Source organism: Vipera berus (genome assembly GCF_964194415.1).
Source record: "Vipera berus genome assembly, chromosome: Z".
NCBI classification, from domain to species: Eukaryota; Metazoa; Chordata; class Lepidosauria; order Squamata; family Viperidae; genus Vipera; species Vipera berus.
The window spans coordinates 5,051,892-5,340,249 of NC_138205.1; the positions used below are offsets into that span (position 1 = coordinate 5,051,892).

A 288,358-nucleotide genomic window follows, 5' to 3' on the forward strand; every position below is an offset into this window, starting at 1 on the left:
TTCTGTTATTTCAGTTCTTCCTTGCACACCAAAGCAGGAGAAATCACTTAGAGTATATCCTCTTCCTTTCCAGTCAATCTGAATTCTTCTCCATCAATTTGTATAAGTTGATATTGTGCTATTAAAGCAGATCTGGGGAAGTTTTCTTTCTAATAGTCCCCGACTTACAACCAGTGGCTTAGCCCCATTCAAAGTCAGAACGGACCTTATTCCCCATTTATAAGTCCCTGTATCTGGCCCTGTCCTTTGCCGTGTAACAGAGTGAGCACCTGTTACTCATCCCAGCTTCTGCCAACCTAGCAGTTCGAAAGCACGTAAAAATGCAAGTAGAAAAATAGGAACCACTCCGGTGGGAAGGTAACAGTGTTCCATGCGCCTTTGGCGTCTAGTCATGCCGGCCACATGACCACGGAGACGTCCTCGGACAAGCGCTGGCTCTTCAGCTTTGAAACGGAGATGAGCACCGGTCCCTAGAGTCGGAAACGACTAGCACGCATGTGCGGGGGAACCTTTACCTCTACCTTTTGCAATGGCCCACGAACGTGTGACTACGATTTTCAGGAATTTTTTTTGTCAGAATCTTTGGTTTGCTTCTGGTTTACAGCAAAAAAACACCCATTGGTTGTTGACTTTGCTTGTCAGAAGGTCACAAAAGGGGGATCACGTGATCCCAGGACACTGCAACCATTATAAATATGAACCAGTTGCCAAGCATCCGAATTTTGATCCCTTCATCATGGGGATGCTGCAACAGTCGTAACTTTGAAAAAACAATCATACAGTATGTCAGCGCCGTTGTAACTGTACGGTCACCAAACAAATTGTTGTAAGTCGTACTAGAATCATCTTCATCAAATTCAAAATCTGAATGCCAAAATTCCAAAAATATTTGGCATATGTATTGAAAGGTTTTCATCGTTTGGCGTTCTTTGTTTCTATGTTTCTTCTGTGCTGTTCCTCAGCTATCAGAGAACAGATTCTTAGAAAGATTGGGGGGGGGAGATTATTTTAGGGAATCTGACAAATTCAGATGTTTTTAAATTAATTTGCACTGTCTGAGAAGTCTTAATGTTTGTTTCCCCCCCAAAATTATGAGTGTTGGTTATAATGTGCTTAGAAATAAGATTTGTGGTTTCTTGATTTTGAAGAATAACACTTGAAATGTCAGAGAGGTTTAGAGCATTTTCTGATGTTTGTCTGAATAAATCTTATGTAATCTTTGAGGCAATTAGTCTTAAAGGTTTTATTTTGGGTTTTTTTTTTGAGTCTTGATTGCACGGTTAGGATCCTCAAGCATTTGTTTTCTTCCATCTAATTTATATTATGAAAATAAAGATCCTGATTAGGCCAAAGTTTGTGTATTGTGTATGTTAGTGTTTCTCGCGTCAGCCGCTGGGAACCGAAGTCCAAATATTGTCAAACTACCAAAGGGGAGAAACCTATTCTCCAAAGTGCCTGAAGGCAGGAGAAGAAGCAACGGATGGAAACTAACCAAGGAGAAAAGCAACCTTAGAACTAAGGAGAAATTTCCTGACACTGAGAACAATTAATCAGAGGAACGACTTTCCTCCAGAAGTTGTGGGTGCTCCAACCCTGGAGGTTTTTAACAAGAGACTGGACAAGTATTTATCTGAAATGGTATAAGGTCTCCTAATTGAGCAGGGGGTTGGTCTAGAAGATCTCCAATGTCCCTTTCAAGTCTGTTATTCTGTTAGTCCTTCATGCTACAATATGTGAGAAGTCCATGGAATAATTTGAGAATATGGTCCTTCCTTCCATTTCTGCTTTTTTAAGTTGCGCATAGGAAATTATCATGTTAAACTGGAACCACACTCCTCAGAAATTATTTTGTAGCTGTGGTTTGTGGGCCATCTTTGGAACAGACTTTCTACCCCACTGTTTCTGTAGGACAGTTGCCGTCTTAGAGATTCCTAGATGGATTTGTGGATTCAGCAATGAATGCCTTGTCCCCAGAGCACAGTCATGAGGAAAAAAATGGTGTATATTTCTCTTATCATTACACATTGGGCTTGTCAAAACATTCTTTTCCTCCTAACGATTAAGTTTAAAAGAAATGGGAAAAAAAGCAAGGTCAGGATCACCATTTAATTGGTTCTTGGAATTACTATTTAGGTTCTGGCATGTTAGGTAGTGTCTTTATGTAGTTTCTGAATGATCTATTCAAGGTGAAGCAAAATGGAGGGAGATACTTCAGCTAGTATATTTTGTGTGTATTCTCGTGCATTATGCGATTCATTACTGTTTCTTAGATTTAGGATTCCTTTGATGTGGCATTCCAGTAAATGGGTTTAATTTTGTTGCCTTTTCTTTAATTTATACATTGCTTTATTGCAAGGTTGTAAACTGCCTAGGGTTTAGCCAGCCATGATAACTCCCACTGATTATAGCAGTTATGACAGGGGTGTCAAACTCAATTTCATTGAGGGCCGCATCAGCATTGTGGTTGCCCTCAGGGGGCCAGGTGGGTATGGCCAGGGTGGGCATGGCCTAGTGGGTGGGCGTGGCTAGAGTGTGTGTGGCCTACTGGGTGGGCGTGGCCAGCTCTACATCATTCGCATCAAGGGTGCCTATGGGGGCCTGGACAGGAGTGGGACAGATCTGAGGGTCTCTGGCAGAAGGAGGGTCTCTGGGCCAGGGCCAAGGCAGTGGGGGCCGTTCCCTCACTGTTTCCAGGATGGCTTCGCGGGCCACATGAAACCATTTCGTGGGCCGCATCCAGCCCCCGGGCCTTGTGTTTGACATGTCTGAGTTATGAGATCAATTACAAGGATGTTGGAAAGATTACTTATTACCTCCATTTGGGTCGGATTGGGTGGTACCTAGTTGAAATATTTAGGATGGAGGGACCAAGAGTTATAGAGAAACTTATTGGGAAATTGTAAATAATGATAGTTAAATGAAATGCACCCAGAAGGTTGCAGTCCATGTAGAAACAGAAGTGGTCTTCTTTGCACAAGCAATTGGGAATAAGTGTGGAGGATTTTGATAAATCTTTAGACAGGTATGAAGCTGTGCAAGAACTCTGAGTAGAAGTAGTATGGACCCAATCTATGGCTCTCAAACTGATACTGATAAGAGAAGAATAAAACCAATTTTTCTCCCAGCCTCAACCCTGATCCTTTGTTCTAATATCCAGAGAAATTTGCCGATTTCCTCTTCATTCCAGAATGCACCCCTCAAGTTTGCTCAGTCTTCAATTTGGTTGAAAAAAAGAGAGCAAAACCTAAGAGACGTCTGAGTTGGATTGCTTTTATTTAGCCAGCAGCAAAACATATTAGCATGTAAACTATTTGCAAGGATTTGGATCAAACACTGTGAGAGTCAAATCTAGGAGGACAATGCATGTTGAGGGGAGTCTTCAACGTTTACCCGATGTTTTTGCTATGCTCCTCTGGGTGAACTTCTGTTCAAGGGCCTCATGGACAGCCATACAGCTGTATTTATCGCCCCTATTCCAAGATAATTCAGAGACTAACAATTTGCTATAGATGAAGTAGGTCTCGTCCCTCTTTTCCTTCACGGCTGGGGTGTTGACGTAGTCATCTTCTGAAATGGTATTGCCATTCTTTAGCCACTCGACATCACTATTTTCTGGGAAAAAGCCTCGAATAAAGCAGGTGAGGATTAATGAATTGCCAGGGATGGGAGGGTAGATGTGAACGGATGGTGCCTTCCTCCTTCCTTTGTGAACATGGGAAGAAAAAGATAAAGAAAGTCACATATTGTTTAGTTTAGGATAAAGTTATGGAAGCAGCGACTGGGTTTCCACATATTAAGTCATGACGTATTGTAGATTGCCAGCCTGTGAGGACTGGTTCATTTGTGAGATTGAACAGATTAGGTACAATTATAATTTCACAGGGTTCAGATAGCACTCCAAGCCAAAATAGAACTTAACGTGATAAAAAAAGCCCAGGAAATTGGAGTAATTAATATTAGGAAGACAGGACATGCAAGTCCTCGGAAGCGCTTAACTCCAAAAACCCACCTGGTCACGTCATTTCACACAGTTCGTCTCGCTTTTGGTCAGTGGTGTGCCTGTAATACCAGCTCTCTGTGTGTGTGTTTGGAAGATTATTTAATCAAAAGCTGCATAAGGGTTTCCCACAGGCCTTCAATAAGATCCTCCAGTGCAACAAGAGGAAACCAAAGTCTACACTGGGGACCTTTCATATTAGAGGGTGGTGGCCCCGCAGGAAAGCCACATCTCACTTTGTCCTAATGACCTGCTTGGTTTGGATCCGGGACATAATGAAAATAGCCCAGTCCCAAATTCACTATTTATTTATTTATTTATTTATTTATTTATTTTAATTCCATTTATATCCCGCCCTTCTCTGAAGACTCAGGGCGGCTTTACAAACTTAGCAGTAGCCTTCATTCTATGTATATGCCTGCTTATTAGGGCTTTCATACAGCCCCCAAGCGGCATTATTACAAAGTCAGCTTAACTAACCACCCAAGAGCTCTTAGGAGTGCCACAATTCTACATTATGGCTGTGAAAAGTTGTCATAGAAGCAAGGGATGCAGCTCAGTGGCCCCAGATGTGGTGATATCAAGGGAGGTAACTAAAGAAAGATCCATGGCTGGAGATAAGTGATGAAAACTGAACTTCTATTGTGTATTGCAAATGATCACATTTGTGCTTGGAGACCCACTCTGCTTCCTCCTTACCTGGGCTCCTGGAAATTGTATTCACGATGGGACCAGGCAAACCTGGATATTCTACCGAACAGGTGAAAGTCTCTCCCGATTCCCAGTCAAGGGCAGAGACAGGCAGGCGGCCAACAGCTGTAAAGGTTCCATTGTTTTCTTCAGTCACCGCCACTAATTCTGGATGCATGGCAACTTTCTTCTCACGTGACCAGCTTATTTTCAACCCCTCTTCCTGTTGCAGATTGACAACCACACAAACCAGCCTGGCATTTCTGTTTATGTACAAATCTTTTGGCCGTGGGGGCAGAAGGTAGGCAGTAACCTCAGTGGAGAAGTGACTGCTGGCATCTACGGATAGAAAATTGACATCATTCCTTACATCCCCCCTCCTTTTCCCCATAGACCCTTAATCTAATTTATTCTCTTCTTCCTAGATCAGTTCTTGAGCTTATGCGGGTAAAACATTGCCTGTTTTATTTGTGAATTGTCCTATTGTCTGGACTGTGGGTTAGGGTTTCTGTCTTTCCAAAGATTAGTCGTTACGGTAAACCTAAAGCAAAGATCCCTCAGAATCATCTTTTAAAAGAAGAAAGCATGTTATCAGTAGAAACGTATACTTCAATATCAATAATCAAGTAGCAAGAAACCGTTGCCCACTAGTACTAACAGTGTGTCTCACGATCTGGTTGAGATCATTTTACTTATTGCTAAGATGTCCGTTCCTATCACTGGATAGCATTCCACAGGTCGGTCTGTCTTAACTATGATTCTTGCTTCCAGCTATCCCCGAAAAATAGCAATGTTGGATTTTCTTGAATATCTAACTATTAGCAAGCAATGAACTTTGGAAATAGTATGGATTTTTATATGAGCGAAGGTCTTTATAAAGGGATTAGCTATCTTCCTCCTTGGTTTCTGATTCTTTGTCCATTCCCCATTATACAAACCAGAGTCTGCATTCCATCATGATTACCTTCACATTTCCTGGCTCTGCCTTTCACCTGGGTTTGTGACGCCGCATGGGTTACCTGGCAGTAGTAAGTATTTCCTTCCAACCAATCTGCTTGAGTGATGTTGACCCGGCTAACCGTACTGAAAGTGTGCTTGTTCACATCACGCCTGGCAGGTTCTGTGTAAGGAGCCAGCAATCCATGGTGGCTGCCCACCAGCCACTCAACTTCAATCTCCTTGGGGTAGAAACCCTTAACGAAGCATGCCAGCTCTATGAATCCATCACTGCCTTTCGGGTTGCAAGAGGAATGGAGCAGGTGGACCTCAGGAGACACCGGTTCTTGGTCTTCACATCCTGTGGGCATAGGAATGACGTTTAGTCTTAAAGCAGAGCCTACCTGTTATTCCCTGAAGCCTGTTCCAGTTTAGTTCACCTTCTTAGAAATACTGATCAATAAAAGGAGCAAAAAGAATGAAATGAAAGAATTGATTGAGTTGATTAGCAGATTCTAAAATGAAACAGCCCTTAACTGATATCTTTTGCTTCACCCATTCTTGTCCTATTTGCCCTTTGGCTTTGTGATCCCATGGTTTAATGGTCATTATTTCTCATGCTGGAGAAGACTCCTGCGAGTCCCTCGGACTGCAAGGCGATCAAACCGGTCAGTCCTAGAGGAGGTCAACCCTGACTGCTCTTTAGAAGGCCAGATCCTGAAGCTAAAACTCAAATACTTTGGCCACCTAAGGAGAAGGAAGGACTCCCTGGAGAAGAGCCTAATGCTGGGAAAGGTTGAGGGCAAGAGAAGAAGGGGATGACAGAGAATGAGGTGGCTGGATGGAGTCACTGAAGCAGGAGGCGTGAGCTTAAAGGGACTCCAGAAGATGGTAGAGGACAGGAAGGCCTGGAGGAACGTGGTCCGTGGGGTCGCGATGGGTCGGACACGACTTCGCAGCTAACAACAACATTTCTCATGAAGATTCATCCTCTCTGAATCCCTTTCAAACCATGAGGTTTCCTGTCCCCACAGCTCCAGGTTTGGATTTGCTGCTTCCAGTACAAGAAAAGAAGGAAAGGGGTTTATGTCCTCCATTTTTTTTTCTATGTTGCCTCCAGATCCTTCTTCATTTCAGCCATTCAAGAAAAGAAAAGAAAAGTTATACCAAGACCTAAACTGCCAAAGGCTTAATTCGATTCTCTGACACAATTTGGCTTAAAAGACAAACAATATTCATCCTAAACACCATTGATTCAAGAACAAACTTCATGTTTAGCACATTAACAAACTGCGTTTCTGTTTATGAACTTCACTTATTTACCAATTTTCTTTAATATAAGTAAATGACAGAATTCACTTTTTTCTCTATTCCAGTTGAACTAATTGAACAAAATCAAACGTGACTTTAGAATGGAATAGAATAGAATAGAGTAGAGCTGGAAGGGACCTTAGAGGTCATCTAGTCCAGCCCCCCGTTCAAGCAGGTGAACCTACAACATTTCAGACAGGCGACTGTCCAATCTCTTTTTAAAAACCTCCAGTGATGGAGCTCCCACGATTTCTGGTGGCAAACTGTTCCACTGGTTAATTGTCCTCACTGCTAGGAACTTTCTCCTTAATTCCAGGTTGCTTCTCTCTTTGGTCAATTTCCAACCATTGTTTGTTGTCCTGCCCTCTGGTGCTTTGGAGAATAATTTTACCCACTCTTTTTTGTGGCAGCCTCTCAAATACTGGAATACTACTATCATGTGACCCCTATTTCTTCTTTTCTTTAGACTAGCCCAGGGGTAGGCAACCTCAACTGACTCAGGAATTCTGGGAGTTGAAGTCCATGAGTCATAAAAGAGCCGAGGTTGCCTACCCCTGGACTAGCCAAACCCAAGTCCTGCAGCTGTTCTTAAGTTTTAGTCTCCAGGCCTTGGATCACTTTCATACTGCCTAATTACTGCAGATAAAGTACTTGAGAAAGCAAGAGTCCTTTTATTTAAAAATCTACTGTGGCTAAAGAATCTTAGGCTAGATCCTAAGGATGCAATATAGATCATCATACAAGAGGTAATTTAACTGCTGTTTTTAAAAGGAGACTACAATTAATGTCATTTGTAGCTAGCAATTTGGTTCCACTTTGATGGTATGAGGAACATCAGCAACACATCTGCATGAGATAATAGTACAGCCATTTTTGACAGTATTTTTGACAGCAGTTTCGTATTGGTGAAGCTCCTTCAAGGATAATAAAGCCATAAAACCTTTAGAAACGCATTGCACTGAAATACGTCATGGATTTTAGAAAACATTCCAGACTTCCATGCAGTTTAATAAGCTTGCGGAAACCTGCACCTCTCATTATTGAAATTTCAAATGGCTTAACTGGATTCTCCCTTATCCAGATGTGAAAGTCCCAGATCTTTTCTCTTTACACCAGTTGTCTGGTTCTTGCAAATCATAATGGGAACACCCCATGTTGAGCTATTTTCTTCTACTGTAGGACTTTTGGTTCCAAGCAGAAATCTACTATTATCCTGAATACTATATCTTTCCCCCCAACTCATTATTGTCATACTTAGGGGGTTGATTTTGTCTTTGCCTAATCAACAAGAAGCAATGGATGGAAAGCCATCAAGGAGAGAAACAACCTACATAGAACTAAGCAGAAATTTCCTGACAGTGAAGACAATTAACCAGTGGAACAACCTGCCTCCAGAAGTGATGAATGCTCCAACATGGGAAGTTTTTAAGAAGAAATTGGACAACCATTTGTCTGAAATGGTATAGGGTTTCCTGCCTGAGCAGGGGGTTGGGCTAGATGACCTCCAAGGTCCCTTCCAGCTCCTGTTCTGCTCTGTTCTTCCTTGCACACCAGAGCAGGAAGAATCACTTAGAGCAGGGGTGTCAAACTCAATTTCATTGAGGGCCGCATCAGCATTGCAGTTGCCCTCAGGGGGCCTGGTGGATATGGCCTGGGTGGGCGTGGCCTACTGGGTGGGCGTGGCTAGAGTGTGTATGGCCTACTGGGTGGGCATGGCCAGCTCTACATCATTCACATCAAGGGTGCCTATGGGGGCCTGGCAGGAGTGGGACAGATCTGAGGGTCTCTGGGCCAGGGCCAAGGCAGTGGGGGCCGTTCCCTCACTGTTTCCAGGATGGCTTCATGGGCCGCATGAAACCACTTCGAGGGCCGGATCTGGGCCCGGGCCTTGTGTTTGACATGTCTGACTTAGAGTATATACTCTTCCTCTCCAGTCAATCTGAATTTTTCTCCATCAATTTGTATATTATTATTATCTCTTCCAATTCTATTATTATTATTATTATTATTATTATTATTATTATTATTATTATTATTACTATTATCATCATCATCATCATCATCCATCATCATCATCTGCCCTTTGAAAGGAAAAGCAAACATAAGAGCAATTTTGCTGGACTCACGCTCAACGTTTTTGTTGATTCTGGTATTGGTGGCTGCATGCTCGACATTGCACTGGAATGTCTCGGATTCCCAGTTGTTGAAGGGGATGGTGAGCAGGCTCGTGTGAGTATACAGACCGGATGCTTGCAAAACTGGAGGGAAATTGTCAATTCCACTGGTGATGGCACCTGAATTCCATTTCACTGTGGCTGGTTTAGGAAAGTAGTTTTTGATGAGACAACCGATGGTCACATTGGAGGCAGTGGACAGTGCCCTGGCCACCCGGGTTTCGTGACTAGGAGTCAATGGGAACACAGAGGGGGCTTTGGGAGGATCTGCAGGGGAAAATAAAGACAGGATGATGAAGCTGGTGTAGATCTATCCTCTAGTGGACCTGAGGGCTTCTAGACATTACTCTAACCCTGCGTTTTTCCACACTTGGCAACTTTAAGATAGGTGGACTTCAACTCCCAGAATTCTCCATTGGCTGGGAAATTCTGGAAGTTTGTCCAGACATCTGAAAGTTGCCAAGTTGGAAAATCACTGCTCCATATGGTTCATGGGAGTTTATGGAGAGAGATTTTTCCAGAAACAGTGGCCCTGCCCTTCTGATTTGATTCTTCAAATAGATTTCATTAGGGAGATAAATGTGGAATAGCTCTATGGTGCCATTGGAGAGATCCACCATCCGGAATCACCTGAAATATAAAATTTAATTAGTGCATGGGACAGGGGAAGACCTCAAGCATATTTTTTTTATATTATGAGATGTAGAATTCTGTTTTAAGTAAAGCAAAACCGAGGTTATTCATTTTCTGAATATTCACATCCGTGTTCCTCTTTCAGGCCTTTATTTCAGAACTTGAAATGCTGGTACTGGTAGACCTGGATATACAATGGCTCAATTAGCGACCATTCAAAGTGACAGTGGTACTGAAAAAGGTGATGCAAGACCATTTTTCACTCTTATGGCATTGCAGCATCCCCAAGATCATGTGATCAAAATTTGGGCACTTGGAAAATGGCTCTTTGGGAAGAGGTAACAGTCCTGCCCATTCAAGACAAAGGATCACACAATAACAAGCAGACAACATCTATGGGATTAAATAGTTCATTTTGGTTTACATATACCACAGATCAAGACCCAGAGCACCAATACAAAAAGGCCTTCTTAGAAGAAGAAAAGGGAACAAAAAGATCTAAACACCCCCGCCCCCCCAATAGCAATCAGCACCCAGAAGAACACAGATTAACTCCAAGTTTAACAACAGACCAACAATCAAAATAAACAATACCCCAATCAAGGAACTGCCAAACAAGCCAACAGTAAACAGCCTAATCATCCCCAAGATAACTCTCGCAAATCCTGGTAGGGCAACCCACCAGAAATTAAACTGAGGGCAAACTAGCACTGATGTTGTTACCTAGTTTGGGTAATGAAACATCTGCAAGAAAACAAGCTCGAGAGCACCAAAGACCCCCCCTCAAAAAAGAAGAAACCCCACTCAATGCAGTCAAAATAAGGTCCCGTCTTCAAAACTTAATTATGGCTAAAGGTGTAGGTCTATACATAAGTTGTATATAGTATGTTTTAAATGTGTGTTATGTATATGTACACTTTGAGAACGAGCTACTAAATTTCATTTCTAACGTGTGACGTTGTGCCCACAGGAAAAAAAATGACAATAAAGATAATCTAATCTAATCCTAATCTAATCCTAATGTAATCCTAATCTAATCTAATCTAATCTAATCTAATCTAATCTAATCTAATCTAATCTAATCTAATCTAATCTAACCTAATCTAATCGTTACTTCCTCTTATTGAGCCCCAGTTTTAACTATCATAGCCTTCCATTATTTAAGTAAAGAAGCAAGCAAGTTGCAATGGAAAAAATGGAGCATGGATCAGACTGTATGCAAGAAATCTGCAGTAAAATGGATTAATTGATAGATTCCACTTCCATTTGTTCTGTTTTGAATTCAGGAAATGGAAGATTCTCTGCAGAGTGCTGTCAGCTTTGGTGGGTGGGTGGGTGGGTGGGTTCAGAGACCCCATCACTATCACTGAATGTTGACCAATATCTCTTTCCCAATAGATGATGTACCATTTTAAACCTTTCCCCTGCCAAAACAAGACAATTTCATCTACGTGTGCCAACTAGCCAGGATACAAGCAACCAAGTGGTTAGTTTGGGGCCTTGGGGATCAACCTGAAAGCCTATCAAAGGCCATCTGGATTCAAACTGAAGCTAAAGAGAAAGGAACAAATGAAAAAGGGAATTGGCACTTTTGAATTTAACTTTCCATCAGAAACCTGAATTTCAACATCTTTATCCACGTTTCTCTCATTCCATTCTCCTTATTTATCTGTAGTAGCTGATATTTCCACAGTAAGGGGCTGAAATAAATGTTATGCTTCATAGAATATTGGGACTTTGGCTAGTCTGCAGAGAGAAAACCTATCTTAACCTCATGTTGCTACAAACGTGTGGATACTACACAAGTCCAACAATAAACAATTCCTAAGAAAGCTCCTTGTGAGTGGAGAAGGAGAGTCCAAAACTTGGGTTGAAACTAAACATTAAGAAAACCAAGATCATGGCATCTGTCCCTCTCAATTCCTGGCAAATAGATGGGGAAGAAATGGAGGTAGTGACAGATTTTATTTTCCTGGGCTCCAAGATCACTGCAGATGGGGACTGTAGCCAAGAAATTAAAAGACGCTTGCTCCTGGGGAGGAAAGCCATGGCAAATCTAGACAGCACACTAAAAAGCAGAGATATCACCCTGTCAACAAAAGTGCGTATAGTCAAGGCTATGGTCTTCCCAGTTGCAATGTATGGCAGTGAAAGCTGGACCATAAGAAAGGCTGAGCGCCAAAGAATTGAAGCCTTTGAACTATGGTGCTGGAGAAGACTCCTGCAAGTCCCTTGGACTGCAAGGCGATCAAACCGGTCAGTCCTAGAGGAGATCAACCCTGACTGCTCTTCAGAAGGTCAGATCCTGAAGCGGAAACTCAAATACTTTGGCCACCTAATGAGAAGGAAGGACTCACTGGAGAAGAGCCTAATGGTGGGAAAGATTGAGGGCAATAGAAGAAGGGGACGACAGAGAATGAGGTGGCTGGATGGAGTCACTGAAGCAGTAGGCATGAGCTTAAATGGACTCCAGAAGATGGTAGAGGACAGGAAAGCCTGGAGGAACGTTGTCCATAGGGTCGCGATGGGTCGGACACGACTTCGCAATTAACAACAACAAGAAAGAGAATGAATTTTATAGCCATGATTGGGATAGCAAGGTTAAATTCTAGTGATTTTAGAATGGAATGGAAAGGAATGGAATGGAATAGAAGAGAATAGAAGAGAATACGAATAGGAATAGAGCTGGAAGGGGCCTTGGAGGTCTTCTAGTCCAGCCCCCTGCTCAAGCAGGAGAACCTATGCCATTTCAGACAAGTGACTGTCCAGTCTCTTTCTAAAAATCTGCAGTGATGGAGTGCCCATGATTTCTGAAGGCAAGCTGGATGCTAAACAACAGTGCCTTGTACCTGTTATCAAGGGTCATGCAAAGGGTCAGGATGATGGGAGTTGCAGTGCAATAAATTGCAAAGCTCCAGGTTAGGGAAGTCTGCTCTAGGTAGTAAGTTCCATTATAAATGAAAAGGGTCAATTTAGAAGAACTGTTCTGTTTTTAATCTGGCAGTAGGGAAGATCCTCATTATTATGGGTGTTAGGGTGTCTTGCACTTGGCCTGGAGCTTACATTCAGCAGACTGTGCACAAAAGTTTCCCAGCCAAGCATCACCCTGATAACAAGCATCCTTGCCACCTACTCCCATCCGAGCTCCTGCTGTCTCCTTCCCTCTTCCACTTGCCAAGATGTGAGCTGCCTCTTTTTGCAGCCCAGTAGCTTCACTATAGCCTAACATTTATCTGAGAGGACAGAAACTTTTAGTAGCAATCCAGAACTTCCTCCAGCTCATCTGGGCAGAACCATCTTTGAAGGACTAGCTAAGCACCCCCGGGAATGAGTCCTAAAGTTAGCAAAGGATGGGGCGTTTAGGCATTTCGTTTAGGATCTCCCAGATGAGAGCAGGCATTGCACATTCATCTAAGCTTCCTCTTTGCTCTTCGCTGTCTTATAAAAAATAAAAAAAAACCACAAAACCCAAAGAAGTACAAAAAATCTTTGGGATGTGCCCAGGGCACCAAGCAGGTACCCAGTTAGCTTCCCTCTGCCTGCCAACTGAGCTGAACTCTGGGCTTTGTAGCTTCTGTATCACACAGCTGAGTATAATGTTTGTAGGAGACATCTTTGCAGGTTTCTTTACCTACTCAACTGAGAAGCGGAGAATTTCTAGGGTGAGCTTTTTAGGCTTGGAACCTTTTTAGGCTGAAGCCGCATTCTTTCCAATTCTTTCACCTTCAAACTCACCTCTCCTAACTGAGAAGGCAGGCTTGGCAACCAGATAATATTCTTATTCCTTGCTACTTTCTCTCAACTCCAGCATTCATCAGGAAGATCATAGCTGGGATTCCGGCTGGGTATAGTCACCCACTAGTTTGACTAATTTCTGAATTCAGCTAGGATGACAGATGGCACAGTGAACCATCCAGCATGGATGGTTACCACTTAACTCAAAAGAAACTGATCCCCCCCATGAGCTACCTCAAGGCACCCATACCCTAGAATTCAAATTTGAGATAAAAATGCTACCATTTGAGAATCGAGCCTGGAGCAGATGCTGAGTTAGCTCACACTAGCTCTCATCTGAAGCTACCAATTCTCTTCTTTGATTTTCACGAGCAGAACCTGGAGTTGATTGGTAAGGCCTAAATCTCCCAATTAAGTATCTGGAATGTGAGGTTATTTAGGTGATCCTGTGCTGCACCTTCAGCTTGCACCTTCAGCTTGTCTCCTTCTAAAAACATATTTCAGTTGAGTTTGGTTGAGGCTTTCTGAAACCTCTCTCCAGCCCAAGGATCTTCCTTGTTAAGTAAATCTTTGAGTATCTTACAAAGAGAGAGAGAGAGAGAGAGAGAGAGAGAGAGAGAGAGAGAGAGAGAGAGAGAGAGAGAGAGAGAGAGAGAGAGAGAGAGAGAGGAGAGAGAGAGAGAGAGAGAGAGAGAGAGAGAGAGAGAGCATCTGCCAAACCCAACTGAAGTTGGACTATAATCTGAAACATGAGGATTTAACCACACAGTTAATTTCAGATCCCTTTACTTAAGGCTAAAATAGAGCACGAGGGTGGATAAGCAACTTGGAAGAAGCCAACAAACAGAAAAAGATTTTCATCGTCCCCTGTTATCTAACTTCTTCCTCAGTTCCCAACTGAACATGGCAGGTAAGTGTAAATGGGTTGCTACCTGCCAAACTCAACTGAAGTTGGATCATAAGCTGGAACACGAGGACCGTTAACTTCTGCTACTACTACAAGTTTCCCACTTCCCAGTTGCGAGGCTCAGCTGAGATTAAGGGATTGTGATGGATTGCAATCCCTTTAAAAGCTGTATTAAGCCTGATAGCAAGAATCCCATTCCATTGCTTCTTTCACTACTGGGATGTATGGAAGACCAAGTTTTACTATCCAGCACCTGTAGAGAAACCTCAAATGATTCTTGTCCCAAAGATGCTTTTTGAAGAGGCAAATTGACTTTTCTTGGATGAGAAGCGAAATGTCTATAAGGAAACAACAAAGAAACTCCAGTTACCTTTTCAAAAAGGATCTTCGGGGACAACATGGATCACTGAGAATCTCCACAGAGATTCTCAAATTATCTTAACCTTCTGCATTTTGATGTCTCCAAGCCCCAAATTTTGATGAATTTTGTACTTACCAAGCCAAGTACCAGCCTCACCTCAGGGCCAATCTGTAGTCTGTCTCAGAATTTTCCCCTCACTTTCTTCTTAAAGAATGTCCCCAAAAAGATGTTATTTTCCAACTGGTCATATTCTTTGAGTTGGCGTGAAGGTGTGAAAAAAACAAGAGCACTGAGGTCCAAGAGATATATTTGGGGTCCAAAAGGTGCCATCTTAAAAACAGACAAAAGAGTATCAACCACAGAGAAACTTCCCCATTTTCTTCCTTTAGACACTTTTTTTGAAAGTCCAAAAGTTTAATCACTAGACAAGGCAAAGCTGTCAAAGTGAACCTGACATTAATCTGACCCACAAAAATTTCCAGATAATTGTTTTTGTTGTTATGGTTTATTGTATAATGCTTTACTAAAAAATCCGATGACTATGACTAACTTGTATTTTATGATTTATGTTGAACGTGTGTTTACGATGACTATGATTTATCACTTATGATTTTTATGTACACTGAGAGCTTATGCACCGAAGACCAATTCCTTGTGTGTCCAATCACATTTGGCCAATAAAGAATTCTATTCTATTCTAATACATTTATGTTTTTATCTGAATAAGAGGTAAAGGCATTCTGGGGCATAAAACAAACTGAATCTGTCTTCTTAAAATGTGCATACTGTATATCTTATGGGCAGTAGTGATATATATGTGTAATTATTTCATTTACCAGTGATTTATTTATCTATTGCATAGGTTATTAAAAAGCTCAAACCTAACAGATTGTAAGTGATGTTAAGATATTTAAATTTTGCAGTGGGAAAAGTGGAGTTGTACAATGAGCCAGAATACACAGTTGTGGTTGATTGATTGGAGAATGCTGGCTCCTGTATGAGGCAATCCCTGCTGTGATTGGTTGCTGTAGGTGTGGAGGGGGAGTTTCCCTTTTTTCCCGCCTTTTTTCTTTTGTGTGCCCTATATGCTTCTCTGATTTACCTCATGATGCTCCTGTTTCCCCAAGTTCCTTTTTTCGCTGTAAATATGGATGTAAAATCTATTTATTTATATAAAACTACAAGTTTGTGTCAGTGTCTCTGACTTCATTTGGACATGTGCTGTTCAATCTCCTGACATGTACCTATGCATGTTGCCTGTTTGCATCACTCACTTCACATTTTTATATCTTTTTATTAATCAGTTAATTAATCGTCCCTATTTTTTTATTTTATTTACATATTTGGGTTCATCTGAACAGTGAGGACAAGTTATTCAATTGTATTAAATAGATATGAGCTCTAGATCTGAGATCTCATTACTAAGATCCATATGATCTCACAAAGGCGGGATCATCCTGGATCATTTTAGGAAGTCTAGGATAAAATGGCTCTCCTTAGTTTGTACAGTGAGTGCAAACTCCTCCAATAATCAATTCACATCTCTTTTTAAGCTGAAGAAGCTTCTTGGATGAGAAGCGAAATGTCTCCAAAAGAAAAACAAATCGAGTTGCCTTGTGAAAAAGCATCTTTGGGACAACTATGACCTGGATGACTGAGAATCTCGATAGACATAAATTACAGGTAATCTTTCAGATATGACCATAACGGAGCCTGCCAATTATGGTCACAAGTGGTGATAGTTGTTAAGTGAGATAGCCTCACGTAAGATCCCTACCCCTACTCTCCATGATGCGACAACTGAATGAATGCATGCATTGTTAAGGGGACCACAGGATGCACCAGAGGTGGGTGTGGCTCTTGAACCCTGAACCTTGGGTTCCCGCAGGCCCTCCCACCAGATTACCACAGACCTGATTCCCACCCCACCAGGCCCCACTATCTCTTCCTCACGTACATTTTGAAGTAGAGGGCAAGTCATGTTTTCCTGGGCCATGTTGCTGCCTCCCAGAAGTGGCCATCAATTGTGGCACTTCCTTAACCTGGCTTATACGGTGCTATAGAAGCTATCTCTAGGGCTGTGCAGAGCATGTTAAAATGAAGCAAAATAGGGTAAATTTTCCCATGGGGTATGTAGTTGTCTCGTGGAAGCAGTTGCCATTTTGGTGCACTCGCATGAGTGGTGGCTGCTTCCGGGTTGCCATCTTAACTGATGTCTACTAAGCTTAACATCTATAGAATGATGATGCTAATGTTGATGATGATGACCTTCCCAACCTTTCCCAAACCAATGTCCTTAAGACCCTCAGGACTGCAACTGCTGGAGATCCACAGCCAACACTGCCATGCTTAGCTGAAGATATTAGGCAATGGAGTGGAGGCACCAAAGTTGGATGTAGACCAACCTTGAACTGCAAAGGGCATTGGGAAGGCAGACAGGAGCTTGGATACAATTGGCAAATGAGCTGGATGAGCCACCCCTTCAAAACCTCTCAGCCTAGCTGCCATGTGTTTATCTCCTCCTGTTCTTAGTCTCTGAAGCCACCATGCTCATCTACTTTTGATGCCCTGCCCCAGGTCTCTTTTGCAGACTGCTGGGCACCCATGTTGGGACTGCATGGAGAAGGAAGTTGGTGCTCCTGCCTCAGCCAGAAGTGGAGCAATCCAGGGAGTGCAAAAGATTGGATGCTAGTATGGTGAGCAGAGGGAGAACCACATGGGAAAGGACCTTGCACTCTAATTTTCTGGAACCCAGTGCACTTGGGCCTTTGTGTATCACCAATTACATCATTAGATCATTACTTCATTATAATTTATTTATTTATTTATTTATTTATTTATTTATTTATTTATTTGATTTATATACCGCCCTTCTCCCGAAGGACTCAGGGCAGTGTACAGGGCAATAAAAATAAGAATACAGGATACAAGATTTAAAATTAAATGATTGTGCCCGATGTGCATGACATCAGTTGTTCCCTTGTACTTTACCCACAGATACATTTTGGTTTTTTTGTTTGCATTTTATTTCAGTTTCTCTTTATCATTTTCTAGCAAATACAGAGAGGATGGCAAGAACAAAGAATACAAAGAACAGCAACAGTGCTTCCAATCTGGAATCCAAACAGTGTAACCTTGGGAAAAGGGAGCCATTTTCTTAATTTTTGTATCTTTGCATTTTAGTATCTATTGCCCTGTTCACCGCCCTGAGTCCTTCAGGAGAAGGGCGGTATACAAATAAAATTATTATTATTATTATTATTATTATTATTATTATTATTATTATTATTATTATTATTATTATTATTATTATTATTATTATTATTATTATTATTATTATTATTATTATTATTATAAAAGGAGTAAGACTCACAAAATACTTTTGGTAGGGAACAAGTCTGTACCTACATTGCTATCACTAAAATGCAGATATGGGAACACTTTTTTCTCCTGGTGGACTAAGACCATTGGACAGTCTAAGGACTTATTTAAAAGTAACAGGCACAGTAAACCACAGCCAATGGATAAGGGGAAGTAGTCTTATTGCACATACTGTACAAAATTGCAACAAGTGAGGTGTATGGAGGAGTTTGACCAGAGGAGTATGACCTTCAGGTGGTTAGTCTGGATGGATGCCTTCCTTGCACATATATGGACCTATAGGGGGAGTGGAACCCCTTTTTCTCCCAGGATTAACCTTAAACCTTTGTTCTAATATCCAGAGAAATTTGCCGATTTCCTCTTCATTCCAGAATGCACCTCTCAACTTTGCTCAGTCTTCAATTTGGTTGAGAAAAAAAAAGAGATCACAACCTAAGAGACCTCTGAGTTGGATTGCTTTTATTTAGCCAGCAGCAAAACATATTAGCATGTAAAGTATTTATAAGGATTTGGATCCAACACTGTGAGAGACAAATCTAGGAGGACAGTGCATGTTGAGGGGAGTCTTCAACGTTTACCCGATGTTTTTGCTATTCTCCTCTGGGTGAACTTCTGTTCAAGGGCCTCATGGACCACCATACAGCTGAATGTATCGCCGTTATTCCAAGATGATTCAGAGACTGACAATTTGTTATAGAGGAAGTAGGTCTCGTCCCTCTTTTCCTTCACGGCTGGGGTGTTGACGTAGTCATCTTCTGAATAGAATAGAATAGAATAGAATAGAATAGAATAGAATAGAATTAATAATAGAATAGAATAGAAATAATAGAATAGAATAGAATAGAAATAATAATAGAATAGAATAGAAGAAATAATAATAGAATAGAAATAGAAATAGAAATAGAAATACGTAGAATAGAATAGAATAGAATAGAATAGAATAGAATAGAATAGAATAGAATAGAATAGAATAGAATAGAATAAATAATAGAATAGAATAGAATAGGAATAATAGAATGGAAATAGAATAGAATAGAATTAATAATAGAATAGAATAGAAATAATAATAGAATAGAATAAAATTAATAATAGAATAGAAATAGAATAGAATAGAATTAGAATAGAATAGAATACAATAGAATACAATAGAATTAATAATAGAATACAATAGAATTAATAATAGAATAGAATAGAATAGAATAGGAATAATAATAGAATAGAATAGAAATAATAATAGAATAATAATAGAATAGAATAGAAATAATAATAGAATAGAATAGAATTAGAATAGAATAGAATAGAATAGAATAGAATAGAATAGAATAGAATTAGAATAGAATAGAATTAGAATAGAATAGAATAGAATAGAGCTGGAATGAACTGGGAAGGTCTTCTCGTCCAATTGCCTGCTCAAGTAGGAGACCTTATACAATTTGAGAAAAATTGCTGTGAAGTGTTTTCTTAAAAACCTCCAGTGATGAAGCACCCACAGCTTCTGGTGGCAAACTGTTCCACGGGTTAACTGTTCTCACTGTTAGGAAGTTTCTCCTTAATTCCCACTTGCTCCTCTCCTTGATTAGTTTCCATCCATTGTTTCTTGTCCTGCCCTCTGGTTTTTTGGGAAACAAGTTGACCCCTTCTTCTTTGTGGCAGCCTCTCAAATACTGGAATTCTGCTATCATGTCACCCCAAGCCCTTCTTTTTTCTAGATTAGCCAAACCCACATCTTGCAACCATTCTTCATATGTTTTGGTCTCTGGACCTTTGATCCTCTTAATTGCTGTTCTCTGCAGCACTTTTTCGAAATCTCAATATCTTTTTTGTAATGTGGTGATCAAAATGTGGATGCATTGTTCCAGGGGTGGACCTTACTAAAGTTTTATAAAGCGGTACTGATACTTCACCTGTTAGTTAATAGTTAGTTAACTATTAGTAAACTAATAGTTAGTGTTAGTAAAGTAAGCTCCTGCCCACCCAGCAGTTCAAAAGCATGCAGATGTGAGTAGATAAATAGGTACCATTTGGTGGGCAAGTAACAGCATTCTGTGCCCCTTGGTGTATAGTCATTCTGACCATATAACTGCGGAAAAGTCTTCAGACAATGCTGGCTGCCTTGGCTAAGAACTGATGAGCACCAGCCCCTAGAGCAGACATGTCAAACACAAGGCCCAGGGGCCGGATCTGGCCCGCGAAGTGGTTTCATGTGGCCTGCGAAGCCATCCTGGAAACAGAGAGGGAACGGCCCCCACTGCCTTGGCCCTGGCCCAGAGACCCTCCTTCTGCCAGAGACCCTCAGATCTGTCCCACTCCTGCCCAGGCCCCCATAGGCACCCTTGATGCGAACGATGTAGAGCTGGCCACGCCCACCCAGTAGGCCATACGCACTCTAGCCACGCCCACCCAGTAGGCCACGCTCACCCTGGCCATATCCGCCCGGCCTCCTGAGGGCAACTGCAATCCTGATGCAGCCCTCAATAATAGTAATAATAATAATAATAATAATAATAATAATAATAATAATAATAATAATAATAATAATAATAACTTTTATTATTATTATTTATTGAATTTCTATACCGCCCTTCTCCCAAAGGACTCAGGGTGGTGTACAGGGCAATAAAATACAACTTACAAAAGTTAAAAGTAAAATTAAATGAATTTAGCCCTAACAATGAAACTGAGTTTGACACCCCTGCCCTAGAGTCAGACACAGCTGGACAGAGGAAACGTTTACCTTTACCCCTTGTTAAAGTGCAAGTAGTTAGGTTTTGCACAGCAGAGCCGAACTCGGATGGGCCATTATCCTGCAATGCATCCCTGGAACTATAATTTATTTAAATTTTAAATAATACTAATTTGTTGATAATCCCAACTGTGCTTTTTCAAAAGCAACTGGACCTGTTTTTCCTTGAAGATGTATGTTCTTTGCAGTCACCTGGTTATTACCACTCTCCCTGAGAGTCGTTGAGGCCACTTGGAGGTTTATCAGTGCCCTCAGGGTCACCCGAATAGTGCAAATGGGTGTGGAAGCTTCTTGGAACTGCTGAAAGGACTGTGTTGTAACACTGGTATTCAGATGACCCTGAGGCAACCTCCAAGTGGCTTCAACAAGTCTCAGAAAGAGTGCAAATGACCAGATGACTGCAAGGAATATATATTTTCAAGGAAAAACAAGTTCAGTTGCCTTTTGAAAAAAGCACCTTTGGGACAACCATGACCTGGATAACTGAGAATTTCCATAGATATTTTGCTGATATTAATAGATATTTTTTTACTTTGGTGTAATCTTAGATATTATACTTATTATAAATTAGTATTTATACTACATTTCTACATAGTTTATATCCTGGATTTTATATTTTATATATTTGATGCTGGTTGGGTTATTTTACAATTACCGTATTTTCCGGTGTATAAGACGACTTTTGAACCCCTGAAAATCTTCTCAAAAGTTGGGGGGTCGTCTTATACGCCGGGTCGTCTTATACGCCGGAAAATACGGTAGTATTTTAACTCGGTCCTAAATTTTATTTGAACATAGAACATAGAATAACAGAGTTGGAAGGGACCTTATAGGTCATCTAGTCCAATCTCCTCCTTAAGCAGGAGACCCTATACCATTTCTGACAGATAGCTGTCCAGTCTTTTCTTGAAAGCTTCCAGTGTTGGAGCACCCACAACATCTGAAGGCAAACTGTTCCATTGGTTGATTGTTCTCATTGTCAGAAGATTTCTCCTTATTACTACGTTGAATCTCTCCTTGATTAGTTTCCATCCATTGCTTCTTGTCCTGCCTTCAGGTGCTTTGGAGAATAGGTTGACCTCTCTTCTTTGTGGCAGTCCCTCAAATATTGGAAGATGTTACCATGTCACCCTAATCCTTCTCTTCATTAGACTAAACATACCCAATTCTTGCAACTGTTCTGTTATAGCCTCCAGTCCCCTCATCATCTTTGTTGCTCTCCTTTGCACTCTTTCTAGAGTCTCAACATCTTTTTTATAGTGTGGTGACCAAAACCGGTCTAGGTATGGTCTTACTAAGGCTTTATAGAGTGGTATTAGTACCTCAGGGATGTGGTGGCTCAGTGGGTTAGGATGCTGAGCTTGTCGATCAGAAGGTCGGCAGTTTAGTGGGTCGAATCCTGAGTGCTGCATAACAGAGTGAGCGCCTGTTACTCATCCCAGCTTCTGCCAACCTAGCAGTTCGAAAGCACGTAAAAATGCAAGTAGAAAAATAGGGACCACTACGGTGGGAAGGTAACAGCGTTCTGTGCGCCTTTGGCGTCCAGTCATGCCAGCCACATGACCACGGAGACGTCTTCGGACAAGCGCTGGCTCTTTGGCTTTGAAATGGAGATGAGCACCGGCCCCTAGAGTCGGAAACGACTAGCACGCATGTGCGGGGGAACCTTTACCTTTACCTTTTATTAGTACCTCATGTTATCTTTGTCTAGTTGTCTATTACCTGCACTGGTCTCCAACTGTAATAAATTGAGTTGAAAATTGAGCACACATGGTGCCATGTAAAAGACAAGGAGATAGGAGAATTCTCAAGATAATTCTTCTCGAACCTCCTTGAACTATAACTCCCAAGATAAGCTCTGATTTCTTATTCCCAAAATCCACATGATCTCAAACCATAATAATGAAATTGAGAAAGTGATAGAAAATAGAATAAGGGGAAGGAACAAGCAAAGAACATGCCTTGCTTGATTACATCAAAGCTGCTACAAAGATGAACCATCCAACAATTGAAAGAAGCTGCACTTGACATGGTAGCATGGAGAGTACTTGCCTATGAAGTTGCCAAGAGCCTGACACAAGTGAATGGTTAAAAAAACAATATAAAATGAAGACACTAAAGCGCTCTGGGACTTTAGAATTCCAACAACCAGGCACTTGCAGCAAAAAATGCCCGACTTAACAATTGTCGATACGACAGACAAAAAAAGTTTGGATAGGCAGATCTACGAGGCATGCTAGACCAACAGCCAACTCCATTTTGGCCTGACGCTACTTTTATTAAGATTGCTCGTTTTAGCAAAATCTTACACGGTCTGAATGTGCTCCCCATCCCCTGTTTTATACTCATGTGAATTAGCAGGGTGTCTGAGATGTTTTTGGACTGCTCATCTTCGCTTAAGCCATGGTTATGTACTTATTGTCTTGATACCAGATCTTTCCCCTCTTTATCAAGGCCTGTCTTTTTACTCTGGACAGAAACTCCTTTTGGTGTTATTGTGGCTAGCACAAACGCTTCCAGTCAGCAAAGGACCAGGGACACTGCTGTCTCATATTTAAGTGATGATCTTAAAGCCTTGGTGGAGCAGTGGGCTAATGCCTCCTTAAGTAACACCAGCTGCCTGCAATTAGTGCAGGTTCGAGTCCCACCAGGCTCAAGGTTGACTCAGCCTTCCATCCTTCCGAGGTAGGTAAAATGAGGACCCAGATTGTTGGGGGCAATAAGCTGACTTTGTAATAATGCCGCTTGGGGGGGCGGCGAAAGCCCTAATAATAAGCAGGCATATACATAGCATGAAGGCAATTGCTAAGCACATTGGTTTGTGCTTAAAATTGTAAGCCGCCCTGAGTCTTCGGAGAAGGGCGGGATATAAATGGGATTAAAATAAAATAAAAATAAAGATCTAGGAGGACTCCAAGGTCCCTCTCACAGTTACTGTTTTTGAGCTAGGTTTCGTCCTAATCTGTATTTGTACCTTTGGTTTTTCCTGCCTAAGGGTAAAGACTTGCTTTTCTCCATATTAAATTTCATGTTGTTGGATAAGGCCCATTGTTCAAGTCTGTCAGGAGCTTTTTGGATCCTCAGCTTGTTTTCTGAGGTGTTGGCTATTCCCGCCAGTGTAGTGTCATCTGCAAATTTGGGTGAGTTCCCCTTCTATTCCCTCATCTATTAAAGAGTACTGGGCCTAAGATGGAGCTTTGTGATACCCTGCTGCTTGCTTCCCCCCATGTAGTACCATTAAGGAGTACTTGTTGAGTACAGTTTGTCAGCCTGTTACAAATCCATCTGGTGGTAATTCTGTCTATCCCACACTTTTTCTAGTTTACCAAGAAGTAGGTTGTGGTTTAATGCTGGGAAAGGTGGAGGGCAAGAGAAGAAGGGGACGACAGAGAATGAGGTGGCTGGATGGAGTCATTGAAGCAGTAGGTGTGAGCTTAAATGGACTCCAGAAGATGGTAGAGGACAGGAAGGCCTGGAGGAACATTGTCCATAGGGTCGCGATGGGTCGGACACGACTTCGCAACTAACAACAACAACAAAAACAGGTTGTGGTTTATTTTGTTGAGTGCCTTGCTGAAGTCTAACTATACTTTGGCCACAGCATTTTGCTGGTCTGCTAATTTAGTCACTTTGTCAAAGAATGAATTAAGATTGGTTTGGCATGATCTGTTTTTAACACACCCATGCTGGCTTCTAGTTATAACTTTGTTTGCTTCTAGTTGTTCGCAGATCTGTTTTTTGATTATTTTTTCCAGTATCTTCCCAGGTATTGATGTTAGACTGATTGGTCTGTAGTCTCCTGGGCCTGTCCCCCTCCCCTTTTTTAAAAAGATGTATAATTCACATAAAGTTTACTCTGACTGACTACAAACGTTTTCCACTGCTAATTTGATGATCCCTACTGTAGTTCTAGGGACGCAGTAGCTCAGTGGGTTAGGACGCTGAGTGTGTCGATCTGAAGGTCAGCAGTTTGGCGGGTCGAATCCCGAGTGCTGCATAACAGAGTGAGCGCCTGTTACTCATCCCAGCTTCTGCTAACCTAGCAGTTCGAAAGCACGTAAAAATGCAAGTAGAAAAATAGGAACCACTACGGTGGGAAGGTAACAGCGTTCCTTGTCCCTTTGGCGTCTAGTCATGCCGGCCACATGACCATGGAGACGTTCTCGGACAAGTGCTGGCTCTTCGGCTTTGAAACGGAGATGAGCACCGCCCCCTAGAGTCGGAAACGACTAGCACGCATGTGCGGGGGAACCTTTACCTTTACCTTTACTGTAGTTCTAAGTGGAAGACTACCAATAATGGCTTAGCCTGCTGCATGAACTCCTCCAATTGGGATCAGTTCAGTTAACTGTGGTGGGATGTATGAACTGAGGCAGAGGATGAGAGGAGTGAATTTCTCAGGAGGCGGTTTAGAAAAGCAACCCACCATTCTGAAGTTTGAACAGGATTTATGTTTGCAAACATCTGAAAGAGAAAGTAAGACTCGTAAAGAGTGTCCATTTGTTTTTATTTGTGCATTTATTTTCTATCAGAGTAACAAAAATAAAGTAAGCCATCTATATTACAGCAGCAGCATTTTTCTCACTATCATTCTTGTCTATAAAATGTGAGGACAGATGAGGGGGAGACGAGAGGGGTACGGTTGGCAAAACATATTGCATATTTAAAGGAGACATGAGGTTTATATGTTTCCGTGTTTATATGGTGGGTTCTCTGGAATAGGTTCACAGAACTGATGAGTCTGCTACATTCAATTGGGGCCCATATTTTAGAAGAATAGGAAGGATATTCTGTATTGTTTGTGCGAGTGTGTACCTTCAATGAAGTCTTGAATCCTGGCAACTCCAGTGGCAAATCCCTGATTTTCTTGGCAACATTTTCAGAAGTGGTTTGCCATTGCCTGCTTCTTAGGGTGAGAAGAAAGTGACTGGCCCAAAACTCATCCATCCGGCTTTGTTCCTAAAGCCGGACTTGAACTAATGGTCTCCTGGTTTCTAGTCTGATGCTTTAACCACTATACCAGGACCATGGTGGGTCAAGTGGTTGGAAGACTGGGCAGGAGGTTAGCAAGCCTGTGTTTGAGACCCGAGAGCTACCATGGGGAAGGGTTGAGCACTTGTCCTTCATTCCAGCTCTTGCCAAGGACTTGGAAGGAGCCGAACTGAATATCCACAGGGCAACGATGATGTCACTGGCTAATCCTTGCAACCTGCAACCACCTTGATGCTTCTGACTTGAGTGCAAGCAAAGAAGCAAACAAACAAATCACTAAAGCAAACTGGCTCGTGGGAATAATGCTTAGAAGAGGACAAATGTGGAACAGAATGTCTGAAATGGCAGGGTGGAAAAGAGAGACACCTGAATGAACTCTTTCAGACACTAGAGACTAGGTTGGCTTTTGCTAGGCCTCCATTTTCTATCATGCCTATCTAGATCTGAGACCTGTCTGCTCTTTAGAAAACAATTTAATGCATGTCCACAAGTTTACTTCAGTCGAATTGTTTTTATGACACATGGTCTACAAGAATGTATTTTTCTTCCAGGTTCTAGCAACATTCTCCATCTCCATGGATCCACAAATTGATCTTGGATAGTCCAGGACAGAGAGAGAGGCTCCAGGTCTTTATTTGAAGATGGAGTTGTAGAACCAAGCAAATCTTCCCTTTGGTCTTCTACTGGATTATGTTCCTGTAATTAGGGCATGTTGGTTTCTTCCTCAGTTGTGTGATTGTAGAAAAAAGCCATTGTACCTATTGGGAAGCAGTGAGAATGGAAAATTATGGGTTCAAAGTTGGTAGAGAAGAATAGTTGACAGGTTCTCTCATGAATAATTGTTTCTGTTTGTTACTAATACTTCTTTCTTTCCCCTTTTCTTGCAATGAATAGGAGAAAAGGTTACATTATTCTATTTTTTTTCTTACTCTCTCTTCTCCATTTTTCTTTTTTTTCCTACTTGACTTGACCAACTGTTTCCTTCTCTTCATCTCATTCTTTTTATTTTTAACAGAATATGCAAGAAAAGAAAAAGAATTCAACTGGACCTTAAGCTCTATGCATTGTGCCTAATTTTGGGTTCTGCTTTCAAAACACTAATAAAGTTCTCTGATGTGTCCAAGATAAAAGAGAACATTATTAAGCACATGGAGAATAATCTTATTAATTATAATGTATTTAAATTAAATCAAGCTTAATTTTCATCTTAGCTCTACCCTTTCCTTTTTTTTTAACCAAACTCACACACTTACCAATATAATGGAATATTTGTAGCTCAGAGTTGAACTGTGGGGATCTTGGTGCTCTTTTGTATCCTTGGAGACATTTATATCACTAAACTAGGTAACATCATCAATGCTAGGATAGCATCCTAGACCAAGCTAAGTCCAAAAACACTAGAGAATTTTTAGAAGTCTGGGTCTCAGAGATATCAGCCATCAACAGGCACGTAGAGGTATACAACATCTACATATTATTCAAAAGAGACAATCAAGAAGCCAAAAAGGAAATGAAAAGGCCCAAAATACCTCATCACCAGCAATCAACACCCAAATAAGCAGAGATTTATGTGAATGTCAATACTAGTCCAATAGTCTAGTCATGTCAAACTCGCAATGTCACATGACGTTGCATAACCTATCGGGACAGTTTTGCCATTGCCAGCAATGGGGTGGGCGCGGCTTCTGCATGATGCGTCCGGCCCGTGGGCCAGGAGTTTGACACCCCTGGTCTAGAAGGAAACAATGTCCCAATCAAAGAGCTACCAGTTCAGACAAAAATCTAACCATAAAAACAGCTGAATTAAGGAACCACCAGCAATACTTTCACCAATATTGGGAGGAAAAGCCACTCATATATAAAAAGAGCAAACCCCACAGCCTTGTAGCACTGCTAATGTTACTTAGTTGGGTAATGAAATGTCTACAAGAAAACAATCAAGCCCAGAGACCAAGGACACCACAGTTTTACAAACCTATTGAAACACAGACCTATCATATTATTTGAAGGACACGTGGAGGCCTCTTTCAGAAAAACATGGCTTTCTTCTATTTTAATGGAATAGTTGACAGGATGCCATTTTTATAAGCAGAGATAGAGGCACATTCTTGCATAGGATCATACTCAACCCTCACTGTGTCATAATAAACGTAGATGTTTCAGCATTTATGAGAACATAAGGGCTCTACTAATGATGTCTCTAGTCTAGAGTTCTGCTGAGATGGTGCGGCCTCTTCTATGACATTGAGAAGGCCATTACAAGAGCATGAACTTCATAGCATGTGCCCACCTCAAATATTGATAAGAAACAATATTTCATCCTGATCCTCCCTTTTGTCTTGGTCTGTTTCTGAGAGGTCTACGTTAACCCCTTTCTTTGTGCTATTCATCCTCACTTACTTTGAACAGTGTTATTGTGGCACTGTAACACACACTGAGGAGGAAGAGAATGAAGAAAATAAAAAGGATGGTCCACAAATGCTCCAGCTCTTCCTCTTTCTCAAAGCTGTAATTGTTTTCCACAATCACAAGTACCCCTGTGAAATGAAAAATAGAAAGATGTCATGCTCCATATTATTTGCCAGCATAAAATCTCCATTGATCCATCCCTCTCTCTTCCCCAGTTTCTGATTATGAAGGCATTTTGCATAATATTGGAATCAGACCATACAAATTCACCCAAATCAAAATGGAAAATCCTGCTCTTTCTGCAGAATTATGGATTTGTATTAAAAGAAAATCTCTTTGACCCAATGGATTATATTTGCTCCAAATGATTCTGTCATGTTCTAGTTAATGTGTATACATTAAAGATATTGGCTTGTATATACAAGCCACTCTCCTGGCAAATAGATGGGAAAGAAATGGAGGTAGTGACAGATTTTATTTTCCTGGGCTCCAAGATCACTGCAGATGGGGACTGTGGCCAAGAAATTAAAAGACGCTTGCTCCTTGGAGGAAAGCAATGGCAAATCTAGACAGCACACTAAAAAGCAGAGATATCACCCTGTCAACAAAAGTGCGTATAGTCAAGGTTATGGTCTTCCCAGTTGCAATGTATGGCTGTGAAAGTTGGACCATAAGAAAGGCTGAGCGCCAAAGAATTGAGGCCTTTGAACTGTGGTGCTGGAGAAGACTCCTGCGAGTTCCTCGGACTGCAAGGCGATCAAACCGGTCAGTCCTAGAGGAGATCAACCCTGACTGCTCTTTAGAAGGCCAGATCCTGAAGCTAAAACTCAAATACTTTGGCCACCTAATGAGAAGGAAGGACTCACTGGAGAAGAGCCTAATGCTGGGAAAGATCGAGGGCAATAGAAGAAGGGGACGACAGAGAATGAGGTGGCTGGATGGAGTCACTGAAGCAGGAGGCGTGAGCTTCAATGGACTCCAGAAGATGGTAGAGGACAGGAAGGCCTGGAGGAACGTTGTCCATAGGGTTGCAATGGGTCGGACACGACTTCACAACTAACAACAACAACAAAATACCAGCCACTCGAACAAATGCTTGCCTACAAGTGCTGTACTATTCATTTTTATTATTTGATTTTAATATGGATTACAAAAATATATGGATATGAACAGACTTAACAAAGTCTACCTCGGTTATGATTTAGACTAGATTCTGTTCTTGCAATGTCAGAATTGATCACATGATCTGTAGGGGTCTTGTAAGTCCTCGGTTGTGTTCATAGCTATTTTTCTTAGTGATGATTTACAGGTAATCTTCAATATATAATCACAAGTAAGACCAGAACTTCTGTTGCTAAGTAATTTCTGTTGTTAAGGGAGCCATGAGTGATTTTATGACCTTTCTTGCCATGGCTGTTAAGCGAATCAATGCCATTAAGTGAGTCACACTGTTGTTAAGAAAATCCAGCCTGCCCCGTTGTGTTTGCTGGTCAGAGGCCACCTGTGGAAATTGCAAAGGGTGATCACATGATGCGGCCACCATCAGAAATACATGACGGTTGCTAAGCGCCCACATTTTTATCACGTGACTGTGAGGGTGCTGAGCCAGTCATAGTGTGAGGACTGTTCATAAGCCACTTTTTTCAGCGCTGTAGTAGCTTTGAACGGTCGCTAAATGAACGGTTGTAAACCGAGGAGTACCTGTACAACATCTTGAGAACAACAGCTAATTCCAGAGGGTAAGTCACCATAGGAGAAATCACTCATAGGCCTCATTTTAGTCCTGTTTTATTTGGGTGCCTAAATAATTTCAAGCCCGTACTATTTCACTCAGTTTGAGCATTATTACATCTGTTACGTTTTTATTTAAAAATATTTTAATAGTTATGTAGAGAAATAGGGTATATATTATATTCACAACAATGAGAAATCACATCTGCTGGTTCTTTAGATGCTCCTGACCTTCATTCACTTTGAATTCTATTTTTTTACTCTGATTGATGCAATTTATTTACTGTTAATAAATTATAATTGTTATTTTACCATGATAATTTTTTAAATTGAGTTATACTATAATTGAATTTTAAAACTATTGATTTGTCTGCCTCTTATTTATTTTGCTTGTTTTGAAAGAGGAATCCTCCCCCCCCCAGTTTTTGTATATTTATATGTGGTTTGACTGCTTGTGCAGAATGGTGTGTTGTCTGTTCACCATCATTTCTGATATCTCCTTTAATTTTTATATAATTGGACTCGCTCCACTGAAGTGGGGCTTCTCCATGTCTTAGCTTAGCATCGGTTGTCAACTTCCATGATCAAAATGTTAGGCCTGCATTCTTCATCAGAAGAAGATTGACAGATTCCTTGGCACTTGTGTCCATAACTCCAGAGATACTATAAGTCATAATGGAAAAGATGACACATAACCCAAGATCTCTCTTTTAATCCTACCACTGCCTGGTGGAGCAGTGGGCTAATGCCTCCTTAAGTAACACCAGTTGCCTGCAATTAGTGCAGGTTCGAGTCCCACCAGGCTCAAGGTTGACTCAGCCTTCCATCCTTCCGAGGTAGGTAAAATGAGGACCCAGATTGTTGGGGGCAATAAGCTGACTTTGTAATAATGCCGCTTGTGGCGGGGCCCTGAAAGCCCTAATAAGCAGGCATATACATAGAATGAAGGCTATTGCTAAGCACATTGATTTGTGCTTTAAATTGTAAGCTGCCCTGAGTCTTCGGAGAAGGTCAGGATATAAATGGGATTAAATAAATAAATATTTGCGTTTTAAATAACGCCCATATTTTTTTTGTCAGATTAAGCATATTACATCTGTTATGTTTTTATTTAAAAATATTAATAATTTTTATAGAGATATATTATTATTCTACACACAAGTTATATTATCGTGGTATCCTTTATTTATTTTGCATTTTCTGGAGGAGGGGGGAAAAACCCTTGTTTTTGTATATTCATATGTGTTTTCCGCTGCTTGTGTGGCATGGTATTGTTTATTTCTCCTTTTTTTCTATTGTTTTTAGCAAATTATTATTTGTCATTTTTTTTTAAAAAAATGTTTTACATAGCTAGACTTGCTTCACTGAGGTGGGACTTCTCCAATTCTTAGCTTAGCATCGGTTGTCAACTTTCATGATCAAAATGTTATGTTTGCATTCTTCATCAGATGAAGATTGCCAGATTTCTTGGCACTTGTGCCCATAAAGTTTCTTTTTTTTGGTGATATATTGTGTTGTATTTTTTCAGTGTCTGTTGTACATCAGTTTGTTTCAATTAACATGTTTATATTTCATTGAACTCCTTGTCTGAAAGTTTAATGAATCAAAGTCTGCGAAAATTCTAAAAAAAAAATAATCGGAAAAATATTAGATGTGTCCCGATGTTGATCAATATGATGAAATGTGATTGTTAATATTTCAATTTGCAAATGGATGTCCAAACGGAGAGATCTTACTATTTAATTTCTACAGTTGAATTATTCTTGGGTGCTGCCTAATCTCTCTTTCTCATCTCTGCACTGATTAGGGGACTGGAGGCGAAAACGTGAAGAACGGTTGCAGGAACTGGGTATGTCTACTTTAGTGAAAAGAAGGACTAGAGGTGATATGATAGCAGTGTTTCAATATTGGAAGGGCTACTACAAAGAAGAGGGCGTCCAGCTATTCTCCAAAGCAGGACAAGAAGCAACGGATGGAAACTAATCAAGGAGAGAAGCAACCTAGAACTAAGGAGAAATTTCCTGACATTGAGAACAATTAATCAGTGGAACAGCTTGCCTGCAGAAGTTGTGGGTGCTCCAACACTGGAGCCTTTCAAGAAGAGATTGGACAACCATTTGTCTGAAATGGTATAGGGTGTCCTGCCTGAGAAGGAGGTTGGGTTAGAAGACCTTCAAGGTCCTTTGAACTTTGTCATTCTCTCTTCAGATGACATCTGAAATGTTAAAGGTTTTGAGGCAATGTCTCTTGTTTGTGTTAATACAGATTTTGAGAAAACATCTTTTTTGTGTTAATATAGTATACCGTAGGTTAATATAGTATAATATAGGTCTATGGAATTTTGAATAACCAATCAGTGGATTTTAATAGAGCTTTTAAGGACAAAAGTGATTGCTTTTCTTTTTTTTTCTTTTTAATTTGTTCTGATTATCAGTATGTTTGGGAAGTGTTTTTGGAGAACAATTGTTTCTCTACCATGTAGCTTTGCATTTCTGAATGTGGATATCTTGAGAATTGAATGCTCATCCTGATTAAATTTCCCTTATTGCTCAACCTATTGTGTTTAGTAATTTGAATTTAATTTCCCCCCTCTCTCCCTTGAATTCTCTGGCTCTTTTTGTATTAGATATGAGTCCTTGATATTGAAATTATTATTGATTATAGGCCAATTATAGATTAGAGATCAGTGCCACTTTGCTCCAAATGATTGGTCCATGGAGAAACTGTGGCTCAGAGGCCAAGGGATGTAGATGGATCTAAGTTGATGGGACATTTTTCGATAAATAATTACAATCATATGTATTTCAGATATTTTGACTCTTTGCTCTTGGGCTAAGTGGACAACCTACAGAGAAGGGCACTTAACAATATAGGAAAGTTCATATGGAGCAGACAGTAAAGGATCATTGTCCTTGAACTTGATGGGTTCAAATATTCATTGAACCCTGAAGCTCAGCAGATTGGATTAGATGCACCTATTCCATTCTTTTCTCACAGCACAGCACTGCAGTGAGGCTAATTTGGGGTACCTGTGTGTAACCCAGCTAAATCCATTGGCCCTCTGTGGGATTCATACAGAAACACGATGGACTCCATTATGTTGGATTATCAGAACTGTGACCCGCCCAGATTCATTTGCTGAGGTGGGAGGCTGTAGAAATCAGAATTAATCAATCAATACAATAAGCCAGGCTTAAGCCTTGACTTTGCTTTTTCAGACAGATTATCCCCTTTCCCCTTCTACATCTTGTGCCTAAAGGAGCAAACAAGGGAACCTGAGGGGTTTCTGAGATGGTTTGCTTTTATTCATCCAGATGTGAAATGCGTGAGCATACAAATCATTAACAATTTGGTTTGACAGTGCTAGAGGCACATCTAGGGCGGATTGAAATGGAGCAGCTGATTCATTTTTTACCCTGGGTTCTTGAGATGTTCCTCTGGGTGAACTTCATGGGGAGGTCTTCATGGACCACCATACAAGTGAATGTTTTGGTATTCCAATCAGTCCTGGGGACAGTAAGTTTGCTGTAGACAAAGTAGGAATCCTCATGCTTATTCTTCATAGGTGGAGTAGTCACAGAGTTGTCCTCTGACAGGGGATTGTGATCCTCCAGCCACTGGACATCAGCAGGCCCTGGGAAAAACCCAGTTACCAAGCAGGTAAGCGACACCGATCTGCCTGGGTTGAGCTCCTCTTGATGAGGCGGGAAGACATAGACCTTGGGTGCACTGTGTTTGCCTTTGTGAAGTTTGAAGAAAGAAAACACAACAATGAAAGATAAGACAAATCAGTGGCAGCAATGAATGGTTTATCCCTCTTGCTAAACGGTGGTTCCTTTAGCCATTGTTTATTGAGCAAACCCATTGTTCATTTATATCCCTGAACCATGGTTTACAGGCTGTTCTGTGACTAAAGGCCTATGTTGTGCCAAGCCAAGTGTGAATTTTGTTAACCTGGTGTGGTTATCCACCTAATATTTGGATTGTTGATGCCACCCCTTTTCAGGTCTCCAAACGTGCACTACACGTCATCTGTTACAGAGCTTTGTCCTTACAGACATTCCTGGCACAAATGAAAATAAGTCTGTTAGTCCCCATGAGGGAGAACAGTGTCACTTCCTCCTTACCTCTGGTCTTGGAAATTTTCTTTGTGACGGGAGAAACAAAGGTTGGATGTTCCACCACACAGGTGAAAGTCTCTCCTGAGTCCCATTCTTCAGAGAAGATGCTGAGGCGACTGAGAACAATGTAACCACCATCTGATCCTTCTGTCGTTTCTATTGCGTCAGGAGTCAGGTGTCCACTCTTCTCCCGAGACCAGGTGAATTTCAACCCCTGTTCATTTTGCAGATTGCTCACCACACAGCTGATCTTGCTATTTCTATCAATGTACAAGGCTTTTGGTCTTGGGGGCAAAATATCCACCTTAATATCACCGGAGGGACAACTGCTTCCATCTAAAGTTAAAAAATTAATGTCAGCTCCCTCTTCGACTCTCATTTCTTCCCCATCCCAACAGCCTCTTGATCTGATCTATACTGGAGCTGCTTTTAAGTTTAGTAAATACAAGTCCTTTGATGCTGCCTCTTTTTTTAATAGTCAAGAGAAATAGCAATAACACTTAAACTTATAGACCATTTCATTGTATGTAATGAAATGGCTTTTCATTTCTGGAGGCAAGTTGTTCCACAGTTCGAACAATCCTGCCTGAGCACGGGGTTTGACTGGAAGACCTCCAAGGTCTCTTCCAACTATTCTATTCTATTCTATTCTATTCTATTCTATTCTATTCTATTCTATTCTATTCTGTTCTGTTCTGTTCTGTTCTGTTCTGTTCTGTTCTGTTCTGTTCTGTTCTGTTCTGTTCTGTTCTGCTCTGTTCCATTCCGTTCTGCTTTACAGTCCTCTCTAAGTGGTTTACAGAGTCAGCCTATTACTCCCAATAATCTGGGCCCTCATTTTATTGACTTTTGCAGGATAGAAGGCTGAGTTACACTTGAGCCGGTCAGGATCGAACTCCTTGCACTGAGCAGTGATCTAGCCTGCAATACTGCTTTCTAACCACTTGTCACTGCTGGCTCCAATTAAGCCAGAAAAAAATGTTTCCTCTCTCTAAATAGGGTTGTCTGAGCAAGTGAGGAAATCCTAAATTAATGAAGATTTATTTAAAATAGTATGGATTTATACATAGGACAAAAGATCTTGTGAAAAGGTGAGCTAGCTTCCTCCTTTGGTTTTCTCTTTTCATTCCTTGCTCACTTACAGTATACAAACCAGAATTTGCGTAATATCATGATTACCTGTACATTTCTTGGCTTTGCCTTTCACCTTGGTTTGTGACGCCGCATGGGTTGCCTCGCAGTAATAACTATTTCCTTCCAGCCAATCAGCTTGGGTGATATTGACCACGCTGGCAGTACTGAAAGTATACGTGCCAGGATTCTGCCAAGGGGGATAATTGTATGGATGCAGCAGCCCAGAGCGGCTGCCCACCTTCCAATCAATATCCAATTGTTTGGGGTAGAAACCTGAAATATGGCACCACAACTGTACGGTCCCATCACTGTCTCTGGAGTCGCATGAATGGAACACAGTAATCTCGGGGCCCACAGGACTACGGATTGCAGAGCCTAAGCAGGAAGAATTAGATGACACATTTAATGGTTACTAAGTATAACAGGGACGCGGTGGCTCAGTGGGTTAGGACGCTGAGCTTGTCGATCAGAAGGTCGGCAGTTTGGTGGGTCGAATCCCGAGTGCCGCGTAACAGAGTGAGCGCCTGTTACTCGTCCCAGCTTCTGCCAACCTAGCAGTTTGAAAGCACGTAAAAAATGCAAGTAGAAAAATAGGGACCACTCCGGTGGGAAGGTAACAGCGTTCCGTGCGCCTTTGGCGTCTAGTCATGCCGGCCACATGACCACGGAGACGTCCTCGGACAAGCGCTGGCTCTTCGGCTTTGAAACGGAGATGAGCACCGGCCCCTAGAGTCAGAAACGACTAGCACGCATGTGCGGGGGAACCTTTAACCTTTACCTTTACCTTTTTTAAGTATAACAGAGTAAAGAAGCAAGAAGGAGGGTCACTACACCTTGGGTAGTATCCTAACACAACCCCTATCCTTCATTGATTGTCTTCTCAGCTTTTTCCCCCCCTTTTGATTGTTCTGAGGGTTTTCTGATTGAAAGATTCCATGGCTTGGAAAATCCTTGACCTTTCACACAAACATCTCTTTGTCTTCTGAATCCCTCCTCAAACCTTAATCTATGGAGATTCTCAGTCGTCCAGGTCACGGTTGTCCCAAAGATGCTTTTTTTTTCTTCATGAGGCAACTGGACTTTCTTGTTTTTCTTTGAAGACATTTTGCTTCTCATTCAAGAAGCTTCTTCAGCTCTGACTGAAGCTCTGACTGCTATTCCCCACCATCCAGTCAGAGATGAAGAAGCGTCTTAGATGAGAAGTGAAATGTCTTGAAAGAAAAACAAGCAAGTTCAGTTGCCTTGGGGGGGAAAAAGGTATCTTTGGGGCTCCTCAAACCTTGTTTTCCAGGTCTATATCTATCAACCTTTGCCTTAATTCCTTACAATGGGTGATGGCTATTCCTCTCTCCTCTTCACATTGGTTCACAGGTACCTTTTGAGGAGCCTTGCACTGAGCAGTGATCTAGCCTGCAATACTGCTTTCTAACCACTTGTCACTGCTGGCGGTAACTCCATGTGGTCCTTAAGTGACTGGGGGTAAATCAAGCACTACAGGTAATCCCCAACTTGTGACAACAATGGACCCCATAATTTATATTGCTAAGCAAGACATTTGTTAAATGAGTTTTGCCCCATTTTATGACTTTTCTTGCCACAGGTGTTTACTGAAGCACTGCAGTTTGTTAAATTAGTAACATGGTTTTTAAGTGAATCTGGCTTTCCCATTAACTTTGCTTGTCAGAAGGTCCCAGAATGTGAGACATGACCCTGAGACACTGTGACCATCATAATTATGAGTCGGTTGCCAAGCATCCAAATTTTGCTCATGTGATCACAAGGATGTTGCAATGATTGTAAGTGTGAAAAACAGTCATCAAGTCTCCTTTTTCAGCGCTGTCATAAGTTTGAATGGTCACCAAACAGTTGCAAACCTAGGATTGCTTGTACCTTGACAATTTCCATTATGTCCCAACGATTTACCTTCACATTTGACTTTTCTTGCCTCTGACAAATCAAGTGCCCTTGAGAAAAGAAAAGGATAGCTTTACAGGACTTACGTTTAATTATTTTGTTAATTCTGGTGTTGGTGGCTGCATGCTCGACATTGCACTGGAATGACTCGGACTGCCACTGGCTGGCAGGGATGGTGAGCAGGCTGGTGTGACTATAGTGGTCGGATGCCAGCAAAACCGGAGGGAAGTTCTGGATTCCACTGGTGATGGCGCCTGAATTCCACTGCACTGTGGCTGGTTCAGGAAAGTAGCCTTTGATGAAACAACCGATGGAAACTAGGGAAGCGGTGGCAATATCTTGGTTACAAGGAGTCAGCGGGAATACAGATGGGGCTGTCTTGACAGCTGTAGGGGAAGCTAAAGATAACACAGTGAAGATAGTGAGTTTATATTCCGTTAAAGATGGCGACAGCGGTGGCCGCCTTGGTGAAATGCTCTTGAGTAGTTTTTCTTTTAATAAGTGTTTTATTGTTTTTTTTTTAATACTACAATCACAAATGCTTAGTAAACAGATCTTATGTCCGGGTACATTTGTTACTCAACGTTGCATCTTAACTTTGGTATAAATCTATTCAATGTTACACAATCCAGTGGGGGTTTTTTGGATCCCCCCTTCTTCCCCTGATGTTTTCACTTTCTCAACATTAGAGAAATACAATTCTTACTACTATTAATACATACAAAATTAGATATACACGTCCCCTTCATATTTATCTAATCTTAACAGATAACAATATCAATTTATAATCCCTTTTCTAACCACCTTATATTTAAATTGTATTTACAAACAAAGTCTCCCTATTAAATCAATGTCCTGTTTTTCCAGCTCTGACTTAAGTTTAATTTCCCGTCAGTATTCAAAATATCTTTGTCAGTTATGATTTTCTCAAAGTTAGTTACATTTCTGTAGCTGAAGGTTTGATTTATACTCGAGGAGTTCTGACGTTTTCTATTATTTCCTGTGACTCTCTGTCAATTTCATATTCAAGAGATGAGATTTTGAATATCAGACTGTGGACTTTAAATAACAAGCAACTTTCTGGGACTATTCATCCCTGCTTTTCAAATGAGGAGGAAATTCGGACTGAGGGAACAGCAGTTATCTCTTTCCACATGGTAGTTAGAAAGAAGCAAAAGAGAAATCAGAGAAGGAGGGGCAAGGGAGGAGGCATATTACAGACCCAAGAACAGGAGTCTTCAAACTTGGCCCTTTTATGCCTTGTGGACTTCAATGCCCAGGATTCCTCAGCAAGGCACGCTGGCTGAGGAATTCTGGGAGTTGAAGTCCACAAGTCATAAGAGGGCCACGTTTGAAGACCCCTGCCCAAGAAGCATGGGGTAAGAAAATCATAAAACCAATAAAAGAGAAATCTTCGACTGAAGAGGCAAAGTTAAAGCTACATGCTTGCCTCTACTGCACAGGCTGGATGGTTTTTGAAGCTGCCTCAGTGGACTTGGATGAACTCACTGACACCGTGACATCATGCATTAGTTTTTGTGAGGACTTACGTGTGCTGACCAAAACCTTATACACCTACGGTAATAATAAACATTGATTCACAGCTAAGCTCAAACATCCATGCCGTGCCAAAGAGGAAGCCTACAGGAGCAGGTGTTAGAATGCTGTACAGTTGGCAAAATATCACTGGCTATAGCAGACCTCACTCCCTTGCTAAAGAGAATTGGCAACTAGCAGATGACTTGAATGTGTTCTCCTGTAGGTTTGAGAGGAGACCAATATCAACTATTGCTATCCTCTCCATCTCAGATACACCTACAACAGCCAGGTCCACCACACCTGACTCCATCCCTCTTGCCCCCCACCTCTGGTGATCACAGAAAAAGATGTGCAAGGGCTGTTTCACGGACAAAAGGCCTTGAAAAATACCTAGGCCCAAGCAAGCTAACTCCTTCTTCCTGTCTGTGCTGATCAAATGGCCCCACTCACATCTTTAATAAATCATTGGAGATGTGTTATGTCTCTTCTGGGCTCAAATGCTCTACAAATGATTAGGGGAGAGACGGTAACCATCTTCCAATATTTGAGGGGCTTACATACAACCCTTAACCACATATTTATCACTATCTCAAAAAGTCATTGGTCTTTAATTTTTTTCTTCTAATTCTCTGAGTCCTGGAAAAGAACTGCAAATTATTTCTAAACTAGATGAGTCAAGACCTTTTAAAGGATTTAGGAGTAAACTAAAAGACTTTAATTAGATTGAAGATAATAGGCACTAATTCAGAGCTGGCATTGTTTGATTCTTTCCTATACACAAAGAAAATAATTTTCTTTTGTTTTTAAAAAAAATCACTGTAATTGGGAGCTGAGGCAGCTGGAATAAGAACTGAAGCACTTAAGCTATTTTTGAAAATACAGGTCCCCCCCTAAAAAAAGTGTGTTTGAAGTCCTAAGATATTTTCTGAAAATAAAATATTGTTTTATTTTAAAATAAGCAAGATCCCTGAATCAAACACCTACATCAACCCAAACACCATCAAACTACAATGCACTTTTGGATACCTTGTGTACATGGAAAAACAAAAATAGACACAAACAAATATATGGTGCTTCCCCCCCCCCAGCTGCCTGTAGCATTCTCAAGTCCAAAATGTTTTTGACCACTGTGGATTGGTGCAATACCTTTGTTGTGATAACAGCATGGACATACAAGTTCATTGAGATAGCTATCCATTTTTGATTGATAACTCTTATCGGTTTGATAATTCTAATCAAGAACAAGATGGCTAAATTTTTAGACCAAATCTCCTGGCCGGCAAGAAAGGAATAAGAGTCATATTATAGACGACGGTCACTGACACAGTCCACCTAGTTGAGGAGAACTCTGTCTCATGTTGGTTTATTCCTGGCTCTGGCTTTCATTGTTCTCCCTTCTTGGCGTTAAGAAGATTCAGAAACCCAAGATCTCTTGAGGTTTTTCAGCAGGACGACCCTGTCCCAAATTGTAAATATTCCAGCTAATTTGTCATTCCTGGCTTGCTAATCTCCATGGTCAAGGTTTTTACTTTCTGAGGACTTACAACTAACCAGAGGAAAAACTATTTATTTTGCATTGTCCATGGACATGGCACTGGATGGGAGACTACCAGCTGCAGCCTATGAGAATAAGGGGTCATACTTTCACGCCCATGGGGAAATAAAGTGGGAGAAATTTAGACTTGCTGTCATGAAGAATATGAGAATAAAGTATGTTTGGGGAGATGAAGAAAATTTTTTATATGCTAGGAGCTTCCGGAAGTTCATGAAACCAAATTCCACCACTAAATGGCTACTTATGATTCCCTTTCTAGCAGATAACTGGAGTGCACTAATTGCATCATTTTAATATTTTTTGCCTCCTTGAAGTTGAAACGGCAAATGTGCTAAGGCAAAAGTTCACCCTAAGGATTCAGCTCCCTGTTAAACACGAAACACCAAAGCTGTAACAAGAAGTTTTAGCAGTGATGAAAACAAAGTTACTTTCCCCTATGCCTTTATCAGCATTTTGAGCTACAGAAATAAGCAGATGGCTGATTTTATACCTCAGAGAGGCAGGACGTATACTATCTCCAGTTCTGTATAAAACCTGGAATAACCCTCCGTCCTCTTGCTTCTCACTAGCTTCACTAAATCCTAGCATACAAGCAGACACACAGGGGGAAGAGAATTGGAAGGGGCCTTGTAGGTCTTCTAGCCAAACCCCTTGCTCAGACAGGAAACCCTATACCATTTTAGACAAATAGATGTCTCAGTAGAGCAGGGGTCTTCAAACTTGGCCCTTTTATGACTTGTGGACTTCAACTCCCAGAATTCCTCACCCAGGCACGCTGGCTGAGGAATTCTGGGAGTTGACATCCACAAGTCATAAAAGGGCCAAGTTTGAAGACCCCTGCAGTAGAGCATCCAACAGCCTTCTCATTCCCCTCTACCTTGCCCTTAGCTAGGAGATCATAAAGTTTAGTGCTGAGCATGAGACTTTAGCTCTGGCTTAGGTTGTCTGAAGCGTAGCATTCACATAAATGCCTAGAAACAACTCTGGCTTGGAGGAGCTAGCTTCCTGGCTCCCCCCACCCCTCTCTTTTAAATCCTAGAACTAAGGTAAGGAATTAGAAAGCATCCTAATGTTGGTGAGATCTGTAGGATGCTCTCTTGTTAATTAACAATTAAAGCAAAGCATTCAGCTGGTGTCTCAGCTGTACTTCACACTTCAGCAGACCTCCCAATAACTCCTTGACCCATGCTAGCTTATGTGAACCCAAGCTCTCAGCCGAGTGAGCAAGACATTCTCACTGGAGATGTCTAATTAAGCCTCTTAACTAGCCTATCTTTTGGTTGAGCCTGACATTTGGGATAAGCTCCAGAGAACGTGAAGGTGGACACCATGAAGCCTGACACCAACTAGAGCTTAGAACAACTCAAAGAAGTAGTGCAAGGTTGGAAGATGTGGAGAGACCTGGCCCATAGGATTACCAAGACTGGATGAATAGCATCATCACCATCTGTCCCAAAGGTGCTTTTTCAAGAGGTAACTGGACTTTCTTGTTTTTCTTTGAAGATGTTTCACTTCTCATCCAAGACGTTTCTTCAGCTCTGACTGGATGGTGAGATCCTTCCATTCCCCACCATCCAGTCAGAGCTGAAGAAGCTTCTTGGATGAGAAGCAAAATGTCTTCAAAGAAAAACAAAGTCCAGTTGCCTCTTGAAAAGCATCTTTGGGACAACCATGACCTGGATGACTGAGAATCTCCATAGACAATCATCATCATCCCTTGTTCCCCACTAGCTTGACTGAGTCCTAGCATTCAGCTGGATGATTGAGGATATCTCAGTTGAGCACATGAGTAGCAGCAAGTAACCTCCTTGTTCTTCACTACTTTATTTGAAATCTAGACTTCAACAAGGAGATCAAGGAGCTCCACATTACATATGAGACTTGTAGGAGCCTCCTGGCTGTTCACTAGCTTATCTGAATCCTTGTGTTTAGCTGGGAGTTAAAAATCCTAGCAGTTGGCTGGGCATTGAAAAAGGCTCAGCATCCAGTTTGGAGTAATTCACCCTTTTAGGAACTCTTCTCATCTCTTGGAGAATGATAGCTCACTGTTATGTGTAAGGACTGGAGCAGACACCCCTGTTAGCTCCCTTTTTCCTGAGTAGCTTGGCAGAACTCGACACACTCAGCTAGGCTGGGAAAAGTCTCCTAGCATGAAGGGTGGAATAAGCCCACTCACTTCAAACTACTCTCCCTGCATTCTAGAGATAGTTGATTAAAAATGTGAAAGACCAGCATCAAGGTCGGAGCAGACACTCAGGCATCCACGTTGCTCTCCAAAAGCTTGTTATGAGCCCAACTGCTCAAATCCTAGTCATCACAAAGCTTTTAGCTAAGCAAGAGATTTGGAAGCTTGGGGCAAGAAAGTCCCTTTCCACCAGCTCAGTGAATCATAGTTAGCTAGGAGGTTAAAAAAATATATATCTCCTAGTTGGCCATGAAGCTTGGAAGCTTTCTGGATCAACTGCCATGAACTGTAACATTCAGTTGGATGGTTGAGGATGTCTTGGCCAAGCATCAGCTCGGAGCAAGCAGCTTCCCCATTCATTGCCAGCTTATTTGTTCTCTAGGACTCAGCTGCAGATCAAGCAACTGATTGTTAGCAAATCTCCTTCTTACTGACTGGCTTCACTGAACACTAAAACGCAGCTAGAAGCCTTCTGCTTTAGCATGGTTTGGAATAAGCACCTTGCCTCCCCCGCTAGCATTCCTAAATCCTAGCATTCAGCTGGGCATTGAAAAATGAAAAAGCTCCACATCCATCTTGGAGTAATTCAGCCCATTAGCTGACCTAAGCTCACAGAGTCCATGGATATAAAGAAGCTCCATGTTGAACATGAGATTTATTGCTAATTCCCTCAGCTCTTCAGTCTCTTGTCTAAAGCACAGCAAACATCTCAGTTGAGCTTCAGGCTTGGAAAAGACCAGGTAGCTTCCTTAATCCTCACTAGATACACGAGCCCCGAAATTGCAGATGAAGCTAAACTGGGGTTTCTAAACCTCGTGAGCTTTTAAGACGTGTGGACTTCTTGAACTCCTAAAATGGGAGTTGAAGTTCACACATCTCAAAGTTACCAAGTTGGAGAAGCACTGAGCAAAACAATTACATGGTTGGCCTTTTTCAGCCCTAGCTGAATCATAACACTGAGGTAGGAAGTGAAAAAAGATCCTAGTTGAGCATGAAGTTTAGCTTAAGCCTTGTAGCTCCCTACATGCTTCCTTGAAATGTAATAGCCAGCTGGGCTAGGAAATTTCACCTAAGAATCTAGCTTAGATGAACTCATGCACTGAGCTATGTGATAGCAGTAGATGCCCTGTTAAGATGTTTCCTCCAAGCTTAGGAGCTAAGCTACAAGATGGAACACCTTTCAGTTAACCCTAAAGCTAGTGGCAAGCTCCTATACTCCCTACTAGCTTCTAGGAATCCTAGACCCCAGTTGGGTTGGAGCCTTGGGTTAAGCATTGCTGCTTTTCACTAGCTTTTGTTAGCCCTAGTACTCAGCTCTTAAGGTCCTTCCCACTAGCTTATTTGAACAGCATCATTCAGGTAGACGCTCAAGAAATTTCCAGTAGACCTAAAGGCTAAGCTGCTTTTAAAAATGCTACCTAGCTCTTAGCTAAGAACTAATCCAGATGTGCCTGAACCTAACTTGTTCCTTCTTGGCTTTGAGCAGATAGCTGGGTGACCCGATTTTTCATGTTAACAGGTAGCTTATCTCACGGCTATCATTCAGGAATCAGGAATAATTACTGATTGAAGCTCTAGAATGCATGAGGTTGTAGGTGGACATTTAAGGAGCTACTTTGATTATCATTAGCTTTTGTAACCTTGAAGACCAGAAGCTTAAAATTAGGTATCAGAAAAGACAGACTATTCTATAGACTCTAGATACAGTGGTCAGAAATAATTTTAAGCATCAAGCTTGCAACCAGGAATGGTCCCAGTAGCCCCACTGCTATTTCCTTTGTTAGAAATGAGAAGTCTTCCAGATGAATGCCAGGTTCCCTTAAGCCCATCTAGGTTTTCTGGGCATTAGACTAAGCAAGAAGATGAAGAATGAAGGTGGCTGGTAGGCCAGATGGAACATGCAGGTCCTTCTAGCTTTTTGGTGAAGCTTGGAAGAAACTAGCATAATATGCTAGAACTCTCTCCACCATTCATTTCTGAACTTTTCTCTAACTGAGTGGCAGGCAGTTTCCCAGCTCAGCAAGATAGTTGTGCGTATAACTCTCTCTTCCTGCTAACTCCTTACTAAAATGTGACCACCTTGAAGGATGTGAGGAGCCCACTCTGAGCTTTGGGCAGAATTGCTCCATGACTGACATTCAGGGACTGAGGTAGAATCAATGACACAGTCCTACAGTACAAAGTTTCTACCAAGAACTTCAGGCCCTTTGGTGGACATTTGATCACACGAAGAGGACAACAAGCCTTACTATTCCTCAATAGCTAGGAAAACTAAATAGAATGACAAGAAATCTAATAAAATGTCAGTTACAAATTCTTTTTCCAAGAGATCTTACCTGGCCTTCTTCTCCCAGAGGCAGCATCTGATTCCAGAAAAGTTCCCATTCTCCTAGTATTCTCATTTATTTCTATCTTCCCAGGAGATGGAAAGTCAAATAACAGTACCTCTTTTTTTTTTTTACTCACCAAATCAAATGCCGGGGACACCATCATCTTCTGTTGTTAGACTGGATTCTGTTTCTACTTGAGAATGATGTCCTTGATTAACAGGGCCTTCAGAGTTTTGCTCATGGTTTTAGGAAGTGTGATTTAGAAACAAACAAAAATTAGCAATTAGTAACAACTTTAGAGCTGGCGTAAAAGTGTGAACTGAAGGTGTGAAAAACCCTTGATTGTTGTGCTCTGAGTTCCCAAAATTGCCATGTGAAATGTTCTCAACCATGGAGAACTTCCCTTCTTTCTCTTTTATGTCTTTTAGAGGTCCAAAAATTCTTTTACTGAGAAAAACAGGGGTATCTTAATTAAACTGGTCAACAACACCTGTAAATATTTGGTGCTCTGACAAAATCATTACCATTCAATTCTGCAATGTTGTCCAAGAGGATGAAAAAAACAGAAGATAATAGAAGATAACATAACATAACACAACACAACACAACATAACATAACATAACATAACATAACATAACATAACATAACAACGTAATATAATGTAATATAATAAAACAGAATATATAGAATATAGAATGGAATGGAATATAGAATAGAACAGGAATAGAAAAGAATAGAATATAGAATAAAATAGAATAGAATAAGGAATAAAATAAAATAGAATTAGGAATTTGAATAAAATAGGAATAGGAATAGAATAGGAATAGGAATAGCATAAGAATAGAATAAAATAGGAATAGAATAAAATAGGAATAGAATAACAGAGTCTGAAGAGGAACTTGGAGGTCATCTCTGGCGGGCTCAGGACAGGGGCTGCTCCTCTGTCCTAGTCCTATTAGACCTCTCAGCAGCTTTTGATACCATCGACCATGGTATCTTACTGCGGCGTCTTTGAGGGTTGGGAGTGGGAGGCACCGTCTTACGGTGGTTCTCCTCCTACCTCCTGGGACGTTCGCAGTCGGTGTTGGCAGGAGGGCAGAGGTCGGCCTCGAGGCCTCTTGTTTGTGGAGTTCCTCAGGGGTCGGTCCTCTCGCCTCTCCTGTTCAACATCTACATGAAGCCGCTGGGTGAGATCATTCGTGGTTTTGGGGTTGGGTACCATCAATATGCGGATGATACCCAGCTTTTTATTTCTACCCCAAACCACCCCAGTGATGCCCTCGATGTGATGTCCCGTTGCCTGGAGGCGGTTCGGGTCTGGATGGGGAGGAACAGGCTTCGGCTCAACCCTGACAAGACTGAGTGGCTGTGTGTGCCGGCATCTCGGGAAATTCAGATTATTCCATCGTTAACCATGGGGGGGGGGAGATATTACCCCCCGTAGATAGGGCTCACAACTTGGGTGTCCTCCTAGACTCACAGCTCTCTTTGGAAGATCATATAGGAGCTGTGACTAGGGGGGCCTTCGCCCAGGTTCGCCTGGTGCGCCAGTTGCGGCCCTATCTGGACCGGGATGCCTTGCGCACAGTCACTCATGCGCTCATGACCTCCTGTTTGGACTACTGCAACGCTCTCTACATGGGGCTGCCCTTGAGGACTACTCGGAGGCTCCAGCTGGTGCAGAATGCGGCCGCGAGAGTGGTGGTGGTGGTTTCCCAATACTCCCATGTAACACCTCTACTCCGCAAGCTGCATTGGCTTCCAGTTGTCCTCCGGGTAAGATTCAAGGTGCTGGTTATGATCTATAAAGCCCTAAATGGCATGGGTCCGGGTTACTTACGGGAGCACCTGCGGCCGGCATCAACTTCCCTTCGTCCAGTGCGCTCCCACAGAGAGGGCCTCCTTAGGGTGCCGTCGGTCAAAGAGTGTCGACTGGCGGCCCCCAGGGGGAGGGCGTTCTCTGTGGGCGCGCCAGACCTTTGGAACCGTTTACCGGTGGAGCTCCGGATGGCTCCCGACCTTCGCTCCTTCCGACGTGACCTAAAAACATATTTATTCGAACAAGCCGGCCTGGTCTGATGGGTTTAGGGGTATTTTAACGCTATTGTATTAATTTATTGAATTGGGCTGTAGTATTTAATATTTTTTAACTTTTATATATTGTATTTTATTGTATTGCCCTGTACACCGCCCTGAGTCCTTCAGGAGAAGGGCGGTATAAAAATAAAATTATTATTATTATTATTATTATTATTATTATTATTATTATTATTATTATTATTATTATTATTATTATTATTATTATTATTATTATTATTATTATTAATGTCCAACCCCTGCTTGAGCAGAAGACCTTATACCATTTCAGATAAATGGCTGTCCAGTCTTTTCTCAAAAGTCTCCTGTGATGGGGCATCCATGACATCTGAAGGCAAGCCATTCCACTGGTAGATTGTTCTCACTGTTAAGAAATTTTTCCTTAGTTCTAGGTTGTTTCTCTCCTTGATTAATTTTCATCCATTGTTTCTTGTCTTGCCCTCTGGTATTTCAGAGTATTAAAAAAAAATGAAGCAGTATTCGTCTTTGAGTACAAAACCGTGGAAATTGAGTGATAACTTCCATGCCCTGTCCAAACAAGTTAACTCAGGCCTGTAGTAAGTAGAGCTGGGCCTAATCCTTAGTTCCTCCTCCTTTTTTGCCTTTAAAACATTAAAACTCTTACAACGCCTTGGAAAATTAATCTCCAAATCCTTTGTAGTGGTTTGCTGACATTTTCCCAGCAAAAAATGGTAGGACTAGAACTTACAGTCTCCTGGTTTCTAGGCCAGCACCTTAACCATTATAATTTCAAAAAGGTTAGGGTGTTCACAGTTGCACGTGAAAAAATATGTGATTCCTTGTTAAGCTCAGAGGCTGAAAAGGAGACAATGAGGTCAGTAAGCAGGGTTTTAAAACCTGTCATTCAGTTGAAGTGGTCTAGTACTGTTATGGAATCAAAACCACCTAGAAATCTGCAAAAGGAAAAATAAATACTTGCTTCAAGTAGTGTATGAAAACTAGAGGGATACCTTGTCATTCCTCAATAATTTGTTACCTCTACAGAGGTTGCTTAGAGACACCAAGCTGGCAGGAATAGCCAATACTCCAGAAGATAGGCTTAAGATACAGGAGGATCTGGACAGACTCGAACACTGGGCGCTATCTAACAAAATGAAATTCAATTGTGAAAAAAGTAAGGTTCTGCATTTAGGCAGGAAAAATCAAATGCACAGGTATAGTATAGGTGGTACCTTGCTCGATAGTAGTAACTGTGAGAGGGATCTCGGAGTCCTAGTGGACAATCACTTCAATATGAGCCAGCAGTGTGCTGCAGCTGCCAAAAAAGCCAACACAGTGCTAGGCTGCATTAACAGAGGAATAGAATCAAAATCACATGAAGTACTAATACCACTTTACAATGCCTTGGTAAGGCCACACCTGGAATACTGCATCCAGTTTTGGTCACCACAATGTAAAAAAGATGTCGAGACTCTAGAAAGAGTACAGAGAAGAGCAACAAAGATGATTGGGGGACTGGAGGCTAAAACATATAGGGAACGGTTGCTGGAATTGGGTATGTGTAGTTTAATAAAGAGAAGGGTGAGGGGTGACATGATAGCAGTGTTCCAATACCTCAGGGGCCGCCACAAAGAAGAGGGAGCCAAGCTATTCTCCAAAGCACCTGAAGGCAGGACAAGAAGCAATGGATGGAAACTAGTCAAGGAGAGAAGCAACCTAGAACTAAGGAGAAACTTCCTGACAGTTAGAACAACTAAACAGTGGAACCACCTGCCTCCAGAAGCGGTGAATGCTCCAACACTGGAAGTTTTTAAGAAGAGACTGGACAGCCATTTGTCTGAAATGGTATAGGGTTTCCTGCCTTAGTAGGGGGTTGGACTAGATGACCTCCAAGGTCCCTTCCAACTTATGATGATGATGATGATGATGATGATGATGATGATGATTTTTCAGAGTTATGGATTATTGCTATAAAAAATGTGGAACTGCACACTGCTGTCCCTCTGGTAGCTTGCAGTCAAAACTCTTGAAATTATCAGCCAAGATGAACTTCCCAGTTGGTAATTTTTGATGTTGCGATTCCAATACGATGAGAAGATTCAAAATTGAGGATGGTGAAAGGATGCTAGTGAGTGACCAAAGGATTCTGCAGCTGATATTGAGACTCAATATTGGGATTTGAGAAAACCTCTGTTTGTTGTTCCAGTTTTCCGGTGATAGCTTAATTACTTTCAACAAGTAATGTTAGCTCAAGAAAACTTAATATACCACACTGATCTTAATCAAAAAGACTGTGTATAACTGTTGAAAATGGAGACGGAAGAGAGATGCAGTAGAGTGTGGTGCAGGATTATATACATTAGATAATGTATAAACCCTATATAGCAGGAGTACAACCTCCTTTTTCCTGCTGGTGATCCCTCTAATGATACTACACAATACTGCAATAAATCAATATTGCTACTCAGTGCTTTTTTTGTAAAAAAAATAAAAGGTGCTGGAACTCACACACATCATACAACCCGTCTTGCCTACCCTACAAGGTTCCATCCAAAAAAGGTGCCCGAACTCCGTTCGGGGCATTCTATGACAAAAAAAAGCCCTGTAATGTTATTAATATTAATTTACCACAGTTTTTTTGTGACAGAACCCATCTTTTAGATGTAAATCAACCACGTAGTCATTTGTTCAATCTTAAACTAATTGATAGTAGAAGTGATTGCTAATTGCAAGTTTTTGAAGGTGTTCTCCGCCTTGGATGTTGCATGCTCAAATGCTTCATATTCCACACCCATTCATGAACAAGAATAACAGAGTTGGAAAGGACTTTGGAGGTCATCTAGTCCAACTCCCTGCTCAGGTAGAAAACTTTATTCCATTTCAGAGAAATGGTTGTCCAATCTCTTCTTTAAAATCTCCCGTGTTGGAGCACCCACAACTTCTGGAGGAAAGTCATTCCACTGGTTACTTGTTCTCAATGGCAGGAATTTTCTCCTTAGTTCTAGGTTGGCTGTCTTCATGATTAGTTTCCATCCGTTGCTTCTTGTCCTGCCTTCAGGTGCTTTGAAGAACAGATTGACCCCCCTCTTCTTCTTTTTTTTTAATTGAAAAGTTTTATAAAAGTTATAAAAAATCCCCAGAACCAACCTACCCCAAACCCGCCCCCTCTCCCTCCCCCACTTCCCAGAGCTGAGTACAGGGTTACAAATATAATAATCATAATCTAACTAACATTAACCAACCATATAAATAACCAAGTTCATAATGCGCTTTAACTCCCCTTTAACATAAATACAAGCAAAATAAAAGTATACATAATAATAATAAAAAACATAAACAAATTAAAATCCAAATTATTAAACAATACAATATCCAAATTATTAAACCATACTAATACTAAAAATAGTAATAATACCACATACTTAAAACTAATAAAAATTCCACTACAATAAACTATTAATAATAATAACAATCTAAAATTTACTCATAGGCTAAATGGAACTTTTTAGTCCCATATTTATTCTGAATATAATCTATCCATCTTCTCCAGACCAAAATGTATCTTTCTTGTGAATGATCCTTCAAATAAGCAGAAATCTTAGCCATTTCTGCTAAATTTGACACTTGAAGCGTCCATTCTTCTATAGTAGGCAAGCAATCCTTCTTCCAATATTGCCCTACCAATAGCCTTGCAGCTGTTATCAAATTCAACATTAAGTTAATTTCTTTAGTATCGCAATCTATAATAACACCCAATAAAAATAATTGTGGAGTAAACTTTATCTTTCTCTTAAAAATCTTTTGAATGTTCCACCAAATTTTAATCCAAAAAGCTTTTATATTTCTACAAGTCCACCAGATATGAAAATAAGTAGCATCTAAACTGCCACATCTCCAGCATTTAGGCTGTAAATTAGGATACATACAAGACAACTTTTTGGGATCCAGAGACCCCCCTCTTCTTTGTGGCAATCCCTGAGATATTGGAACGCTGCTATCATGTCACCCCTAAGTCCTTCACTTCATTAAATTAGGCATACCCAATTTGTGCAACCATTCTTCATGTTTTAGCCTCCAATCCCCTAATCATCTTTGTTGCTCTTCTCTGCACTCTTTCTGGAGTCTCAAAATTTTTTTGTGTCAAGGCAACCAATAGTCGAAGTGTGGATGCAATAGTCGAAGTGTGGTTTTACCAAGGCCACACTTGAAATCTCAGATGGAATCTCAGATACTGTAAAAAAAAATCTGCTTGAAGGACAAATCTCAATTTATGATATCAAGGAGGTTGATATCTGTTAACTGAGGGAAAGAAAATTATTAAGTGAGGGAAAGAAATGACAATGAGAAAAATTTTGCAATCTATGTAGACCAATGTAAACGAGTAGTTGAATATTTAGGGACGCGGTGGCTCAGTGGGTTAGGACGCTGAGCTTGTCGATCAGAAGGTCGGCAGTTTGGCGGGTCAAATCCCGAGTGCCGCGTAACAGAGTGAGTGCCTGTTACTCATCCCAGCTTCTGCCAACCTAGCAGTTCGAAAGCACGTAAAAATGCAAGTAGAAAAATAGGGACCTTACTACGGTGGGAAGGTAACAGCGTTCCGTGCGCCTTTGGCGTCTAGTCATGCCGGTCACATGACCACGGAGACGTCCTCGGACAAGCGCTGGCTCTTCGGCTTTGAAACGGAGATGAGCACCGGCCCCAAGAGTCGGAAACGACTAGCACGCATGTGCGGGGGAACCTTTACCTTTAGTTGAATATTTATCGGGCAAAATTGTATTTCAGTTGGAACTTGGAAGTTATAACTTTCCCAAATTACAAAGGCTGAACATTTTTCTGCACCTCTGATCACAAGGATATCACATGTCCTACTTAAAACTCAATTTATATAGAGATCTGGAATTGGAAACCACACTTTGCCTTAAATACCTGGGTTCTGACTCCTGTTGGGACTTTCTGATCTCTAGGAACATGTTAATTGAATTTCCCATGTCAACAAAGAGATTGTGCAGATTATCACAGACAGTCTACTCACCCAATGAAATATCTGATATCCCATTCTAGAAAACAGATAAAGGAATTGATTTATATAACTATCCAACCTGGGATAGAAAACTTTCATCATTGGAAACTGCATTCAGTGTTTTGGTGGGTAGACAATGGTTTTAGTGGCTGGGGATTGTGCTGCAAAAAGTGTATGGCTATGACATTCACACAAGTAGAAACAGGTTTTCCTATTTTCCCCTATGTCTTTTGGGACAATGTGCAATCTTGCTTAATCAAAAAGGCAATAGCATTACACTACTCACAACACATGCACAGACACACACACATGCACACAAGCAAACATGTTTTGGGTGACTAGTTATTCCTCTCTTTAACTGGATCAAGCTTGTGATTGTTTATGTTTTGATAAAACAAATGAATGCTTATTTATACTATCTGTTTTTGTGAGGATTCCTGTTAGATCTGTTTGTTTACTGTGAACATACATATGCCTTGTCTGTGCTTCTTCTGATATTAAAATTGGCTGATGAAAAGAGATGTCAAATTGGAAGACAATTGCTTAAAGCAAGAAAAAAAAAATGAGGAAGTAAATTCAAGCTTGGCTCTCTTCAGCCATACTTCCTGTTTTGAATGCACGTAGAGTAGACTCGTGAACTCTAAATGGGGTAGCAAGCTTCATCAAGCATAGCTTTTGGAGCTCCACCTTCTCCATGCCTGCAGAAATTTAGTTCCACAACTAACTAACTAACTAACTAACTAACTAACTAACTAACTAACTAACTAACTAAAGCATACTCAAGATGTTCTGAAAGGTCTGAACAGACACAGAGGCTACTTAGAAGTACAGGCCAGGAATTAAACAATTATGAAAATTATGAAAGAGTAGGATGGAAGGACACCAATGATCTTAGCATTCTTTTGTGTTATGTCTTTGTTCTTCTCTCCCAATTGCAATGGCATGCTCACACTAGTTGTACCTGTTACATGTATTTATGTATGTATGTATTTATTTTATTAAATTTGTTTGCCACCCATCTCACCATGAGCTGACATGTTATCTCGTGAAAGACAGTCATTTTGAGAAGATCATGATGTTATGGCTAGATACGCTATTTTCAACATCAAGAAACGACTGTGCCAGACTTGCAATTTGATTGCAAAAGGTGCCCCACAATTATAACAACTGCTGTAGGAACATGTATGCAACCTCCATCCATAATGTTAAAATCAACTATGTTTTCCTGGAAGTTAGTATTGCGTTCTGGAGCTGCCATGTAATTTTGAGAGAAGATGTGACTATTTTTAAGAGTCCCAGGTTTCCTGGTGCTCTGAAACACCATTTTGGAATTAAATTGAAAATGTTCTAGGATTATCATAATCATAATAGTAAAGTTGGAAGGGACCTTGGAGATCATCTAGTCCAACCCCCTGCTCAGGCAGGAAACCCTATACCATTTCAGACAAATGGCTGTCCAGTCTCTTCTTAAAAACTTCCAGTGTTGGAGCATTCACAGCTTCTGGAGGCAGGTTGTTCCACTGGTTAATTGTTCTGTCAGGAAGTTTCTCCTTAGTTCTAGGTTGCTTCTCTCCTTGATTAATTTCCATTTGTTGCTTCTTGTCCTGCCTTTGGGCGCTTTGGAGAATAGCTTGACTCCCTCTTCTTTGGGGCAGCCCCTGAGATATTGGAACACTGCTATCATGTCACCCCTCATCCTTCTCTTCATTAAACTAGACATACCCAATTCCAGCAGTCGTTCCTTATTTAGCTCGACTTCTTCTTTCTTCTTTCCCTCTTCCTTAGCCACACCAACTATGTAAGCATGGCTTGTATGCTTCTCTCAGTTACAATTTAGCTCTTGATTTCAAAATTCTTTGAGTATTTAGCATCCTTTGCCAAGCGCTCTTTTTATCATCTCGTCAGATCAGCCTTCCAGAGTTTTTTGTAGCAATGACTGAAAATTCCTTTAGTCCAATAAGGAATATAAGTGTAACTCAATAGTAGTCAGGGTTGATCTCCTCTAGGACTGACCAGTTTGATCGCCTTGCAGTCCAAGGGACTTGCAGAAGTCTTCTCCAGCACCACAGTTCAAAGGCCTCAATTCTTTGGCGCTCAGCCTTTCTTATGGTCCAGCTTTCACTGCCGTACATTGCAACTGGGAAGACCATAGCCTTGACTATATGCACTTTTGTTGACAGGGTGATGTCTCTGCTTTTTAGTGTGCTGTCTAGATTTGCCATGGCTTTCCTCCCAAGGAGCAAGCATCTTTTAATTTCTTGGCTACAGTCCCCATCTGCAGTGATCTTGGAGCCCAGGAAAATAAAATCTGTCACTACCTCCATTTCTTCTCCATCTATTTGCCAGGAATTGAGAGGGCCGGATGCTATGATCTTGGTTTTCTTAATGTTAAGTTTCAACCCAACTTTTGCACTCTCCTTCTTCACCTGCAACACGAGGCTCTTTAGTTCTTCTTCACTTTCTGCCATTAGAGTGGTATCATCTGCATATCTTAGGTTGTTGATATTTCTTCTGGCAATTTTAATTCCAACTTTTGATTCATATAGCCCTGCCTTTCTCATGATGTTCTCTGCATATAAGTTAAATAGGCAGGGTGACAGTATACAGCCTTGCCGAACTCCTTTCCCAATTTTGAACCAATCAGTGGTTCTGTGTCCAGTTCTCACTGTTGCTTCTTGACCCACATATAGGTTTCTCAAGAGACAAATAAGATGGTCTGGTACACCCATCTGTTTAAGAACTTGCCACAGTTTGTTATGATCCACACAATCAAAGGCTTTAGCATAGTCAATGAAGCAGAAGTAGATGTTTTTCTGGAACTCTCTAGCTTTCTCCATGATCCAGCGTATGTTGGCAATTTGATCTCTAGTTCCTCTGCCTCTTCGAAATCCTGCCTGTACTTCTGGTAGTTCTTGATCCACATACTGCTGGAGTCTAGCTTGTAGGATTTTAAGCATGTTTTTTCTTACCTAGGTGTAAAACCTTACTTTCCTTGCATTTTATTAGATAGGGCCAGTGGTGGGATTCAGCCAATTTGCACCAGTTCAGCAGAACCGGTAGCTAATATTTATTGCCCAGGCCCAGAATGGACTTCCGGAAGTGGCATCCCCACAGAGAACCGGTTGCTCACATATTTGAATCCCACCACTGGACAGGGCCCAGTGTTCAAGTCTTTCAACTTCTTTCTGGATTTTGAGGTCCTGATTTAAAGTAAAGGGTTAATAGTTACCTTTTTGCATGGAATGGGAAAGAGAGAGGGGTCAGTAGAAACAAGCAGAGGTTCAAAACCTAAATGTCTATATTGTTATGCAGTCTCACATAACAAGGATGTGCACATAGCTTTTCCAAACATAAGAAATGAACAAGCCTGGCTCTGTAGGATTAATACCGCTAGAGTTATCAAGTTGCAGGATTAAAAAAAAAGTGGATAAAGTGTTTTCTCTCTCATGGGTCAAAATGTCGAAAAAAAGAGTACCACCTGCTAAATTTTCCTGAGTCATGCTGCTGTTAAACTCATGGTTGTGTAGTCTCCATATCAGCACCCACCCCTGCAAAAAAAAAAAGAGGCAAGAAAATGAGCCATGTGGGACATTCTGTTGATGACAAATGAATTATGATTACTTTTTTCAGAAAGCAGAAGAAACATCTAACCGTTGAGAACCTCAAAGCTGAGAACCTCTGGCACATTTAATCTATGACATGCTATTTTTCAGGACATAATTTATTGTGGCCACAATGAAAACTCTGATCACTCCATTTCTTCCTGAAGTTTGCCGTTCATGACAAAATGGCCGACACTATCGGTTGATGGTCTCCTAACCCTTTTTCGGTAAGTCACCCTGAGAACAGATGTATCCTGTTTACACCAAGAGCTGCAGCTGAAGCTTCCAATTTGAGCCAAAGCTTTACAGTGTTAGATTCATAACTTCAGAAGAAGAACTCAGATGAGCTTTGAATAGAAACTTAACTTCCGTTTGTGTTTTGACTCAGCTAGAGGTGAAAACACCGAGTTTGGTGGGGAAAACCAAACTATAATGCATTAACCTTTTTTTTTAATGTCATGGAGACAGTTGAAGTCCACACATCGTAAAGCCACCAACATTGAGAAACATTGATGTAGGATATTCCCTGCCTGACTCAAAAGGGTGAAAATTTTTTATGTAGCACCTTGTAGTATCAACAGGATTTCCCATAGAAGATCCTCTAGGTCAAGCATACCAGGTCCACAATGATATTATGATAGCGACTTCCTCCCTTTTTCTCTCTGTTATTGAGATTGTAAAATAATAATGGACGCAAATACAGAGTAACAGAGTTGGAAGGGACCTTGGAGGTCTTCTAGTCCAATCCCCTGTTCAATGAGGAGACCCTATTTCATTCTGAACAAATGGTTGTCCAATATCTTCTTCAAAAACTCCACTGTTCAAGTGCCCACAACCTCTGGAGAAAGTGAATTAAATTTCATAGCAATCTGGGCATCAGAGTGCCTACCTGCATCATATGACCATGAAGAGTCTCAATAATCCAGGTCATGGTTGTCCCAAAGATGCTTTTTCAAAAGGCAACTGGACTTTCTTGTTTTTCTCCTTTGAAAACAATTTGCTTCTCATCCAAGAAGCTTCTTTGTTGCATCATAAAAAGGTAAAGGTAAAGGTTCCCCTGCACATGCGTGCTAGTCGTTTCCAACTCTAGGGGCCGGTGCCCATCTCTGTTTCAAAGCCGAAGAGCCAGCACTTGTCCGAGGACGTCTCCGTGTTCATGTGGCCAGCATGACTAGATGCCAAAGGCGCACAGAACGCTGTTACCTTGCCACCGTAGTGGTCCCTATTTTTCTACTTGCATTTTTACATGCTTTCGAACTGCTAGGTTGGCAGAAGCTGGGACGAGTAACAGGCACTCACTGTGTTATGCGGCACTCGGGATTCGACCCGCCAAACTGCCGACCTTCTGATCGACAAGCTCAGCATCTTAACTCACTGAGCCACCGCATCCCTTCATAGTCTGATGCATCATAGTCTGATGTATAGACTGCAGAGCTTTCTCTTCACTTCTCTCCACATCCATCCCCTGATAAAATCCTTCCCTTCCCTCCCCTTCCCTCCCCTTCCCTCCCCTCCCCTCCCCTTCCCTTCCCTTCCCTTCCCATCCCTTCCCTTCCCTCTCTCCTAGAAGGAAATGGAGCCCAGATTATGTCCATCTATAATCCTCACTTGCTACATATTAGGCACTTGATAAACACATAGATCTCTTCTTTGTAATCCATGGTGGATCTCCAAAGCAAGCAGACATGAAATACAGACAATGGAGATAATAGACAAGTGTTCTGCTCAACCCCAGATACCCAAGAGTGATGGACTTTCAGCAATAGGATTGTTCTCAATTTATGGCGCATATTGTAGTTTGAAAAATAAAGTGGATGTGAGACTTTAAATAAGGATCCAGATTTGCAACTTTGACTTTGCCCAATTTGAACCTGTGATAAAGGTGAAAACATCTTCAAGTCAAGATCCTCTCTTGGTGAATGGATTAATCTACCTATACGGTTTCTTAGGAAGGATTGGCCATTGCTGCCTTCTGCAATGTCTTAGTTGCCCAGCTTAGACTACAGTTTAAGACTTCCTGATAAGTCTTACAATGTCCATGCAATGAGAAGTTTACTGTTACAGGACAGAATGACTGTCTGCAGAGGTAACTTAGCTTATATGTGAACATTATTAAATGTTTGATTGGCTTCCATTTTATTGATTGCACTGGCCTTATGGCTGTAGTAATTTTATTTGCTTTGCTCTCAGGATTGCAATATTAGAGTGCCTCAGGGTGCCATCGATCAGAGAATGTCGATTGGTGGCCCCCAGGGGGAGGTCCTTCTCTGTGGGCGCCCCGGAGCTATGGAATCGGCTGCCAGTTGAGCTCCGGATGGCGCCCGACCTTCGCTCCTTCCGTCGCGATCTGAAGACACTCTTATTTGAACAAGCCGGCCTGGCCTGATGGGGGATGGGTTGGGTTTTATGGTCATTTTTAATATTTGTATTTACTGTTTTTAGTCGGGCATATGTTTAATTTTCTTTTAACTTTTGTATTTTTGTATTTTTTTATATTTGCCCTGTTCACCGCCCTGAGTCCTTCAGGAGAAGGGCGGTATATAAATAAAATTATTATTATTATTATTATTATTATTATTATTATTATTATTATTATTATTATTATTATTATTAATCCTAATTTACAGTCTAAATGTTGGAGATGTGGTAGTTTAGAAGCTACCTATTTTCACATGTGGTGGACTTGTAGAAATATAAAAGCTTTTTGGATTAAAATTTGGTGGAACATTCAAAAGATTTTTAAGAGAAAGATAAAGTTTTCTCCGCAATTGTTTTTATTGGGTATTGTTGTAGATTGTGATGTTAAAGAAACCAATTTGATGTTGAATATGATAACAGCAGCACGGTTACTGGTGGGACAATATTGGAAGAAGGATAGTTTGCCTACTATAGAAGAATGGGTGTTTAAAGTTTCGAATCTTGCAGAAATGTCTAAGATTTCTGCTTACTTGAAAGATCATTCACAGGAAAGATATATTTCAGTTTGGAGGAGATGGATAGATTATATTCAGAACAAATATGGGACTAAAAAGTTCCATTTAGCTTATGAGTAGATTTTAGTGGGATATTGTTATTGGTACTTTGTATGTAGTTATGTTAAAGGGGAGTTAAAGCACATTATGAATTTGGTTAATTGTATATTATGCATAATTTTTATTTAGAATATGATTATTGTAACTATAATCCTGTATTTAGCTCTGGGAAGTGGGGGGGGGGAAGTGGGCGGGTTTGGGGTGGGGGGGATTTGGGGATATATTGTAAAATCTTGTTTTTGTAAAACTTTTTAATAAAAAAAGATAGAGAATAATATATATATATATAAACTTTATGTAGCAGCAAAAGTTTTGCAGAATACTTCTAGTTAATGAGAAAATTATACACAGAAAAATAATATCATCAGAATCAGTGCAACTATAGAAGTTAAAAAAATCCAGAAAAAAAGCTATGATCGTAAGAATAGTGCGGTATACAGCATAAAACGTAGCACAATATAATGAAATGTAATGAAAACCTGTTTTAATGCAGTTTATATAGCATAAGAGGGTAACTTTAAAGCTAACAGTATAAAATAAATGCCATTGCCAGGGCAGTGTTATTCAGTTTTGTAAAATAAAAAAAGGTTAATGCTCATATGTGCTGCATCATGATAAAATCCATATATAACCTTAATCCATGAACATACAATGCACATTTATAGATAACTCTGCTTTTAGCAAAGCAACCATCGATTCTTGGACACGTCTAGATAGCGAAAACAGCAAACTAAGAAACTTTTGGGGCCTAAATGCCTAATTCAAAATAAACGAAGTAGCTAATTAAATTAGCACCAAAGGGCTGATCAAGAGAACCAGCTGTATAGCATTAAAGAGCAGATCAAGAGAAGAACAACATTGAACAAAAGCTGGTGAGTTAAGTATGTATTGGAGGTGGGGGGGAAGCAGGTTTTCATTTGCCCCCTTTTCTTAAAAAAATAAAAACAGGGTCACTCTTGAAAAGTGATTTTAACACACCAGAGGAGCCATCAAGTATTGCAATATGTCATGGCAGTAAATTAAGAACAGAACGGAACAGAACAGAACAGAACAGAACAGAATAATAGATTTGGAAGGGACCTTGTAGGTCATCTAGTCCAGCCCCCTGTTCATGCAGGAGACCCAACGCCATTTCTGACAGACGGCAGTCCAGTCTCTTCTTGAAAGCTTCCAATGCTGAAGATCCCACAACCTCTGAAGGCAACTTCTGTTCCATTGGTTGACTGTTCTCACCGTCAGAACATTTCTCCTTATTTCCAGGTTGAATCTCTCCTTGTTCAGTTTCCATCTGTCATTCCTTGTCTGGCCTTCCGGTGCTTTGGAAAATAGGTGGACTTGGTTTGGAAAGTGCACAGTATGTTTTTTCTTTCTTTAGCTCTTTGACATTCTCCCTTTTAGACATACTGTCAGGGGACAGGGCAACAATTCGGTAATTGTGTACCCATAGTGCGTTTCTTAGCATTGGTGTACTTTGGGATGAAGATATAAAGCATCCTTTCTTTCACAGAGCCTTTTTTTTTAAAAGTAGAAAACAAACTTGTTTCCTCCTGTTATTGTTAAGGCTGCCGAAGCAGAGACTGTCACATGGAAATGGATATTTTTTTGTGACATTTAATGCTTTGCCGTGACTTTCCATGAAACACGTAGCTCAGAACAGTGGTCATGAAGGATGGGTGAAAGAAATGGATGATGGAGGGGGAAAAGGTGGGATCTCATTTCATGTATGCTTCATTGATAGCAAATGGTTATTTCACCTGTAAAAAGAGGAAGAAAAAGAGGAAGAAGGAAGAGAAGGAGAAAAACAGATTAAATCAGGCACTTAGTATTAAATAATTGACCTAGTGTGGGTCTCTAGGATATCTAGCACATTACCATTGATTAATGTCTTAACTAGCTCCATTATCTTAGAACAAGTGTTATACAGGTAGTTCTCGACTTACAACCATTTGTTTAGTGACCGTTCAAAGTTATAACAGCCCTGAAAAAAAACCTGACAGCTGGTTCTTGCACTTACAACCATTACAGCATCCTCATGGTTATATGATCAAAGGTTGGGCACTTGGCAACCAGCAGGATGGCTGCAGCGTCATGTGGGGTCATGTGATCACCATTTGTGACTTTCTCAGCTGGCTTCCCACAAGCAAAGTTAGAATAACGGAGTTGGAAGGGACCTTGGAGGTTTTCTAGTCCAACCCCTTGCTTAGGCAGGAAACCCTTTACATATAGTTGTCCAGTCTCTTAAAACCTTCCACTGTTGGAGCATTCACCAGTTGTTCCATTGGTTAATTGTTCTAACTGTCAGGAAATTTCTCCTTAGTTCTAGGTCAGGCATGTCAAACTCGCGACGTCATGTGATGTCGCGTGATGTATTGTGACTTTTTCCCCATTGCCGCCAGTGCGGTTTTGACGTGACGCATCTGGCCCATGGACCGGCAGTTTGACATGTCTGTTCTAGGTTGCTTCTCTCCTTGATTAGTTTCCATCCATTGCTTCTTCTCCTGCCTTCAGGTGCTTTGGAAAAGAGGTTGACTCCCTCTTCTGTGTGGCAACCCCTGAGATATTGGAAGTCTGCTATCATGTCACCCCTGGTCCTTCTTTTCATTAAACTAGACATACCCAATTCCAGCAATGGGAGTCAATGGGACAAGCTGAATTTGCTTAACAACTGCAGTGTTTTGCTTAATGTATTATTCTCTTAATAACTGCAGTGTTTTGCTTAATAACTGGGGCTGAAAAGATCATAAAATCTGTTGAGACTCCCTTAACACCTGCTTTACTCAGCAGAGGAAATTCTGGATCCCAACTGTGTTCATAAGTCAAAGACTACCTGTAACTCTTGATAACAGAGATTAATTAGTTTATAGGCAAACCAGTAAATGCTGATACAGAAGCCCACTTTGTGCCAGGGGTCTTCAAACTTGGCCCTTTTATAACTTGTGGACTTCAGCTCCCAGAATTCCTCAGCCAGAGTGCCTGGCTGAGGAATTCTGGGAGTTGAAATCCACAAGTCATAAAAGGGCCAAGTTTGAAGACCCCTGCTTTGTGCTATGTTGGGGTATCTGCAATGCTTTCTCAAAATTCTGAATATCTGAATTGTAGTTCAAAAGGCTGAGAGATGTTTGGACTTAGCTACTGAATTGGCCCACTCAGTGCAAGGGTGAGCGAGCCCTCCAGTTATTGTTGAATTATAACTCTCAATATCCTTCACCCTTGGCTCGGCTGACAGAGGCTGCTAGAAATTGAAGTTGAGGAACATTTAAGAGGACCCAGGTTTCTCAGCCTGGGATGGTTAGAACAGAATATAGAACATTGTCAGAGTTGGAAGGGATCTTAGAGGTCTTCTAGTCCAAACCCCTGCTCAAGCAGGAGACAGCACAGATCAATGGTTGTCCAGTCTCTTCTTCAAAGACTCCAGTGATAGAGCACACACAGCTTCTGAAGGCAAACATTTCCACTGCTTGATTGTCAGGAAATTTCTCCTTAGTTCTAGGTTGTTTCTCTTCTTGGTTAGTTTCCATCCATTGCTTTCTGGTGCTTTGGAAAATAGGTGAACCCCCTCTTCTTTGTGGCAGGCCCTCAAATATTGGAACACTGCTATCATGTCACCCCCTAGTCCTTCTTTTCACTAGACTAGATATACCCAATTCCTGCCTATGTTCTAGCCTCCAGCCCCTTAATCAGTTTCGTTGCTTCTGCAAATCCATGTTTCTTTATCTATCTATTATCTATCTATCTATCTATCTATCTATCTATCTATCTATCTATCTATCTATCTATCTATCATCTATCTATCTATCTATCTATCTATCTATCTATCTATCTATCATCTATCTATCTATCTATCTATCTATCTATCTATCTATCTATCATCTATCTATCTATCTATCTATCTATCTATCTATCTATCTATCTATCTATCATCTATCTATCTATCTATCATCTATCTATCTATCTATCTATCTATCTATCTATCTATCTATCTATCTATAATTTTTATAGGGTTAGGGTTTTTATAAAATAACATTCTTAATATTTAGCAAACAGCATGTTGTCTGGGTTCACGTATTTAAAAAAAAGTAATAATTTCTATATTATCATAATCAATATGTTAGTTAATGGCTCAATAGTCGTCTTCTTACTGGTATATATTCAATGTTACATAGTACATATTATGTTCCTTTCTCTCTATCTCGTTTTTCTAGCCATTGATAAAAATTGTCCCATGTTCTAACACTGAGTCTTCTTTCTCTTTTATCTTGAATGTCAATCTGTCCATTTCTGCACAATCTAAAATTTTCTTAATTAATTCTTCTGTTGGTAAGTTTTCATTTTTCCCAATATTGGGCAAATACTATTCTTACTGTGGTTAATATGCAAATCCATGTTTCTTTTGCTGTGATGGGTAGATTACTTATTTACAGCAGGGGCATGTCGAGCCCTTCGGGTTCGACAAACTCGCCGGGAGGGGGATTCGGCTCGCAGCCCTCGGCAACAGCAGCGGCCACGCCCACACCCTCCAGCTGTCCGGCGGGCGAGCTGCCGTTTGCCGCCGAAAGCCCAGCCGGCCCCAAAGCCCCCAGCTGACCGGCGGGCGAGCAGCCGTTCGAATGCCCAGCCGCTCCTACACTCACCAGCTGGCCGGGGGGGAAGCGGCCGCGCGCCGCCGAAGGCCCCGCTGCTCCCATCACCAGCTGGCCGGGGGGGAGGCAGCCGCGCGCCGCCGAAGGCCCAGCCGCTCCCAAGCTCCTCAGCTGACCGGCGGGCGAGCAGCCGTGCGACGCCGAGAGTCCAGCCGCGCCCACACCCTCCAGCTGTCCGGCGGGCGAGCGCCGGACCCACGGGCGTGCCGCTATCTGAAAGGAGGCTGAGGGCGGTCGTGAGTGGCTGCAGGATGGCTACGCCGGGGCAGCCAGCAGGGAGACGGCCGGCAGCGACGCAGGGTGCTGAACAGCTGCACCCGGACCTTGGGGGCTGCCAGGGGGTCATGGGGATGGCGCGGGGAGATGCATTGGTGGAGGGGAGCACACTCAGGTTGTTAGGAGGGGGGTGGGCTTGTACTTACCTTCACGCTGGGAAGCACGGTGCCGGTGGAGGGAGCTGGGCGTGGGTTGAAGGAGTAGGGGGGTGGAGTATTTACGCAGGCCAGGCGGATGCTGGTCTGCACGAGGGAGGGGTGGAGTCTAGGGGTGGGGCTGCTACCTAGTTACAGATTCAGAATAAAAGGTGCGTTGAGAGCGTGTGGCTCTCAACGCTGACTTTGTTAAGGTATAGAGATCCTGCTATTAAAGGTACTCTTTCCAGTCATCCGTACTTCGTCGTGGTTTTTCCTGTGGGCTTGTCAATCCGGCGAAGACGAGGAGTTGACAGTAAGTCAGCGTTGAATTAGCACAGCGCTCCTCCTGTTGGGCTTTGATTTCTGCCTGTCTCCATGGCTGAAGGGACCCAGGGTGGGGTGCCTGTGGCAGGAGAGGAGGGGCCCGCTGGGGTTGCTGTGCCTCCTGAGGGGGGGGACTTGGCAGAGGTCCCACCTGTGGTTCGGCCTAAGGTCCGGGACCTTGGACCAGCACCAAAGGAAGCTGAGGCCTCGGAACCAGCTGCTCAGGAGAAGCATGGGGATTGGTGGCTCAGCCCTGTTTTGAGTCGGCCAGCGGCTGGACAGGACCAACCGTCCAGAGGGAAGGGGTCCCTCTGGGAGTGGAGAGAGCGTCGTGCCACCGACGAAGGAGGAGAGGAGTGGAGCTACACCACGGCTCCTGGCAGCTACACGATGGACATCCTGAGGGACCATTTTGGAGAACCTCGGCCGTGGACCCCCAGTGACAGCGACCTGGAGACCGGTAGATGGGCACAAACCAGGGCCGACCAGGAGCGCAGAAGCCAAACCCGGTTCCGCTTGGCGAGTCCCCGCTTCCGGGCCCCGCAGGCTCCTGGTACCCCGCAGGTCCCGGGCCTTCCGCCGCCGGGACCGGCGGCTGCTCCTGACTTGGGGCCCCCAGGACCTGGTAGAACAAGACCGGGGGGTGCTGTGCCCGCAGGAATACTGGGTTGGCAACAACCAGGGGTTGCACAGGGGCTGGGAGGCCCGGCAGGTCCTTGGGGAGGGCCTGCGGGCTGGGGCCCACCACCGTTGCCTGTAACCTTTGATGGCAACCCCGATCGTTTGGCCCTGTTTCTTGGACAAGCCATCCACCATCTGGACCAGTATGGTCCTTTGTATACATCCCAGTGGGGGATGGTGATGGCCGTCACTACGGCATTGCAAGGGGAGGCGGCGGCTTGGGTGGCGAACCTCTACGGCGACCGTGCCCGTGAATTGGGGGACGTCGGCCTTTTCCTCGAAGCTCTGCGGATACGCTTCGAGGATGTGACACGCACGCATCGAGCGGAGGCTGAGATCGTTGGCCTGCGGCAGAACGGCCGTCCAGCAACAGTTTATGTGCAAGCCTTCCGTGAAGTGGCCGGCAGGCTCAGTTCCTGGCCAGAAAGGATGCTGGTTCACCAATTCCGGGCCGGTCTGGATGATCACCTCCTCCGGGCTTGTATCGTCCGTGGAATTCCTTCCAGGCTTCAAGACTGGCTGCGGGTCGCGGTTGAGCTGGATGTGGCCTTACGGAGTTGCCAACGTCGTGTACGGTCTGTAGGAGACTCCTGTCAGGTCCCGCCAAGGGCACAGGGCCCGGTGCAGAAGCCGTCGCCTTCGTCGCTGGGTCCTACTGCCCAGCCCCCGCGATCCGTTTTGCGGTGCTTCAGGTGCGATCAACCAGGGCACCGCGTGGCCGCCTGCCCAATACCTGCGTCCCGGGTGGTCGCAGCAGCAACCCCGGCAAGGGGCACAACCCCCGGGCGCTTTGCAGAGCGTTCCCGGGCCTCTCGGCAGGCCGTGGAGTTAACACCAGGAGGAGACGGCCAAACGGAAGGGGACAGTGGCATCGATGTAGACGTGGAGATGTACGGGCATGGGGAGAGACCAGAGGAGGACCCCATGGTAAGTGCCTCGGTTAGCCCATTTGCAGTCCCGGTTACGTTAACAAACCCCGCCACGGGGGAGGTGGTGGTGGTTAAGGCTTTGATTGATTCGGGCAGCACGAGGTGTCTAATCAGCCGGAAGGTGGTGGCTAAACTGGGTGTTAGGGTGGTACGGCTAAGGAATCCAATACGGTTCCAGCAGGTGGATGGGTCCCTTCTGGGGGGGGTACCTATCACCCATGTCACAGAACTTGTGCGGCTGGATATGGGGGAGCACTGGGAACGGTTACGGTTCATCGTGGTGCCCTCCATGACGGAGGAGGTGATTCTGGGGCTAACGTGGCTGGATAGGTGGGGCCCGACTATCTGGTGGGAGGGGGGTTGTCGACACCTCCGCCTAGGGGTTGGGCCACAGCCCCCTGATCATGAGCAGCCAGGGCCGTCTGGCCCGCCAGGGAAGCTGGAGGAGAAGTGCAGGGCTGGGGCAGAAGTACACGTACCACCAGAGTACGCCGAATTCCTCGAAGTGTTCAGCGAGCAGGAATGCGACCTCCTGCCTCCCCATCGACCGACGGACTGCGCGATCGAGCTGGAGCCGGGGGTCAAACTTCCCAAGCCCCGGATGTATGCCATGACCCCACCGGAGATGACAGAACTCCGGAACTACATTGACAAGAACCTCGCACGGGGGTTCATACAACCAGCTCGCTCGAGGATGGCAGCACCGGTTCTTTTCAGGGAAAAGAAGGACGGGGGCCTGCGTCTTTGTGTGGACTACCGGGGGGTCAACGCAGTGTGTGTTGAACATTTGTACCCGCTACCCCTAATGAAAGACATGTTGTCCCACTTGGCTAAGGGGAGGGTGTTTACCCGCTTGGACTTACGCGAAGCCTATTATCGGGTGCGAATCAAGAGAGGCGACGAGTGGAAAACAGCGTTCAACTGCCCGTTGGGCAGCTACCAATTTCGCGTAATGCCTTTCGGTCTCCAGGGGGCCCCCGCCGTTTTCATGCAACTAATAAATCAAGTGTTGCATGAACATTTATACAGGGGGGTGCTCGTGTATCTGGACGACATCCTTATTTATACGGAGACCATGGACCAACACGTTGCCCTTGTGCGCCAAGTTCTGCGGAAACTCCTAGAAGCACGATTGTACGTGAAATTGTCAAAATGTGAATTTCACGCGTCTCGACTGGACTACTTAGGCTATCGGGTCTCGGCAGCCGGGATTGCAATGGATCCAAAGAAAGTGGAGGCTATACTGCAGTGGCAAGCCCCGGGGACCAGACGGCAGCTGCAGAGCTTCCTGGGGTTTGCCAATTTCTACCGCCAATTTATACCATCGTTTGCTGCAGTGGCTCTTCCATTAACAGACTTGCTAAAAACCAAGACGTTGGCGGTGAAACCACGGCCTGGGATGCGGGTATCGTGGACCGTAGACTGTCAACAGGCCTTCGAGTCCTTAAAAGGTCTGTTCACCCGAGAGCCCATACTCCTGCACCCTGACCCAGCAGCGCCTTACGTCGTGCAAGTAGATGCTAGCGACGTGGCGGTTGGAGCTGTCCTTTTGCAGCACAACAGTAAAGGTGCGTTGCAACCCTGTGCTTACGCGTCTAAAAAGCTATCAACCACCGAACGCGCCTGGGCTATCTGGGAGAAGGAGGCCTACGCCGTTCGGTGGGCGTTGGAGACGTGGCGGCATCTTCTAGAGGGGGCAGAAAAGCCCTTCGAAGTATGGACGGACCATAGGAATCTAGAAGCCCTGCAATCCCCACGTACGTTGGCCCCTAAGCATGTACGGTGGGCCCTGTACTTCAGGCGGTTTAGGTTTACCCTGAAATACGTCCCAGGGGGGAAGAATTTCCTGGCGGATGCCCTCTCTCGGCTTCCGCAGTATGACAACCAGCGGGAGGAGGTGGTGCAAGCTCTTATCCCTCCTCTCGGCCCAGAGAAGGTACAGGCAGTACAGAACGGGGTTGCGGATGAACTGGTACCGCAGCTGAAAAAGGCCCTGGAGGGAGATGGCTGGTTACGGCAGCACTCGCGGCTACTAACACGACGGGACGACCTGGCCTGGTATGGGAGTAAGATATACGTGCCAGAAACCCTGCGAAACACTGTGCTTTATAGGTGTCATGATGCCAAGCAGGCCGGCCACCTCGGGTTCCTGAAAACACTGCACCTCGCTAGGCGTCAGTTCTGGTGGCCCGGGATGAGGCGGCAGGTCAAAGAGTATGTCCAGCGCTGCCGCACCTGTGCCATGGCGAAAACCCAGCCCGGAAAGCCGGCAGGGCTGTTACAGACGGTGGCGGACCCCTACCGGCCATGGCAGGACATCGGGATGGATTTCATCGTAGACCTACCAGAGAGTCGGGGATACACCATCATCTGGACCATAGTTGACCTGTTTTCCAAGCAGGTCCATTTTGTTCCGTTAAGGGGCTTACCCTCGGCCCGGCGTCTGGCCTGGCTTTTTATAACCCACGTGTACCGTTTACACGGGGCGCCTAGACGTATTATCTCGGACCGAGGGGTACAATTTACCGCCAGGTTCTGGCGTGAATTTCTCCAGTTCATCGGGTCATCCCAGGGACTAAGCTCGGGGTATCATCCCTGCACAAACGGCGCGGCAGAACGAGCCAACGCGGCGGTGGAGCAATACCTACGCAGCTATGTCTCGTACCAGCAGGCAGACTGGGCTGACCTATTGGCGTTTGCAGAAATCGCCCACAACAACGCTGTGCACAGTAGTACTGGTCTCCCACCGTATACAGTGGTGTCTGGCTACGATTTCCCTCCTGTTCCCGAGTGTGACCAGGGGCCGGCCTCCTCTTGTCAACCCCAGGAGTGGATGCTACAAGTCAGAAAAGCATGGGCGGCGACCAAACAGGCTCTAAACAAGCAAGCCAGTATTGTAAAAGCCCAAGCGGATAAGAAGCGCCAACCGTTCTACACCCCAGGGGTTGGGGACTGGGTGTACTTATCCACAAAATACCTGAGATTACAAATACCTAGTAAAAAGCTGGGCCCTAAGTACATAGGCCCCTTCCAGGTAACCCACATCGTCAATCCGGTCACGGTGCGCCTTCGGCTGCCTAAATTTCTAGGCAAAGTGCATCCCGTGTTCCACGGCAGCTTACTGAAACCAGCCCCTGTTCCTATTCGGGGGGAGCCAGTCGGGCCGGGGCCTGTGGGTGATGGGCAATACGAGGTACAAGAAGTCTTAGACTCCAGGATGCGGAGAGGGCGACTGCAATACCTGGTGCTGTGGAAAGGATACCCAATAACTGAGGCATCCTGGGTGGCGGAGTCAAACGTTCAGGCCCCTAGATTGGTTAAGGCGTTCCACCAGAAGCACCCTGGTAAACCCTCGGGAGGGGGTCGGGGGGGATCTGCTGCTCTCCTTAGTGCTTGTCTGACTTCTCTACCTTGCCTTTCAGGAGGAGCCTTGGTAGGAGGGGCCGACTGTCGAGCCCTTCGGGTTCGACAAACTCGCCGGGAGGGGGATTCGGCTCGCAGCCCTCGGCAACAGCAGCGGCCACGCCCACACCCTCCAGCTGTCCGGCGGGCGAGCTGCCGTTTGCCGCCGAAAGCCCAGCCGGCCCCAAAGCCCCCAGCTGACCGGCGGGCGAGCAGCCGTTCGAATGCCCAGCCGCTCCTACACTCACCAGCTGGCCGGGGGGGAAGCGGCCGCGCGCCGCCGAAGGCCCCGCTGCTCCCATCACCAGCTGGCCGGGGGGGAGGCAGCCGCGCGCCGCCGAAGGCCCAGCCGCTCCCAAGCTCCTCAGCTGACCGGCGGGCGAGCAGCCGTGCGACGCCGAGAGTCCAGCCGCGCCCACACCCTCCAGCTGTCCGGCGGTCGTGAGTGGCTGCAGGATGGCTACGCCGGGGCAGCCAGCAGGGAGACGGCCGGCAGCGACGCAGGGTGCTGAACAGCTGCACCCGGACCTTGGGGGCTGCCAGGGGGTCATGGGGATGGCGCGGGGAGATGCATTGGTGGAGGGGAGCACACTCAGGTTGTTAGGAGGGGGGTGGGCTTGTACTTACCTTCACGCTGGGAAGCACGGTGCCGGTGGAGGGAGCTGGGCGTGGGTTGAAGGAGTAGGGGGGTGGAGTATTTACGCAGGCCAGGCGGATGCTGGTCTGCACGAGGGAGGGGTGGAGTCTAGGGGTGGGGCTGCTACCTAGTTACAGATTCAGAATAAAAGGTGCGTTGAGAGCGTGTGGCTCTCAACGCTGACTTTGTTAAGGTATAGAGATCCTGCTATTAAAGGTACTCTTTCCAGTCATCCGTACTTCGTCGTGGTTTTTCCTGTGGGCTTGTCAATCCGGCGAAGACGAGGAGTTGACAGGGCAATTGAGAAAGAAAGACATGGCGACAATCTATTTCTGTGCTTTGATTTCCTCTTTTACCTTGATGAAAGTGACTAGGCCGCCGTAAAATATGGCCAGAATGAAGAGAACAATGAAGGTGAAAACTTTATTCCAGACACCATTGGCTTCTTCCAGCTCACTATATTCATCTTCGCTTTCATGGCGGATGTCACAGAAGGCAGCTCCCATGAGGGTACAATCCCAGGAATCTGAAGAATGGAGGGGAAAAAAAATTGAGAATTACGTTTCTGAAAAGCCAACAAAAGCCAACAGAAAACATTGGATGGACTAGACAGAAGGAGACAGCCATTATCAATTTCTATTTTATCATTGATTTAATATGTATATGGGTAGTCCTCGACTTACATCCATAATTCGGCCTAGCCATTACTGCAGTACATTACAATGGTTGTAAAATGGGTAACTACATGTCCAACCTGATTTTCAAACTATTTTGTTTTTGTGGCCATTGTTAAGCGAACACCACGGTCATAAAAAAATGCGACAGTTGTTAAGGGAATCCATTGTTCACTATGGGCTTGGGTTTTTTTTGCCAGAAACCAGAGGTAAATGGTGATTTCTGGCAAAAATGCCATAAATTGTGACCACGTGACTTCAGGATGCTGCAAACATCAGTAAATGTGGGCCGGTTGCGGAGCACCCTAAATGCGATCACACGACCACATGAGGGCAGCCATCAACATTTCAGAATTGAGTTGTACGTATCTTTTATGGGGTCCATCATAACTTCAAACAGTTTTGAAATGACTGGTCAAAAGTTCGAGGACAACCTGTAACTGCCTTGGTGGAGCAGTGGGCTAATGCCTCCTTAAGTAACACCAGCTGCCTGCAATTAGTGCAGGTTCGCATCCCACCAGGCTCAAGGTTGACTCAGCCTTCCATCCTTCTGAGGTAGGTAAAATGAGGACCCAGATTGTTGGGGGCAATTACAGTAAGCTGACTTTGTAATAATGCCGCTTGGGGGAGGTGTGAAAGCCCTAATAAGCAGGCATATACATAGAATGAAGGCTACTGCTAAGTTTGTAAGCCGCCCTGAGTCTTCGGAGAAGGGCGGGATATAAATGGAATTAAAATAAAATAAAAATAAAATAAATATGATATTTCATACCACCAAGAACCAAATGTTCAGGGCGAGTTACAAAAACGAGACTCAAAAGTATAAAATAATCAAAACAGATTTAAAGCAAGATCAATGCAATCCGTGTCGTGCCTGGAGAATGAACTACAGAATCCTCATTCCCCAAATCATATCATTCAATATCAAGCCGGTCTTGAAAGCAGCAAGGAGAAATAATTAGCATCAAAAGTCGTGTTCAAACGTAAGGAAAAAGACTACAAACATTTTTTTTGAGGGGTGGGCTGGGGTGGGGAGAAACACACCAAATGCATATCAAATGAATATCTGTGGGAATCTATCAGCCACAATAAAAACTCCACAGCCCATATAGCATCTTCGGGGCATTGCATTAACCTAAATCATGGCTCTTGTTGGTGTAAACCAAGGTGCCAATCAAAGAAGAGAGAAAGAAACATCCAACGCGTAGACATTATTTTAATGTAAAATGGAAAGATACATAAAAAGTGCCTTATAACAAGAGCACCACAATTGGTGTGGTTGTTGGAGTTGTTGTTGTTGTTGTTTTTACCAGTTAAGAAATTAGTTGTTCTAGCGATTATGTTTTCAGAAGAGACGTGCGCTACAAGGCATCTGTAGGAGGCTCCCATCATCCATTTGCTGGTGGGGATTTCAAGCATGCTTAGCAAGGAACATGTTTGTTTCTCGTGATCGCATTTCATGCCGTGGGCGTCGTGGCCTTTAAAGGACAACTCTTGGTTCTCTTCTTCCCACTTCAGAAATATTTCATCTGGATAGAAATCTTTCGCTATGCACAGTAGGGTTACATTGAGGTCTTCACTGGATGACTGACGCTGGAGATCCACTTTGGGGGGTTTCACAGTCCCTGGATTATCAAAGACAAGACAACATGTTTGGGAAACAAAAGGTGCTGGACTCTATCATCTTTGTACCCTGACCTGTATTGAGAAGGGTTTTTTCCCCTCTCAGAACTACTATTTAATTTTTTTTTCATGTAAGGTTAAAACTCCCTTTTTATGACCCTGTAATCCCTTAATTCGGGGTAGAGTCAGGGTGACTGGATGGAGCTGAGTGTTTACTGTCCGGCTGCCCTTCCTGACTCCTACAAGGAGTTCACAGCAGTTTTTTTTTCCTTTGCCCCCTGGGAGAAAAATATCTGCCGCTGCCTAGGACTGAACTCTCAAGTTTCCAAGTGGGAGGCAAGTGCCTTCACCACTAGGCTACCATGCCTCTCACTTTTCAGGTAAGGATGATGGGTTAGAAATCTTCAACATTCCTGCCATCCTTGTCAAGCTATGACTTCTGGAATTCTGGTGGAATTCTTAAGTTAAAGGCCATCATTATTTATTTACAGGTATGTATCAGATTTTTTTTATCCTGCCTTTACTACTTTATAAGTACTTTAAGGTGGTGAACATACATATATTTCTTTCTCCTCTTTCCCCTACAATAACAGTCCTGGGAAGTGGGTTGGGCTGAGAGAGAGGGACTGGCTCTACATCACCCAGACAACTTTAATGCCTAAGGTGGGACTAGAACTCACGGTCTCCTAGTGATTGGCTCAAAGTCACCAGGCTGGTTTCCATGCCTAAGGTGGGACTAGAACTCACAGCCTCCTGGTGATTGGCCCAAAGTCACTTGGCTGGTTTTCATGCCTAAGGTGGGACTAGAACTCATGGGTCTCCTGGTGATTGGCCCAAAGTCACCAGGCTGCTTTTCATGCCTAAGGTGGGACTAGAACTCACTGACTCCTGGTGATTGGCCCAAAGTCACTTGGCTGGTTTTCATGCCTAAGGTGGGACTAGAACTCATGGGTCTCCTGGTGATTGGCTCAAAGTCACCAGGCTGGTTTCCATGCCTAAGGTGGGACTAGACCTCATGGGTCTCCTGGTGATTGGCCCAAAGTCACTTGGCTGGTTTTCATGCCTAAGGTGGGACTAGAACTCATGGGTCTCCTGGTGATTGGCCCAAAGTCACCAGGCTGCTTTTCATGCCTAAGTTGGGACTAGAACTCACTGACTCCTGGTGATTGGCCCAAAGTCACTTGGCTGGTTTTCATGCCTAAGGTGGGACTAGAACTCATGGGTCTCCTGGTGATTGGCCCAAAGTCACTTGGCTGGTTTTCATGCCTAAGGTGGAACTACAACTCACACTCTCCTGGTGTTTAAGCCAACACCTTAAGCACTTGGCCAAACTGGCTCTGTTGTGAACAAACCATTAAGATGTTGCCATGATTCTGCTCTTCAGAAACCAGACTCTGCTAAGTGATATCTGGTTTTGACCACTGCTAGGATCAATTCAGAATAAAGTTGAATTGAGCTACTTCCCAATCTCTCTGTACTTAACGTTCCCTTTCTATCTCATTTACTTTGCCAGCTCTTTATATGAGCCCTTACCATTCCTTCGGTCAAAATGCTTCGTCTCTATTTCTCCTTGGCCACTCTGGATGCTACAAGTGAATTGGGTGGTGCTGGTCCACTCACTCAGATTCACCTGCAATTGGCCATACATCAAAGAAGTGTGGTTGTTTTCTTGGAAGACTTCATTTGTCACTGAATTATTGTCGGCCGGTTTGCCATCCATGGTCCAGCTGAAGCTTGCATTGGCACTGGCGTTCATGAAGGGCACCATGCAGGTTAGAGCTGCACTTCTATTTGTGAAGAGCTCTTCAAAGGAAGGCAATTGCATCTTGATCACGTCCATATTGCTTGGAGATGTCACCATTCCTTCAAAAGCAATGCTGCATGAATTAATTTGGTGGGTACTTTCCTGTTCCTATCTCACCTCCTTGCCTAAAGGGGATATATTGGAATGACTGTTTCAAATACAGCTGCTCCTTCTTCTGATTAGCCTGGGAAATCTAAATAAATTTAATCTAACATCTGGATGTTATGGCCGGAAAAGGAGGAGGAACAACAACTTCGTTTTGTTTTTTAAAAAATGCAGATCCTTCTACTTGGAGATAGGCAAGATGAAGGATGTATGGAATCAACCTTGGAAAATGGTTTGACCCACATTCAACCCTTTCTTCCTCAAAGCTAATAGATTAACTCTCCATCTAATAGGAGCAATTATTTACTACGAGCTTCAAATGCAGATCAGAGATGATATTCTAAAAGCTATTCATCTCTCTCAACCAATCAGCTGCTTTTCTCTCTCTTTGATGTCAGTCAATATCAACTCAATAGCCACAGCCATCAGCACCATGGTACATTTGTGGAATGGGACAATTGGCCACAGCCAACTCATCATGGCCAACTCGTCATGGCCAACCAGTTGCAGCCTACCTGCGATGGCCAACTAGCCGCAGGGCAATTCAACAACTACAAAAGTTAAATCAATTTCAATGGAACCGTGGCCAATAATAATAATAATAAAAGAAAGACAGTCAATTAAAAAATACAGGAGTTACAATAATTTCGATGAAAAACGTGGTCACCAATGATAAAATGAAATGATTAATACAGCATTGAATTGTCCCACAGTGAGCTGTCCTGAGGTGAGTTGACTGTGGTGAGTTGTTCCAGACCAGTATCTTTAATATATTTCGGCTATGCAAATTACTAAAAGCATAACATTTCTGTTAGGAACCACATTAATAATGAAGCAGGCAGGAGTTGGCAGACTAAAAGCCAAGGCCGCTGATTTGAAATATGAAGTGGAGCTTACGGAGGCTCAAGAAATGTGGCTATTCACTCATCATAAAAGTACTTTGTAAATATATCAGGCCCACTGTTTCTTTGGTTTACAATTTAAAGGCGCAAAGTACAACTTACCAGCAGAATGCACGTCTTTCTTAGTCAAAAAGTTGGTTGCATGGTGATTCACAGTGCATGTATATATTTGTGGATTGTGCCAGTCTTCTTCACTGATGGTCAAACTACAGTCCTTCTGGAATGTCCCATCAAGGAGGGGCACTGGAGGTGAACAGTTTGGGATGGAACTGGGTTTCTCTCCTTTGATGCTCCACTGAATATCTATGGTTTGGGGGTAGAAGCTGGTAGCAAAGCAAACAAGCTTTGGATAGCTCTTGTCCTCAAAGGTGTGGAAGGCCATCACTCGCGGAGAAGTGGGTTTCAGGAAATCTGAAAAGAAACAGTTGGTTTTGGGGCTGCACAATATAATCAGGACTGTGTGAGTTTAATATCTATACAGTATATGACTAAATAGCAATAATCTAAATAGATCAGCAACGTTTGACTCCCAGCTTTTCCTTGACAGGAGGGGCCACGACCTTTAGTGATTTCAAATTATGGAGACTTCTTTCCAAATGGAAACCATTTTGTGGATGGTCATCAAGAGAAGATTGCAATATGTAAACAGCCATCTTTGTCCAAACACCACTGATGGAACTATCTTACCAACTGGGTTACCTTGAAATTCAAGACTTTTCAATAGAGAACATTCGGTAGCTCCGTAAGAGTTGTAAATATTGAGTTTGCATGCATTTTTAATCGGTGGTTAAGAAGTGTAGCTGAGAAGCTTGATTCTGCAAGTTCCTTCACTACCAGCTGTGATTCACATAGTAATTTTCACTGAGCAGAATTAAAAACCTTGGTTCCATTCCTGGCTGACCAAGAATTTTCCTGCACCAAGACTTACCATACAAATATTTACTGATGTTCTTCATGATAGTTAGGGATTCATGTCCCACTAGGCATGTATACACAGCTCTATTTTCCCATTCAGATGCTGGGATTTTCAGGACACTTTGAGTAGCAAACGTGGACTTTCCAGTTTTAAGCATGGATGGGCCTGTGATATACTTAGAGGCATCTATACTACTGTTGTTCTTCTTCCATTTGACGAGTATCTCAGATGGGAAGAATCCACTGATCACACAAGTCAACCAGGCAACAGCTTGGGAGGTCGGTTGTGTCAATTGTGATAGTGGTGGAAGAACCAAGGAGAGAGATGGTACTTTAATGTGGTTGAAATCTATACAAAATAAAGATAGAGATGGAAATATGGATAAGGGTGATTTTTTTTAAGTGAAAGAAAAAGAAAGGTTGGAATAAATACCGTAAGGATGGTGCATTCATGATATTTAATCTGCATGATTTTGAACTCTTGAATGTTTTTAATTGGGGCCAGCCATTTTCTGATGCATATGAAACCAAAGATGTAGAAACAATCCTCTGATAATTGGCCCAGAGAATTATTCTCCCTTCCTCCATTTTCAGGGGCAAGCCAAATCCCAAAAGGCAGCTGTACTTGCTTTGTTTTTCCTTGAAGATGTCTCACTTTTCATCCAAGAAGCTTCTCCAATTCTGACTGAAAGGTGGAGAATGGTGGAGAATATCCCTTGCAGTCATCTGGTCATTAGCACTCTTCCTGAGAGTTCTTGAGGCCACTTGGAGGTTTATCTGTGCCCTGAATAGTGCAAATGGGAATACGAATATATTCCCATTTGCAAAGGATATAAATCCTTCCATCCTCAAAACTGAAGAAGCTTCTTGGATGAGAAGCTAAATTTCTTCAAGGAAAAACTCCAACACTGGAAGTTTTAAAGAAGAGATTGGACAACCATTTGTCTGAAATGGTATATAGGATTTCTTACCTGAGCAGGAGGTTGGACTAGAAGACCTCCAAAGTCCCTTCTAACTATTCTATTCTATTCTGTTCCATTCTGTTCTACTCTATCGACTCTACTATATCTACTCCAATTCTATTCTATTCTATTCTATTCTATTCTATTCTATTCTATTCTATTCTATTCTGTTCTGTTCTGTTCTGTTCTGTTCTGTTCTGTTCTGTTCTGTTCCGTTCTGCTCCGCTCCGCTCCGCTCTACTCTACTCTACTCTACTCTACTCTACTCTACTCTACTCTACTCTACTCTACTCTACTCTACTCTACTCCACTCCACTCCACTCCACTCCACTCCACTCCACTCCACTCCACTCCATTCCATTCCATTCCATTCCAAAACAAAGAAAGCACAGTTGTCTTTCAGGGGAAAAAAGGAACATTTGGGGCAACCTGGATGATTGAGAATCTCTGTAGACATTCAGGCAATCCAAATATTTTCCCCTGATCTTTGAGGCCTTCTTTGTTGAATCTTCTCTCACCTGTGTTTTTTTGGATGCTCTGTTTCACCTCAGGGAAAAGTGAGCAGAGATGAGAAATGCTGCATTCAATTTTCTTTCCAGAATCCCAGATTGGTCTGGTGAGGTTAAGTTGGCTTTGGAAACTTTGGGTCCGATTTGGGTGTCTCTTGATTTTTTCTGTGGTGGCATTTGTGGTGAGGTTAAGTCCGTTCATCATCCAGGTGAGCATCACGTTCTCCAGTTCATAGCCCACCACTAGGCAAGTCAAAGTAGCTCTCTTTTGGGTGAAGAGTCTCTCAAGGGGAGGTTTGAGTAGATAAATTGTGGGAGGTGGTATACTGTTCTTACAGGCTACAAGAGGGCAAATGACAAACATTTTACAATGGGCAGAATAAAATAGTAAAAAAAGTTCATATGGAGAAACAAAACACTATACAGGTAGTCCTTGACTTACAACAGTTCATTTAGTGACCATTTGAAGTTACAAAAGCACTGAACCATTTTTCATACTTACGACCATTGCACGTCCCTATTATCAGATGATGAAAATTTGGACGCTTGGCAACTGCCTCATATTTATGACAGTTGCAGCTTCCTGGGATCATGTGATCGCCTTTGGGGACCTTCTAAGAAGTAAAGTCAATGGGGAAGCCAGATTCATTTAACAACCCTGTTACTAACTTAACAATGGCAGTGATTCACTTAGCAACCATGGCAAGAAAGGTCGTAAAATAGGGCAAAATTCACTTAACATCTGTGTTGCTTAGCAACAGAAATTGTGGGCTCAGTTGTGGTCAGGAGGACTCCCTGTAGGAGGTATTGAACAAGTGTTGAGGAAAGCAAGAAGAATCGGCAACAAATTAGAACATTTCACTCTATACAGGAAGTCCTTGACTTATAATTTAATTGAGCCCAGAACTGTGGTCATAAATCTTTGCAATCTTTGATTTTCTGGCTGTTTTCTGCAAAGGTTGTTGAATAAGTGCCATAGTCATTAAACAAGTGCATTTCCCCCAACGGGAGTTTTTTTTAAATAGAAAATTGGAAGTCAATTATTTATTTATTTATTTATTTATTTATTTATTTATTTATTTATTTGTTTGTTTGTTTGTTTTTATAAACCGCCCTTCTCCCGAGGGACTCGGGGCGGTGTACAGAGTAAGGTAGGTATACAGATTGAACAATAGTGAAAAACAATAGTAAAAACAAACTGGGACCCCAATTAGAGCTATCAGGCCAGGCCGGACTGCTGGAACAGGTAAGTTTTTAAGTCGCGCCGGAAGGTGCGGAGGTCGGGGGCCATCCGGATTTCGGTTGGCAAGCAGTTCCAGAGTGCTGGCGCACCCACTGAGAATGCCCTCCCCCTGGGGGCCACCAGCCGACATTCCTTGAGCGGTGGCACCCTGAGGAGGCCCTCTCTGTGGGAGCGCACAGGACGGTGGGGTGCAGACATTGGCAGAAGGTGCTCCCGTAGGTAGTCCGGACCCATGCCATGTAGGGCTTTGTATGTCATTGTTAGCACCTTGAACTTCACACGGAAGGCAACCGGAAGCCAGTGCAGCGCACGGAGGAGAGGTGTGATATGGGAGTATCGGGAGGCTCCCAAGAGTGTCCGTGCCGCTGCACTTTGCACCAGTTGAAGCTTCCGAGTGGATCTCAAGGGCAGCCCCATGTAGAGAGCGTTACAGTAGTCTAGGCGAGAGGTCACAAGGGCATGGGTGACTGTACGTAAGGCATCCAGGTCCAGATAAGGCCGTAGTTGGCGAACTAGTCGAACCCGGGAGAAGGCCCCCTTGGTCACCGCTCCTATGTGATCTTCCAGGGAGAGCTGCGAGTCTAGGAGGACACCCAGGTTGCGGGCCCTATCAACAGGGGGTAGTAACTTGTCCCCGATGTTAAGGGATGGGATGTTCTGAGTATCCTGGCTTGCCGGTACGTACAGCCATTCAGTCTTGTCCGGGTTCAGTTGAAGCCTGTTCCTCCCCATCCATTCCCGGACCGCTTTCAGGCAGCGGGACATCACGTCGAGGGCATCACTGATGTTGTTTGGAGTTGAGATGAAAAGCTGGGTGTCATCAGCATACTGATGGTACCCTACTCCAAAGCTGCGAATGATCTCACCCAGCGGTTTCATGTAGATGTTGAACAAGAGAGGCGAGAGGACCGACCCCTGGGGGACTCCGCAAGCGAGAGGCCTCGGGGTCGACCTCTGTCCCCCTGCCAGCACCGACTGCGAGCGACCCTGGAGAAAGGAGGAGAACCACCGCAGAACCGTGCCTCCCACTCCCAGTCCCCTGAGGCGTCGCAGCAAGATACCATGGTCGATGGTATCGAAAGCCGCCGAGAGGTCTAATAAGACTAGGACAGAGGAATGGCCCCTGTCCCGGGCTCTCCAGAGATCATTCATCAGAGCGACCAATGCCGTCTCCGTGCTGTAGCCCGGCCTGAAGCCCGATTGGTACGGGTCTAGATAAACCGCTTCATCCAGGATCTGAGGAAGTTGGTGCGCCACCACGCTCTCAACAACCTTCGCAAGGAAGCGAAGATTGGAGACTGGACGAAATTTATTCAAAGAGGATGGGTCCAAGGTGGGCTTCTTGAGGAGAGGTCTCACCACCGCCTCCTTCAAGGCGGTGGGGAAGTGACCCTCACTCAGAGAAGCGGAGATGACCGCCAGGAACCAGCCTCGTGTCCCCTCTCGAGCTGCATAAGCCAGCCAGGAAGGGCACGGGTCCAGTAAGCATGTGGAGGAGCTCAACCTCCTCATAATAAAGAGAGTCCCAAATTGCAGTCACATAACCCCAGGTACCTCAGTGTTTTGCTATTGTTTTTTACTCACTGTTTATCCATTATCTCCAACGTTATAAGCCTAACTCTTTGTTTCTTACAGGAAGGTGGATTCTCCTGTCTATTGCCTGGGGTCACGTGCCCCCCAGGAAAATGGCAGTAAAGGTGAGTCAGTTGCCAAGTGCCCAAAATGTTTTGTGGCTGTCAAAACTTTGAAAATGGATCATGAAGTAGCTTTTGGGGGAGGACCGTTGTAGCTCTGAAGAGTTGCTAAGCGATTGGCTGTAAATCAAGGACTAGCTATAGTTAAACACTTTTCTTTCCAACTGAGTCATTACTACATTCTGTGATCAATTCAATGTAATTTTCTGGCATCGTGATCGTCTTTTTTAAAGGTGCTACCAAGACTCAAAGGAAGAAGGAAAACAAAATAAGAGAACATGAAGCTATGTTCCAGACAGAAATATGTTAAGTGACAGAGAATGAATGGACAGACAGAATAAGTAAAAAAGGAGAGAGAGAGAGAGAGAGAGAGAGAGAGAGAGAGAGAGAGAGAGAGAAAAGAAAAAGAGAGCGAGAGTAAGAAAAGAGAGAAAAAGAAAGAAAAAAGAAAGAAAAAGAAAAAGAAAGAGGGAGAGAAAAAAGAGAGTGAGTGAGAGAGAATCACCTTTGCATTTGCTGATACTTCTTGTCTCTGTGTGGTTGCTTCCAGCTGGAGTTACTTTGCAGGTATATTCTTTTAGCTTGTTCCATTCTTGTAGGGATACTGTGAAGTTGCTGCTGGCGTAGAATTGGACACTATTTGGCCGATCCTTTGGTGACGTTTGAAATTTCCCATCTGGTTCCCAGGTGACTTGGATGTTCTCTAGGGAGTAGCTATAGATGGAACAGACTAAGGTCACACTACTGATGGCTCCTAAACTTGGACAGGGTGGATGGACATTCAGAGTCACCATGAGAGATGTGGGCATAACCCAGTCTAAAGAAACAGAAAGAGAAGCGTCAATTTTATTCAGGTTTATTTTGTAGGAACATGAAGAATATGAGGTCTACAAAAATAGAGTCAAGGAGAGAATGAACTAATTCTCTCTCTTAGAATGTTAACGGAGTAACGGAGGTGTATAACTCTTCCTTAGCCTTCTCTTGTATCTCTCTCGTATCTCTTGTTTTTACCCACTGTTTATCCATCATCTCCAACGTTATAAGCCTAACTCTTTGCTTCTTAACCGTACAGGAAGATGGATTCTCCTGTCTTTTGCCTTTGCCAAGTCTCATTTCATTAGATGAAAGAGTGTTGGCTTGAGAGAAACAAGGATTTTGGAGAATCTCCTGGGTGTGATGTGGTGGTCTCACAGGTATTTAATTGCAGAAATGGCCGAGAAGTGTGTCTGAATGTTGCAACTTTCCTTGTACAAATCTGTTGTGATTCAGGGTCAGCCTGTGGGTTCGGCAGTTGGGTCGGACGACTCAGAGGAGGAGGAGGGGGGTGTTGAAGAGCTTGCTGATGATGGCTTTGAGGCTCCGCAGAGCCCTCAGCCAGGCCCCTCCCACCTGGTGGAGACCCAGCTGTGTGAGCCTGACAGCGTGGATGAAGATGACCCACAGCTGGCCCTGTTCAAGGACACCCGATGCAGGAGGCAGTCAATCAGGAGTAAACAGAGGATGGCAATGGGGCACCTCAGAAGGAGGCAGAGAGAGGCCACGCCCTGAGCTGTATTTAAGGGGAATGTGTGGGAGGGCTGGTTTGCTGAAGGCAACCGCTTGGATAGTTCCTGTTTCATAGCTTCTGTTTCATGGTTGGTGTCTGTTTTATGTTAATAAATTTGGCAGGCTTTATTCCAGCCTCTTGCCGTTTGTAAAGGGGTTGTCCCTGCCTTTTCTGCAGGGCCGGTAGCAGGCTGGTACATAACAAAATGATCTTCCTTGGATTTCTATGCTTGCATGGAAGAGCTGCCTTTGGGTATTTTTCCAGGGGCACAGCTATCATTAATAAGAGGAGCCTTGTTCATGAAAAACCCGCTGAAGAATTTCTCTATCCCTTGGAAAAGTCTTCTGCTGAATCTGTTTGGCCAGAAATGTGGCAGAGAATTTAGAAAGAGCATTGGTGGCTTTAAATGAGCCATGGCAGCCCAGTGATTATAATGCTGTACTTTAGGCTACTTCTGCTGACTGTCAGCTGCCTGCAGTTTGGCAGTTCGATTCTGACCAGCTCAAGGTTGAACTCAGCCTTCCATCTTTCCAGCGTTGGTAAAATGAGGACCCAGATTGTTGGGGGCCATAGTCTGACTCTGTAAACCACTTGGAGAGGGCTGTAAAGCACTGTGAAGCGGTATATAGGTCTAAGTGCTATTGCTATAAAACTCCCCCTTAGCTCTTTCATGGTCCATATAGTATTGTGGTTGTTCCAGAATTAATTGTCCTGTCCTACTAACTTCTCTATTTTTTATAAAAGAGTGCAGTACATTCACAATCATCTTGTTATAATTTGTATAGCAATAAATTATCCATTGTCGGCTTGCTGGGCCTGTCACAACTTCACCAGAGCCCCTTTAGCCAGGCTATTTCAGGGTGAGCCAGGATCTCAACTAACAATGGTTAAGGCCACCAGAAGAGCTGGAACCAAAACTTTGTATCTCCCTTAACACCCAAAGCAGTAAAAGAGGAGGAAGAGGAGGAGGAGGAGGAGGAGGAAGAAAAATAGGAAGATGAGAATGAGGAAAAAGAGGAGGAGGAAGAAGAAGAGGAAAAGGAAGAGGAGGAGGAGGAAGAGAAAGGAGAAAACAAGGAGGAGGAAGGAAGAGGAGGAGGAGGAAGAGAAAGAGGAAGAAGAGAAGGAAGAGGAAGAAGAGGAAGAAGAAGAAGAGGAAGAAGAAGAGGAGGAGTAGGAGTGCAATCCAGGCACATAGTATTCAGAAGGAAGCCCCAATTTTCATCCAGTAAGTGGGAAGGAAAAGATTGGAGCATGAAGCGCCCAATTAAAAGACGGACCTCAGACATTTTAGCTTTGCTGCTCCATCTCACCTTTTCTGGAGATCGTCTGGACCTGTTTTGTATTCGTTGGTTGGTGCACCACCTCACAACTATTGTTGTCCATTTCTTGCCATTGAGAGACGGGGATGGTAAGTTGACTGCTGGCCCAGTAGGTTCCATCTGCCATCTTCGTGTCCACAATGTCTTCCTTCTTATTTTGTGGGCCACCCATCCACTTGATGGTGACCCTTGGGGGTCTGTAATTAGATGCGATGCATTTCAACATCACGGTGTCCTTCACCCGATCTAGAGACTGCAGGAGTTCCACCATAGGTGCTTGAGGCTCCAGGAAATCTGTAAAAAGACTGTGATCATCAGGAGCCATAATCAAAGTAAAGGAAGGGTCATATTGTAAGGTGCATTAGAGTGATATCAAAAAATAAGTTACCTGTAATAAGCAAATGGATCTCCCTGGAGTGTAAACAAAAGAATTGGAGATACTCTTCAAGAAGCAAATTAGGGCTGTATGAATCTTCCCGATGTAGGCTCTTTGTTGTACGATGGGAATGTGATGCTGATGGAGATTGTGTCTGAACATGTCTAGAATAATTGGGCACCAAGTACTAGCAGGAGTAACCAACAGTACCTCACCTAGAACTATTTTTTTAAAAAAAATTGCCAGTGAAATTAGACTTGTGTGCATGAAATGTAAAAACTGCTGGAAACATTGAAATCATACAATTAAAAATAAAAACAATCCTTTTTTCCAGGGGCAAAAATCATGCAAAGTTGAAATGCATGCGATGATTTCCTCCTGAACCCATATTTAAAATATAGAACTATTTATCTGGTTTCTTTTTTTTACTTTCTAGATGATGTTTTTAGCTTAGCCAGGACTTGCTTGCCCAATTTTTATGCACATATTAGATTGCCCACAGTATATGTCATAGCAGGATACCTGTTTGCATAACCAGAGGACAGAAAAGTCTAATCACCTCAGTGGTAAAAAAAGAAAGAACAGTAAATGTATGATATAACTTCAAATATCTTAGTCTAGGACAGAGTTCACCACAAGCATCCAAAGAAATATTAATCAACTATGGAAGTGCTTGTTCTTCTCATTAAATATATGTTAGGGTTAAGTGCTATATGTACAGACATGGTAATGTATAGACATGGTAATCTGATGCACTAGATCTGGGCTGTCAAACTTGCAACATCACGGGACGACTCGCGATTGGGTAGACATGATTTCACCATTATTTTATTTATTTATTTTATTTATTTTATTTTAATCCCATTTATATCCCGCCCTTCTCCGAAGACTCAGGGCGTCTTACAATTTAAGCACAAACCAATGTGCTTAGCAATAGCCTTCATTCTATGTATATGCCTGCTTATTAGGGCTTTCGCCCCCCCCAGCGGCATTATTACAAAGTCAGCTTATTGCCCCCAACAATCTGGGTCCTCATTTTACCTACCTCGGAAGGATGGAAGGCTGAGTCAACCTTGAGCCTGGTGGGACTCGAACCTGCACTAATTGCAGGCAGCTGGTGTTACTTAAGGAGGCATTAGCCCACTGCTCCACCAAGGCTCCACCATGACACATCTGGCCCACGGGCTGGCGATTTGACACCCCTGCACTAGATGGTTTATATGATAACAAGGGAGTGAATACAGCATTTTCCAAAGCATTTGAGACATTAAAAATAAAATAAAATAGTACCACCTAATGTTTGGTTTGGGATAGGAAGCTAAGCAGGATCAGGCCTGGTTAATATTTGGAAGGGGACACATGTGAAGAATTCCCAATGGAAGAGGATATTTGTGGCTCAAGGTTGAATTGCAGAGTCCTTGGTGCTCTCTGAGCTGGTGGTTTTCTTGCAGACATTTTATGACCCAACTACATAACATCTTTGGTGGTAAAGGGAGAGGGGTTTATGGAATGGAGGAAAGTGAAGTGGGTCGTGGTGGTGGTAGAAGAGGAGGAGGAGGAGGAGGAGGAGGACTGCGGGTCATTGGTGCTTTCTCCTGTGAGTTGTTTTCTTGCAGATGTTTCATGATCCAACTAGGGAACATCAGTGGTGGAAGGTAAGGTGTTTGTGGAGCGGAAGAGAAGGAGGAGGAGGATTGTGAGGTCCTTAGTGCTCTCTGAGCTTGGTTGTTTTCCTTCAGACATTTAATTACTAGGTAACATCATCCGTGCTGGTGATGCTGATGATGGTAATGAAACATCTGGAAGAAAACCATCAAGCTCAGAGAGTATCAAGTTTCCAAAGTTGGAGAATTCCAGAACTGAGAGCTAAAACTGGGAAGTTGAAAACTTCCCAGGAAGAAGCGGTGCCCAACCACTTCTGGACTGCTGCCAAGAAGACCTCATGGACTTGGTTCTTGAAATCAGCAGAAGCTAAGTGTTGACTTGAAGCATTCTTTTACTGTATTATCTCAGGTGAGTTCCCTAAAATGTCAACATTTTCCAATAGAAGAAAAGTAAAACAAAAACCAACCAACCAACCCAAAAAAATAACCCTTCCCCTCTTCTGGTTATTCCCCCCCCAGTTATTCCTCCACCCCTTCCCCCGATAATTCTTCAGGCAAAAATATGAACCATTTCTTCTGAAAGGACAGAAATGAGCATGGTTGTATGAATGTTCCATCAGTGGTGTTGGATTCAGCGGCTGTTTCACATGGAAAGCTCATTATTAGGATGATTTGCATAATGCATAGACGTGGATGAACTAGCCCATGTCCCTTCTCAATAGCATTTGCACTGCTCATGGAATTGAAGGTTAAAAATTTAGATATGATGAAATTTATTTTAGCAAGCATTTCACTGAATCAACTCTAATTTCCATATCTTACCCTTGTGGAGGTACTCTGGGTATGCTTAAAAAATATTAGAATTGATTGATATATTTATACATATTTGCTTAAGTCCAGATTATCATTGCTCTTAAGCTTGGAGCCAACGGTTGCAGGAATTGGGTATGTTTGTTTAATGAAAAGAAGGACTAAGGCTGACATGATAGCAGTCTTCCAATATCTAAGGGGTTGACATAAAGAAGAGGGGTCAACCTCTTTTCCAAAGCACCTCAAGGCAGGACAAGAAGCAACGGATGGAAACTAATCAAGGAGAGAAGCAACCTGGAAGCGAGGAGGAATTTCCTGACGGTGAGAACAATGAATCAGTGGAACAACCTGCCTCCAGAAGTTGTGGGTGCTCCAATGCTGGAGGTTTTTAAGAAGAGACTGGACAACCATTTGTCTGAAATGGTATAGGGTTTCCTGCCTGAGCAGGGGGTTGGACTAGATGACCTCCAAGGTCCCTTCCAACTCTGTTATTTTGTTACATACAGTAGCTCAACTCAGAGAGGCCGATTATATTCAAATGTTGGTGTTCCATTAATCACAGTAGAGAAAAATATGCAACAGCAAGTTTTTTTTAAAAAAATCCCACTTATATCCTGCCCTTCTCCGAAGACTCAGGGCGGCTTACAATCTAAGAAGCACAAATCAATGTGCTTAGCAATAGCCTTCATTCTATGTATATGCCTGCTTATTAGGGCTTTTGCCCTCCCCCCAAGCGGCATTATCACAAAGTCAGCTTATTGCCCCCAACAATCTGGGTCCCCATTTTACCTACCTCGGAAGGATGGAAGGCTGAGTCAACCTTGAGCCTGGTGGGACTCGAACCTGCACTAATTGCAGGCAGCTGGTGTTACTTAAGGAGGCATTAGCCCACTGCTCCACCAAGGCTCAGCAGCTGTTCCTGGACTCTGGATAACATTACACAACTGGATGTAATGGTTTTGCTGGAAAAGGAAGGACCAAATTCTTGCAAGATCTCATAAGGTGTTCTTGCAATTTGGTACAAAATTTCGATGAAGATTTGAATAATTTTGAGGGAAAGGAATTCTTATCAGGACCAATATGCATTTTCTGCTGCTCCCTAATATACGTTTTCACCTGGGCTCCCTCAGAATAATAACCATGTAGCCCCGCAAATAATAATATTTTTTAGTAATGGGGTCCTTCTTTCCAATAATGGACCTGCCTCTTTGGCTGTGCTCAACCAAAGGATGTTTCTGATCTATGAGCTTTTTAACCCTTTACAGTGAAGAATCTGTTGCAGAAGATCCACGCACGCCACGTAACTCATTGTGATACCTTCAGAGACATCCTTAGAAGGTCCACTTACCAATGGGTACTTTTTCATAGGCCACGTACGGAGTTTGAGAAGCAGGATGGTGGACTATACAGCTGTAGCTCCCTCCTTTTCCTCCTGGTTCATCTCTGCTGATTTTTAAGATGCTATAAATGGAATACCCGTTTGCCATCTCCGTGGCGATCCCGTTATCGTACAGTTTTTCGTCCAGGGACACGTTGTTTCTTTCCCATGAGATGCTAATCTCCGCTGGGGAAAATCCACTCACATCACAGATGAGAATGAGGGCAGTGGTGCTCTTGAGGGAGATCTCTAGGGGGGCTCGAGAAATGACGACGGAGGGCGCTTGCATTTCTAAATTGAAAAAGAAAAGAAAATTGCAGGCTTTTGAAAACAGAAAACAGCATGGTGCATATATATTTGACAATACTCAGAATCTTAGCGTTCCTCTAATTTGTCTGTTTTGGTGCAATTTGTCATTGAGGTGACCTTTTGAGTTAGTCTGGACTCCTGGTGACTAGAGGAAGAGGTCCATGCTTCCCCCCCCCCAAGATTGAGGAGCCACTTTCATACCCTAATCACCTTCTGGCTTGACTACAGCATCTGGGGCAATCCTTGAAGACCACTGGGAAGCTTCAAGTGGTCTAGAATGCAGTGGCTCAAACAATAATGGGGGTGGCTCAGTATGCCCATGTAATTTTGGTTTTCTGAGTTGCAAGGATTGGCAAATTGCTTCCAGTTGCAGTTCCATGTGTTGGTGATTATCTATAAAACTTATGGATTACTTGAGGGACTACCTTTCTCCCATAACATCCACCTGGCTGATTCAAACAAATAGGGTTGGCATATTTTGGGTTCCTTTGATCAAACATCTCACAGGGCCCTGGAAGAATGAGTCCTCTACAGCACCACCTGCCACCAGTCTTCCAGTCCAACCTCCTGCTCAGACAGGAAACCCTATACTATTTCAGACAAACAGTTGTCCAATCTCTTCTTAAAAACCTCCAGGGATGGAGCACATACAACTTCTGAAGGCAAGTCATTCCATGAATTAATTGTTTTCACTGTCAGGAAATTTCTCCTTAGTTGTAGGTTGCTACATCCCACTGTAGGGATGCGGTGGCTCAGTGGGTTAGGACGCTGAGCTTGTCGATCAGAAGGCCGGCAGTTTGGCGGGTCAAATCCCGAGTGCCGCGTAACAGAGTGAGCGCCTGTTACTCATCCCAGCTTCTGCCAACCTAGCAGTTCTCGGACAAGCACTGGCTCTTCGGCTTTGAAACGGAGATGAACACCGGCCCCTAGAGTCGGAAACGACTAGCATGCATGTGCGGGGGAACCTTTACCTTTACCTTTTTTTACATCCCATTGTACTACTGTTTAGAAGAGATGTGAAGATGTGGGTCGTCTCTCAGGCCTTTGGCAGGGAATATTGATATCCTTTGACGGATTGTACTTTTCATCTTTTATCTTAATCTTTTACTGGTTTTAGAGCAGTTTCTTTGTATGATTGTTGGGAGCTGCCCCAAATTATTGAACGTTGGGTGGCATGCAACTTTACCATTAACATCACATGGAAGTGATTTTTCAAAATCTTTTTCCTACCACAAGGAGTGAGTGACTGGCCCACAGGCACACAGCTGGCTTTCTTGATTAACAGCTAGAGTCTCCCCTGTCTAAGTCCAGTCTTTTTAACCACTGACTGGCTATCATTGCTAATTTAAGTCCTGATTTTTGTCCCATGCTTCTCTTTCCCCAGATCTAACCAATCAGTAATTTCACAGCCAAGCGCATACAGAGAGGCAGCCCAAAGCATATTGTGTGCAAAGTGGCAATGAACTCTGCCACTTTTGCACATGTGTCGTGATGTCAAAGCATGCACATAAGGGGTGGGGCTTGGGCGATGACATCACAACTCCTGGGTCATGCTGACAAAGGTTCAATGGACACCCCTGTGCATGGGAAATATGATGATCTTCTAGTACTGAACTGCCATTCCAATCTGGCTGTATCCTATCACAGACAACCAAATATTATAGACAATAATGCTTGAGGCACCACTGTGATTGCACAATTTTTTTTTTTTGCCTTTTAATTATCTGAAAAAAAGAGTCTGCCTTTTTCTCCTGGTAAAGCAACGAGGCAGGATATTTATTTCATTTTTTAGGGAAATTTAAGACCAGGGAAGATGTTACCTCCTTCTCTAATCTAGGGGAAGAATAGAAATTATTTTAGAAGGATGTAGTTGTTTTTTTTTAAAAATGTATTTCTTAGTTTTGTATCCCATCTTTCCTTACCATGTTTTCCCCAAAATAAAACCGAACCGGAAAATAAACTCTAGCATGATTTTTCAGGGCACTCTTAATGTAAGCCCCACCCCCAAAATAAGCCCCAGTTAAGATTCTCAGCCAGAAAGATGCATTTAGTACCGTATTTCCCCAAATAACTGAAAAATAAGCCCTAATGCATCTTTTGCAGCAAAAATTAATATAAGACCTGATCTTATTCGGGGGGGAAACATTGTCACTTACATGGGAATTCTTACATCTATAATTATAACACTCTCCTCTCAATGAGATTTGCCTATCTCATTTGCCTACTGAAGGGGCATGCTATGGACCCCGTCAGTCAAGGAATTCTGGCTGAGGGGATCCAGAAGTGAGCCTTTTCTGCCGTGGTTCCATCCCTGGAACACTGTACCCCAAAGATGAGCTTTGCCCTCAAGCTCTTGGACTTCTGAAACGGCCTGAAGAACTGGCTCTTCATGAGGCCCCAATGGGGATATATCAGATTGAAAGTGGTTAATGGACTGAGATAAGATCCCACCTCCTCAGTGTGTGCATTTTGCTCCCTTTGTGAACTTTTAAGTCAGTGTTAGTGCTAATATTTATTTAATGTTTTAATATATTATTGCATTGCTTTTCTTGGTTGTAAGCTGAGTAGTCATCTCTTGATGAGATGGGTAGCATACAGCAATAGCACTAAGACTAATATACTGCTTCATAATGCTTTACAGCTCTCTCTAAGCAGTTTACAGAGTCAGCATCTTACCCCCAACAATCTGGGTCCTCATTTTACCAACCTCGGAAGGATGGAAGGCTGAGTCAACCTTGAGCTGGTGAGAATCGAACTGCTGGCAGTTGGCAGAGTTAGCCTGCAATATTGCATTCTAACCACTGCGTCACCACTACTGCGCTAAAGAAACAAACAACACATTGAGGTAGGCTGGTCCAGAGTTACCCTGTGAGCTTTAAGGCTGAGGGTGACCTTGACTTTTCCCAATCATTGTCTAAACTTTTCACAGTGCCTCTCAAGATGTGTTTCTGCATATCTCATGTGTGAAACCTCTCTATTTGGTAGAAGATTGGATTTGAAGAACTCTCCCTTGGTCAATTCTTTAGTTCTAATTGCTCTCTCGAGATAGTTGTTTCAGAAATCTTCTGTTTGGGTAGATGTAGGGGTGACCTGATAGCAGTGTTTCAATATTTGAGGAGCTTCCACAAAGAAGAGGGGGAGGGGTCAACCTGGACTGGGATGCCTTGCGTACAGTCACTCATGCGCTCGTGACCTCTCGTCTGGACTACTGTAATGCTCTCTACATGGGGCTGCCCTTGAAGACCACTCGGAGGCTCCAACTGGTGCAGAATGCAGCTGCGCGAGTTGTGCTGGGAGTCTCCCGATACTCCCAAGTTACACCTTTGCTCCACGAGCTGCATTGGCTGCCGGTTGCCCTCCGGGTGAGATTCAAGGTGTTGGTAATGACTTACAAAGCCCTACATGGCATGGGTCCGGATTACCTACGGCAACACCTGCGGCAGGCATCAACTTCCCTCTGCCCAGTGCGCTCCCACAGAGAGGGCCTCCTCAGGGTGCCTCTGATCAAAGAATGTCGATTGGTGGCCCCGAGGGGGAGGGCGTTCTCTGTGGCCGCACCAGACCTGTGGAACCACTTGGTGGTCGAGCTCCGGATGGCCCCCGACCTTCGCTCCTTCTGGCGGGATCTAAAAACTTATTTATTTGAGCAATGCGGCCTGGTTTGATGAGTTAAGGGTTGGGGTTTTATAATGGTTTTTAATTACTGTTTATATCGGGCATAATATTTAATTGTTTTTTAACTTTTGTACTTTGTTTTTAATATTTATTGTCCTGTACACCACCCTGAGTCCTTCGGGAGAAGGGTGGTATAAAAATTTAATAAATATAAATATATAAATATAAATATAAACCTATTCTGCAAAGCACCCGAAGGCAGGACAAGAAGAAATGGATAGAAACTAATCAAAGAGAGAACCAAAGTAGAACTAAGAAGAAATTTCTGACATTTAGAAAATTTAATCAGTGGGACGGCTGGCCTTCAGAAGTTGTGGGTGCTCCAACACTGGAAGTTTTTAAGGAGAGATTGGACAACCATTTATCTGAATTGGTGTAGGATTTCCTTCCTGAGCAGGGGGTTGGACTAGAAGATCTCCAAGGCCCCTTCCAACTCTGTTATTCTCTTAGATAAAATTTTCCATCTCTAGATAGACATTTAAAATATTGTGAGTAGGCTGTACACATCACCCTCCCAGCCATGATTTTCCGACCTTCAAAAACATGGAAGGAGACAAAACAGCAAGGAAGGAAAGGGTGAATTTGTGAAGACGGGCCATGTAAAAGATTGTGAGGAAGCTGAAAAGGAACTTGGGGAAATTCTAGACCTCTATTGATATGAGAAGAACTCGCCGGTAGCTTTATCACATACACATCAGCCTAAGATGCAAAAAAAACCCCCTAAGAAAAGCCAATTCAAAATGTTTAGAGAAACTCTACCTTAATGAAGTCACTCTTATGGTTAGTAGGCTGTGCACATCACCCTCCCAGCCATGATTTTCTGGCCTTCAAAAATGTGGAGGGAGACAGAATGGCAAGGGAGGAAAGGGTGAATTTGTGAAGACAAATCCCTATCATAACCACGAAGATTCTTTATTCCTGTTTTGTGTATTAAAACTTTTTATTTTGAAGATATGTGGTTCTTGCTTCCTTGATGGAGCAGGGCCCTAAGGGGCTTGGCGGTCTACTCACGAGTAGCCTTCTTGATGGTGATGGCTTCTGTGCGTTCTTCAAAGCAGCCTCCGGTTACTTTGCAGGCAAAGATGGTGCCCTTTGTCCATTGTTCCAAAGACACTGAATGGTTACTTCTCAACTTCTGGCTTCCGTTAGTGTCTGTCGTCAACTTCTCAGTCACACCCTGACTGCTGGGTTTGCCATCCACAAGCCAGGCGATCTGAGCACTTTCAAGGTTAGGAGAAATCACGGTACAGACTAGGACGGCTGACTTAGCAAGTAGGCTTCTGTAAGATGGCTTGGTAATAAACATGGTGGGCTGAATCATGCAACCGTAGCACACTGTGGAGAAGGCCAGGAGAGAGATGACACAAGGATTATAATACTGTTTGAAGATAATGCTCTTGTTTTCATGGGGAGAAATCTTTAATAATTCATTAACAGTGACATAGCTGCTAAGAAGTTGCAAGCCTGAGTAGCTTCTTTAAAGATAAAAAATATTCAAGAAAACCAAGCGAGACGCTCGTTGAAAAGCTGCCCATGAAAAGCTCTAACATCAAGGTTGATGTTTATATATTTACATCTATATCTACCTAGTTGTTTGACCAACCACTCACTAAATAACTCAGCAAAGATTAAAAATCATAAGAAAGTACAACAATAAAATCATGAATTGTAAGGACCTTCTTAAAAGTTGGCATGCAGATTATTTCTACTTTGGTCTATATATTCTCTGTCTCGGATTTCAATGAACAAAATAAAATCGAAGCCTACTACTTCGATAAAGGAGAATATTTGTAGCTCAGGGTTGAAATGAGGGGTCCTTGGTGCTCTCTGAGCTTGGTGGTTTTCTTGCAGACCTTTCATGACCCAACTAGGTAACATGTCCAGTGCTACCGGTAGTAAGGAGTGGGGTTTGCCCTCAGTTCATATTCAGTGTTTGCAAGAGTGATCTTGGTGGCTTTTTGGTTGGGCTGTTTACTGTTGACTTTTTCTGGCGCTTCCCTGATTGGGATATTATTTACTTGATTGTTGGTCTGATGTTAATCACTGTTCGCAGATGACTAGCAGATGACTACCTAGTTTGGATAATGTCTGCAAGACAACAACCAAGCTCAGAGAGCACCAAGGAGCCCACCCCACCCTCCTTATATCTCATCATTAAGCTAAACCCCAGCTAGTTTACATTGTGAAGATATGGTTAGCAGAACCTTCATAGGTCTCCACGGAGTTCTTTAAAGAGATGCATTTTCATAGATCTACAAAACTATGATAGGGAGGTGGTGGCCTTGAAGTCTCTAAGTTGGCTGCGCCTTCAGTTTGAGCATGGGTTCCATGGAGATGGCTTTCCCTTAAATCTTAAGTCAGAAATGGTATAGGGTGTCCTGCTTGAGCAGGGGGTTGGACTAGATGACCTACCAACAACGTCTCTTCCAACTCTGTTATTCTGTATCTAGGATCCTCAGCCAGCCTTCTCTATTAGGTTCCAATGGATGTGCAGATTCATTTTGAAAAAGATTGTTTTAGGGATATCCAAGCCCTAAACAGGTTCGCCTGGTGCGCCAGTTGCGGCCCTATCTGGACCGAGACACCCTACATACAGTCACTCATGCGCTTGTGACCTCCCGGATAGACTACTGCAATTCTCTCTACATGGGGCTGCCCTTGAGGACCACTTGGAGGCTTCAGCTGGTGCAGAATGCAGCTGCGCGAGTTGTGATGGGGGTCTCCCGATACTCCCATGTAACGCCTCTCCTCCGCGAGCTGCATTGGCTTCCAGTTGCCCTCCGGGTGAGATTCAAGGTGCTGGTGATAACCTATAAAGCCCTAAATGGCTTGGGCCCGGATTATCTTAGGGAGCACCTGCTGCCAGCATCCACTTCCCATTGTCCTGTGCGCTCCCACAGGGAGGGTCTCCTCAGGGTCCTGCCGGTCAGGGATTGCCGGCGGCCGATCCCCAGGGGGAGGGCGTTCTCTGTGGGCGCACCTGCCCTATGGAATCAACTGCCAACGGAACTCCGGATCGCCCCCGACCTTCGCTGGGACCTAAAAACTTGGCTATTTGACTTAGCTGGCCTGGACTGAGGGGTTTTAAGGTTTTAAATTTTAAACTTTAAACTCTTTTGGGGGCTATTAATTTTATTTTATTTTAATTTGTACACTGCACCGTTTTAATTTGCCCTGTAAACCGCCCTGAGTCCCTTGGGAAAAGGGTGGTATATAAATCGAAACAAACAAATAAATAAATAAATAAATTATATGAGGCTTTAATAATTTAATTTAATTTAATTATTTAATTTAATTTAAGTGGTGTGTGTGCTCACACACAAAGCTCCATTTGCACGTAGCAATAGCAATGGTACTTAGACTTATATACCACTTCACGGTGCTTTACAGCCCTCTTTTGAGTTTGTTGTTTGGTTGCTAAGTTGTATCGAACTCTGCAACCCTATAGCACAGGGATTTTCAACCTTTTCACCCATTGTACCACTTTTAGGATATGGCAACATCCGAGGACCACCAGTCGCCTAGCAAGGTGTCAAAAACTTAATGACCAAAAAAAAGAGGAAAAAAGTGATGAAGCACAGGTAGTCCTCGACTTACAACAGCTCGCTTAGTGACTGTTTGAAGTTACAATGGCACTGAAAAAAGTGCCCCCAAGCCACAGCCGAGCAAGACACCTGCCTGCCCGCCTGGCGGCGCTCTTCCTCCTGTCCGAGGTTTTCATTGTTGTGAACATTTTTGTTGAGGATTGGCAACAGGGGTGGGGTGGGGGTTGGTTTTTATTCCCCCCTGTCTGCTGGGTGGTTGCAGCAGGTTTTGGTCACTTCACATGACCCTGGGACACTGTGACCGTTATAAATATGAACCAGTTGCCAAGCATCTGATTGTAAATCACAGGACCCTGGAGATGCAGCAACATTCCAGCTGATCGGCGCTTCTTCTGGGCTCAGCAGAAGCACCAAGATCAGCACTGAGCTCCAGCTGGAGCCTGGCGCTGATCCTGGTGCTTCTGCTGAGCCCTAGCAGCCTTGCAGCTCCAGCCATCTCTCGGTCAGGCTTGTGTGGTGCTGCCACTGGTTCAGCTCATTCCCCTCCCCAGCTACCACTTTTCTAGGATGGTTGTGTACCACCTGCCAGGTGCCAATGTACCACAGGTGGTACCAGTACCACTGGTTGAAAAGCCCTGGTTTACAGAGTCAGCCTATTGTGCCCAACAATCTGGGTCCTCATTTTATCAACCTCGGAAGGATGGAAGGCTGAGTCAACCTTGAGCCAGTGAGAATCGAACTGCCAAACTGTTAGCAGCCGTCCATCAACAAAAGTAGCCTGCAGTACTATATTTATAACCACTGTGCCACCATGGCTCATGCACCCCCTGCTCATGCAGAACTGTCTCCTCTTCCCCCCTGCTACCTCTGCTGGTTCATAAAGCCGGAAAGCTTGGGAACCGCTGCATTAGTTGATGATCTGGCTAGATTGCTTCTTACCCATCCATCATTCTGTAGCTCATAAACCCTTGCCACTTTAGGGTGGCAATCCTCACCTTGACATTTGCTGGCATTGTGCATTGTGATGTTTTGACTGCCTGGCGGGCGAGTCACTTTACAGGTGTAGAGGTCCCCTTTGTCCCAGCTCTCTTTGCTGATGTTCAGGTGGGTGAAACTGGAGTAAGCGCTACCCTTTCCTTGAACAGTTCTCAAGGCCACCTCTTCTTTCTCTTGCATCTTCACTCCATTCTTCAGCCATTCCACCTCAGCTTTCCCACTACTGAGGCTTCTCAAGAAGCACACCAGCTCCACACTGACCACTGAGCTCTGTTTGCCACAGCCGGGGGTTAAGATCTGAACATCAACTGGCTTCTGAGGTTGCCAGATGCAATCTGAGAATAGAAAGTAGAAAAATGTTATTGTTTGTTGGAAGAGCTATTCTTAAGAAATGCTTGTAGTTAGAGAAGACTATTTTCTTTACTGGAGACAAATTGCTTGTGTGTCCAATCACACTTGGCTAATCCTCTCCTCTCCTCTCCTCTCCTCTCCTCTCCTCTCCTCTCCTCTCCTCTCCTCTCCTCTCCTCTCCTCTCCTCTCTTCCACACTGCTCTCTACTCTCTACTCCTCTCTACTAACCTATGTTCCTGGCATTCTGCCCACTAGCAAATAAGGAGAACATCACCTGTTTCCCCTTAACTTAAACATGTATAGGAAACAAGCCAAACTTAGATTCCAATGATTTTTTTTGTGTGTGGTTTGATGTACTTTGGAAGGGGTAGGGTAAGCTTCCTATGATATTTGTGAATGCTCCATCACTGGAAGTTTTTAAGAAGAGACTGGACAACCACTTGTCTGAAATGGTAAAGGGATTCCTGCTTGATCAGGGGAAGACCTCCAAAGTCTCTTCCAATCCTGTTATTCTGTTCTATTCTAGTTCCAAACAATTACTATTTTTGAAGGTCAAAGATGCTAAACTTAACTGACTTTAGAAGCAAGTTGATAACCTGTTCAAGAGTCTGAACAGGTTGTTATCTTCGGAATCTAGATCTTTGGTCATCTCCAGATTGTTCTGATGGACAATCAAGAGAACCTGAAGGTGACTATCGCATGGCCTCAACAAGTATGGTGCCCACCTAATTTCATTTGGAGCCAGAAGGTTAAGCAACATCAGGTCTGGGTAGTATTTGAATTGGAGAGTTTAGGGCAGACGTGTCAAACTCGCGACATCACGTGACGTCGTGCAACGTATCGGCACTTTTCCCCCATTGCCGGCAATGGGGTGGGCACAGTTCCCTCGTGACACATCCAGCCTGTGGGCCGGCAGTTTGACACCCCTGGTTTAGGGAATCCCAGGACTGTAGGCTGGACTGGCAAGTAAAAAAAAACAACCCATAAGAAGGTAAAAGGAAAGCTAATTCTGTCCCATTGCCAAGAAAACAGCATAGATGCATCCTTCTATGGTCACCTTCTGTGTTTCTACAGAACACTATTCCTCCAAGCTGGACCTACACATCTGGCAGAGTCCCAGCTCCATATTTACTCATCAGGCCTATGGTGGCCTTAACCTCACATTGTTTACCCTCTTGAAGAAACTTACATTTGTTTGTGAAGGAAGCTGGGTGAAGTTCAGTCTTGTCTTTTACAAAGCATTTGTAATTGACTTCAGAGGAGCTGGAGGAAGAGACGGTGAGTTGACTTGTTGTGATCAAGTCTCCACTCGTTAGCTGCGCTGAGAATTTTTTCTGTTCTGGAAGGTTAGGTTCCCACATGATTTCCAAAGAATTTGTACCATATTGAATGAGCAGACAAGTAAAAGTTACCACACTAGAATCTTCCTTGCTGGAGCTACAGCAGGGCCAAAGAGGAAAGATGGCAGGATTTTTTTGTTGTTCTGTAGAAAAGAGAGAAAAGAAGAAGAAGAAGAAGAAGTGATGAGAAGTGACAGCAACCATTACAGGTTGGAAACCAATCTTAAAATGAATTCAGTTATGCTAAGTTAAATTTTATTTAATTAATAGCAGGATCCAATCCGGATCAGTCACAGAGAAGAAAGGCTTAGTCTTCTGGACTTTCAGATTTGTGCTGGCACCCATCCTCAGAAACGTCTCTCTAGCAGTGTGTGCTTTGCGCTATTCTGTGTGTGGTATTTATATGGTGCCAGTTGCGTGTGGCTTTTTAGTTGTTGATTGGGGTGTTGATGGCTGGCTAGTAAGTCATCTGATGTTGTTTCCTCGTGCTGCCAAGCCCTTACCTCCTAAGGAATTGATAGGCTGGTGGTAAATCAGCACTGCTGTTGACTGATTTATTTAAGGAAACAACAGCCAATGATTTCATAGCCAGCCATCAACACCCCAATCAACAACTCATGCTGATGATTGATTGATTGACTGACTTTTCTCTTTCTTCAATAATCAAGGCTTAATATTTTAAAACATAGAAACTTCCCACTATAGGCATAACATAAACAATATAACCAAAACTGGAATTAAAATTGAATTTAATTAAATTAATTCAACTTGGTAGAAGTTATTAATTTCATAAATGAAGGCAAACATATGGGACCCAGGATAATGTTGCAGGATCCAATTTGGATCAGTCACCAGCACTAGAGGTTTTGTTCTTTCAAGTTTTCAGACTTATGCCGGAACCCATCTTCAGGGAACTTCTGTCTAGCAGAGTGTGTGCCTCAGTCTAGTCTAGACTGAGGCACACACTCTGCTAGACAGAAGTTCCCTGAAGATGGGTTCCGGCATAAGTCTAGTCTAGACTGAGGCACACACTCTGCTAGACAGAAGTTCCCTGAAGATGGGTTCCGGCATAAGTCTAGTCTAGACTGAGGCACACACTCTGCTAGACAGAAGTTCCCTGAAGATGGGTTCCGGCATAAGTCTAGTCTAGACTGAGGCACACACTCTGCTAGACAGAAGTTCCCTGAAGATGGGTTCCGGCATAAGTCTAGTCTAGACTGAGGCACACACTCTGCTAGACAGAAGTTCCCTGAAGATGGGTTCCGGCATAAGTCTGAAAACTTGAAAGAACAAAACCTCTAGTGCTGGTGACTGATCCAAATTGGATCCTGCAACATTATCCTGGGTCCCATATGTTTGCCTTCATTTATGAAATTAATAACTTCTACCAAGTTTAATTAATTTAATTAAATTCAATTTTAATTCCAGTTTTGGTTATATTGTTTATGTTATACCTATAATGTGAAGTTATTATGTTTTTAAATATTAAGCCTTGATTATTGAAGAAAGAGAAAAGTCAATCAATCAATCAATCAATCAATCATCATCAATCAGTCAGACATGCTATAGCTTAAAACAGGGGTGTCCAACCTTTTGGCTTGCCCCGGCCACATCAAGTGAAGAGGAATTGTCTTGGATGGTATATAAAATATAATAATATACTGTAGTTAAAGTATATAAATAGTGATATGAAGGCCTAGTGGTGAAGATGCTTGCCTCCCACTCAGAATGTTGAGAGTTCAATCCTAGGTAGCAGATATTTCTCTCCTAGGGCATAAAGAAAAAATATGTGCTGTGAACTCCACATAGGCATCAGGAAGGGCATCCAGATAGTAAATGCTCAGCTCTCTCCAGTCATCTTAACTCTACCCTGAATTAAGGGGTTACATGGTCATAAAAAGGGATATTTTAGTGTATATAAATAACTTTTATTTTTATGTTTTTTATTATGATCTTATAGGGGTACATTAGCAGCTGTCCAGGGCCACATGTCACCCACAGGCTGTGGATTGAACACACTTGGCTTAAAGTCTTTAAGGGGTTTTATAAAACTGGTTTTTTTCTGAAATATTGTATTTTTGGCTGAATGTCAGTAAACAGAATTATACTCACTTGGATTTTATTATGATGAAACACTAAGATACCAGTAGAAAAAGGACTGGCAGAAATTGGGGGTAGAATTAAAAGAGGGATTAGCCTAGAACCCTACATAGCCATAAGTGAACTAGGTCCACACACACACACCCTGAATTTTGTTTACCCTTATCTAACTCCAAACAGGTGCTAATTGTAGGGAAAAGAATTCAGACCCGGGTTGATAGAGATGCTCTGAACCAGCCAGGCAGCCACGTCTCCCTAAAAAAACCCTGAGTCTCCCTAAAAAAACCCTGAGCAACTGCCCGCTGAACTTTTATTCACCTTCTTTTTCTGAATACCAAATACAACATTACATAAACCCCATCAATCTAAAAAAAATAGGATACATAGTGATAATTGGATACGTAGTGAGAACTACTCAGGTGCCTATGAGATCATTACAAAAACAAGATACTAAAAGATATATGTGAAAGCTCTATCATAGCGTTTCCCAAACCTCCCACATGCCATCCTGTGCGAACCAGGAGAGTGTGCTCATCACTGTAATTCACGTAGAGGCCGATAAGAAACGTTTGGGAAAGCTGAAGGTTGGGAGGCCAAAAATTGGCCGTTCCCACACTAATCATTAATTAAGAAGATTCCTGTGCATAGCAATAAATTAGCAATAAATTGGTTTAATTAGACCTTTATGTGTGGATCTGGTCTTTCATGTCTGGGAGTGATAGCCTCAATTAACCAAATTAATGTAAGATGTGAAAGACCAAATATACAAAAATAATTACGAAGAAACTCTCTTTGCAGGAAGGTCTCGTCAACTATCAGCACCAACCATCAGCCAAACTTCTAGGAATTTCCTAGTGCAGGGGTCTTCAAATGGGCCCCTTTTATGACTTGTGGACTTCAACTCCAAGAATTCCTCAGCCAGCATGCCTGATTGAGGAATTCTGGGAAGTGAAGTCCACAAGTCATAAAAGGACCAAGTTTGAAGACCCACCCTACACTAGTGTTTTGAGATTTTGCTTGGTCTAGGATGCTCACAGTTTCCAAGCTGAAACTATGGTTGAGTCTGTCCATGTGTTGTGAGATTAAGGATTTTTTATTGTGTCCCCCGACTGCTAGCTGATGTTAATGGATGGGCTTTGCTGATCTTTTGTAATAGAGTGCATGGGTGATCTTGAGAAAGAAGAGAATTGAATTAAATTGAATGCTTTATTTGGCCAAGGAATTTGTCTCTGGTGCAAAAAAAATAAAAAAATAAATCAGACAAGGGGGCAGCAGCCTGCAGTTTCTTAATGGTCAGAGAAAACTTCCAGATATTGGTCTTCCCAGGCAAACTAAAAAGTAAACATGACTAGATGCACTAAATCAAGGGTAGGGAACCTTGGCTCTTTTATGACTCGTGGACTTCAACTCCCAGAATTCCTGAGTCAGCATAGCTGAGTCAGAAATTCTGAGAATTGAAGTCCACGAGTCATAAAAGAGCCAAGGTTGCCTACCCCTGCACTAAATCTACTTTACTGCAAGCCTAAATTAAAATAATCTTGCAAGTCTGAAGGTAAAATCTTCCAGCTCTCTACTTTTAACTGCTTGCTTCATTAGCGTGGATCCTTCCTTAGTTTCTCTCTCTGACAAGCAACTGTGGGATTCTCCCTGTCTTGTCTCATTGTTTCCTAGGCAACATCTCTTCTACTTTTTTTCTCAAGGTCACCGATGCATTCCATGATACCTTCCAGTGAAGCTCGACATTCAGACAAATCAGCCATCAACAGACAAATAGAGATAAACTACATTTACACACCATTCAAGAGACAATAAAAAGCTAAGAAGGAAACAAAAAGACCAGAACATATCCTCTCAAGCCATTGCGATCCAGATAAGCAGGGATTAACACCAGACAAACAATCAAGCAGAGAACGATACCCTAATCAGGAAATTACCAAGGAGAAAACATTGGCAGAGCAAGCTACTATATATATAAAAACAGGAAGCAATCCCCAAATTCACTAGTTATGGCGACATTATCTCATCGGGTAATGAAACAACTTCAAGAAGCAAGTTCAGGAGCACCAAGGATTCCACATTAAGAAATTATATGTCCGTTCATTTTTCTGGCAAAGGCATCCTGTGCTTGGTTGCTGAAGAACCCCTCTTTGAAGGAGATGGGCAGTTTAGAAACACGAAATATAAATAATAAAGGATTGCATGTTGTATAGGGCTGTGAGACATATATAGATGAATCAACTGAGAGTAAGCCCCTATGAATATTTTTTTTTGCCTGTGACTCTATAAGGCTTGGATGTTGTTTTTAGGGAAATTTACATTCTTGAGGTTGAGAAGTTTGCTAAGCTTCTGATAAATATCTGGGGAAGTCAATGTTTTAGAGGTCTTGTGGGAACTATTGCTTGAAGAACTCAACCTATGGGAAAACTACAGTCTACATGTAGTCAAGGATTGAGGTACTGTAAAACTTCCTTTCTCCCACAGTCAAGTCACCCGAGTCTTTTTTAAAGAGGGTAAACCAGAAATTTCAGTCTCTAAGTACAACATCCATAACACTCTCTTCAGTACTGTGTAGGCTGGAGTCTCCAACACCACATGCTTCATGACAGAAAATTGCCCAGAGGAACAAGGTACAGGGGTAGGGCAACCTCGGCTCCTTTATGACTTGTGCACTTCAACTCCCAGAATTCCTGAGTCAGCATAGTTGACTCAGGAATTCTGGGAGTTGAAGTCCATAAGTCATAAAAGAGCTGAGGTTGCCTACCCCTGAACTTGGAAATGACCCACAGGGACCAGGATCCAAGTTAAGGAAAAGAATATGAGCATATGAACTGAATTTTAAGTAGGACTTCAGACGTGACCAAAGGAACAAAAAAATTGCCCCCTACAATTCAGAGAATTTTTTTTTCAGAATTCAAGATACAACTTAAACCTGTCTATGGAAATTTTCAATCATGAGTGTCTCAAAGGTGCTTTTTAAAAAGCAACTGGATTTTCTTGTTTTTTTTCTATGAAAACATTTCACTTCTCAAACAAGAAGCTTCTTCAATTCTGGCTGAATGGTGGCGAATGGAAAGATGTATGTTTCTTAGCAGTCGTCTGGTTATTAGCACTCTGAAATATTTGTTGAGCTAACAACAGACCACAAAGTGCTAATGACAGATCAGTGCTCAGGAATACAAATTGTTCCATTCGCCACCATTCAACCAGAATTGAAGAAGCTTCTTGGATGAGAAGATAAACATTTTCAAAGAAAAAACAAACAAAGAAAGCCCTTTTAAAAAGCATGTTTGGGACAACTTAAACAGTTTTGCATAAATGAGTGCCGCATAGCAGAGTGAGCGCCTGTTACTCGTCCCAGCTTCTGCCAACCTAGCAGTTCGAAAGCACGTAAAAATGCAAGTAGAAAAACAGGGACCACTACAGTGGGAAGGTAACAGCGTTCCGTGCGCCTTTGGCGTCTAGTCATGCTGGCCACATGACCACGGAGATATTCTTGGACAAGCACTGGCTCTTCGGCTTTGAAACGGAGATGAACACCGGCCCCTAGAGTTGGAAACGACTAGCACACATGTGCGGGGAAACCTTTACCTTTACCTTACCTTCATGTATTAACTTACATTGGTTTGTGGATGACAAAGGTTTGTTCAGAGTTACTTCTTCTGGTGATCAATTGACTGTGAGAGAAATAAGTGAGAATACAGAGGGTGTGTATCTCCTTGGCCTGTGCAAAAGAGTGTGTATCAGTTTGCACTGTGCAGAACAGTGTGTACACCAAGAAAGTATGTATACAGGAAGAGTGTGTATACCAAGAAACAATGGATGGAAACTAACCAAGACGAGAAGCAATCAGAACTAAGGAGAAAATTCCTAACAGTGAGAGCAATCCATTAATGGAATAGCTTCTTTTTAGAAGTTGTGGGTGCTCCAGCACTGGACGCTTTCAAAAAGAGTCTGGACAACCATTTGTCTGAAATAATATATCGTCTCCTGCTTGAGGAGGGGGTTGGACTTTAAGACCTCCTAGGTCCCTTCCAACTCCTTATTCTTTGTTCCATCTCCTTGGCCTATTCAATACAGCTTTGATACCTGGCAGACTCTGAGGCATGAAAGAGAAATTGAGTTTGCTTAACCTTTAATGGCCTTCCACTCCAAACAGGTTTTATGGTGTCTGGGGAATTTTGTTCCTGATTATGTCCTGAATATGCAGCACAAAAAAACCTTGCGACACCGACTGGAGGGAACAGCCTTGCCATTATAGATATCTAGCCATCTCTGCATTTCTTTCCACTCCAGCGTGGAAGCTTGAACAGAGATTATGTGAAAGAGCTGGAATTCTGTCGGTCTGTTCCTAAGCAGGAAAACACTCTGCAAATGGGACAGAAGGGATCATCTTTGGTGTTTGTGTGTATGTGTGAAAGAGAGGTGCTGCCAAAGAGAGGGCTGTGCTTTAAAATGGCCCTGATCCACAAAACGCTTTTACATCCCTGTGGATGAAAAAAAATTGAGCAACACAGAGAAAGTATTACCCACTATTTCATTTTAATTCCCTTCCCTTCCCCTCCCAGTTCAATTATCCATAATAGACTAGGTATCCTATCCCATGTTTCGCAATGCGTAGACACTCTCAAAGGTATGCCCAATGTTTGCAAAAATATTGGAGAGAATTTGAGAAGTGATGTTCCTCCAGTGTTCCCCGTCTTGCAGTGTGAATTCCTTTAAGGTTCGGAAACCCAGTTGCAAAGGCTTAGCCAAGTTTGTCTGAGAACCAAATGGGGAGTTTTGTAATAATAACAACCGTGGACAATTTCAGTACCAGTAACAATTCACAAGGGAGGCAGTTCATTCATCAAGAATAGATATTTATTACAGCATTGTATGGCAATCTCAATATAAAAATACAGACTGTGCAGTGATCTCCTGTCTGTTTTATATGAAAGTGCTGTAAATCCCCTTTAGGATATCAGATCAGGCAGATCATTCTGACAAAAAAAATCATAACAATGACTATAATTGAGACACAGAGAAGTATCCACAAAGATATACCTCACACATAAAATGACACAACAAAGTGAAGCAAAAGTTCACCATGGAACTGAACTGTAAACAATTGGGCTGCTTCAGCTCATATGGAATCTTAAGGCTATGATACAAAGCAAGGTAAAAATGCCGCCCCCCCCCAATCCACTCAAATAAATCTTTCTCTTTTCACGAAAGTAGATGTAGAAGATCAGGCTCTGTTTTTATTTCACCTGGAATCAGAAAGGAGATAAAAGAATGTTACTGTTGAAACTTCATTTTTTCCCAGGAAGTGAGTCACAATTTTTAATCTGCCCCAAGGAGATGTTAATACAGTTGACAAAGAAGAAATTTTGAGGCTTCTATAACTGTCTGGTTTGGCAACCAAACCAAACCACAAGACAAGTACAGAGTTCAATCAATAGTTAGGAAGGCAGAAAAACAATTGTATCCCGCCTGCATTTCATTGAGGATCTGTATAATCATTCTATTCTATTCTATTCTATTCTATTCTATTCTATTCTATTCTATTCTATTCTATTCTATTCTATTCTATTCTATTCTATTCTATTCTATTCTATTCTATTCTATTCTATTCTATCTATTCTATTCTATTCTATTCTATTCTATTCTATTCTATTCTATTCTATTCTATTCTATTCTATTCTATTCTATTCTACTCTACTCTACTCTACTCTACTCTACTCTACTCTACTCTATTCTATTCTAATACAAAGGGGAAATAATGAAATATACTGTATATATGGAGAGTCCTCATATTCAATTATAATGGGATCTTCATCAGAACCTGTAGCTTTTCTAGTCTCACTCAACTGTTATTCAAACACCATCAAACCTGTTTGCATTACTGTTATTTTAGCCCAATGACTTTAGAAGATGGGAGAAATTACTAGTGAAGATCCAGTCTACATATATTTTGAAACATAAATATGTGTATGTATGTATGTATGTATGTTATTGGTTATTTCATGATTTTAATATACATACATTCATTAAATTGACAACATGAGTTTGCTTTTGTCTTTTCTACAATGCAGATAAGCATAAAAAATATCATGCAGTGGAAAAGTATAAGCAGACAAATTTTGAGTAGCAGCGGAAACTGTTTCCTTCAAAACTGCTTTCTCGTGAAAGAGCAATTGGCCAAAATTACGCATGCGAAGGAAAATGCATACGAAAATGTTTCCAAATATCGTATCATATCATATTGTGGCATATTTTTTAATAAATGATGGACATCCATTCCAAAAGGGGACATTGATGACTACACAACTGGAGGTTAAAGTCTACCCATTCCCTATGTAGAAAGCATGATCAAGGACATTTCATGTGCATATACTCTACTGTTTTTACCCCTCGTGTCTTACCTTGATGACCGTCACAGTGGCACTGTAGAAAAGGCTCACTAGGAAAAGAATGATGAAGGTGGAAAGGATCGACGAGAGGTTTTGGAATTCTTCTTCATCATCCGAGTCCACAATTCCCTCTACGTAACCTTTGGACAATACATGAAGGTCAGCTTCTAGAGTTCAGAAAGAAGTGAGGGTGCATTGAAGCTAAATGGCACATACGATAAGGGTAGCATGCAAGAGCCATGGAAATGTTATAGCGCAAGGTATGGGAAAAGACAGCCAATGCTTGATGATGCCAAAATAATAGCAGAGAAAAGCTGAGGGGAGCTAAGAGGGAAAGAAGAGGTGAGCTGTTTTAGTAAAGCCTTGGAGTGGTGGGAGATGGCATTTCTTAAAACTATCCCAAAGAAGGAATAAAAAGGGAAGGGTGTGTGTGTGTCTACCATCTACAGATGTCTATGGAGATTCTCAGTCATCCAGGTCATGGTTGCTTCTCCAATGGCAACTGGACTTCCTTTGTTTTCTCCTTGAAGACCTTTCGCTTCTCATTCAGTCAGAACTGAAGAAACCTCTTGAATGAGAAGGGAAAGGTCTTCAAGGAGAAAACAAAGAAAGTCCAGTTGCCTTCTGAAAAAAAAGATCTTTGGGGTGACTCACTACAGATGTCGAAAGACTGTTTTCAAATGAGTGATTACTATTGTTCGGCTGAAGAATTACTCAGCCCACCACTTCTGCACAAATGAAAAGATCCTGCAGATTTGTCGGAAGAAAGTTTAGATGGAAGAGCAGGTTGGGATAGGATGTTTAAGCTGATCTAAACTCTTCACCTTTGGTTGGCAAGGTGGTGCCATATTGACTTATCACCATGTGTGATTAACTTGAAGAGCTGAACTCTTACGGATGAATTCATGAATTTTTGATGAATTCAGTGTAGTAAAGCTTTGCTTTCTGAATCTATCTGATAGGGATGCACTCCTTGATATCCTCCAGAACATAGTTTTCTCTTTCTGGAATATACAGTATGTTCCTTTCAACTTGCAATCATGGATTGTGAATGATGATCGGCTACAATTTCTGGAAGGATTGAGAATATGTCAATTGTGGAAAACACTAAATTGGGGCAAAGGGATGTCTCATTCTTTGCATGTCCTTGGAAGGGAGATTTTTTTTTAATATGTGCCATTAATTCCGAATGAATCTGAGTATAACAAAGAACCTGCAATCAGTATGTGAAGTCTTATATAAAGACATTGTAAAGTCTTAAATAAAGTCATAAAGAAAATGAAACTGGTTTGATCAAAGTCACTAGTAAAATTGTTAGAAGGCTTGTTAGCATTTAATTTTTGGTTTACAATATTTAAAGTCAGCCATCTACCCTTTCCATTAGATTGCCCTGTTTTATTTTGTCCAACTACATGGGTGAATGCCAATGCATGAGCAAACTGGGACATTCTGAATTCCTTTATCATAATATTCACAATTAACAGAGGGATAGAATTAAGATCACATGAAATGTTGATACCATTTTATAATGCCTTGGTAAGGCAACACTTGGAATACAGAATCCAGTTTTGGTGCCCACGATGTAAAAAAGATATTGAGACTCTAGAAAGAGTGCAGAGAAGAGCAACAAAGATGATCAGGGGACTGGAGGCTAAAACATATAAAGAATGGTTGCTGGAGTTGGGTATGTCTAGTTTAATGAAAAGAAGAACTGGAGTGACATAATTGCAGTGTTCCAATATCGCAGGGGTCGCCACAAAGAAGAGATGCTATTCTCCAAAGCACTTGAAGGCAGGACAAGAAGCAATGGATGGAAACTAATCAAGGAGAGAAGTAACCTGGAACAACTTGTGAATGCTCCAACACTGGAAGTTTTTAAGAAGTGATTGGACAACCATTTGCCTGAAATGGTATATGGTTTCCTGCCTCAGCAGGGGGTTGGGCTAAAAGACCCGCAAGGTCCCTTCTGTTATTCTGTTCTATATTAACTGAGGTAGTTGAAATTTACTTGAGTACAAAGAGAGACTATGTCAAGAATGAAATTTTGGCAGTTATTCGCCTCTTTGTTTCTACTTGCCATTAGAGTAAGGGGAGAAGGTGTTGCTTTAGAATGGGTTAGAGAGAGAAATGAAACCTCTACAATTCCGCTGAAGTCTGTGAAAGCCTGAAACCTTTCGAAGGACACCATAATAGGTGTGAATTTGAAGCAGACGGTTCCCATAACAAAGTGAAATTGTTTACATGGACTATGTGAGAGGGTGGGGGTTTGTCCAGAGAAATTATTGTTTAATTCTATGAACTGGTGTCTGGGAACCTCAGAGTTAGTTTTGCTTCAACGTTACCATGCCGTGTATTCAATAAACAGTAAGATTTTTGGAAATGGAATGAACTTTGAGTTTTATTTAGATTCTTGAGCTGGATGTTGACAGACTATTTGTGTGTTATCTGAAAATAGTCTTGGCAGTTAGAACAATTAATCAGTGGAACGTCTTGCCTCCAGAAATTGTGGGTGGTCCAACATGGGAAGTTTGTAAGAAAAGATTGGACAATGTTTGTCTGAAATGGCATAGAGTGTCCTGGGGGTTGGACTAGAAGATCTCCAAGGTCCTTTTCAACTCTGTTATTCTGTAAAATGAGCTACAATGGGTCAGCTAGGTAATTAAGTAAGATCCACAAGCAAACCAAGGGGACTATCATCTATACAAAGCAATGGGGAGTTCAGATTGGTGGGTCCTCGTAATGTGAACTTTGAGTTTAAGATGCCCAGTATTTGGCCATAAGATGAGGGTAAAGATGAATTTTGACTTTCCAAGTGCTGTGGCTGATGATCCATAGCTTAACTGTACTGAGAAGCGATGGTGAATAGGACAGATGGAAAAGGCGATGGCAGCACTCAAGATTTATGGAGCTTCCCTTGAGTACATCCTCATGGAATACAAAGGAAACAGCTGAGGGATTTCCTCAGTTATATCACTGTTAATATTCTTTCTCATATGTTGGGAGAGAAGTAAGAGCATTCAGGGCATGGATCACCATGTGTCCAGTGAGCATTTTGGCCCTGGGCATGAACTCCTTCTCTTTCTTCTGGTTCTTCTTTGAGGAGAAGCAACAGTTCTTTGGCTTTTTCTGGCATGGTGGCCATTTTATGACTCTTAAAACTCATGGAGAAGAATTTGTCTGGAATATTTTTGAGTCAAGCATAAGAACAAAATGTCGGAAGAATATCAATCTGAAGAATTTACCTGCTTACAAGAGTAAAGATCATGGTTGCCCACCACAAAAGTCTCTGCTCTAACAAAGTTCATTTGCTCAAAAAACCAAAAAGGGAAATTATAATTTTTATTAAGAATGTCAGTATTAAGGTTTTTTGTTTTTTTTAATAAAAGATCAAGTGGGTAACTGTCAGGGTGTATGGAAAATTTAAGCAGCTTATTGTAGGTCTGTTTAATGTATAAACTATTTAATGCTTTTTCTTTTGTAAAAGAACAAGTCAATTGGGTACATTTCATCTCCTCTGTTATCCAAACAAAGTAATCAGTGATATTTTTCTTAAGGATGCTGGAATGTTCACTTTGGTTAACACAACAAAGGGGTTTCATAGATGTTTAAGATTTGTTAATTAGTTGTGTGTCAGTAGATAATTTAATTATATTGCATGAATTTTAAATCCTTAATTTTTGATCTTGTTTTAATGCTTGGGATAATCTTTTGTGGTACTGAAGTTCTACATATTTGATCTTCTAAATACTTTCATGATTATAAACATTCACGATGAATCAAATAATGGTGCCTTTTTCTTTTCTTTTTTAAGTTATTTCTCTTTTTATAGAACATCTGTGTGCTGAGAATTGTTGATATGGAGTAGATTATTTTGCAGCAAACTTCAAATGCCATTCCCTGACATTCAAAACAACAGCATTACTATTATTTTGTGCATTTGCTATTTGACAATCGCATGTACGATGAGTCTCCATAGAAGCACATTTTTTATGTTGTTTAAACCAAGTTGTTTTGGTTTGTTGTATTGGTGTCTACAGTTTTTACTTCACTTAGAACTAAAAAAATATGTAGGGATTGTTCGGAACTAGAGCTGTATTAGCTGAAATACATGATATAATTTTCAATATTTATTTAGTTGCGTTCCTATTCAGGCTATGTTCTGTTTAAAGACCTATTGGGGTGCTATTTTAGTGTGTTTTAGACTTGCATAAAACATTTTGTTAAGAGCTTCTTTGCCTTGTGCAAAGGATGTAATGTTCCCCCAAATAATTCCAGGTGAACACCCAATGGATGAGACATCTCCTTGCTTAGAAAAGAAATTAAAGGGAAGTGAATGGTCTGAAGATGTGCCTGTACAGAATGGCATAATCTGAAAACATGAATAACCCCAAATTGGGCATTGATGTTGGAGATAGATAATCTATGACAGTACAGAAAAGAGGAGATATCCACCAGCTTTCTAAAACAGCTCTTCTTCAGCTTGATATAGCAATAGCACCACTTAGAACAAGGCCCATTATGCCATAGAAGATGAAGTACAGGAGTTATTGCCAGGGGAAATAAATGTGAAAAGATTAAGGAACCTATGGGATAACTCAGAATTTCCAGTGTTAGTTCGTGCCCCATCACTATTTCTCACAAAAAGCCAGATATATTTTTTGGTCTTTGTTTTGAGAAAAATACTTTATTGCAAAATATTTAATTCCTGCAGAAAGATGTGGCCAGCTACTGTTTTAACACTGACACATCCTTCTTTACAGATCTGCCTTCATCACTGAAAAGTTTCCATAATGAAGCAGAAGAGGGAACAGAGGTTGGGGGAGGGGAACAGAGCAAATGAAGGTTTCTCAAAAGAAATTAGGTTGACAATTAGTAGCAAGGGCTGGAGGCGTCGGAGAGGACTAAGGAGACGTTGACTATGGATGGTTTACCCGTGTTCTTGTTTACAGTCTTCTGAATTGTGTTGTAGGGCAAGGCTTCATGTCCCACCATGCAAGTATAAGAATCTCCGGCACTCCATTCCTGTTCACTGACGGTCAATAAGCTGTAGGCAAAATACTGTTTGGACAGTACTTTGGATTCTGCTATGGGTTGGCTGGTGAAGTATTCTGATTCACTGATTGGCTCCTCATTATGGAGCCATCGCACAAAGAAGCTGCCAGGATTGAAATCTTGAATGAGGCATGAGATGGTAACTTTCTCCCGCAAATTCAGCTGTTCTAATGAAGGTGAAAGGATGTAGACAGTGGGAGGTTTCAGTTTGCCACCTGAACAATGGGAAAAGAAAAAAAAAGAAAAGAAAAAGGTGAGGAGAATATTCAGTACACATTCTTTATCATCTTTAACTGTAGTGGCCTCTCGGTGAGACCACACTTAAATGTTGAAGACATGTCTCTTTGTCACTGAAGAAAGATTAGTTCATTAGCTTTGAGGTGGAAGGTGCATGTTTTCTACTTAAGGTAGGCAAGAGAAAGAAAAATTGATCATAAGGAATAGCTAGGCCAGAATTAGATGCCAGGGGGTCCATTTGCTCATGCTGCCTATCTGTATAATGGGACCTATCAAGATCAACGCAGCCTGAGAATAATTACATCTATGCTGTCTGTCTAACTTAGGGGTCTCAAGTTGTATGCAAACTTTTCCTAGGGGAAGGTGAGAAGGCACTTTCTCTTCATAAAAGAAGAGAGTTGGAAAAAAATATGTTGGTAGACCACTATAGATGTGGAAGCTGGATTCTCACTATTTGTACTCGATGGGAGTTAAGGAGCAAAGGAGTCACAAATATCAGAGGAAGAGTAGGGTTCATGGGGATGTCAATCAAGGCAACTGGAGGACAATTTGGGGTATCCTGAGGGATTCCATGAGGAATCCCTCAGGATTTAATCAGCCTTTAATCCATGAGGTGTTAATCTCGTTTATCTGGAAAACCTTCTGGAACAAGTGATCCCCCAAATGCTTTTCATGGATCAACTAGAAACTTACCACTCTCCTTCTTCAGGGTTTTTTCTACTGGCTTGACAAGTACATCTTCAAATGTCACTTTGCAGGTAAAGGTTTCATCCTCCTTCCATTCCGTTGCGCACACTGTGGCCACAGCATTGACATAGAAAAAATCATTTCCCTGTTCTAGGAAGTTGGTCATCACAGTGTGGAGTTGCTTTTGGTCAGATGCTCGTGTCCAGGTGACATTCAACTTTGAATAGTCTGCTTCAGGAGGTATGTTGGAGATTTTACAAGTCAGGTTGGCTGAGTTGGTCAGGAACATATCGGCAAAAGCTGGGGGGATGGTTTCCACGCTAACAGGCAAGCATTCGTCACCTGGGAAATATCAAGGCAAAACAGAAACAGTGTTCGATTGTTCAATAAATTGTACAAACATTTCTACCTTTCTCATATTTAATAACATACGTACGATGCAGCTGCTTATGTATGCCTGCTTTCTTGTGATTATTAAAAGCTCTTGAACAGTGACTAAGAACTTGTTTAATGTAATGCAGTGGGTGGTCCATTTATCACCTACATTCAGGTGGAGAAAAAAAATGTATCGGGAATCTGCTCCTACGCATCTCTGAGAAATATACAAATGTTCCCTTTGGATTTATCTTTGAAAGCTACAATTGGATTTTCAGAATCTGTCAGGGTAGATTTGTATGGAATCATGAAAGGGTGTTTTTTTTAAAAAAAATAAATAAATTCTAAATCTCAGTGATGAAATAGGAATGTTGATGTTAGGTAGCTGCCTGCAATATTTTTCCTGGCTGTTTATGAATTAGGAGAATGTGTTTTTTTTCTGTTCAAATTCTAAGCATAGCTCTTCAGAGAAATAAGAATTCTCTGCATTGATATCAAAATACAAATGAATGTGGGGGTTTCTTGGTGCTCTCTGACCTTGCTCAGAGGAGAAGGAAGTAACATCATCAGTGCAAACCCCACTCCCTTCTAGCACTGATGATGTTACCTAGTTTGGGTAATGAAACATCCACAAGAAAACAAGAAAGCTCAGAGGGCACCAAGGGCCCCTCATCTCAACCCCAAGCTACAAATATTCTCTTTTACAGGTGAGTATTTTAATCCCAGATTGGTTACTGAACTAATTGGAGGCATTGGTCCCTGGTGAACAAAAATATGTACAGAATGTGGGGTGGATGTGTGTATAAAATTAAGTAAATTAAATAACCCAGTGTTCAACCCAGAGGAGCATTTGAGCAAAGAGTTATCCCATAATTGGCCACATTACTCTGATTCTTGAAGAAAATCCCACTTACTTTTGCAGAAAGATAGTATGCTGAACGTCTCCGAATGAGTGAATTGCTTGCTTTTTACTACACAAGTAAACTTCTTTTCAGAAATCCAGTCATCCTTGGTGACAACAAGTTTGCTCCAAACGGTGTATCCACCACGACCATCCGGCATAGGTTTGCTGGTGGTGATGCCGGTGGTGATTTCTTGTTGCTCCTTAAGCCAACTGATGACAACGTTTCCAGAGCAGAGGTTACTAACTCCACAGGTGACAGTGGAATTTAGGTAGCTACTTGAAAATGCATTCAGAACTGGTGCTCGAATGATCATCTCAGGGTCTGATACTGGTTTTACATCTGGAAAGTTGCAAGGAAAAAAAAGATGATTAAGACAAGGAAATTCAACACCTTAAAAGCATAATGGAAATGAAGATTGAGGAGGTGCAGCAATGTCGAGAGACTTGCGTGTTCAGTTCTATCTAGAAAACCATTAGATAAACTAAGTGGTCTGCTGGCATTTGATTATAGCCCGTAACTGAGAAACACATCTGTATCTACCTAAGTGTCTGGGAAACAGGGATCTACTGGAAACAAGGATGAGCGGAATTTAACCCCAGACCTCAGGCTGATCCCCAGAGCACAAAACAGGGCACTAGTGAGCATATGCAGAGAACTCATTTCCCATGGCCAGGAAGAAGCCATGTTCAACCTCATCTGTAGTCAGCAGGTTGGTTTTCAAGGGAAGTGAAAATATCTCAGTGTGCCTGACATTCAGAAGAATTCAAAATGTCGGGTCTGAATTAGATGTTGTTAATTACCTGGTGAGTTAGGCAAAGGAAATTAGGTGTAGTGATTTAGGAGGCAGGCTAACTTTTCTACAAACATGTCTTGCATGTAGCTTCTAATGCCCTTTGAATGACTCCCTTACGAAAGTAACCTACATGCGCATGGGTGACATGGCTGATGGAATAAATGAATTTCACTTACATGGTTTAGTCACTGGGATCACTTTGTCTCCTTGGGTGTGCTTGGCTTTGCAATAGAATCTTTCGTAAGTCTCCCAGGTGCTCCGGGAGACTTTAGCCTGGGAAGCTGCTGTGTATGTCCCACCGGACATGATAGCAGGAAAGTCCAGGACGTTGTCCTTGCTGATAGTCTGGTTTTCTGGATTATTCCAGGAGAAATCAATTGTGTTTGGCAGAAAATTCTTGGCGAGACATCCAATGGCAATATCTCCATTTCCTGTGCTGTCCCCAGATGGGATGAGTGGAAAAAGAGAAGGGGCCCTTGGGGATTCTGAGAGAGAAGAAAAACAGAAGGATGGCGGATTTTGAAGATGTTACAGGTTCAGCTGGGATTGAGTGCATGAAAGGAGGTGAGTCTTGCTTGGCTGAGAAAGGAAGAGGAGGTGAACAAATATTTGTGTAGGCTTTCCCTGAGTTAACCAGACTTTTGCGGAGTGCATGTCATGGTTCATTGATACCTTATAGGCAGTGCTTTTTTTGTATAAGAAAAAGGTGCCGGAACTCACACATGTCATACAACCCGCCTTGCCTACCCTACAAGGTTCCATCCAAAAAAGGTGCCGGAACTCCGTTCTGAGCGTTCTATGAGAAAAAAAGTCCTGCTTATAGGAATGCGTCAAGTTATAGGCTGCGAGTTTGCCTCACTTGATTCCTGACCCGTTCTAACAGTTCGTATGGATTCCTCCTTCATATAATCTTCCTGTGTGCGAGCGAAAATAGGAGGGTTAGAAAGTATGAGTTGAGGTGCAAACATTTGACCGTTAGCTGCCCATGGGCTGAGATTTGTGGTTTGCCAGGCTCTGTCATAGGAGATTTCAACCAATGGGTCTACTTTCCAGGATTGTTATAAGCATCACTGAGATCAACTCTGTGAAAGTTTATATATTTATATCTCATATTTAGAAACTGCCCATCTCCTTCACAGAGATTATTGCCGCAAACTGGAAGAATTCCAGCAGGCCTTAATCTTAGCAAATTTCTTTCAAAGGCAACCAATTTTCAGATTCATGAAAGTAACAATGGTCAAAACCATCCCGGCATGTCTACCCACAGGGCCAGAAAGAAGGAATCCTTATAAGAAAGTTTTGTAAAATATCATTTACCCAGAGGTTACAGATGAACTGACAAAATTTTTCTGGGTCTGGGGAAGAATACTAGAAGCAAAATTTCCCTCCTCAGGCCACACGCCGAGATTTAAAAGTAATCGAGCATTTCTTCTCAGAAAGATGAAACAGATCTAAAAATTTTCTCTGAGACCTAGTTGGCAAACCTATCTTGGTCAGCCGTGTACATGAAATGTAACAGTTTGCTCAAACTGGACATTCTACTTGACTCCATTTTTTCCCCAGTTGCATGTTCCCTTTTTGAGTGCCTAATCAAACAGTCAACTCTGTTTTCTTGTTTAACACACATACACACACACAGACACACACACACACAGGCACACACACACCCCTCCCTTTTGGGTGTCAACTGTTTGAAGTAGCCCAGATGAGAAACCAGCGTTATGAGTTCTAACACTATATTTATTGTAAGCAGTGGCGGGATTCAGCCAGTTTGCACCACTTCGGCAGAACCGGTAGCTAATTTTTTGTTGCCTAGCAGGCCCAGAATGGACTTCCGGAAATGGCATCCACACAGAGAACTGGTTGTTCACCTATCTGAATCCCACCACTGATTGTAAGGTCACTGTAACGGAATCTTGCAAGTCTCTCCCTCCTTCCTCTAGTTTCTAGGGAACGAGAGAGAGCCTCTTCTGAGACACTTTCCACACACCTGTTCTTCCTGTGGGCTGGAATGTCTCTTATCTGACCATTGCTTTCCTCATTTTTCCTTCCTCTCCCCTTTGTCTTCCCGCCTTTCAAGGCTATTCCCATAGACCCTTATAGAACTTCAGAAAAGTTTCGAATTCTCCTGTCTAAGGGGATCTCTCTCTTTTGGTTCTTGAAGGTTGAACTTTTAAGTTCCAATCTTAAAATGATTTCTTGCTTAGAACACACACACACACACACACACACACACACACAGGGACAGAGGCCTAAAACTCACAATCTCCTGGTTTCTAGACCAGTATCTTCACCATGACACCAAACTGTCTCATCTATTTACCCATTGTATTCTGTCATTATAACCAGACCTGCTTAGAGAATCCACCACAGACCTTCTGAATTAGGTTGCGGATCTGAAGCACTTCTGGAGACGTGCTTTAGATTCTTATGTGTAAGATTTGGGTCCCTTTCTCCTCCTTGCTATATTGGTACAAGCACATTATTTTCCGGAAAGTGCAAGAATGGAGGAGAAAGCTCATTCGCCTTTGGTAAAGCTCTTTTTGAGACAGTAATACAATTCAACTGTCTGGTATCTACTAAAAGCAGTGCTTTTTTTGTAAAAGAAAAAGGTGCCGCAACTCACACATGTCATACAACCCCCTTTGCCTACCCTACAAGGTTCCATCCCAAAAAAGGTGCCAGAACTCCATTCTGAACGTTCTATGAGAAAAAAAGCCCTGACTAAAAGCTTCTGCGCATCGCTTCTGTGTTTTTACAGAATCAAAGCACAGTCAGAGGAACCCAGTTCGGCTTCTCCTTTGACTGTGGAGAAAAACAGGGCCAATTCAGCTTCAGGAAGGTTGTTGAGAAATGCCAGGATCTTCTTTCAGCATTTTTTAAAAATTTATTTAAAAGCATTAGAAGGAAGCTGGTTGAGACAGTTGTTCAGGGCAACCATAAACTGACATGGAGCCCAGCAGCTGGTTTTCTGATTTATTGAGAGCTTGGCTTATTGGGACTGGACTAGAAGACCTCCAAGGTCCCTTCCAACTTTGTTATTCTGCCCTTTCTGCAGCTGACCTACTGCTAGAACGTTTCAAGCCTCCTAACTCTGTTGCATTTCAGAAGCTAAGCCCAACTGCTCTCTGTCTGCATCTCTGGGGCTGTAGCTCAGAAGACAACTACACAATTCACCAACTCCATGCTAGACACTGGAGAATCCATAATACTCTATCCACCGGAATCCTCCAAAGCTCAAGCTGACAAGTAGTGACTTCCTAGAACAATGTTTCTGAACCTCATCAGCTTTAAGGTGGGTGGACTTCAATTTCCAGTATTCCTTAGCTGACATGAGGAAACTTGATGAGGTTGAGTAACGTTGTTCCAGGAGACCATGTGGGGAGAACCTAGCGGCTTTCTCCTGACGTCTTCTAAAGCCCATGTATAATTGACCAAGTCCAATCATTTATCTGGCTGGGGAAAGGCGCTAGTCCCCCAACAGTCCCCCCACAAAACTAATGCAAACTCTAGTCTGTTGCTGAATCCAACCACAGTTAGTCACTTTCTCGTTCTCCTATCTGGGTTCTGATTTTTAGAAAGCTGGGAAGCTTACCGCACCCTACCCAGCCCTCACAAACCATTTCTCCAACCAGAGTCTTGGAGGAGCATGAGTAAATCTCAAATGCACCTCAAAGTTAACATGAAGGGTTGCACATATTCAGGTGGGATACTACTTCTCAATAAAGGAAGGAGAGATTAAAAAAAAGTGATCACTGTTTCCCTCCCCAATGCTGGGATGTCTAGGCTAACAGGCTCACATGCCCCTTGCAAAGTCTATGACTTCAGGGAGATTTGGGAGTAATTAGCTCTCTTTTTCCCCCCCAAAGCCATAGAGTTATCTCCTGGAACAGCTACAATTTTTTGGCTAGGAAAAAAAGCTTCAGAGCTTTTCTGAAAGCTGTCCAGCTTCCGAAAGCAAGGACTCTCCTACTCACCTGGCCATGTCGTCCAGAGAAAAGGCATCTCTCTCAACTTTCTCCATGCCAGAAGTTGGCATGGTGTCCCTCAGCTGACCCTCTGGCCGCTATCACAAAACAGGCAGGTTGTGGATTTGTGATTTTGCACAACACACTGGATCATAAAATAACCAGACTGAACCTTTACAACAGGCTAAGCTTGGGGGAGGGGGGGAAAGCACCCTAACCCAAGTTAATAATAAACAAGTCAAACTGATCTTGTGCTTCTAGGTTTTTACTTGACCGTTAAACTTTGATAAATCAGCTTCTGCTTCCTCTCTCTCCTCTTATTAGAAATTTGAGAAAATCATCTGCTTTTTAGGTAAGGGTCTTGCTTGGAATAATTCCTATAATTTGCAGAGCTCTAAGTCACTCGAGAACCAGCTGAGTGCCAAGATACCAGCTGAGCTCTGGCTTCAGAGACCATAAGGAATACTTTGGTTGGGCTCCCTGTCCGAGCGTTAACTTTTTAATAACTCCAAACAATTCCAGGACTGAAATGCTTCAACATTTTTAGCAAAAGCTCCTGCCAGAAACCTGAGCATCCAGAGAACAAAATATCAAAGAACAAAAGAACTTTTCTCTAGCCAAGCGCACTGGGGTCTTTACAAAGCTTCGGCTCAACTGCAGCTACCCTAGAGTGGATCCAAAAATGACCATGCATCAGCTCACCCGGCACCGGGCATGATAATGAGCTGGTGAGATGCTAGAAGCTTTCCCCCATCGCGCTACGCTTACCAAGAAACATTTGGGGAGAAAACTGCAAGCTCGCTACCAATCCCAGTTCAATTTCTCCAGAAATCCCAGCAATCCCAGTTCAATTTCTCCAGAAATTGCAGCTTTAGAAAGCTTGCAGCTTTCCGAACTTTAGAAATTCTACAGAGCGGCTAGAGCATTCCCCATCACGATTAAACCCACCACTCAACCGGGAACGCTTCCAGCTTTTGGGGAGCTAGCAATTTCTACCACCCTTGCTACCTCCACCGTTGAAAGATTGACAGGTCTCCCCATTGAGTGGCAGGTTCCACAGAAAGCTAGCAGTTTCCCCAAACCCCTCTCAAGGATTCTCCCAGCTATGGAATAATCTTTGGAGAAACTCAGCTTGCTTTTGCCTCCTAGCTAGCCCTGTGATCAGCACAAAAGGATTTGGGGCTTTCCTAGCACCCCTATCCCAGCTAACCCTGGCAGTAAATTTCAAGTGCATGCCCCCAAACCCAACACGAGCTTTCAGAGAAACTACAGAGAAATTGCCTGTAGTTGCTCAAGCCAAACAACACAGCTTTGACCTGGCCAAGCCCTTAGCTTTAAGGAGATGCCATCTCTGTAGTTTTTGAAAGCTTAGTAACCACACACTCAGAGCTCAGGGGTTGGTTTCTGAGGATTCCTAAGCCCAGAGCTAAGGAGGAAAAGCATCCATCTGGGTCCCTAGCTAAGCGCTAGGCTTGCTTGTACATATCTCTCTAGCCAAGCGCGCTGGGGTCTTTACAAAGCTTCGGCTCAACTGCAACTACCCTAGAGTGGATCCAAAAATGACCATGCATCAGCTCACCTGGCACCGAGCATGATAATGAGCTGGTGAGATGCTAGAAGCTTTCCCCCATCACACTATGCTTACCAAGAAACATTTGGGGAGAAAACTGCAAGCTCGCTAGCAATCCCAGTTCAATTTCTCCAGAAATTGCAGCTTTAGAAAGCTTGCAGCTTTCCAAGCTGATTGGTGAACTTTAGAAATTCTACAGAGCGGCTAGAGCATTCCCCATCACGATTAAACCCACCACTCAACCGGGAACGCTTCCAGCTTTTGGGGAGCTAGCAATTTCTACCACCCTTGCTACCTCCACTGTTGGAAGATTGACAGGTCTCCCCATTGATTGGCGGGTTTCACAGAAAGCTAGCAGTTTCCCCAAACCCCTCTCAAGGATTCTCCCAGCTATGGAATAATCTTTGGAGAAACTCAGCTTGCTTTTGCCTCCTAGCTAGCCCTGTGATCAGCACAAAAGGATTTGGGGCTTTCCTAGCACCCCTATCCCAGCTAACCCTGGCAGTAAATTTCAAGTGCATGCCCCCAAACCCAACACGAGCTTTCAGAGAAACTACAGAGAAATTGCCTGTAGTTGCTCAAGCCAAACAACGCAGCTTTGACCTGGCCAAGCCCTTAGCTTTAAGGAGATGCCACCTCTGTAGTTTTTGAAAGCTTAGTAACCACACACTCAGAGCTCAGGGGTTGGTTTCTGAGGATTCCTAAGCCCAGAGCTAAGGAGGAAAAGCATTCATCTGGTTCCCTAGCTAAGCGCTAGGCTTGCTTGTACATATCTCCCTGCCTTTTGCACCTAAAAGATGAATTAGCTCCTAGCCATACTGTGGGACTTAGGGAAGCTAGACGGTTGTGGATACTTTTATCTGGTTTTCATTGCTGTTTTCTTAGCCAAGAGTAAGGGGGTTGCAGAAAGGCATTGTGGCTGCTGATCCCTGCCCTAGCTATTGCTGTAAAAATTATTGTAGCTAGGAAAGCTAGCATCCTTGGTCAGTGTTTTATAAGCTGGGCAAATGCTAGGAAGCTTGGGCTTCCATCACTGAGCCCTTGATGATAGTCACCACTGATCCATCTCTGCCTACACAGCTGGTTTTGGAGAAAGCTCTCCAAATATCCCTAGCTGAAGCTTTCATTTGCTCTAGGCTAGACACCTAGCTTTGGAGACTCCTTTCATCTCAGCTCTAGCTGACTATCAGGGAAGCAAAGGAGATGGGTTCCAAGAAGCCAAGCCAAGCCAAGCCAAAAAAAAAGGGGGGGAGCTTCTTCTACCTTTCCAAAGCTACAGTTTGAGTACAAGGTTCTCCAGCTGTTTCCTAGCTGATGATAGCTACAGCTATCCTGGAAAATGTGAAGCTCTTCTGCAAGCTAGCTTACTGAAATCAAGGGTTTTTCTAGTTATGCTCAAAGGCATAGCTAAGTAGGAAGCTAAACATCGTTTCAAAAGTAGAAACCATGTTTCAGGGACGCTGAGAGAGATTCTCCCTGCCAGAGCTGTTATTGCTTCAGATATAGCTAAAGCTACAGGGGTTGGGAAGACTAAGATGGGAAGGATAGAATCGGTAGCGCTTCTTTCTGGCTAGGCTTTAGAGCTATTAGAAGGGTCTAGCTCACTATCCTAAAACTCCAAAAAATTTATTCAAAGGGGAAAGACATTGGATGAGAAAACCCAGGGATACTCAGAGCATCACAGAACGCTGGGAGTTAAGATATTGAACAGGGCTACTGATTTTGCCTTGAAGACAATCTCTGTCTATTAGTCAATCCAACAGTCAATCAACCAATCTTCCAAATAACTATCACCCTTAGAAACATTTTAATAAATCACGATTCCTACCTTATAAGCAATAAATCTTAAACGAAATAGGACTATTCATTTGCCATGTACTAAGCTTCCCTTAGTATGTCATCTGAACTCAGTAAAATAATACCTTTTCTCAAACAAAATTCCAAAATGACCAATCCTTTCTTAAAATCAATCACTCAGAACAAGAAAGCTGGAAATTAGAAACAGCAGTAATTATTATACTCCACCAAGATGAAATAAATTGAAACTCTGCCATAGAGGATAAGAAACTTGACAAGAACAATCCCGATTTAAAAAAAAATAAAAAATAAAGTGTTTTTTCCAGTTAAGAAAATTCAAAAAGAACTTTCCTAATTACTTGGAAGAAACACATATCCCTAAAACAAAAGAAAACAAATAAAGAAACAACAACAACCACCCATATTCATGCCACAAATTCTTTCTTTTCTAAAAATTACCCCAATAAAATCAGTCATTTCCCTCCTGGGTAATTCATTAAAAAAATAAAAATAAAACAATCCACACTTCAATAAAATCACTAAAACATGCTCTATATAGCTTAGTGCAAAATTATTAAGAAATATTCCACTTGTACAAAACAGAAACATAATTAAAATATATTGCTATAGAAATCAAGAAAATAATAATGTTAAGGCATAATTAATTAAAAGAACCTGTCATAGGAACAAGTAGAAAATGTACGATTATTGGCAATATAAATTGACACCAAAGCAATATAAATATTTCTGCTTTTCCTTACCATTTTAATGGGTGGTTTCTAGAAGAAAAATGTTCAGAAACTGTAGGGTGCCAGCAAAAACAAATGCCTAAGGAAACACTAACTTTTTTCCCCCTTTTTAAAATTAAAACATGATAAATCACATTTATTTTTGGAAAAGGGAGGAGGAAGAAGACCTGAAAAAACCAGATGTTGTTTTCGAAACACTTAAGGCTATTTTCAGCCATGCAGAACCATTTTAGAAGCTCCAAACCCTTTCAGATGAAACTTGAGTCTTAAAATATACTAAAACTGAGAAACGAATCTATCGCCACCTGCTCTCTGAACATCCCAGAATATTTTGTTTTCTCCCTGGCTAATTTAATTTCAACCTTTCCCGTTTCCCCCCACCTCATAACTGCAAATAAACACATTAATTCTTTTTTTAAAAAAAAATCATACTTATTTTCTATTTTTAAAATTTTATCTAACCAGCATTTTATTCTGCTTTCTAACTTCAGTCGGTTTAAAGGCAATTATTTCACAATTTTATTTTTACTTAACTAAAATGAAAATCTGTGCTGGATTCCCCCTAAACTTTATTCAGAAATGAGAAATCAGTCCCATAATAAATAAGGCACTCAATAAATTCCATAAAGATCAGGAGATAAAATAATAAACGTATATAATGAAAAAATAACCCAAGATCACTGAAAGAGAGAGAATCCTTTGATATATTATTAAATAAAATAAATATTAAAAATGGTCTAATTCACAGCAGAAACCTTTAACCATCTGAATACGTTGCCTGACCCAGATTCTTGAACAAGGCCATTTCAGAATTATTAAGTCTTTAAAGGGCAATAAGACTTTTTTCTCTCTTCCACAGCTACTAGCAATAATAATAATTAAATTAAAGAATTGAAGAATTAAAAGAATGGCGGGAAAAACAACAACAGAGAGACACAGAGCTAGAATTACACTTTGTAAATGATATATCTAAGGTGCGATTATTTCTGTATTGAAATAATTGAGGTAAACAGTAAAAGAAAAGAGGAAGGAACAAACTATTTCATTTCTGCCACTGGATATACGACATTTTTCATCTTTTGGTTAAAATATTTCAGAAATTAAAAACGTTGAGAGAATGGAAGAACTGGCATTTTCAACACAGGCAAAATCTTTCCAAAATAGTAAAACTCTTCATACGTCTAAGACACACATATGATTCAGGAAAAAAATTAGATTTATCTGTGGTAACAGTGACTAAGGTTCCAAGTCCCCTGGACTGAAAAACACACTTACATAATTCTCTGTGAAATATATTCTTAACTCTTCGGTCACTGAGAACCGGACTGGAATAATTTTAAGTAAGTCCCTTTTCATGGCCTATAAAATTGTGTGGTTTCCTCTCATCTTTTAGAACAAACCTAATAAAATTTCAATAGGATCAAATCCTTCTTCTCTATTTCCAGATGATGGAAACTTATTTTTTCTTGTGAAGAGCCCAATTTAGTTCGCAACAACCTTCCTAAATTCTTCCAAATAGACAGGAAACGACAAAACGGCATTTTAGAAGAAAAAGGAGAGAAAACAGACAAACAAAAGGGGAAACAGGATCATTTTGATTTTTGCTGTACAATTTCAGTTCTGCCTGGAATGGATTCTAGTGAATCCAAGAAAATTACATTAAAATCACAAAGAAAAACTCAGAAAATTATCTTAGAAAAGAAGAAAGTCTTTACCTGTGGAGACGATGACTGAGGTGCCTTTCCCCCAATAGTCAAACCAGTTGTCACAATGAACAATAGTCATGAGGTAATCATACAAGAAGTTTGACTAATGAATTCACACACATATATATATATATGAAATATATTAAAATATAAATATTAACATATTTTTAATTCTGTCAGGATTATATGTGTGTGTATATATATATATATATATATATATATATATATATATATATATATATATATATATATATATATATATATATATATTAACATACAAATTGATACACAGCAAAGAGAACAAGAAACGAAGACAAAGGAAAAGACAATCAATCTGAAGGAAAGGATAAAAACAAATAGAAAAAGAAACCAAAGGATTAATTTTTGTGCACAATTGGTTTTTTTAGTAAATAGGCTCTGATGGCAATTACTTTGAAGTCATCAAGCATCAAACAATTCTCTAAAAACATTTATTCTGTGGTTTCTTTTCAAACCTATTTAAAACTTCAGCCTAAAAATGATTAAGAAGCATAAAAATTCAGATTTTCTTTCCTAGGGGGAACTCATATTACATGTTTGCAACTTCATAACTAACTTTCTGTTCATTTGGACAGATTTCCGTAACAAATGGACGTTTGGTTACTTTAATTAATGCTTGGTTTTCCTGAAATTAAGAGGTCACCCTGTCTTCTGAGTGACCTTCTGGGATTGTTTGTGCCCCAGGAACTTGTGCCACAGACAAAATTTTAACATCACTTAGAAAATTAAAGCACAAAAAGGACAAAAAAAACCAAAATCAGTAAACAATATTAGAGGTAGAAATAATTATAAAACATACCTGTGGTGACTATGACATTTGTTCCTTTACCCCAAGCATCTAAGTATTCACTTTAAGTCAACCAAGTACAAACCATGTACAAAAACCTAATGAGGAATTATTTTATCCTTTCCAGACTGTGAAAAAGTGACTTAAACATAATTTATAGAAGTTCCAAACAAAAATATCCTTTGAATGACTTAAAAAGATAGAAACTATATATAAATTGCTCAGGACTAATTAGATTACGGAAGGAAAAATCCCTGAAGTTCCTGATACTTTGAGACAAAAATACAGATTGTGCCAGAAAGATTCTAGACTTTGTTAGATCTGGTGATTTATAAAACCGTTGGATATTGGGTGACACTGTTGCTTATTATACTTTGGATTGGAACAGATAAACTCTATTTTTTGATCCCTTAATGTCTAAATTCAGAGGAACAATTCATTTTTAAAGTCCTATTAGAAGCATGTTCTGAATGGATTTATAAAGAAGAAATTTAACTGAGCTTAGAGAAGCAATTATATTTTTTTAGGAATAACAAAAATATGCACGTTCACACAAAGGTATTAATTAAGAGATCACTGTCTGTTTCCAGAATGTGATTCCCAATAGGGTTGCTTATATCTCAGAACATTGACAGTGGCATAGAGAAAATGTTTAGAAGTTATTTTGAAAATTGTAGAAAAAAGAAAAAAAAATCCAAATTAGTAACACAAGAGGTAGAAAGAATGATAAAAACATACCTGAAGTGACTATGACATTCGTTCCTTTACCCCAGTAATCAAAGTAGTCACATCAAGTCAACCAAATTCAAGCCATATACAAAAACTCAATGAGGAATTATGTTATCCTTTGCAGACCATGAAAAAGTGGCTTAGCCCTATTTTATAGAAGCGCCACACAAAATAACCTTTAAATGGCTTTAAATGATTTTTTTTGAGAAATTGCAAAAAAGTCATGCAAAGACATTAATTAAGAGGTGACCCTCTCCGTTTCCGCAATGATCTTCCCAAAAAGACTGTTTATATGTCAGAATTCTAACAGTGCCACAGACAAAATTTTGAATGCCATTTAGAGAATGAAAGTCAAAAGTGGGAAAAATTCCAAATTAATAACAGATGAAAGAGATAGAAAGAATGAAAAAAGCCATACCTGAGGAGACTATGACGGATGTTCCTTTGCCCCAGTACTCGAAGTAGTCACATTAAGTGAACCAAGTTCAAGCCATGTACAAGAACTTAATGAAGAATTATTTTGTCCTTTGCAGACCAAAGTATAATATCCTTTAAGTGGCTTATTATACTTTTGGTAGCAATGGACAAACTTGACTGCTTGATGCCTTAATGTTTAAATTTAGAGGGTATTTTTTTTAAAAAGCATTTGAATAATCTGAAGTCCTATTCGAAGCCATGTTCTGCATGGATTTCTAAATAACATATTTAACCCATTCTAGAGAATCAATGACTTTTTTTGGTGGGAATAGCAAAAATGAGAATGGTCACACAAAGTCATGAATTGAAAAAGTCACCCTCTCATTTTCCAGAATGGGCTCCCCAAAAAGATTGCTTATGTTCAAGAACTCTAATTGTGCCACAAACAACATTTTGATAACATTTAGAGAATTAAAGCCAAAAAGGGAAAAAAATCCAAATTAATAACAGATGGAAGAGATGAAAGAATGAAAAATCATACCTGAGGTGACTGTGACCGTCGTTCCTTTGCCCCAATAGTAAAAGTCATCACATCAAGACAATCAAATACAAACCATGTACAAAAACCTAATGAAGAATTATTTTGTCCATTCCAGACCGTGAAAAAACGGCTTAGCCCAAATTTACGGTAGGGACAAAAAAAAATAATGCACTTTGAATATCTTAAGAAGACAGAAATTACACATAAATTCCTCAGGACGAATCAAATATACATTGTGGCAAAACAATTCTAGATTTTGTTATTTAGTTTTGCAGATGTGTAAAATCTCTGGATACTCAATGACTATTGCTTATTATATTTTTGTTTTCAATGAACAAGCTCAAACATTGGATGCCTTAATATCTAAATCTAGAAGTACATTTTTTCTTTTAAAATTGCCTTGTATGATCTGAACTCTTATTAGAAGCATGTTCTGGATGGATGTGTAAATATGACATTTAATTTAACATAGAAAATGGATACTTTTTCAATAGCACCAATGCGAACGGTCATCCAAAGGCATTTTGAATGCCTTTGAATAGACAGCAGGATTAGATCACTTATCTATCATTTTGAAAGCAACAGAAAATCGAGAAAAATACCACAAAATCTTTTAAAAAAACAGTGTAAAGAACAAAAAACTAATTTAACTTACCATTTGTTACTGTCACAGCAGTTCCTGGTCCCCATACATCAAAAGCATAGTCACAGTGATTTTAATTCCATTCATGCTTGACAAAAAATATATCTTCCTCCAAACTCTCTAGGCTACTGATGTTATATCTGCCCTGCTGTCTTTCCGTTCCCCATTTTAATTATGCCTCTTTTCTGCCTTATATTCATATTCACAATTCTACTCTCTTTCTTTTTAATTAAAAAAAACTTATCTTTGCTTCTCTTGCTTTGTATTTGGATAGGCTGATGCACAGCAGCAAATCTCTCTTTAAATCCTGACATCCATGTGAAACATATAATAGAAAAACTTCACCTGAAGTTGCAGTTCCTGGAATTCTTTAGCTTCAGTAATCTAGTTGAACTGTAGCAATCCCATAAATTAATCTGTCTATTGCACATGAGAAAACGTCTACTAAGTGCCTCCCATTGAGTAGAAGACCATACATAGAGAACGGCCTGTTTCTCCAATTGGAGTGAATAAATAAATGTCTATGGGGATTCTCTGTCATCCAGGTCATGGTTGTCCCAAAGGTGTTGTTTCAAGAGGCAACTGGATTTTCTTGGTTTTCTTTGAAGATGTTTCTTATCCAAGAAAAAAACCCCAAAGTCCAGTTGCCTCTTGAAAAAGCAACTTCAAGACAAGTGAATAAATAAATAGACAGACAGACAGACATTCTTAAACTTAGACTTAACTGGGTAACAGACAATGATTTTGCACCAAATGAGCGCTTATTCCTACAAAATTCACCTCATCCTACATTTCTCCTACCTTTATTTCCCCATTTCAGTGAAATTGCAATTAAATCAATATTTCTGTATAGTTAGCTCCCAATAAGCCATTTTCTTAATAGTTTTGACTAGTCCAATGTTTAAGGAATTTAAAATATCAAGTAAATCTTTGAACATTAGGGAAAAAAAATAAAGTAGGAATATATATATATTACCTGAAGTGACGGTCACCGGGGTTCCTGGGCCCCAATAATCAAAGTAAGGATAGCTACACCTTGTTCAATTTTTAATTAATTTCTCTACAAAAAACACTTAGACATATGATGTAATCTTTTGCTTTTGGTTTAGGGCAGGGGTAGGCAACCTCGGCTCTTTTATGACTCATGGACTTCAACTCCCAGAATTCCTGAGTCAGCATAGCTGACTTAGGAATTCTGGGAGTTGAAGTCCATGAGTCTTAAAAGAGCCGAAGTTGCCTACCCCTGGTTTAGGAGAATTCTACTGAAATGCTTGCTCATTGGCCCAAGAAGAAGTCTATTCAAGCATCAGGAATTTTTTTTTAAAAAAACAGAAATAGCAGACTGTTTTCAGAGTATATAAAAATATACAACTAGAAATTGAGGAATGGGATATGCCAAAATTCTGAGGCTACAAACTCCAAGAAGGGTAAAATTAAGGACAGATAGATAACTAGATTTTACTTGAAGTGACAGTGACAAAACCCCCTTTTCCCCAGTAGCACAGTGGGGTTTATTTATTTATTTTGCATCAGTGAGGAAATGAGGACCATGTTGTGAAGAAGTATACATGGCTTTTGAAGAACCTCTTCTGAAGTAATATGGCTTGGAGTGAGGGGAGGGCAGACTGAACTTATTTCCCCCTCTTTTCTCAGACAACCCCACTCAAATAACCAGGAGGAATTTTTCAGATTCAGGTCAACTTAGACAACAATCCCTAACCCAATTACTTTGAAATAGCCCTACTGGCAAGAATCAAAGTTTGCAATTGAAACGTCCCTAAAGATACCCTTCTCAGAGATTCAATTTTTTTTTGTCAAAGCGTATGAATCAAACACATTTTTTAGTTCCTAATTCTAAACTTCAAAGAGTAAAAACAGAAGCCCAACTGCTCCAAATCTAGCAATCTCGACTTCAAGACAAATGAGTAGGAATTGGGATTCAAACGCTCTGAGCAGTAATTCAAAAATTGTAATAAAATATAATACCTGTTGTGACGATCAATGTTGTTCCTTTTCCCCAGTAGTCAAGGTACCAGTTACACAGTCATATTTTCAAACTGAAGCATGGGGTCTAACTCTCAGCAGAGAACATAGAGTCTTATCAAAGAACTAGACTAGATATATTTTCCATGTGACTTCCAAGTCAATTTTGAGGATAGAATCATTAAACATTTGGAAAGAAACGTGGAGATCCACCCACTGTCCAATGCTACCAGGATTTTGTTGACGTTCCATAATAAAGGACACCGGTGGCCTCTTTTAATAGTCATCTTCCCTCAAACAAACCCAAAGTTGCTATTCAGATGGTACAGATTTCTTGAGAACTTTTTAAGCAGAATAAATTAAAGTGTTTTATCTGGCATTATGAACGCCACATATGCTTTTTGAGGAGAAATTTTAAACACACACTCACATATACAGTACATGCACAACAGGATGGAAAGAAAGAGAGGGTGCAATTAAGTACATCCTCCAATTTATCCTCAAGGTCAATTAAAAAAAAAAACCTCTGCAAATGCCTAAATGCAGGATTTTATGCTACTCTAGCCAGCCACGAACTCTTTCAATGAATTAAGTCCTGAAGTAACTTGCATCATTCCTTCATGAAGTTAATGGGATCTCCATGTGGAAAATTGCATTCTAATATTATTCTATAATGGATAACACAAAGCAAAAGCTACATTTAAATTTAAAAACTGTGTTCAGTTAAGAAAAAAATTAAAAGAGATCTGCTTCCAGCTCTGTTATTCTGTTATTCTTGATGAAAGCAGATAGATATATCTCCTTATGGGAAGTTTTCATGATACTGAAATAAAAGTGACACGAAGCCTAATATTTCTAATGTAGTTTTTAAGAGTGGTGGTACTGAAAACTAGCCAGCCTTCACATTTATCAGGAAGGAACTTAAGTTAATTACGATGGATCTTAATTTCCACAGAAGTGCTGATTAGCAACTTGTACACACATACCCTTCAAGAATTCTATTCTGCCTCTCCCATCACTAAAAATCCATACATTTTCCATAAAGATCTCCATGGTTTCATAATCTAATTTACATTTCTGTTAAGTCAGATTGCAATTGGAATATCAGTGCTTACCTGAAGTGACGGTAACTAGAGTGCCTTGTCCCCAGACATCAAAAGCATCCCAGCTCACAGTAATCTATTTCCTAAACTACTTCATTCAAATACCCTTGACATGGAGAGCATATTAGAACACAGAATAAGAGTTGGAAGGGATCTTGGAGGTCTTCTAGTCCTGCTCGAGCAGGAGACCCTATACCATTTTTAGATAAATGCTTGTCCAGTCTCGTTTTGAAAGCTTCCAGTGATGCAGCACCCACAACCTCTGGAAGCAAGCTGTTCCATTTGTTAATTGTACTCACTGTCAGGAAGTTTCTCCTTAGTTCTAGGTTGCTTCTCTCCTTGGTTAGTTTCCCTCTATTGTTTCTCATCAAAATACAGTATATTGAACATATTTTAAATGTTCAACACACCACAATATGGATTCAGGACAGACAGAAGGAAATGATTAAAAATAGAATATTTACTTAATGTGATGATAATCTGGGTGTCTTTTCCTTGGTAAACAAAAATGGCCCAGCTGTGTAGAATATTTCTTTCTTTAAAGGTCAACAAAAGCCTATTGGATTATTGTGGCCAGATGTTTAACTATTTCTTGTTCAAGCTCTTGACTAATCCCACCTGTGGCCTTAAGAAAGAGGTTAGCATTCCCTTCCCTCTCCAGAATTCTTGGTTATCACTTTGTGACAGATGAAATATGGGTTTTATACTGGTTGGCATCAAAGCCATATGACACTAGCATATGGGTTAATTTTAGCAGCTGCAATTTTAAAAATACTTTTTTTAGAATAAATTGTTGCCCTCTTTGCTGGGAAGAGGATTCAAGGATTGGACGACTATTATGTAACTCCTAAGCCTTCTCTTCATTAGGCTAAACATACCTAGTTCCTTTAGCTGTTTATTTTAATCCCATTTATATCCCGCCCTTCTCCAAAGACTCAGGGCGGCTTACAATTTAAGCACAAACCAATGTGCTTAGCAATATCAGATGATTTAGCCTCTATGCTCTTTATTCTTCTTCTCTGCACTCTTTCTAGAGTCTCAGCATCTTTCTTATATCATGGTGACCAGACTGGACGCAGTATTCCAAGTATGGCCTTACTAGTGTATTATAGAGTGGTATTATCACTTCTCTTGTCTTGATGCTATCCTTCTGTTGATGTAGCCTAGGACCACATTTTTTTTTGGCAGGTGCAGCACATTGCTGGCTCATGCTGGTTCATTAGGATACATTCCAACTTATGAAATGAACCTGGCTGAAGCCATCTTTGTTGTTCTAGGTTGCCACATAGGTTGGGAGGAAGGGGGAAAGGAAAATGAAAGTATTGCTAGACAAAACACGGAGCAGTCTCATGGGAACCAAGGTTATTCCCACAGGTGTTGGAAGGAGGAACGAAGAAGTATCACAAAGCCCACCAACTGGTTTCATTGGGTAGCATGATCAATAGCACAGTAGGAGTGAGGGGAATAACATCTAGCTACACTGGGGAAAAGTTTAGAGTTGGTTTCACTTTTGACCGTGCCGATATTATGTATCCAATAAACATGTGCTTTGAGGAAACTTCAAGCCTTGGAGTTCTGCTTTGTTTGGTTTCACTGGTCAGAACCATGACAATATATAGATCCCTCTCAGAGGTGCTACTATTGAGCCAGGTGCCACCTAGTCTATAACTATGCATTTGGTTTTTCTTAGTAAAGGTAAAGGTTCCCCCGCACATGTGTGCTAGTCGTTTCCAACTCTAGGGGCTGGTGCTCAGCTCCGTTTCAAAGCCAGCGCTTGTCCGAGGACGTCTCTGTGGTAATGTGGCCAGCATGAAACAAGCTCAGCGTCCTAACCCACTGAGCCACCGCGTTTTCTTATCTAGGTTTTCTCACCAATAAATTGCATTTTGTTGGATGGAATCCAAGGCTGAGGTCTGTCAAGATCCTTCTGTATCATGAGGCTATCTTCCAAAGTGTTAACAATTGCACCTGATCCTGTATGAAGGTGTTGAAGAGCACTGGCCCAAGACAGAACCTTGAGGTATTCTACTGCATGCTTCTCTCCATGTGGATATAATTCCATTGAGGACCATATGCTGAGTATGATTGGTCAGCCAACTTCAAATCCATCTGGTGGTCATAATGTCTATCCCACATTGTTCTATCTTACCAAGAAGTAGGCTGTGCTCTATTATATGAAATGCCTTACTGAAATCTAAGTATGTTATGTTCACAGTGTTTCCTTAGTTCAGGTAATAAGCATACATTTCGTTTTAAATCTTTACTGCTACAATTGAGAAATGTTCATCAATCTCCCAAAGCTTTTTTTTTTGTAGCACTATTACTGATCATAAGGGACGCGGTGGCTCAGTGGGTTAGGATGCTGAGCTTGTCGATCAGAAGGTCGGCAGTTTGGTGGGTCAAATCCCGAGTGCCGTGTAACAGAGTGAGCGCCTGTTACTTGTCCCAGCTTCTGCCAACCTAGCAGTTCGAAAGCACATAAAAATGCAAGTAGAAAAACAGGGACCACTACGGTGGGAAGGTAACAGCATTCCGTGCGCCTTTGGCATCTAGTCATGCCGGCCACATGACCACGGAAACGTCCTCGGACAAGCGCTGGCTCTTCGGCTTTGAAACGGAGATGAGCACCAGCCCCTAGAGTGGGAAACGACTAGCACACATGTGCGGGGGAACCTATTACTGATCATAGCTTTTGGATATTTTCTGAATTTATTTTGTTTTGATATTGGCTGATGAAAACAAAAGAGGAAATTGGGACAGGAAGTGGTAAGGTTCCTATTTTTTTTGGCTGTTAATCAGTGGAGTGTATTTCTCATCTCCCAAAGATGCCTTTCTTTGAGGCAACTGGACTTTCTTGTTTTTCTGAGGAAGCTTCTTGGATGACAATTACTGATTGTTTGTCTTTGAACATTATCAAAAAGTAATGTTAAGGGATCCCAAAGGTGCTTTTTCAATGTGGCAACTGAAGCTTCTTCAGTTCTCTTGGATGAGAAGCAAAACATCTTCAAAGAAAAACAAGAAAGTCCAGTTGTCTCATGAAAAAGCATCTTTGGGATAACTATGACCTGGATGACTGAGAATATCCATAGACATATTTCTCCTCTCGTTGTTTGCTGCATGAAGACCTAGAGAGGAATGACTTCATTTGAATTATGAAAAAAGAGTCTAAATCTAGTGAAACTACTTAGTAGCTCTTAATTTACTGGATCTTTGAAAACATACAGTTTTGGGATATGAAGACCATTTTTTTCAGAATAGATTCTCACTTATCTATCTAGTATGCTGTTATGTTGATTCTATGCCTCCTAATTAGATATTGAACTCAAATTTTAGAGGTCCATGGCTGGACTCTTGTGGACTAATGATCATAGTGTTATGGATATTTTCTGAAATTATTTTCTTTCGATATTGGCTGATGAAAACAAAAAGAGGAAATTGGGACAGGACATGGTAAACTTCCAATTTTTTTTTGCTGGTGATCAGTAACAATGGCTGTTGAAACTTAAATCTCATTCTCCTCTTGTTTTCTGCATGATGACCAAGAGAGATATGACTTTTGTGGATGAATGTCGTGTTTGTCACTTCTGAAAGTATAATATGAGAAGAGATGAAACTTGGTTTAATCCATCCAATGATGAAGAATAGATTTGTCATCCATTATCCAAAAAGACTTTATCCCTGAGAACTAAAAACTAGAGATTAAAAACAATGGGGGGTAGGGTGGGGAAGAAGACACTCTTCTTAACCTACTTGTAAATTGGTTATGTATTCATTCCACAAGTTAAAGTTAGAAGCAGAAAGATAAAATGAATGGATGTTGATGGGTCTTTTTGGCTGGTAGCAGATTGAATCAGAGGACTTCCTCATCTACAAAGGAGTTTTTGAGCTGGGATGTGTCACCATGTCCAACCAGGTTCCACAGCAAGAAAAGCCCGATCAAAAACCATTTCCTTCCAGTTTCTGAGAATTTCTTAATGTAAACAATACAAAGAGGATAATTCAGCTAATGCACGCAAGTTCTGGGCACTGATAAACTACAGAGATATAGCAGGTTTCCATTCTTAGCAATTTTCTTGGTAAAGCTAGTCTACGATGACTTGAAATAATTCTTTTTTTTATTAAAGAGTTTTACAAAAACAAAATTTTACAATATATCCCCAAATCCCCCCCACCCCAAACCCGCCCACTCCCCCCCACTTCCCAGAGCTAAATACAGGATTATAGTTATAATAATCATATTCTAAATAAAAATTATGCATAATATACAATTAACCAAATTCATAATGTGCTTTAACTCCCCTTTAACATAACTACATACAAAGTACCAATAACAATATCCCACTAAAATCTACTCATAAGCTAAATGGAACTTTTTAGTCCCATATTTGTTCTGAATATAATCTATCCATCTCCTCCAAACTGAAATATATCTTTCCTGTGAATGATCTTTCAAGTAAGCAGAAAACTTAGACATTTCTGCAAGATTCGAAACTTTAAGCACCCATTCTTCTATAGTGGGCAAACTATCCTTCTTCCAATATTGTCCCACCAGTAACCGTGCTGCTGTTATCATGTTCAACATCAAATTAGTTTCTTTAACATCACAATCTACAACAATACCCAATAAAAACAATTGCGGAGAAAACTTTATCTTTCTCTTAAAAATCTTTTCAATGTTCCACCAAATTTTAATCTAAAAAGCTTTTATATTTCTACAAGTCCACCACATATGAAAATAGGTGGCTTCTAAACTACCACACCTCCAACATTTAGACTGTAAATTAGGATACATGTTAGACAACTTCTTGGGATCCAGATGCCATCTATAAAACATTTTATAAAAATTTTCTCTTAAGTTTAAAGCCTGAGTAAATTTAACATTTCTGACCCAAATTATCTCCCAAGTGTCCAACAAAATTGGTTCCTGAATATTTTGTGCCCACTTTATCATACAATCTTTAACTAATTCCGTTTCCGAATCCAATTCAATTAAAGCATTATATATCCTCTTTATATGTGCACAATTTAACTCTCTAATTTGTTTTACTAAATTTTGATCTGTAATTGTGATGCCAACCTTTTGGTCTAACTTCCACCTAGCTTTCAATTGGGTATATTGAAACCAAGAATAACTTATGTTTTCTTGTCTTAACTCATCTAATGATTTAAGTTGCCAATCATTCCCTTGCAATCTAAGTAGTTCCTTATAAGAAACCATATCCAAACTCACTCCCATAGATACGCCCTCTATCGCGTGTCCAGGAATTCCCCAAATCGGTATTTTATAATTTAACTTATAATAATACTTTTTCCAGACACGCAATAAAGCACTTCTAAGAATATGGGATTTAAAAGCCCTGTCCACCTTCTTATCATAAAGCAAATATGCATGCCATCCATATACCAAATCCCATCCCTCAAGATGAAGTATTCTCTTATTAGTTAAATTAAGCCAATCACTAACCCACGTCAAGGCAACCGCATCATAATACAATTTCAAATTCGGCGCCTTGTTCCCTAGCATCTTGTAAAATCTTAAATTTAACTCTTGGTTTTTTCCCCGCCCAAATAAATTTATTAATACCCTTCTGCCATTGATCAAGGTTGGCATCCTTTTTCAATATAGGTATCATTTGAAACAAAAAGAGAAACTTTGGCAGAACATTCAGACTTGAAATAATTCTTCATCATCAAAGTATTTTCCCCAAATCAGCAATAACCTTTATTTTGCACTTTCAACCCTGTGTGTGACATAGTTATCGGTGGAATTGGCTGAACAGCAAAAAAACAAAAATAAAATGAATTAAAAAATAAAAAAGACAAAAACATAATTCAGTTTCAACTTAGAACCTATATACAATAGGATTTTATAGGATTTAGCTTTAATCCCTTGCAGAATATTTAATAGTCTGATTCAGTCTGGGTTTCCCCCCCCCCATCTTTTCTTTGCATATTTAGATGTGGTTCAGGCTTGAACCACCATGATGATATAGCAATAGCTTTAGATGCCTGTTTTTAATTGGTCTTGAAATACTGATCAGGGGTTGCTGGAATTGGGTATGTCTAGTTTAATGAAAAGAAGGACTAGCGGAGACATGATAGCAGTGTTGTGATCTTTGAGGGGGTCCTAAAAAGACGAGGGGGGGGGTCAAACTATTATCCAAAGCATCAAAAGAGAGAAAAAAAGAGATAAATAATTTATTGTAATGGCCAGAAAAATCTATTGGCATTCAATTCGTCAATAAATTAACATTTAAGAAAATATTACTTGGTGAGCAAGTTTTCATTTTTTAACAAGATTGGATGAATTGTCCATAGTACAGTTGTTCTTAATGTCAGTAACTGTGAGAGGGATCTTGGAGTCCTAGTGGACAATCATTTAAGTATGAGCCAACAGTGCATGGCAGCAGCCAAAAAAGCCAATGTGATCCTAGGCTGCATTAATAGAGGGATAGACTCAAGATCCCATGACGTGTTAATACCACTTTATAATGCCTTGGTAAGGCCACACTTGGAACACTGATATCGAGTACTGATCACCACAATATAAAAAAGAAGTTGAGACTCTAGAAAGAGTACAGAGAAGAGCAGCAAGATTGATTAGGGGGCTGGAGGCTAAAACATTCAAAGAACATATTCATGTTGTCTAGTCTAATGAAAAAAAAGACTAGGGGAGACATGATAGCAGTGTTATGATATTTGAGGGGGGTCCTACAAAGATGAGGGAGGTCAAACTATTATCCAAGGCACCAAAAGGCTTTGGGTGGAGAAAAAATGGATGGCAACTAACCAGTGGTGGGATTCAAATATGTGAACAACCGGTTCTCTGTGTGGGTGCCACTTCTGGAAGTCCATTCTGGGCCTGGGCAACAAAAAATTAGCTACTGGTTCTGCCGAAGTGGTGTGAACTGGCTGAATCCCACCACTGCAACTAACCAAGGAGAGAAGCAACTTAGAACTAAGGAGAAATTTCCTAATGGTGAGAGCAATTAACAAATGGAACAGCTTGCCTTCAGACGTTTTGGGTGCTCCATCACTGGAGGCTTTCATAAACAGACTGCACAACCATTTATCTGAAATGGTATGGGGTCTCCTGCTTGAGTTAGGGGGTTGGACTAGAAGACCTTTAAGGTCCCTCCCAATTCTATTATTCTATGTTCTATGTGTTTTTTTTCCAGGGCCAGTATCTATATAGCTGATTCTCAAGAAGCCAAAGAGAGGTCATCCTTCTTCCCTGTTGCCCATCCTCCATCATTCACTTCCTTGGTTATTTCTTTCATTTCAACTCTTTAGCAAACTTCACGACTAGCTTCCTGCTTCAACGTTCAGAGGAAACAGAAATAGAACCAGACTTCCTATCCAAGGATTAATTTTCAATATCTTGAAAGAATGGGGGTTGAGTGGGGAAGAAGAGATGGCAGTTGCATTCCCTTGAGTCTTTTCTGAAAGGGTTACAGTTTATACAGCTATGCATAAAAAAATCAAGGCAAAGTAGCATTGTTTGAAATGAACAATTCTAGGCTGTAGGGTGAGAAAGTAGATGATTGCTACTGAATGACCTAGCCCAGGGGTACACAACCTTGGCTCTTTTATGATTCATGGACATCAACTATGCTGACTCAGGAATTCTGGGAGTTGAAGTCCATGAGTCATAAAAGAGCCGAGGTTGCCTACCCCTGACCTAGCCCCTACATAAAAATATATATCTAGATAAGTTGATGTAGTAGAACTTGAAGTGGATGGTGGGTATGTGCATATATGTTTTGATACCATTGTAATCAAGGTGGAAAGAACATATAAATTTGTACATATGCTGTGATAGAAGTCATTTTGTTTCAACCTATTTTTTCCCAAGATGGCAGCTTAGTTTGGATCTGATTCTTGCATGCCACTTTAAAAAAATCATGAATTATTTGTATTGAGAATCTAGTTTGCTTTGTAGGAAGAGAAGAAAACAATATCTACTTCTTCTTGAAAGACAAAAATTCCGTTAGCAGGTGAGATACTTTTTCCCTCTTTTCTTCCCTTTCTTGTTGATTTGTACCCTTCCTCCATCCTTCAATGCCAATGATGAATTCCAACTCCATTTATTATGATTATTTTATGTGTTGCATTTATATCTTTCCCCCCCCAGAGAGCTTGGATTAAAAAATGGTGACTGGCCCAACATTTTAAAATTAGTTCCATAACTGGTTGCAGACTTGAATGTGAGTCTTTTTAAATCCCAGTTTAATTCCTTAATTCTTTTTTTTAAATTCCATTTATATCCCGCCCTTCTCCGAAGACTCAGGGCAGCTTACAAGCTTAGCAGTAGCCTTCATTCTATGTATATGCCTGCTTATTAGGGCTTTCACACACACCCCAAGTGGCATTATTACAAAGTCAGCTTATTGCCCCCAACAATCTGGGTCCTCATTTTACCTACCTCGGAAGGATGGAAGGCTGAGTCAATCTTGAGCCTGGTGGGATGCGAACCTGCACTAATTGCAGGCAGCTGGTGTTACTTAAGGAGGCATTAGCCCACTCCTCCACCAAGGCTCTCAATTCCTGCATTATATTGCATTATTCTTATTTATTTATTTTTTACAAATTCCTTTCTAGGAATGAACAAATGGTTGGCATAACATAACAGAACTCAGTTTCATCTCCACCTTTAATATTGATTTCTACTGACATCAACAGCAGGACCAAAATATGCTTCTCACAATTGTTCACTGTCCCACATCACTGAGCTGGAGGAATCACTAGGTCCCTTTTCATGCCCTTCGTAATGTTTTTAGGTCTTTTTTCAAAGTTTTGGTTAGTGATCGTCCTTCAAAGTTTTGGACTGGTGTCAGAAAAAATTGATCATTACTGAAATTCTCAGTCATCCAGATCATGCTTTTCCCTTAGAGTCAAAACCGAAGAAGCTTCTTGGATGAGAAGTGAAATGTCTTCCAGGAAAAATGAAGGAAGTCCAACTGCCTTTTGAAAAAGCACTTTTGGAACATGTTTATAGACAAGCTGTCAGCGCTACTAACATTGGATGTTCTTGCTTTGACAACAGATGAAAATGTAGCTGTCTTTTCTTTATCGCTTTTAGAGTTCATTGATGCTGGGAGAGGGAATGTGGATGAGAGTCCAGCTAGTCATAACAATAATAACTCAGCCGTGGGAACTCAAGGTTATTAGGTCCAGAGCTGATAGAAATTTGGCGGGCAGGAGAAATGGGGAGGAAAGTTAATTGGGGAATGTGATTTATGACTGTTAATTGGAGGAGGGAATTACGCTTTGCTACTTTGTGCCAGGGGAGGGGAATTCAATTTTTGGCTTCAACTATGTAATGCCGATACTTTGTTTTTCGAATAAAAGATTCTTTAAGGAAAACAAGAGTTTCATCTTTTGGAAGCATGACATTAGTGATTTAGAGGGTGAAGCCAAACTTTGTGGCTGTCCATCTTTGTTGCTTTGTCCCCAAAGACAGTGACTTGTCTTTGGCTTAGGGCAGAAAGTTTTCAAGTAGCTAAGTTGAGCCATATCGTAACACAGCTATAGCTTAATTAGCCAACCAGAAGATTAATTTGATGCAAAAGCTTGTCCTAAGAGGGATTTAATTGCATAGAGAGTGGTGCTGTTTATTCCTGGATTGTTCTATTGAAGCAAAATACAGATACATATTGTCCATTTCCCCCATTTGTTTTACTTTTTAAGACTCCATTGGCACCGTAACCACTATGCCAACTGGCTCTAAAGGTGAGAAGAAATTGCATAGAGCCCCCAGCACAGATTAGGCCTCCTGAAATCAATGCGAGGATCAAATGATGTATCCCTGAAATGATCTGTCTCGCTTGGAGGAAGACTAGAAAATATATATGACTGATCTATACAGTTTTGCTTTTCAAAAAGTGAATTAGCATTAAAAAAAGACAGCCCAGCATCTGAGTATTCATCTTAATTTTCACAAATAACAGGAATTACTTTGACCCTGCTTTGCCTTTTCCAGTTGATAGTCAGAGTGCATCCAACAGCCCCTTGCTTCGATCATTATGTTCCCTATAATGCTGAAGGAATATGGAGTAAAATGGGGAAGTGATAGCAAATTCTGTGGAAATCCATGAAAATGACTGGGGGATTGAGGTTTGGGATTTGGTAAATGATGTGATTTGGTAAATAATTTGGTGGTTTCCAAAATGCCTAAAGGTAAGACAAGAAACAATAGTTGGAAACTAACCAAGGAATAAAGCAACCCAGAACTAAGGAGAACTTGTCTGGTGGTATGAGCAATTAACCAAGGGAATAACTTGCCTTCAGAGGTTGTGGGTATCCCATCACTGGAGGCTTTCAAAAAGAGACTGAACAACCTTTATCTGAAATGGTATGGGGTCTCCTACTTGAGCACGGGGTTGGACTAGAAGACCTCTAAAGTACCTTCCAACTCTATTATTCTATGTTCTATGCACTATGGTTTGTGTAGTTCTAGCGAGCAAGGATCATTTTATTAATATAACTGTAAAATAATAAGTAATGCTGTGATGAAGAATCATTGGTGGACTCCATTTGAGGAAATCTACTTCTTTTCATGTGTGGGTTTCTAGACATTCACTGGTGGGTTTCAGAAAAAGGTGGCCAATTTTTCTCCCTCAAAAAACGTTCAGGCATGTTTTGGGGGGAGTACCTTCATGTCATTGTTGATTCCTGGAGACTGCTTGGATAAGTCCCTGCAGTTTTTCAGCAAGACTTCTGGGAGGGATTGCCATTGCCTCTTTCCTAGGGCTAAGAAGGTATGACTGGCCCACCTAGATGGCTTTGTGTCTAAGGAAGGACTAGAGTTTATACTCTCCTTGTTTCTAGCCTGGGGCTTTGACTATTGCACAAAACTGTCTCATCCAGATGTTATTGGTCTATTTTTTTTTACAATGGCTACTTACTTATTTAGAAGTCACAGCTCAGCGTTGGACATTTTATTTATTATTATTATTTATTTAATTTATATACCGCCCTTCTCTCAAGAGACTCAGGGCGGTTAACAGGGCAATACGTAAAAGACAAATACAAAAGTTAAAATTATTTTGTTTATATTGTAACTTGGAATTACTCTACTTTCAACTAGATTCTCAGACTGAGTCCTTTTCAGAGTTTAATTGATCAGGTGGAATAAATCTGTGGGCAATGTGAGTCTCCACTGAAGGATTCCAGGAGGTGGGAATGACAAAAGTGAGGTCAGGTGGGTTTAAAGTTGAGATAGCCTTATGACTTAACCCATTTCTGTGGCCCACAATAATTATTTATTTATTTATTTATTTAATAATATTTATATACTGCCCTTCTCCCGAAGGACTCAGGGCGGTGAACAGGGCAAGAATAAAAATACAAAGTTACAAAAATTAAAAAAGAATTAAATATCTGCCCACTAAAAACAGTAAATACAATATTAAAACCCCAATAAAACAACAATAAAAACCCCCACCAATCCCCCATCAGGCCAGGCCGGCTTGTTCGAATAAGAATGTTTTTAGATTGCGATGAAAGGAGTGAAGATCGGGCGCCATCCGGAGCTCAACCGGTAACTGATTCCATAGCTCCGGGGCGCCCACAGAGAAGGATCTCCCCCTGGGGGCCACCAATCGACATTCTCTGATCGGTGGCACCCTGAGGAGGCCCTCTCTGTGGGAACGCACAGGGCGAAGGGAAGTTGATGCCGGCAGCAGGTGTTCCCTAAGGTACTCCAGACCCCTGCCATGTAGGGCCTTAAACACCATTACTAGTACCTTGAATCTCACCCGGAAGACAACTGGCAGCCAATGCAGCTCACGGAGCAGAGGTGTAACATGGGAGTATCGGGAGACTCCCAACACAACTCTCACGGCTGTATTCTGTACCAGTTGGAGCCTCCGGGTGGTCCTCAAGGGCAGCCCCATGTAGAGAGCGTTGCAGTAGTCCAGACAAGAGGTCACGAGCACGTGAGTGACCGTGCATAAGTCATCTCGGCCTAGATAGGGCCGCAACTGGCGCACCAGGCGAACCTGGGAGAAAGCCCCCCTAGTCACAGCCACTATGTGATCTTCCAGAGTGAGCCGTGAATCTAGGACTCCCAAGCTGCGAGCCCTATCTACGGGGGGGGGGGTAATAATTCACCCCCCATAGAGAGAGATGGAATATCCGAATTAACACGGGATGCAGGTATGCAAAGCCACTCGGTCTTGTTGGGGTTGAGTTGAAGTCTGTTCCTCCCCATCCAGACCCGAACCGCCTCCAGGCAACGGGACATCACGTTGAGGGCATCACTGGGGTGGTTTGGGGTCGAAATAAAAAGCTGGGTATCATCAGCGTACTGATGATACCCAACTCCAAAGCCACGAATGATCTCACCCAGCGGTTTCATATAGATGTTGAACAGGAGAGGCGAGAGGACCGACCCCTGAGGAACTCCACAAACGAGAGACCTCGAGGTCGACCTCTGCCCCCCTGTCAACACCGACTGCGAACGTCCCAGGAGATAGGACGTGCCTCCCACTCCCAATCCCCTGAGATGCCGCAGCAAGATACCATGGTCGATGGTATCGAAAGCCGCTGAGAGGTCTAATAGGACTAGGACAGAGGAATGTCCACTGTCCCAAGCCCTCCAGAGATCATTCACCAGCGCGACCAATGCCGTCTCCGTGCAATGCATTTATGATGGATTGATTTTATGATTTAGGACAGTGGTTCTCAACCTGTGGTCTGCGGACCCCTGGGGACCCACAATGTCATCACAGGGAATCTGGGAAGGTTTATTATGATTTAAATCTTGAGTTAAATCTTGGGTCATGGCTCGTGGCCACAAAAGGTATTTAAAGGGGGTCCATGATGAAAAAAAGCTTGAGAACCATTGATTTATGACGACAAATGGAGTATTATTGGACATGCAATCAATCTTTTCCCTTGCTGTATAAATCAAAGTGTTATTACTGATTACTGATATATCTATACTTCCATCCCAAAAATATATATAAATAAAATAAAGCATAGGTAATGGAGGGGTTGTAAGAAGCAAAAAAAAAAAAAGTGAATTGCTCTTTTGTACAATTCATATTGACTTCTCTTCTCTCCGCCTTTGTCATCTGGCTGATCTATCACAGAAGACTCTATAGGAGGCCTCCCATAAATGATAGACCTATTTTCAAAATTAGATTTGATGAGGTTGAGTAAGAAGCATTTTTTCCACCATTGCACCCTAACTTCCTCATTGTCCAAACCAAAGTCGCAAGGAGCATAATGAAAATAACAGTTCCACTCTGAACCCTTGACAATTTCTTTCTCAACCACATCAAGTATCATTTTGAAAACGGGTCGGTCATTTTTGAGAAAGCCTCCTTTGCTTGTGGCTAGCCCAGTCAGCAGTTACTGTATTGAATTGTAACACTGTGGGAGCCATAGTAACACCATGGTTTTCACTCATTCTAAAACCTTTGTCCAATCTTGGAAAAGCACACTCCAAACCGAGTCCTTCTCTTTGTGCATAAAAAAAACCTGGATTTCTCTACACTGGAGAATCTAAAAATCAGCCAAAGAATTTAGACTCAGACAATTAAAGAGAAGAAAAGTTTTGAGAAACTTAGTAGGCTTGACAGAGTGAAGTCACCATGGAATTTCCCCAAGGAATCCCTCGCAGCAAGTCTTTGGCTCAAGGACGTGGGCATGACTTGACTTCAGTGCTTTAAAGGTATTAAAGTTGGATAAATGTTGATTGGAGAAATAGATGAGCCTGAATAGAAGCTGAAATGAAAGTGGAAATCAGGAAAAAGGGAGAAAAAAAAGAAAGGGAGAGAGAGAGAGAGAGAGAGAGAGAGAGAGAGAGAGAGAGAGAGAGAGAGATCAACTTATTCTCCAAGACATCAGAAGGCAGGACAAAAAAATGGATGGAAACTAATTAAAGAGAGAATCAACCTAGAACTAAGGAGACATTTCATGACAGTGAGAACAATTAACCAGTGGAACAACCTGCCTCCAGAAGTTGTGAATGCTCCAACACTGGAGCTTTTTAAGAAGAGACTGGACAACCATTTGTCTGAAATGGTATAGGGTTTCCTGCCTGAGCAGGGGGTTGAACTAGATGACCTCCAAGGTCCCTTCTAACTCTGTCATTCCGTTAGATGGCAATCCAATTTTTTCACCAGGCCCAAATTTGCTCCCTCTGGATTAATCTTTCTAGAACAGAACAGAACAGAACGGAACAGAATGGAACGGAACAGTACAGAACAAAATAGAATAATGATAGAATAGACTAATTTAGCCAAGTGTGATTAGACACGCAAGGAATTTATCTCCGGTGCAGAAACTCTCAGTGTACATGCAAAGCAACAGAGTCATAATAACTACAATAATGATGCCAATAAGAGGGGATAGTAGAGGAGATAAAAAGGATAATGATGCTACCACAGCTATACAACAAGGGTGAATATATTAAGACTAGTTCAGCCCATCACATGGATTGGTTCTCAGTTATTTTTCTGCAAAGCTTGATGTCAGTTTGAGACCTCAGAAATGTAGCAGTTTCTCCTTCTTCTTCCACGCTATAATTCCAGTCTTCATTTCTTTCACTGAGTGTCCTCAGCTGACCTCTTTGCTGGCTTCCTGCTTCAACTGCGGCAGGAAACAGAAATCAGAGATGTTTCTGGTTCAAGATTAATTTTGCAGAGAGAGTGTGAAGGGAGGGAGAAGGAGGTGGAGACAGAAAAATGGCAATTTTGTGTACTCCAGTTTCACTCAGAGGATATTTCCACCAAGAGTATTTAGAGCTGAACATGCTCATCCTGGTACATTGGCTTTTTTTTTTGAGGGGGAACATAAAAAATCCTAAGGAACACACACACACACACACACACACACACACACACACACATATATATATATAGATCTAGAGTCTCGGGTTTCTTCCCGCGTTCCTTTCATCTTCAGAAAGTTGTGGCGACGTTTCGACGAAATCCCATTCGTCATCATCAGGCCGGAGTGTTTCTCCTGCTGCTACCAGGAGCAATGCGTGGTCTGGCTGTTCCTTTCCTTCCAACTACCGGTGGGGCTGTGTCCTCCCAGTCAGAACACAGCCCCACCGGCAGTTGGAAGGAAAGGAACAGCCAGACCACGCATTGCTCCTGGTAGCAGCAGGAGAAACACTCCGGCCTGATGATGACGAATGGGATTTCGTCGAAACGTCGCCACAACTTTCTGAAGATGAAAGGAACGCGGGAAGAAACCCGAGACTCTAGATCTACACATACAGACACCCGCGAGAATCTACGAAAACATATATATATATATATATATATATATATATATATATATATATATATATATATATATATATATATATGGAACAAACAGTTTTGATGCTGGCTGATATCAGGGGATATATAGGAAATGGGATGTTAATATGTGATGGAGCTCTAGAGAAAGAAGCAGATGTATTTTCACATGGGTTTGGGAGAGAGAACGATATGCTTATGAGGAAACTTGATTTTATTTTGGGGGAAGAAATCCATGGTGCTTCCAAATGCAACAGAGCCTGGATCTGCAGCTTGAAGATGGCTCAAAAAGTCGTGCTGAAAATGCAGGTAAGGTTTCTTTCTGTTGCCAATTTAATTATAACTGTTTATTTATTTCAAAAGCGATAATCCTTAAAACGTGTGCTGTGCTTTGCATGTTTGTAAAAACCACACTGGAGATATAGACAGAGGTTATGTTGAGATATTTGGGGAACTGTTATTCTCTTGGTCTGTTTCCTTTTTCCTTTTTTTCCCCCTTTAAATTTTTCTTCATGAAAAAAAATCACATGTGCTTTAGATTTAGTTCCAAAAAGATGCTTTAGAAAGGACAGGGATTAACATAAGCACCAACTCTTTAAAATAGCTATGTCTTTTATGGGGCTTGTGGGGACAGCTGCAGAGAATAAACTGAGATCAATTTGAAATCAAATCAGAAAATGTGATACAGTTGTAAAAACAAATGGACTGTATATTTAAAATCCAGGGAGAAAGACTGAAACTTGTTCCTGGTTCATTTTAATCCTAGACAAATTCTTTTGTAGCACTTCAAGATGCTAAGATGGATACATCAAGATAGAATCAAGATCACGTGAAGTGTTAGTGCCACTTGATAATGCCTTGGTAAGACCACACTTGGAATATTGCATCCAGTTTTGGTCACCACGATATAAAAAAGATGTTGAGACCCTAGAAAGAGTGCAGAGAAGAGCAGCAAAGATGATCAGGGGATTGGAGGCTAAAACATATGAAGAACGGTTGCAGAAATAGGGCATGTCTAGTTTAATGAAAAGGGGTGAAATGTTAACAGTGTTCCAGTATTTGAGGGGCTGCCATAAAGAAGTGTTCCGTGCACCTTTGGCATCTAGTCATGCCAGCCACATGACCATGGAGACGTCCTCGGACAAGCGCTGGCTCTTCGGCTTTGAAATGGAGATGAGCACCGGCCTCTAGAGTCAGAAACGACTAGCACGCATGTGCAGGGGAAACTCTACCTTTACCTTTACATAAAGAAGAGGGGGTAACTCTATTTTTCACAGCTCCTGAAGGCAGGACAAGAAGCAAGGGATAGAAACTAATCAAGGAGAGAACCATCCTAGAACTAAGGAGAAATTTCCTCACAGAACAATTAACCAGTGGAATGAGTTGACTCCAGAAGTTGGGACTGCTCCATCACTGGAGGATTTTAAGAAGAAACTGGACAACCATTTGCCTGAAATGGTAGAGGGTCTCCTTTTGGACCAGGGGATTTGACTAGAAGACTACTAGGGTCCCTTCCAACTGTTGTTCTTTGTTCTGTTGTTCTCTTCTCTTCTGTTATTCTTTCGCTTCATTTTTGTGTGGTGGAAGATTTTGTATGAAGATGCACACCAGTGCTGCCCCCAGCATCCACAGCAATTCAATTATGTACAAAAACTTTCACCACACATTCCAATCCCCCCTCCAAATATTTTATTTGCCCATGAAAGATCCGGAGAAGCTTTGAATTGGAAAAAAAAATACAAAAAATCAAAATATTTATAACCATCATGCAAATGCTGGTTTTAAAAATAGTAGCTGGTAGCATGTGGTCTGTGCTGAGGAACATTGTTTTTGATGGAAGTGGAAAAACGACATATGAGAATGCTTTTTAATATGGAGCATAGATTACATCAGCAAATGCATAGAAATAGGGTACTTTAATAATAATAATAATAATAATAATAATAATAATAATAATAATAGTGCAATAGTGTAATGCCATTATATAAAAAAAGATCCACTGTGATGCCAACTGAAATAAGATTCTGATAAGAAAAGGTTCATTATCACACATACATTGATAATAATCTCCTGATTCCTATCCAAATATTTTCCATTAAAAGATGTAGCGTTCTAGAACGGCTTTCTTATTTGATGGAATCCGTGACGGAGGTCAAACCTAGAACACAGTGTTTCTCCAACTTGGGAACTCTAAAACATGTAGGCCTCAACTCCCAGAATTTCCTATTTAGCATGCCCACTGGGGAATTCTGGGAGTCTTAAAGTGCTATAATTCATTTCTATCCAAAGCTGAATTGATATTTTTCTGAAGTGGACATTTCTGTAATAATCCTGTAATATTTATTACAATTCTGTAATAAACACGGACTGAAAACCTGGCTTCCTGTCATGCCTCATCAGTGGATTTATGGCCGAATATGCTGGGACATGAATAAAATCACAAAACCTTAACAAAAAAGTAGAAACCTAAACAAAACCTGGGAACAACTGATGTCAACGATATTCGGTAACTTTCCTAGAACTGGGGAATATAATTTAACATATTTTGACCTGTTGAAATTTAAAAAAAGGTATTACTTTTCTTAATTGCAAGAAGGCTGGACATAATAATATGCCATTATTTAACCAGGTTTTTGGCACAATGAATATCACTGTGGTTGCTACTCCAGGATGCACTGTGATACATGGCTTAACATAAATAATTCCAGCAAGGAGCAAACAAGGATTATAGAACTTGATTGCTCCTTCAGTGGCTTTTTTAGATGAAATTCCTATCACACAATGAAGAAGGTTGAATGAAATGAAGATCCAGAAGCTCTTACAGTATATGTAGAACTGTAGAAAAAATGTATTGTAAGGAATGGTGACTTGGTGGCCACTCTGTTTGTTGAATTTCCTTTAATAGTCCATGCACTGAAATTAAAATTACCAAGGAAGTGGGCAGAATTCTCTAGTCTGCTTGGAAAAAAACCACACAGAATACAGAATAATAGAGTTGGAAGGGACCTCGGAGGTCTACTAGTTCAACCTCCTGCTCAAGCAGAAGACCTAAACTTCATGTAAGACAAATGGTTGTCCAGTCTTTTCTTAAAAACCTCCAGTGCTGGAGCACGTACAACTTCTGAAGGCAAGCCATTCCACTGGTGAATTATTCTCACTGTTGGGAAGTTTCTCCTTAGTTCTAGATTGCTCCTCTCCTTGATTAGTTTCCATTCATTGCTTCTTGTCCTGCCTTCTGGTGTTTTGGAAAATAGGTTTGCTATGTTTCCTACCATTATTCAAGGCAAAGCATAGCTTGTAAGATGTTTTATGTTGTCAATAGGAAAAACTCTATTTTCTTTATTTACTACAAAGGACTCTTCTGTATTTGAACGTGATGACAAATAATAATAATAATAATAATAATAATAATAATAATAATAATAATAATAATAATAATAATAATAATAATAATAATAATAAGTTGGAAGAGACCTTGGAGGTCATCTAGTCCAACCCCCTGCTATTGTACTACAATAGTCCTCAACTTTTTTCTTCAAAACAGAACCCCTTTAAATACCTGTTGGGGCCATGGACCATGGCCTTGGACCCCCAAGATTTAAATAAGATTTTTTTCAAGACTTTGTGGACTCCCTGTGATGACATTGTGTCCCCCCCCCCAGGAGTCCGCAGACCACAGGTCAAGAACCATTGGTGTAGTACATTTGTGGAAGAAATATCTTCAGCAAAAACAGTGTCCCATTGCCCAGTAAAAGACTGAGAAAGTTTTTGATACAGCATCCATCGCTATGAGTCATAACCACTATAGTACACTGTGAGACATCATTGGACAAAATCTGGATGTAATCCTGCTCAAAACTTTCACATATGCAAATTTCATTGGCTTCCCAAGATATTTGCTGGTTTTGCCTTTGATGAGGTAATAATGTGCACAACCTCTTCCTATAGCAAAGGTGTTTTCTCTCTTTGAACATGGTGACTGGATGCTATACTGGTGGACGAAGTATATTTTGGAAAAACAACATCATTTAGGACTGAGAAAGTTTTTGATACGGTATCCATCATTGTGAGTCCCAGCTGCCATAGTACACTGTGATATATCATTGAACAAGAATGGGATGTAGTTGTGGTCAAAATGTTGACTTTTGCTCATTGCATTGAAGTCACAAGGGATTCTTCATTTTCTGCAAAGACTCTGTATTATTTGGGTGGAAGAAGTATATTTAACTAAAACAGCATCATTTTGTTAGTTGTCCCTTAAGAGACTGTATTAGTTTTTGATACACAACGCATCACTGTGAGGCGTAACTACTGCTGTAGCACACTGTGATTTATCACTGGACAAAATCTGAATGTGGTTGTGCTCAAAATTTTGATTTTTGCTCATAGGTTTAGAGTCACAAGATATGTGTTGGTTTGCATTTGATGTCATAGTAATGTCAGTAAATTCTTCATATAGCAAACTTCCGTGGGGCCACTATTTGTAGAACATGCAGCCTGAATTTGCAGATGGCTTAATCAGATACAGCTGAAAAATAAGTGTTGTCCAAGACACTTTGACACATGTTTGCACTGGATATGATTCTCCAAAGGAACATAAAGCCTCTTATTCCATCATGGTCTTCTTTCAGTTTTACTGACAAGGAGCTGATAGAAGCCTATAACACATTTTCTTTCCACCAAAGGAACTCTAAAACAATACTGGAATTCTGGGTGTTGACGTCCACAAGTCTTAAAGTGTTATAATATAATAACAATAATAACAATAATAACAATAATAATAATAATAATAATAATAATAATAATAATAATAATAATAATAAGTTGGAAGGGACCTTGGAGGTCATCTAGTCCAACCCCCTGCTAAGGCAGGAAACCCTATACCATTTCAGACAAATGGCTGTCCAGTCTCTTCTTAAAAACTTCCAGTGTTGGAGCATTCACCACTTCTGGAGGCAGGTTGTTCCACTGGTTAGTTGTTCTAACTGTCAGGATATCTCTATCTCTCTCTATATATTCACAGCAGGAATAAGAATTTCATTTCTTAATGTGTGCCAGTGTGTTCACAGAAAAAAGTGACAATAAAGGTTATCTTTGTTTGTCTTTGTCTTTCTTGTCTTGTTCCTTCCTGTCCTGTTGTCAAACTGCAGGTTGTCACTTCCCCTCCCCTGCTCTATCTTACCTTACCTTACCTTATCTTATTATCTAACCTGGTTTTCAGCAGAATAAACACCAATGTGGTAGTAAGTCCCATATGCGCTGTGATATAAGGCTTGACAATATCTGGAGGATTCCAAATGTTGGGCAAACGTTTGACCAAGACATGCAGATAAGAGGCAAAACTATTTTCTTCATTTTTGCAAAGGTGTCATCTGCCTTTGAATGTGATGATTATGTACTATAGTCATGGAATAAGCATCTTTATCAAATACAGCATTATTTGGTCCCATTGTCAAGCGACCAACAGAACTTTTTTGATAGAGCATCCATCACTGTGGGTCCCATCCACCACCGTACACCATGATATATCATTGGACAATATCTTGATGTAGTTCTGCTCAAAACTTTCACTTTTGCCCATTGCTTTGGAGTCAAAAGGTATTTGTTGGTTTTGCATTTGATGTCATAATAATGTGAGTAAACTCTTCATACAGCATGCCTTTGAACGTGGTGATTGTGTGCGATAGTTTTAGAAGACGTATATTTAGCAAAAATAGCATTATTAAGTTCCATTGTCCAGTGACACTGAGAAAGTTTTTGATAGGGCATCCATCATTGTGTGTTCCCACCATATTACACAGTGATACATCATTGGACAAAATCTGGATGTAGTTCTGCTCAAAACTTTGACATTTGCAAATTGTGCAGGAGACATAAGATATTTGCTGGTTTTGCCTTTGATGTGGTAATAATGTGAGCAACCTCTTCATAAAGCAAAGCTCTCTTCTGTCTTTGAACATGGTGATTCTCTCTCTCTCTCTCTCTCTCTCTCTCTCTCTCTCTCTCTCTCTATATATATATATATATATATATATATATATATATATATATATATATATATATATATATATATATATATATATATATATATATATATATATATATATATATATATATATATATATATATATATATATTGGTGGAAGAAGTATCTTCAGCAAAAACAGTGTTATTTAGTCCCATTTCCAAGTGACAGACTGAGAAAGTTTTTGATAGAGCATCCATCACTGTGAGCTCCAACTACCCCCCCAGTGTACACTGTGATGTATCATTGCACAAAATCTGGATGTAGTCCTGCTCAAAACTTTGATGTTTGCCTATTGTGTTGGAGTCATAAAAGATTTGCTCATTTTGCACTTGATGTGGTAAAATGTGAGTAAACCTCTTCTTCCTTTGATTGTGGTGACTGGATGCTACATTGGTGGGAGAAGCATAATTAGCAAAAACAGCATCATTTACTCTCATGGTCCGGTGACCGACAGAAAGTTTTTGATAAGGCATCCATCATTGTGAGCCACCCCAGCTGTAATATACACTGTGATACATCAGTGGACAAAATCTGGATGCAGTTCTGCTCAAAACTTTGCCTTTTTCCCATTGCATTGGAGTCAGAAGGTCTCCTTCATTTTCTGCAAAGATTGTGTATTATATTGGTGGAAGAAGTATATCTAGCTAAAACAATATCATTTTGTTCAGTTGTCCATTAAGAGATTCTGGAAGTTTTCATATGGCATTCTTCTCTGTGAGTAGTACGTATAGTACACTATGGTATAATATTAGACAACAACTGAATGTAGATCTTTTTAAAACTTTGATTTTAGCACATTGCTTTAGAATCACAAGATATTTGCGTATTTTGCATTTGATGTCATAATAATGTGAATAAACTCTTCATATAGTAAATAGTTTTTGATAGACCATCCATCACTGTGAGCCAGCCCAGCCTGTATATACACTGTGATACATCATTGGACAATATCTGGATGTAGTTCTGCTCAAAACTTTGAATTTTGCCCATTGCATTGGAGTCACAAAATATTTGCTGGTTCTGCATTTGACATAGTAATAATGCAAGCGAACTCTTCATACAGCAAAGGTATCTTCTGCCTTTGAATGTGGTGATTGTGTATTATATTAGTGGAAGAAGTATATTGTGAGCATCCATCATTGTGAGTTCCATCCGCTACTGCACACCATATGTACCATTGGACAAAATCTGATATAATCCTGCTCAAAACTTTTCCGTTGCCTTTGATGTGGTAATGATGTGAGCAACCCCTTAATATAGCAAAGGTGTCTTCTGTTTTTGAATGTGGTGATTGTGTACTATATTGATTGAAGAAGTATATTTAAGTAAAACAGCCACATTTTGTTAGCTGTCCATTAAGAGACTGTATTAGTTTTTGATACACAATGCATCACTGTGAGCCATACCCACTGCTGTAATACACTGTGATATATCGTTGGACAAAATCTGAACGTGGTTGTGCTCAAAAATTTGATTTTTGCCCGTACATTTAGAGTCACAAGATATTTGTTGGTTTGCATTTGATGTCAGTAAATTCTTCATATAGCAAACTTCCCTGGGGCCACTGCTGGTAGAACATGCAGCCTGAATTTGCAGATGGCTTAACCAGATACAGCTGAAAAATAAGAGTTATCCAAGATACTTTGACACATGTTTGCATTGGATATGATTCTCCAAAGGAACATAAAGCCTTTTATTCCATCATGGTCTTCTTTCATTTTTACTAATAGGGAGCTGATAGAAGCCTATAACATAATTATTCTCCAGCAAAGGAACTCTAAAACATGTATTATAATTTTGGGTGTTGAAGTCCACAAGTTTTAAAGTGCTATAATATATCTCTATCAAAACCTCGGTGATATTTTTGAAGCAGGCATTTCTGGAATATTCCAAAAATGGACGGAAAAAACTGGACTCCAATTATGCCTCAATGATATTTTTGAATTTCTGGAATATTACAAAAAAGGAATGAAAAACTGGTCTCCAGTTATGCCAACGTGATGATTGTGTACTATAGTCATGGAATAAGTATCTTTAGCAAAACCAGCATTATACAGTCTCATTGTCTAGTGACTGGCAGAACTTTTTGATAGAGCGTCCATCACTGTGAGTTCCATCCATTATCGTACACAATGATATATCATTGGACAAAATCGTAATGTAGTTCTGCTCAAAACATTGGCTTCTGCCCAAAAATATTTACTGGTTTTGCATTTGATGTCATAATAATGTGAGTAAACTGTTCATACGGCATGCCTTTAAATGTGGTGATTGTGTACAATACTGGTAGAAGAAGTATATTTAGAAAAAGTAGCATTATTTAGTCCCATTGTCTGGTGACAGACTGAGAAAGTTTTTGATAGAGCATCCATCACTGTGAGCTCCACCCGCTATAGTACACTGTGATACATCATTGGACAAAATCTAGAGGTAGTTCTGCACAAAACTTTGACATTTGCAAATTGTGTTGGACTCACAAGATAGTTGTTGGTTTTGCCATTGATGTGGTAATAATGTGAGTAACCTCTTCCTAGAGCAAAGCTCTATCATTGGGAACCCCAGCTGGTATATACACTGTGATACATCATTGGACAAAATTTGGATGTAGTTCTGCTCAAATCTTTGACTTTTCCCCATTGTATTGTAGTCAGAAGGTCTTCTTCATTTTCTGCAAAGATTGTGTATTATATTGGTGGAAGAAGTATATTTAGGTAAAACAGCATCGTTTTGTTCAGTTTTATTCAATTTTTGATATGGCATCCATCACTGTGAGCTGTAGCTGTAGTACACTCTGATATATCATTAGACAAATTCAGAATGCAATTCTGTTTAAAACTTTGACTTTAGCACATTGCTTTAGATTCACAAGATATATGCTGGTTTTGCATTTCTGCAAAGGTCTCTTATGCAATTGAATGTGATGACTGTGTCCTATTTTGGTGGAAGAAGTATCTTATCAAAAAACAGCATTATTCAGTCCCATTGTCCATTGATAGAGTGAGAAAGTTTTTGTTAGGGCATCCGTCACTGTGAGTTCCATCCACTACTACCATCCACTGTGATATATCATTGGACAAAATCTGATGTAGTCCTGCACAAAACTTTGATTTGTGTTGGATTCACTACATATTTTCTAGTTTTGCCTTTGATGTGGTAATAATGTGAGCAACCTCTTCATACAGCAAAGGTGTCTTCTGCCTTTGAATGTGGTGATTGTGTATTATATTGGTGGACAAAGTATATTTAACAAATGTAGCATTATTTATTCCCATTGGCAAGTGACAGACTGAAAAGGGTTTTGATACGGCATTCATCATTGTGTGTACCAGTTGCCATAGTACACCGTGATATATCATTGGACAAGAACAGGATGCAGTTCTGTTCAAAATGTTGACTTTTGCCCATTGCAATGCAGTCAGAAGGTCTTCATTTTCTGCAAAGAATGTGTATTATATTGGTGGAAGAAGTAGATTTAGCTAAAACAGCATCATTTTATTCAGTTGTCCATTAAGAGGCTGTTAGTTTTTGATACGGCATCCATCACTGTGAGCTGTAACTACCATAATACACTGTGATATATCCATAGACAAAATCTGAATATGGCTGTGCTCAAAATTGTGACTTTTGCACATTGGTTTAGAATCACTAGATATTTACTGGTTTTGCATTTATGTCATAATAATGCAAATAAACTCTTCATATAGCAAACTTCCCTGGGGCCGCTAGTGGTAGAACATGCAGCCTGAATTTGCAGAGGCTTAACAAAATTGGAGAGATCAGATACAACTCAAATATAAATTTTGTCCAAGACAAGTAGACTTTGTGGTTGTATTGGATATGATTCTCAAAATGAACATAAAGCCTAGTATTCCAGCATGGTCTTCTTTCATTCAAGAAGGAAGGGGGATTCTTATTGACAGAGAGTTGATAGACGCCTATAACACATTGTTTTCCCAACTTGGGCACTCTAAGTTGGATGTGACCAAAAGTTAATTGGTTTAGGCCTGTTGAAGTAACAATTTAATTGCTTTTTTAATTGCAGTAGGGTTGGAAATAATTATCTGTCATTATCTAACCAGGTTTTTGGGAGCGTGAACATCACTATGGTAGTAAGTCCCATGTACGCTGTGATATATTGCTTGACACTATTTGGAGGGTTCATGGAGATAGGTTTTAACCAAGACATGATACCAACAGAAAAAAAACTTTTTTTCCTTTTTTTCTGCAAAGGTCTCTTAATATAGTTAAATGTGATGACTATATCCTATATTAAATGTGATGACTATATTAAATGTGATGACTATATCCTATATTAAATGTGATGACTATATCCTATATTGTGGAAGAAGTATCTTTGGCAAAAACAATGTTATTTAGTCCCATTGTCCAGTGATAGACTGAGAAGGTTTTTGATAGAGCATCCATCACTGTGAGCTCCAATCAGTATAACTGTACACTGTGATATATCATTGGACAATATCTAGATGTAGTCCTACTCAAAATATGGAGTTTTGCCTGCTGTGTTGGATTCACAACATTTGCTGATTTTGCCTTTTATGTACAGTAGTATTAATGTGAGTAAACTCTTCATACAGGAAATGTGTATTCTGCTTTTGAATTGGTGATTGTGTACTATATTGGTAAAAGAAGTATATTTAGTAAAAATAACATTATTTAGTCCCATTGTCCAATGACAGACTGAGAAAGTTTTTGAGAGGTCACCCATCACTGTGAGTTAACCCAGCTGTTATAGTACACTGTGATACATCATTGGACAAAATCTGGATGTAGTTCTGCTCAAAACTTTGACTTTTGCCCATTGCATTGGAGTCACAAAATATTTGCTCGTTTTGCCTTTGATGTGGTAATAATGTGGGCAAACTCTTCATTCAGAAAAGTTGTCTTCTGCCTTTGAATGTGGTGATTGTGTACTACATTGGTGGACAAAGTATATTTAACAAACCCAGCATTATTTATTCCCATTGCCAATTGACAGACTGAAAAGGTTTTTGATACGGCATTCATCATTGTGAGTACCAGTTGTTAGAGTACACCGTGATATATCATTGCACAAGAACAGGATGCAGTTCTGTTCAATATGTTAGCTTTTGCCCACTGCAGTGCAGTCAGAAGGTCTTCTTCATTTTCTGCAAAGAATGTGTATTATATTGGTGGAAGAAGTATATTTAGTTAAAACAGCATCATTTTGTTCAGTTATCCATTGAGAGACTGTGGAAATTTTCGCTATGGCATCCATCACTGTGAGTCGTTGTTAAAGTGCACTGTGATATATCCGTAGACAAAATCTGACTGCAGTTGTCTTACAACTTTGACTTTTGCCTACAGCTTTAGAGTCACAAGATATTTGCTGGTTTTGTATTCAATGTCACAACAATGTGAATAAACTCTTCATATAGCGAACTTCCCTGGGGCCAATAATGGTAGAACGTGCAGCCTGAATTTGCAGAGGCTTAACAAAGTTGGAGAGATCAGATACTGCTGAAATATAAGTGTTATCCAAGACAAGTAGATTTTGACACGTGGTTGTGTTGGATATGATTCTCAAAGTGAACATAAAGCCTAGTATTCTAGCATGGTCTTCTTTCATGCAAGAAATAGGGGGGATTTTTTTTTTATCAACAGGGAGTTGATAGAAGCCTACAACACACTGTTTTCTCAACTTGGGAACATGTACTGGAATTCTGGGTCCACAAAAGTGCTGTAACGTATCTCTATGAAAAGTTCTGTGAGATTTTTTAAGTCAACATTTCTGGGATATTCCAAACATGGACTGGAAAACTTGTCTCCAACCTTTCCTCATCTAATGAATTCATGGCCAAATATGTTGTTTTTACCATGAAAGGTCTTAGGCATCTAATTAAGAATGTGATGCACATTTCTTTATTTATCTATCAAAGTTCATATACGTTCCTGTCACGGGCCAACTGTCGGTGGCTTACAGTTCTCTTACATCACAGCTATATTAAAGAGATCACAAAATCTGAATTAAAAAAAGTAACTAAATAAAACTACGGAACAACTCTCATCAATATTAATTGATAACATTCCTACAATTGGTGGCCAAAAATCAACTCCTTTAGGGCTGTTGAAGTAACAATTTTATTGTTTTCTTAATTGCAGTAAGTTTGGAAATAATTATTTGTCATTATTTAACCAGGTTTTTGGCAGAGTGAACATCATTGTGGTAATACCCTAATATACACTGTGATATGTTGTTTGACAATATTTGGAGGGTTCATGGAGATGCGTTTTGACCAAGATATGTGGCTAACAGAAAAAACCTCTTTTTTCTTTGTTTTCTGTAAAGGTCTCTTCTGCATTTAAATGTGATGACTATGTGCTATATTTTGGAAGAACTATCTTTAGCAAAAACAGTGTTTTTTAGTCCCATTGTCCAGTGATAGACTGAGAAGGTTTTTGATAGAGCATCCATCACTGTGAGCTCCAATAACCACTAGCATACACCGTGATGTATCATTGCACAAAATCTAGATATAGTTCTGCTCAAAACATTGACTTTTGAATGTTGTGATGGAGTTACAACATATTTGCTGGTTTTCCCTTTGACGTAGTAATAATGGGAGTAAACTCTTCATACAGGAAAGGTGTCTTCTACTTTGAATGTGGTGATTGAGTGCTATATTGGTGAAAGCAATATATTTAGTAAAAATAGCATTATTTAGTCCCATTGTCCTGTGACCGACTGAGAAAGTTTTTGATAGGGTAGTTCTGCTCAAAACATTTGCCCATTGCATTGGAATCACAAAATATTTGCTAGTTCTGGATTTGATATAGTAATAATGTGAGTAAACTCTTCATACAGCAAAGGTAACTTTTGTTTTTGAATGTGGTGATAGTGTACTATTTTGGTGGAAGACGTATATTTAGCAAAAGTAGCATTATGTAGTCCCATTCTCCAATGACAGATTGGGAAAGTTTTTGATAGGGCATTTATCATTGTGAGTTCCAGCTATATTACACTGTGATACATCATTGGACAAGAATGGGATGGAGTTGTGTTCAAAATCTATGTACAACCTTATCTGTGAATTCATGGCCAAATGTGCTGTTTTTACCATGAAAGATCTTAAGCATCTAATTTAGAACATGATACACATTTATTTATTTATCAAAATTTATATATGTTCCAGTCGCAGGTCAACTCAATGGCCCACAATTCTCTTACATTATAGCTATATTAAAAGAATCACAAAAGCTGAACAAAAAAGAATAAGCCAAACAAAACCTGGGAACAAATGCCATCCATATTAATCAGTAACATTCCTACCATTGGTGACGATAAATCAACTGGTTTAGGCCTGTTGAAGTAACAATTGTATTGTTTTCTTAATTGGAGGTTCAACATAATGATTTGTCATTATCTAACCAGGTTTTTGGCAAAGTGAACCTCACTATGGTAGTTAAGTCCCAAATACACTGTGCTATATACCACTCTAATGGCAGAAAGTGAAGAGGAACTAAAGAGCCTCTTGTTGCGAGTGAAGAAGGAGAGTGCAAAAGTTGGGTTGAAACTAAACATTAAGAAAACCAAGATCATGGCATCTGGCCCTCTCAATTCCTGGCATATAGATGGGGAAGAAATGGAGGTAGTGACAGATTTTATTTTCCTGGGCTCCAAGATCACTGCAGGTGGGGACTGTAGTCAAGAAATTAAAAGACGCTTGCTCCTGGGGAGGAAAGCCATGGCAAATCTAGACAGCACACTAAAAAGCAGAGATATCACCCTGTCAACAAAAGTGCGTATAGTCAAGGCTATGGTTTTCCCAGTTGCAATGTATGGCAGTGAAAGCTGGACCATAAGAAAGGCTGAGCGCCAAAGAATTGAAGCCTTTGAACTATGGTGCTGGAGAAGACTCCTGCGAGTCCCTTGGACTGCAAGGCGATCAAACCGGTCAGTCCTAGAGGAGATCAACCCTGACTGCTCTTTAGAAGGCCAGATCCTGAAGCTAAAACTCAAATACTTTTTCCATCTAATGAGAAGGAAGGACTCACTGGAGAAGAGCCTAATGCTGGGAAAGATTGAGGGCAATAGAAGAAGGGGACAACAGAGAATGAGGTGGCTGGATGGAGTCACTGAAGCAGTAGGCGTTAGCTTAAATGGACTCCAGAAGATGGTAGAGGACAGGAAGGCCTGGAGGAACATTGTCCATAGGGTCGTGATGGGTCAGACACGACTTCGCAACTAACAACAACATATTGCCTGAAAACATGTGGAGGGTTCATGGAGTACGTTTTGACCAAGACGTGCTGCCAACAGAAAAAACTCTGTTTCCTGCAGAGGTCTATTCCGCATTTGAATGTGTAACTTGTCATATATTGGTGGAAGAAGTATCTTTAGCAAAAACAGTGTTATGTAGTTCCATTGCCCAGTGATAGACTGAGAAAGTTTTTGATACAGCGTCCATCACTGTGTGCTCCAAACACCGCTACCGTACACTGTGATGTATCATTGCACAAAATCTGGATGTAGTTCTGCTCAAAACTTTGACTTTTGCCTGTTGTGTTAGTCTCACAACATATTGGCTGGTTTCGCCTTTGATGTGGTAATAATGTGAATAAACTCTTCATACAAGGAACATATTTGCTGCCTTTTAATGTGATGATTGAGTACTATATTGGTGAAAATGGTATATTTAGTAGAAATAGCATTATTTAGTCCCATTGTCCAGTGACTGAGGAAGTTTTTGATAGAGCATCCATCACTGTGAGCTAGTCCACCCGCTATAGTACACTGTGATACATCATTGGACAATATCTGGATGTAGTTCTGCTCAAAACGTTGACTTTTGCCCATTGTACTGGAGTCAGAAGGTCTCCTTCATTTTCTGTAAAGATTGCGTATTATACTGGTGGAAGAAGTATATTTAGCTAAAACAGCATTGGTTTGATCAGTTGTCCATTGAGAGACTGTGGAAGTTTTTGATATGGCTTCCATCACTGTGAGCCGTAGTTATAGTACACTGTGATATATCGTTGGACAAAATCTGAATGTAGTTCTCTTTAAGACTTTGACTTTTGCCTGTTGCATTGAACTCACAATGTAGTTGCTGGCTTTACCTTTTATTTGGTAATATTGTGAGTAAACTCTTCGTACTGATGTTCTCTTCTGCCTTTGAATGCAAAGATTGTGTACTATACTGGTAGCAAAAGTAGCATTCTTTAGTCCCATTGTCGAGTGACAGACTGGGAAAGTTTTTGATTGAGCATCCATCACTGTGAGCTCCACCTGCTATAGTACACTGTGATACATCATTGGACAAAATCTGGATGTAGTGCTCCTCAAAACTTTGACATTTGCAAATTGTGTTGGACTTGTAAGATATTTGCTGGTTTTGCCATTGATGTGGTAATAATGTGAGCAACCTCTTCATAGAGCAAAGCTCTATGGAGTTGCTCACACTATTACCACATCAACGGCAAAGCCAGCAACTATCTTGTGAGTCCAACACAATTACACACACACACACACACACACACACACCTATATATATATATCTTTAGATAAGGACTATCTTTAGCAAAAACAGTGTTATTTACTCCCACTGTCCAGTGACAGACTGAGAAAGTTTTTGTTAGAGCATCCATCACTGTGAGCCCAACCACTCCCAGTGTACACTGTGATGTATCATTGGACAAAATCTGGATGTAGTCCTGCTCAAAACTTTGACTTTTGCCTATTGCATTGGAGTCATAAAATATTTGCTTGTTTTGCACTTCATGTGGTAAAATATGAGTAAACTCTTCATATGGGAAAGGTATCTTCTGCCTTTGAATGTCGTGACTGGATGCTATATTGGTGGGAGAAGCATAATTAGCAAAAACAGCAACATTTACTCCCATGGTCCAGTGATCGAGTGAAAATGTTTTTGATAGAGAATTTATGATTGTGAAACCCAGCTGGTATATACACTGTGATATATCATTGGACAAAATTTGGATGTAGTTCTGCTCAAAACTGCCTTTCCCCCATTGCATTGAAGTCAAAAGATCTTCTTCATTTTCTGCAAAGATTGTGTATTATATTGGTGGAAGAAGTATATTTAGGTAAAACAGCATTGTTTTGTTCAGTTTTATTCGATTTTTGATATGGCATCCATCACTGTGAGCTGTAGCTGTAGTACACTGATATATCATTAGACAAAATCTGAATGCAATTCTGTTTAAAACTTTGACTTTAGCACATTGCTTTAGATTCACAATATATTTGCTGGTTTTGCATTTCTGCAAAGGTCTCTTATGCAACTGAATGTGATGACTGAGTCCTATATTGGTGGAAGAAGAATCTTTAGCAAAATCAGCATTATTCAGTCCCATTGTCCATTGATAGAGTGAGAAAGTTTTTGTTAGGGCATCCATCACTGTGAGCTACCCCAGCTGGTATAGTACACTGTGACACATCATTGGTCAAAATCTAGAGGTAGTTCTGCTCAAAACCGTGACTTTTGCCCATTGCGTTGCAGTCACAAAATATTTGCTGGTTCTGCATTTGATATAGCAATTATAACAAATTGGTAATTATTGGTAATATCATGAGTAAACTCTTCATAGAGCAAAGGTATCTTTTCCTTTGGCATGTGGTGATAACGTACTATATTGGTGGAAGATGTATTTTTAGCAAAGTAGCATTATTTAGTCCCACTCTCCAATGACAGGCTGAGAGTTTTTGTTAGGGCATTCATCACTGTGAGACACCCCCACTGTAGTACACTGTGATACATCTTGGCACAAAATCTGGATGCAGTTTGGCTCAAAACCTTTGTACATTACATTGGAGTCACGAAATATCTGCTGGTTGTGCATTTGATTAACCTGCCTCCAGAAGCTGTGAATGCTCCAACACTGGAAGTTTTTAAGAAGACACTGGACAGCCATTTGTCTGAAATGGTATAGGGTTTCCTGCCTGAGCAGGGGGTTGGACTAGATGACCTCCAAGGTCCCTTCCAACTTTACTATTATGATTATGATATACTATTAATTTGAGTAAACCAGGGGTGTCAAACTCAATTTCATTGAGGGCCGCATCAGCATTGCGGTTGCCCTCAGGGGTCTGGGTGGGTGTAGTCTGGGTGGGTGTGGCTAAAGTGTGTGTGGCCTACTGGGTGGGCGTGGCCAGCTCTACATCGTTCGCATCAAGGGTGCCTATGGGGGCCTGGGCAGGAGTGGGACAGATCTGAGGGTCTCTGGCAGAAGGAGGGTCTCTGGGCCAGGGCCAAGGCAGTGGGGGCCGTTCCCTCACTGTTTCCAGGATGGCTTCACGGGCCACATGAAACCACTTCACGGGCCGGATCTGGCCCCCGGGCCTTGTGTTTGACATGTCTGGAGTAAACTCTTCATACAGCATGCCTTTGAATGTGGTGATGGTGTACTATATTTGTGGAAGAAGTATATTTAGCAAAAGAAGCATTATTTAGTCCCATTGTCGAGTGACAGACTGAGAAAGTTTTTGATACGGCATCCATCACTGTGTGGTACTCCCAGTACACTGTGATACATCATTGGACAAAATCTGGATGTACAGTTCTGCTCAAAACATTTGCCCATTGCATTGAAGTCACAAAATATTTGCTAGTTCTGGATTTGATGTAGTAATAATGTGAGTAAACTCTTCGTACAGCAAAGGTAACTTTTGTTTTTGAATGTGGTGATAGTGTACTATATTGGTGGAAGACGTATATGTAGCAAAAGCAGCATTATGTTGTCCCATTCTCCAATGACAGACTGAGAAAGTTTTTGATAGGGCATCCATCATTGTGTGTTCCCACTATATTACACTGTGATACATCATTGGACAAGAACAAGGTGCAGTTCTGTTTAAAGCTTTGACTTTGGCCCATTGCATTACAAGGTATTCTTCATTTTCTACAAAAAACTGTGTATTATATTGGTGGAAGAAATATACTTAACTAAAACAGTGTCATTTTATTTAGTTGTCCATTAAAAGACTGTGGAAGTTTTTGATACGGCATCCATCACTGTGAGCTGTATCCCGTATAGTACACTGTGATATATCATTGGACAAAATCTGAATGTGGTTGTGCTCAAAATTGTGACTTTTGCCCATTGGTTTAGAATCACTTGATATTTACTGGTTTTGCATTTATGCAGGTCGAATCCTGAGTGCCACGTAACAGAGTGAGTGCCTATTACTCGACCCAGCTTCTGCCAACCTAGCAGTTTGAAAGCACGTAAAAATTCAAGTAGAAAAATAGGGACCACTACGGTGGGAAGGTAACAGCGTTCCGTGCGCCTTTGGCGTCTAGTCATGCCGGCCACATGACCACGGAGTCGTCCTCGGACAAACGCTGGCTCTTCGGCTTTGAAATGGAGATGAGCACCGGCCCTAGAGTTGGAAACGACTAGCACGCATGTGCGGGGGAACCTTTACCTTTACCTTTAATGTGAGTAAACTCTTCATATAACAAACTTCCCTGGGGTTGCTAATGGTATAATGTGTACCCTGAATTTGTAGATGGCCTAACATAATTGAAGAGATCAGATTCTGCTCAAACATAAGTGACTTGTTCAAGACAGGTGGACTTTGACACAGAATTGCACTGAACAAGATTCTCAAAGTAATCTTATTCCAGCCTGGTGTTCTTTCATTCAAGGGAATTTTTACTGACGGGGAGCTGATAGAATAATTACAGCTGGTCTACAATTCAGTCAGAAAATTAGTTGGCTACTTACACATCAACAATGTCAGCCTTCATTTATAGGGATGATCTTCACAATAACAATTATACTTTGAGGTGGTACAAAATTAACAGATTGCTCTGTTGGGCCTTGCTTGCTATGGAGAAATTAGCAAATAATTATCTTTATTGCACTTCTCTGCACTCTCTCTAGAGTCTCACCATCATTTTTGTATCTTGGTGAGCAGAACTGGGTGCAATATTCCAAGTGTGTTCTCACCAAGGCAGTATATAGCAGCACTATACTTCATGTGCTCTTGATACTATTTCTGTCAACGCTGCTAACATTGAATGTTATTGCTTGACAAGAGATGAAGAAGTAGCCATTTCATATGTTAAACTTGTGTATTGCTTTAAGATATTGAGTTTAAGGTTGGGAGGGGGAAGAGGAGGATTGTACCTTCAAGGCCATCTGAATTTACAGAAGATAAGACCTTGGCGGGTTTTCTAACCGAAGGGAAACTGATTCTTTAAATTAATTGGAGAATATGATTAATGACAAAATTGGAAAGGTGGAGAATTGTGTTTTAATATATTGTGCAAGGGGCGGAGATTTCAGATTCCAGCTTCCTTCGAGCAAGCTAATAAAGGACTTTTAAGGCAAACAATGCCTCAGAGTCACTTGAAAAGCCAATATGTCGGAAACTTGACAATTTCTCTCTTGATACAGCCTAGGTCTGTGTTGGCTTTTTTGGTAGCTATAGCACATTATTGACTCACACCTAATGGATGCTAAAGGTAAAGGTAAAGGTTCCCCTGCACATGCGTGCTAGTCGTTTCCGACTCTAGGGGCCGGTGCTCATCTCCGTTTCAAAGCCGAAGAGCCAGCGTTTGTCCGAAGACGTCTCCGTGGTCATGTGGCCGGCTTGACTAGATGCCAAAGGCGCACTGAACGCTGTTACCTTCCCACCATGGTGGTCCCTATTTTTCTACTTGCATTTTTACGTGCTTTCGAACTGCTAGGTTGGCAGAAGCTGGGATGAGTAACAGGCACTCACTCTGTTACGCAGCACTCGGGATTCGACCCGCCAAACTGCCGACCTTCTGATCCACAAGCTCAGCGTCCTAACCCACTGATTGTCTGGGATGTGATCTTGCTGGGAAATAGCTTGAATCTCTGCCTACAGCTTCTTCTTGCCCACACAGATAGAACTTCAAACTGGTAGCATGGTGGAAGATTGTGCCACCATCAAGAGAGATCTATGCATTGCCTTGTTAAATGCTAGGTCCTCCTGTTGGCTCTTCGTAACACAAAACATAATCCCCAATGGTTCCAAAGAGGAATGGATGGCATACAAAAAAATGGAATGTTTTCTTCCCACTTCAGTTTGAGTCGCACTGATTTTATGGACACATCCGTACAATTTTGTTGGAGACAATATGGAAGGGCTTTATAATTTCCTTCTTCCAGAATGTTTTTTTTTTAAACTCCTGATCTAGGTTACAGTTCTAGGTTTTCTGACACTAATCAGCTCTGATCTTGTTAAATTTCTGAACCCAAATTTAGCCAGGTGCTGCCACCTGGTGAATATGTATAGCGTTGTATCCATCTTTAAAATGAAACTTCCCAAGCTTTGAACAAGGCATGGCATCTTCCCAACCTCTTGACTGCAACAACGGGAAGACTCTACCTTTTGAATTTCTGCCTGTTAGGTAGCTGAGTGGAAGAGAGCCTCTTTGACCAGGATGGGAAAAAGGAAGCCACTTTGTCTGAAGTGAGGCAACTAAATTTACTCAGTTTTGTTTATTTTTAAAACAGCCCAGATGTTGAGGGTATGTTTTGGTTTCAAAGGCATTAAGCAAAGCTGCAGTGTCTCTTTGTCAGTCACCACTGTTTTTTTTTTCTTAAAAAACGCACATCTGGATTTAAGCAGAGACACCAGCAGAAGTGTAGCCTTATGAAATGGGTTTTTGATACAACATCTGTCACCGTGGGACCCCCAGATATCTCACACCATAATGTATTTCATGACCAAATTGTAGAGACAGAATGCTTTTCCTCTAGATATCTCTCCATTTTTGATTTATTGTCCGTGGATGGGAGATAGTTACTATTCTTGGGTGGAATTCTTACAGGGGTTTGTTTCACACTTTTGAGAACCCCAGCACAGTATACTGCTCATTCTGACCTCATCACACAGATGCCGAGATTGATTTGCTTGTGTCATTTTTCCAATGTTGTCATGACATGTGTGACATCATTTCCTCCCTTCTTTCCCTCTTCCCCATGGACATGAAACTCAATCATGAAAGGAGCCTCTCTGGTTTGATGGTAGTGAAGCTAATGTTTTACCAATAAAGGAGAATATTTCTAGCACAAAGTTGAAATGAGGGTCCTTGGTGCTCTCTGAACTTGGTTTTTTTCTTGCAGACATTTCATTATCCAAACTAGGTAACTAATGATGTTACCTAGTTTGGGTAATGAGAGATTGGTAAGAAACAACCTAACTCAAAGAGGGCCAAGGACCCCTCAGCTAATGTCTATTATGTTACTTCAGGGACCATTTGGAGATTGATCTGACTGGATTAATACTTGGATGAGAGACTACCAGGAGATCCCAAAGCTGCAGAACAGATACTGTAGGTGATAAAACATGTTCAAATGCTTCAGGGTCCAGAATAATGCACATCCTGTTTTTCTTCATGATGAATGGAGGCAGGTTAAATCAACCTATGGTTATGCTTTTTTCTCCTTCAATAGACCGACGAGAAATTCTGAAGACCACAAAATAATAGCTTAAATAATAACTCAGGACCTCAAAATAAGGATTGGAATGAGAGGTCCTTGGTGCTTTCTGAGCTTGGTTGTTTTCTTGCAGACGTTTCATGACCCATCTAGGTAATATCATCAGTGCTAGAAAGGGATGGGGTTTGGGAGGGGGAGGATTGTGGGGTCCTTGGTGGTCTCTGAGCTTGGTTGTTTTGTTGCAGACATTTCATGACCCAACTAGGGAACATCATCAGTGCTTAGAAGGGAGTGGGGTTTATAGAGGGAGGAGAAGTAGGAGGAGGAGGAGGATGATTGTGCTCTTTGAGCTTGTTTGTTTTCTTGCAGATGTTTCATTACCGTAACTAGGTAACCTCATCAGTGCTAGAAGGGAGTGTGGGAGGAGGAGGAGGAGGAGGATGAAGAGGACTGTGGGGTCCTTGGTGATCTCTGAGCTTGTTTTCTTGCAGACATTTCATGAACCAACTAGGGAACGTCATCAGTGCTAAAGGCAGTGTGGGAGGAGGAGGAGGAGGAGGAGGAGGAGGAGGAGAGGAACTGTGGGGTCCTTGGTGCTCTGAGCTGGGTGGTTTTCTTGCAGACATTTCATGACCCAACTAGGGAACAGCATCAGTGCTGGAAGGGAAGAGGAGGAGGAGGAGGAGGACTGTGGGGTCCTTGGTGGTCTCTGAGCTTGGTTGTTTTCTTGAAGACGTCTCATTGCCAAGCTGGGGAACATCATCAGTGCTAAAGGCAGTGTGGGAGGAGGAGGAGGAAGAGGAGGAGGAGGAGGAACTGTGGGGTCCTTGGTGCTCTCTGAGCTGGGTGGTTTTCTTGCAGACGTTTCGTGACCCAACTAGGGAACATCATCAGTGCTAGAAGGGAGTGGGGTTTATAGAGGGAGGAGGAGGAGGAGGAGGAGGAGGATTGTGCTCTTTGAGCTTGTTTGTTTTCTTGCAGATGTTTCATTACCGTAACTAGGTAACCTCATCAGTGCTAGAAGGGAGTGGGGTTTGCACTGATGATGTTACCTAGCTGGGTCATGAAACGTCTGCAACAAAACAACCAAGCTCAGAGAGCACCCCCACAAACAAACAAACAAACAAACAAACAAAACAAATAAACAAACCAAGCATATGGGTGTCTTTATCCAATGAACTTTCAAGGTAAACTCACCTTAAGGTAATATGTCCAACTCAAAAGCATGTCATATTGTATTTATTTGGCTGGGCATACAGATCGGTCCAACTGGGAATGCTTTTCATCTGTGTAAATATAGTTTTTTAAAAATACAATTCTAAAAAAAAATCAGTCACCTACATACTGATAGCGCTGAGGAACATTTATCAATATAACTTTAATTCCAGAATTTCTATCACCCGAGAGCATGCAGTCTGATTTAATAACCACGTTTATTGACTTTCCTAAAAAGCCGGGAAGTGAAGGGACATTGATTTATTTGCAGGTTGTTGGAAATGCTACCTCCTGTCACCCCACCTTTCCCAGTTTTCTTTCTACAAGCTCTTGATATCATCTTAGTAGTATCTTAGGAAACAGCCAAGGACTTTGGTTTCCTCTCCAACCTCCAGAACATCATTTTGTTTGTGATTTTCCCTCCCCCAAACAGCCTTGCTTTCTTTAAGAGGATGAAAAAAACTGAATCAAGAGGGTTATTCTGGTCAGGAAACCTGTGACACTTTCCCCCACCTCAACCTTAGCACCTTAACAACCTTTAAGATGTATGGACTTCAACTCCCAGAATTCCACAGCCAAAATGGCCAGCTGTTGAAGTCTGGGAGTTGAAGTCCATGCATCTTAAGGTCAAAAAACCCTTCTCTAGATTAATCAGTAGCATTTGATCCTAATGTCTCTTAGTTGATCTGGGTCAGTGGAAGAGGGAAATTAAGGACACCAATACATTTGAGAGAACACAGGCCATATCCTTAACTATATCTTTTGTCTTAAAACAAGGCATGTATATGCCTTTTTTGCATTTTAGTGACTTTTCCAGGCAGTGACATGATCAAAATAAAAACCTCCATTATTATATTTTACAGCTGCTTTGATCTTCCTCTAAGGAACCCCAAGCAGAAAATATGATTCTATTGCCAGCCATTTTAGTTTCTCAACAGCCCTACAAAGTAGCTAGACAGACCAATGCAAATTTCAATTTAGCACAGTATGCAATATTTCTTCGATAATCGGAATGATCAAATGAATTTGAAGTACTGTCTGTCTGTCTGTCTGTCTGTCTATCTATCTATCTATCTATCTATCTATCTATCTATCATCTATCTATCTATCTATCTATCTATCTATCTATCTATCTATCTATCTATCTATCTCTATTATCTCTCTCTCATCTATCTATCTTCTATTTAATACCTATGTCACAAAAGATAAGCCAATGGCAACTGTAGGTTTTAGGAAGCTGGTGAGAAAGTCAAGCTGGATTTTTGAAATTCTAGATAAAAGATTATGTTGTGCATTCAAACATAATTCTCTGTGTTTGTGTATTACTGACTTCACAAGTGTTTTTTCTCATGCTATGTGCAGAAGTCCAAATATGCCTTCAATAGCTTTCAATCCCTTGCCTACCACCGTGATACATTCCTTCACAAAAACCCTTGTAATGTGCAATGCAGAGGTTCTTGAAAGATTAAACTTCTCTGAGTGGAACACAAGGGTCCTTAAAGATTGAAAATATCTGCACATATTTTTGCCCCCTGAAAATGTGTAAGAAGTGTGTGAGAATCTGCTAGTAAATGTTTTGCAGAGATAGACTGTGTTTCTCACAGAAAAACAAGCATTTTTCAAATCAGTGTTGAATACTCCAATTTTTTTACATAAATTTTTTATGGGATTTCCAGATTCAGAGACAGTGAAATCTCAAACCCAAAATTCTGGGCATAAGAGTAGTAGAAAAAAATAAATAAAAAGACAGCAAGTGTTTCTTTTATAGATGAGGCAATACCAAACAACAATAGACTAACTCAAATGGAAGTGAAAAAAAAAGATAATATATTGGAACTCAATAATCAAAATGCAGCGATTATGGAACATACTTGTCTAAAAGTTTCCTACATATTTACTGGAGTATTATGAGCTGTCACAATGGAACCACCAAAGCAACTGTCAAAATTACAATAATTTCATCTCATACTATTTAGCTATAAAAATCAGCCTTGCTTGGACGTACATTTATATTTCCACAATTCTTATGCTTTTGGGAAAAGAACAGCTTGAACTGAACTTAGCTTACCAACTGCTGCTAAGTATTCTTCATAAGAGAAATAATAATTATTCCATATTCAGAAGCATAGCTATTTCCTGCAGCTAACTTCCAGGGAATAATTTAGATGTAGGAACTCTTGCCTGAGCAGGGGGTTGGACTAGATGACCTCTAAGGTCTCTTCCAACTCTGTTATTCTCCTCCTCCTCCTTTAAAAGAAGAGATTGGACAAACATAGGTATAGTATAGGTGGTACCTTGCTCAATAGTAGTAACTGTGAGAGGGATCTCGGAGTCTTAGTAGACAATCACTTCAATATGAGCCAGCCGTGTGCTGCAGCTGCCAAAAAAGCCAACACAATGCTAGGCTGCATTAACAGAGGGATAGAATCAAGATCAAGATCAATACCACTTTACAATGCTTTGGTAAAGCCACACCTGGAATACTGCATCCAATTTTGGTCACCACGATGTAAAAAAGATGTCGAGACTCTAGAAAGGGTACAGAGAAGAGCAACAAAGATGATTAGGGGGCTGGAGGCTAAAACATATAGGGAACGGTTGCTGGAATTGGGTATGTGTAGTTTAATGAAGAGAAGGGTGAGGGGTGACATGATAGCAGTGTTCCAATATCTCAGGGGCTGCCACAAAGAAGAGGGAGTCAAGCTATTCTCCAAAGCACCCGAAGGCAGGACAAGAAGCAACGGATGGAAACTAGTCAAGGAGAGAAGCAACCTAGAACTAAGGAGAAACTTCCTGACAGTTAGAACAATTAACCAGTGGAACAACCTGCCTCCAGAGGTGGTGAATGCTCCAACACTGGAGGTTTTTAAGAAGAGACTGGACAGCCATTTGCCTGAAATGGTATAGGGTTTCCTGCCTGAGCAGGGGGTTGGACTAGATGACCTCCAAGGTCCCTTCCAACTTTATATTATTATTATTACATTTGTCTGAAATGGTATAGGGACTCCTGCCTGAGCAGGGGGTTGGACTAGATGACCTCCCTTCCAACGCTGCAATTCTGTTAATCTGAATGCAAGTGCAAAATGTAGTTGTATTCTGACTGTTCTTTCAACTGACTGTGGCTTTGTGGCTTAGCGTTATATTTAGACTGGCCAAATGAATTCAGCCAGTGCCTATTTTAATTCCTCTTTCAGTTTCCCCCTTTGTCATCCAGACACGTAGCCTCAAAAGCAAAGTTCAGTGGCTCCAAGAATGGATCACGTTGCAGATCTGTGGCTGAAAAATGAAGGACAAGCTGCCACAGAGCATGCACAAGGACTGAAAGAGATGGTAATGTTGTTGGCTAGCTTGGGACATGGTGAAAGGAATCACCTTACCCACACAAGTATCTTTTATTATAATTCTTGATCATCCGACCAGCTCTTTGGTGAAATAGCCACCACTGTGGGAATTCCAGCTGGTCCACCATAATGCACGCCTCGTCAAAGTCTGACAGATAGCAGTGTTCCAATGTCTAATGGGCTGCCACAAAGAAGAGGGAGTCAAGCTATTCTCCAAAGCACCTGAAGGCAGGACAAGAAGCAACGGATGGAAAGTAATCAAGGAGAGAAGCAACCTAGAACTAAGAAGAAATTTCCTGAACAGTGAGAACAATTAATCAGAGGAACGGCCTGCCTCCAGAACTTGTGGGTGCTCCATCACTGGAAGTTTTAAAGAGACTGGACAACCATTTGTCTGGAATGGTATAGGGTTTCCTGCCTGAGCAGGGGGTTGGACTAGATGACCTCCAAGGTCCCTTCCAACTCTGTTATCCTGTTATTCAGATGCAAGAAGATTGGATGTGGATCCAGGCCAATCCATTCTGGCTCTTCAATAAATGGTGCTATTATTTCTTTTTTCCTTTACCTAATTTAAGCCAGTTTTGTGGTTTCAGGAGAGCTCATACAAAATGTGGTTTTTAGCAGAAGGACTCGTCAGGTGCAGCACCAACTATGATTCAGGAACCCTTGGAGTTTTTGATAGAGGTTCCGCCACTGTGGATTGCTATATGCCCTGTGATACAGTCTTTGACAAAATCTAGAGCATCCAACATTATGTTTCCATACACATTGTGAAAAGCCAGCTCCTTGGACGTTGGGATGTAATAGCAAATGTAGAAATGTTTTGTCCTTTTCAGATGGGATTGTTCAAAAGAAAATGAAATGAAGATTTCTTTTAGCATCTTCCACTGGAACGCTTGTAACCTATGAAGGACTAGCAACTGAAGTCATTAGTAACAGAAGATGACTATTCTTTAGAAGATTGGTGCTTTAATCTAGACGGTGCTCCCAATGAATCTTCTTCTTAGCTGTGACCACAAAGAAGTTGCCCTGGTTTTTATTTTCTCCTTTACTATTATGGGAAGAAGTATGTGTGAAATTTTAAAGTAGCAATAGGAGATCCAGATTATGAGTTTTGAAACCATCATTTCCTCTTCAGAAAACTGAAGTGTTTTTCAGTTTGAATTCAACAGTTGGTGATTTTATGGATGTATAGGTGGACTTCACAAACTTTGGTGACTGAGGTGGGTAATAAATTTAAATAAATAAATAAAATTTCCTGGGAAACAACATAGTTTGTTACTGCTTTCTTTTCCATTTTTAATTCTATTTTCTGGTCTAGCCTACAGCTCTATTATTTCCTGCCTTAATGTACCTTAATGTACAAATGTTGACCAGGTGCTACATTTGTTAAGGCAGTAATTATTTTAGTCTTACTAATTCAGTATTTTTCCTTCCAAGGTTTGTATTTAGGACTGCAATCCTGACTTCTAATCCAGGAATTGCTCTATATTAATCAAGCCTGACAAATTTCTTGAAGACAGTTTCCACATCTTCAGAGACAAGTTTAAACACTTTACAGGGGTGTAAAAGTGGGAATGGATGTAAATGAAATGCAGTGTTGAAAAATTAATCTATTTGATATACTAGAAAAAAGTCATATTAAAAAGTAGTAAATTTATGGCATTCAACTTGTGATGCTTATCAATTTAGGCAATGTAGGTTGTTTCTTAAGCTCCATTATAGAAACCAGTGGTGGCTTGATGTAATGGTATGTGAGAATGACCTTAAAAGACAGGAGAAAAAGCTGTAGCTTAGACAACAGTTATCAACAATCTCCAAAGCACCTGAAGGCAGGACAAAAAGCAAGGGATGGAAATTAATCAAGGAGAGAAGTAAACTAGAACTAAGGAGAAATTTCCTGACAGTGAGAACAATTAATCAGTGGAACAACTTGCCACCAGAAGTTGTGAATGCTCCAACACTCCAACCTCCAAGGTCCCTTCCAACTCAACTCAACTCAACTCAACTCAACTCAACTCAACTCAACTCAACTCAACTCAACTCAACTCAACTCAACTCAACTCAACTCTTCTCTCCTCTCCTCTCCAATTCTATTCTATTCTATTCTATTCTATTCTATTCTATTCTATTCTATTCTATTCTATTCTATTCTATTCTATTCTATTCTATTCCATTCCATTCCATTCCATTCTATTCTATTCGCAATGAGGCATGAAGGCACAATTAGCATTAAAACTCACCATTGTAGCAAAAAAATATTACATTCTTAGTGCAGCATACTGAAACATCAGTACAGAAAGCAGGAGACCCTGAGCTCAAGTCCATGAAAGGCAAATGGGTAACATTGGGCCAGTCATTCTGTCTCAGCCGAACCCACCTCACAGGGTTGTTGCTGTTGCTGTGGGGGAAATAGGAGGAGTAAGGTGTTTTGGATGTGTTGGTCATCTTGAGCCATTCGTAAACATAATAAATATATAAACAAATAAAATAAAATAATAAACAGAATACAAACAAATAAAATAAAATAATAAATATGTATTGGAGATTATAAAAGGTTGGTGAGCAATGGAAGGAGGCTAGCATCCTTATCTTTTCACCCACAATTTGGGATTATCAGAAACAGGATGTCTGTGGAGATTCTCAGTCATCCAGGTCATGGTTATCCCAAAGGTGCTTTTTTCCCCCCAAAGGGCAACTAGACTTTGTTTTTTTCTAGACAGACATTTTGCTTCTCATCCAAAAAGCTTCTTCAGTTTTACAACCATGATCTGGGTGACTGAGAATCTTCTTAGACATTAAATTAGTAAGACAGAAATAGAATATTGCTTCAACAGATGTAGCACCTGTCAAACCAAAGTCCAGTTGCGTTTTGGAGAAAACAACAACACCATTTTGGGGATGATCAGAAATAAGACATTAATCGTGCTTTTGAACTTCAAAATCCAAAGAAATTTGCTTCAGATGAAGGCTTCAGCACTGTGGGTTAGACACAGCAAAAGCAACAATCTTGGGAATGTGATTCCTTGGATTTCTATTAGTTTTTGTATAGGGTTGTGTCAACGTGATGCCCCAGTTACACAGTAACTGACACCTTGACAAAAACCTTCCCTCTTAAATTACTGTAGTAATTTTGGGTTGAACATCTGGATGTTCAGCACATGCACTCTTAGTGTTATGCCAAGAGCGGTATCAAATAGTTAACTCTGAACTTTGCATTTTTCTTTTACAAGCTTCCTCAGAAGCTGGGATGTGGGATGCCAACCAAAATTTCCATTCAAAATTTTCAAAATGTAATCCAAAAATGCAGTGGTATTTATAGTATAGAATAACAGAATTGGAAGGGACTTTGGAGGTCTTCTAGTCCAACCCCCTGCTCATGCATGAAACCTTATATCATTTCAAACAAATGGTTGTCTAATCTCTTCTTAAAAACTTCCAGTGTTGGAGCATGCACAACTTCTGGAGGCAAGTTGTTCCACTGGTTAATTGTTCTGTTAGGGAATTTCTTCTTAGTTCTAGGTTGCTTCTCTCCTTGACTAGTTTCCATTCTTTGCTTCTTGTCCTGCCCTCAGGTGCTTTGGAGACTAGCTTGACTTCCTCTTCTTTGTTGTAACCCCTGAGATACTGGAAGGCTGCTATCATGTCAGTCCTAGTCCTTCTCTTCATTAAACTAGACATATCCAGTTCCTGCAACTGTTCTGTATATGTTTCAGCCTTCAGTCTCCTCATCATCTTTGTTGCTCTTCTCTGCACTCTTTCTAGAGTCTCAACATCTTTTTTACGTCGTGGTGACCAAAACTGGACACAGTATTCCAAGTGTGGCCTTACCAAGGCATTATAAAGTGGCAGTAACATTTCACACTTGATGTTCAATAACACTTCACCTTTTTCTGCAGGCCTTCACCATGCTGTAGAACTCCATAAAAATCTCATAAAATTTGCCAGATCATAAGAGAACAGGGTAGCAATTCACCTTGCTTCATCTTGTATCTTCAGAAAGAGCATACTTAAGATCTTCTTTGATCTTGACAACATGAGAGGGGAAAAAAAAACTTTAGAGTTAGTCCATTAGGTCAGCTGGTAGAGGATGAATGGAAAGATTTTGAAAAGGAATGCTTGATTTCAAGCCCCAGGGCATGATCATCTTGACATCAAGGAAGAAATCTGGCTTGCTGCAGATTTTATTCACAAAAAAAGCCCCTCGTTGAAGATAATGGTCCCTAGGACCTCTGCAATATTTGGCCCAGATTGCGCAGTGTTTCAGTTAGGCAGCTGCCTGATTGGACAGGATCCTTTGTGTACAAAGGACTGCACTTATGCCCTAAATACCAGCTCTGATGTCACTATATTTGTCTGTTTTATAATGTTGGTTGGTGGAGTTAGCTGAGAAAATTGTTGGACAAAGAATCCAGCAACCAGCCCGTGTTTAAGGTAAAAGGTCCGTCCTTCCTTCCTTCCTTCCTTCCTCCCTCCCTCCCTCCCTCCCTCCCTCCTTCCTTCCTTCTCGTCTCATCTCCCCTCCTCTCTCCCTCTCCCTTTTTCCCTCCCCCTCTTCCCCTTTCTCCCTCCCCTCCTCTCTCCCTCCCACCCCTTCTCCCTCTCCCCCTCCCACCGTTTCTACCCCATCGTCTCCTTTCTCTCCCTCTTTTCCTCTCTCCCTCTCTCAATGTTTTCAATGACTAGTGAATTTCTAACACTTCCTTGCATTGTTTATATATTCATACTATATAAATGCAATTTAAACTGGGCTCCAACAGGAGAGAAAAGAGCATGGCTTTGCGCCTCAAGACCCTAAAGGTAATTTTAAAAAAAAGCAGGTAAAAATTGGTTGGCTTACGACTAAAAAAAATATGGAATACCAGCCTGCCAGAGGCCTCATCTAGACCCATTTTTTTTAAAAAAAAACTGGTGGAGGGCTTAAGAAGCAAAATTAGTTTTGCAAATGTCTAAGGTATCTGTTATGCCCTTAAAATGCCTAAAATCTCTTATCCTGATGGGCCACACCCCCTTTTAAAGTATGACCCTCAGGGTGTCACCCAAAACACTTTAAACTGATAGGTATTGTGTCTCTTTAGTTGAACAATAAAGTGTGTTTTAAGGTCATGCTTCAAGGAAAATAGTCCAATATTATTTTTCCATAGAGACTTTGTGCAGTGAAGGTAGAAGTGTTATCTTAATTGAGTTGGGAATGGTTACGATTTGCATTGTTATTTTTTTGTCTCTGATTATAAGTGGTCTTGACTCTCAGGAACCCTGCCACATCCCAGAGGGAGAGTTAATTGATTGATCAGTGAATTTATCAGCCTGGAGTTTATTTAAGGGACTGTATCACAGTGCTACCCTGTCCCACAATGATTTATGCCTTGACAAGAACTAACTCAGCTCTTTGTTCCTGGAATCGAGATCTGCGCACGTTGCCATAGATCTGAATGCAGCCTTTATCTCTGGGGAAATTGGATGAGAATTTCCAATTATTTCTTGTCTTTCTTGTTGAATTGCTAAGAGGAGTCCAAAACAAAAGCACATTTTTAAAAAAAATGTTGCTGTTTTTTTTCAGCCACATGCACAAATACAAACGTTTTGTGACAATAGCCTTAAAAGTCTATTCTCGGTCACCCAGGTCATGGACTTCCTTTATTTTTGGCTTGAAGTCATTTCACTTCTCATCCAAGAAGCTTCTTCAGTTCTGCTGAAGAAGAACTGAACTGAAGAACTGAAGAAGCTTCTTGGATGAGAAGCAAAACATCTTCAAGCAAAAACAAAGTCCATTTCCCTGTGGAAAAAACACCTTTGGAATAACCTTAAAAGTGCATGGGGGTCCTTTAACACAGGGATCCCCAACCCCTGGTCCGTGAACCAGTACCGGACCACGGCATGCCAGCGCTTGTCCGAGGACATCTCCGTGGTCATGTGGCCGGCATGACTAGACGCCAAAGGCGCACGGAGTGCTGTTATCTTCCCACCGTAGCGGTCCCTATTTTTCTACTTGCATTTTTACATGCTTTCGAACTGCTAGGTTGGCAGAAGCTGGGACGAGTAACAGGCACCCACTCTGTTATGCGGCACTCAGGATTCGACCCGCCAAACTGCCGACCTTCTGATCGACAGGCTCAGCATCCTAACCCACTGAGCCACCGCGTCCCTTGGAAGAATAAGCTGACCCCTATTCTCCAAAGCACCTGAAGTAAAAGAGTTCCACCCCTCTCAGCATTTATAACCATGACATTGGTTTGTTAAACTCTTTTAGGAAAACAAAAAAACAAAAAAATAACTTAGACTGGCAACTGAACATGAAGTGAAAGGCCGGTTTTGAATATTTTTACTGCCTCACTTTTTAACGATGTAATTTTTGAAATGTATGTTTCAAACGATTTGCAAAAAATGGGTCAGTTTTCCAGCACTTATCTTTATTGTGATGCTTCAGATATTGTATGAATGGCTTCCCTTTCAGCTAGTACCCTTTCTGACTCAACGCAGATTTTGTATGGGTGTTAATCACTGTGCTGCCGCTGCTACCCCATGCACAGTGATCCATCCTCATACAAATTTCTGGAGCAGATGCTGAATCACTGGGTAGAGAAGGAAACATCATTGCAAGAACATTTCTGAAGTTATTTTGAGCATGACCAAGGACTAGATTCAGATTAGAGTAGATGGTTTTAGATCCCATTGATATTTAGCCAAATGTAGCCAAATCCTGCAACTTTGCCCTTCGATACCTAATCAATAAAGTAAGGTAAAGGTTCCCCCGCACATGTGTGCTAGTTGTTTCCAACTCTAGGGACCGGTGCTCATCTCCATTTCAAAGCCGAAGAGCCAGCGCTTGTCCGAGGACGTCTCCGTGGTCATGTGGCCGGCTTGACTAGACGCCAAAGGCGCACGGAATGCTGTTACCTTCCCACCGTAGTGGTCCCTATTTTCCTACTTGCATTTTAACGTGCTTTTGAACTGCTAGGTTGGCAGAAGCTGGGATGAGTAACAGGCGCTCACTCTGCTACGCAGCACTTGGGATTCGACCCGCCAAACTGCCGACCATCTGATCGACAAGCTCAGCGTCCTAACCCACTGAGCCACCGCGTCCCTTACCTAATCAATAGATACCACAATAAAAGCCTATTAAAGTTATAAAGATATAGACTCCTTTGAGACAAGCTGAACTCCTATGTACAGAATAGGGAGGGTCCTTGGAGGTCTTTTAGTCCAAACCCCTGCTCAAGAAGGAAACACTATACTATCCCAGTCAAATGGTTGTCCAGTCTCTTCCTAAAAACCTCCAGTGATGGGTCACCACAAGTTCTGAAGGCAAGTAGTTCCGCTGGTTAATTGTTCTGACTGTTAGGAAGTTTCTCCTTAATTCCAGGTTGCTTCTAGCCTTCATTTCTTTCCATCCATTGTTTCTTGTCCTGGTGCTTTGGAAAATAAGTTCACCCCCTCCTCTTTGTGGCAGCCCCTCAAATACTGCAATACCAGAAATACCAGTATTCCTGAGCCAGCATGGCTCAGCTTGGAAACCTCTCCCTTTCCCCTCAGCGTGGCTGGCTCAGGAATTCTGGGATTTGAAGTCCACGAGTCATAAACGAGCCAAGGTTGCCTACCCCTGGTCTAGGACAACTCACTGCAGTCAACTCTCCATAGCCAACTCAGTGTGGTCAACTCGATGAAGCGAACTCACTGTGGCCAAATTGTTGTGGCCAATTCATCATGGGACAACTTGGCATGGCCAACTCGCTGTGAGACAACTCGCTGTGGGACAAGAGTTACTCTAATATCAAAGAAATGATGAAACAGAATCAGGAAAGAAAGGATGCAAAAGGAGAGATGGAATGAAATGTGAATGGCAAAAATTAAAATATTTTTAAAAATCATTTTAAATAATTCAACTGAATTATTATTAGTATTACAGAGGGTAGTGAGCACAGCACAAGACATTGTGGGCTGTTCCCTGACACCACTGGATGACATCGCCAGGGCTCGCTGCCTTGGAAGAGTGAGGAAGATTCTCAGGGATGACTCACACCCTGGACGGTATGTCTTTACTCTCCTACCATCGGGTAGGAGATATAGGAGTATAGCCAGCCGTACCAACAGGCTGAAAAATAGCTTTTATCCATGGGCTGTTAGGCTTTTAAATGGGACATAATCTCTGTGAACTTATGCAGAATTGACTTGGGAGGCCGGTGTGTGGTGTAGTTGGTTCACATGGTGTGGTAGGATGGAGGGTTTGTTGTCACTGTGTGTTGGGGGGAGAGAGCACGGGGGGAGGCTCAGCTAACCTCAATGTACACATGTTGTACTTTGACAATAAAGGTTTATTATTATTAATTGTTGAATTGTCCTGTGGCAAGCTGTCCCATGGGGAGCTGGCTGTGTCAAGTTGGCCATGTCAAGTTGAACCCGTTGAATTGGCCATGTGAAGTTGCCCCATTCTGGCATTTGATAGTGGGCGTGGAGGAAAGCTGCTGCTAATTGTCTATGGAGATTCTCAGTCATACCAGATCGTGGCTGTAATTTTTTTTCAGAAGGAAACTGGACTTTCTTGTTTTCTTTGAAGATGTTTCACTTCTCATCTAAGAAGCTTCTTCAGCTCTGACTGGATGGTGAGGAACGGAAAGATTTATATTCCTTGCAGACAGCTGGCCATTTGCATTCTTTTAGAGAGCCGTTGAAGCCATTTGGAGGGTCACCCCAGGGTCCCCTAAGTAGTGGAAATGGGTGTGGAGCCTTCTTGGCTGCAGGATGTTTTCTGCCCTGTGTCCTTTCACTGTTGGGCACAGGACGTTGGGGACGAGTATGTGTTATCTGCGTCTCAAACTGAGGTGCCAATGGTTCCTGCAGTCTGCAGTATTTTCTGGAAATCCATTCCTCACCATCCAGTCAGAGCTAAAAGAAGCTTCTTGGGTGAGAAGCGAAACGTTTTCAAAGAAAAACAAGAAAGTCCAGTTGCCTCCTGAAAAAAATATACAGTATCTTGTGTGGGAACGGCCATTTTTTGGCCTCTCAACCTTCAGCTTTCCCAAATGTTTCTTATCGGCCTCTACGTGAATTACAGTGATGAGCACACTCTCCTGGTTCACACAGAATGGCATGTGGGAGGTTTGGGAAATGCTATGATAAAGCTTTCACATATATCTTTTAGTATCTTGTTTTTGTAATGATCTCATAGGCACCTGAGTAGTTCTCACTATGTAGCCAATTATCACTATGTATCCTTTTTTTTTAGATTGATGGGGTTTATGTAATTTTGTATTTGGTATTCAGAAAGAGGTGAATAAAAGTTCAGCGGGCAGTTGCTCAGGGAGGTTTTTTGGTGAGACGAGGCTGCCTGGCTGGTTCAGAGCATCTCTATCGACCCGGGTCTGAATTCTTTTCTCTACTATCTTGGGATTGCTGCTAATAGATTCCATCTCTCCCTCCTTCTGGTCAGTCTTCCTGCAATTTTTTGGGGGGTGGTTAACGCCTGTGTGGTTTTGGTATGGATGCTCTGTAGCTTTCTCTCATAGTGCTCTGTGCCTGGCACAGAAGTATACCCCAATGTCTGCAGGTGCCAGAGATCTCAACTCAAGATAGAATTCATTTTTGGAGGTGTCTCTGGTAATAACAATATGATTGTTAAAACGTGAATTGTAGTAGGCCTCCCCTCCGTTGTTAGTGCTCTTAATTCCTCCCAGCCATTCAAGACTTTTTCCTGGACATTTTCGGTTCCAGCCCCAGAACCAACCATCGACTTCCACTCCAGAAACAGCACAGATCAGTTTGACCGATTGTCCAGGTCCCTGTGTTTTAAAAAGGGACTGGGACAGCTGCACATTGGGGAAAACACCTGGTAAAATAAAAAGAAAGGTTAGAAACAAACTTTTTGAGTTGACTCCTGGGATAAGAAACACTTAGGAAGTTCTCGAGAGATCTTCCTACAGTTCTCTCTAGATCCTGAGCAATTGGGGAAAAGCAGAAACGGGTGGATCTGGACCAGCTGCAATTTCTTTTAACAGTCTCCAGTGCTCAACAATTCACAGTTCTAGGAGAAATTTCTCGATAGTGAGAGCAAACAACCAATGGAACAACTTGCCTTCAGAAGTTATGGGTGCTCCATCAGTGGAGGCTTTCAAAAAGAGGCTGGACAATTATTTAAGTGGAATGGTATAGGTGTCTCCTGCTCAAGCAGGGGGTTGGACTAGAGGACCTCCAAGGTCCCTTCCAACTCTATTATTCTATGTTCTATGAGCTACTTCCTATACCACCTCTGAATTGTGGGACATATTTTCCATCTTCAGAAACTGAGCGCCCAGCTAGACCTTTTAAATTAGAGTCTTCATGAATATAGCTTTGGCTCTGATTGCATTCTATCTGTATTGCTAGTTGAACCCCCTGCCCTCCCCCCCACTCCCCTGGGGGTTGAAAGAGAAGGTTTAGGTCAAAGTAAAAAATATATAAGATAGTTTGTCTTTGCTTCCCTGTTTGAGTTAGTGCATCCATCCTGACCTGGAAAAACACTCAGTAAGAAAAGGATCTTTGCTAAAATTTTCATCTTTATTCTTCCTGCTCTGTTCATCTCTCTCTCTCTCTCTCTCTCTCTCTCTCTGTTTTTCCTTTTTGCAGACCTGATAGGCCAACCGTGAAGGGTGCTCCTTAAAGGGAATTGCTTCATCTTGGTGATTTACATAAAGAACGTATTGTCCAGCACACTATTTAAGGAGGAAAGGAAGTTAAGAAGAATCTCTCAACTGCTTAAAGGTAAAGGTAAAGGTTCCCCCGCACATGCGTGCTAGTCGTTTCCAACTCTAGGGGCCGGTGCTCATCTCCGTTTCAAAGCCGAAGAGCCAGCGCTTGTCCGAGGACGTCTCCCTGGTCATGTGGCCGGCATGACTAGACGCCAAAGGCGCACGGAACGCTGTTACCTTCCCACCGTAGTGGTCCCTATTTTTCTACTTGCATTTTTACGTGCTTTCGAACTGCTAGGTTGGCAGAAGCTGGGACGAGTAACAGGCGCTCACTGTTACGCGGCACTCGGGATTCGACCCGCCAAACTGCCGACCATCCAATCGACAAGCTTAGTGGCCTAACCCACTGAGCCACTGCTTAGACTGCAACAATTTCATCCTGTGGGTCTGCGTGTCTTTGTGTGCGCGCATGTGTATAAAATGAAGGGGTAAAATGAACAAGCAAAAGGAGGGGGGGAAATGGCGTAGGAATATAATATATGGAAGTGGACAAAGGAATGTTTGAGACTGTACAAATAGTGCTTGGTATATCATTTAGGGGAATGTAACCATTAAAAAATAATAATTTCTTTTTTAACTGCAAGAAATGATTTGAATCTCGGGTTTAAATGCCCAATACTTCACTATGTTATTTTAAAAAATAAAAATAAATAATTTTATGTAGTTTATATTTAGTTTCTTTTGTTGTACAGCTAGTCCTTGATTTACAGCAGTTCATTTAGCGACCATTCAAAGTTTCAACAGCACTGAAACAAGGGGCCTATGACCGCTTTTCATAACTACGACCGTTGTGGCATCCCCATGGTCATCTGATCAGAATTCGGATGCTTGGCAACCGACTCCTATTTATGACGCTTGCAGGGTCACATGATTCCCTTTTGCAGACTTCTGACCAGCAAAGTCAATGGGGAAAGTCAGCTTCGCTTAGCAACCGGGCTACTAACTTAACAATTGCAGTGATTTGCTTAACAACTGTGGCAAGAAAGGTCGTAATAAGGGGGCAAAATCTACTTAACAAACGTCTCACTTAGCAAGAGGAATTTTGGGTTCCATTGTGGTTGTAAGCCGAGGACCGCCTGTAGTTTGATTGTGTACCCTATTTAACGTTTAACGTTTTTGTGTATTTCTGATTTCAACTCAAGTTCTGTCTCTCTTAAAAACCGTATTTTTTATAGTTGCATTTGCCATGCTGTATGATGTATTGTATCCACGGAAAACATTCTTGATTAAATCTGGATACATTTCTTTTCTGAAAACATGCTGAATAACAACAACAACAACAATAATAGAGTTGGAAGGGACCTTGGAGGTCATCTAGTCCAACCCCCTGCTCAGGCAGGAAACCCTATACCATTTCAGACCAATGGCTGTACAGTCTCTTTTTAAAAACCTCCAGTGTTGGAGCCTTCATAACTTCTGGAGGCAGGTTTGTTCCACTGATTAATTGTTCTAACTGTCAGGAAGTTACTCCTTAATTCCAGGTTGCTTCTCTCCTTGCTTTTTACACATCTACTGCATACAAGTAGTCCTCATCCACAACTGAGCCCAACAATTCCGTTGCTAAGTAAGTCAGTTGTTAAATAAATTTTGCTCCGTTTTACAACCTTTCTTGCCCCGGTTGTTAAGTGAATCACTGAAGTTGTGAAGTTAGTAACACGGTTGGTAAGTGAATCTGACTTTCCCCGTTGACTTTGTTGGTCAGAAGGTTGCAAAGGTTGATTGCATGGCCCCAGGCCGCTGCAACTGTCACAAGTACATGCCAGTTGCCAAGCCTCTGAATTTTGATCACATGATCATGGGGATTCTACAAGGGTTGTAAGTGTAAAAAATAGTCATAAGTTACCTGTTTCAGCACCACTGTAACTTAAAAGGGTCACTACATGTGTAGTAAAATGTTCTTTCTGCCTCAAGGCCTTTCCAACATTTATTACTGTTAGAAGATGTTTGCAATGAGAAAACAAAGACATATATCTTGTGCATAAAAATTGTTATGGAATTTATTGTGCAGAGGTCTCCTTGTGCTACCAAAGAGTTGCACAGACAAGGAAGGGCACTGAGAGCAGTAAAAGTCACACACAGAAATACACTGAGTTCTAAAAGCAAAAAGTATTTTACTTTGAGGTGGTGTAAAAACAAAAATGCACAGTCAAAAATAAACAGTCCAAGTCATACACAATAGCAACAGTCCAAGGAGTAATCCAAACTACAAAGTCTTCTTACCGGTCCAGAGGTCAATACACAGTTCAGGTTACAACAGTAGTAAACCAACAGCAGAGCAAAAACAGTAATAGTAGAGATCAGTGAATTCAGAGAGAGAGAGAAGCTACGTTCCTAGCTTCCTCTTATGGCCATGAGAACACTTACACACCCATTGGCCAATTAACAACTTAAAGCCATAGCATTATGGTTAATATATTTTCAACCCAACATTGTAGGCTAACACCATATGCCTAACATTCTCCCCTTTGGGTAGAATAATATATAACTCTTACAATCTTATGCACATTCTTTCACAATTAACATTGTGTTTCACAGCACTTTGTACCTTCGTAAAATGGTCTGCAATATTTACATCAGATGGACAATACTCTAACTGTATTAATTTATCTTTGACACATTGTCTGACATTTAAATAACGAAGATCAGTATGTTTAGATCTTGTTCTTACTGCAGCATTATTAGCCATCTTTATTGCAGCTTGATTGTCCTCATACACAATGAATGGATCATTTACATTTAAACCCATATCTAACAATAATTGTTTGTACACTAGCAGTTCTGTACATAACACTGATAGACATGAAAATTCAGCCTCCATTGTAGATAAGCTTATGTGTTTTTGTCTAATAGACTTCCATCCAATCAAAGAATCACCCAACATTACAGCCAACCCTGAGGTAGATTTACGACTGTTTGAATCAGAGGCAAAACTCGCATCTGCATATGCAGTAAGGATTAACTCACGATTTGGCTCTAGATATAACGAGTAGTGAATAGTTTGCTTCAAATACCTTAATACTCGTTTAGCTGATTGCCAGTGTCTAACAGTTGGATTATTGTTGTACCTAGCTAATTGATTTACACAGTAAGAAATATCAGGTCTAGTCCAATTACTCAGATACATAAGACTTCCTATCAAAGATTGGTACATAGTCTTATCAAATACAGGACTCTCAACATTAGTGTCCTTAAAATCCATAGCCATCGGAGTTTTTGCTGGTTTACACATTTCCATGTTGTATCTCTTTAATAACTGAGATATTTTACTGGCTTGCGAAATCTTAAAACCCCTATTTGTTTTCACAATATCTAACCCCAAATAGTGGCTAATTTTCCCAAGATTTCTGATTGTGAATTTATTTTCCAATCTTGAAATGATAGTTTGTGCTTCTAACTCAGTTTTTGTTATTATTGCAATATCATCTGTGAATAATAAAATAAAAGATAATGCTCCGTTGTGTTCTCTTCTAAACAAACAAGGATCAGCATTACTGGCTACAAAACCTAATGCACTTAACTCATTAACTATACATTTGTTCCACTCATAGCCTGATTGTTTCAATCCATAGAGGCTTTTCTTTAATTCCCAACAATCATGGTCTCTATCACTGGTCAATCCTGGTGGTATTCTTAAATAAATAGTATGTTGCAATGGAGCATGTAAATATGCAGTTTCAACATCTACATGGTTAACCATATATTGGTTTTTAGCTGCCCATACTAAAGCTGCTCTTAAAGTAGTCGCCCTTAGACTGGGTGCAAACACTTCGTCATAATCCTCAGTAGTTTGGGCAAAACCTTGTGCAACCAAACGTGCCTTATGGGTTATAGTTCCATCTACTCCCTTCTTTATTTTATATATCCATTTACAACCTATAGCTTGCTCACCAGGTGGCAGTTTTGTTTTCTGATAAACCTTAAGATTCTGCAAAGACTTCAACTCCCTGTTCATTGCAGCTTTCCATGATGCCTGTTCTTTTTCAGGATACATCCTGATCTCATCATAGTTAGATGGCTCTACACTAACTTGACATATTACACTTGCTTCATAGCGATCAGGTGGACGTCTGATACGCATTGAACGCCAGGGAATTACAGGGCTTTGAGTTTCTGACTCCTTTCCTTCCTCTGATTCATCTATTATCTCCCCTATCTCCTCTTCATCTTTTATATTTACAGGAGATGCATTATCATTACTAGTTACGTTATCAGAGGAGTCCTCAAACACTAGAGGATCAGTATTAACAGTTTCTTGCTCTAACCTATCCCAACCAACGTGCTCAAGGAATTTTGCACTAGCACTGTTATATACATTAGTTGTGCCTCGTTCCCAGAAACGATAGGATCTGTGATTAGCTTCATAACCTACGAAGTATAATTGCCTAGCCCTATGTTGGCCTTTACTCCTGAGTTGTGCAGGAATGTGGACCCAAGCTGGGGTGCCAAACGTGTGCAGGTAATCAAGGTTTGGTCTTCTACCATGCCATATTGTATATGGTATTTTACCAGTAGAAGTATTAGCAACTATATTCAGAACATGGTTTGCACATTTTGCTGCCTCCCCCCACAGTCTATCTGTTAAGCCAGAATCTTGTAACATGGTTCTAATCATGGCTTGTAACGTTTGCCCACGTCTCTCAACAAAAGCATTATGTTGAGGCCTATATGGGGCTGAACGTTTATGCTCAATACCAGCTGATTGTAACATATCAACAAAACGCTTATTTGTAAATTCAGTACCATTATCAGTAATTATGCACTGTACCTTTCTCTTTGTTTTTCTCTCCACAAACCTCAGCCAGTTTGCAAATTGTTGGAAAGTGTCTGCCTTTGACTTAAGCAGATAACAAAATCCATAACGAGAGTAGTGGTCAAGGATACTTAAAATATAACATGACCCTCCTAAACTTGGTTTCATGGGTCCAATTAAATCAGCAAACACAACTTCCAAAGGTACAGTTGTTTTGAAGCTGTTTATCCTGTTTGCCGGAGTTGCCTTACTCTTTTACTGATTACAGGCATTGCAATTCAAATACTTACTACATGGCTTCAGTTTAACTCCCTCTAATTCCACTGTTTTACGTAGTGAGTTAAAGTTTACATGCCCTAACCGCCTATGCAATAAATGTATACATTCATCATGTGGCTTCTTGTTCTCACATATTGAGTTAGCTTTAACTGTACTAACCTGGTTACTTGTGAGAACGAATAAACCATTTTTCAAATTAGCAGTTACACAGGTTCCATTCCTCTCAATAGTGCATTGCTCCCCTCTGAATGTTACCACAAACCCAACCTTAACCAATTCCCTTACAGATAACAGGTTGAATCTTAGTTTAGGTATATATAACATAGGTAACTGTTCATTAATGCATGGACAATAGGAATTACCTTCACCAGAGGCCTTGATCTTCCAACCATTGGCCAGTGAAACATATTGGTTGCTGTTTTTCATATTAACAAACCTCTTTTTCACTTTGGTAATGCATTGTGAAACCCCACTATCAACAACCCACAATTCATTATTTCTGGATGTTGATTCACCAGAAATAGCCAAACCAATGCTCTTTTTAGCCTTCCCACTGCTATTTGCATTCTGTTTTCTTCCCTTTCTACAGAATTTGGCTATATGCCCTTTAGCCCCACAAGAATAACATTTCTTGACGTTGTAAGCAGTGGTGAATTGCTGCTTCTCTCGTGGCTGTGTCTCTCTCAGCTGGTCTCTGTCACGCCTTCTTCTGGACTCTTCCAGCAGTCTCCCAGTAATGTTAGTCAATGTCAGTTCCTCTCTGGTCAGGACTTCCAAAGAAGAAACATATCCATCATAACTCTCATCCAAAGATGACAGAATAATGTAGACCTGATGCAACTCTGAAAAAATCAGCTCCTTTTCATGAAGCTCTTGAAAAGTTGCTTTCATGTAATTTAAATAGGTCAGCATATCTCCATTCTTCTGCAGACGAGTCCTAAACAGCTTACGTGTAAGGTGTATATGTGCACCCACACTGTCTCGAACATAAAGCCTTCGCAAAACATCCCAACACCTAGCAGCAGACTCCTCACCACGAATATGGACAAGCTGCTGGTCATTCAGTGTTAGTCCAATAATGCAAAGAGCTTTCTCATTGCTACGTTTAAAGTTGTCTAACTTCTTTGCATCCTCTTCATCATCTGGATCCCAAGCAGTAGTATCTGGTGGGTTATTTACAACAGTCCATAGTCCTTCCTTGCGCAAAAGCAAGCAGCATCTTGTGGACCAGGAAACATAGTTTGTCCCATCCAACCGGGTTATCCAGGAGATGCCTGACAACAGTTCCTGTGCCATTTTACACCAAAAAGCTAACACAAACTCAGCTAGGAAAACTGTGTGTACTTACTCTCAGTACAGGCCTGGGCCCATAACCAGTGTTAAGGAATTTATTGTGCAGAGGTCTCCTTGTGCTACCAAAGAGTTGCACAGACAAGGAAGGGCACTGAGAGCAGTAAAAGTCACACACAGAAATACACTGAGTTCTAAAAGCAAAAAGTATTTTACTTTGAGGTGGTGTAAAAACAAAAATGCACAGTCAAAAATAAACAGTCCAAGTCATACACAATAGCAACAGTCCAAGGAGTAATCCAAACTACAAAGTCTTCTTACCGGTCCAGAGGTCAATACACAGTTCAGGTTACAACAGTAGTAAACCAACAGCAGAGCAAAAACAGTAATAGTAGAGATCAGTGAATTCAGAGAGAGAGAGAAGCTACGTTCCTAGCTTCCTCTTATGGCCATGAGAACACTTACACACCCATTGGCCAATTAACAACTTAAAGCCATAGCATTATGGTTAATATATTTTCAACCCAACATTGTAGGCTAACACCATATGCCTAACATACTGTACTGAGAGTAAGTACACACAGTATTCCTAGCTGAGCTTGTGTTAGTTTTCTTGGTGTAAAATGGCACAGGAACTGTTGTCAGGCATCTCCTGGATAACCCGGTTGGGGAAGCAGGGCTTACACGCTGGGGATCTCGGCGCTGGTGGGAGGAGCTGGGCGTGGGTCGCCGGAGTAGAGGGGTGGGGTATTTACGCAGGCCAGGCAGATGCTGGTTTGCGGGGGAGAGGGGTGGGGCTCATGGGTGGGGCTGCTGCCTGGTTACAGGCATGGGATAAAAGGTGCGTTGGGGCGAGTGGCTCCCAACGCTGACTTTGTATTTGCATGGATATCCTGAGAGTAAAGGTTTTCTTGCAGTCAACCGTGCTACGTCGTCGTTCTTCAGGCTTGCATTCTTCGGCGTAGACGTGGGTGTTTGACAGTAAGTCAGCGTTCCTCATCACAGCGCCCCTCGTTATTGTGCTTCTGCCTCCAACGTGCCAACATGGCTGAGGGGACTCAAGGTGGTGTGCCTGTGGCAGGAGGGGAAGAGCCAGCTGGGGTTGCTGTGCCCCTTGAGGTGGGGGAATTGGGAGAGGCTCCACCGGTGGTCCGGCCTAAGGTCCGGGACCCTTGTCCGGCACCAAAGGGTGCCGAGGCCCCGGAGACAGCTGTCCAGGAGAAGCCTGGGGAATGGTGGCTCAGCCCAGTCCTGAGCCAGACGGTGACTGGACGGGACCAACCATCAAGGCAGAAGGGGTCTCTGTGGGAATGGAGGGAGCGCCGTGCCACCGACGAGGGAGGAGAGGAGTGGAGTTACACCACAGCACCGGGCAGCTATACCATGGATGTCTTGAGAGACCATTTTGGAGAGCCTCGGCCTTGGTCTCCCACTGACACTGACCTGGAGACCGGCAGATGGACATAAGCCAGGACCGACCCGGAGCCAGACCCGGTTCCGTTTGGCGAGCCCCCTCTTCCGGGCTCCACAGGGCCCTGGCACCCCGCAGGCCCCTGGTCCTCCACCGCCGGGCCCGGTGGCTGCTCCCGACCTGGGGCTCGCGGGGCCTGGTGGCACACGGCCTGGCGGTGCTGTACCGGCAGGGGCGCTGGGGTGGCCTCAACCAGTAATTGCACAGGGACCAGGAGGCCCGGCAGGGCCATGGGGAGGGCTTGCAGCCTGGGGACCACCACCACTGCCCGTGACCTTCGATGGCAACCCTGATCGTTTGGCCCTGTTCCTCGGACAAGCCATCCATCATCTGGAAAGGTATGGTCCTATGTACGCGTCCCAGTGGGCGATGGTGATGGCCGTCACCATGGCGTTACAAGGGGAGGCAGCAGCATGGGTGGCAAACCTCTATGGCGACCGTGCCCGTGAGTTGGGTGACGTTGGCCTTTTCCTTGAGGCCTTGCGTGTACGGTTCGAGGACCTGACGCGCATACAACGGGCGGAGGCTGAGATCATAGGCTTGCGGCAGAACGGCCGTCTGGCTACGGCGTACGTGCAGGACTTTAGAGGAGTGGCCGGCAGGCTCAGTTCGTGGCCAGAGAGGATGCTGATCCACCATTTCCGGGCCGGGTTGGACGAATATCTCCTAAGGGCCTGCATCGTACGCGGGATCCCTCCCAGGCTCCAAGAGTGGCTGCGAGTTGCGATCGAGCTGGACGTTGGCTTGCAAGTTTGCCAACGCCGCGTGCGGGCCACAGGGGACCCCCGACAGGTCCCATCGAGATCGCAGGGCCAGGTTCAGAAGCCGACGACACCTTCGCCGGGCCCTACCGTTCAACCACCACGGTCCGCTCCCCGTTGCGATCAGCCAGGGCACCGCATGGCCGCCTGCCCTATACCCGCATCTCGGGTGGTCGCAGCAGCAACCCCAGCAAGGAGCGCAACCCCCGGGTGCTTTGCAGAGCGTTCTCGGGCTTCTCGTCAGGCCGTGGATGCAACACCAGGGGGAAGCGGCCTGACGGAGGGAGACAGCGCAATCGATGTGGACGTGGAGATCTACGAGTGTGGCGATAGACCAGAGGAGGACCCCATGGTAAGTGCTCCGGTTAGCCCATTCACAGTCCCGGTTACGTTGACTAACCCCGCCACAGGGGAGGCGATGGGGTTCAGAGCTCTGATCGACTCTGGTAGCACGAGGTGTCTCATTAGCCGGAAGGTGGAGGCCAAACTGGGTGTTGGGGTGGTGCGGCTGAAGCACCCAATAAGTTTCCAGCAGGTGGATGGGTCTCTCCTGGGGGGGGTGCCCATCACACACGTCACAGAACTCACGCGGCTGGACATGGGGGAGCACTGGGAACGGTTGCGGTTCATCGTGGTGCCCTCCATGACTGAGGAGGTGATCCTATAGACAGGAGACTGAGCTCGTGAACCGAGTGTGCCAGGAGGCAGAAATGCTCTCAATGTTGCTTGAGCACGTTTTGGAAGCTCCCATCTATGTACGGCAATCAAATTCCTCAGATGAGCTTCTAGGTGTTGCTTTGTATCTGAGTTAAGGAATGACAGATTTGGGGCAATCATGTGAAATTCTCTGTCCCAGGAAAGCTTATGGGCTGACGTTGCACCTTGTATGGCTGATGGATGCTTCGTGGAGTCATGGATATATGGAGCAAAAGCATCTATGGATTTCAACACCACGAAGGGCAGTCCCCATGCATGTTGGAGTTTCTTGCGTTGGATATGAAATTCCAGGAGGTTCCAAGCTGGGTCCCCAAAGAAAGGCAGCTTCACTTCTGAATACGTTTTGATATTTCCATTTGCAGATAGCATCACTTTTGTCTTATGGTAGACTTTCCTAGGTTTGGAACCCTTGAGTGAGCCTTCTTTCTCTTCTTCCAACTCAGATGGCGAATGAGATCTCAAAGGCAGAAATTGGCCCCTAAACATGTGAGGTGGGCCCTGTACTTTAAGCGGTTCAGGTTTACCCTGAAATGCGTTCCAGGGGGAAAAAACTTCCTGGCAGATGCCCTCTCACGCCTTCCGCAATATGACAACCAGCGGGAGGAGGTGGTACAGGCCCTTATCCCTCCTCCTGGCCCAGAGGCGGTGCGGGCCATACAGACCAAGGTCGTTGATGACCTCGTACAGCGTCTGAAGGCGGCTCTTGTGGGGGATAGCTGGTTACAGCAGCACCCACGACTCCTGACTCGACGGGATGACCTGGCATGGTACGGAAGCAGGATATACGTGCCGCAGGCCCTGCGTGAGGTTGTGCTTTATAGATGCCATGACGCCAAGCAGGCCGGACACCTCGGGTTCTTAAAGACCCTGCACCTCGACCGACGCCAGTTCTGGTGGCCTGGCATGAGGCAACAGGTCGAGGATTATGTCTGGCGATGCCCCACGTGCGCTATGGCCAAACCCCAACCCGGGAAACCAGCGGGATTTTTGCAGGCAGTGGCGGACCCCAGCCGTCCGTGGCAGGACATAGGGATGGACTTCATCGTGGACCTGCCAGAGAGCCGGGGGTACACTGTCATCTGGACCGTGGTTGACCTTTTCTCTAAACAGGCTCATTTCGTTCCGCTGAAAGGCCTGCCTTCAGCCCGGCGCCTGGCCTGGCTGTTTATAACACACGTGTATCGCTTACACGGGGTGCCTAGGCGCATTATCTCGGACCGGGGGGTGCAGTTCACCGCCAGGTTTTGGCGTGAGTTCCTCCGGTTTATAGGATCGTCCCAGGGGTTGAGCTCGGGGTACCATCCCTGCACTAACGGTGTCGCCGAACGGGCCAACGCCGCAGTGGAACAATATTTGCGCAGCTACGTGTCGTACCAGCAGTCGGATTGGGCAGACCTGCTGGCGTTCGCGGAGATCGCCCACGACAACGCTGTACACAGCAGCACAGGCCTCCCACCATACACAGTGGTGTCGGACTACGCCTTTCCTCCCGTCCCCGAGTGCGACCAGGGAGCGACCTCCCCTTGCCAACCCCAGGAGTGGATGCTGCAAATCAGGAGGGCGTGGGCAGCAACCAAGGAGGCACTGGACAAACAGGCCAGCATTGCAAAGGCCCAAGCCGATAAGAAGCGCCAGCCGTTCTACACCCCAGGGGTTGGGGATTGGGTGCACCTGTTGACGACATACCTGCGGCTGCAAATACCCAGCAAGAAACTGGGCCCTAAATACATAGGCCCCTTTCAGGTTACTCGCATCATCAACCCGGTCACAGTGCGCCTCAGACTGCCCAAGTTCCTTGGCAGAGTGCACCCCGTATTCCATGGGAGCCTATTGAAACCAGCCCCCGTTCCTGTCAGGGGAGGGGCAGTGGGCCCGGGGCCTGTGAGGGATGGGCAGTACGAAGTACAGGAGATTCTGGATGCCAGGGTGCGGAGGGGGCGGCTGCAGTACCTGGTGCTATGGAAGGGGTATCCGGCTACAGAGGCGTCCTGGGTGGCGGGGTCGAACGTCCAGGCCCCTCGGTTGATTAGGGCTTTTCACCAAAAGCACCCTAATAAACCCTCGGGTGGGGGCCGGGGGGAAACGACCGCTCTCCTTGCTGCATGTATAACCCCTGTGTCTTGCCTTCCAGGAGGAGCCTTGGTAGGAGGGGGCGACTGTCAAGCCCTACGGGCTCGACAACACAGTGGGAACCAGGGGAACACAACCGGCGGCACCCGCCCAGCACCAGAGAAGGCCCAGCCGCGGCCGCGCCCATCAGCTGTTCGGCGGGCGAACGCCGGACCCGCAGTTGTGCCCACGGCCAGGAGGCGGACGGAGGTGGCCACAAACGGCCACAGAGCACTCGTGCCGGCAGGGATGGCTGGGAGACGGCTGGAGACTGCTTCTTGTGGTGCTTTCCGGACTATGTGACTGATTTCTCCTAGCGCTGTCCTTGCTTCTTGTCCTCCTTCGTACCCTGAAACTTTGACTAAAGCTTTCTATCTTGTCTTTTATTCTGGAAACCACCTTTCCATGGCTGTACTTCCAAATGCTCAACCCATGTCGCAGACGCAATTTTCTCTCCAAGATTCTACCAAGGATGGACATTTTCTCATCAGGTTCCACGCCGACTAGGAAGTGAGTGTGGTGAACCTATTTCTTCAGCTTCTTGGGCTGACCTCTTTCGAACATAGGCTTTCTTCTCTTTTGAGTTGTCCCAGACATCTTGTGTTCTATGAATGGTCTGATATAAGTAAAAGGTTCCTTGGTAGATAGGTCTTTCCCCCAGTTCTGGGTCTTTTCTTCTACCTTCTCCATGCTGGAGTGCTTTCCACCGTGAAGTTCATCCATGCCTAGTTCTGTGACAGTTTGTTCGCCTTCTCTTCCGTAGTCCAGCACTGCTCTCTGCTCAACAGCTAGTGAAGGTTGCACTGCTTCCTGGAAGAACATATCTTTATTGGGTGAAGAAAATTGTTCAGAGGGCCCTGAGGTATCGGCCAGTTCACTTCCTGATGTAGTCAAATTCTGAAGGTCTGTATTGCTAGCGAAGACTCTTTCCTCCTGAAATAGGGCTACTTGATACCCTGGTCCTGGAAGCGAAGCGTTCCTCAAGGTTGCCCCTGAGGATAATTCAGAGATAGCATCTTCTGATGGAAAAGAAGAGAACCGTACTTCTACCTTCTTTGCTGGAATAGATGGAAGGGATGACCTATCCTCTGTTAGCAGTGAAGAAGAATCTGTTTCTGTCTCCTTGACCATACCCCAAGTTAAATCTGGTCTCTGCTTTCTAACTGATTGCAATGACAACATGGAGCCCTCTCTAGATGAAGGCAAATGGCACAGGCAAGGGCAATTGCCTATCCTACAAAATTTCTTGGATACCCAGCTAGAACTAGAGACTTTTGATAACTGAGACTGTTTCGACCCAACAGGATAGTATCTGTCATTTTCCTTTCTCTGGGAAGTGCTTTGAAGTTGTTTCAGAATGTCCTTCTTTAGGGACATGTTGGAAGAGCAAGGCAGGGCTTCTCTCTCTCTGGCTAACCAATCAGTTCTTTGACTTGGATATTTCTCCATAGATAAACTCTCTGATGAGCTACTGACGTTATATCTGCCTTTCCGATAGCCAGAAACTGGAGTAGAGAAAAATGGACCTCTAGGATCTTGTGTTCCACCAAGAAGGTCTGAAGTCCATATGTGTTCATCCTTTAGATATAAATCTGATCCAATTCTCTGCAGTGGCGACTGCCGTAGTTTGCTCACTTCAGGTGCTTCTCTCCCAGCCATTTTCCCTTGAAGGGTTCTGTCGTGCTGGGTTTTTCTATCAAAACAAAACGATGGCTCTTCGGTATCCAGCCAAGAAGCTCGAATTCCCATTGGAGTTGGGTGGAGTCCATAAAATAGTTCTGAGTCATACATGTCAGGTACCCCTGAACTAGAGCTGGATCTCAATAGGTCATCATATGTCGAGAACGGTTCGTTCATCTCCTCCCCCATTTCTTCAGTTTGAGGAATAAATGCCACCAGTGTGTCTTGCACCAGTTTTGGAAGTCACCATCTGTGCTTCACAGTGAGCTCTCTGATGTGTCTTTCCAGCTGCTTCTTTATGTCTGGCTGCAGAAAGAGAAGGTGCTGAGCAGCAACTCTGACTTCCTTCACTATTGGTGATTTGTTGGCTGCAACACTCATTGCTGTTTTCATGGTCACATCTGACTCTGAGGGAGCAAACAACCCCAGGGATTTCTGAATAATAGCTGGCAAGCCCCATGCATGTTGAATTTTCTTGTGCAGAATGTGGAATTCCAGAAGATCCTGAGCCCTATCGTCAAGAAAGTCCACCTTTGTGCTTCTGAAATAGGCTGTGGATGAGGACCTGGGTGCCCACAACTTTGCTTCTTTCTTCCTGAGCTGGGATTTCTTCATGGGACTTTTGCCGGTACCCCAGGTTTGGGGCAATGAGATCTGGGTAGATTTATAGACAGGAGACTGAGCTCGTGAACCGAGTGTGCCAGGAGGCAGAAATGCTCTCAATGTTGCTTGAGCACGTTTTGGAAGCTCCCATCCATGTACGGCAATCAAATTCCTCAGATGAGCTTCTAGGTGTTGCTTTGTATCTGAGTTAAGGAATGACAGATTTGGGGCAATCATGTGAAATTCTCTGTCCCAGGAAAGCTTATGGGCTGACGTTGCACCTTGTATGGCTGATGGATGCTTCGTGGAGTCATGGATATATGGAGCAAAAGCATCTATGGATTTCAACACCACGAAGGGCAGTCCCCATGCATGTTGGAGTTTCTTGCGTTGGATATGAAATTCCAGGAGGTTCCAAGCTGGGTCCCCAAAGAAAGGCAGCTTCACTTCTGAATACGTTTTGATATTTCCATTTGCAGATGGCATCACTTTTGTCTTATGGTAGACTTTCCTAGGTTTGGAACCCTTGAGTGAGCCTTCTTTCTCTTCTTCCAACTCGGATGGTGAATGAGATCTCAAAGGCAGAAATTGGCCCCTAAACATGTGAGGTGGGCCCTGTACTTTAAGCGGTTCAGGTTTACCCTGAAATGCGTTCCAGGGGGGAAAAACTTCCTGGCAGATGCCCTCTCACGCCTTCCGCAATATGACAACCAGCGGGAGGAGGTGGTACAGGCCCTTATCCCTCCTCCTGGCCCAGAGGCGGTGCGGGCCATACAGACCAAGGTCGTTGATGACCTCGTACAGCGTCTGAAGGCGGCTCTTGTGGGGGATAGCTGGTTACAGCAGCACCCGCGACTCCTGACTCGACGGGATGACCTGGCATGGTACGGAAGCAGGATATACGTGCCGCAGGCCCTGCGTGAGGTTGTGCTTTATAGATGCCATGACGCCAAGCAGGCCGGACACCTCGGGTTCTTAAAGACCCTGCACCTCGCCCGACGCCAGTTCTGGTGGCCTGGCATGAGGCAACAGGTCGAGGATTATGTCTGGCGATGCCCCACGTGCGCTATGGCCAAACCCCAACCCGGGAAACCAGCGGGATTTTTGCAGGCAGTGGCGGACCCCAGCCGTCCGTGGCAGGACATAGGGATGGACTTCATCGTGGACCTGCCAGAGAGCCGGGGGTACACTGTCATCTGGACCGTGGTTGACCTTTTCTCTAAACAGGCTCATTTCGTTCCGCTGAAAGGCCTGCCTTCAGCCCGGCGCCTGGCCTGGCTGTTTATAACACACGTGTATCGCTTACACGGGGTGCCTAGGCGCATTATCTCGGACCGGGGGGTGCAGTTCACCGCCAGGTTTTGGCGTGAGTTCCTCCGGTTTATAGGATCGTCCCAGGGGTTGAGCTCGGGGTACCATCCCTGCACTAACGGTGTCGCCGAACGGGCCAACGCCGCAGTGGAACAATATTTGCGCAGCTACGTGTCGTACCAGCAGTCGGATTGGGCGGACCTGCTGGCGTTCGCGGAGGTCGCCCACGACAACGCTGTACACAGCAGCACAGGCCTCCCACCATACACAGTGGTGTCGGACTACGCCTTTCCTCCCGTCCCCGAGTGCGACCAGGGAGCGACCTCCCCTTGCCAACCCCAGGAGTGGATGCTGCAAATCAGGAGGGCGTGGGCAGCAACCAAGGAGGCACTGGACAAACAGGCCAGCATTGCAAAGGCCCAAGCCGATAAGAAGCGCCAGCCGTTCTACACCCCAGGGGTTGGGGATTGGGTGTACCTGTCGACGAAATACCTGCGGCTGCAAATACCCAGCAAGAAACTGGGCCCTAAATACATAGGCCCCTTTCAGGTTACTCGCATCATCAACCCGGTCACAGTGCGCCTCAGACTGCCCAAGTTCCTTGGCAGAGTGCACCCCGTATTCCATGGGAGCCTATTGAAACCAGCCCCTGTTCCTGTCAGGGGAGGGGCAGTGGGCCCGGGGCCTGTGAGGGATGGGCAGTACGAAGTACAGGGGATTCTGGATGCCAGGGTGCGGAGGGGGCGGCTGCAGTACCTGGTGCTATGGAAGGGGTATCCGGCTACAGAGGCGTCCTGGGTGGCGGGGTCGAACGTCCAGGCCCCTCGGTTGATTAGGGCTTTTCACCAAAAGCACCCTAATAAACCCTCGGGTGGGGGCCGGGGGGAAACGACCGCTCTCCTTGCTGCATGTATAACCCCTGTGTCTTGCCTTCCAGGAGGAGCCTTGGTAGGAGGGGCCGACTGTCAAGCCCTACGGGCTCAACAACACAGTGGGAACCAGGGGAACACAACCGGCGGCACCCGCCCGGCGGCACCCGCCCAGCACCAGAGAAGGCCCAGCCGCGGCCGCGCCCATCAGCTGTTCGGCGGGCGAACGCCGGACCCGCGGCCGCACCAACTGCTGAGGGGTGGACGGAGGCAGCCGTGGGGAGCACAGCCGGCGGAACCCGCCCAGCACCGGAGACAGCCCAGCCATGCCCGCGCCCATCAGCTGTTCGGTGGGCGAACGCCGGACCCGCGGCTGTGCCCACAGCCGGGAGGCGGACGGAGGTGGCCACGAACGGCCACAGAGCACTCGTGCCGGCAGGGATGGCTGGAGACAGTCCCCATGCATGTTGGAGTTTCTTGCGTTGGATATGAAATTCCAGGAGGTTCCAAGCTGGGTCCCCAAAGAAAGGCAGCTTCACTTCTGAATACGTTTTGATATTTCCATTTGCAGATGGCATCACTTTTGTCTTATGGTAGACTTTCCTAGGTTTGGAACCCTTGAGTGAGCCTTCTTTCTCTTCTTCCAACTCAGATGGCGAATGAGATCTCAAAGGCAGAAATGCCTGCAAGGGCTGTTGAACTCGTTCGAGAAGACCCCATTGGTGCTTTCTTGTTATGTGTCTCACATGGATATCCAGGTGCTCCTCAACATCTGGGCTGAGAAACAAGGGACTCTGGACATCAATGGGCACATCTCTTTTATCCCTCAGAATTTTTTTGGTCCCTCTATTTCTTGGGTCTTGCATGTCCTTCTGTTCTTCAAGAGGAAATGGGGCAAAGGCACGCAAGGATTTCAGGACCAAGGAAGGCAGGCTCCATGCTCTTTGAATTTTCTTCTGCTGAATGTGGAATTCCAGGTAATTCCTGTCCTCCTCAGAGAGAAAAGGAAGCTTTCCCTCCATTGGTACTAAGAAACACCTTCCATCAGGACCCACACAAGTAGATTCCCTCTGCTTTCTTGACTGGAAATCTTTACCCTTCCATATTTTCCTTCTCCTGTCTTTTTTAATTTCTTGCCACAGCTCATCACCTTCTTCTTCAATTTTGGAAACACCTGTAGACCCCAGGAGGGATTTGCACTTCCAGCAGAGTGATGGTTGTTCATGAATGCTTTCATATTGAGAAGGAGGTCTGGAAGGCACAAATGATCCCAGGAGCTTTTGAATGGTTTTTGCCCCATTTATGCTCTGCAGTTCTCCTCTTCAAGTGAGCTTCCAGTATGTCTTTGGTTTTTTCACTGAGGAAGGAGAGGTTTGGGACAATCACCTCCACTTCTTGCCTATCCCATCCATGTGTCTTGACTATGCGCTTCCTAGTGCTCTCGATGTGTCTTTCCTTTTCAGAGGAAAATGGGGCAAAAGCTTGCAAAGACTTCAAAACTGTAGAGGGCAAGCTCCATGCCCGCTGAATTTTCTTCTGCTGGATGTGGAATTCCAGATAATTTCTGGCCTCATCTGAAAGAAAAGAAAGCCTTGGGTCTGAGAATATCAAGAATTGCCTGCTCCCAGGAGATGTTCTCTGGTTCCTTAGCTGGAAATATTTCTTTTTCCTTCTCTTCCTTCTCCTATCTTTCTCTGACTGTTCCAGCAAGTCTTCATCTTCCTCCTTCTTCTCAGTTTGGGTATCATCAGTAGTCTGAAGGAGCGATTTGCACTGGTGACACAGTGGAGTTTGTCGATAAATGTCCTTGGGTTGGAAATGGGGTTGGGGAGTAGATAATGTCCCCAATGTCTGCTGAACTCGTCTGGGAACAGACCATTTATGCTCTGCAATCTTCCTCTTCATATGAGCTTCCAGAACCTCTTTGGTCTCCACACTAAGGAAGAACGTGAAGGGGACAACCACCTTTATTTCTTCAATAACCCACTGGTTAGCCCTGAGCCTCTTCTTTCCTGTACTTTGGGTCTTGATCAGAAATGGGAAGAAAGCATTCAAGGACCGGAGCACCACCAAAGGGACACCCCAAGCATGCTGGATTTTCTTCTGCTGAATGTGGAATTCCAAAAGATGTCGGTTGTCCTCTGTAAGGAACAGCAGCTTTGCCAAAGCTGAGCTTTGCTCTTGATGGCTTATAGTGTTGGATATTTTGGGGGCTCCCTTCTTAGAGGTGACTTGCTGTTGTGATGTCCGTCTCTCATGGTGGGAAAAGATTTTCTGTGGTTGGGCAGATCTGCTATGCTGCCTGCGAGGTTGGTGCATTCCAGATGGGGATTCAGGTTGAGGAGAAGCAATAGCCCTCAGTGAACCCCGAATTAGTTTGGGGAGCTCCCATTTGTGCTTCATGGTCCAATTCTTCAAGTGGGCTTCCAGGCTATCCTTGATCTCTGTACTCACAAAATGTAGATCCAAATGAGGGATTATTGCCTGTACCATAGCAAGTGACTTATGAGTTGCTCCTTTCCCTGGGCTCGTAATGGAGATGCGCCCTCCTGATCTGCTAGTTGTGCTGTGCAGCTCTGGTGGATGGTGAGCAAAAGCATTGAGGGATTTCTTGACCATAGAGGGCAGTCCCCAATCATGTTGGATCCTTTTGCATTTAACATGGAACTCTAGAGCATCCCAAGCTTTCTTTGTATAGAACATTGCAGCCCACCTCTCTTGGTGAAACTTAGGAGAAACTTTTCCACTTAGTTGGAATTTGGTTCAATAAGTGTGGAGAGGAAGTGTTGGGATGTCTTCCTGCTATCAGTGGTAGTTGCCTGCCACCATATTCCTCTATCTGGCTCCTCCATTTTGGGCCTTTTCTAATTGTAGGCAGATGCTGAGCTCTAGTTTCTGAAAGCTCTTTAATTCTAGCTGGATAGACTTGATCAGGGGTAACCAATGGTATTCGGTCTATAAGGTCTTCAGGCTGGCGAAAATATGTAGGGGGCAATAAAGTCTTCATTGATTCCTGTACTCGCTTGGGAAGGCTCCATCTGTGTCTTGTGATTTGTCTTTTTGTATGTGCTTCCAAGTGTCCCTTTGTGACTGGATCCAGGAACAGCAGCTTTGGAGTTTTTGTGACTCTCACTTCACTTTGCAGACTTGAAGGGGCAGCAATGGCCAATCTGGTTGAAGTTCTTTGTGGTTCTGGAGGCAAAGGAGCAAAAGCACAAAGGGACCTTTGAAGGACAGAGGGCAGCCCCCATTCATGCTGGAACTTTTTATGTTGGATGTGCTTTTCCAGAAGATCTGCACTTTCATCTGTGAGAAAGGCGACCTTCTTTTGTTGACCATCTCCAAAACTAGCCTGTGGCAATCTAGTGATACGCTGTGCTTTTTTGAACTTAGGCCCACTGACCAGAAAGTTTCTGAACTCCCTTAATTCTTCATGATCTCCTGGAGGGGTGGGACGAAAGCCACGCAGAAATTTCTGTAATCTTTTTGGCAGCCCCCATTGGCTGTGAATGACCATCTTTTTAATGCTAGATGCTAAGTTCTGCTGAACAAACTTAGAAACAAATGGCAGATCCTGCACTGAAATTATGATTTCCTGCCTTATTCTCTGTGGTGGATGGGGGACAATGGATAAATAGGTTGTAAAGGCTTGTAGAGAGCTTTGGATGATGGATGGCAAACCCCATAAATAATGAAGTCTCTTTTTCTGGATGTGATACTCCAAAATTTTTCTTGCCTCTTTCTGAACAAAAGGGGTCTTCAGCTGTAGGAATGCAATGCTTGCCTTTTGGGTTGGTGCTGAGAAAGGTCTAACTGGGACCACTATAGATAAGGATTCCATATATTTCTTGCTGACCCCCCACAAGAACATCAAATGTTTATGTCTTAAATTCTGTTCCAACATATTTATATTACTTGGTGGCAGAAAAAGTAAGGACAATGATCTGTTCGTGGGGGATTCCTGTCCAGCCTTGATCAACTTGGGAAGGTGCTTTGGAGGAATAGTACTGGATTCTTTGGTGGACTGTCTCACCTGTCTAGGGAGTATCTCTAGCTGTACCTGAATGTATTTTCTTCTGATGTGTTCCTTGAGGAGATCCAATTTCTTTGGAGCAGAATGCGTGGACTCAACCAGTTTGCAACAAGCCCTTTGACTTTCTCCAGCACCGAACCTTGCTTCTGTTAATTTAGTTTTCTTGTCACTTTGGGGGAGCTGAGCTTTTCCCAAAGGAGCAGAAGGACGGAGATATTTCAGTGACTCAAGGATTCTCTTTGGTAAGCCCCAATGCCGTTGTAGTTTCAGTTTCTGTACGTGAAACTCTAAGTAGTTGCAAGTTGGCCACGGGAGAAATGAAAGCCTTTGTGGCAAAGCATGGACATTGATTGTGGTCCTGTGGGTGGTGGAACGTGGGGGAAAACCTTGCATGAAGACCCTGAGAGAGCTCTGGATGAGTGCTGGGAAGCCCCATTCATGATGCAACCTCTTCTTCCTGATATGCAGTTCAAAAATCTCTCGTTCTTCTGGTTGGAGAAATGCTATCTGTGTCTCTGAGAACATCACAATAGGAATGCTCTTTCTCTGGAGGGGTGAGGCATATGATATAGAAATCATTGCATCAATGGCTTCCACATATCTTTTGGCCAGACCCCAGAAGGAACTAAAATAGTGAAGTTGTACTGCCATCTCCAACCTTTTTGCCTCCTGCTATTGCATGAAGGGTAGGAAGATCTGTCGGGGCTGCAAAATCTTAGCACTATGGGAGATTAATTTGGGGAGTGGTTGCCTTGTTGCCAATACATTATGTTTCCAAGAACCCATTACAATGTCTGGGAAAACCTCCAACTGTATCTCCACATATTTCTTAGACAGGTGAAAGCAAATCTTCTCCAGATAGTTGGATCCTTTTAAGGAAAGCATGTGAGGAACATATGAAGGAATCACCACCATCCTCTGTTTGCAGCACATGGTGCATAGAACAGTCTTAGTTTGGAATAGAGGGAGGGTTTTATAGGTGGATATTGTTCTTCTTGTCTGGTGCACCAGTGTTTTTGGCCTTGGAGCATGAATTTTTACTTCTGTCTGTAGCTTCTTCAGAGATCCAAGAACCCTTTGTGGCAAGCCCCACTGGCGATATAGTTTTGTCTTCTGCACGTGAAGTTCAAGGTTTTTGCAGATGTCCTGGGGAAGGAACGATAGCTCCTGAACCAGGGTATGGACACTGATTTTTGTCTTTGTTAAAGATGAGGCTGAAGGTGGCTGATAGATGAAGCTCTTGATTGATTTTTGGATAAGGACTGGAAAACCCCATTCATGTTGGATTCTCTTCCTTTGAACGTGCAGCTCTAAAGTTTCCATGCTGAACCCTGGAGGAAGCACCCACTGAATTTTAGTGCATAAGAAGGCAGTCCTTTTCTGACCTCTTAGGGGCTGGGACAAAGGTTTGGGCATCAATTGTTCAAGTGCCTTGACATAATGGGTGGTCAGCTCCCACAAGGAAGCAAAATGATTACGTTGCACAGTCATTTCAATCCTATCAATGGCTTTCCTGCACGCAAAGGGCAACAAGGTCCTGCGGGGAAGCATTGGCTGGGGACTCGAAAGGATCTTAGGGAGAGGGATTCTCAAAGAGAAAAGGAGCCCAGCCACGCCCGCGCCCATCAGCTGTTCGGCGGGCAAACGCCGGACCCGCGGCTGTGCCCACGGCCGGGAGGCGGACGGAGGTGGCCACGAACGGCCACAGAGCACTCGTGCCGGCAGGGATGGCTGGGAGACGGCTGCCGGTGGTCGCGCGACTCCGTCGGCTGGGAGGCAGCAAGACACAGCCGCCGGCGGTCGCACGGCCCGAGCAGCTGAGCAGCGGCCAGGAACAGCTACCGGTGGATGCGCAGGCTTCGCGGAGCTAGCGGCGGCCTGACAGCTGTGTTGGAGGCGCGCGTCGCAATCCACGAGCCGGCGGCGACACGTGGTGCTGTGCAGCTGCGTCCGGGCTTTGGGGGCTGTCAGGGGGGCATGGTTATGGCACAGGGTGTTGCGGCGGTGGGGGGGAGCACGCCTGGGAATGTAGAGGGGAAGCAGGGCTTACACGCTGGGGATCTTGACGCTGGTGGGAGGAGCTGGGCGTGGGTCGCCGGAGTAGAGGGGTGGGGTATTTACGCAGGCCAGGTGGATGCTGGTTTGCGGGGGAGAGGGGTGGGGCTCATGGGTGGGGCTGCTGCCTGGTTACAGGCATGGGATAAAAGGCGTGTTGGGGCGAGTGGCTCCCAACGCTGACTTTGTATTTGCATGGATATCCTGAGAGTAAAGGTTTTCTCGCAGTCAACCGTGCTACGTCGTCGTTCTTCAGGCTTGCATTCTTCGGCGTAGACGTGGGTGTTTGAAAGTGATAGGACTACACAGTTGTCTATCAACCTTTGGCACAATGGCTTAACCCAAGTTCTTGAAGCTGGATTATAAATTCACCTCTTTCCAAGGGGCATACTCTCCTAGGGATTTGCAGAGTTTCTTTCTGGCCCCTTTCATAGTTTCTTCCTGCTCCCTTTGTCAAGGAACTGTCGTATAGGTATGACCATCATAATTCCTTCTGTGGCAACTCCTTTCTTTTCACATCCACCTTTGATCTCCTCTCCTTGCTTCTCCCTCTGCTTCTGGCCTTGACACTTGAGCTGCTGCTTCTTGTGGTGCTTTCCGGACTATGTGACTGATTTCTCCTAGCGCTGTCCTTGCTTCTTGTCCTCCTTCGTACCCTGAAACTTTGACTAAAGCTTTCTATCTTGTCTTTTATTCTGGAAACCACCTTTCCATGGCTGTACTTCCAAATGCTCAACCCATGTCGCAGACGCAATTTTCTCTCCAAGATTCTACCAAGGATGGACATTTTCTCATCAGGTTCCACGCCGACTAGGAAGTGAGTGTGGTGAACCTATTTCTTCAGCTTCTTGGGCTGACCTCTTTCGAACATAGGCTTTCTTCTCTTTTGAGTTGTCCCAGACATCTTGTGTTCTATGAATGGTCTGATATCAGTAAAAGGTTCCTTGGTAGATAGGTCTTTCCCCCAGTTCTGGGTCTTTTCTTCTACCTTCTCCATGCTGGAGTGCTTTCCACCGTGAAGTTCATCCATGCCTAGTTCTGTGACAGTTTGTTCGCCTTCTCTTCCGTAGTCCAGCACTGCTCTCTGCTCAACAGCTAGTGAAGGTTGCACTGCTTCCTGGAAGAACATATCTTTATTGGGTGAAGAAAATTGTTCAGAGGGCCCTGAGGTATCGGCCAGTTCACTTCCTGATGTAGTCAAATTCTGAAGGTCTGTATTGCTAGCGAAGACTCTTTCCTCCTGAAATAGGGCTACTTGATACCCTGGTCCTGGAAGCGAAGCGTTCCTCAAGGTTGCCCCTGAGGATAATTCAGAGATAGCATCTTCTGATGGAAAAGAAGAGAACCGTACTTCTACCTTCTTTGCTGGAATAGATGGAAGGGATGACCTATCCTCTGTTAGCAGTGAAGAAGAATCTGTTTCTGTCTCCTTGACCATACCCCAAGTTAAATCTGGTCTCTGCTTTCTAACTGATTGCAATGACAACATGGAGCCCTCTCTAGATGAAGGCAAATGGCACAGGCAAGGGCAATTGCCTATCCTACAAAATTTCTTGGATACCCAGCTAGAACTAGAGACTTTTGATAACTGAGACTGTTTCGACCCAACAGGATAGTATCTGTCATTTTCCTTTCTCTGGGAAGTGCTTTGAAGTTGTTTCAGAATGTCCTTCTTTAGGGACATGTTGGAAGAGCAAGGCAGGGCTTCTCTCTCTCTGGCTAACCAATCAGTTCTTTGACTTGGATATTTCTCCATAGATAAACTCTCTGATGAGCTACTGACGTTATATCTGCCTTTCCGATAGCCAGAAACTGGAGTAGAGAAAAATGGACCTCTAGGATCTTGTGTTCCACCAAGAAGGTCTGAAGTCCATATGTGTTCATCCTTTAGATATAAATCTGATCCAATTCTCTGCAGTGGCGACTGCCGTAGTTTGCTCACTTCAGGTGCTTCTCTCCCAGCCATTTTCCCTTGAAGGGTTCTGTCGTGCTGGGTTTTTCTATCAAAACAAAACGATGGCTCTTCGGTATCCAGCCAAGAAGCTCGAATTCCCATTGGAGTTGGGTGGAGTCCATAAAATAGTTCTGAGTCATACATGTCAGGTACCCCTGAACTAGAGCTGGATCTCAATAGGTCATCATATGTCGAGAACGGTTCGTTCATCTCCTCCCCCATTTCTTCAGTTTGAGGAATAAATGCCACCAGTGTGTCTTGCACCAGTTTTGGAAGTCACCATCTGTGCTTCACAGTGAGCTCTCTGATGTGTCTTTCCAGCTGCTTCTTTATGTCTGGCTGCAGAAAGAGAAGGTGCTGAGCAGCAACTCTGACTTCCTTCACTATTGGTGATTTGTTGGCTGCAACACTCATTGCTGTTTTCATGGTCACATCTGACTCTGAGGGAGCAAACAACCCCAGGGATTTCTGAATAATAGCTGGCAAGCCCCATGCATGTTGAATTTTCTTGTGCAGAATGTGGAATTCCAGAAGATCCTGAGCCCTATCGTCAAGAAAGTCCACCTTTGTGCTTCTGAAATAGGCTGTGGATGAGGACCTGGGTGCCCACAACTTTGCTTCTTTCTTCCTGAGCTGGGATTTCTTCATGGGACTTTTGCCGGTACCCCAGGTTTGGGGCAATGAGATCTGGGTAGATTTATAGACAGGAGACTGAGCTCGTGAACCGAGTGTGCCAGGAGGCAGAAATGCTCTCAATGTTGCTTGAGCACGTTTTGGAAGCTCCCATCCATGTACGGCAATCAAATTCCTCAGATGAGCTTCTAGGTGTTGCTTTGTATCTGAGTTAAGGAATGACAGATTTGGGGCAATCATGTGAAATTCTCTGTCCCAGGGAAGCTTATGGGCTGACGTTGCACCTTGTATGGCTGATGGATGCTTCGTGGAGTCATGGATATATGGAGCAAAAGCATCTATGGATTTCAACACCACGAAGGGCAGTCCCCATGCATGTTGGAGTTTCTTGCGTTGGATATGAAATTCCAGGAGGTTCCAAGCTGGGTCCCCAAAGAAAGGCAGCTTCACTTCTGAATACGTTTTGATATTTCCATTTGCAGATGGCATCACTTTTGTCTTATGGTAGACTTTCCTAGGTTTGGAACCCTTGAGTGAGCCTTCTTTCTCTTCTTCCAACTCGGATGGTGAATGAGATCTCAAAGGCAGAAATTGGCCCCTAAACATGTGAGGTGGGCCCTGTACTTTAAGCGGTTCAGGTTTACCCTGAAATGCGTTCCAGGGGGGAAAAACTTCCTGGCAGATGCCCTCTCACGCCTTCCGCAATATGACAACCAGCGGGAGGAGGTGGTACAGGCCCTTATCCCTCCTCCTGGCCCAGAGGCGGTGCGGGCCATACAGACCAAGGTCGTTGATGACCTCGTACAGCGTCTGAAGGCGGCTCTTGTGGGGGATAGCTGGTTACAGCAGCACCCGCGACTCCTGACTCGACGGGATGACCTGGCATGGTACGGAAGCAGGATATACGTGCCGCAGGCCCTGCGTGAGGTTGTGCTTTATAGATGCCATGACGCCAAGCAGGCCGGACACCTCGGGTTCTTAAAGACCCTGCACCTCGCCCGACGCCAGTTCTGGTGGCCTGGCATGAGGCAACAGGTCGAGGATTATGTCTGGCGATGCCCCACGTGCGCTATGGCCAAACCCCAACCCGGGAAACCAGCGGGATTTTTGCAGGCAGTGGCGGACCCCAGCCGTCCGTGGCAGGACATAGGGATGGACTTCATCGTGGACCTGCCAGAGAGCCGGGGGTACACTGTCATCTGGACCGTGGTTGACCTTTTCTCTAAACAGGCTCATTTCGTTCCGCTGAAAGGCCTGCCTTCAGCCCGGCGCCTGGCCTGGCTGTTTATAACACACGTGTATCGCTTACACGGGGTGCCTAGGCGCATTATCTCGGACCGGGGGGTGCAGTTCACCGCCAGGTTTTGGCGTGAGTTCCTCCGGTTTATAGGATCGTCCCAGGGGTTGAGCTCGGGGTACCATCCCTGCACTAACGGTGTCGCCGAACGGGCCAACGCCGCAGTGGAACAATATTTGCGCAGCTACGTGTCGTACCAGCAGTCGGATTGGGCGGACCTGCTGGCGTTCGCGGAGGTCGCCCACGACAACGCTGTACACAGCAGCACAGGCCTCCCACCATACACAGTGGTGTCGGACTACGCCTTTCCTCCCGTCCCCGAGTGCGACCAGGGAGCGACCTCCCCTTGCCAACCCCAGGAGTGGATGCTGCAAATCAGGAGGGCGTGGGCAGCAACCAAGGAGGCACTGGACAAACAGGCCAGCATTGCAAAGGCCCAAGCCGATAAGAAGCGCCAGCCGTTCTACACCCCAGGGGTTGGGGATTGGGTGTACCTGTCGACGAAATACCTGCGGCTGCAAATACCCAGCAAGAAACTGGGCCCTAAATACATAGGCCCCTTTCAGGTTACTCGCATCATCAACCCGGTCACAGTGCGCCTCAGACTGCCCAAGTTCCTTGGCAGAGTGCACCCCGTATTCCATGGGAGCCTATTGAAACCAGCCCCTGTTCCTGTCAGGGGAGGGGCAGTGGGCCCGGGGCCTGTGAGGGATGGGCAGTACGAAGTACAGGGGATTCTGGATGCCAGGGTGCGGAGGGGGCGGCTGCAGTACCTGGTGCTATGGAAGGGGTATCCGGCTACAGAGGCGTCCTGGGTGGCGGGGTCGAACGTCCAGGCCCCTCGGTTGATTAGGGCTTTTCACCAAAAGCACCCTAATAAACCCTCGGGTGGGGGCCGGGGGGAAACGACCGCTCTCCTTGCTGCATGTATAACCCCTGTGTCTTGCCTTCCAGGAGGAGCCTTGGTAGGAGGGGCCGACTGTCAAGCCCTACGGGCTCAACAACACAGTGGGAACCAGGGGAACACAACCGGCGGCACCCGCCCGGCGGCACCCGCCCAGCACCAGAGAAGGCCCAGCCGCGGCCGCGCCCATCAGCTGTTCGGCGGGCGAACGCCGGACCCGCGGCCGCACCAACTGCTGAGGGGTGGACGGAGGCAGCCGTGGGGAGCACAGCCGGCGGAACCCGCCCAGCACCGGAGACAGCCCAGCCATGCCCGCGCCCATCAGCTGTTCGGTGGGCGAACGCCGGACCCGCGGCTGTGCCCACAGCCGGGAGGCGGACGGAGGTGGCCACGAACGGCCACAGAGCACTCGTGCCGGCAGGGATGGCTGGAGACAGTCCCCATGCATGTTGGAGTTTCTTGCGTTGGATATGAAATTCCAGGAGGTTCCAAGCTGGGTCCCCAAAGAAAGGCAGCTTCACTTCTGAATACGTTTTGATATTTCCATTTGCAGATGGCATCACTTTTGTCTTATGGTAGACTTTCCTAGGTTTGGAACCCTTGAGTGAGCCTTCTTTCTCTTCTTCCAACTCAGATGGCGAATGAGATCTCAAAGGCAGAAATGCCTGCAAGGGCTGTTGAACTCGTTCGAGAAGACCCCATTGGTGCTTTCTTGTTATGTGTCTCACATGGATATCCAGGTGCTCCTCAACATCTGGGCTGAGAAACAAGGGACTCTGGACATCAATGGGCACATCTCTTTTATCCCTCAGAATTTTTTTGGTCCCTCTATTTCTTGGGTCTTGCATGTCCTTCTGTTCTTCAAGAGGAAATGGGGCAAAGGCACGCAAGGATTTCAGGACCAAGGAAGGCAGGCTCCATGCTCTTTGAATTTTCTTCTGCTGAATGTGGAATTCCAGGTAATTCCTGTCCTCCTCAGAGAGAAAAGGAAGCTTTCCCTCCATTGGTACTAAGAAACACCTTCCATCAGGACCCACACAAGTAGATTCCCTCTGCTTTCTTGACTGGAAATCTTTACCCTTCCATATTTTCCTTCTCCTGTCTTTTTTAATTTCTTGCCACAGCTCATCACCTTCTTCTTCAATTTTGGAAACACCTGTAGACCCCAGGAGGGATTTGCACTTCCAGCAGAGTGATGGTTGTTCATGAATGCTTTCATATTGAGAAGGAGGTCTGGAAGGCACAAATGATCCCAGGAGCTTTTGAATGGTTTTTGCCCCATTTATGCTCTGCAGTTCTCCTCTTCAAGTGAGCTTCCAGTATGTCTTTGGTTTTTTCACTGAGGAAGGAGAGGTTTGGGACAATCACCTCCACTTCTTGCCTATCCCATCCATGTGTCTTGACTATGCGCTTCCTAGTGCTCTCGATGTGTCTTTCCTTTTCAGAGGAAAATGGGGCAAAAGCTTGCAAAGACTTCAAAACTGTAGAGGGCAAGCTCCATGCCCGCTGAATTTTCTTCTGCTGGATGTGGAATTCCAGATAATTTCTGGCCTCATCTGAAAGAAAAGAAAGCCTTGGGTCTGAGAATATCAAGAATTGCCTGCTCCCAGGAGATGTTCTCTGGTTCCTTAGCTGGAAATATTTCTTTTTCCTTCTCTTCCTTCTCCTATCTTTCTCTGACTGTTCCAGCAAGTCTTCATCTTCCTCCTTCTTCTCAGTTTGGGTATCATCAGTAGTCTGAAGGAGCGATTTGCACTGGTGACACAGTGGAGTTTGTCGATAAATGTCCTTGGGTTGGAAATGGGGTTGGGGAGTAGATAATGTCCCCAATGTCTGCTGAACTCGTCTGGGAACAGACCATTTATGCTCTGCAATCTTCCTCTTCATATGAGCTTCCAGAACCTCTTTGGTCTCCACACTAAGGAAGAACGTGAAGGGGACAACCACCTTTATTTCTTCAATAACCCACTGGTTAGCCCTGAGCCTCTTCTTTCCTGTACTTTGGGTCTTGATCAGAAATGGGAAGAAAGCATTCAAGGACCGGAGCACCACCAAAGGGACACCCCAAGCATGCTGGATTTTCTTCTGCTGAATGTGGAATTCCAAAAGATGTCGGTTGTCCTCTGTAAGGAACAGCAGCTTTGCCAAAGCTGAGCTTTGCTCTTGATGGCTTATAGTGTTGGATATTTTGGGGGCTCCCTTCTTAGAGGTGACTTGCTGTTGTGATGTCCGTCTCTCATGGTGGGAAAAGATTTTCTGTGGTTGGGCAGATCTGCTATGCTGCCTGCGAGGTTGGTGCATTCCAGATGGGGATTCAGGTTGAGGAGAAGCAATAGCCCTCAGTGAACCCCGAATTAGTTTGGGGAGCTCCCATTTGTGCTTCATGGTCCAATTCTTCAAGTGGGCTTCCAGGCTATCCTTGATCTCTGTACTCACAAAATGTAGATCCAAATGAGGGATTATTGCCTGTACCATAGCAAGTGACTTATGAGTTGCTCCTTTCCCTGGGCTCGTAATGGAGATGCGCCCTCCTGATCTGCTAGTTGTGCTGTGCAGCTCTGGTGGATGGTGAGCAAAAGCATTGAGGGATTTCTTGACCATAGAGGGCAGTCCCCAATCATGTTGGATCCTTTTGCATTTAACATGGAACTCTAGAGCATCCCAAGCTTTCTTTGTATAGAACATTGCAGCCCACCTCTCTTGGTGAAACTTAGGAGAAACTTTTCCACTTAGTTGGAATTTGGTTCAATAAGTGTGGAGAGGAAGTGTTGGGATGTCTTCCTGCTATCAGTGGTAGTTGCCTGCCACCATATTCCTCTATCTGGCTCCTCCATTTTGGGCCTTTTCTAATTGTAGGCAGATGCTGAGCTCTAGTTTCTGAAAGCTCTTTAATTCTAGCTGGATAGACTTGATCAGGGGTAACCAATGGTATTCGGTCTATAAGGTCTTCAGGCTGGCGAAAATATGTAGGGGGCAATAAAGTCTTCATTGATTCCTGTACTCGCTTGGGAAGGCTCCATCTGTGTCTTGTGATTTGTCTTTTTGTATGTGCTTCCAAGTGTCCCTTTGTGACTGGATCCAGGAACAGCAGCTTTGGAGTTTTTGTGACTCTCACTTCACTTTGCAGACTTGAAGGGGCAGCAATGGCCAATCTGGTTGAAGTTCTTTGTGGTTCTGGAGGCAAAGGAGCAAAAGCACAAAGGGACCTTTGAAGGACAGAGGGCAGCCCCCATTCATGCTGGAACTTTTTATGTTGGATGTGCTTTTCCAGAAGATCTGCACTTTCATCTGTGAGAAAGGCGACCTTCTTTTGTTGACCATCTCCAAAACTAGCCTGTGGCAATCTAGTGATACGCTGTGCTTTTTTGAACTTAGGCCCACTGACCAGAAAGTTTCTGAACTCCCTTAATTCTTCATGATCTCCTGGAGGGGTGGGACGAAAGCCACGCAGAAATTTCTGTAATCTTTTTGGCAGCCCCCATTGGCTGTGAATGACCATCTTTTTAATGCTAGATGCTAAGTTCTGCTGAACAAACTTAGAAACAAATGGCAGATCCTGCACTGAAATTATGATTTCCTGCCTTATTCTCTGTGGTGGATGGGGGACAATGGATAAATAGGTTGTAAAGGCTTGTAGAGAGCTTTGGATGATGGATGGCAAACCCCATAAATAATGAAGTCTCTTTTTCTGGATGTGATACTCCAAAATTTTTCTTGCCTCTTTCTGAACAAAAGGGGTCTTCAGCTGTAGGAATGCAATGCTTGCCTTTTGGGTTGGTGCTGAGAAAGGTCTAACTGGGACCACTATAGATAAGGATTCCATATATTTCTTGCTGACCCCCCACAAGAACATCAAATGTTTATGTCTTAAATTCTGTTCCAACATATTTATATTACTTGGTGGCAGAAAAAGTAAGGACAATGATCTGTTCGTGGGGGATTCCTGTCCAGCCTTGATCAACTTGGGAAGGTGCTTTGGAGGAATAGTACTGGATTCTTTGGTGGACTGTCTCACCTGTCTAGGGAGTATCTCTAGCTGTACCTGAATGTATTTTCTTCTGATGTGTTCCTTGAGGAGATCCAATTTCTTTGGAGCAGAATGCGTGGACTCAACCAGTTTGCAACAAGCCCTTTGACTTTCTCCAGCACCGAACCTTGCTTCTGTTAATTTAGTTTTCTTGTCACTTTGGGGGAGCTGAGCTTTTCCCAAAGGAGCAGAAGGACGGAGATATTTCAGTGACTCAAGGATTCTCTTTGGTAAGCCCCAATGCCGTTGTAGTTTCAGTTTCTGTACGTGAAACTCTAAGTAGTTGCAAGTTGGCCACGGGAGAAATGAAAGCCTTTGTGGCAAAGCATGGACATTGATTGTGGTCCTGTGGGTGGTGGAACGTGGGGGAAAACCTTGCATGAAGACCCTGAGAGAGCTCTGGATGAGTGCTGGGAAGCCCCATTCATGATGCAACCTCTTCTTCCTGATATGCAGTTCAAAAATCTCTCGTTCTTCTGGTTGGAGAAATGCTATCTGTGTCTCTGAGAACATCACAATAGGAATGCTCTTTCTCTGGAGGGGTGAGGCATATGATATAGAAATCATTGCATCAATGGCTTCCACATATCTTTTGGCCAGACCCCAGAAGGAACTAAAATAGTGAAGTTGTACTGCCATCTCCAACCTTTTTGCCTCCTGCTATTGCATGAAGGGTAGGAAGATCTGTCGGGGCTGCAAAATCTTAGCACTATGGGAGATTAATTTGGGGAGTGGTTGCCTTGTTGCCAATACATTATGTTTCCAAGAACCCATTACAATGTCTGGGAAAACCTCCAACTGTATCTCCACATATTTCTTAGACAGGTGAAAGCAAATCTTCTCCAGATAGTTGGATCCTTTTAAGGAAAGCATGTGAGGAACATATGAAGGAATCACCACCATCCTCTGTTTGCAGCACATGGTGCATAGAACAGTCTTAGTTTGGAATAGAGGGAGGGTTTTATAGGTGGATATTGTTCTTCTTGTCTGGTGCACCAGTGTTTTTGGCCTTGGAGCATGAATTTTTACTTCTGTCTGTAGCTTCTTCAGAGATCCAAGAACCCTTTGTGGCAAGCCCCACTGGCGATATAGTTTTGTCTTCTGCACGTGAAGTTCAAGGTTTTTGCAGATGTCCTGGGGAAGGAACGATAGCTCCTGAACCAGGGTATGGACACTGATTTTTGTCTTTGTTAAAGATGAGGCTGAAGGTGGCTGATAGATGAAGCTCTTGATTGATTTTTGGATAAGGACTGGAAAACCCCATTCATGTTGGATTCTCTTCCTTTGAACGTGCAGCTCTAAAGTTTCCATGCTGAACCCTGGAGGAAGCACCCACTGAATTTTAGTGCATAAGAAGGCAGTCCTTTTCTGACCTCTTAGGGGCTGGGACAAAGGTTTGGGCATCAATTGTTCAAGTGCCTTGACATAATGGGTGGTCAGCTCCCACAAGGAAGCAAAATGATTACGTTGCACAGTCATTTCAATCCTATCAATGGCTTTCCTGCACGCAAAGGGCAACAAGGTCCTGCGGGGAAGCATTGGCTGGGGACTCGAAAGGATCTTAGGGAGAGGGATTCTCAAAGAGAAAAGGAGCCCAGCCACGCCCGCGCCCATCAGCTGTTCGGCGGGCAAACGCCGGACCCGCGGCTGTGCCCACGGCCGGGAGGCGGACGGAGGTGGCCACGAACGGCCACAGAGCACTCGTGCCGGCAGGGATGGCTGGGAGACGGCTGCCGGTGGTCGCGCGACTCCGTCGGCTGGGAGGCAGCAAGACACAGCCGCCGGCGGTCGCACGGCCCGAGCAGCTGAGCAGCGGCCAGGAACAGCTACCGGTGGATGCGCAGGCTTCGCGGAGCTAGCGGCGGCCTGACAGCTGTGTTGGAGGCGCGCGTCGCAATCCACGAGCCGGCGGCGACACGTGGTGCTGTGCAGCTGCGTCCGGGCTTTGGGGGCTGTCAGGGGGGCATGGTTATGGCACAGGGTGTTGCGGCGGTGGGGGGGAGCACGCCTGGGAATGTAGAGGGGAAGCAGGGCTTACACGCTGGGGATCTTGACGCTGGTGGGAGGAGCTGGGCGTGGGTCGCCGGAGTAGAGGGGTGGGGTATTTACGCAGGCCAGGTGGATGCTGGTTTGCGGGGGAGAGGGGTGGGGCTCATGGGTGGGGCTGCTGCCTGGTTACAGGCATGGGATAAAAGGCGTGTTGGGGCGAGTGGCTCCCAACGCTGACTTTGTATTTGCATGGATATCCTGAGAGTAAAGGTTTTCTCGCAGTCAACCGTGCTACGTCGTCGTTCTTCAGGCTTGCATTCTTCGGCGTAGACGTGGGTGTTTGAAAGTGATAGGACTACACAGTTGTCTATCAACCTTTGGCACAATGGCTTAACCCAAGTTCTTGAAGCTGGATTATAAATTCACCTCTTTCCAAGGGGCATACTCTCCTAGGGATTTGCAGAGTTTCTTTCTGGCCCCTTTCATAGTTTCTTCCTGCTCCCTTTGTCAAGGAACTGTCGTATAGGTATGACCATCATAATTCCTTCTGTGGCAACTCCTTTCTTTTCACATCCACCTTTGATCTCCTCTCCTTGCTTCTCCCTCTGCTTCTGGCCTTGACACTTGAGCTGCTGCTTCTTGTGGTGCTTTCCGGACTATGTGACTGATTTCTCCTAGCGCTGTCCTTGCTTCTTGTCCTCCTTCGTACCCTGAAACTTTGACTAAAGCTTTCTATCTTGTCTTTTATTCTGGAAACCACCTTTCCATGGCTGTACTTCCAAATGCTCAACCCATGTCGCAGACGCAATTTTCTCTCCAAGATTCTACCAAGGATGGACATTTTCTCATCAGGTTCCACGCCGACTAGGAAGTGAGTGTGGTGAACCTATTTCTTCAGCTTCTTGGGCTGACCTCTTTCGAACATAGGCTTTCTTCTCTTTTGAGTTGTCCCAGACATCTTGTGTTCTATGAATGGTCTGATATCAGTAAAAGGTTCCTTGGTAGATAGGTCTTTCCCCCAGTTCTGGGTCTTTTCTTCTACCTTCTCCATGCTGGAGTGCTTTCCACCGTGAAGTTCATCCATGCCTAGTTCTGTGACAGTTTGTTCGCCTTCTCTTCCGTAGTCCAGCACTGCTCTCTGCTCAACAGCTAGTGAAGGTTGCACTGCTTCCTGGAAGAACATATCTTTATTGGGTGAAGAAAATTGTTCAGAGGGCCCTGAGGTATCGGCCAGTTCACTTCCTGATGTAGTCAAATTCTGAAGGTCTGTATTGCTAGCGAAGACTCTTTCCTCCTGAAATAGGGCTACTTGATACCCTGGTCCTGGAAGCGAAGCGTTCCTCAAGGTTGCCCCTGAGGATAATTCAGAGATAGCATCTTCTGATGGAAAAGAAGAGAACCGTACTTCTACCTTCTTTGCTGGAATAGATGGAAGGGATGACCTATCCTCTGTTAGCAGTGAAGAAGAATCTGTTTCTGTCTCCTTGACCATACCCCAAGTTAAATCTGGTCTCTGCTTTCTAACTGATTGCAATGACAACATGGAGCCCTCTCTAGATGAAGGCAAATGGCACAGGCAAGGGCAATTGCCTATCCTACAAAATTTCTTGGATATCCAGCTAGAACTAGAGACTTTTGATAACTGAGACTGTTTAGACCCAACAGGATAGTATCTGTCACTTTCCTTTCTCTGGGAAGTGCTTTGAAGTTGTTTCAGAATGTCCTTCTTTAGGGACATGTTGGAAGAGCAAGGCAGGGCTTCTCTCTCTCTGGCTAACCAATCAGTTCTTTGACTTGGATATTTCTCCATAGATAATCTCTCTGATGAGCTACTGACGTTATATCTGCCTTTCCGATAGCCAGAAACTGGAGTAGAGAAAAATGGACCTCTAGGATCTTGTGTTCCACCAAGAAGGTCTGAAGTCCATATGTGTTCATCCTTTAGATATAAATCTGATCCAATTCTCTGCAGTGGCGACTGCCGTAGTTTGCTCACTTCAGGTGCTTCTCTCCCAGCCATTTTCCCTTGAAGGGTTCTGTCGTGCTGGGTTTTTCTATCAAAACAAAACGATGGCTCTTCGGTATCCAGCCAAGAAGCTCGAATTCCCATTGGAGTTGGGTGGAGTCCATAAAATAGTTCTGAGTCATACATGTCAGGTACCCCTGAACTAGAGCTGGATCTCAATAGGTCATCATATGTCGAGAACGGTTCGTTCATCTCCTCCCCCATTTCTTCAGTTTGAGGAATAAATGCCACCAGTGTGTCTTGCACCAGTTTTGGAAGTCACCATCTGTGCTTCACAGTGAGCTCTCTGATGTGTCTTTCCAGCTGCTTCTTTATGTCTGGCTGCAGAAAGAGAAGGTGCTGAGCAGCAACTCTGACTTCCTTCACTATTGGTGATTTGTTGGCTGCAACACTCATTGCTGTTTTCATGGTCACATCTGACTCTGAGGGAGCAAACAACCCCAGGGATTTCTGAATAATGGCTGGCAAGCCCCATGCATGTTGAATTTTCTTGTGCAGAATGTGGAATTCCAGAAGATCCTGAGCCCTATCGTCAAGAAAGTCCACCTTTGTGCTTCTGAAATAGGCTGTGGATGAGGACCTGGGTGCCCACAACTTTGCTTCTTTCTTCCTGAGCTGGGATTTCTTCATGGGACTTTTGCCGGTACCCCAGGTTTGGGGCAATGAGATCTGGGTAGATTTATAGACAGGAGACTGAGCTCGTGAACCGAGTGTGCCAGGAGGCAGAAATGCTCTCAATGTTGCTTGAGCACGTTTTGGAAGCTCCCATCCATGTACGGCAATCAAATTCCTCAGATGAGCTTCTAGGTGTTGCTTTGTATCTGAGTTAAGGAATGACAGATTTGTGGCAATCATGTGAAATTCTCTGTCCCAGGAAAGCTTATGGGCTGACGTTGCACCTTGTATGGCTGATGGATGCTTCGTGGAGTCATGGATATATGGAGCAAAAGCATCTATGGATTTCAACACCACGAAGGGCAGTCCCCATGCATGTTGGAGTTTCTTGCGTTGGATATGAAATTCCAGGAGGTTCCAAGCTGGGTCCCCAAAGAAAGGCAGCTTCACTTCTGAATACGTTTTGATATTTCCATTTGCAGATGGCATCACTTTTGTCTTATGGTAGACTTTCCTAGGTTTGGAACCCTTGAGTGAGCCTTCTTTCTCTTCTTCCAACTCAGATGGCGAATGAGATCTCAAAGGCAGAAATTGGCCCCTAAACATGTGAGGTGGGCCCTGTACTTTAAGCGGTTCAGGTTTACCCTGAAATGCGTTCCAGGGGGGAAAAACTTCCTGGCAGATGCCCTCTCACGCCTTCCGCAATATGACAACCAGCGGGAGGAGGTGGTACAGGCCCTTATCCCTCCTCCTGGCCCAGAGGCGGTGCGGGCCATACAGACCAAGGTCATTGATGACCTCGTACAGAGTCTGAAGGCGGCTCTTGTGGGGGATAGCTGGTTACAGCAGCACCCGCGACTCCTGACTCGACGGGATGACCTGGCATGGTACGGAAGCAGGATATATGTGCCGCAGGCCCTGCGTGAGGTTGTGCTTTATAGATGCCATGACGCCAAGCAGGCCGGACACCTCGGGTTCTTAAAGACCCTGCACCTCGCCCGACGCCAGTTCTGGTGGCCTGGCATGAGGCAACAGGTCGAGGATTATGTCTGGCGATGCCCCACGTGCGCTATGGCCAAACCCCAACCCGGGAAACCAGCGGGATTTTTGCAGGCAGTGGCGGACCCCAGCCGTCCATGGCAGGACATAGGGATGGACTTCATCGTGGACCTGCCAGAGAGCCGGGGGTACACTGTCATCTGGACCGTGGTTGACCTTTTCTCTAAACAGGCTCATTTCGTTCCGCTGAAAGGCCTGCCTTCAGCCCGGCGCCTGGCCTGGCTGTTTATAACACACGTGTATCGCTTACACGGGGTGCCTAGGCGCATTATCTCGGACCGGGGGGTGCAGTTCATCGCCAGGTTTTGGCGTGAGTTCCTCCGGTTTATAGGATCGTCCCAGGGGTTGAGCTCGGGGTACCATCCCTGCACTAACGGTGTCGCCGAACGGGCCAACGCCGCAGTGGAACAATATTTGCGCAGCTACGTGTCGTACCAGCAGTCGGATTGGGCGGACCTGCTGGCGTTTGCGGAGGTCACCCACAACAACGCTGTACACAGCAGCACAGGCCTCCCACCATACACAGTGGTGTCGGACTACGCCTTTCCTCCCGTCCCCGAGTGCGACCAGGGAGCGACCTCCCCTTGCCAACCCCAGGAGTGGATGCTGCAAATCAGGAGGGCGTGGGCAGCAACCAAGGAGGCACTGGACAAACAGGCCAGCATTGCAAAGGCCCAAACCGATAAGAAGCACCAGCCGTTCTACACCCCAGGGGTTGGGGATTGGGTGTACCTGTCGACGAAATACCTGCGGCTGCAAATACCCAGCAAGAAACTGGGCCCTAAATACATAGGCCCCTTTCAGGTTACTCGCATCATCAACCCGGTCACAGTGCGCCTCAGACTGCCCAAGTTCCTTGGCAGAGTGCACCCCGTATTCCATGGGAGCCTATTGAAACCAGCCCCCGTTCCTGTCAGGGGAGGGGCAGTGGGCCCGGGGCCTGTGAGGGATGGGCAGTACGAAGTACAGGGGATTCTGGATGCCAGGGTGCGGAGGGGGCGGCTGCAGTACCTGGTGCTATGGAAGGGGTATCCGGCTACAGAGGCGTCCTGGGTGGCGGGGTCGAACGTCCAGGCCCCTCGGTTGATTAGGGCTTTTCACCAAAAGCACCCTAATAAACCCTCGGGTGGGGGCCGGGGGGAAACGACCGCTCTCCTTGCTGCATGTATAACCCCTGTGTCTTGCCTTCCAGGAGGAGCCTTGGTAGGAGGGGCCGACTGTCAAGCCCTACGGGCTCAACAACACAGTGGGAACCAGGGGAACACAACCGGCGGCACCCGCCCGGCGGCACCCGCCCAGCACCAGAGAAGGCCCAGCCGCGGCCGCGCCCATCAGCTGTTCGGCGGGCGAACGCCGGACCCGCGGCCGCACCAACTGCTGAGGGGTGGACGGAGGCAGCCGTGGGGAGCACAGCCGGCGGAACCCGCCCAGCACCGGAGACAGCCCAGCCATGCCCGCGCCCATCAGCTGTTCGGTGGGCGAACGCCGGACCCGCGGCTGTGCCCAGCCGGGAGGCGGACGGAGGTGGCCACGAACGGCCACAGAGCACTCGTGCCGGCAGGGATGGCTGGAGACAGTCCCCATGCATGTTGGAGTTTCTTGCGTTGGATATGAAATTCCAGGAGGTTCCAAGCTGGGTCCCCAAAGAAAGGCAGCTTCACTTCTGAATACGTTTTGATATTTCCATTTGCAGATGGCATCACTTTTGTCTTATGGTAGACTTTCCTAGGTTTGGAACCCTTGAGTGAGCCTTCTTTCTCTTCTTCCAACTCAGATGGCGAATGAGATCTCAAAGGCAGAAATGCCTGCAAGGGCTGTTGAACTCGTTCGAGAAGACCCCATTGGTGCTTTCTTGTTATGTGTCTCACATGGATATCCAGGTGTTCCTCAACATCTGGGCTGAGAAACAAGGGACTCTGGACATCAATGGGCACATCTCTTTTATCCCTCAGAATTTTTTTGGTCCCTCTATTTCTTGGGTCTTGCATGTCCTTCTGTTCTTCAAGAGGAAATGGGGCAAAGGCACGCAAGGATTTCAGGACCAAGGAAGGCAGGCTCCATGCTCTTTGAATTTTCTTCTGCTGAATGTGGAATTCCAGATAATTTCTGGCCTCATCTGAAAGAAAAGAAAGCCTTGGGTCTGAGAATATCAAGAATTGCCTGCTCCCAGGAGATGTAGACGTTCTCTGGTTCCTTAGCTGGAAATATTTCTTTTTCCTTCTCTTCCTTCTCCTATCTTTCTCTGACTGTTCCAGCAAGTCTTCATCTTCCTCCTTCTTCTCAGTTTGGGTATCATCAGTAGTCTGAAGGAGCGATTTGCACTGGTGACACAGTGGAGTTTGTCGATAAATGTCCTTGGGTTGGAAATGGGGTTGGGGAGTAGATAATGTCCCCAATGTCTGCTGAACTCGTCTGGGAACAGACCATTTATGCTCTGCAATCTTCCTCTTCATATGAGCTTCCAGAACCTCTTTGGTCTCCACACTAAGGAAGAACATGAAGGGGACAACCACCTTTATTTCTTCAATAACCCACTGGTTAGCCCTGAGCCTCTTCTTTCCTGTACTTTGGGTCTTGATCAGAAATGGGAAGAAAGCATTCAAGGACCGGAGCACCACCAAAGGGACACCCCAAGCATGCTGGATTTTCTTCTGCTGAATGTGGAATTCCAAAAGATGTCGGTTGTCCTCTGTAAGGAACAGCAGCTTTGCCAAAGCTGAGCTTTGCTCTTGATGGCTTATAGTGTTGGATATTTTGGGGGCTCCCTTCTTAGAGGTGACTTGCTGTTGTGATGTCCGTCTCTCATGGTGGGAAAAGATTTTCTGTGGTTGGGCAGATCTGCTATGCTGCCTGCGAGGTTGGTGCATTCCAGATGGGGATTCAGGTTGAGGAGAAGCAATAGCCCTCAGTGAACCCCGAATTAGTTTGGGGAGCTCCCATTTGTGCTTCATGGTCCAATTCTTCAAGTGGGCTTCCAGGCTATCCTTGATCTCTGTACTCACAAAATGTAGATCCAAATGAGGGATTATTGCCTGTACCATAGCAAGTGACTTATGAGTTGCTCCTTTCCCTGGGCTCGTAATGGAGATGCGCCCTCCTGATCTGCTAGTTGTGCTGTGCAGCTCTGGTGGATGGTGAGCAAAAGCATTGAGGGATTTCTTGACCATAGAGGGCAGTCCCCAATCATGTTGGATCCTTTTGCATTTAACATGGAACTCTAGAGCATCCCAAGCTTTCTTTGTATAGAACATTGCAGCCCACCTCTCTTGGTGAAACTTAGGAGAAACTTTTCCACTTAGTTGGAATTTGGTTCAATAAGTGTGGAGAGGAAGTGTTGGGATGTCTTCCTGCTATCAGTGGTAGTTGCCTGCCACCATATTCCTCTATCTGGCTCCTCCATTTTGGGCCTTTTCTAATTGTAGGCAGATGCTGAGCTCTAGTTTCTGAAAGCTCTTTAATTCTAGCTGGATAGACTTGATCAGGGGTAACCAATGGTATTCGGTCTATAAGGTCTTCAGGCTGGCGAAAATATGTAGGGGGCAATAAAGTCTTCATTGATTCCTGTACTCGCTTGGGAAGGCTCCATCTGTGTCTTGTGATTTGTCTTTTTGTATGTGCTTCCAAGTGTCCCTTTGTGACTGGATCCAGGAACAGCAGCTTTGGAGTTTTTGTGACTCTCACTTCACTTTGCAGACTTGAAGGGGCAGCAACGGCCAATCTGGTTGAAGTTCTTTGTGGTTCTGGAGGCAAAGGAGCAAAAGCACAAAGGGACCTTTGAAGGACAGAGGGCAGCCCCCATTCATGCTGGAACTTTTTATGTTGGATGTGCTTTTCCAGAAGATCTGCACTTTCATCTGTGAGAAAGGCGACCTTCTTTTGTTGACCATCTCCAAAACTAGCCTGTGGCAATCTAGTGATACGCTGTGCTTTTTTGAACTTAGGTCCACTGACCAGAAAGTTTCTGAACTCCCTTAATTCTTCATGATCTCCTGGAGGGGTGGGACGAAAGCCACGCAGAAATTTCTGTAATCTTTTTGGCAGCCCCCATTGGCTGTGAATGACCATCTTTTTAATGCTAGATGCTAAGTTCTGCTGAACAAACTTAGAAACAAATGGCAGATCCTGCACTGAAATTATGATTTCCTGCCTTATTCTCTGTGGTGGATGGGGGACAATGGATAAATAGGTTGTAAAGGCTTGTAGAGAGCTTTGGATGATGGATGGCAAACCCCATAAATAATGAAGTCTCTTTTTCTGGATGTGATACTCCCAAAATTTTTCTTGCCTCTTTCTGAACAAAAGGGGTCTTCAGCTGTAGGAATGCAATGCTTGCCTTTTGGGTTGGTGCTGAGAAAGGTCTAACTGGGACCACTATAGATAAGGATTCCATATATTTCTTGCTGACCCCCCACAAGAACATCAAATGTTTATGTCTTAAATTCTGTTCCAACATATTTATATTACTTGGTGGCAGAAAAAGTAAGGACAATGATCTGTTCGTGGGGGATTCCTGTCCAGCCTTGATCAACTTGGGAAGGTGCTTTGGAGGAATAGTACTGGATTCTTTGGTGGACTGTCTCACCTGTCTAGGGAGTATCTCTAGCTGTACCTGAATGTATTTTCTTCTGATGTGTTCCTTGAGGAGATCCAATTTCTTTGGAGCAGAATGCGTGGACTCAACCAGTTTGCAACAAGCCCTTTGACTTTCTCCAGCACCGAACCTTGCTTCTGTTAATTTAGTTTTCTTGTCACTTTGGGGGAGCTGAGCTTTTCCCAAAGGAGCAGAAGGACGGAGATATTTCAGTGACTCAAGGATTCTCTTTGGTAAGCCCCAATGCCGTTGTAGTTTCAGTTTCTGTATGTGAAACTCTAAGTAGTTGCAAGTTGGCCAAGGGAGAAATGAAAGCCTTTGTGGCAAAGCATGGACATTGATTGTGGTCCTGTGGGTGGTGGAACGTGGGGGAAAACCTTGCATGAAGACCCTGAGAGAGCTCTGGATGAGTGCTGGGAAGCCCCATTCATGATGCAACCTCTTCTTCCTGATATGCAGTTCAAAAATCTCTCGTTCTTCTGGTTGGAGAAATGCTATCTGTGTCTCTGAGAACATCACAATAGGAATGCTCTTTCTCTGGAGGGGTGAGGCATATGATATAGAAATCATTGCATCAATGGCTTCCACATATCTTTTGGCCAGACCCCAGAAGGAACTAAAATAGTGAAGTTGTACTGCCATCTCCAACCTTTTTGCCTCCTGCTTTTGCATGAAGGGTAGGAAGATCTGTCGGGGCTGCAAAATCTTAGCACTATGGGAGATTAATTTGGGGAGTGGTTGCCTTGTTGCCAATACATTATGTTTCCAAGAACCCATTACAATGTCTGGGAAAACCTCCAACTGTATCTCCACATATTTCTTAGACAGGTGAAAGCAAATCTTCTCCAGATAGTTGGATCCTTTTAAGGAAAGCTTGTGAGGAACATATGAAGGAATCACCACCATCCTCTGTTTGCAGCACATGGTGCATAGAACAGTCTTAGTTTGGAATAGAGGGAGGGTTTTATAGGTGGATATTGTTCTTCTTGTCTGGTGCACCAGTGTTTTTGGCCTTGGAGCATGAATTTTTACTTCTGTCTGTAGCTTCTTCAGAGATCCAAGAACCCTTTGTGGCAAGCCCCACTGGCGATATAGTTTTGTCTTCTGCACGTGAAGTTCAAGGTTTTTGCAGATGTCCTGGGGAAGGAACGATAGCTCCTGAACCAGGGTATGGACACTGATTTTTGTCTTTGTTAAAGATGAGGCTGAAGGTGGCTGATAGATGAAGCTCTTGATTGATTTTTGGATAAGGACTGGAAAACCCCATTCATGTTGGATTCTCTTCCTTTGAACGTGCAGCTCTAAAGTTTCCATGCTGAACCCTGGAGGAAGCACCCACTGAATTTTTAGTGCATAAGAAGGCAGTCCTTTTCTGACCTCTTAGGGGCTGGGACAAAGGTTTGGGCATCAATTGTTCAAGTGCCTTGACATAATGGGTGGTCAGCTCCCACAAGGAAGCAAAATGATTACGTTGCACAGTCATTTCAATCCTATCAATGGCTTTCCTGCACGCAAAGGGCAACAAGGTCCTGCGGGGAAGCATTGGCTGGGGACTCGAAAGGATCTTAGGGAGAGGGATTCTCAAAGAGAAAAGCATGTGCCTCCAGGAAGTTCTAACAATTACCGGAAGAGCATCCAAATAAATTTCCAAATGTTCCTTAGCCAAATGGAGCTGAAGTTTGAGGTGAACCTCTAGCTGGCTTCGGGCATGAATCCGTGGAGGTGCAGCAATCTCAATTTTGGAGAGTCTGCTACCTTGCTCTTTGTTCATTCCACCCACTTGCCAAGGGACCGTGGGTTTTAGGTAACTATAACTTGAGTAGAACAGCTTCATAGACTCCAAAATTCTTTTAGGTAGCAACCATCGCTGATGCACTACCCTTTTCTGCATGTTTCTTTCCAGTTCTCGTTTGATGGTATTACTAAGAAAGGAGACCTCTGATAGTAAAATAATCACCTCTCTGTGCAATTTCTTCTGGGGATGAGCAGAAGGGGTAGCTGGAAGAAGATACTGGACAGATCTCCAAATAAGACCTGGAAGACCCCAAATATGATGAAGAGTCTTCTTTCTCACGTGCCATTCCAGTGCTTCTCGGGCTTTGGGGCCAACAAATGGAGTGTCCTTTTCGGTGAAACTAAAAGCAGCAGGTTTTCTGGGTTGGTAGCGAATGAAAGCTGATGGGTTGATATTCTGAAACATCAGGATAAGTGACTTACTAATTAATGTGGGCATTTTCCACTTGTAGGCCAGGTCTTTGTGTATAATGTTTAATTTGATATGACTAAGAGTTTCTTGGTCCAGAAACAGAAGCTGCTGTGATCTGGGTTTTAGAGAACATGTTTGAGGTGGAATGATTTGAGGAAGCTTACGCGCTACCCTTTGGTTAGTCCTTCTCCAAGACTGCCGAGCTGTGGGAACAATAGGACTCAGATGTCTCTCAAGGACTTTCTTGGCCACGTTTCTCTGCACTACTTGGCCCTTTGAGCATTGAACTGATTGATGCTTTTCTGGTTTCTTACTGTAACTGACTATTGCTGTTGAAGGTATCCCCGACTTAAATTCCCTTCCAAAGGACTTCCCATCTACTTTGAGACTCCTGATCAGCATGGAACCAGGTGGAACAAACATCTTCAGGGATTCAAATACTCGTTTGGGTAAGCCCCACTGCCTCTCTGTGATTTTGCTCCTAGTAGAAAGACCCAATCCATGCCAGAGCCGGCTGAGACCAGCAAGACAGGCTCAGCTGGATTCAGTGGCATGCCCATTTCTTTTATGGATAAAACCATGCTGGCAAGCTTGGAATCTCACGTGGTGCCTTTGGAATAGTACTTCTTGACACGCTTCGTTGATGTGTGCATCTTCAGACTGCTAGACGAGACCTCAGAAAAGCTGAAAGAGGAATTTGAGCAACTGCTAGAAGCGCTATGTGTGAATGACATTGACCTGAAGGAGTCTGACTTTTGCCCTACTTCCCCTTAGCTTGCAAGCTAGCAAGTAAGTAGCTGTGCTAAGCCGTTAGTATTTTTATCTTGACCGACATATGCATCCTGTTGTTCTCTTCCTGGGCTGACATTTATCACATGTATACTCCCTTTTGCTGACAACTCCTTTTCTTCTGTTCTAGGCATATTTCACTTCTCTATATGATGTTACTTACATTACCATATATTATTCCTCCCTTTGTAACGCCTATAATATGAGGTATGAATATCAGATGAATGTAACTGTATAAATGTATGTTGATTTGAACTTTTCGGGGTTCAGACTCTTTCATGCTAAGTGCAGTCTGAACCTGCGCAAATAAACTTCCTACATTGAAGAGCTTGGCCTGGTCTCTCGTCAATTTTTCTATTTCAAATGGCGACCGCGGCAGGACTATAGGTCAAGGCAATATTTTGCTGAGGGCCGTTCAACCCCTCGGGCCCATCGGGCAGTCACTCCTGAACATTCTCCAGGCGTCACGGGGGATCCAGCCTCCGGGAGACAGCAGTGACAACTCTTTGGTACCGACGGTGCTCTGATCGAGTCCAAGAACCCTGCAGTGTAGGAACGGTGGTCTGAACAATTCCTGGCCAGGATGGGGAAGTGGACAACGCATTTCAGGCGAGTATCTGTTAAACTCTGGTGTGCCTGTCTCATTTGAAGACAGAAGAGGGGGACTGATCACCCTCCTGGACTCAGGACAACGTCATCCCTAAAGCAGTCCGTGTTAGGTTGTGTGGGAGGTTAAGCCATTGCAATTCCTATTGGTGACCGTTGGAACGTCCGGCACCGTAGGTCAGTGGCAGTGTATTAGTATGGGGGGGCATCAGAGTGTGCCCAACACACCGTTGGCATGCATGTTAAAAGGATTTGATGATTATTTTAGTGATCCTAAATATCCAAAGGGGAATAGGATTCAATTGAAATTTCTGTGTGAACAAGCATGGCCTCCACAAGGTTCTTTTAGACGTGAGACTGTGGATGCATTATGAGGAATCCTAGCTGGGGATTGTGGGTTCGAGTCCCATCTGGGTCCTAGCTGGGGATGATAAAAAATATGGTGACCAGTGCATTGTACATTGACCAGTGGGGGAATGCATTGGATGAGAGAAGTGATGATTTGTTACAGTGTCAGGCAGAAATGATTCGTCTTTGTGTTGCCAGACCTATGGGAAAGAAGTTGAGGGTTGTGTTTAAACGGTTTAAGGATATAAACATATCTGAAACTAAAGTGTCAGATGCTAAGAAAGAAGTGTTATTTGAAGAAGAGGAAGTGATTCTCAGACCCCCTCCCTGTGTGCCTCAACCACCCCCTTTGCCTCCACCAGCAGCTGCGGCTGCAGCGTCTGGAGAGGCACAGCCTGTAGTGAGAAGAAAGTTTAAAGGAAAAGTGCCGATGGCTCCCAAGGATGAGGAGGAGAGCTCAGTAGCTGAAAGTGGTGAACCAAGTGAAGGTGAGGAGCATGAAAGGGAGGAAGAGTTAGTAGCTGGGGTAGATGTTTCGGCAGGAGTGACAACAAGGTCAGCCGCAGCTGGGGTAGTAGCTGCAAAGCGGGAGTTTTTGGCTCCCTTAAGACAAACTGACTGACTTAGGGAGCAGATGAAAGTCCAGAAGGGTTTTTGCGAAGATTGCTTGAATATGTGTGAATGTTGAATGAGAAGTTGCGGAGGTTGGAAGGTGCTTTGGGGAAGAATACCAGTGAATTATTGGAAGAAGCATGAAAAGTGTAGGGACAAAGTAAAAAAAAAAAGAAAATGCCCGAGGCGAGAGATACGAGGACAAGGCTGGAGGGGAAGACCTGGGTTAGGGTGAGGCAGGTCTGTTAGGATAATGCCTCCCAGGTTCCCCTACAGTGGACGAGGGGCAAGAGGAAGAGACAGTGTGCGTGACATTGAAGGAATTGGGTTGGCAGGAAAAAGTTGGACTGACGGGGACCAGGCTTGGAGAAGACCCCCCCCCTGAGCTCTTGGTTACAATGAATGTTGGGGGTCATCAGACAACGTTTTTGGTAGACACAGGAGCTGGGCGATCTGTTGTAAATAGTCCAGTATCGGCACCTGGACCACATAAAATACAGGTCCAAGGGGTGTCAGGACAAGTATTGGGAAGACAGGTCCTGACACCAGTAACATGTCTGTTTAATGGGACTCAGATCCAACATGAGTTTCTCTATATTCCTGAATGCCCCTCCCCCATGTCCCTGTGTATCACCCTGTGCCTCAAGCCCCACCACCAGTGGTTCCAGTCCAGCAGCCAGTGGTGAGTCCAGTTCAACCCGCAGATGTTGATAATGACACTAATCCGAGTTCCAGGGATAGGAGCCCAAGGAACTCACCGAGAAATCCTATTAAAAGCACTAAAGCATTTTGTTCAAAATATCGAAGTTTTTGCAAATTGGCTATGTCAAGTACTAACCATATATGTTAATAAAAGAAATTTATGTGCCTGATGGATCCCAGACAATATATAGTCCATTTTTGTTAGAGGAGTGTGGAGGTAGTGTTTTGTCTGTGTATCTGTGTTGTGTCTAGTAATAAAATAAAAAGGCCTTATTATTAAAAGAAAGAAAAGACAACAACCAACAAACAAGGGAGCTCATTGGCTTCTGAACAGCTCCTTGTAATTATAATATCAGTTATTGATTTGTCAGAAGAAAGTATGAAATGAAGTATCTGTATGTGAAATTGTTTATGCAAGCAGTTTGAATGGAAGTGAATGTATGGATATGCTAATCCTCTGTGGGTGAGAGAGAGAGTTTCACCCCCACCACAGACTGTGAAGGAAGCAATAGACTGCAGAATTTCTTTTGTTTATTAAAAAGTAAAAAAAAAACCAATATAAGCATTTGCATGAAAAGTTTCATGAAAGATGTGTGAGAGGATTCATAGAAATATAGAAAAAGAGGAAACTATTTTGTTAGTGGTGAGATTTTTGTGTAATTCTTTTCCTGTCTCCTCACCGTTGCTAATTGTGTTGCTTTAAGAGCGAGAGGAACAGAAAGGAAAAGGGGGGGTCTAATCTTTTTAACTATTTTTTTCGGTGTAGAATTCTGGTTTGAGGAAGCTGGGATGCATGTGAAGTTTAATGTTTTAACCTATTTAATGGAAATTTGTTTTCATCTGAATGGAATCTGATTAAATTGGAATTTGACTAAATTTATATTAAGAGCGAAGAGTTGGTATTAGACTTTGATACAAAACTATTTCAGTAACTCGGAGTATCTTATTAATCTTGTTTATTTATTTTTTTGGAGTTGCTTTTTGTTGTTGTCACTTTTATTTTTTATTGTTTTTATGCCTGTGTGTGGGACACACTGATAGAAAATAATATCTAGGAAAATTGAAGAAATTGTACTTCAACCCTTGAGAAAAGTTTGGGGATTATATATATATATGAGCTGTGCTGTTTGGTTAAAAAAAGGTTGTATTGAAAACTGTTAGAAAAGCAGCTTTAACAGAGTTTGGTGAGCGCTCCATTGTTGGCTTTTCACTAGGTAATTTGTTTGTAAATGTAGTCGACGAAATGGCATGGAGGAGGTTTTGACCCAGAAGTGGGAAAAAGAGGCAGCCAGTAGTATTTTTGTCTGACATTGGCATTTGGGGAAGTCTTGGTGGTTAGCATTTTTTTTAATTAAGTGTGGTTAATTTTAAATGGACTCCAGAAGATGGTAGAGGACAGGAAAGCCTGGAGGATTGTTGTCCATAGGGTCGCGATGGGTCGGACACGACTTTGCAACTAACAACAACAACAATTTTGTATCAGAAAGACGAAAAGAGGTAACCGCTTGTTCATAGCAAAGTGGTTGGGAAAACAAAAAGGACATAATGAAGGTGTGATAGTAAATGGGGAGGGAGAAAATGTGAGTGGAAGTTGGGAAAATTTCCCTCCCTTGGTCAGCATTAACCTGTGAATTTTATGCCGTTCAGCAAGGGCTGGAGTTGTTCATAAGGGAAAAGGAGAATATGCTTATGGAGTCTTCAGTACTTTTGGAGAAGAGAAATGTAGAGGACTGATTAATAACTAAGGGACACAGTTGGCTCTTGTAAAAAAGACAGAAGTTGGGCCAGAGTGACAGAAGGGCAATGTAGGAATGGATAATAGAAGGAAGGTTGCTTTTAAGTTGGTTTGCACAGACTTGTGAATTACATGCATTACTGCTATTAATGGGGCCAGCACAAACGTGTGCACTGTATGTCTTAAAACACGTCTTCGAATGTTGAAGGTACAAAAATGTACAATAAGAAATATGGGAGGAGAGACAAATAGGCAGTAGCAGAAAGTGTGCAGTGAATGTTGCCAGATGGGAGGCAGAAGTTGAATACAGCAATGTGGATACTCATGGTAACTAGGGAAACAATGAGAGGAAATGGAGGAAATTTGAAGTTTCAGGAATATGGGCAGAAAATAACCCTCCCGAATTTGCAACTCATCACCTTCCGATAATGATAGAGGTGAAGTCTTTAGTGATGCCAATTCATATTCGTCAGCACCCATGCTCTAATGAAGCCACCGCTGCGATATATGAAAGCATTAAAAAATGTCTTAGCAGGGATTTTGGTGCCTGTTCATTTTGGCTTGATTCCGCCGACTGCTAGGTGATTCTCGGTAATAGACTTAAAGGATGTCTTTTTCATGATCCCAATCCACAAGGTTAGTCAGATCTTGAATGCTATGTGCCATGTCAGCAGGGGGATATTATTTTGCAATATGTGGACGATGTGTTGGTTACTGGCAACAGCAAAGATGCCTGTTGGAGTAATACTAGGAGTCTCTTGAACTTACTATTAAGATGTGGATACAGAGTATCCAGGAAAAAGGCTCAATTGGTGCAACCGGGGGTGAGGTATTTGGGATATGACATTCAGACGGGGTGCCGGTCTTTAGGTCCTGAGAGAAAGCAAGCAGTTCTTATGTTGGCAGAGCCTCGCACAAAACGACAACTGAGGGGTTTTCTGGGGATGGCAGGCTTCTGCAGGATTTGGATCCCGAATTTTGCTTTCATGGCTGCCCCTTTATGTGCAGCCACTAAAGGTGCTAATGCTGAACCATTGGAATGAGGAAAGGAACAAAAGAATGCTTTTGTTAATATTAAATTAGCATTGACTCAGGCCCCCGCATTGGCATTACCGAACTTGCAGAAACCTTTCAATTTATATGTAGATACTAGCAAAAACGTAGCTCTTGGGGTCCTAACCCAGCAGTTGGGAGTTGGCTACAACCTGTAGCGTATTTATCTAAGCAATTGGATGGAGTTGCTAAAGGGTGGCCTCATTGTGTAAAGGTTCTGACAGCTCAGAACCTCAATCAATCAGGTTGATTGTATTGAATAGGTTGAATCCTGCTACCTTGCTGCCCAGAGACTGTGGTTGAGCATAATTGCTTGGAAGTGTTGGAAAGTGTGTATTCTAGTAGACCAGACTTGACTGATGTACCTTTGCCTGATGCCATCTCAAATGGGTGGATGCTTTACCTTTGGCTTTATTTGCAATTTGCAGTTCACCCTGTGATCGGTATAAACTATCACCATTTGAGTTAATGTTTGCACGTCCGCCTAACCTACTAAGAAGAAACCTGATGGGGTGGCCTGATTTGGGACATAAGGGGGGGGGGTGTGGACCTTGGAGATGGTACAAGACCTAAATAAAGCAGGTTGAAAAGCTTCGCAATTATGTGACTAAGCAAACCCCTCCTAAATTAGAAATATAGTTAACGTTTCCTTTTCAACCTGGAGACAAAGTCTGGGTGAAACATTGGAAGCGGGAACAATTAGAAGGCAGATGGAAAGGACTGTATGTTGTTATTATGTTTTCTCCTCTTGCTGTAAAGATTGCAGAATCTAAATCTTGGATCCACTGGACAAGGGTCAAAGCAGCAGATGAACCTGAATGGGTAATGTTTAAAGATCCAGTGGCTCCTACAAAGTTAATGTTTAAATGAAAATGATATAGGATTTGTTAGTGAAATTGGACTTATTTAAGAAACTTTAGTATATTCACTAAAAGGCTACTCTGCTAGAACCTTACCGGCAATAGGTTCTTCTACGCACAGTAGTGAAGAACCCTTGCTAAGTCACTCTGGAAGCTGACTTTCTACGCACGGGGGAAAAATGGAGAAAAGTTTATTTCTGCTATGGGTGTATTGTGTTGTACCACACGTAACAATGTTTGTATTTACAATTATTGACTTTGGAGTAAGCGAAAGGAAACACTTCAGATTGTTCAATCATTTCTTGTAGGCATTGGAAATTGTAATGGAAATCATCCACTTAGTTTTTATCCTGAATATTGGAATTACAGTTTACCACATCCCTGTCAGTATCCACAGGCGTTTGATAGAATTGCTAAGGATGCTTGTCAAGCCAGGCAACCAGCCCATTTTGAAGCTTGTAAGTATGAGGGTTATGAAAGGGAATGTGTGCAAAAGCCCCATACAATGGAACACCCCCTCCTCTAATTTTGGAGTGTAGTATCCCAGTATTTTCAGGATATGAATGCATAAAAATGATCCCTCAGTGAGGCCTGGAACTTGTGTTTTGTATCTATCGGAGGATGGTTACAGAACACCAATAATTAGGCTGCAGGCTGTTGTGGATTTGGCAGGGCAATGCCTGGATAATGTCTTAAACTTGTTAGCTGAAACTACTGATAAAATCTGGACAGCTGTCTATCAAAACTGATTGGCTTTGGATTACCTATTAGCAAAAGAAGGTGGAGTGTGTGGAAAATTCAATCTTTCAAATTATTGTCTTCAAATTGATAAAACTGGGCAAATAATCCTTGTATTTTGCCTATCTTTATTAAAGCTATTTCTAATAGGTTGTCCTTAATAGCAGCATGAAGGGCCATCACACAGGTAATGGTGATGTGGGACTTTCACAAGGAACAGCTTGACAAACAGGGTGGCGAATATGTGGCCCTCCTGGTAGATTCAGAAGGGCCACAAAGGGGGGGATATGAGATAGTGCAAACTAAGGTACCAACTCAGGTGTAACCTTTTTACCCAAAGATTGGACAGAAGGTCTGATGGCCTGAAGGATTGTAACTTTGGTTTAGGCTGTGGCAGAGCTCTCAAAGCTAAGGCCTCTGACTTTTGCCCTACTTCCCCTTAGCTTGCAAGCTAGCAAGTAAGTAGCTGTGCTAAGCCGTTAGTATTTTTATCTTGACCCAGACATATGCATCCTGTTGTTCTCTTCCTGGGCTGACATTTATCACATGTATACTCCCTTTTGCTGACAACTCCTTTTCTTCTGTTCTAGGCATATTTCACTTCTCTATATGATGTTACTTACATTACCATATATTATTCCTCCCTTTGTAACGCCTATAATATGAGGTATGAATATCAGATGAATGTAACTGTATAAATGTATGTTGATTTGAACTTTTAGGGGTTGAGACTCTTTCATGCTAAGTGCAGTCTGAACCTGCGCAAATAAACTTCCTACATTGAAGAGCTTGGCCTGGTCTCTGTCAATTTTTCTATTTCAAGAATATCCTCATTGACAGAAAGCCTTCCTTCCAGTCATAGGGAACTCCATGGTGTGGAGCGGAAGGTGCTTTACCTTCGTCATGCATTGGCAACAACTGTGAGCTCGATAAAGCAAGGGTCTTTTGGTCAGGAAGAGTATGTTTAAATAATGGTGTAGGTTCACTGGCACTCCGCAGAACTGAATCAGGGCCTTTAACTAGAAAGCCACAAGGTGGGACAGAATATTCCATGCAAGACACAGGAGGCTCCTGGCTCCTTGAGACTTTCAATCTATCCTGCTTGGTTCCCCAGTTGTAGATAAACGCCTGGGCTTCCTGAGCAGCATGCCCACACCCCCTACAGTCTGCATCATCACAGAACAGTTGACGGACAGAACTTCCACGAGTGTCTGGATGAATGCCTTCTTGGGTTTGGGCAAATACTTGCTGCTTGATGTCTGTAAGGAGAAAGAAGAGCCAATAAACCAGAATTGACTCTCATATCATTAAAACACATCACCACTTGCTATTTCTTAGCTGATTCTTAATAAATACATTACTAGCTAGAGAGACCTGCATGCGTTGTAGATTTCCCCAGCAAACCAGACATCCATAGTCACCCAGGCTTGCTTGATAAAAGAAAAAAAAGGAGTAAAAACAAAAAGCAACAAAGATGATTAGGGGACTGCAGGCTAAAACATACAAAGAATGATTGCAGGAATTGGGTATGTCTTGTTTAATGAAAAAAAGGACTAGGGGTGACAAGATAGCAGTCTTCTAATATCTAAGAAGAGGGGAATCAACCTATTCTCCAAAGCACCTGAAGGCAGGACAAGAAGCAATGGATGGAAACTAATCAAGGAGAGAAGCAACCTGGAACTAAGGAGAAATTCTCTGACAGTGGGCACAATTAATCAGTGGAACGGCTGGCCTCCAGATGTTGTGGGTGCTCCATCACTGGAAATTTTTAAGAAGAGACTGGACAGCCATTTGTCTGAATTCCTGCTCAAGCAAGAAACATCATCTGATGAGGTAACCCATATGGGTAATGAAATGTCTTCAAGAAAACAAACAGGCTCAGAAAGCACCACTTGTTATTTATTTATTCAGCTTGCACAGCTGCTCATCTCATGGATGGCTTCTACAGTGGAGCAATCAACTAAAGGACCAGTAAATAAAATGCAAAGGTCAAAAACAATGGTAAACAAATAGCCCCTTTAAAACCTAATTAAAACCAAAATGTAGTAAGCAGGGAAATACAACTCATGCATCCACCAACATAGCCATCTAGTAGGTTTCAAACCCTTGCCCAGATCCCCAGTCACATTGATAGAGAGATGTCTTTCAGAAGGCAGTCTGACTTTTGGGGAGATGATATTCCAAAGGATTGATGCTGCAGCAAAAAAGCTTTATTTCTAGTGATAGTAATAGTACTTAGACTTATATACTGCCCCATAGTGCTTTACAGCACTCTTTGGGTGGTTTACAATGTCAGCATATTGCCCCCAACAATCTGGATCCTGATTTTACTGATCTTGGAAGGATGGAAGTCTGAGTTAACTTTAAGCCCCATCAGGATTAAACTCAAACTAGACCCAGAGCCTCTTCTACTCAACACTTAAGAGCTCCAATCTCTGAAAAGAGATTTTTAAGGCCAAACAGGGAAAGAAAGATCTGCTGAAAGAATTCAGATCTGATGAACACTTGCTGTGCTTAGGTGGAGTCTAAGATTGCTGTTTTTAGAGAAAACCTAGTTTCACCTAAGTTGTCGAATTGTGAAAGCTTCTATGGATGTTTACCCTAGAATTTGTAAGTGCCAAGATGTTTTTATTTGGATCTGACTTGGTTTATCTTTGGATTCTCTCTGTCTTGTTTTTCCTTAAAGCCCCATTTGCCTGGTGACTCTGCTTATGTAAGGCATGCTACATCGGCTCGGGCAGCCGAACAGATGGTGCGCACTACAAAGGAGACACTCAAGTGCATAGTGACTGGGGATTGGCACCATAGGCTTGCTGAGTTTTTGCTTTGCCAGCACACTACGCCTTGCACAGCAACAGGCAAAAGCCCAGCAGAGCTTCGCTGGGGAAGGAGACTCATCACCAAACTAGACAGGGTGTATCCAGACCAAGTGGCAGCAGACACCTCTTGCCCAAAGCCTCCGAGGGGGTTGTAAGTGGGTGATGGGGTGTGGGCCCGAAACTATGGACATGGGAACTTGTGGGTGCCGGGTAAAATTGTTGAAGTCTCAGCCCCCTCTCTTATGAGGTGGCTCTGGATGGCGGGCGAGTCATTCACCGCTATATTGATCAGTTAGGGAAGCGGTTCCCAGAATGGCCACAAAGCAAGGACCTCACGACAGGTCCACTCCTACAGCCAGAAACCGGCACCCAAGCGGGGCAATTCACATGCCTGAGGACTCTAGCAGTCAGTACAACGGGGAGATGGTCGTAGATGGGCAAAGCCCAGGAGTGTAACACGGATCCCGACAGAGAAAGTCAACCCGAACAAGACAGCCGCTGTGCTAACTCTGCTCCTACATTGGACTTTGGTCTGGGCCAATCTGGAATGGCCAGCCAAAGGGACTCGAGTCAGTCTGACTCTTGTGGACCCATGAGTCCTGGTATACCCAGCCCAACGGGCAAGCTGGTAGACCGAGAGTTGCCTAGATCCCCCAGGCGATCTGCAAGGTCGCATAGACCTCCAACCTATTTGCAAGATTTTGTTCTTAAATAATTGTATTATTGCAAGAACTGTATCACTGCTGAACTTTATTTCATGTTCTAAAAGTAACTGTATTATTGAAAATACTTGTAACACTGCTGTACATTATTTTCAACTATTTTTTATTATAATATTTGTACATTCTAGGGGGGAGGGATGTAATGTATTGGGCCTGTTTTACTTGAACTGTACCACTTCTCTTTGAATGCTGTTTGAGATTGCTGAATCAGGGAGTTGGGTAACGGTCACTGGCTCCTCAGACAAGCAGTCTCCAGGACCACCATTGGTTGGCTCTAGGGCGGCAATAGGCTCCTTCAAACCTATTGGCCACCGCCTAGTGGCCAGCAGTATAAATAGCTGCATTGAGCCTTAATCAAGAAGCCTTGGTTAACATTCAGTTCCTGCTATTCAATAAAGCATGTTCCTGCCTGAACTCTCTCGCCTCGTCTCCTGCTTGCAAAGAACCCAGTACACAATACAGGCGATGAGCAAGGCCCACCCCCACCTGATCCTAGAGCACGGAGAGTGGAGAGAAGGAGGGAACAACGCAGGCAGGCTCAATTACTTGGGAGGAGAGCATCTTGCCCCTCTCCACAAGGCACACCTGGAGATTTGAGATTTAAGGAGACGCTATGGGGAGGGGCATTTGTTGGGAACAAACGCTGAATCTTGGGAGTGTTGTGCATTGTTGCCGATCTCTTGTTTGGAAACCTGGAAACCCTGACTATTGGACTGACTGACCACGGTGCTTGACTGTTTAAAGACCTTGGACTGTATTTCGGATTCTCTTTTGAAAACTGCTCAGGCAAGCTAGGATTCAAACAGATTCAAACATAAGTTTATGAATTCTTCCTTGTTATCTCTATGGCCTTGGGTAATTTCTTATCCTAATCAGCCTGTATTTGAACCTGCTTTCAGCCACAGTCGGCTGAAGGGATGTGTGTGTGATCTTCTTGGAGGCTTGCCAGCAAACCTGGGAACATTTGGGGGAAATTGGGAGCAATAAAAAGAACTGTTTGACTTGCCAACTGACTGCATTGCCTCTGTGCTGTGCCCTGGATCATCACAGGGCCATAGGGCTCAGTTGTTACTGCTGGGGAACCAGAGCGTACAACTGCAAAACGACAGGAACAAAAGCGCAAAACCTGGACAACCAAAGAAAACTGAGAAATCATCCAACGCTACTACCAGGCAGATCCAACAGCCAGGGGATTTAAAAAAAAATGATGCAACTGTGGAAAGAAAAACATCCAGAAAGTGACATGACTGAACAACGATTAATGGATCAAAGACATTTCATCATCCTTAATAAAGTTTTTACAGATGTGGAAATGCAACATCTAGAAACATTGGCTAAAAAGAAAACAAGCAATGATGATGAACAGGCCGAAGAAATTGTTCCAACACCTGAACAAACTGACCAACCAGTGGAAGAAGCCACCACACAGGATGAAGATTCCCCTGCGCAACAACTTGAAAAAGCTAGAGCTAAGTGATCTAATGAACATGCTGAAAGATTGAAAACCACATCAAAAAAAACACAGAAAAAGACTGCCTGCCATTCGTGAAGTGCATAACAAACGAGTGAAGGATCTACTAAATGCTGTGAACAACATCTTAACTTCCATCCCATCCAGCACACTGTATGAAGCAAACCAACTAGCGTACAGTACAGCCACCGTTATAACTGCAGAATTGGGTCATAAAATGCCAAAAAAGAAACCCACTGGAACACCAAAGTAGAAAATTTGACATGAAAACAAAACAAAACGTCACTATCTAAAGTTAATGCAGGACAACAGAAGTGATTGGGCAGTGATACCATATCTCTGCCTGCCTCTTGAAAGGACTGTACAAAAGGTAGTTGTAATTGTGTTAAGATCTGCTTGTAGACCTCTGGGACAAGGAAAGGCAACACACTTCCACCATCACCACAACAAAGAGAAGGAGCTGCCTGCATCTTTTCCCAAGCTTCTTCCTTTAAGGTTGTGAGCTTTTTATGAGATCCGTCACCATCTCCATCCAGACAGCCATTTAAAAAACGCATCTATGATGTCTAGTAAAAGAATTGTAATCCTCACATGGTGGATATCCAGTCTTGAGTCAAAGTAAAAGTGATGGTGCAAGTTATTTCCATCAATTATTCCCTTTGGGTTTCTCAGCCACAGATCAACAGAATTTCCTATGATCTCTTACATAACTCATTATGCCAACGATGCCTGTTCTTGTTAGCTTGAGTGCCTCTATTAAAGGGAAAGAAGAAAATCTCTCAAAGACAAACCACACACCCTGGAAGTAAAGGGGGCAACATTAATTCATTAATTAGGTCATATCCGTTACAGTATTTGAATGTTATGAGAAAGTCATTACTATAGAGTGAAATTCACCTGCATTTTACACAGATTTGTTGCTGTAAGAATGAAGCCAAATATAATGTATTAAATAGGGGGTGGGGAACGTACTGAGCTTCCAAAAATCAAACTGTAAATCTGAGCCTTTTCCCAATTAAGACCTTTCCCAATTAAGACCCCAGACTCTGGAAAGAGTACAGAGAAGAGCAACAAAGATGATTAGGGGACTGGAGGCTAAAACATATAGGGAACGGCTGCTGGAATTGGGTATGTCTAGTTTAATGAAGAGAAGGACCAGGGGTGACATGATAGCAGTGTTCCAGTATCTCAGGGGCTGCCACAAAGAAGAGGGAGTCAAGCTATTCTCCAATGCGCCCAGAGGCAGGACAAGAAGCAACGGATAGAAACTAATCGAGGAGAGAGAAGCAACCTAGAACTAAGGAGAAACTTCCTGACAGAACAATTAACCAGTGGAACAACCTGCCTCCAGAAGCGGTGAATGCTCCAACACTGGAAGTTTTTAAGAAGAGACTGAACAGCCATTTGAGGCAGGCTATGAAGAAAGACACAAAGAATACATATGAATGCTGTATGTCATAAATGTGAGGTAGGACACAAAAGTGAGGCATAAAAAATGTGTATTAGTTAGAAGAACAAGGAAATGGAAAATGTCAAACCACACATTCACCCCTGGAACACCTTTAGTATAGCTGACACAGAATTCAGTTACAGCTAGCCACATGTCTCGCCTGTAGCCGACCACAGACATAGCACAGGAAACTTAGATGCTAGCAAGACACCTGTGACCATTCTTAGAAGCAAAGTTGCACGATATTTAGCTAGAATTTCGCACTGCAAAGGGGGGCTAGGGATGCTAGAAGGGGGCTTAGAATTCATGTAACCAATCAGAATTCATGTTACATTTCCGTGTTCTGTGACTTTTGAAGACTATAAATGTACTTGCTTGTTTCCTGGAAGGTTGTTCACATTGCCTTTGCTTTCTAATCTGAACCTTTTGCGCGCAAAATAAAACAAACTTCTTTTGATTCCGAGGTCTGAGTCTCTTAATTCTGCAACATTTTCTGGCACCCCAGATGGGACTTGGAGTGATATTTTGTTGAGGACGGCACGGACCACCCAGTGCCCAGCTGGGGCCATCCCGTCATCCTTTAGCCGGCACAGATGATTTCTTTTGAAAGGAGACAGAGGGCACCATGGGGGCACTTGGTGGACACCTGACCGATACAAGAACCTAAACGGAGTCAAAATAAGTCACCCACGAAGAAAAAATGAAGTGAGAGAGAAGATGCCTGCAGGCAAGTATATTGAGAAAGGGTCCCACTCGTTATAGAAAAGTGGATGGAATAGCCCTACTCGTTTTAAAACATAGAGGCTTAAAGCAACACTCACAGGCTGTAAAGACTGGTGGCCAAGGGTGGTTTCTCTTTCTGGCTCTTGCAATAAAGCCAAGAAGTTTAACAAAAAACAAAATAAACTTAAGAGTGACAATGCGGACTGAGCTGAGAGACCGGACACCTTGAATAAGAACTAACAACCAATTAGCATTAAATGAGGGAAGAGTGATACTCATAACTTAAGAACTGAACTATCTGTATTATCTTGAGAATTTTGACCAATAAGAATTAACTGAACATAATCTATTGTATGATTGAATTGGAGACTAACTAGAAACAAAAAGTTAAATGCTCAAGGAGGGTGAGAAAATTTATGTCTCCTTGTTGAATATAATATTTATAACTGAACTAACTGAATATTGGTTATAATATCGAGGTAATTTAATGGCTACATTATTGTTACATGTTCCTATATAGAAAAATTAGAACTGTATGGAATATAAACACTTGAAATTGATTAATACTGATTATTGTGTTTTAGAAGTGTTAGTGTAATAGGTTTGATATTGTATTAGCAACAAAATATAGCATTGTTAAGATATAAGGCACTAGTGATTATAACCTTGGAAGAATAAATTCTCCAGGTGTGGTGGAGGGAAAGACAAAGATCGTGTATACGTGGGAGGGTTGGTTGAGGTCATTTAGAAAGATGACAAGCATCCCAAATCTAACAAGTGTTGTGTCTGACCTCTTTCCACTGTCAATCCAATTCAAGACTAAACTTGACTGATAAAAATAAAATGCAAACCAAATAATGGACAGTAAACCTGGTTTTCTTCAACTTATGACTGGTTACCATTCAATGTTGCAATGGACCCCCCCAAAGCTACTTACAACTCAGTTTCAACAGCTGCACACACCCCTGTAGTCACATGATCACATTTCAGCAACTTGACAACTGGCTCACCTTTACAGCCACTTGCAGCATTTTGCAGTCAAGTAACTGCAATTCATGACATTTTGTTTTGCTAATTTCTGTCTTTTTCGCTTGGTTTAGGAATATTGATTTGCTTAATGACCATGACATTCACTTCATAACTACAGCATTCACTTAACAACTGTGGTGTTTACTTAAGGGCAACTGCAAAAAAACCCAGCATTATTTCAGACAAGGATTTGCCTATTTTCAAAAATAATCTACAGTACTCAGTTCCAGAATACAGTAATAATACAATAAAACTACTACAGTACAAGCTTTCCCCTTTTTTACTGGTGTTGTGATGTAAGGGGTGGAATTTGTGTCATATTTTAATACATTCTGCTTCCCAGTGATTGTGCAGCTAAGGCTGAGTGACAAAAATCCAGATAATCAGTAAATACTTAATTTTTAATTATATAAATATATAAATAAAATTATATAAATAAAACATTAACAAGAGTTCCGGCACTTTTTTTTAGAAAAAAAAAAGCACTGGATAAAAGTACAATTGATTGGTAAAAGTTGATTAAAGTGACCAACTTCTAACACTGCCTAACTCTTCTGTTACAAGTAGATTTTGCTAAGAGAAGAGAAAGAACTAAAAGGGCAGTCACCCATGTCTTTAATTTCTGACCGTTAAGTTTTTTTTAAAATAGTGTATTTTGTCAATGTTGTAAAACAAACAAAAACCCTTATCTAAACTTTATCCAGTAACCAGTACAACAGATCAGATATGTTGACCTGTCAGATTACAGATAAATTGACGGAATTCTTTTCATCTCTCTTTCCTATAAACATTTAGGGGGTAGTTGAGCTTCCCTGGCTTTCTTAGGTGGATAAGTAAAGCAAATTGAGGTAATATATTCAAAGACAGAGATTACAAATCCACAGGCCCTACTTGGATTAACTGAGATTTCTTTAAAAACCTGTATGACCAAAATACTTTATTTGCCCCTTACATTAGTATCAGTGGTTGGCAACGACGTGAAATAATCATTTAAAATTTTTCAAAATCCAGATGGGGAACCATGGTCTAGTCCCTCTCTCAGCCCCAGAAAGGAGTGGTAAACAAACCCTTTCTGAAAATTTGCCAAGACTGAAGACTGACTCCATGCATTAAACAAAAAGATAAGGAATATTTTAAGCTAGAAAAGGAGCCTCTAAATTCAGAAATCTGAAAAATAAAATGGTTCTGGAATCCCCCTATTCTCCCACAAGCTGCCAAGTCAAAAGACCAAAATGAGTGAAGTGTATCGTGATGGGGAAAAAAGTTCTCCACCTCAAGTTCTCTCCACCCTTGCCTGTGATTGGTGGCTAAGACTGGACTGATTATTCTCTTTCCCTTGGATTGAGCGTCTGGCCCCCTCTTCCCACCTCCCAAAATGGCCCTTGAAAATGTTAAAGCATAAAGCTCTTGGTACAATATGTTACCCAGACAACATTCTGTTTTACAATGATCTGTTATGTTAAAGAAAAAAAATTCTAATAATATATATATACATAAAAAAGCTCTTGGTACAATATATTCAGTGTCCTGTTTAACCATGACCACCTTATTTAAGGAAAGCATTTTTAGAAAAAGAGGAAAATTAGATGAAACTGTGCTTTTGATAATCCTAACAATCCCTAAAAATGAATTTTTAAAATACTAAATAATCCTAAACTGCATTCCTTTTTGCTGTTATTTATTGTAATTAACGGATAATAGTGCACACTAATGGCAGGGATTTGGTGCAAACCAAACCTAGGTTAGTCCACTCTAAGGTTTTCCCCATAACTAATTATGGTTGTGAAAATTGGATTTTGAAAGACAGGAAGAAAAATGGCTGGTTTGATCTATGATGGTAGTGAAGGCTCCTGCATGTTCCTTAGACTAACTAGCAAGTATTGGAGCACATAACATGACATGTCACTGGAGAGGCAAATCATAAAGCTACATCATAACTGTTCAAAAAAAGTGAAATATCTGAAAAAATATTAAATTGATATGCTGCCCATCTCACTCTGCAGTACTCTGGGCAGTTACATAGACCCCTAGAACCAGCAACCCCTCACCCCAAAAATCTAACACAGGACATAGTCCCCAGCCCCAGGGAAGAAGGACATGACCTTTAGGGCATAATAGGATTAGCCCACCATTAGGATAGCAAAAGGGCACGTTGAAACTCAGGTCAAGGTTCATGCCACAGGAATAGGAATAACTCCAAACACAAAAGCTCAAGAAGGTATAAAAACCCATCACTCCCATCTCCATGTGGTCAGCTGCCCCAGAACCATTTCTCTCTGGTTCTGCAACTAAATAAACCAGATTCTTCTTTCCAAACAGCCTCCATTTTGCTTATTCCCAGCTTGTACTGGACCCTGAAGTTTTTTTTTCTTTCAACAATTGAACAGAAGAAAAACAAAATATTTGTTTCCCAGACAATAGCATTAGAGATTACCCTGTTTTTCATGAAGAATTTTAATTCCTCTTTAGTTTTCTGTAGGGCTGTGCACCTAATATCTATTATTCAACTTAGAAACAACTGTATGCATGCCTGGTCTTGACCCACAATGCTTAGGAAGCTCGCTGTGACAATTAGCGCTGCCACTGTTAGCAAAAACCTAAAGGGGGCACAAGAAAGTTAATTTCTTAATGAATTTATTAAGCTTCATAATAATATCCCTTCTTTCCCACTTTGGAATGGGGACACAGCACATCTACAGGAGTTTTGCTAGTCCTGTGATGCACATTATCCTGCAGGACAAAATCACCCTACCACTTTTTTTTTATTTCTTAGTGGCCAATATTTCCACAGTGGGCTTAGGAGGAATAGTCAACAAGCAAGCAGCCATCAAATGTCTTCCAGGAAAAAAGGGTGTGGAACTTTTTTCTGTATTGGCAGGGTATGTTTAATTAGTAATTTTATTAGTGTTACCAGCTTCTAAATCTTGTTTTACCTAGATTTTGCTAAAAGGATGAGAAAGAGCTTAAAAGGGGAGTTGTCCAACTGGCATTTTGAGAGCATCCTTGAGGACATACTGTACATAGTAAATTTTAGTTAAGTCAATGTTTAAGGACTTTCTTGCTGGCAAATCCAAAATTTCTGAGTGGCTAGCCACCTCAGAGGAGTATCAAGCTTTTTTCCCCTTAGCTATCCCAAAACAGTCCCTGAAAGGGCTAACATGTTTTTGCTAGGCAGCTTTTAAATCTGCCACTGTCTTATGAATGGGACTTGCAGTCACTTTGAAAACCCATTTGGTGATGGGAGGATTAAGGGCTTCAGAAGAGGAAAAGGAAAGCACAAAATTCATATGGAGAAGCCCAGTCCTTCTGCCTCAGGCCCAGGAAGGAGAAGGCCTGGCAAACCCCTTCTGAAAATCTGCCAAAAATGAAGACTGATTCTAAGCATTGAAGAAAAAGGTAAGCAACATTTTAAGGTAGAAAGGAATCTCTAAATACATAGGCCTGGGGAATAGGAAGCCTAAAGAATTCAGAAACAGAAATAAAACGGTTCAGGAATTCCTACCAATTCTCCCACAACCTCCCCAGTCAAAAGACTGAAACGTGTGAGGCAAATCCTGAGAGGAAAGATCTCTCCACCCCAAGATCTCCCCACCCTTGCCTGTGATTGGATGGCAAAGAGTGGCCTGATATTACACTCTTCTCTCTGATTGAGCGTCAGGCCTGTCACTCATAGAAGTCCAGGTCCCTTCTGCTCCTGCCTCACAAACGGCCGTGAAAATGTCAAGACATAAACTCACTCAAAATGGTTCCTTTAGTGAAATACTTTCAGTGGCTCAGTGAGGGCCGCGCAGTATGGAGTCTGTAATACCTGCAGTATAGTTTTTGTAGTACTATTTGCACTGGCTAACTAACATGGGTTTTCTTGAATTTTAAATTTGAGGTTTTTTAAAAAATGTACTGCTAATAATTCACCATAAGTCTTAATTTTCAAGAAAAGCCTCCCTTTTAGAAACAAGGACAGGAATGCCCTTGCAGATAAAAGGCTCATTTTCTTAGTATACAAGCTCAACGTGGGAAACACTGAAAGTGTATCTTACCCATTCTGACATTTTTCTCTTGCAAATGCTTCTTTTACTTTTGCAACACACTAGGCAAATTTCCCTTTGTTGCAGAACCCTTCACTTTCATTCAGAATGCAAAGCTCTTTTCAATCCTATATACTCAAATAGTATTGGATTTTTTTAATTCTTGCCATGTAATTGGACAGATGATCTTTCCCTACCAATAAAAATATTCTTTTGTATTTTTTATTACGCAAACTATACAGGTAGACTTAGCAACTTAACAATAAAATTATTCTTAAATCAGATCCTCTGCTTACATATGGCTCACATCATTATATTACCTTTGTCTAACATAATTCTAAAATTGGTTGACAGCATTACTGTTGAAACTGCAAAATCTTATTTGTTAAACAGCTTGACTCGTTGCCCCTGTTCTTTTTGCTGAACTGACTAAAGAAGCTGGAACAACCAGGTTCTGGGACTGCCCCAAGCATATAAATTGCCCAGATACTGCTAGAAATTTATTTATTAAATTTATATTAATGGAGAGAGCATCTGCACTTCCCGTCTGAAGCCTGGTGATTCTTAGAAATGCCGTTCTCAGTGGCTTCGGGAAATTTTGAATGTTGGAGAGAAGGTTTTGTAGCAGTAATGGGGGCAGAAAGGCCTCTAACTCTGCTGGGCTCCTTTTGATGTAATTAGTAACATAATCATAATCATAATAGTAAAGTTGGAAGGGACCTTGGAGGTCATCTAGTCCAACCCCCTGCTTAGGCAGGAAACCCTATACAATTTCAGACAAATTGTTGCAGAATTAAGAGACTCAGATCTCGGAATCAAAAGAAGTTTGTTTTATTTTGCGCACAAAAGGTTCAGATTAGAAAGCAAAGGCAATGTCTGAACAACCTTCCAGGAAACAAGCAAGTACATTTATAGTCTTCAAAAGTCACAGAACACGGAAATGTAACTTATGAATTCTGATTGGTTACATGAATTCTAAGCCCCCTTCTAGCTCATCCCTAGCCCCCCTTTGCAGTGCGAAATTCTAGCTAAATATCTTGCAACCTTGCTTCTAAGAATGGTCACAGGTGTCTTGCTAGTGTCTAGGTTTCCTGTGCTATGTCTGTGGTCGGCTACAAGCAAGACATATGTGGTTATCTGTAACTGAATTCTGTGTCAGCTATACTAAAGGTGTTCCAGGGGTGAATGTGTGGCGTGACATTTTCCATTTCCTTGTTCTTCTTCTAACTAATACACACATTTTTCTTTATGCCTCACTTTTGTGTCCTACCTCACATTTATGACATACAGCATTCATATGTATTCTTTGTGTCTTTCTTCATAACCTGCCTCAATCCCCCCATTGAGACTCTATCTCATCCTGATATGGAGTCTCACCTTCCACGATATTCCTTTATTTCAGCAAGTAATTCCATTTTCCCCAGCAAGCAAAGATAAATTATCAAAACCAATGTATATTAGGATAGGTAAGCAGTATAGCAGAGCAACACTTTGAACCGACACTTATGCTTCCTGCTGACAGTTCAAGAAAGAGACAGATAGCAACAAGCAAAGAGAGAAAGAAGTAATCCATGAGTTAGACTTCATCCTCCTCAGGCACTCTCTCTAAGCCCCAAGGTCCAAACCGGACATATATTCCACCATCCGGATCCCTTCTTTCCCTTGGAATCCCAGGTGTGTATCCATTTTCCAAAGATCCCTCGAGCATAATCAATTCCTTTTCAATCTTTATCTCTTTCATTGACCTCACAGCCAATTTATTTATTTATTTATTTATTTATTTTATTTAGATTTATATACCGCCCTTTCCCAAAGGACTCAGGGCGGTTTACAGGGCATTTAAAAAACAGTCAATACAAACGTTAAAACAAATTAAAAGAGATTAAATAGAACCCTGAGAAAATTAAAACCCAGTTAAAATTACAATTAAAAATATTCTCAGCCTGGGCCCGAGAGCTCGAAGAGCCAGGTCTTCAGGTCCCGGCGGAAAGAACGGAGGGTGGGGGCAGTCCTAAGCTCCGCAGGCAGCTGGTTCCACAGGGCAGGCGCACCCACTGAGAAGGCCCTACCCCTGGGTGTTACCCGCCGGCAATCTTTAACTGGCGGCATCCTGAGGAGACCCTCCCTGTGGGAGCGCACTGGACGAAGGGAACTTGATGCTGGCAGCAGGTGTTCCCTCAAATATCCCGGGCCCTCGCCATTTAGGGCTTTATAGGTCATCACCAGCACCTTGAATCTCACCCGAAGGGCAACCGGAAGCCAATGCAGCTCGCAGAGTAGAGGTGTTACATGGGAGTATCGGGAGACTCATTAAGGGAATTACACACGGGATGAAGGCTAATCCCGCTACTCCACATAGCAATAGGAACAGCACTTGCTTGACCCATGCGGTTCCTGGTAACCATGAGAACCATTGGTCAGTTCCTTGGATTCTCTGGCCAATTCTGGATGCTCTGTCTTGCAGGTCCTTTGCCACCTCTCTGACCATTCCTGATTTATTCATGTAAAAGCAGCATTCTTCTCCTAAGAAGAGACACAAGCCACCTTTTTCAGCTGTCAGGAGGTTTAGGGCACACCTGTTCTGCAAGACTACTGCTGCCAAGGAATCTATTAATAATAATAATAATAATAATAATAATAATAATAATAATAATAATAATAATAATAATAATAATAATAATAATAATAATAATAATTAATAAGTTGGAAGGGACCTTGGAGGTCATCTAGTCCAACCCCCTGCTAAGGCAGGAAACCCTATACCATTTCAGACAAATGGCTGTCCAGTCTTCTTAAAAACTTCCAGTGTTGGAGCATTCACCACTTCTGGAGGCAGGTTGTTCCCCTGGTTAGTTGTTCTAACTGTCAGGAAGTTTCTCCTTAGTTCTAGGTGGCTTCTCTCCTTGACTAGTTTCCATCCATTGCTTCTTGTCCTGCTTTCAGGTGCTTTGGAGAATAGCTTGGCTCCCTCTTCTTTGTGGCGGCCCCTGAGATATTAGAACACTGCTATCATGTCACCCCTCACCCTTCTCTTCATTAAACTACACATACCCAATTCCAGCAACCGTTCCCTATATGTTTTAGCCTCAAGTCCCCCAATCATCTTTGTTGCTCTTCTCTGTACTCTTTCTAGAGTCTCAACATCTTTTTTACATCGTGGTGACCAAAACTGGATGCAGTATTCCAGGTGTGGCCTTACCAAGGCATTGTAAAGTGGTATTAGTACTTCACGTGATCTTGATTCTATTCCTCTGTTAATGTAGCCTAGCACTGTGTTGGCTTTTTTGGCAGCTGCAGCACACTGCTGGCTCATATTTAAGTGATTGTCCACTAGGACTCCGAGATCCCTCTCACAGTTACTACTATCGAGCAAGGTACCACCTATACTATACCTGTGCATTTGATTTTTCCTGCCTAAATGCAGAACCTTACTTTTTTCACAATTGAATTTCATTTTGTTAGATAGTGCCCAGTGTTCGAGTCTGTCCAGATCCTCCTGTATCTTAAGCCTATCTTCTGGAGTATTGGCTATTCCTGCCAGCTTGGTGTCATCTGCAAATTTGATGAATTCCCCATCTATCCCCTCATCCAAATCGTTGATGAAGATGTTGAGCACTGGGCCCAGAACAGAGCCCTGGGGCACCCCACTACACACTTCCTTCCATGTAGATGCAGTTCCATTGAGGACCACATGCTGAGTACGGCCTGTCAGCCAGCTACGAATCCATCTGGTGGTGATGCTATCTAACCCACATTTTTCTATCTTATCAAGTAGTAGGTTGTGATCTACTTTATCAAATGCCTTACTGAAATCCAAGTAAATTAAATCTACAGATTCCTCTGGTCCACTAGTTTTGTCACTTGGTCAAAGAATGCAATAAGGTTTGTCTGGTGCGATCTGTTTTTGACAAACCCATGTTGGCTTTTAGTGATAACTTTGTTTGCATCAAGGTGTTCGCTGATTTGTTGTTTGATTATCTTTTCCAGAATCTTCCCAGGTATTGAGATCAGGCTGATAGGTCTGTAGTTTCCTGGATCTGTTTTTTCCCCTTTTTTGAAGATGGGAACTACATCAGCTCTCTTCCAGTCCTCTGGTAGTTCCCTTTGTACTTCGACCAAGGTCCCAGCAATCTGAGTTAGACTTTGTTGAAATTCCTCAGAAAGCTGCTGAAACTAGGTTGTAGAATGGGCCAAGCCTCCCACACCCGTTCCAACTGCAGTGCCTATTCCTAGGACAGCTAACAAGGGTATCACTAGAGGTACTCTTTTTTGCACATGTCCTATGAGAGGAACAGGGAGGGCTTGTTCACCCTTAACAACACCCATCTTGGGAAAAAGGTGTACCAGAGTACAAGTTCCAGTCCAGTTTGTAGGCAAACACACATATGTATTTTCTCCACACAAGAAAAAGACTCCATTCTCTTCCAAACACACTGCCATATTCATAGAAAAGGCATGGAATCTATGATCATACTCATTGCTCCACACTCCCAAAGTCCCTGCCATGAACATGCCAGTCAATGGCTGCAGGAGAGATTTTTGACGATGATCTCTTAGTGTGTCCCTGAAGTAGGGAGGTTCAAATAAATACTGGGAGCTTCTGTTTCCACGGGGGAATGGAATACAAAATCCCTGCAGTGACTTGCTGTACAGCCACAGTGGGAATCGGGGGGGGGGGTTCAAATTGGTTTGGGCACTTCACCCAAGTAGCATTTCCTCCCCAGTTCCTGAGAGTTAATTGAGGTGGAGGTGAGAAAGTGACCTTCTTTTTAAAAAGATGGTGTGTAGAGGGAGAGATGTTGCGAGTTACCTTGAGGTTCATATGTCCCCTTCGAGGGCTTATAACCAATTCCATTTGACACTCTCGCCAGTGATTCCCTGTGTCCGCTCCCACAGGCGTGCCCATTCGAGGTTCCTGAACCCTCATGACACATAAGGGGGGGTGTCCCTAGGAGGTCCACACCAACAGCTACAGGACCAACAATGGGGCGATGACTGACTCCCAATTTTTCTATAGCACTATAGAGATCATCGTGTAATTTGGCCTCTACTGTGACACCTCCCCACCTGGCACCCCTCTCAAACCCTAGGGTGGCATTGGTCTTCTCCCAGAGGTCCGGTGTCACAGGGATTGCGTGATAAGCTAAGGGGGAGGCAGACAAACACAACCAACATCTTTGGCCTAAGATGGGGTCTGATTGGTTGATCATACTCTGAGCTAAATCTAATATTTTCAGTATATAACTCCCATCATGCAATTGTCTCAGGGGTCCTCCTTTTGTTTTTATGATGTCCTTCCTCTGGTCCAGCCCTCGTTTTACCTGGGCATTAGCCCGCTTGGGTTTAGGACCTGGTGTGGGCCTGTGACGGCGTCCCCACCTGGAAACAAGCCTGCGGTGGCATGAAGGGGTTTGCTCCAATCCTTCCTTGTTTAATGTCCCGAAGGATCCCAAGCCCTGGACTCCGCCTTTCTCTTGGGTGTTTGCAGGAACCCCTAAGCCTTCTTCTGGGCTTAGAGAAGTTATTTGACCATCTTGACAACATTTGGGACCACCATCCAGGGCCTTTTTACCCAACAACCACTGGCAAATAGTAACCATAGCCATAGGAGGTTCATGGTTGACTACCTATGATTCCTATTCCACACTCACAGTCACAACAAGGGGAAACTATTCAGGAGGACGGGGAATTAGGTTGAATTTGGGAAAGGACAGTATCAGTTTTGGGTGTACCACAAAGCCTATTCTTATTTGTTAAATACAGTATCCACAATCCCAAGAGTCCTAATACACCCCAGAGAATCCACTCCCAGGAGGTTTCAAACATAAGTTGTCATAGGAAATTCACACTTTCCTGGGTTATAATCAGGAATTTTGGGTACTTTACTCCTTTCTTTGGGTGGAGGCTGATTCCAGAAGAAAAGTCTTCCCAAACAGCAGGTCCCAAATAACAGAATTAAAATTACTAATGCCAGACTTACTGCCCCTATGGCTATGTATTCTCTGACTATCATTTCCTGGAATCAGTCCTCCCTAGACACCCATATTCATTTTCCTAATCCCTTTCTTCAGCCGTACATAGAGGGTCAGCATCCAGAGTGACATCAGTAGGGCCTTTCTTCTGCTCCATATGTTGCCTGCCCGTTGCCGGTAGGACAGTTATAGGGAGCGCTTTTTCAAGCGTAACACTAGAGGGCAGTCCTCGTCCTTCTCTGCTTCCCAATATTCACCAGCTGCAGGTTTAACTCGAGTCCAATGAATCCAAGACTTGGATTCTAATACCTTTACTGCAAGGGGAGAACACATGACCACAGTATACGGGCCCTTCCATCTAGGTTTCAGGTTTTCCCCTTTCCGGTGTTTTACCCATACTTTGTCTCCCACTTGGATATTATGACGGAGTAGTCAGAAATGGTGGACTTAGGGACACACAATATTGTTGGATGGCTTGTATTTGCTTATTTAATTCTCCCACCATTTGACTCACCCATGAAGTCCCTATTTGACTTAGGTCTCCTACATGATTTTTCAAATTAGTACTTATGGTGGGGGGTCTACCAAATATCATCTCAAACGCACATAGCCTAATTCCCTTTCGAGGGGTGCATCTCACAGACCAGAGTGCTAGAGGCAATGCATCCACCCATTTAAGATGAGTTTCAAGGCACACTTTAGTCAATTTCTCCTTTATAGTCCTGTTCATTCGTTCTGCCCGACCTCCAGACTCCGGCCGGAAACTGCAATGAAACCTCCAGTGGGTCCCTAAGGATTTTGCCAACATTTGATTTACTTGATGAACAAACTCTGGACCATTATCTGATGAAATGAATGAGGATATTCCATACCGGGGGATGATCTCTGAGTAAGATTCTGGCTACCTCTCGTGCCCGTTTTGTCTTGGTGGGGAAACATTCAGGCCACCCAGTGTAATTGCACACCATAACTAACATGGCTTTGTATAGTCCACATCTTGGCATGTCTGTAAAATCAACAACCAAAGAATCCATGGGGTAATAACCCTTAGGCTGGCTTCCCGGAGGAAGGGTAGGTCCTTGTCTTGGATTAATTTGAGAACACGTATTGCATCTTTCACTAGCAGGGCCACACAATGAGTGAAGGCGATTAATATATATAATACGATGAAGGGCTTCAGCTAGGGCACTCTTCCCCATGTGATTAGTTAGGTGAGCCTCTTTAACTACTGGCCAGGCTAAACTTTCAGGGACAAAAATCCTTCCATCTGGGAGTACGTACCACTCTCCCTGTTTATGTCCTTGCAGGTCCACACTTGCCTGTAATTCTTCAGCTTCAGAATATTTAGGATTCAGACCTTTTGGCATTTCCAATGCCACACAAGGGGTCATGTCAGGGTAGGGTTGCCCATCTCGGGTTGCTGATAACCTTGCCTCTTTGTCTGCTGCTCTATTTCCTCTAGCCACATCATCCTGTCCCTTTTGATGTCCTTTACAGTGCATGACAGCGACTCATTTAGGTCCTCGCACCGCTTTGATAAGTCTCAATCAAAAGGGGATGTTTAATTTCTCTTCCTGCTGCTGTTAAAAGTCCTCTTTCTCTATAAACTGCAGCTTGTACATGCAATGTGAGGAGTGCATATTTAGAGTCTGTCCAAATATTTACACTTTCATCTTGTGCTCTCTCCAGTGCCCGTATTAAAGCCCACAGTTCTGCTGCCTGAGCACTTGTGCCTTTGGGGAGTGGTCCACATTCTATAACTTTATCAAGGGAGACTATTGCATAACTGCATGGCCCCAGGACGCTGCAACTGTCACAAGTACATGCCAGTTGCCAAGCCTCTGAATTTTGATCACATGATCATGGGGATTCTGCAAGGGTTGTAAGTGTAAAAAATAGTCATAAGTTACCTGTTTCAGCACCATTGTAACTTAAAAGGGTCACTACATGTGTAGTAAAATGTTCTTTCTGCCTCAAGGCCTTTCCAACATTTATTACTGTTAGAAGATGTTTGCAATGAGAAAACAAAGACATATATCTTGTGCATAAAAAATAACGCTTCTTCTTCTCAGTAGATGGTTCCAAATTACTCATATATTTTATATTATATAGCAAAGGTAGACATGCAAGTGATGTGCAGAAAAACATGGGGAAGAGAGCTAAATGCACTGCTTTCTATCACAGTGAATTTGTAGCTTCAGGGCATTGATAAGACAAGAGGAGAAGCAAGAGGTGGAAGTTTTATAAAGAGAATTCAAAATTGAACTATGGAGGAATTTCCCAACTATAAGAACTATTAAGCAGTGTAACAACCTGACTCTTGAAATTATGAGTGTTCCATCACTGGAGAACTTCAAGCAAAAGTCAGATAGTCCTGTGTCTGTGAGGGTGTGAAGGTTCCTGTCCCAAACTAGAAGATTCTCCAAAGCACTGAAGCCAGGACCAAAAAACACAATGGATGGAAAGTACCGTATATACTTGAGTATAAGCTGAATTTTTCAGCCCACTTTTTGGGCTGAAAAATTCCACTTCGGCTTATACTCCAGTCAACAAAAAAACTTACCGAGGACTTGTGCGCGGCCGAGGCTTTGGTGCTTCCGGGATCGCGCGCACCTCTCCCAAGCCACCGCCGTCCGAGACCTGCCGAAGTTTGGGGAGGTTTGGGGAGGTGCGCGCGCACCTCCCCAAACCTCCCCAAACGTCGGCAGGTCTCCGTTCCTCCGCGCCCTGCCTGCCTGCTTCTTTCCGCAGCGGAAAGAAGCAGGCAGGCAGGGCGCAGAGGAACGGAGACCTGCCGACGTTTGGGGAGGTTTGGGCGCCTCCCCAAACCTCCCCAGGTCTCCGTTCCTCTGCGCAGACCTGCCGACGTTTGGGGAGGTTTGGGCGCCTCCCCAAACCTCCCCAAACGTCGGCAGGTCTCCGTTCCTCCTGCCGACGTTTGGGGAGATTTGGGCGCCTCCCCAAACCTCCCCAGGTCTCCGTTCCTCCGCGCAGACCTGCCGACGTTTGGGGAGGTTTGGGCGCCTCCCCAAACCTCCCCAGGTCTCCGTTCCTCCTGCCGACGTTTGGGGAGGTTTGGGCGCCTCCCCAAACCTCCCCAGGTCTCCGTTCCTCCGCGCAGACCTGCCGACGTTTGGGGAGGTTTGGGCACCTCCCCAAACCTCCCCAAACGTCGGCAGGTCTCCGTTCCTCCTGCCGACGTTTGGGGAGGTTTGGGCACCTCCCCAAACCTCCCCAGGTCTCCGTTCCTCCTGCCGACGTTTGGGGAGGTTTGGGCGCCTCCCCAAACCTCCCCAGGTCTCCGTTCCTCCGTGCAGACCTGCCGACGTTTGGGGAGGTTTGGGCGCCTCCCCAAACCTCCCCAGGTCTCCGTTCCTCCTGCCGACGTTTGGGGAGGTTTGGGCGCCTCCCCAAACCTCCCCAGGTCTCCGTTCCTCCGCACAGACCTGCTGACGTTTGGGGAGGTTTGGGCGCCTCCCCAAACCTCCCCAGGTCTCCGTTCCTCCGCGCAGACCTGCCGACGTTTGGGGAGGTTTGGGTGCCTCCCCAAACCTCCCCAAACGTCGGCAGGTCTCCGTTCCTCCTGCCGACGTTTGGGGAGGTTTGGGCACCTCCCCAAACCTCCCCAGGTCTCCGTTCCTCCGCGCAGACCTGCCGACGTTTGGGGAGGTTTGGGCGCCTCCCCAAACCTCCCCAGGTCTCCGTTCCTCCGCACAGACCTGCCGACGTTTGGGGAGGTTTGGGCGCCTCCCCAAACCTCCCCAGGTCTCCGTTCCTCCGTGCAGACCTGCCGTCGTTTGGGGAGGTTTGGGCACCTCCCCAAACCTCCCCAGGTCTCCGTTCCTCCTGCCGACGTTTGGGGAGGTTTGGGCGCCTCCCCAAACCTCCCCAGGTCTCCGTTCCTCCGCACAGACCTGCCGACGTTTGGGGAGGTTTGGGGGCCTCCCCAAACCTCCCCAAACGTCGGCAGGTCTCCGTTCCTCCTGCCGACGTTTGGGGAGGTTTGGGCGCCTCCCCAAACCTCCCCAGGTCTCCGTTCCTCCGCGCAGACCTGCCGATGTTTGGGGAGGTTTGGGCGCCTCCCCAAACCTCCCCAGGTCTCCGTTCCTCCTGCCGACGTTTGGGGAGGTTTGGGCGCCTCCCCAAACCTCCCCAGGTCTCCGTTCCTCCGCGCAGACCTGCCGACGTTTGGGGAGGTTTGGGCGCCTCCCCAAACCTCCCCAAACGTCGGCAGGTCTCCGTTCCTCCTGCCGACGTTTGGGGAGGTTTGGGCACCTCCCCAAACCTCCCCAGGTCTCCGTTCCTCCGCACATACCTGCCGACGTTTGGGGAGGTTTGGGCGCCTCCCCAAACCTCCCCAGGTCTCCGTTCCTCCTGCCGACGTTTGGGGAGGTTTGGGCGCCTCCCCAAACCTCCCCAGGTCTCCGTTCCTCCGCGCAGACCTGCCGACGTTTGGGGAGGTTTGGGCGCCTCCCCAAACCTCCCCAAACGTCGGCAGGTCTCCGTTCCTCCTGCCGACGTTTGGGGAGGTTTGGGCACCTCCCCAAACCTCCCCAGGTCTCCGTTCCTCCTGCCGATGTTTGGGGAGGTTTGGGCGCCTCCCCAAACCTCCCCAGGTCTCCGTTCCTCCGCACAGACCTGCCGACGTTTGGGGAGGTTTGGGCGCCTCCCCAAACCTCCCCAGGTCTCCGTTCCTCCGTGCAGACCTGCCGTCGTTTGGGGAGGTTTGGGCACCTCCCCAAACCTCCCCAGGTCTCCGTTCCTCCTGCCGACGTTTGGGGAGGTTTGGGCGCCTCCCCAAACCTCCCCAGGTCTCCGTTCCTCCGCACAGACCTGCCGACGTTTGGGGAGGTTTGGGGGCCTCCCCAAACCTCCCCAAACGTCGGCAGGTCTCCGTTCCTCCTGCCGACGTTTGGGGAGGTTTGGGCGCCTCCCCAAACCTCCCCAGGTCTCCGTTCCTCCGCGCAGACCTGCCGACGTTTGGGGAGGTTTGGGCGCCTCCCCAAACCTCCCCAGGTCTCCGTTCCTCCTGCCGACGTTTGGGGAGGTTTGGGCGCCTCCCCAAACCTCCCCAGGTCTCCGTTCCTCCGCGCAGACCTGCCGACGTTTGGGGAGGTTTGGGCGCCTCCCCAAACCTCCCCAAACGTCGGCAGGTCTCCGTTCCTCCTGCCGACGTTTGGGGAGGTTTGGGCACCTCCCCAAACCTCCCCAGGTCTCCGTTCCTCCGCACATACCTGCCAACGTTTGGGGAGGTTTGGGCGCCTCCCCAAACCTCCCCAGGTCTCCGTTCCTCCTGCCGACGTTTGGGGAGGTTTGGGCGCCTCCCCAAACCTCCCCAGGTCTCCGTTCCTCCGCGCAGACCTGCCGACGTTTGGGGAGGTTTGGGCGCCTCCCCAAACCTCCCCAAACGTCGGCAGGTCTGCGCGGAGGAACGGAGACCTGGGGAGGTTTGGGGAGGTGCCCAAACCTCCCCAAACGTCGGCAGGAGGAACGGAGACCTGCCGATGTTTGGGGAGGCGCCCAAACCTCCCCAAATGTCGGCAGGTCTGTGCGGAGGAACAGAGACCTGGGGAGGTTTGGGGAGGCGCCCAAACCTCCCCAAACGTCGGCAGGAGGAACGGAGACCTGGGGAGGTTTGGGGAGGTGCCCAAACCTCCCCAAACGTCGGCAGGAGGAACGGAGACCTGCCGACGTTTGGGGAGGTTTGGGGAGGCGCCCAAACCTCCCCAAACGTCGGCAGGTCTGCGCGGAGGAACGGAGACCTGGGGAGGTTTGGGGAGGCGCACAAACCTCCCCAAACGTCGGCAGGAGGAACGGAGACCTGGGGAGGTTTGGGGAGGCGCCCAAACCTCCCCAAACGTCGGCAGGTCTGTGCGGAGGAACGGAGACCTGGGGAGGTTTGGGGAGGCGCCCAAACCTCCCCAAACGTCGGCAGGAGGAACGGAGACCTGGGGAGGTTTGGGGAGGCGCCCAAACCTCCCCAAACGTCGGCAGGAGGAACGGAGACCTGGGGAGGTTTGGGGAGGCGCCCAAACCTCCCCAAACGTCGGCAGGAGGAACGGAGACCTGCCGACGTTTGGGGAGGTTTGGGGAGGCGCCCAAACCTCCCCAAACGTCGGCAGGTCTGCGCGGAGGAACGGAGACCTGGGGAGGTTTAGGGAGGCGCCCAAACCTCCCCAAACGTCGGCAGGAGGAACGGAGACCTGCCGACGTTTGGGGAGGTTTGGGGAGGCGCCCAAACCTCCCCAAACGTCGGCAGGTCTGCGCGGAGGAACGGAGACCTGGGGAGGTTTAGGGAGGCGCCCAAACCTCCCCAAACGTCGGCAGGAGGAACGGAGACCTGCCGACATTTGGGGAGGTTTGGGGAGGCGGCCAAACCTCCCCAAACGTCGGCAGGAGGAACAGAGACCTGCCGACGTTTGGGGAGGTTTGGGGAGGCGGCCAAACCTCCCCAAACGTCGGCAGGTCTGCGCGGAGGAACGGAGACCTGCCGACGTTTGGGGAGGTTTGGGGAGGTGCGCGCGCACCTCCCCAAACCTCCCCAAACTTCGGCAGGTCTCCGGACGGCGGCGGCTTGGGAGAGGTGCGCGCGATCCTGGAAGCACCGAAGCCTCGGCCGCGCGCAAGTCCTCGGTAAGCTCCGGGCGGTCACTTGCTTCGCGTCTCCTGAGGGAAGGGGGGGCGACTGGAGCGGGCGTGTTTCCTCGCCTGCTGGGCGCCGCGATTTGCCCGGGGAACGCGCGGGCCCCGAATGGCAGCGTGGAGCGAGGAAGCGGACAGCCAGGGCTTCCCCGAGAGCCGCGGCCACACAGGGTATTCCTGTGTATTCAGGCTTGCAAAATGGCGGATCGAGCCTCTGCTGGTGGCGGAGGCTTGCAGAGCGCGGATCCAGCCTCCGCTGGTGGCGGAGGCTTGCAGAACGGCGGATCGGCTTATACTCGAGTCAACAACTTTTCCCAGTTTTGGGGGGTGAAATTGGGGGTCGGCTTATACTCGAGTCGGCTTATACTCAAGTATATACGGTAATTAAGGAGAGAAGCAACCTAGAACTAAGGAGAAATTTCCTGATAGTTGGAACAATTAATCAGTGGAATGACTTGCCTCCAGAAGTTGTGGGTGCTCCTATAGTGGAGGTTTTAAAGAAGAGGTTGGGCAAGCATTTGTCTGGAATGATATAGGGTTTCCTATATCACACAGGGGTGGGGTGGGGGGATGGACTAGAAGACCTCCAAGGTCCCTTCCAACTCTGTTATTCTGTTATTCTTTTCAACTGTAAGTTGGAGTCTGGATTCCACTTCTATTCTGGAATCCCCACCTTTTGAAAGAAAGGCAGAATTCTGTTTTAGAGTGATCTTTAAGAAGCTATATCAGACCTTTACCTTTAACATGTGAAAATCTCAAGAGGACCATGTGGGATTGGGACAGTTGGAAGCGGAGTCATTGGGCCTCTCAATTCCTCCACAATTTGAGCTCCTGTATGTCCATCTGACATGTTCATTAGAAAACATCTCAATGTGTCTAATATTTGTCAGCATGAAACAGATTCTCCAGACCTAACAGCTTGGTCCGGGTGATGCTGTGTCCATACATTCATTCATACATACATACATACATACATACATACATACATACATACCAACCAACCAACCAACCAACCAACCAACCAACCAACCAACCAACCAACCACAGAGAGTCCAGTTAAGTCCAAATTCCTGCTTTTTAGTAAAAAGGAGAACAACCAAGAAGATAAGGCATCTAATATGGAAGAAATTAAGGCCTATGAGGAATGTGGGTATGATTAGTCTGGATGAGAGAAGACTATGGGAAGGTAAAATAGACTTCAGTTGGCCAACAGGACTCCCCCCCCTTATCACCCCCCTGAGTCCTTCGGGAGAAGGGCGGTATAGAAATATTATTAAATTAAATTAAATTAAATTAAATTATTGGTTAGATTTGCTTAACAATACAACAACTTGCTTTGAGAGATGGTGGTTTTGAGAGGATTTAAACAAAAGCTGGATGGCCTTCGTTTGAGAAGGTTATAGCCAATTTCTGCACTGGTCAGGGAGTCATACTAGATGTTCTCCAAGATCCCTTGCAGTTCATAGTTCCACAGATTTATGAACCAATAATATACATATATTTTTATCCATTTTTTTGAAATATTTATTTTTATTAATATATTGCTGGCTTCCGTAAGATTATTATTTTAGAAATTAACATATTAAAGTGATAGGACTACACAGTTGTCTATCAACCTTTGGCACAATGGCTTAACCCAAGTTCTTGAAGCTGCATTATAAATTCACCTCTTTCCAAGGGGCATACTCTCCTAGGGATTTGCAGAGTTTCTTTCTGGCCCCTTTGATAGTTTCTTCCTGCTCCCTTTGTCAAGGAACTGTCATATAGGTATGACCATCATAATTCCTTCTGTGGCAACTCCTTTCTTTTCACATCCACCTTTGATCTCCTCTCCTTGCTTCTCCCTCTGCTTCTGGCCTTGACACTTGAGCTGCTGCTTCTTGTGGTGCTTTCCGGACTATGTGACTGATTTCTCCTAGCGCTGTCCTTGCTTCTTGTCCTCCTTCGTACCCTGAAACTTTGACTAAAGCTTTCTATCTTGTCTTTTATTCTGGAAACCACCTTTCCATGGCTGTACTTCCAAATGCTCAACCCATGTCGCAGACGCAATTTTCTCTCCAAGATTCTACCAAGGATGGACATTTTCTCATCAGGTTCCACGCCGACTAGGAAGTGAGTGTGGTGAACCTGTTTTTTCAGCTTCTTGGGCTGACCTCTTTCGAACATAGGCTTTCTTCTCTTTTGAGTTGTCCCAGACATCTTGTGTTCTATGAATGGTCTGATATAAGTAAAAGGTTCCTTGGTAGATAGGTCTTTCCCCCAGTTCTGGGTCTTTTCTTCTACATTCTCCATGCTGGAGTGCTTTCCACCGTCAAGCTCATCCATGCCTAGTTCTGTGACAGTTTGTTCGCCTTCTCTTCCGTAGTCCAGCACTGCTCTCTGCTCAACAGCTAGTGAAGGTTGCACTGATTCCTGGAAGAACATATCTTTGTTGGGTGAAGAAAATTGTTCAGAGGGCCCGGCCGGTTCACTTCCTGATGTAGTCAAATTTTGCAGGTCTGTATTGCTAGCGAAGACTCTTTCCTCCTGAAATAGGGCTACTTGATACCCTGGTCCTGGAAGCGAAGCGTTCCTCAAGGTTGCCCCTGAGGATAATTCAGAGATAGCATCTTCTGATGGAAAAGAAGAGAACCGTACTTCTGCCTTCTTTGCTGAAATAGATGGAAGGGATAACCTATCCTCTGTTAGCAGTGAAGAAGAATCTGTTTCTGTCTCCTTGACCATACCCCAAGTTAAATCTGGTCTCTGCTTTCTAACTGATTGCAATGACAACATGGAGCCCTCTCTAGATGAGGGCAAATGGCACAGGCAAGGGCAATTGCCTATCCTACAAAATTTCTTGGATATCCAGCTAGAACTAGAGACTTTTGATAACTGAGACTGTTTCGACCCAACAGGATAGTATCTGTCATTTTCCTTTCTCTGGGAAGTGCTTTGAAGTTGTTTCAGAATGTCCTTCTTTAGGGACATGTTGGAAGAGCAAGGCAGGGCTTCTCTCTCTCTGGCTAACCAATCAGTTCTTTGACTTGGATATTTCTCCATAGATAAACTCTCTGATGAGCTACTGACGTTATATCTGCCTTTCCGATAGCCAGAAACTGGAGTAGAGAAAAATGGACCTCTAGGATCTTGTGTTCCACCAAGAAGGTCTGAAGTCCATATGTGTTCATCCTTTAGATATAAATCTGATTCAATTCTCTGCAGTGGCGACTGCCGTAGTTTGCTCACTTCAGGTGCTTCTCTCCCAGCCATTTTCCCTTGAAGGGTTCTGTCGTGCTGGGTTTTTCTATCAAAACAAAACGATGGCTCTTCGGTATCCAGCCAAGAAGCTTGAATTCCCATTGGAGTTGGGTGGAGTCCATAAAATAGTTCTGAGTCATACATGTCAGGTACCTCTGAACTAGAGCTGGATCTCAATAGGTCTTCATCATATGTCGAGAACGGTTCGTTCATCTCCTCCCCCATTTCTTCAGTTTGAGGAATAAATGCCACCAGTGCGTCTTGCACCAGTTTTGGAAGTCGCCATCTGTGCTTCACAGTGAGCTCTCTGATGTGTCTTTCCAGCTGCTTCTTTATGTCTGGCTGCAGAAAGAGTAGGTGCTGAGGAGCAACTTTGACTTCCTTCACTATTGGTGATTTGTTGGCTGCAACACTCATTGCTGTTTTCATGGTCACATCTGACTCTGAGGGAGCAAACAACCGCAGGGATTTCTGAATAATGGCTGGCAAGCCCCATGCATGTTGAATTTTCTTGTGCAGAATGTGGAATTCCAGAAGATCCTGAGCCCTATCATCAAGAAAGTCCACCTTTCTGCTTCTGAAATAGGCTGTGGATGAGGACCTGGGTGCCCACAACTTTGCTTCTTTCTTCCTGAGCTGGGATTTCTTCATGGGACTTTTGCCGGTACCCCAGGTTTGGGGCAACGAGATCTGGGTAGATTTATAGACAGGAGACTGAGCTCGTGAACCGAGTGTGCCAGAAGGCAGAAATGCTCTCAGTGTTGCTTGAGCACGTTTTGGAAGCTCCCATCTATGTACGGCAATCAAATTCCTCAGATGAGCTTCTAGGTGTTGCTTTGTATCTGAGTTAAGGAATGACAGATTTGGGGCAATCATGTGAAATTCTCTGTCCCAGGAAAGCTTATGGGCTGACATTGCACCTTGTATGGCTGATGGATGCTTCGTGGAGTCATGGATATATGGAGCAAAAGCATCTATGGATTTCAACACCACGAAGGGCAGTCCCCATGCATGTTGGAGTTTCTTGCGTTGGATATGAAATTCCAGGATGTTCCAAGCTGGGTCCCCAAAGAAAGGCAGCTTCACTTCTGAATACGTTTTGATATTTCCATTTGCGGATGGCATCACTTTTGTTTTAAGGTAGACTTTCTTAGTTTTGGAACCCTTGAGTGAGCCTTCTTTCTCTTCTTCCAACTCAGATGGCGAATGAGATCTCAAAGGCAGAAATGCCTGCAAGGGCTGTTGAACTCGTTCGAGCAGACCCCATTGGTGCTTTCTTGTTATGTGTCTCACATGGGTATCCAGGTGTTCCTCAACATCTGGGCTGAGAAACAAGGGACTGTGGACATCGATGGGCACATCTCTTTTATCCCTCAGGATTTTTTTGGTCCTTCTATCTCTTGGGTCTTGCATGTCCTTCTGTTCTTCAAGAGGAAATGGGGCAAAGGCACGCAAGGATTTCAGGACCAAGGAAGGCAGGCTCCATGCTCTTTGAATTTTCTTCTGCTGAATGTGGAATTCCAGGTAATTCCTGGCCTCCTCAGAGAGAAAAGGAAGCTTTCCCTCCATAGGTACTAAGAAACAACTTACATCAGGACCCACACGAGTAGATTCCCTCTGCTTTCTTGACTGGAAATTTTTACACTTCCATATTTTCCTTCTCCTGTCTTTTTTAATTTCTTGCCACAACTCATCACCTTCTTTTTCAGTTTCGGAAACACCTGTAGACCCCAGGAGGGATTTGCACTTCCAGCAGAGTGATGGTTGTTCATGAATGCTTTCATGTTGAGAAGGAGGTCTGGAAGGCACAAATGATCCCAGGAGTTTCTGAATGGTTTTTGGCATGCCCCATTTATGCTCTGCAGTTCTCCTCTTCAAGTGAGCTTCCAGTATGTCTTTGGTTTTTTCACTGAGGAAGGAGAGGTTTGGGACAATCACCTCCACTTCTTGCCTATCCCATCCATGTGTCTTGACTATGCGCTTCCTAGTGCTCTCGATGTGTCTTTCCTTTTCAGAGGAAAATGGGGCAAAAGCTTGCAAAGACTTCAAAACCGTAGAGGGCAAGCTCCATGCCCGCTGAATTTTCTTCTGCTGGATGTGGAATTCCAGATAATTCCTGGCCTCATCTGAAAGAAAAGAAAGGCTTGGCTCTGAGAATAACAAGAATTGCATGCTAGATCTCCCAGGAGATGTAGACCTTCTCTGGTTCCTTGGCTGGAAATATTGCTGTGTTCTTCTCTTTGTTCTCCTGGCTTTCTTTGATTCTTCCACCAAACCTTTGCCTTCTTTTTCAGTTTCGGAAACACCTGTAGACCCCTGGAGGGATTTGCACTTCCAGCAGAGTGATGGTTGTTCATGAATGCTTTCAGGTTGAGAAGGAGGTCTGGAAGGCACAAATGATCCCAGGAGTTTCTGAATGGTTTTTGGCATGCCCCATTTATGCTCTGCAGTTCTCCTCTTCAAGTGAGCTTCCAGTATGTCTTTGGTTTTTTCACTGAGGAAGGAGAGGTTTGGGACAAACACCTCCACTTCTTGCCTATCCCATCCATGTGTCTTGACTATGCGCTTCCTAGTGCTCTCGATGTATCTTTCCTTTTCAGAGGAAAACGGGGCAAAAGCTTGCAAAGACTTCAAAACCGTAGAGGGCAAGCTCCATGCCCGCTGAATTTTCTTCTGCTGGATGTGGAATTCCAGATAATTCCTGGCCTCATCTGAAAGAAAAGAAAGGCTTGGCTCTGAGAATAACAAGAATTGCATGCTAGATCTCCCAGGAGATGTAGACCTTCTCTGGTTCCTTGGCTGGAAATATTGCTGTGTTCTTCTCTTTGTTCTCCTGGCTTTCTTTGATTCTTCCACCAAACCTTTGCCTTTTTCAGTTTCGGAAACACCTATAGACCCCAGGAGGGATCTGCACTTCCAGCAGAGTGATGGTTGTTCATGAATGCTTTCAGGTTGAGAAGGCGGTCTGGAAGGCACAAATGATCCCAGGAGTTTCTGAATGGTTTTTGGCATGCCCCATTTATGCTCTGCAGTTCTCCTCTTCAAGTGAGCTTCCAGTATGTCTTTGGTTTTTTCACTGAGGAAGGAGAGGTTTGGGACAATCACCTCCACTTCTTGCCTATCCCATCCATGTGTCTTGACTATGCGCTTCCTAGTGCTCTCGATGTGTCTTTCCTTTTCAGAGGAAAATGGGGCAAAAACTTGCAAAGACTTCAAAACCGTAGAGGGCAAGCTCCATGCCCGCTGAATTTTCTTCTGCTGGATGTGGAATTCCAGATAATTCCTGGCCTCATCTGAAAGAAAAGAAAGGCTTGGCTCTGAGAATATCAAGAATTGCCTGCTATCTCTCCCAGGAGATGTAGACCTTCTCTGGTTCCTTGGCTGGAAATATTTCTTTTTCCTTCTCTTCCTTCTCCTATCTTTCTCTGACTGTTCCAGCAAGTCTTCATCTTCCTCCTTCTCCTCAGTTTGGGTATCATTGGTAGTCTGAAGGATCGATTTGCACTGGTGACACAGTGGAGTTTGTCGATAAATGTCCTTGGGTTGGAAATGGGGTTGGGGAGTAGATAATGTCCCCAATGTCTGCTGAACTCGTCTGGGAACAGACCATTTATGCTCTGCAATCTTCCTCTTCATATGAGCTTCCAGAACCTCTTTGGTCTCCACACTAAGGAAGAACGTGAAGGGGACAACCACCTTTATTTCTTCAATAACCCACTGGTTAGCCCTGAGCCTCTTCTTTCCTGTATTATGGGTCTTGATCGGAAATGGGAAGAAAGCATTCAAGGATCGGAGCACCACCAAAGGCACACCCCAAGCATGCTGGATTTTCTTCTGCTGAATGTGGAATTCCAAAAGATGTCGGTTGTCCTCTGTAAGGAACAGCAGCTTTGCCAAAGCTGAGCTTTGCTCTTGATGGCTTATAGTGTTGGATATTTTGGGGGCTCCCTTCTTAGAGGTGACTTGCTGTTGTGATGTCCGTCTCTCATGGTGGGAAAATATTTTCTGTGGTTGGGCAGATCTGCTACGCTGCCTGCGAGGTTGCTGCATTCCAGATGCTGATTCAGGTTGAGGAGAAGCAATAGCCCTCAGTGAACCCCGAATTAGTTTGGGGAGCTCCCATTTGTGCTTCATGGTCCAATTCTTCAAGTGGGCTTCCAGGCTATCCTTGATCTCTGTACTCACAAAATGTAGATCCAAATGAGGGATTATTGCCTGTACCATAGCAAGTGACCTATGAGTTGCTCCTTTCCCTGGGCTCGTAATGGAGATGCGCCCTCCTGATCTGCTAGTTGTGCTGTGCAGCTCTGGTGGATGGTGAGCAAAAGCATTGAGGGATTTCATGACCATAGAGGGCAGTCCCCAATCATGTTGGATCCTTTTGTGTTTAATATGGAACTCTAGAGCATCCCAAGCTTCCTTTGTATAGAACGTTGCAGCCCAGCTCTCTTGGTGAAACTTAGGAGAAACTTTTCCACTTAAAGTTGGAATTTGGTTCAATAAGTGTGGAGAGGAAGCGTTGGGATGTCTTCCTGCTATCAGTGTTAGTTGCCTGTCACCATATTCTTCTATCTGGCTCCTCCATTTTGGGCCTTTTCTAATTGTAGGCAGATGCCGAGCTCTAGTTTCTGAAAGCTCTTTAATTTGAGCTGGATAGACTTGATCAGGGGTAACCAATGGTATTCGGTCTATAAGATCTTCAGGTTGGCGAAAATATGTAGGGGGCAATAAAGTCTTCATTGATTCCTGTACTCGCTTGGGAAGGCCCCATCTGTGTCTTGTGATTTGTCTTTTTGTATGTGCTTCCAAGTGTCCCTTTGTGACTGGATCCAGGAACAGCAGCTTTGGAGTTGTTGTGACTCTCACTTCACTTTGCAGACTTGAAGGGGCAGCAATAGCCAATCTGGTTGAAGCTCTTTGTGGTTCTGGAGGCAAAGGAGCAAAAGCACGAAGGGACCTTTGAAGGACAGAGGGCAGCCCCCATTCATGCTGGAACTTTTTATGTTGGATGTGCTTTTCCAGAAGATCTGCACTTTCATCTGTGAGAAAGGCGACCTTCTTTTGTTGACCATCTCCAAAACTAGCCTGTGGCAATCTAGTGATATGCTGTGCTTTTTTGAACTTGGATGGCAAACCCCATAAATGATGAAGTCTCTTTTTCTGGATGTGATACTCCAAAATTTTTCTTGCCTCTTTCTGAACAAAAGGGGTCTTCAGCTGTAGGAATGCAATGCTTGCCTTTTGGGTTCGTGTTGAGAAAGGTCTAACTGGGACCACTATAGATAAGGATTCCATATATTTCTTGCTGACCCCCCACAAGAACATCAAATGTTTATGTCTTAAATTCTGTTCCAACATATTTATATTACTTGGCGGCAGGAAAAGTAAGAACAATGATCTGTTCGTGGGGGATTTCTGTCCAGCCTTGATCAACTTGGGAAGGTGCTTTGGAGGAATAGTACTGGATTCTTTGGTGGACTGTCTCACCTGTCTAGGGAGTATCTCTAGCTGTACCTGAATGTATTTTCTTCTGATGTGTTCCTTGAGGAGATCCAATTTCTTTGGAGCAGAATGCGTGGACTCAACCAGTTTGCAACAAGCCCTTTGACTTTCTCCAGCACCGAACCTTGCTTCTGTTAATTTAGTTTTCTTGTCACTTTGGGGGAGCTGAGCTTTTCCCAAAGGAGCAGAAGGACGGAAATATTTCAGTGACTCAAGGATTCTCTTTGGTAAGCCCCAATGCCGTTGTAGTTTCAGTTTCTGTACGTGAAACTCTAAGTAGTTGCAAGTTGGCCAAGGGAGAAATGAAAGCCTTTGTGGCAAAGCATGGACATTGATTGTGGTCCTGTGGGTGGTGGAACTTGGGGGAAAACCTTGCATGAAGACCCTGAGAGAGCTCTGGATGAGTGCTGGGAAGCCCCATTCATGATGCAACCTCTTCTTCCTGATATGTAGTTCAAAAATCTCTCGTTCTTCTGGTTGGAGAAATGGTATCTGTGTCTCTGAGAACATCACAATAGGAATGCTCTTTCTCTGGAGGGGTGAGGCATATGATATAGAAATCATTGCATCAATGGCTTCCACATATCTTTTGGCCAGACCCCAGAGGGAACTAAAATAGTGAAGTTGTACTGCCATCTCCAACCTTTTTGCCTCCTGCTTTTGCATGAAGGGTAGGAAGCTCCGTCGGGGCTGCAAAATCTTAGGACTATGGGAGATTAATTTGGGGAGTGGTTGCCTTGTTGCCAATACATTATGTTTCCAAGAACCCATTACAATGTCTGGAAAAACCTCCAACTGTATCTCCACATATTTCTTAGACAGGTGAAAGCAAACCTTCTCCAGATAGTTGGATCCTTTTAAGGAAAGCTTGTGAGGAACATATGAAGGAATCACCACCATCCTCTGTTTGCAGCACATGGTGCATAGAACAGTCTTAGTTTGGAATAGAGGGAGGGTTTTATAGGTGGATATTGTTCTTCTTGTCTGGTGCACCAGTGTTTTTGGCCTTGGAGCATGAATTTTTACTTCTGTCTGTAGCTTCTTCAGAGATCCAAGAACCCTTTGTGGCAAGCCCCACTGGTGATATAGTTTTGTCTTCTGCAGGTGAAGTTCAAGGTTTTTGCAGATGTCCTGGGGAAGGAACGATAGCTCCTGAACCAGGGTATGGACACTGATTTTTGTCTTTGTTAAAGATGAGGCTGAAGGTGGCTGATAGATGAAGCTCTTGATTGATTTTTGGATAAGGACTGGAAAACCCCATTCATGTTGGATTCTCTTCCTTTGAACGTGCAGCTCTAAAGTTTCCATGCTGAACCCTGGAGGAAGCACCCACTGAATTTTAGTGCATAAGAAGGCAGTCCTTTTCTGACCTCTTAGGGGCTGGGACAAAGGTTTGGGCATTAATTGTTCAAGTGCCTTGACATAATGGGTGGTCAGCTCCCACAAGGAAGCAAAATGATTACGTTGCACAGTCATTTCAATCCTATCAATGGCTTTCCTGCATGCAAAGGGCAACAAGGTCCTGCGGGGAAGCATTGGCTGGGGACTCGAAAGGATCTTAGGGAGACGGATTCTCAAAGAGAAAAGCATGTGCCTCCAGGAAGTTCTAACAATTACCGGAAGAGCATCCAAATAAATTTCCAAATGTTTCTTAGCCAAATGGAGCTGCAGTTTGAGGTGAACCTCTAGCTGGCTTCGGGCATGAATCCGTGGAGGTGCAGCAATCTCAATTTTGGAGAGTCTGCTACCTTGCTCTTTGTTCATTCCACCCACTTGCCAAGGGACCGTGGGTTTTAGGTAACTATATCTTGAGTAGAACAGCTTCATAGACTCCAAAATTCTTTTAGGTAGCAACCATCGCTGATGCACTACCCGTTTCTGCATGTTTCTTTCCAGTTCTCGTTTGATGGTATTACTAAGAAAGGAGACCTCTGATGGTAAAATAATCACCTCTCTGTGCAATTTCTTCTGGGGATGAGCAGAAGGGGTAGCTGGAAGAAGATACCGGACAGATCTCCAAATAAGACCTGGAAGACCCCAAATATGATGAAGAGTCTTCTTTCTCACGTGCCATTCCAGTGCTTCTCGGGCTTTGGGGCCAACAAATGGAGTGTCCTTTTCGGTGAAACTAAAAGCAGCAGATTTTCTGGGTTGGTAGCGAATGAAAGCTGATGGGTTGATATTCTGAAACATCAGGATAAGTGACTTACTAATTAATGTGGGCATTTTCCAGTTGTAAGCCAGGTCTTTGTGTATAATGTTTAATTTGATATGACTAAGAGTTTCTTGGTCCAGAAACAGAAGCTGCTGTGATCTGGGTTTTAGAGAACATGTTTGAGGTGGAATGATTTGAGGAAGCTTATGCACTACCCTTTGGTTAGTCCTTCTCCAAGACTGCTGAGCTATGGGAACAGTAGGACTCAGATGTCTCTCAAGGACTTTCTTGGCCACGTTTCTCTGCACTACTTGGCCCTTTGAGCATTGAATTGATTGATGCTTTTCTGGTTTCTTACTGTAACTGACTATTGCTGTTGAAGGTACCCCCATCTTAAATTCCCTTCCAAAGGACTTCCCATCTACTTTGAGACTCCTGATCAGCATGGAACCAGGTGGAACAAACATCTTCAGGGATTCAAATACTCGTTTGGGTAAGCCCCACTTCCTCTCTGTGATTTTGCTCCTGAGGTGGGTTTCCAACTTCTGCTTTACCTCAGACGTGATGAAAAGAAGTTGGCTAAAGCCAATGAATATTTGAACTTCATACTGATCATAGGATTTGGTTTTAAGAAGAGCCTGTGATGGTGGAGCTGGTAGAAGGAACTCTCTCAGGGACCTGAACACCAGGCGAGGTAATCCCCACTGGTGCTGAAGTCTCTTTTTCATAACATGGGTCTCCAAGTTCTTTCTATCACTGGAGATCATCAAGGCAGGTGTTGTAAGACCAAATTCAATCAAGGAGTGCTCTATAGTGAAGGAAATGGGTTGAGAAGGAGGACTAGGGACAAACTTGCTCAGGGATTTCATATAAAGTGTTGGAAGCCCCCATAGGAAGTAGATGCATTTACTCTTAACATTCATCTCCACCGTATCTGCTTTCTTTCGAAGACTTAATCCCAGCTTGTTCCTCGGTTGCGGATGAATCTGACCAAGTGGAATAAGTTTAGGCAGAAGCCAACTTCTTGCCTTTGTGGTACTTATTTTCAGAGAAAGCCTCACGATTGAATGAAAAGTCTCCAACCTCATCTCCAGGGACTTCTTTGTAATGTGCACTTGTAGTTTTTCTTGGAGAGCTGGCGTGGTTTTGGAGTCCAAGACCGCCACTGTGGCTGATTGCTTTGTGACGGGTTTTCCTATCCTCCTTGCACTTTTAATTTGACCTATGTCCTTGTGCTTATGTCGCCAGCCTGCTGAAGAAAACTTCTCTGTCCTTGACTGAGAGTAAGGTTTAATGTGCTTGAGGGCATCTTGTACCTTCTGAGGCAGCTGCCAACGTTTTTGCTGAACCATTTTCTTTAAGTGCCTCTCTAGCTCTTTCCTGATACCTGTGGCCATAAAGGAAAGGATCTGAGGCCTTGTAACCACCATCACTTTCTTCTTGTGCTTCTGAGCAGGGGAGTCTGGAGCAGAAGGCATGAATGTTTTGAAGGACCTCAGGAGAGCTAATGGCAATCCTATGAGATGTTGCATTCTTTTTGTCACCACGTGAGATTCCAAGCTTGCCAGCATGGTTTCATCCATAAAAGAAATGGGCATGCCACTGAATCCAGCTGAGCCTGTCTTGCTGGTCTCAGCCGGCTCTGGCATGGATTGGGTCTTTCTACTAGATCTTTTCTTGAGTTCTCTCCCTGTGATAGCCTTTCCTGGGGAAATCTGGGATGAGTCTTTGTAGGTTTTGTGATGGACTTTGGAATAGTACTTCTCGACACGCTTCGTTGATGTGTGCACCTTCAGACTGCTAGACGAGACCTCAGAAAAACTGAAAGAGGAATTTGAGCAACTGCTAGAGGCGCTATGTGTGGATGACATTAACCTGAAGGAGTCTTCCTTCAGAATATCCTCATTGACAGAAAGGTTGCTGCCTTCCTTCCAGTCATAGGGAACTCCATGGTGTGGAGCGGAAGATGCTTTACCTTCGTCATGCATTGGCAACAACTGTGAGCTCGATAAAGCAAGGGTCTTTTGGTCAGGAAGAGTATGTTTAAATAATGGTGGAGGTTCACTGGCACTCCGCAGAACTGAATCAGGGCCTTTAACTAGAAAGCCACAAGGTGGGACAGAATATTCCATGCAAGACAAAGGAGGCTCCTGGCTCCTTGAGACTTTCAATCTATTCTGCTTGATAAACGCCTGGGCTTCCTGAGCAGCACGCCCACACACCCTACAGTTTGCATCATCACACAACAGTTGACGGACAGAACTTCCACGAGTGTCTGGATGAATGCCTTCTTGGGTTTGGGCAAATACTTGCTGCTTGATGTCTGTAAGGAAAAAGAAGAGCCAATAAACCAGAATTGACTCTCATATCATTAAAACACATCACCACTTGCTATTTCTTAGCTGATTCTTAATAAATACATTACTAGCTAGAGAGACCTGCATGCGTTGTAGGTTTCCCCAGCAAACCAGACATCCATAGTCACCCAGACTTGCTTGATAAAATTAAAAAAAGGAGTAAAAACAAAAAGCAACAAAGATGATTAGGGGACTGCAGGCTAAAACATACAAAGAATGATTGCAGGAATTGGGTATGTCTTGTTTAATGAAAAAAGGACTAGGGGTGACAAGATAGCAGTCTTCCAATATCTAAGAAGAGGGGAATCAACCTATTCTCCAAAGCACCTGAAGGCAGGACAAGAAGCAATGGATGGAAACTAATCAAGGAGAGAAGCAACCTGGAACTAAGGAGAAATTCTCTGACAGTGGGCACAATTAATCAGTGGAATGGCTGGCCTCCAGATGTTGTGGGTGCTCCATGACTGGAAATTTTTAAGAAGAGACTGGACAGCCATTTGTCTGAATTCCTGCTCAAGCAAGAAACATCATCTGATGAGGTAACCCATATGGGTAATGAAATGTCTTCAAGAAAACAAACAGGCTCAGAAAGCACCACTTGTTATTTGTTTATTTATTCAGCTTGCACAGCTGCTCATCTCATGGATGGCCTCTACAGTGGAGCAATCAACTAAAGGACCAGTAAATAAAATGCAAAGGTCAAAAACAATGATAAACAAATAGCCCCTTTAAAACCTAATTAAAACCAAAATGTAGTAAGCAGGGAAATACAACTCATGCATCCACCAACATAGCCATCTAGCAGGTTTCAAACCCTTGCCCAGATCCCCAGTCACATTGATAGAGAGATGTCTTTCAGAAGGCAGTCTGACTTTTGGGGAGATGATATTCCAAAGGATTGATGCTGCAGCAAAAAAGCTTTATTTCTAGTGATAGTAATAGTACTTAGACTTATATACTGCCCCATAGTGCTTTACAGAACTCTTTGGGTGGTTTACAATGTCAGCATATTGCCCCCAACAATCTGGATCCTGATTTTACTGATCTTGGAAGGATGGAAGTCTGAGTTAACTTTAAGCCCCATCAGGATTAAACTCAAACTAGACCCAGAGCCTCTTCTACTCAACACTTAAGAGCTCCAATCTCTGAAAAGAGATTTTTAAGGCCAAACAGGGAAAGAAAGATCTGCTGAAAGAATTCAGATCTGATGAACACTTGCTGTGCTTAGGTGGAGTCTAAGATTGCTGTTTTTAGAGAAAACCTACTTTCACCTAAGTTGTCAAATTGTGAAAGCTTCTATGGATGTTTACCCTAGAATTTGTAAGTGCCAAGATGTTTTTATTTGGATCTGACTTGGTTTATCTTTGGATTCTCTCTGTCTTGTTTTTCCTTAAAATCCCATTTGCCTGGTGACTCTGCTTATGTACATATGACTTTGACAATACTGATATAAACTACACGGATTTATCGCAGCCTTAATCCATGTAAATGCCACTGTGCATTAGTGTCTATGGGGATTCTCAGTCATCCATGGTAATCTCTAAGGTGTTTTTTCCAAAAGCATCTGGACTCTCTTTGTCTTTCATTGAAGACATTTCTCTTCTCATCCAAGAAGCGTCTTTAGCTCGGACTGAATTCTCCACCATTCAGTGAGAACCGGAGAAGCTTCTTGGATGAGAAAGTCCAGTTGCCTTTGGAAAAAGCACCTTTGGGACACTGTGCGTCAGGCTGGCTAAGACAAATGCTTTTTGACCACGTTGCTCACTTTGACCACTAATGTAGCTCATAGGATTAGAAAAGGCCTCTCCTGTTGCAGTGCTTTTGCAATGGAAATGCTGGAAACCGAATGAGGCATCTTTTGCACAAAGGTAGATATTGTATAAGAGCTGTGGTGGTGCAGTGGTTAGAGTGCAGTATTGCAGGCTAACTCTGCCCACTTCCAGAAGTTTGATCCTGACCAGTTCAAGGTTGACTTAGCCTTTCATCCTTCTGAGGCCAGTAAAATGAGAACACTAATTGTTGGCTGACTTTGTAAACTGCTTAGAGAGGGCTGTAAAGTGCTGTGAAGCAGTGTATAAGTCTAAGTGCTATTGCTATTGTAACACTGAGTATGGAGTAGAGGGATTGCTACCTTTTCTCCTTTGTGTATTCTTCTCCTGCCTCTCTGCTGTTCTTTGGTGCATCAGCTATGGAGGGCAAAGAAGACAGAGATGGGAAGTTATTATTATTATTATTATTATTATTATTATTATTATTATTATTATTATTATTATTATTATTATTATTATTATTATTATTATTATTATTATTATTATTATTTAAATTTATATACCGCCCTTCTCCCGAGGGACTCAGGGCAGTGAACAGGGCACATATAAATAGCAAATACAAAAATTAAAAAGAGAATTAAATAATCGCCCAGTAAAACAATACAGTATAAAAACCCATTAAGAACCCTAAAATCCCCCCATCAGGCCAGGCCAGCTTGTTCGAATAAGTGGGTCTTCAGACTGGGAGGAGCGAAGGTCCGGTGCCGTCCGGAGCTCGACCGGCAGCTGGTTCCATAAAGCCGGAGCACCCACAGAGAAGGCCCTCCCCCTGGGGGCCACCAGCTGACATTCTCTGACCGGAGGCACCCTGAGGAGGCCCTCTCTGTGGGAACGCACAGTTGTCAAGAAAGTAATGAATAATGACATAAAAGTAATGAGGTATAAGCTGAGATGACCTTCTAGTATACATGGTGATATTGTGATACAAGTCTTATCCTGATGTGCTTACATTACCTGATGCAAGCAGGTAAGTCAATGTATTTGCTCCATAATATCATGATGGCCATTTGGTCCCTTTTCTCCACCTTACCATCCTGCAGCTCCTGATGCACCATCCAAGGACAACCTAAAGCATCTGTACTGGACAAATGATTCTATGGCAGTCTAACATCAGTCAATCATGGTCTTCATCTCCTGGTTCCAAGCTTTACTTTTAGCAGATGCACATTGTGGGACCTTCTTATCTCCTTGCTAGAATTATTTATCAAGAACTGTTTGGGCCTTTTCTAATTCTTAGCATCACCAACTCATTCCTTCCATTTGTCTCAGGTTCATAACTGTTTCACAAATCACAGGCAGTATCTTCATACACTATGATGACCCAAAAGAAATTACACATTCATAGAAATGTTGTGCTAATGCTTCTCTTATCTTTGATACAAGATTGTAAGTCATATTATTTGTGTTATAATGTCATCATACATAAATTCACATCTTCACATATTTGAACAGGAATCTGGAATCTATTACCTAATGTCAACATGCAAATCCCCCCTCTCCAGTTTTCTGCTTTCTTATGATAATCTCAAGAGTAGCTCAAAATTACAAACAAACCACTTTTGTTTCCATCTCTACTTCTACTCTACTCCAGAAGTTCTGGGTGATCCAACACTGGAGGTGTTTAAGAAGAGATTGGATAACCATTTGTCTGAAATGCTATAGGCTTTTCTGCTTGAGTAGGGACTTGGACTAGAAGACTTCCAAAGTCTCTTCCAACTTCTGGTATTCTGTTCTTTTTTGTCAGATTGTGTAGAATTATTTGGAATTCAGAACGAATAACAATCTGATCCAAAGGAAAAAAAAACAGCAAAAAGAGTGTGATTGCCAAACTGGGTCTTAGTGGAGGCTCTTGATTTCAAAGAAATTAATCATGACTTTCAAAGATTCCAGTGAGTTTACTCTAAATCAGGGGTGTCAAACTCAATTTCATTGAGGGCCGCATCAGCATTGCGGTTGCCCTCAGGGGGCCGGGTGGGCGTGGCCAGGGTGGGCATGGCCTACTGGGTGGGCGTGGCTAGAGTGCATATGGCCTACTAGGTGGGCGTGGCCAGCTCTCCATCATTTGCATCAAGGGTGCCTATGGGGGCCTGGGCAGGAGTGGGACAGATCTGAGGGTCTCTGGCAGAAGGAGGGTCTCTAGGCCAGGGCCAAGGCAGTGGGGTCCGTTCCCTCACTTTCCAGGATGGCTTTGCGGGCCACATGAAACCACTTCGCGGGCCGGATCCGGCCCCTGGGCCTTGTGTTTGACATGTCTGCTCTAAATAGTAAGCTTTGATCCAACAAAACACATTTTTTGTTTCTAGCAATATGCTGATTATCAGCCTTATGTATATTCTTAGGAAAATATACATATATACTGCCAACAGAACTCCGGACTGCCCCCGACCTTCGTTCATTTCGCTGGGACCTAAAAACCTGGCTCTTTGAGCTATCTGGCCTGGACTGAGGGGTTTTAATGATTTTAAATTGTGATTTTAACTTTTTGGGGCTATACTTAATTTTATTTTATTTTAATTTTATATTGTATTTTTTAAAATTTTGCCCTGTAAACCGTCCTTCGGGAATAGGGCAGTATATAAACCGAATTAATAAATATTAATAAATAATAAAATTAAAGAACTTCTATATTCACTAGCGAATATTAATTAATAGTGAATTTGCCATTAATTTGTTCTCAATTTTTCTTAAATTGTGTGTCACTGAGCCTATTTGACAGAAAGTTTCACAAATGTGTCATGTAGTCAGTGTGTTTTTGCCTGGAGCTTTGAGTAAGAGCTTCACCAAACTGTAAGGAACAAGTTACACAAATTCTTCTATCCTGTTTTCAGTTAAGCTGATTTATTTTTGCACTGACTTTCCCGTTAAAAACTCTAGACCATTGTATAATATAACCATTACCTTTTTATTTTATTTTATTTTATTTTTTTGAGAGGCATCTTCATTTTATTACTAGGCATCTTCATTTTATTACTAGGTATAATGAAAAACCTGATATTTGATTTTACATGTGATAACAGCAGGAAGAATTATATTTGCACAATGCTGGAACAACAAAGAAACACCACCAGAAGAAGAAATAATTAAAAAATTACCAGACTGTGCGGAAATGGACAGACTTACTTGAAGATTGAAAGAAAAAGAAGAAACAGAACATTTTCAAACTTGGGACCTATTTTATCAATGGTTAGAGAAAAGATTCAGGGATTAGGAATTTAATTTCTATTTGTGAATAAGATACTCAGACAACACATTTGAATGATTACTATTGAATTCTACAAAAAAAATTAATAAATAAAACTTTATATAAAAAAGATGACTCTGGCACACTGAAACCGTCATAAACGTGAATCAGTTGACAAACATCCAAATGTAAATCATGTGACCACAGGGATGCGGCAATGGTCATAAGCATGAAAAATGTTATTGTAACTTAGAACTAACTAAACAAACTATGTCCGTATTTTATCGACACTGATTAGACTTGGTTGTACAAATGCTTCCATTGTTGAGAGCCATCCTGGAATTTTCAAATAGATCTTACATTTCATTCCCCCCCCATGTTAATACTAGTGCATTTCTAATATAGTGTTTTGGAAGTATTTATGTATTTTATTTTTTCCATACCATAAAAAAAACCACCACGTGTCATGTAGTCAATGTGTTTTTGCCTGGAGCATTAAGAGCTTCACCAAACTGTAAGGAACAAAGCACTGCATTCACAAGTTACACAAATTCTTCTATCCTACATTCAGTGAAGCTGATTTATTTTGGCACTGACTTCATGGGCCCATTAAAAACCCTGGTACATTGTATAATATAATAGTTACCTTTTTAACTGCAGGTGTAAATCGGGGGGATATTTCAGAAAAGCCAGAGGAATAGATAGAAGGACTCCAGAACCTGCTACAAAACTCATCCAATACAAAAAAGGTGAAGTAGAGAATCCAGGTAAACAAAACTCCAAACAAGGTACTATAAAAAGTCAACTCCATTACTATCAAAGAAGTTCAAGGATGCCCTGCAAGCAGGGCAACATCCTCTAAACAAATGGCTGGATGTGCTTCCAAGCAGGATGCTAGGAATTTCCTAGATTGCATCATAAAGGAACAGAATTATGGGCTCTACCTCATGTGTTAAACCAGAAGTCAAAAAAGAATCCTCGCGAGTCTCTGTTCTCATGGCTTTCACTAGTTAATGCTCTCTGGAGAAGAGTTGCAAACCTCTTTAAAAAAAAAGACATCCAAGCAATGTTGAAAACCACGATCACCAACAAATCAGGCTTATGAATAAGAAGAATGAAAATAGATTGAGGGAAAGGAAGATTATAGCAAAATATTTAGACAACTGACCTCTATAAAGGAAATCTTTGAGAAAAAATAGACCTCTTTTCTGTTGGGTCTTACCACCAACAGGTTTTAGCTTAAGATCTTAGTCTATTGTATGGGAATTGTCAGATGAGAAATGTTAGAAACCACCCAATTTGTTACGTGAAATATTTTGTCTCGAGAAAGAAAGTTCATTGCAAAGAATTTTTAAGAGGTTATCAGATTAAAATAAAGTTAACCTTCAAGTAATGTTGAAAGGTCACCACCAAATTAGGCAACAGAGGAATTGGGTAGATGTCTGCTCTGATTTTTATAGGGCATGCTGAAGCTTTGGATTTACAGTTTACAATTTTACAGTGATTTACTAACATCTGAAAATAAGGTCTCCTGTTTGGGGTAGGGGGTTGGACCAGAAGACCTCAGTGGTCCCTTCCAGCCTAGATTGTACTGATTACGCATGCATTCTTAACTCTAAGTAGAAATATAGATTCAAGACCACCCCTTGACGAGGGATGAGGGGGGACAGGACAGCAGTGTTCCAATATCTCAGGGGTTGCGACAAAATCAAGCTATTCTCCAAAGCATCTGAAGGCAGGACAAGAAGCAACAGATGGAAACTAATCAAGGAGGAAGCAACCTGGAACTAAGGAGGAATCTATAGACAGTTAGAACAATTAATCAGTGGAACAACCTGCCTCCAGAATCTGTGAATGCTCCAACAGTGGAAGTTTTTAAGAAGAGACTGGACAGCCATTTGGGTTGGATTAGATGACCTCCAAGGTCCTTTCCAACTTTATTATTATTATATAACTTTTATTCATTAAACATGAAACTCAGTCTTCTTCTTCTTCTTCTTCTTCTTCTTCTTCTTCTTCTTCTTCTTCTTCTTCTTCTTCTTCTTCTTCTTCTTCTTCTTATTATTATTATTATTATTATTATTATTATTATTATTATTATTATTATTATTATTATTATTATTATTATTATTGCTTATGGAGTGACTGAATAGGATTCAAATCAAGGCAGAGCCCCACAAAGTATGAGGGATGAGGGGATAGAAGGGGAACTCATCAACTTTGCAGATGACACTAAACTGATCGGGATAGCCAACACCCCAGAAGACAAGCTCACGATCCAAAAAGATCTTGACAAACGAACAATGGGCACTATTGAACCAAATGAGTTTTAATGTGGAGAAAAGCAAGAGTTTACATTTAGGCAGGAAAAATCAAAGATATAAGTACAGATTAGGTGAGACCTGGCTCAAAAACAGTAACTGTGAGAGGGACCTTGGAGTCCTATGAGCCAGCAATGTGCAGCAGCAGCCAAAAAAGCTAACATAATCCTGGGTTGTATAAACAGAGGCATAGAATCAAGATCATGCGAAGTATTAGTACTGCTTTATAAAAATCAAGTGAGACCACATTTGGAATACTGCAACCAATTTTGGTCACCATACTAGAAAAAAAATGTTGAGACCTTGGAAAAAGTTTGGAGAAAAGCAACTAAGATGATCCAAGGCCTGGAGACTAAAACATACGAAGAACGGCTACAGGACTTGGGTTTGGCTAGTCTTAAAAAAAAAGAAGAAATAAGAGTGACATGATAGCAGTATTCCAGTATTTGAGAGGCTGCCACAAAGAAGAGGGAGTCAAATTATTCTCCAAAGCAACAGAGGGAAGGACGAGAAACAATGGTTGGAAACTGATCAAAGAGAGAAGCAACCTGGAATTAAGGAGAAACTTCCTAACAGTGAGGACAATCAGCCAGTGGAACAGCTTGCCACTAGAAATCATGTGTGCTCCATCACTGGAGAGTTTAAAGAAGAGACTGGAGAGCCATTTGTCTGAGATGGTATAGGTTCTCTTACTTGAGCAGGGGGCTGGACTAGAAGACCTCCAAGGTTCCTTCCAGCTCTATTCTATTCTAAAAGCCCTTCAAATCCTTGGTGGAAAATTGGGGTAGGATTTTAAAAAACAAACAACCCCTCCCCCCCAAAAAACCCAAAAAACCTCAAAACACCTAAGTAAAGGATCAACCAAATTAAGCAATATACAGTAACATCTATGGCAATGATGGTGAACCTTTTAGAGACCGAGTGCCCAACTGCAACCCAAAAGCCACTTATGTATCATTGAGTGCCTGGTGGGTGTGGCCCTTTGGGTGGGTGTGGCCAATTGGGTGGGCGTGGCCCATTGGGTGGGCATGACCCATTGGATGGGCATGGCTGCAGTGGTAACAGCAGACTGGGTGGGACTAAAAAGTTCAACCAATCAATTCCAACTTTGTGAGAACTTTTTTCCCCCGCGAGAACTTGAAATTGATTGATTCATTGAAACTTTTTTGTACATGGCGGCAGAGGATAAGAAACACTTAGGAAGTTCTCGAGAGATCTTCCTACAAATCTCTCTAGATCCTGAGCAATTGGGGAAAAGCAGAAATGGGTGGATCTGGACCAGCTGCAATTTCTTTTAACAGTCTCCAGTGCTCAACAATTCACAGTTCTAGGAGAAATTTCTCGATAGTGAGAGCAAACAACCAATGGAACAACTTGCCTTCAGAAGTTATGGGTGCTCCATCAGTGGAGGCTTTCAAAAAGAGGCTGGACAATTATTTAAGTGGAAGGGTATAGGTGTCTCCTGCTCAAGCAGGGGGTTGGACTAGAGGACCTCCAAGGTCCCTTCCAACTCTATCATTCTATGTTCCATGAGCTACTTCCTATACCACCTCTGAATTGTGGGACATATTTTCCATCTTCAGAAATTGAGCGCCCAGCTAGACCTTTTAAATTAGAGTCTTCATGAATATAGCTTTGGCTCTGATTGCATTCCATCTGTATTGCTAGTTGAACCCCCTGCCCTCTCCCTCACTCCCCTGGGGGTTGAAAGAGAAGGTTTAGGTCAAAGTAAAAAATATATAAGATAGTTTGTCTTTGCTTCCCTGTTTGAGTTAGTGCAGGGGTAGGCAACCTGAATCGGTGAAAGGGGCGGGCGGGCGGGCGGGCGAAGCATGTGCCGAAGAGAGGAGCCAACAGGGGGGGCGGGCGGGTGAAGTACACAGCGACGAGAGGAGCCAACGGGGGGGCGAGCGGGCGAAGCGCGTGGTGATGAGAGGAGCCAACGGGGGGGCGGGGGGGCGAAGCGCGCGGCGACAAGAGGAGCCAACGGGGGGGCGGGCGGGCGAAGCATGCAGCGAAGAGAGGAGCCAACAGGGGGGGTGGGCGGGCGAAGTACACGGCGACGAGAGGAGCCAACGGGGGGGTGGGCGGGCAAAGCCCCGGCGACGAGAGGGAACGGGGGGGAAGAAGCAGATCTACTTACGTTTTACTACTTCCTCTCTTCCTCCACTTTGCCAAGTGCAGTAAAAAAACAAAGGTTTGCGGGTAGCCCACAAACGGTTTGTGGGCGGTCCCACAAACCAACCAATCAATTTAAACTTTTCAAGTTTTTTTGTGAGAAGTTTAAATTGATTAACTTTTTTTAGTACCACTTTTTTTTCAAGAGGGAGGAGGCCTGGGAGCCGCATGGGACGGCTCAAAGAGCCGCATGCGGCTCCGTAGCCGCGGGTTGCCGACCTGTGGTCTAATGAGACGAATAAATTCCCTATTTTTGGTTGGGCTAACATGTTTTTGTTGTTCCTTTATGTGAACTTCTTGGATTGCAACGATATCTAATTGTTGGTGAATAAGCTTATTAAAAAGTTTCCGCCTTTTCACTGGCGAGTGTAATCCATTAATGTTTACAGACAGAATTCTACACTCACCTCCCTTTGTCTTACTTATTTCTGGTTTTTGTAGATCTCGTAATTCGGGGCTCTCTCTCAGCCTTATCTCTAGCTCCATGTTTCTCTGTTAACTCTCCAGGTTTATTCCTTCTATCCTCTATTCCTAAGGCTTTCCCTTCCATAGCTATCCGTCTTGTGTCTCTTTCTCTTACCTCCCTTCCATCTTGATCTTCTGTTTCTGCTTCATCCTGGCTATTAAAGTGGAGTTTGTAAAAATCTTCTGCCTTCTCTATCGAGTCCAATCTGTACCTTCTATCCTGCCATGTGACTAAAATACCTTCTGGAGTTAACCATCTAAAATTTACATTTTCACTAATTAATTTTGATGTTAAAAATTGATAGCCACGTCTCAAATCCCTCATCCTTTTAGGTATCTGTTTAAGGATAGTAATTGGTTGTCCGCGAAATTCTAATGGCTCCTCTCTAGATCTATGCAGCAGATCCACTTTTTTTTCCCACTTTTGATGTTAAAAGACATTGGATTATTCTACTTAAGAATTAAGAATTAGCTAAAATTTAAAACAGAATCCGGTTGCGTATAAATAGTTGTAGATTGATAAACATAGGCTATGGTCCTGTCAGTAACATGTGATGTATTAGGATGTGAAACAGACAATGTTTATTAGGTAGAACATAGCTACTCAGCCACTGTGTACCCAGTCATCGTGATGCTTTTTAAATATGTAGATTTTAACTGAAAAACCAATAAAACCTGTTTAAAAAGAAGAAGAAGAAGAAGAAGAAGAAGATTGGAAGCTCTTTTTTATAATATGTTCTTTTCTCTTTTTTCCCCTTCCTTTCCTTTTTTCTCTTCTCTTTTTCAGGAAGATAAAAGCCAGAGTATATTACCCAGATATTGCATCTTTTTTTTATAGTTACACATCTCTTTTGAAGAAGATCTAATTTTTTTTCTTTAAATTGGTCATGGAAATAATCAGAACTTAAAAAAAACTTGATTAAAAGCAAAGTCACTTATTATACAATGCAAGATTTTATTTTCCATTTTTGTTCATAAAGAGGAGCTGTGGTAGCACAGTGGTTATAATGAAGTATTACAACATAACACTGCCCATTGCCAGATGTTTGATCCTGACTGGCTTAAGGTTGACTCAGCCATGTACCCTTCTGAAGTTGGTAAAATGAAAATCCAGAATGTAAGGGGCAATATGCTGACTCTGTAAACCACTTAAAAGCAGTGTGAAGTGGTTTATATGTCTAAATAATATTACTCTTGCTATTGCTATAAAAATTTGACAAACACTGTTATAATGTTATGCATATAAAATATTGGTAAAATTGCCAGAACTAATAAGCCTTTTTTCATTCTCAGAAAAGCATTGTTAATTCCATTTCACAGTATAAATATATGCAGCCCATCATTTAATAGTCAGAAATGCTTTTTCTTTACAAGTTGCTCTTTGCTATTCAGCTCAGGCCTCAGCAAAATAATGTAGCATTTGGGAAAGAAAATACATCCCAATAACCCAGCACTAGAAGCTAAGATGCAGAAGATCTCCACAGCTACCATATACTTTCCTTTGGTGCTCAAATAAGTGGGAACAAAAGTTAACCAAACACTACAAAACACAAGCATGCTAAAAGTGATGAACTTGGCTTCGTTGAATGTGTCTGGCAGGTTCCTAGCTAGAAAAGCCACCATGAAGCTGACCAGCGACAGAAACCCCATATAGCTCAAGACAAGATAAAACATCACAACAGACCCTTCATTACATTCTGCTATGATCTCTTTAGTCATTGACTTCATGTTAAGTTCTGGAAAGGGGGGAGAGGTGATCATCCATGCCAGACAAATGCCTGCTTGAATGAAGGAGCCAGAAAATACAATTAAGATGGACAGTTTCTTCCCCAACCATTTTCTCATGCTAGACCCTGGTTTGGTGGCCATGAATGCTACAATGACCATGATGGTTTTGGCCAATACAGAAGAAATGGCCACAGAGAAGATAATGCCAAAGACGGATTGTTGAAGGAAGCAAATCAGTTTCAGAGGTTTTCCAAGGAAGAGAAAAGAGCAGAGGAAGCAAAGCAGAAGGGAAATGAGGAGAGTGTAGGTGAGGTTCTTATTGTTAGCTTTAACCATAGGAGTGTCTTTATACTTAATAAATATTGCAAGTATGAACATGGTAATGATTAAGAATAAAACAGCAACCACCACTAAACTGATCCCTAAAGATTCTTCAAAAGTTAGAAAAGTTACGATTTTGGCAATGCATCGAACTTTGTCCTTACTTGGATATTGATCTTCTGGACATTCAGAACAGGCAATCATGTCTGCAAATAAGACAGAGGCTATTAAGCATGGAATCTAATCATAACGATTGATACAGCACTGAGTGTAATATTAAATTAGATCAGTAGTTTTCAAACCTAACCACAAGAGGTCTACACTCGAAATCACAGAATTTTAGTTTTGGAATTCTCAGATTTGAGATCCTCCCCTCTTAAAGTAAGTTAACTTTGAAAAGGACTGGATTCAATCATTAGGTAAGAATAAAGGTAAACTATTGAGATAGGAATATTCTGTGTTAGTGGTAATCACACTTAGATAGCATCACAAAGGCCATATTCCATAAGCTTTCTTCAGTCTTTCCATCTCCAAATGTTAGGCACGGATGCATATGAGAGGTATTTCAAAATGCCAAATGGTAGGCATAAATGTTTGATTGAAGCCGTCCATTTTTAACATTGCTGCTGAAATCCTGCACATTTTTAAATGATATCATATCTATTACATGCATGCAAAACATGTAATTGGACTTCAATCATATGGTCAAACTTTACTTTTTTTTCCTCTGGGCTTCAATCTACTCTCCCCCCACCCCCTTATTTCTCTTTGTCTCCATCTCCATCTCCCTTCCTTCCCTATCTACCTGTCTTTGGGCCACTTTTACAACCCAAGTTTGGCATGGATCTAGAAAACAGGTAATATGATAAAGATGTTAAATTGTATGGATTCTATAAAAAGCAGATTATGTTTGATCACATATTATTAACCTCTGATGAAAAACTAATTAAGAAATGTATAAAGGTAAAGGTTCCCCTGCACATGCGTGCTAGTCGTTTCCGACTCTAGGGGCCGGTGCTCATCTCCGTTTCAAAGCCGAAGAGCCAGCACTTGTCCGAGGACGTCTCCGTGTTCATGTGGCCGGCATGACTAGATGCCAAAGGCGCACGGAACACTATTACCTTCCCACCGTAGTGGTCCCTATTTTTCTACTTATATTTTTACGTGCTTTCGAACTGCTAGGTTAGCAGAAGCTGGGACGAGTAACAGGCACTCACTCTGCTACGCGGCACTCGGGATTCGACCTGCCAAACTGCCGACCTTCTGATCGACAAGCTCAGTGTCCTAACCCACTGAGCCACCTTTCTATTAAATTTGAAAATGGAAGATAAACAAGTAAAAGAAACAACGATAACATGGGCAAAGAATTTTGGATATAATATAGATTTAGAGAAATGGCAAAGTCTGTGGGGGAAAAAATTATAAACTGATAATGTCAACCTCTTATAAAGAAAACTTAAAATGTTTTATAGATGGCACTTACCATCAGCAAGATTAGCAAAAATGTTTAAAAATATGTCAGATAAATGTTGGAAATGTAATCATAAACCAGGTACTTATTATCATGTATGGTGGACATCTGTTAAAGCAAATAAATATTGGATAAAAATGCATATATGGCTAGAAAAGATGCTGGGGAAACATGTAGATTTTAAACCTGAATTTTTTTTATTAGGTATAATGCCAGAAAATCTTGAGAAACAAAGTATATATTTGATTTTACATGTGACAACAGCAGCAAGACTTATATTTGCACAATATTGGAAAAATGAAGAAATACCATCAGAGGAAGAAATAACTAAAAAAAAATACTAGACTGTGCAGAAATGGACAGACTTACTTTGAGATTGAAAGAAAAAGAAGAAACAGAATATTTTCATACTTGGGACTTATTTTATCAATGGTTGGAGAAGCGAACTAGGGATTAGGAATCTAATTTGTATTAGTGAATGATAAACTCAGACAACATGTTTGTTGAATAAGCACTGTTGAACTGTATTAAAAAATCAATAAAAACTTATAAAAAGTAGAAAACAGGTGATTAAGCTCGCAATCCCAAGGACCCTCTCCACCTCCTCTGCTCCAACAGGCTCAAACCATTCTTCAATAATCATGCAAGGAATTTTCACTGGACCTGCATCAAGAACATTGTCCCATCAGGAATAAATCTCAGCAATTGCATCTGGCGAATGTGACACAATTTCCTCTGCACACTCCTGCAATATTTTCTTCATGCTCTCCTTACCAGTTGGACTTGTATGTTCTGAAACAGGACTGAGTTAGGGGGAGGCAATCTGCTGATGCAGTAAATGTGGATATGTACTGCTACTTCACAGCCCTAACATCATAAGGTAGACCTTCATTGCAACTCTAACCCCTGTTTGATCAAGTTCGTTCTTTGTTCAGTGCAACGTTCTAGATCTTTCTTCTCCTGTTTCAATTCCCTCAGATCCTCTAAACCAGACAGAATGCTGGAATCCTAGAGAAGAGAGAGCTGTATGGGCACAGTTTGATCCAGGACCTCTATCTAATGTTCTTTTTCTTCATTTTAAGAATTAGTTGAAAACTTTTCTCTGTGGTATTACTGAATTTTATGTATCCAGCCAATCGAAATCTTGTATGAAGATTTAGAATAAAGCAAATCAGCTTCATATGTAAATAAAAGTAATTCACCATCTCGTGTAGTTTGCAGTGAAAAATGTAATATGCCATAGAGTAGAGTAGAGTAGAGTAGAGTAGAGTAGAGTAAAATGTGCTAAAGCACATTGATTTGTGCTTTAAATTGTAAGCCACCCTGAGTCTTCGGAGAAGGGCGGGATATAAATGGGATTTTAAAAAGAATAATAATAAAAGGTAAAGGTAAAGGTTCCCCTGCACATGTGTGCTAGTCGTTTCCGACTCTAGGGGCCGGTGCTCATCTCCGTTTCAAAGCCGAAGAGCCAGCGCTTCTCCGAGGATGTCTCTGTGGTCATGTGGCCGGCATGACTAGATGCCAAAGGCGCACGGAACGCTGTTACCTTCCCACCATAGTGGTCCCTATTTTTCTACTTGCATTTTTATGTGCTTTTGAACTGCTAGGTTGGCAGAAGCTGGGACAAGTAACAGGCGCTCACTCTGTTACGTGACACTCGGGATTCGACCCACCAAAGTGCCGACCTTCTGATCGACAAGCTCAGCGTCCTAACCCACTGAGCCACCGCATCCCTTAGAGTAGAGTAGAGTAGAGTAGAGTAGAGTAGAGTAGAGTAGAGTAAAATAAAGACTAATTTACCTGACATGTTTGACATCTTCCCATCAGAACATGGATCACAATCATAGCAGCAAAATTTCTCACCTTCTTTCTTTTTCTTCTGATAGCCAGCAGGACAGGGATTATTACACACTGAACGGGGCAAGACCTGTTGATAAACCAGGGTGGAATTCAGGACTAAGGATTTGAGTAATACTGGTATCTTCTAATCTACCTGCACATATAATGTAGCAGAAGACAGAGGATCATGAAATACAGTCAGCACCTGGAAATCTCTTTGACACTTCCTAAATAATTCAGTTGGTTTCATCTAAGCCAGACATGTCAAACACAAGGCCCGGGGGCCAGATCCGGCCCACGAAGTGGTTTCATGTGGCCCCCGAAGCCATACTGGAAACAGTGAGGGAATGGTCCCTGCTGCCTTGGGCCTGGCCCAGAGACCCTCCTTGTGCCAGAGACCCCCAGATCTGTCCCACTCCTGCCCAGGCCCCCATAGGCACCCTTGATGCCAATGATGTAGAGCTGACCATGCCCACCCAGTAGGCCATACACACTCCAGCTGCGCCCACCCAGTAGGCCACGCCCACCCTGGCCATACCCACCCGGCCCCCCAAGGGCAACCACAATGCTGATGTGGCCCTCAATGAAATTGAGTTTGACATCCCTGATCTAAGCTTTCCCTTCTCTTCACCACTCTGAAATTAAAAAATACCCACTGTGAGATTTAATATTTAGCTTTATATAAGTCGAGCATAAATAAAAATCACAGCCTTAATTTTACCTCTGAGTTCCTGCTCCAGGAAATTTTAAAATTCTAAAATTCAGAATTTTCTTCCTATTTGTCTAGTTGATGGAATTTGGGATCATAACTTTTAGGAGTCAGTTACTCATTTTTTACACTAAAACTAAGTAAGAAGCTCAGCAAAAAACCCATCTTCCCAACCCCCCCCAAATTATTTAAATAATATGTAAATTATTTGCCAATTATAATTCTCCCACATCAGGAAATAGCTCCCATATTTTTATTACTTAATTTTAAATGATATAAAAGTATGAAACAGATTCTTTATTTATTTTTTTTGTAAAATTTTTATTGGTTTTTTACAATAACAACCTTAGTGCCTGGTGTTGTCTTGGTTCATAATTTTTTAAGAAAAGAATATACAATTAATAATAGTTAATAAACAATCAATAATAATTAATTTTTATATTTCGGTAAATAGTATATCAATTGATAATATATTTTATTGATCTTCTCTTCACCCAGTAGTATTCTCCTTCTACTACATTAAACAAATATAATTTCTAATATTTGATATTTTCCATATTAAATGATTAAATAAAAACATTTTCTTCTATATTTATACCAACAATATATGCCACATATAGCATATTTTTCTTATCAGCTTGTTATTTTCGTAAGAGACATCTTATTGATTCACCATATATCTTATTTTCATAAATCTTCTTTAAGCTCAATTTCTCCATCATATTCAAACAATTCTTGTCAATCATATTTTTCCCAGTATTTAACATCTAAATATCCAAATTTCCGATTTAAATATATCATCCCAGTATTTCCAATTTCTTATATTATAGAGATACTATACTACTTATCTATCATAACATTTATTCATAACATTTTTCTAGCCAATTTATATTTTACTTCTATTTGTAAAAATTAGTTAAATCACTATATATCCTTTTTTCAGAGTTCTTATTAAGCCTAATTTTCCTTAATCATTTCTTAATCCTAAATCTTTTCAAACTTAATTTGTCTTTAAAATTCAAACTTTTCCTTCACTTACAACATCCTAATATTTTTACATTTTGTATCTTATCAAAAAATACTATATTACTTATATCTCTTATCCCACTTATTCTAAAGTCCCTTTATAGCCAAATTTATTTGTGTATTTAGCCATATTCAAACAAGTGTTTACTCATATAATATTCCATTTGGTAGGGCGAATCCAGTCTTTTCAGCCCGTCTCTAATCTTCCTTTGCCAAATTGTTTTCCAAATTAATATTTTCAACTTGTCCAGTTCTTCCGTTTTTGTAGTTATTGTTAGGAGTAGAGGGTACATAGTAGATAGGATGTGTGCTTTTTGTCTCCCAAACAATGATTCTCCTAGCAGTGTCCATTTTGTTAAGTCTTCTTTCTTCTCAGGTTTATTTTGATATTCTAATGCATAAGGTATCTTTTCCATATTTATTGTTATATCCAAGTCTTGTAAGTTTTTCTTGTTTGTATTAAATTATAATTCCCTTCATTTGTAACTTCACCAGTTAAATCATTTTTTTTCTAGTTCACATTCTGTTGTTTGGATTGTTTGTTCATTCTTTACCATCATTCTTTGGATGCTTTTTATTGTAAATTTAAGTTAGAAGTATATTCACTTATAGCAGAGGTGTCAAACTCAATTTTATTGAGGGCCACATCAGCATTGCGGTTGTCCTCAGGGGGCCGGGTGGGTGTGGCCAGGGTGGGCATGGCCTACTGGATGGGCATGTCTAGAGTGCATATGGCCTACTGGATGGGCATG

General features: G+C 43.0%; 5 gene segments (V, D, J or C); all 5 read right to left on the reverse strand.

Annotated features, from left to right (window-relative positions):
* Positions 1 to 3,265: 3,265 nt before the first annotated feature.
* LOC308677876 (Ig gamma-2C chain C region-like) lies at positions 3,266 to 128,958 on the reverse strand. The segment is given in 4 exons: positions 128,889 to 128,958; positions 125,097 to 125,120; positions 9,061 to 9,375; positions 3,266 to 3,702 (listed from the first exon to the last, which is right to left on the reverse strand).
* On the reverse strand, positions 33,286 to 123,611 carry LOC308677772 (Ig gamma chain C region-like). The segment is given in 5 exons: positions 123,542 to 123,611; positions 37,256 to 37,555; positions 35,301 to 35,630; positions 34,128 to 34,457; positions 33,286 to 33,739 (listed from the first exon to the last, which is right to left on the reverse strand).
* Positions 58,812 to 127,087, reverse strand: LOC308677568 (Ig heavy chain C region, membrane-bound form-like). The segment is given in 10 exons: positions 127,034 to 127,087; positions 97,051 to 97,344; positions 95,509 to 95,844; positions 91,980 to 92,303; positions 86,955 to 87,275; positions 74,728 to 75,036; positions 73,348 to 73,677; positions 71,502 to 71,816; positions 69,874 to 70,043; positions 58,812 to 60,245 (listed from the first exon to the last, which is right to left on the reverse strand).
* On the reverse strand, positions 75,394 to 82,976 carry LOC308677062 (Ig heavy chain C region-like). The segment is given in 4 exons: positions 82,808 to 82,976; positions 80,454 to 80,765; positions 77,021 to 77,350; positions 75,394 to 75,889 (listed from the first exon to the last, which is right to left on the reverse strand).
* LOC308677571 (immunoglobulin heavy constant mu-like) lies at positions 104,144 to 117,762 on the reverse strand. The segment is given in 7 exons: positions 117,720 to 117,762; positions 113,919 to 114,227; positions 112,959 to 113,288; positions 111,676 to 112,011; positions 110,625 to 110,960; positions 105,706 to 105,833; positions 104,144 to 104,550 (listed from the first exon to the last, which is right to left on the reverse strand).
* Positions 128,959 to 288,358: the final 159,400 nt, after the last annotated feature.